General features: G+C 38.7%; 1 protein-coding gene across 1 annotated transcript; it reads right to left on the bottom strand.

Moving 5' to 3' along the window:
- Positions 1-19,117: 19,117 nt before the first annotated feature.
- On the bottom strand, positions 19,118-240,108 carry LOC136864133 (Bardet-Biedl syndrome 2 protein). The gene is made up of 13 exons (XM_067140753.2): positions 239,780-240,108; positions 220,687-220,911; positions 217,030-217,218; positions 192,003-192,185; positions 190,274-190,496; positions 170,269-170,492; positions 155,589-155,645; positions 146,396-146,578; positions 113,827-113,976; positions 88,477-88,689; positions 56,097-56,263; positions 38,239-38,387; positions 19,118-20,964 (listed from the first exon to the last, which is right to left on the bottom strand). Exons 1-13 carry the CDS (start codon positions 239,894-239,896, stop codon positions 20,864-20,866), a joined length of 2,181 nt encoding a protein of 726 aa, XP_066996854.1. The 5' UTR covers positions 239,897-240,108; the 3' UTR covers positions 19,118-20,863.
- Positions 240,109-241,324: the final 1,216 nt, after the last annotated feature.

Genomic DNA, 241,324 nt, shown 5'->3' with positions numbered 1-241,324 from the left:
TTTTTTAATATGGGCATTGAAAGGTAATATTTCATCAAATATTACTCCTCTCTTATTGTAAAAAGTCTTCCTACTTTAGTCTTCTTTTATATAGACACACAATCATACATTTATTTTTCCTGGTAAATGTTACAGATTTATATTTCTTTACATTAAGAGCCGTATGATTCTCACATCATATCACAGTACAACACAATTAATGCCCTGCTGTAGCTCATCCTCATCCTTCTTATTATGTAGTTTTACATCATCAGGAAACAGCAAACAACGGGTATGACAAAGATTATTTGTAAGTCGTTAACCACATTAAAAAATAAAAGGGGACCCAAATTGGATCCTTGGGGAAAACTGGAATAACTAATGAAGTGGTCTGAGTTTTCACCTTTAAAAAGACACAAACTGATGTCGACCTTTCAGGTATGTACATAGCAATCTAAGGAATGGTTTCGAGCACCCAAACTGGTGCACTTCTTGGATGAGAATTTTATAATCTAACTTGTCAAATGCTTTTTCAAAGTCGGTATAGACAACATCAGTTCTTCTGTTATTATCCGATACATCATACAGTGTGTGAGTAAATCCAATCAGATTTATACTAACAGACCTATTATGTAAGCATCCATGCTGAAATTCAGAAATGCCTCCTTTAATATGATTATAGATCTTAAAATATAGTACATGCTCATATATTTTTGCAATGGCATCTGTAATGGGAACGGGACGGTAGTTAGCTATATTTTCATAACTGCCTGCCTTTGGAACTGGTGTAATTTTTTATATTTTCCACCTTTCAGGACAGCAAGATATCTTTAATGAAAGGTTGAAACTGAAGGTTAATTGAGGAGCTAGTATTTCTGCACGTCCCGTAATTATATAAGGCGGGATGTTATCTGGAACGCTTGCCTTTTTAGATTTCCATTAACTCTTTTCGGTCTAACTGCGAACATAGCTCGCAGCGGCTGAAATTACGCTCAGGCCGCGCTGCGGGCATAGCCCATAGTAAGGTTTGACAATTCACTAAATATCGAGAACGAGCTATGCACGCATTCTGGTGGTTACATCGTGTTTCTTCATGTATTAGTTACGAGAGTATTTAAGCAGATGGCAGTGTTATATGTCTAAGACAGAGAATTTACGATATTTTTGACCAACATGCATCAGTAGATGTCACTCAGCGAGCTATGAGACATGGCTTCTCGCGGCAAACATGCGCTTGACGAAAGTTATATTTTCGATATATTATAAGTTTATGCACAAATAAACATATTATTGACATATGAATTCAAAACAACTTCTTACATTTCATTATGATTGGAGTTCGTTTTATGGCCTAGCGCATGTTCCCGCGTATTTCATATTTGCGTGAATACGTAAGATTGTCTACATATTAATAAAGTTGTCTGTTTAGAAGACTGTATTTTCTCTTTCTCAGAAGTCTTTTGTGGTAAATGGAACAATAATTTTACATTTGAGTTAACTTTTGACAAAATTTATCAATTACAATAAAATTTCATAAGAGCTCCCATTTTCATTATTAAATAATAATAATGTTATTTGTTTTACGTCCCACGAACTACACTTTTACGGTTTTCGGAGACACCGAGGTGCCGGAATTTTGTCCCACAGGAGTTCTTTTACGTGCCAGTAAATCTACCGACACGAGGCTGACGTATCTGAGCACCTTCAAATACCACTGGACTGAGCCAGGATCGAACCTGCCAAGTTGGGGTCAGAAGGCCAGCGCCTCAACCGTCTGAGCCACTCAGCCCGGCATTTTCATTATTGTAATTATTAGTATTATTATTGAAAAATTTTTATTTTTTTATTTTATTTTTTTTAAATATATGGTTTATGTTTGTGGATTACTGTAGTCACGTCCTAGTTCGTGAACCATGGGCAACGGCTGAGTGGCCTAGTAAGTGGTCCTGAGAGTCGGGATACCAGTTGCTATGGAATGGGAGTGGGCATCTCGGACTTATTCTGAGTCCTGGCCCTCCTTGTGCTCAGGCGGCTAGGACTATACAATTCACCGGTGGTCCATAACCCGTTAGAGGAGAGATCCTCACTTGGACTATGTGCAAGTAGGGTAGCATCCTGCTTCATGAATTTACCGAGCTCAGAACACTTTAAGCAAGCCTCGGACCTATGGGAGTAATGGAGTCCCACTCCCATTTGACAGGCGAGGGACTCCTTGGAAACAACTTGGCGAACAAAATGGAATTCGATGGGGAGCTATCAATATTAATGGGGCTTATGGAGGAAAGAAAGTAGAACTGGCTGAGTCAGCAAAGAGGATGCATTTGGATGTGCTAGGAGTAAGTGATATTCGGGTAAGGGGAGATGACGAGGAAGGGATAGGAGATTATAAAGTGTACTTGACGGGTGTTAGAAAGGGAAGGGCAGAGTCTGGGGTAGGGCTCTTTATCCGGAATACCATTGCACGCAATATAGTTTCTGTTAGGCATGTAAATGAGCGAATGATGTGGGTAGATTTGTCAGTTGGAGGAATTAGGACTAGAATTGTGTCCGTGTATTCACCATGTGAGGGTGCAGATGAGGATGAAGTTGACAAGTTTTATGAAGCATTGAGTGACATCGTGGTCAGGGTCAACAGCAAGGATAGAATAGTGCTAATGGGCGATTTCAATGCGAGAGTTGGGAATAGAACTGAAGGATACGAAAGGGTGATTGGTAAATGTGGGGAAGATATGGAAGCTAATGGGAATGGGAAGCGTTTGCTGGACTTCTGTGCTAGTATGGGTTTAGCTGTTACGAATATATTCTTCAAGCATAAGGCTATTCACCGCTACACATGGGAGGCTAGGGGTACCAGATCCATAATAGACTATATCTTAACAGACTTTGAATTCAGGAAATCTGTTAGGAATGTACGAGTTTTCCACGGATTTTTCGATGATACAGACCACTATCTGATCTGTAGTGAACTAAGTATCTCTAGATCTAGGGTAGAGAAAGTGAAATCTGCCTGCAAAAGAATAAGGGTAGAAAATCTCCAGGACGAGGAAATTAGACAGAAGTACATGGATATGATTAGTGAGAAGTTTCGAACAGTAGACAGTAAGCGGGTTCAGGATATAGAAAGTGAATGGGTGGCATACAGGGATGCTATAGTAGAAACAGCAAGGGAATGCCTAGGAACAACTGTGTGTAAGGATGGGAAAAGGCGAACATCTTGGTGGAATGATGAAGTGAGAGCAGCTTGTAAACGTAAAAAGAAGGCTTATCAGAAATGGCTCCAAACAAGGGCCGAGGCAGACAGGGATTTGTACGTAGATGAAAGAAACAGAGCGAAACAAATAGTTGTTGAATCCAAAAAGAAGTAATGGGAAGATTTTGGTAACAACCTGGAAAGGCTAGGTCAAGCAGCAGGGAAACCTTTCTGGACAGTAATAAAGAATCTTAGGAAGGGAGGGAAAAAGGAAATGAACAGTGTTTTGAGTAATTCAGGTGAACTCATAATAGATCCCAGGGAATCACTGGAGAGGTGGAGGGAATATTTTGAACATCTTCTCAATGTAAAAGGAAATCATCCTTGTGGTGTTGCAAACAGCCAAGCTCATGAGGAGGAGGAAAATGATGTTGGTGAAATTATGCTAGAGGAAGTGGAAAGGATGGTCAATAAACTCCATTGTCATAATGCAGCAGGAATAGATGAAATTAGACCTGAAATGGTGAAGTACAGTGGGAAGGCAGGGATGAAATGGCTTCATAGAGTAGTAAAATTAGCATGGATTGTTGGTAAGGTACCTTCAGATTGGACAAAAGCAGTAATTGCACCTATCTATAAGCAAGGGAACAGGAAGGATTGCAACAACTATCGAGGTATCTCACTTATTAGTATACCAGGCAAAGTATTCACTGGCATCTTGGAAGGGAGGGTGCGATCAGTCGTTGAGAGGAAGTTGGATGAAACCCAGTGTGGTTTCAGACCACAGAGAGGCTGTCAGGATCAGATTTTCAATATGCGCCAGGTAATTGAAAAATGCTACGAGAGGAATAGGCAGTTGTGTTTATGTTTCGTAGATCTAGAGAAAGCATACGACAGGGTACCGAGGGAGAAGATGTTCGCCATACTGGGGGACTATGGAATTACAGGTAGATTATTAAAATCAATCAAAGGTATTTATGTTGACAATTGGGCTACAGTGAGGATTGATGGTAGAATGAGTTCTTGGTTCAGGGTACTTACAGGGGTTAGACAAGGCTGTAATCTTTCACCTTTGCTGTTCGTAGTTTACGTGGATCATCTGCTGAAAGGTATAAAATGGCAGGGAGGGATTCAGTTAGGTGGAAATGTAATAAGCAGTCTGGCCTATGCTGACGACTTGGTCTTGATGGCAGATTGTGCCGAAAGCCTGCAGTCTAATATCTTGGAACTTGAAAATAGGTGCAATGAGTATGGTATGAAATTAGCCTCTCGAAGACTAAAGTGATGTCAGTAGGTAAGAAATTCAACAGAATTGAATGTCAGATTGGTGATACAAAGCTAGAACAGGTCGATAATTTCAAGTATTTAGGTTGTGTATTCTCCCAGGATGGTAATATAGTAAGTGAGATTGAATCAAGGTGTCGTAAAGTTAATGCAGTGAGCTCACAGTTGCAATCAACAGTATTCTGTAAGAAGGAAGTGAGCTCACAGACGAAACTATCTTTACATCGGTCTGTTTTCAGACCAACTTTGCTTTATGGGAGTGAAAGCTGGGTGGACTCAGGATATCTTATTCATAAGTTAGAAGTAACAGACATGAAAGTAGCAAGAATGATTGCTGGTACAAACAGGTGGGAACAATGGCAGGATGGTACTCGGAATGAGGAGATAAAGGCTAATTTAGGAATGAACTCGATGGATGAAGCTGTACGCATAAACCGGCTTCGGTGGTGGGGTCATGTGAGGCGAATGGAGGAGGATAGGTTACCTAGGAGAATAATGGACTCTGCTATGGAGGGTAAGAGAAGTAGAGGTAGACCAAGACGACGATGGTTAGACTCGGTTTCTAACGATTTAAGGATAAGAGGTATAGAACTAAATGAGGCCACAACACTAGTTGAAAATCGAGGATTGTGGCGACGTTTAGTAAATTCACAGAGGCTCGCAGACTGAACGCTGAAAGGCATAACAGTCTATAATGATAATGTATGTATGTATGTATTATTTTTATTGTACTCATTATTGTTGTTATTGTTGTTTTGTAATTGCAATGCACATTTTATATTAGCAAAATAGGGTAAATATAACAGTATTTCAGAAAACTGTACTTGCTTAGTTTTCCGTCAGAACTTTTTTCCATTCGCAAAACGTGGTATAATATATAAACAATTTTAAAATCTCGAGTGATGGTTGACATGACACAAACAGTGTTTTTCAAAACTAGATGCTCAAACAAGCACAAAGAAAAAAGAATCATGCACATATCTCCTACAGGTACAAAGATATAATGTTTTAGAAATCCTTAAAAATGCCCAGTCCAGAACGTTTGTAAGGGATATCAAGGCCCAGACTAGAATGGGTTAATGACTCTTTTCACCTCATCTTCAATAACGTGGACGGTCTCACTACACTGCCCAGCACAGTGTTTAAGTTTAACACTCAGCAAGTTTTAATTGTCAATCAAGAACGACCTATCAGATGAGAGGACTTTGTACCTCAATATGTTTTTTAATTTCAAATGCTTGCCAACAAACGTACACAAGGGCGACTATTGCTGTAATGGCGTCTCAGCCTTGCCAATAGATGCAGGTACACAGTGCGCATGCACGGAATGCCGACCACAGCGCTGCATCGGCCGAATATCAAAACACTTAAAAAACATGCCTCGTAATTGTTCTGCTACTGAAGATGGCCTTGAGAATAGGCTGAAACAGGTATAGACTCTGTTCCATCTAACAGATGATTTGATTTGTATTGATAAGGAGGATTTTATAAATGCTTTTTATTGTAAAGTGAAATGTGATAAGTACATAACGTTTATATACACAACATTGTTTGTTGGATACTACTGTATCTCGATGACCACAAACAAAAATCATGACGTGTACAACTGTTGTACTATTCCTTTGCTTCCTCAACCATACCCATGGTATTAGACCTATCTACAGAGAACTAGATGTCAATTATTGGGTGTATTGAAAGTATCAGCGGTAGTGTAAACTTTTGTCGTGAATTTCGACGAGGAACTACATCTCACATCAAGCACGTCTTTTTTTGTTCTTTTGCAGTATAACCACATTCTACTCACTGATGTTCCACATCTTCAAGGAGGACTACTTTCACATGAAAATCAAACATAACCTGTCTAATACTCGGAAAAAAACTCGTCTCAAAGCAGTTTCAACCAGCACACTAACGTCTGTTTGCAACGGTTATATCAGATAAAATTTTAGACCAATCAACTTAATGTGGTTAACATCATAACATTCGCCCTTTCTCTTAGCCAATCTTTTAATGTCAAAATATAAACAAAATTCACCCTCAAGTTTTCAACCATTTTAGTCTTTTTGAAAACTTACGTTGACAACTGCCCCAGAAAATATATGCTGACTTTTATAACGAAGAGGATCCACTTCAGTACCAGACATGTACCATTTTTAGAACTTTATATTGACACAAATTTTCTTTTAGACCAGATTTTAAATTAGTTTACAATAATTTTAGCATATGTTGTACATGTCATATCCCAACAGCATTTTTTTTTTACCACTATTCTGTAAAGTTAATATCAGAGGAAATCATAGTTCAATTTTTACTAATTATAAAGTGTCATTGTCCTCTAAACAATGTTTGTTTTAAGATTAAATATGACCGGGCGAGTTGGCCGTGCGTGTAGAGGCACGCGGCTGTGAGCTTGCATCCGGGAGATAGTAGGTTCGAATCCCACTATCGGCAGCCCTGAAAATGGTTTCCGTGGTTTCCCATTTTCACACCAGGCAAATGCTGGGGCTGTACCTTAATTAAGGCCACGGCCGCTTCCTTCCAACTCCTAGGCCTTTCCTATCCCATCGTCGCCATAAGACCTATCTGTGTCGGTGCGACGTAAAGCCCCTAGATAAAAAAAAAAAAAAAAAAAATTAAATATGGATGATGATGCCCATTAAGAAGGGCGAAACATGTCCCCATAATATTTAGATTTTCAATGTCTAATTGACCACATAACGTGGTACTGATTGTATTGAATAGGTGGAACAATAAATGTACTTCATTTGTAAACTGAGTGAGATCGCTGTTTTCAATACCGATCAAAAATGAGAGTGATGGTTTGTAATGGGAGTGATGGTTTGTAAAGAGGAACTACATGCCGACCTCCATGTGCGGCATTTTTTGTTCACCCTGTATATGATATCCCAATAGAACTTTAAAACAGGATTAACCAATTCGATCCAAATATGACTATAATGTCCTTATACTTCAATGTAAATTATTGTAAACAATTAGTTTTTAAAAATATTAATATAACATCCACTTCAGAGCTCTGACATAGAGTACAGAATTTATGGCTGATGATGCCTGCAATCACAGGTGAAACATGTACCATTACAACCTTAGAATGATTATATAAGTCTTAAAGACTGTACAGTACAGTATTGAATAGGTGTTTTAAACAAATAAATTGTAAAAAGTTTTAATATTAATAAGTGGTATGTTCCAAGCTGTCAGTGGAGAGATGGCATGGAATGACATTACTAGATGAATAATTTAGAGTGGTGTTTTTAAAAGTAGGAAAGATCACAGTATGAAGATAAAGTTGGAATTCAAGAGGACAAATTGGGACAAATATTCATTTATAGGATGGGGAGTTAGGGATTAGAATAACTTACCAAGAGAGATGTTCAATAAATTTCCAATTTCTTTGCAATCATTCAAGAAAAGGGGAATCTGCCACCTGAGTGACTGCCCTAAATGCAGATCAGTAGTGAAAGTGAAATCCCTCCCCAAATCACTTCCCTCATTCCTTTATATGTGCACAAGTGACACTTAAAAGTGGTTCAAACTGAGCACAGATATCTAAAACAAGTTTATGCAAATTGCCCAGTTTTATTCAATGAAATGCACAACTGAAACAACCACAAATTTATTTCTTTAAACAACACAAGATGAATTGTTTAGGTAAATTTGGTGCATATTAAAATAAATTATTATACATAGCATATCTACAAACACAAGCATACAAAGGCTTTCCTTTCATATAAAATACTCTCAATTTCTACATCACAGTATTTAAGGTCAATTTATAACTAGTATTACATGGCTCGGATTTCACGCAATAATAACATAAAACCTATATTATATGGCAGTCTCCTTTCAACATTACCTTAAAGCCTGAGAATGCAGAATGTTGTAGTTAAGGTTATGCATTCTGAGCAATACATTTTAAAAATTTTATCACAGTAATTAGTATATGTGTATTCTACAATAAACTTCCAGTTATCTGTGTGGGAAATGTCTGGTTTTCAGATAATTAATGAATACATTTTTCTTCATTTTTTTAACACTAAAAGTAATGATTAAATCAAATATGATATTGAAGATTTTTGTATTAAGGAGCTTAATTTTGATGATATTTGCTCTGAATACATTAAACCAGGCACACAAGGTGATCAGGTAATTAAATCAACTTTTAACTTCCTGGACATGAACACCTAATAAGCTGTGTAGTTTGCTAAGAAATAAGTCATACTCTCTCAGCATCGACTAAATTAACACAACTTTAAAGCTTTTCAGTTAATCAAAACACTAATTATAACACATACAACACTATAACATACTGATTAAAAAAAAGGAAAAGAAAAAATGGAGCAAGGGAGCTTCAGTCCAAATGTAGTCACCGGAGATAACGGATTGTTCAGAGTTACGGAGGTGACTATTAGGGACCTACACCAACCCGGTATAGGTATAACCAGTTAAGCGCATTGAATAAAACGCTCACAACTTCTGTGAGAGAAATACTATATTATAGTGGCTGGAATTTCAAACATTAACTCCGCCATTCTTTTCAAAACCCACAACAACAAAACAAAAAAGCAACTGATGGAATAAACATGACATACTCCCACCTTTTGATGCCAATCATAACACAGTGTTTATAAACAGAGGCGAGAAGGTATTTTAACTCTTCTTCCACTCCTGGTAAAGTTGCAGCTGCCGAGACTTACTCTCTCAGGACTGGGTAAGGCCATCTCCTCACTCCTACCTTCAGCCTCCAATGGATAAAAGTGCCTCACAGGACGGATTAGTTCTCCTGAGATGTCTTCACCCAAAAAACCCTGATCGCTTTTGTCTTTACGTGGGAATATAGCTGTCACTCTCCCCAGAGGCCATTCGATTCTTCTCTTGTCATCACTACCAATGGTGACCACATCTCCTACCTTCCACTGCTGGTCAGACTCCTTGCCCGATGACCAGTGGAGAAGGCAATCCGTACTCCAATCGGAATCTTCTCGTCGGTTCATCCCTCATCTGGTGAAGGTACCAAAACTTTCTGGAGAGGCTGATCGATCTAGTGTGTCTAAATCTGGAGTACCAACCACGGGAATGTCCTGAAGAAACATTGACGGACCAATTCATCACAGCTTTCTGAAATGTCGGCGAGGGGCCTGGAGTTGATCACCGATTCACAATCAGCAATCGCAATCAACAGTTCCTCATACATCAAGATAGCCTTGCCTAAAACACGCCTTAATAGTTTCTTGACCATCTGCACAATACGCTCCCACAATCTACCCCACCAAGGAGTTGAAGGAGGACTAAACTTTCACTCCATTCTAGTAACTGATGCTTCTGCACATAATTGTTTCCAATCGATGTTGCCGAACTAATTGTTAGCCCGAGCAAAGTTTGTCCCATGTCACTATAAATTACAAGAGGCCTGCCTCGTTGGGCTATGAAACGCCTAAGAGCTAGCAAAAACTCTGCAGTGGACAAAGTCATTATTCTCTACTTCACACTTCAGAAAACTAAGTAATGCAGTCAGTTTGTCAGCATATCCATTATCCTGATCCCTCATAATCATTGATGAACTCCTCATCCACACATTAACACTTCCCCAGGCAAGCAAGATTCTCCTAGCGGAAAAAGCATTACTAGCCATACTTATCTAGAGTAACACCTATTGACTCTAAAGCCCTCAGATGTGCTTCCAACTTGTCATACAAACTAGGAAGTAGAGTTTTCTCTCTTGTTTGAGAAACATTTTTCACTACAAGACGTATGAGCTCCCCGGCATAAAATTCAGTCAACAAATCCTCCCTTCCAAATCTACCCATAAGGGATTCCACAGCCTTAGAGTAATTTTCAGCAGTGGAGGGAAACTGGTAACTAATTCTCTAGCATGGCTATCAACCTTCATGGACTGAATCATGTATTATTTGTCTTTGTCTTCAATCTCAAAGTCCTCATGAATGCGCCAAAATTGTCCCCAAAATTCCAACCAGTTTTTAACCTCCCCATCAAATTTCCCAAGTTTTATTTTAGGTAATTTCAACTGCTTTTTGTTTTTATTCTCAGCTGATGTAACCGATCTAGCTGATACCACTTCCAACACATTGGCATTAGCCTGTAACTGCAGATCAAGTTTCTGTCCTGCATCATCCAATTCATCCCTAAAACAGTATACATACTCGTCCCCTTCTTTCTCCAGCAACAAATCTAAAACATTCTCATCAACTTGGTTGGAGGGGAGTGTAAGGTATCTTCATCCATGCTGTCTTGGATTTCTTGATTTGAAGTTTGCATGAGAGAGTTGTATGTCTTTGTAAAAATCGCTCTTACTGGCTTCCGGGCTTTCAATAACCTCTACATTTTCAATATAAACAAATACGTATTCTTTAAATCAATGCATACCTGCCAACTTTCAAAAAGAGTAACCCGGAAGATCCTAAAGCGGAAATTTTTTAAGAACACACACACATGTGTCGCAAAGTCTTGAGACATAATGAAAAAGGATGGCAAGGAGGGGAGATTATAAACAATACTAATACAAGTCAAATATGTGATAACTGAGATTTATCTCCCGTATGCAGTTATCAGACTGTGCCTCTTATAATGGGCTTCTGATAAGTTCACCTGTATACACCCCAGCGTCAGTGGGTAGGGTCCGACACATTCCATTCTGATGAGTCTAGTGTCAGATCTAAGACGAAACGCTGGTTAATAGAGCAAACGCCTGAAAAGCCTTACATCTGATCTGTTTCTGACATGCTCTATTGGTGAAAAATATCCAATTCCCTCCATGAGAACTTAGAATGTTCCATTCTGAATTGCTAGGCGGGCAATAATTCCATTGTGGAGATTTATCTCCTATGCAGTTATCAGACTGTGCCTCTTATAATGGGCTTCTGATAAGTTCACCTGCATACACCCCAGCTTCAGTGGGTAGGGTCTGACACATCCCACTCTGATGAGTCTAGTGTCAGACCTAAGACGAAACGCTGATTAATAGAGCAAATGCCTGAAAAGCCTTACATCTGATCTGTTTTTGACATGCTCTATTGATGAAAAATATCTAATTCCCTCCATGGGAACATAGAATTTTCCATTTGGAATAGCTAGGCAGGCAATAATTCCATTGTGGAGATTTATCTCCCATATGCAGTTATCAGACTGTGCCTCTTATAATGGGCTTCTGATAAGTTCACCTGCATACACCCCAGCTTCAGTGGATAGGGTCTGACACATCCCACTCTGATGAGTCTAGTATCATACCTAAAACGAAACGCTGGTTAATAGAGCAAATGCCTGAAAAGCCTTACATCTGATCTGTTTTTGACATGCTCTATTGAAGAAAAATGTCTAATTCCCTCCATGGGAACTTAGAATTTTCCATGTGAGCATTTCACGTCGTGTATGTATGGGTATAGTGAAAAATGTAAGCTGCCTACCATTTATAAAAATGAGCCGAGAGTATTAAAAGGCGTGAAAAAAAGATGAGAGAACAAATACAATAACTTTTTACACTGGGGCTCATTAAATAACAGCAGCATATTACAAGGTGATTAGAAGACCATACAAGTATGAAAGCATTCCACTGGGGCCCATAAAAGTATCAACGTATTATTGCAGATCACATTCTTTCCAAAACAAATGTAAGCTGAAGCCTTATATTTTGAATCGGTAGGTTTTTAAACATTGTTTTTTGGTCACACTCCTCGACCAAAAATTATTTGGAGGTTAAACCAAATACAGTATTTGCCGCCATCTTGAACGTGACAACACTTCAATTTTCTTCCATCGACTCGAGTCGAAATTTGAAGGTCCGAGTTTTAACATAAGCGCAACCGCTGAAAGATGTGGATGCCTGTCCACTTCCTGGATTTTAATTTTGTCTTCATTAGTAAGCAATTTCATGACTTTTTCAATATCCATAACTGGCCTACTACAAGACAAATAAGCACCATGCTAGTCAACTTCACACGATTGTATTCCTAACCCATAGATAGGCTACCATGCGACAAATATTTGCTACCTTTCACTATATTACTCAACACAGAATTAAATTTTAACTGCCGAATGGAATGCAAAATACAAGCACAAACAGGCTTACTGGGTTATTAAGCAATATCAATGGAAACTGGCAAGCAATTAATTTGCATTGGAAAATACATATCGGCCTTCAGAATAAGCAAATGACTTACTTCCTGAAGATGTAATTTACCCTGTAAAGTTCAGTAATTCAAGGCCTTTTCCCATTTTTGCACAACTTTCCCTAATTGCCTCCTGTTGCGAGGACTTATCTGTATTGGTAATCATGTTCCTTTCACAAGGGATGACAAAGTACATTTTCAAAACAAAGTAAAATGTGATCGTACTAAGCGGTAATAGGAAAAATTCACGACACAGTGGTGAGGTATTTTTATATAGATTTAATATGACGTGAATCGGGAATTCGAGTTTACAACGTGCTAAGCGAGAAAACGTCTTAATGAGGAATGCACTAACAAGGTCTCACTGTACATATACTGTACATAGTTAAAAGTTATTTGGTAGAATCTGAGGATGTTCTTGTAGAATGAAGCATATAATTCTTTGTTTATTAATGTGTTATATTTTACAGGCAGTTTATAAAGTTCTGTGTGTTATAAGTGTTTCAACAGACTGAAAAGCTTTAAAATTGTATTTTGTGTAGTACCAAGATTGCAGTCAGATAAGCATTTCCATTTAATGTGGTTGTGAGCACATGGGATTCTACCTCGTCCAATAACTGAGAAAGTAGGTACTTTAATATTAAGAGTGTGTGTCCTTAGGGCTGATGTACAGAATTTCCATGCTTATGTTGACATCTGCATGTTCAAATTCTATACCTAGAAATTTTGTATTCTCACATTCCTTGAAGTGATGCAGCACTTTTCATATCCATCTTCAAGGAAGATGAAGCTGTACATACCTTTCAACATTATAAAAGCCCTCTGCCAATTGTAAATACCTGATAGGGCTGGGAGTCAAACTTGGACCTTCGAGAATGACAGCTAATAGCACAAACTGTACACTATAGAGGTAGACTTTATGTCCGATGAGTGGTACACAAATGCAGATTCTGTGTTAATGTATTCAATTTGTCAGTCACTTTGTCCTACATAAAATATGAGGCATTCACTCAATTTGATTTCAAAATCATAAAATACGGTACCATTAAGTAGAAAAAATTATGTTTGTGCACAGCAGTACGTTAGATATGTGCATATGCTAGGCGTTGTTTCTCAGCTGAAATACGTCAATTGTCTCTCTTCCGAGATAAAGCAAAAATTAAATTAACACGTTCCCTGCTTTGCGTGTCACATGTGACTTGTACAGCACAAAAATGTAGTGCTGGACAAAATATACATTTTATTCCTACACTGCTACGGTGATAACTTTGCGTAAAAGTATGACAGTGAGTCACAGATGGTATCTATGATGTTCTATGGCATAGGTGTACGTTTAACAACTACCTTATACCACGAGGCATGGGTGACTCGTGACGCATGGATGTAATGCAGCTTTTACTATTTGCTATACGAGTTGTGCCTCGCATTTTTACTAGACGTCCCCCTCAACTGCGGTGGACAATAGGAGCTATACATTGTTGATTGAGTATTATCATGCTGTAGCCGTCATTATAGGCTGGCGGAAATCTGTTGTGACAGTACGTCAATATCCTAGTCATTGTGTGAAGTAACTACAGGATTTACAATTTGTCATCTTTTCTATGCAGCATCATGGTAAGAACTTTACGTATATACAGATTTCATCATCTTATTCTCAAATATAGGCATAGAAAGCTAAGGAATGTGTGTGAATTGTTTTTCCTGGGGAAGCAAAGGTTCAGTTGCAGTTAGGAGAGGGACAGCCGACTGACATATACTCTCATCTCGTGGATGACAGCCTATTAGAAATGATGGTTCAGAAACTTAGATTAGCAGACTTCCAGCTACCCAAAGAGTGTTCCGGTTTGTACTCTTCACAACGAACCAGGAGCTCTTGTTTAGAGAAACCATTAGAGTTTGATATTGAGGATTATTTAGGAGATGAAGATATCGAATGTAGTAATATTGAGGATCCCAATTTTTCATTATCAAGTTCATCATCTTCACCAGTGTCCTTTAGGTACATGATAGCCACAGTGAAAGTGACAGTGAACAAGTTAAAACACAATCAGTTTAATCAGACTGCAGTTGGGGTGATATAACCAGGAATGATTTAGGCTTCACTGTTTTTCCTGGGGAAGCAAAGGTTCAGTTGCAGTTAGAAGAGGGACAGCCGATTGACATATACTGTCACCTCATGGATGACAGCCTATTAGAAATGATGGTTCAAAAAATCAGCAGGTATGCCAATCAATTTTTACCGATGAAAGGGATGAAATATTAGGGATAAAATTAGTTTGTGATAATATGAAGGAGGTGGGAATTATAGGAACATACAGGCCTGGAAGAGAGGAAAGAGACATGGAAATCTTTGAGAAAATAATAGATTATACTCATAAAAACAATAATAATGATATGGTAATAATTGGGGGAAATCTAAATTTGCCTGAAGTTGAATGGAATGGAGCTGTAAGTGAAGCCCATGAACAGAAACTGGCAAATAAATTAATTTGGGAGGGAGGATTTACACAAGTAGTACAAGAACCAACTAGTCTCAATAACTTACTAGATGTATTCTTGGTTAAACCATGGGAAATTGTTGATAAAACTGAGGTAATTGAAGGAATAGGAGACCATAAGGCTGTAATAATGGATGTAGGACTCGTACCAAAAAAGCTTAATAAGAGGGTTACACAAGACAAGAAATTGTACAGAAAAACTAAAGTTGATGAATTTGGGACTTACCTTAAATCACAATTCAGTTGTTGGATAAGTGAAGGGAGTAACGTGGATACACTTTGGGCTAAATTTAAAGGAATCATTTGGGAAGGAGAGAAGAGATTTGTACCTGTTAAGAAGGGTAAAATGACCTCAGACCCTGTTTATTATACAAGGGAAATAAGAAAATGAAAAAGAAAATGTAGAATAGTAAACAGGAAAATCAAAGAGGGTAGGGAGAGTAGAGAAACTAGAAAACAGCTAATGAGGGAACTGAATAGAGTGAAAAAGGAATGGCATACTTCAAGAGGGTAATGACCACAAAGGGAAATGGAAAAAGCTGTATTCATATATCAGGAATCAAAAAGGAAAAGGAATCCAAATTCCTACAATGGTGGGAGAAGGGGGTGAACACTATTTAACAGATACTGAGAAAGCAAACCTATTTAGTAGGGAATTCAGAGATTCAGTAGATGATTGTCGAGAGTTGGAAACCGAAACAGAAGATAGAGAGGGAGAGACACAGAGGGAAACAAGAAGCTTCTCATTCACAAATGAAGATATTTTCAGAGAAATCCAACTGCTTCAGCAAGGAAAAGCAGCAGGAAGTGATCAAATTACTGGGGAGGTATTAAAGACAATGGGGTGGTACATCGTGCCTTATTTAAAATTTCTCTTTGACTATGTCATAAATAATAGTGTAATACCAAAGGAATGGAAGGAATCTATAATAATACCAATTTATAAAGGAAAGGGTGATAAAAGGAAACCAGAGAACTACAGACCAATCAGCCTGACCAGTATAGTTTGTAAAATACTGGAGAGTTTAATATCGAAGTACATCAGAGGGATATGTGATGATAAAAATTGGTTCATGAGGAGCCAGTATGGATTTAGAAATAAATTTTCTTGTGAGGCACAACTGGTGGGATTTCAGCAGGTCATATCAGATCAATTGGATTCAGGTGGTCAGTTAGATTGCATAGCTATAGATCTTTCCAAAGCCTTTGATAGAGTGGAACATGGATGGAGGGAATAGGATTGGACGTAAGGGTTACACGTTGGATAAAAACATTTCTAAATTCAAGGGTTCAGAAAGTCAAAGTAGGAAATAATGTATCTCAGGAAGAGAAAGTTTGGAAGGGAATTGCACAGGGTAGTATAATCGGTCCGTTACTTTTCTTAATATACGCAAATGATTTAGGGAACAATATAACATCAAAAATAAGATTCTATGCAGATGACATAATTGTTTATAGGGAAATAAACAACATTGAGGATTGTTCAGAATTACAAAGGGACCTTGAAAGTATCCAACAATGGGTTGAAGAAAATAATATGAAGATTAATGGAGGCAAATCAACTGTTACAACTTTTACAAACAGGAGCTTTAAAACTGAATTTCAATATACTTTGGATGAGGTAGTTATCCCAAAAGATGGCAAGTGCAAATACTTAGGTGTGAGATTTGAAAGTAATTTGCACTGGAAGGGTCATGTTGATGACATTGTTGGGAAAGCATACAGATCGTTACATGTCATAATGAGGCTACTTAAAGGATGCAACAAAGAATTAAAAGAAAAAAGTTACTCGAGTATGGTTCGTCCATTATTGGAATATGCAAACAGTGTTTGGGATCCTCACCAAGAATACCTAATAAAAGAAATAGATAGTGGGCAGAGGAAAGCAGCAAGATTTGTAACAGGGGATTCAGGAGAAAGAGTAGTGTATCAGAAATGTTAAAGGAACTTGGGTGGGAAACTTTAAGTAAGAGAAGGGAGAAAACTAGACTTATAGGATTATATAGAGCCTATACAAGAGAAGAAGCATGGGGAGATATCCGTGAGAGGCTTCAGTTGGAAAATAATTATATCGGCAGGACTGACCACAAATATAAAATTAGAAGGAATTTTAGCAGAAGCGATTGGGGTAAATTTTCATTCATTGGGAAGGGTGTGAAGGAATGGAACAGTTTACCAGGGGTAGTGTTTGATCCTTTTCCAAAGTCTGTACAGATATTCAAGAAGAGAATAAACGGCAACAGAGAAAATAAATGAAGTGTTAGAGGGCATTCGACCAGTGCGGGTTATTGTAAATTTAAAAAAATGTGTGTGAATAAATTAATTCCATCCCCTGGTCTAAGGAGTTTGGACAGCCAAAGTAGGGGACTGCCTGTAGGGGTGAAGTACAGTGGGGACTTCGAGGGCCCTGGGACCGCTATGGTAGCTGTGAAGGCCCTTCAGGAACTCTGAAAAGTGGTGGCAAAAGGGGCTCTGGTTAAGACACAGCAGGTCGTTATGCTACTTAGGTTCCAGAACGGGTTAAAAAAAAAAAGAAATAGTAAATAAGTAAATAAATGCAATGTAAATATTAATCTTATACCAGTTGTATAGTATCATTTAAAGTAATTCCACATACTGTATATCAGTTGACTATATTTGTAAGTAGTACAGGAGATATTATAAGTAGAATTTTGTAAAGAATATAAATTTATTAAGGATGAGCTGTGTGTTTAATAGAAAACATTGTTAGCATAAATTGTATAATATTGTATTATAGGAAAATTTTCTTCTCTTGTTAATTTAATATTTAGTGCTTGACAATAATGTATTTTAGTGTAACATTTGCCACCGAGGTAGACACCTCATTTGCAAATAAAGAGATTTTGATTTTGATTTGATTTTGAATTTAAACGGTCATAACAATAAAAGCAAGTCTAGAAGTTTGAAATGGAAGGAAACTAATTTTGAGGAAATGAAACAATTTCTAGTAATTATCATGTGTATGGGTCGTGTTCCTCACCCAACTATTAATTCACAATGGTCTAAGAATGACTTGCATGATGTGCAACTTATTAAAACAATGCCAAGGGATCGTTTCCTTCTTCCCTTGAGATTCTGGCACTTCACAGACAACAAAGCTAACCATCAACCAGGTGATAGTCTTCATCAAATCCAACCCCTCTTTGATAAATTAAACCAAAATTTTGAGAATGTCTTGACAATGGGGAAAGAAATGGTTATAGATTAAACTAGGGTTCCTTAGAGAGGCCATTTAATTTTCAGAATGTACATTCCTAACAAAACTGACAAATGTGGAGTTAAGGTGTATAAAGTGTGTATGAAAATAGGCTACACTGTTAGAACGAAGATCTATGCAGGAAAATCCAGTGTGAGTGAAAGCGGAGTAGGACATGCTCATTCTGTTGTAATGGAGCTTCTAAGTGGATTTATAAACAAAAGACGTATCCTCTACGCCGATAATTTCTACACCAGTGTACCTCTGGCAGAAGAACTTCTGAGGAATGAAACATTTGTGTGTGGGAGCCTTCGTAGCAATAGACGTGGACTACCGATGATAGTGAAACAGAAAATGAAGAAAGCTTAGGTGTGTAAGATGTGTCAGCATGGTACTCGAGTCATCATTTGGGTTGACAGGCGACCTGTTTTAATGCTTTCAACACTGCTGAGCGATACTGACTGTCTAGTAGACTCTGGAAAGAAAAGCAGAGATAGACAACCTGTCAGGAAGGCTCTCTCTGCTCTTGATTACAATGGAGCTAAAAAAGGAGGGTCGATTTCAGCGATCAAATATCTTCCTATTATTCAGGTCTGTGGAAAGGTTTAAAATGATACAAGACAGTAGCCCTAGAAGTTATCATTGGAACGGCCTTAGTCAACGCTTGCATAATTCACACCATGACATCCGGGGAAAAAATGCCACTACTGCAATTTCAAGAGAAGGTTGCAAGAAGTCCAGTTGGACTTTAACGCTCTGTTCTGTGTTACGCGAGGCATGGGTGACTCGTGGACTTCAATGATTATTGCCGCTAAAACCAAGCACTGGCTCAACCCCTGCTGAGGAATGTGAGAACTTGACATGACTTGCAGCTGTCAATCTCATAATGACCACCTGTCATCAGTTCTGGGAGGAGACGGGTGCACACTGTCTCAAAGATGGAAGGACCAGCCAGAAAAGTTTGAAGACGATGCATGGTTTGCTATAAAGCTCAGCGAGAATGTGGCACATCAAAAGACGCTGACAAGAAAACAAAGCAGGTGACAATGTACTGTGAGGAATGCCCAAACAAACCATTCATGTGCATTGGATGATTTAATTAAGTTCATAAATGCTGAAATTGAACTCACTGTGTTCAGAATAAAAATTGCCATTGTTTAATGATAATATTAGTGGGATCATGAGTGTAAATATTTTAGGGAATTTTGAAATCAGTGAAAAAAATAGACACTTGGGTTCAAATAGAGAACAGTATTATTTAAAAAAATATTTTAAATTTTATATGCAGGGCCTCTATTATAAAGCAAATAAACATGTTAATTTATTGATTGTCTATAAATACATTTATACTCATGTAAAAAAATCCTTTACCAACATGTAGAAAGGAATGTTAACGCTCTGTTCTGTGCTACGTGAGGCACGGGTGACTCATGGACTTCAATGATTATTGCCGCTAAAGTGAGCACTGGCGGAACCCCTGCTGAGGAATGTGAGAACTTGACATGATTTGCAGCTGCCAATCTCATTATTTCGAAGTAATATACTCTCGCCAACCACTGACAGCCCGCAGAACTACTTCTGTAAGACGAGTCACACGTGCCTCATGACGCACACCAGCGAAGTATGGTACGAGACATCAGTGACTCGTGACGCATTCACGCTTAATGCCAACAGAGTAACAATAGCAGTGAACGCGTTAATAAACCACTTTATAGATACAAGACTTGAACATAGTGATATCGACACAAGCAGGAAATTCCACATATCAGCCATAAAGCACACACCCTTATCAGAACAATATGGAATAAAGGTGCGCACTAAATCTCAAAGCATCGACAGTCTCCATGAAGAGATGTAGACTAATTCAAATCCCCTGCACTATAAAATAACATACATGATTTTAATTGCAATGCTGGTAATCGACACAAGACACCAAGTTTTCTTTTGTGTCAGTTGCCGAGGATGATGATATTTACATGGTAGAAAGAATTACGTTTGTTTATCAATCTAAAATAACATGCAGTGAAGTTGGTTCAATTAACTGTACTGTATAATTCTATCATCACTTCATAATGGACATTAATTCTTCAATCCTGACTTCTGTTACATAGGTGATGATAAAATTGAACAAAAAATTATAGTGGCTTTACTATTGTTTTTGTTGGTAAGTTACTTTGGAGTATTTACAATTGATTTTGACGAGCTATCCTCACCAATTGCCTCTAGGGCCAAGAGCATGTGATTTTATTAAATACTGAAGAATTATAAACATGCTCATGAATTCAACATTTAGCAATTGTAAAATACAAAAAATATAATGGCATAAGAGGCTGTGGTGAAATGATGAAACACAAGTGAATAAATTATTTCTTACTTTTAGTCATTACATGGAGTTCTAGTTCATAAGTAATATGCTAAACAGCACACCAGAATATTCAGTACGTGTAAATACAGTGCCTTACATTGACTATCTGAATGGACAGACACTCGATAAACAACAAAATGTGCATACTCTAGTCTTATTAAAACAAGGTACAGTTTATTGTATTTCAAATTATGCTGCTCCAGTTTTTATCACTTTGATAAAAGAATTCAGGTTATTGTTCTTCAGAGCTGTACGGCAGAAGTTCACGACTGCAGTTTTGTGCTTTCCAACTACAAAATAAGAGAAAAGAATAAAATGAGTTTGATCAGTGGTCAAATATTATTACAGCTGGATCAGACTACTGACTACAAAAAAAAAAAAAAGAATGCTTGATCCAATATCACCTCAAATGTTAAAATAGAGCAAACTCAAAATTCTGAGCAGATCTTTAAATGTAAAAAACAGTTGAAAAAAAAAGTCAATGAAGAACTGAAAACATACAATGGCCATTAACGAACAGTAAATGCAGTTTATGGTCCACTGGAGGGTAATGTATTATTCATAACAATGCAGATTAATATAAATACTGTACTTGGCTTAAATTGATACAGATATTGTAGATACTGACTACAACATTCACAATGTTGCTGGTGACACTACAGCAGTGTGAAGAAGCTCAGTAATGTCCAGAGATTTACCCATATAATTCTGTGGTAACATTTGTACCTCTCAAACACTGTCAAATACAGGACTAGTGATTTAAGTAGGGTAATAGTACAGCATGTAATCTTATTAATTCCCACAAATGGCCCATAAAATACTTGCCACCAGCTTGGGCAACATTTTTTCAATTTTAAAGGCAATCATCATAACAGAAATGAATAAATAAATTGTTAATAATGGGTGCCACCTGCAAAATATTTACAGAAATGAATAAAATAACTTGGTAGAGCATGAATTAACCCTATCTTCCAAGACAATGGTCATTTGCTGATGAGGATCCAAATTTGCTTCCTTATCTTACCTGACGCTATTTAACCCCTGAAAATGAATCTGGGTAACATGCCAGGTTTTCACTCCACCAATAAAAAAAACTTACTATTAAGTTAATTATGTGAATTTACTTCAGGAAAACAAAAAAAAAAAAAAAAAAAAACAACTATCATCTCATGATACCAAAAAGTTTTGCCTCTTAACCCAACTCAAATGTCTCCAAATTTAACAAATAATACATTGTAACAAATTAACCAAAACCAGTTATCATAGACATTACAGTAGAGTCTTGTTAATCCGAATTAATTGGGATCGGAGTCCATTCGGATTACGAAATTTTCGGATCAACCGGACAAAAGTTTCTAATAATAATGTTATTGTTTTTACGTCCCTCTAACTACCTTTACAGTTTCCGGAGACGCCTAGGTGCCGGGATTTTCTCCTGCAGGAGTTCTTTTACGTGCCAGTAAATCTACTTACACGAGGCTGACGTAATTGTGCACTTTCAAATACCACCGGACTAAGCCAGAATTGAACCTGCCAAGTTAGGGTCAAAAGGCCAGAGCCTGAACCGTCCGAGGAAAATAGTTTCTACAGTACAGTACAGTACAGTACATGCCCGACTCCTTGGTTGAATGATCAGCATTGAGGCCTTCGGTTCAGAGGGTCACGGGTTCGATTCCCAGCCGGGTTGGGGATTTTAATCGCATCTGATTAATTCTTCTGGCTCGGGGGCTGGGAGTTTGTGTTTGTCCCAACACTCTCCTCTTCATATTCATACAACATACGACACTACCAACCACCACAGAAACACGCAATAGTGATTACATCCCTCCATATTGGGTTGCATCAGGAACGGCATCCAGCCGTAAAACAGGGCCAAATCCATATGTGCGACACAGTTCACACCCGCGACCCCACAAGTGTGGGAAAAAGTGGTAGAAAAAGAAAGAAGAATACAGTACAGTACATACTGTAATTTGAAATGTCCATTCTTTGGGTTACTGAAGTGATGTTTATGAGATGCTGGTTTAACACTGCATCTTCGAGTAGGTTCTAGTCTCTTCGTCAAAAGAAACTAACAGACTTAGTAAAGATAAACGACCAGTGATTGATGGTTTATGATGAGTAATTATGTTTACATTAAGTTATTCTAGTAAAATATGACTAAGAAAATGCAAGAAAATCTTCATTCTATAATGTGTTCTTTCATTTCAATAAGGTTAGTTCGGATTAACCGGACTTTTGGATTAATGGGATTAGGAATAACGGGACTGTAGTGTATTTCCATTACATACCTCAAGGGGTAATATTCCAATAGGCACTACATGATATCACTTGTATTCCACCTGCTATCTAGTAAGGTCAAGGTGTGACAACCTGCCTTACACTTGGATACCCTTATTTACTAAAGTCATCCCTAACGCTAATGATACAAATACTGCCTTTTCAAACTGATGCCCTGGATCCTCCCAGCTTTTGATAACCATTTACAAAAGTTGGTCTGTCATCCTCGCATTGCTCCATGACACCATTATACAGGTATCGCCACATAATTCCACAGATATATGTACACTGTTTCCGATGACCAAACCTCAGATTGTTTTTTTCATATGTATGAGATCATCATCATCATCATCATCATCTGGAGCAGTTTCCAACCACAGGCTATGTCTGCATGGAACATAAGCCTTTCCATAGTTTTCTGTCCATCCACCACTTCTCTTGTCAATGTCGTCCAAATCCCTCCTCTTGCCTCGATGCTTTTCTTTACACCTTTCAGCCGTTCTGTCGCTTGGTCTTCCTCTAGGTCTCCTTCCCTTCAGCTCCATTTCTAACATCTCCCTTGGTATCCTCTCTTCTCCCATTCTCTTAACATGTCCATACCACTGCAACGTTCATTTTTCTATCTTTTCCTGTAGGGGTGCCTCATTTAGTATTTTCTGAACTCTCTCATGTCTTACTCTGTCCATTCTTGTTAAACCTGCATGACACCTTTGAAACTTCATTTCCACTCATTGTATTCTACTTTTCATCTCTCTCTTTCATCATACACGTTTCTGAACCATGTCAAAATTGGCACAAAATATTTTTTTATTTTTTTTTATTTTTACAATTTCCTTTACGTCAACTGACACAGATAGGTCTTATAGTGACGATGGGATAGGAAAGGCCTAGGAGTGGGAAGGAAGCGGCCATGGCCTTAATTAAGGTACAGCCCCAGTATTTGCCTGGTGTGAAAATGGGAAACCACGGAAAACCATCTTCAGGGCTGACAACAGGGGGGTTTGAACCCACTATCTCCTGGATGCAACCTCTCAGCTGTGCACCCCTAACTGCACAGCCAACTCATCCAGTCAGCACAAAATAAGTCTTGTAGATAATTCCTTTAAATCTCTGTAGTACATCCCTGTTCCGTATCAATCCTCCCACACACTTAAAGAATCTGTTTGCACACCTTCCTCTTTCATTCATTTCCATTGTGTTTCCTCTATTTTTTTTCAATTACACTTGCCAGGTATTTAAAGCTTTCAACTCTTTTCAACTGCTCCCCTCCTAATGTCATGCCATTCTACATTCGGTTCTTGTTCTGTGTTGTTACCAGCACTTCATTCCTTTGGGCTGAGAACTTCATTCCATAAGATGACACAATTCCTCCTATATATTTAGTTGTTCCTGCACTTCACTCTCACTGTTTCCCTATATTAGCACATCACCTGCAAACAGCACTGCTTTCGTTCTTCTCTTCCCAATGGTCTGTGCTACCTTCTGTATATCATCTATCACCACTATAAAGAGTAGAGGTGAGAGGGCACTTCCTTCCTTTACACCATTTAACTGGAACCATCCAGTCCTTTCAGTTCCAACTTTGGCACAGCTGAGAATTGATTATTTTCACCATGTTGGTTAATCCTGTCCGTATTGACTTATATTCAAATTTTTATAGAACATGTTTGCGCCTTTTCAATACTTTACATACTGCATTTTATTATACTTAACTATCGTCATGTTTCGAGAGCTAACTACTCTCTTCTTCAGCGGTGCCAAAACATCAATTAATCTTTGGACTTGGTACATTGGTACAAATATACTTATCATCATCATCATCATCTGCAGTTTCCAGCTGTTGGCCGGGTCTGCTTGGGTACAAATATACTTATCAACAGAACAATTATACATAAATCTTGCAACTGTTAAAATATATCTTTGTGTTTCAACTTTTACTTACTTACTATGTCATTTATTACAAACTATAAAACAGAAATTTTCAAATCATAAAAGATATAAAATCTATTAAATTAGTTGCTATATGCTAAAATTTTAAATCTGTTCTGCTCTTGCAACTTACATCCTTATTTACATCTAAAAAAGAAATATTTCTTTGTGTCTAAATTTACCTTTATTTTGTCATTTAGTAAAACACTTTAAAATAGAATAATTTCAGTTTGTAAAATAAATAAATAACACCTATTAAGTTAGTCACTATGTTGAACTTGAAATATTTTCTGCTCTCTTCTTGAAAATTTCTCCTTTTCTTACGTCCTAAAAACGAAAAACATTATATTTAAATTTCTAATCTGTAATTCCATTGATTTATTTATTCCAATAATTGTCACTTAACTTACTGCTATATTTCTGAGACCTCTCACATAAATCAGAATTTCCTCCTCTTAATCCCATTTGACCATGCTAGCCATTTTACTCATCCAATTCCTTTAAAATAAACAACCAACAAACCAACTGTCATACTTATCAACAGAACAATTATACATAAATCTTGCAACTGTTAAAATATATCTTTGTGTTTCAACTTTTACTTACTTACTATGTCATTTATTACAAACTATAAAACAGAAATTTTCAAATCATAAAAGATATAAAATCTATTAAAACGAAAAACATTATATTTAAATTTCTAATCTGTAATTCCATTGATTTATTTATTCCAATAATTGTCACTTTTTTACGAAAAAGACAACTCAGATGACTGGGGAATTTTATTTTACTTACTTCAGTTTCAACTAATTTTATCCACAAATTAAAATGACATAACACGGGTCTGAACCAAACAATATATCCTCGCTTGCTGTCCTTGCGGTAGTTAAGTATAATAAAATATGTAAAGTATTGACAAGGTGGGAAAGTGTTCTATAGAAATTTGGCACAGCTTTCGCTTCCATCACACATATTTCTCACTCATGTCACTATTTGCTCATTTACTGCTTTACCACCTTTTTTAGCTTCCCAGATGTTGTTTCTACAGACACTGTCATATGCCTTCTGTAGGTCCGTGAAGGCCATCACCAATACCGTCACAATACTTCAATCACAATACTTTAAGATTGCTTTTGCTATCTTCCTCCATCATCTCCTCTCCTCTGTAATCCACCTTTTTTAGCTTCCCAGATCTTGTTTCTATGGACACTTGTCATATGCCTTCTCTAGGTCCATGAAGGCCATCACCAAATCTTTCCCATACTCACAGTACTGCTCTTGTAGCTGCCTCACTCTAAATATGAGGTCAATTGTTGACCTTTCTTGTCATTGCAAGTGATAAAAATCATTGTTATCCGTATTGAAGATACTGAATGTAGGATGTTAAAAGGTTTTTTTTTTTCACCTATTCAATACATATACATTTTATAATTTAGGAATTTATTGTAGATTCCACTTGAGACATGTTTCGCCCTTCATTGAGGGCATCATCAGTCAAAATATCACCTCAAGGTAAAAAAATCGGGTAACTGGTTAGTAGTAGACATGTACAAATTAATACATATTATTAACAACATACAAAAATTAAGTAGGGGAAATAGTTGCACAAAAGTGATGGTTGAACATGTAGGTTTATAGATGAAAGGTCAGCACCAATGCCTAAAAATAACATAGTAGAGTTCTGCAGTGGTGCTCTGGAGAAACAGTTGACGCAATCATATGATAATAAAAAGTTAAAAATATTTACATTATAACAATTAAGGGAGAAAAGGTGTAGTGTTTGGCGTCAATGTTTTTAACCTACAATTGATGTCAAAGGTTGGTAACTATACAGTATTTACATTGTTCTATTGAACAGTTGAGAAAAAGTTTTAAAAAATATTTACATTTAACATTCAGCGTAAATGTTTGTAAATAAAAACTAATGTCAATGGTTGGTAACATTAGTTTTTATTTACAAACATTTACGCTGAATGTTAAATGTAAATATTTTTTAAAACTTTTTCTCAACTGTTCAATAGAACAATGTAAATACTGTATAGTTACCAACCTTTGACATCAATTGTAGGTTAAAAACATTGACGCCAAACACTACACCTTTTCTCCCTTAATTGTTATAATGTAAATATTTTTAACTTTTTATTATCATATGATTGCGTCAACTGTTTCTCCAGGGCACCACTGCAGAACTCTACTATGTTATTTTTAGGCATTGGTGCTGACCTTTCATCTATAAACCTACATGTTCAACCATCACTTTTGTGCAACTATTTCCCCTACTTAATTTTTGTATGTTGTTAATAATATGTATTAATTTGTACATGTCTACTACTAACCAGTTACCTGATTTTTTTACCTTGAGGTGATATTTTGACTGATGATGCCCTCAATGAAGGGCGAAACATGTCTCAAGTGGAATCTACAATAAATTCCTAAATTATAAAATTTATATGTATTGAATAGGTGAAAAAAACAAACCTTTTAAAATCCTACTTTCTTGTCATACCGTTCTCCTCAGAATTCTTTTATCCACCGACCTTCTTATTCACTTTTCCAGTACTTTTTCGTAGATAATGGCACAGACACACATCAGGGTTATACCACGGTAATTCTGACATTTTCTTCTGTCTCCTTTCTTAAAGATGGGTACTGTAACACCCTTTTTCCAAACTTCTGGTACTTTCTCATTCCACACTATCCATATCATCCTGCATAGCCACTGTGTACACGCTTCCCCAGCAGCTCTTATCATCTCCACACTTAGCTCATCCACTCCTGGTGCTTTTCCCAGTTTCATCCATTTCACGGCCTGCTCCACTTCTGCCCAGGTTAATTACTTCATTTTCTCCTCACACCTGTCATTAATTACCTCAATACAATCTTCTTCTTCACTTCATCCAACCACATTCAAGTGAACCTCAAAGTATTCCTTTCAGTTCACATTAATTTCCCCCTTTTTCTCCACAAGATTACAATTTTTATCCTCTATTCTCTCCACTTCACTCTGCCTACCCTTCCTTTTACTTCTCACAATTCCACACAATACTTTCAGATTGCCTTTGCTGTCTTCCTCCATCATCTCCTCTCCTCTGTAACCACCTTTCTTTAGCTTCCATCCATTTGTCCTTATAGTCTTCTCTTGTTTCTGGTGTTCTTTGTTGGAACCATGCCTGAAAGGCCTTGTTTTCCTTCCCTACTGCTTCTTTCACTCTGTTGTTCCACCATGGTGTCCCCTTCCATTTCTTTCTTCCTCAGGTCCTTCCACATGTTGTTTCTGCAGTTTTACTAATGTGCTTTTGAATCTTTCCCATTCCTCCTCTCCTGACCTTGCTTCGTCTGTTGGTATTTTCTTCCTTAGTTTCCTTCTCTTTCAATATCTATAATTTTATTTTCCTTTTCTGGTCTTCTGTTCTTCTTCCTTCTTTTCTTTCAGTATTCGGAGATTCATTATCAGCGGCCAGTGGTCACTTTCTAAGGCCACTGATGGTATTACCTTCACATCTATAATGCTCCTCCTCATCTGCACAGTCAAAGTGCATATAGTCCACAACTGATTTCAGTGACCAATCCCTGTTATACCATGTTATCTTGTGGCTCTCCTTCTTAAACCATGAGCTTCCAACCATGAACACATTCCTCTTGCAAAACTCCAACAATTTCTTTCCTTCCTCATACCCCTTTCTCCAACCTTCTGGTCCCAGCACGTTCTTGTAGCCTCTCCTGTCTGTACCTATGTGAGCATTTAAATCTCCCATGACTATAATGTTTTGGCTATTTACCTGTTTCTGCAACTGATCCTCAAAACCTTCCTTCTCTTGCTGAGTGCAGCCTACCTGAGGTGCATACATCAGAAGTACTACTTTTTGTAATTCGATCAATTTAGTCCTTTAACTTCCACTTTCAGTCCCTTTCCCACTACTACTCCCATCCTTCTTCCTTTCCACCTTGTCTCAGTCAAACCTAATATACCTAATTTCCTCCACTTTATTCGTTAATGTTGTAACGTTCAGTGTTCCAAATCGTAATCCATTGTCTCGCCAAGGTCATCTTCTATATCTGAAATATTTGTCCTGAATGAGTAAATTTATAATACCAATATAAATGGTCTGTCACATTGGACATTATAAATTTTCCAGCTAACTCATTCTTGGTTGCCAGCGTTTCGCCCTCGTGTGCTAGGGTGGGCTCATCAGTTGGTACCTAGCACACCTACCAATACGCTGGCTAGTGCATACCGTGGAGGCCACTGCGTAGGCTAACTGGAGCCACCGGCAGTGCCAATGCACTAAGAGACTTTGTCTCATTATCAAAAATTGATGCCTGCTTGGCCATCAGATGACATAGATGTTGATTCCCATAGGGAATCTGAAATATTTGTCCTGAATGAGTAAATTTATAATACCAATATAAATGGTCCGTCATTGGACATTATAAATTTTCCAGCTAACTCATTCTTGGCTGCCAGCGTTTCGCCCTTGTGTGCTAGGGTGGGCTCATCAGTTGGTACCTAGCACACCTACCAATACGCTGGCTAGTGCATACCGTGGAGGCCACTGCGTAGGCTAACTGGAGCCACCGGCAGTGCCAATGCACTAAGAGACTTTGTCTCATTATCAAAAATTGATGCCTGCTTGGCCATCAGATGACATAGATGTTGATTCCCATAGGGAATCTGAAATATTTGTCCTGAATGAGTAAATTTATAATACCAATATAAATGGGCCGTCATTGGACATTATAAATTTTCCAGCTAACTCATTCTTGTTTGCCAGCGTTTCGCCCTCGTGTGCTAGGGTGGGCTCATCAGTTGGTACCTAGCACACCTACCAATACGCTGGCTAGTGCATACCGTGGAGGCCACTGCGTAGGCTAACTGGAGCCACCGGCAGTGCCAATGCACTAAGAGACTTTGTCTCATTAATGGTAGGTGTGCTAGGTACCAACTGATGAGCCCACCCTAGCACACGAGGGCGAAACGCTGGTAACCAAGAATGAGTTAGCTGGAAAATTTATAATGTCCAATGACGGACCATTTATATTGGTATTAAGGTCATCTTCTGAAGGATCTGTCCGTCTTATTGTTCCTTTTCTTGAAAACGACTTTTAATCCATCACCGGCTCGCTAGGCCTGTCGCGACTTCACCACAGTCCCGTTAGCCATCACTTTTCAGGATATCTGTAGGGCCTTCACAGCTACCGTAGCAGTCACGTGGTACACAAAGTCCCCACTGTACATCAACTCCACAGGCAATTCCCTAATCAATGCCATTACCAGTCTCTCACAAAGCAGACAAGGGGGTTGGACTTTGTGGGAGATTACTGTCCCAATTTTTAAGACTCATTCTACATGAATAAAATAAAACCCATCATCGTAGAATGAAATTACCAAGTACTATGACTGTGTGAGGTAAAAATCAAGTCACATCACCATACTAGGTGAAAATATCAATACAACTTCATAAAGTAGAATAAATCCTGTAGAATCAATGACAATGAAGAATCACTAAAGAATGAACCAATGCACAATAAATCCTATAGAATCAATGAATGATGAATGCCATGTAGAGTCTCCCAAAGAATAACCCAAGCAATGAACACTGCTGAATCAACCAAAGAATGAACACAGTTACATGCTCACGCAAGTTTATAAAGTATCTCTCCAGGGTGATGATAGTGTCACCAAAAGTCAATTGGTAGTCATGCTCTCACCGACATATCTCCTAGCGGCTACAAATCAACGAAAACTCATTAAAAATCGAAACCTTTCTCCATGTCTCTACTGGCTATCGAGCAGCCGATACGTAAGATCAGCGATATCACGTGTTCATTCCACACTGATGCATCAAAATCTTCAGCTTATATGTCCCGACTTCACCCTGGGTTTTCAAGCTACTTGTTGCAACATTTTCAACCGGCTTCAACCGTTTTTACATTACAAGAAATAAAAATCACCGTATGGTCCATATTGACTGTATTACACAATTAAAAAGCAGGTTTTATTCCACCTAGTTCAATATACTACCTTTCAATCTTTAGGATTGATACAAAATATTATCTAATATAATACAGGTTTCGACCCTGTTGGGTCATCATCAGTACTTAACTAATAAGGCAATAAAAAATTTTAAAATATAGAAACACAGTTAAGAAAAATCTCCTTAGAGAATTATAGTTTATCACTATAATGTTCTGTTTTAAAAGTTCTTGCTTTTTTCTTCTTAAAGTACATTGGATGAATTTAAAATCGTTCAATGATTAAGTCATAAAACTTGAGCATGGTGTTGCTTAGATTATTGTGATGAATGTTATTGAAGTCTGATGGTGGATGTTGATGTTCTGTGTGTGGCTACTGTTCTAGATGTAGATACCTCTGCACACGGTAGCTGAGGCCATACAATTATTATTATTTTTACATCTTAATAAAATCACATGATTTTCACTACCTTACATAAGAAAACAATTTATGAAAATTTCCTAATCTAACAAATCCGGGGTTGTACGGTTACAAGCAGTTATGTTTTTATACACCCTTTACTGTATTTTCATAATTCTATGGCAGTTAATTCCCTACTATTTCCAAATCTCAAAAGGATAGATTCTTCAATATCACAAAAGCTCAGCAGCTGCAACAAGAACTGCAATAAGTTGTAACAGGCGCTGGCCATTAATTAATAATATATTAGGAAGTCCTGCTATTTCTGCAGTAATCAGTACATCCTGAACCACACAGGACCACGGTTCAATTACCAGCCCTTGTCCAGATTTTTCTTGTTTTTCAGTATTTTTGATTTTTTATTATCGCACTATATCTACACCAAGCCATGAAAATGACCATTGCATGGATGAAGTATACAAACTCCAACCTTCATTTGCAACCATTACTTCAATCATAATACATTAATATTATTGCTTTTACATCCCTCTAACATGGTTTTTGAATTTTGTCCTGCAGGAGTTTCTTAGTTGCCACTGAATCTACAGACATGAAGTTGGCATATTTGAGCACCTTCAAATACCACTAGACTGAGCTAGGATGGAAACTATCAACTTAAGCTTAGACAGCCAGCACTCTTCCATCTCAGCTGCTCAGACTGGCTACTTCCATCATCTGGCAAAGCACAGAGGCAAATTACGCTCCGAAATAATTCCTCATCATCAGACACATGATTTTGCAAGTCAGATATGAGGCCCCAAAGGTGGCCTGTTGTTCGTCAAGCAAGCTGAGGTCAATCTGACTCCATGAGATACTTAGCCTCACTCCAAATGAACCTTCAGCAGGCCAATTGATGAATTCACTGTCTGCCTGTTAGAAAAAACAAACCAGAACAATATGACTGGTGGGAAATGGATCACAGTATGATGGCCATCAATACAGCAAAACTACCCTGCCACATCCAGTGATATCTATTCCTAACATGGCACAGAAGTGTAGCCAACTTCAAAATGTTGTATCGAATATGTCAGGTTGCATCAGGCTGAACTTACCTTACAGAGTCGGTGTTAAATAATGTTGGTACCTTAGGGAGAAACTTTATCCCCCACTACTACTGAATGTTATGATCCATAGTTATTTTCGAACTGTTCGACTGCATCCTGCATTGCCCCCTACAAAGTGAAGGGAACCTTTTTGCCAGTCTGTTGGCATAATCTTTTGTGATTTACGAGGAGTTTAACTATATCAAACAACACCCATATTACTGCATTATGAAAGTCACTACTTACATACTGGAGAATAATTGATTAATATTTGATCTTCCTTCAGGATTGTAAAATTATTAGGATAATATGAGGTAAGCAGAATAATGACATGTACAAATTAATTATATAATAACCAAGTCAGTGTAGGATTCCAACTTAAGTTTCATTAATAATGTACTCGGGTACGTGAATATCCATTATTGCTTTTTGCGTTGGTTTTGGTAATGTTTGGTGATTTTTGTAAGTAACTATTCAAGTGGGGGTCTCACATTTACCATATTTGCTGTTGAGGGATTACTTTAACATGATTTTGACTACAGACAAATACCAGCCCTTCATTTCTTGAGCAGTGTACATTATCTGAAGAGATGATGCGACTCCAATCACAGTTTTTATTTAACTCTGCGAATGTAAGTTGGTAAAGCTTATGGTCAACAGAGAGATGCTCATTTTTAGCAGTGCAGTAGAAATCATAGTATTATAGTGATAATTAAGACTAAGAGTGTGCCGGGGGGAGGGGAGGAGGAGGCCGTGGGAGGCAAAAATGACGGCGGGGACAGCAGCAAGCTACTGGAACAATCCGCAAGAACCTTAGTCAAAAATCTTCCGCTGGCCAATATAAAGAGCAAAGCTAAGGAGTATCAGTCAGTCACTTGGCAGTCACAAGTCTGGACGAGTCGAGCGTGTCAATGATGAGTGAGTCAATCAGGTGGTCTGTGTTACATGGAACTCAGTGTGATGTGTGAGTCGAGATTTTGTTCTTGGATTTAGCTGTGTTGAGGAGTGAATTGCTTTGAGGACAACACTGTACAACGAGAGATCCTCTTGGAGGAGTTTGCGAGTCAGAGGGCAGTGTGGTCGGAAAACTCAAACTCGAGTGCACTTGTAAATAACGGTACACAGTAGCCCAATAAATGTAGTCCATATTAACATAGGCCACCTCTCTGAGTAGTCATTTTAGCTTTAACGACCTTGATAACTCGTGACATTATGCAATCGGTTGTGGACAGTCTAAGAATATCCCAGGAAATTGGCGACTTCCATAAACTGGACACATTTAAAAATACAGGATTTTTCTTTTAAAGCTGTGCAGGGTAGGAGTGATGCTAGTCAGTGACGTCACCAGGTGCATTCACTGAAGATGAGTTATCTGCAACCTCAGGTCAACAGCTGAGTGGGGTGATATAACATTGATATTAGAGACTGATAAATGATGTCACCTTATTCACTTTGGCAAGAATTTAGTAACATTGCAATCGCTCCAGTTTTAATATGTTTATTTTGGCAGTGTTGTTTCTGTATGAATGTTTTTTTTAGTACAGTGTTTCTTAAAAAGTGATGTCTGTATAAGAATGCATTTTCATCAAGGAGTGCTATATAAACTATCCTCCTGTTATGGAGGGCAAATTTTAATTCATTCACAAACTTTCTGGCATCAACAACCCTCACAAAAGAGAAGAACTACTCGAGAATGTTCAGCAAGTTATATCAAACATCTCAAACGATAGAATTTGCAGAAGGTCTGCATACTTGTTTAGGTGGTGCCAAACCTGTTTCAGAACTGAGGAACACCACTTTGAGCATCTCCTTTAATGCCAGGTATGCTTTTAGTCTCTTAGTTTCACCAAAAATACCTTTCTATGACTGTTATTTTATGTAGTGTAGCACACAGATATGGCACGCATTATACTTGCCAGTAGATGTGGCAACTTTGAGACATGAGTCGCGGTGTTGCACAGTCATAAAATAAAGATCTTGTAGATTCTCCACTGTGTAGCAACCAATAAATTACTTTCCCAGGAATTGAAACTTGTTTTAAACCTGCCTCTCAAAGATGACCGAATCTCCTATCAATTGCCCCTTCTTGTTCATATCGAGGTGCTGTGAATTGAAGCGCTGTAGCTGGCCGCTGCTTTCTGTGTACCGAAAACACCATACTGAATGAGAGCTAAAACATGCTCCTACTTAACCCATGTGTAGCATGGCACTGTATCAGGAAATGACAAGATTAGTCTCATAGCAATGAGGCAAGCTCCAAATCAGCGATATTTGGTTCATTGCAAACCTATTCACCCATTAAGTTGTCAAAGCGGTAATAAAACTGTGGTGGTACAGTGGAACCTTGATATCTCGAATCACCTCGGGAGCTAAATTTTATTTCGAGATACCAAAATTTCGAGATAAAGAGAATACCATTTTTGAATATGTGTAGCACATAATTGAGTCATATGCATATACAGACTTATACGAAATACAATATTTTTAACAGTTTTTAAAAATATACAAACAAACTTGTATTATATGGCATCACTTTAATTATAACCCTTATTGAATGAGAATACTCAGCCTGTTTCCAGTCATTCGACCGGGTCAGGGATGGAATGAATGAAGCCCCCATCTAGTGGCGAGAATATATAACCCTTATTATAGTAACTTAAGACAGAATACAGTGCATACAGTAGTGAAACAGGAAACATACCTCCATTAACACCTTTGGAAAAAAACTCTTAGTCTCTTCTGTTTCTTTACTGTTAACCTTCTTTTCTCCCACATATTTTTCAACAACATTTTCTACTGCTGTGAAAACACTTGGTTATACATTCGACTGACTCTGTATGTACAATTAAAAAATAGCCACTGCACTTAGACCCTAACGCCTCATCTGCTGACGGTACAGGAGAAGGCAGCTCCAACTCTTCTTGTTCAGAATCATCATCTTCTTCTCCTCTCTTCTTCTTCTTCTTCTTCTTGCTCAGCAGCAGCATTGGTGGTATCAATAGGAGGTTCGGCCACTATAACACCAGAGTCCACATTTATGTAAGCCACTAAATCAGCTTCGCAGTTAACAAGCTGCTGATATTCCACCCATTCTTCAGGAATAGGAGTGACTTTCCCCTCTTCGTGTTCTGAAGCTCCTAAGTCACCTTTCAAAAATCCTGCTTTGAGGAAGCAGTTTAATTGTTTCCACTTTCACATCAGCCCACGATGTACTCAGCATTCTTATCGACATCCTGAACAGCACAGGACCATGGTTCAATTACCAGCCCTTGTCCAGATTTTTCTTGTTTATCAGTATTTTTGAATTTCTATTATTGCACTATATCTATACCAAGGTCTGGGTTTTATGTTTGGATTATTGCAGGCCATAAAAATGACCATTGTATGAATGAAGTTCATACACACTCCAACCTTCATTTGCAACCATTTCACGTGACTTCCTATATAAAAGAGAAAATTTCAGAAGGTAAACAAGATCTAGATGGGATATAGGCACACAGGTGACAATTTCAGCACTTATATTTAATATTTAAATAAGCACTTCAATCTCAGGAGCTGGAAAAGGATTGAATTCCAATAGGAGAAACTAAACCATGGGCTGTAGTTTGGATGTTAAGTTCAGTGGCAAGAAAACCACGCGCACTGCCTTTAACTCCTGAATGAGCATCTTGGGATGAGTAGGGCAGTTGTCTACTAAAGGGACGTTAAAACTTCTCGTCAATATCATGCAGTCAAGATTTGTAAATGGAGCTGTCATCCACGACTTCTGGGGTAGCTTTCGTACAGGACCGGTAATGAATTCACGTGAATTCAAACCCGAGAAACAGCGAGGCTTTGCCGATTTTCCGATCACTAGAAGTTTTAGATTCCCGTCATATTAGCTCCCAACATCACAGCAACCCTTCCTTTACTTGTTAACTTTTCCTCACAAGCCAGAAATGCTGTATTGCACAGTTAGTGTTGTACAAAATTCGAGCTACAGAGTATTTTTTGCTTCAAGGGAGGAAACGTTTGCTTCGAGAAATCGAGAAATTTGTGTAACCAAATTTTGACTACTAGAGAGGTAGATACACGTGAAGAATAGGACAAACAACCAGGAAATTGAAGTTACTTCGAGATCCTGAAAATTCGAGTAATGGAAGTTCGAGATATCAAGGTTCGACTGTATACACATTTTATGCAGACAGGACTCAAATCTCTGATATTTCACACTGTTTGCACACCAATTCAACAGAATACCAAATCTCCACTGCAGACATTGCTAGTATTGATTTCTATATTTGACTTCATCAAGAGTACAGCATAAGTAGGGCAAGATGAAATGCCAATGTTAACACCTGTACGTAATCATAGGCAACCAAACTCCACAGAAGTTGCAAAATTTTAGGTTTGTCAGAACGGACACATCACATTACTATGGTCAACAAAAAACAATATGCACAATTATTTTATAATCTTTCAGCACTTATATGTATTTATACTGACAAGTCTTATGACATTCACAATGAAAAGAATCACTAATAAATATTCTAATTTCTTCACATCCAGATCAAATAACTAACGAGTAGTGTACAGTAGACCTTAGCGCAAACTATTGACACTTTCAGCGAGTTTATCTACAGTCAAGGAAGCTATCTACTTTATTTCAAAATCAATGATCAGCAATTGGGTTTACACAAGTTGAACTTGCATGTAAAAGTGTTAAGATTGTCTTGATTTTCCACTATGTTTGGATTGGAACAGAAATATGAGGAGTAGGAAAAATGTCCCACTAGACAGGAGCTGGAAAAGATTGAATTCCAATAGGAGAAACTAAACCAATGCAAGTCAATCATTTCAAGTACTTGGACTATATATTCTTCTAAGTTGGTAGAACAGTGTAAGAACTCTACCTACTACCTGTAATCTATTCTACAGTCACTGTGTAGTCCACTACAACTGTTCACATGGTAGAATTATGTTGGTATGCATCTGATGTTACTATTGTCTAGAGTCAAGCATATGGTCAAGTGTATCTTTCTCTGTCAAGGCATTAGAAATGTTATCCCATGCGAGCTCTTTTACATGCCTATAAATCTACTGACACAAGGCTAACATATTCGAACACCTTCAAATGACACTAGATGGAGGATCGAACCCGGAAATTCGGGATCAGAAAACCAATGTTCTACTGTCTCAGCTACTCAGCCAGGCACACAATTTTCCAAGATGCCTATCTGGCTACATGTATATTGATCAAATGGTCTTAATTAAACTCCACTAATTGTAAAAATTTTGCATGCTTAAGCTGTGCATCTAAACAACATTCATTATATCCTAATAAACTACAAGTTAAAATCTCTGCACAGGTGCAGCTGCTAATACACCTCAGATATGCAGTGGACAATTCATGATTGTGAATATTTCCACAGCACTGAATGCTTTATCATCTCATATGTTGTCCTCTAACAGAGCTGCATACATATAATACCCTCCTTATTCACTTCCTTCAAAGTATTTCTTGGTCATTTTATGTTAGCATAGGCACAAATCCCAAAATTTAGAACTGACTGTTAGAGTATGCATGTAGTGTAAACTTGGTATTACAATTAACTAATACCCTCTCCCAAGTTTCTAGTTATCCAAAACTAGAGATGGGAGTATGCCATTCCAAACCTCAATGGAAGCAAATGAGCAAAAGGAACTTGTCAAGGCTTTCAGGAGTTGAGGATGAAAGGAATACCATTATGAAAAACAAGAGTAATAATTTCAAGAAGTATTTAGTAATAGATAAGATCTCATGGCTGTGACTCAAGAAAAATTCATGTACATATTTTAATCAGTCAGATATTTGGAATTGAATTCCTAATAAATAAGAAATTCTACAGTATTTAACTTACCTCGTAATCTGGCAGCTCTCTGTATGATCACATTCACTTGCTTCAAAGCAGCAAGCAATTCCTGATGATTAGTATAGCGGATATTATACCCACGGTTCAGATCACCATTAAGTTCAATGAGTTCCATATACCATTTTCGCAGTGACTTCCTACATAAAAGAGAAAATTTCAGAGGGTAAACAAGATCTAGATGGGATATAAGTACACAGGTGACAATTTCAGCACTTATATTTAAATAAGCACTACAATTGCAGGAGTTTCTTCTGGTTCCCTCACATGAGTACAGTACATCTCATTATAGAAAGTTCAGTATCAAGTCCATCTCTGCAAGTGAAATGAACACTCAGTTATAACGCTGCAGCCTGATCCAATGTTCAACATCATATGTGTATAAACCATTAAAGGAATCTGCAAGTTTTTTCTGTTGTTATCATTGCAAAACCAATGTGCTTTTACCTTGGATCTGCCTTGTTGATACTTAGCAAGTACAATGCTTATTGTCTATATTAACACAAAAATACATGTTTCGAGAACATAAATTCTCTTCTTCAGCTCATAATTTAAAATCAGAAATGCTAAGTGATTCTAAATTACTGTATTTATGCGAATAATCCCTGCACATTAAAAAGAATAATCGAGAAATGAAATTGGGGTGCAGATTTTATTTACGTCAAGGCTGGCAAGTTTTCGATGTTGGATGTAAAGTTATGCTTTGTGTAACCACAGATGGAAGAAAACTGACACCATATGTCATATTTAAACAGAAAACAATTCAGATTTTAAAATTTAAAACTGCATTTACATTTTAAAATAGTATTTTACAGAGAAATTTAAATTCAAAATTTCTCTGTGTCACGATAGAATGCGTCTTCCAGAAGGTGCAGGGGTAGCTTTCCGCACTTTCTTTCACTTCGGTGTGTCAACAGTGTGTTTCATAGTTGCTAAGTGCGAGTGAAATCGTAATTCTTCTGTATTCAGCATTTTAAGGAACGCCACAATATCACGCAACAGGTAGTGTGCGGAGAAGCAGCGCGAATACTGGCGATGCCGACAGTTGGCGAAAAGGTCTGGATCATAATTATAATCAATCTGTATGCACTGAACAAGAATGTCAATGCCAATCTTCTACTTCTTCTTCATTTCCTACCGCTTTTCCCACACCTGTGGGGTCACGGGTGCGAACTGTGTCGCACATGTAGATTTGGCCCTGTTTCACGGCCGGTTGCCCTTCCTGATGCCAACCCTACATGGAGGGATGTGATCACTATTGCGTGTTTCTGTAGTGGTTGGTAGTGTAGTGTGTTGTGTGAATATGAAGAGTGTTAGGACAGACACAAACACCCAGTCCCCGAGCCAGAAGAATTAATCAGAAGCGATTAAGATCTCTGACCTGGCCGGGAATCGAACCCGGGACCATCTGAACCAAAGGCCAGTACGCTGACCATTCAGCCAACGAGTCGGACACTGTCAATGCCAATGAAACTGCATTATTTTTTTTTTAATGCCTAGCCAAAACGGACGTTTTTAAAGGAGATCACTGTACTGTGTTGCAATGCAGACGGAAGCAAAGGACTTCCTCCCCTCATCATAGGGAAGCTCGATAAGCCACGATTTTTTAAGGGCATCGGGTACTTTCTGTGCAAGTACAAAATCTAAAAATGCAAACAGTACAGTAATCCAAAAAATAAAGCACTTGCACAAGGGAGCCATCATAATTTGTCCTCGTCTTTGAATCATGTTTCTTCTTTTCTTTCGTTGTGTGAGGTTATGTTTTTTAAGAATTTTTCTTTTCATTGGCATTTGAAAGGTTTAAACTATGAATCAATGTTAGTTGCATGCAGTAACGGGTCTTGAATATTTTGTGACGCAGCAAGAGTTGGCAGTTAATTTGAAATCACATAATTCGAAGTCAGATTTTTGTGTCCCAAAGAGTTTGAATTAATAAGGTTTTACTGTATCGCAAAACTAACATCAGTGTTCACTGGAGCGCCTTTTTCAAGTGTATACATTTCACGAAAATAATTTTCCACCATCGGTCGTGTTAATATCCGAGTACAAAGAGACCGTGTATGAAAAGTGTTTTAGACGTGGAGTGTGATGGATTTGTAATTTAGGAGAGGATTCTAGTGATGCAAGAGACAACAAATCTTCCGATCTACAGGGAATCAAGTCTGTTGCAAAGTTCAGATTAATGAAATACCTAGACCTACTTGATAATTACCATAGCAAATATATTTTATATTAGTGATAATGTATTTATCTCATCTCAAATATGTTCAGGCAAAGCAGCTACATCAGTAAATTTACATATTCATATTTGCGTAAAGATCACGTGGACTTTGCAAAGTGATATGAAATGTTTGTTTATGCCTATGTTACTCTTTCGATTGAAGGAATTTTAGTTCATTTCATTTTTTTCAAAATTATCCTTCCTAAAATTACGGTGCGGGGATTATTCGCGTAAATATGGTATGACCTGAAGAGAACTTATGTGTTCGAAACATATACTCCTCTGTTAATATAGACAATAAATAAAACATTGTACCTGCTATGTACTGATAGGTGGATCCAGAGAAAAACACACTGATTGACAACAGTCAATATGGACCAACATTGACCAAGATTGTCATTGCATAAGTCAAGTTAAACATTGCTTAGTAAGTAAACTTTGTCTTATGTTTCTTCCGATTTCATGTACTTATCTGGCTTTCTTTTTATCCTACACTTATCCCGCATGAAGACTGAAGATCTATCAAGATGGCCCCTCAATGAGTGTTGATGTCTGCCTTCCTGATGAAGCTGGGAAGTAGAAACGAGCTCATCGGGGCTGAGAAGAGATGGATGTGGAAGAATTGGGATTGATGAGAAAAGAGCCTACTTATTTGAAGATGGCAGAGTAGGAAGATGTGGAAATTGTCTTCGTCCTTTTGTGTTTTCATGTTTGTCCATGTCTCCTATTTCTGTTGCTCCCTTTTCCCACACTGACCTGGCATTATGTTCGTCCTGTTTTATGGGTTCCTTCCTTATTCCCCCCCCCCCCCCCCCCCCCCCCACCAATCTCTCTCTGACTTGATTAAACATTGTTTTGTTTATTTTAAAGTAATGTTAATGAAAGGAAGAAACTTCAAAAATTGTGGAGAAGAGAAAACAATAATGAATACTTTGAAATGCTTGAGACACTATCATCTTTCCCCATCACACAAATGCTATGGAAATAATTGCTATCCTTTGCTGAAAGGGTACTGTGCAATCACTACAACTGAATCTGCAGCCGTTGATCTCCATTTACCAACTTTATTGCATAATGCAATCCATTTGGTTTTAAATACCACTAAGACAATTTCTGTTGAAAACGAAATCCATTCATTAAGTAGGGAATTCTTTGCCAAAATTTTATGGGTAGTGTTCGTTACGCAACAGTAATTGTATTAAACTTCTTTAGTTAAGTCTTTTTAAACTTTTGAATGGTGCAGTTAACTACCAGTGTGTGCACACATTACTGCAAAGGTTTTCATTTTATTAACCCTGACAGTAACACGTCTATAAATATCGCTTTAGTTACACCACACGTCTCGAAGACGTGCCACTCAAAGCCTATTATTTAAAGTTACATTAAAATTATCAGACAGAAAGAACAAGGAATAGAGGTGGTGGAGGGGATAACTCTCCCCCTCCTTATGAGGACTAGATGGCATTCATTCGCACAACACGTCAGAAAATCGTATGGTGTAATTGTCAGGGTTAAGTAATAATTACAAATCTCAGAATTGAATTTTGTAAGAAGAAATTATATTAATGCTGAAATGACAAATATGGTTCAGAACCAAAAAGGAATTCTTAATAAACAAAATTTTTAAAAAAACTTTAATGGTCAGTAATATGTATTTCTTTTCTTCACTTTGCAGAGAGAGACACATTTTGTTACTTTGAAGACTCACAAATTCAGATATATTGTAGACCCCATCATTTACTAGATGTACATTCATTGTAATTACTTGTAAAAAGTGAGTAATTGGTCCTTTAGTCTTCAATATTACAGTATTAGCATTGAAATGCCATCGAAGGACCAACTGAACAAATCACTGTCAAGATTGCCTTGAAGCAAATAAAACCACTGACCTAGGTGACCTTATGATGACATAGTACACAGTGCCTTCAAAGATGGGATAGTGCAAGCTGGTTACCACTACTTTTCAATCAAACTGTTAAAGAAGGATGAATACTGACTCCACCGGTAACAGAGCAAAACAGTACCAAACTTCAAAAAAGAAGAGATGACCAGTAAAATGATTTTTTTTCTATTTGCTTTACGTCGCACTGACACAGTCTTATGTCTTATGGCGACGATGGGATAGGAAAGGCCTAGGAATGGAAAGGAAGTGGCCGTGGCCTTAAGGTACAGCCCCAGCATTTGCCTGATGTGAAAATGGGAAACCACGGAAAACCATCTTCAGGGCTGCCGACAATGGGGTTCAAACCCCGGATGCAAGCTCACAGCTGCGCGCTCCTAACTGCATGGCCAACTCACCCTGTAGTAAAATGATTTAATTACAACTTCATTTGACTTCTGAGCCATATCATGAAACTCTTCAAATGTATTCTCGACAGAGGTATTCACATTATCGTTAAAATGACGAAATATATCAAGCTGGATTTGTGAAAAATTGCAGCATCATTCCAATCCATGATACACAGCTCTCAGATGTGAATCACTGTGAGAAGAACAAGATGCTATATTTTGTTTTCCAGGACCTAGAAAAGGCCTCTGATCAAATACCACAGGAAGTAATTAGATTAGTACTTAAAAAACACAGTTTCTGAAGTAACTGAAGTAACCTTTCCAGTTGTGCATAGTTGCTCTGTGCAGAGTTAAGAAGCTACATACAGTGTCCAAGAGTGTCAAATAACTTTGTCATTACTTATAATTTTTTATTTTTTTATTATTTTATCTGACTCAGTTTGACTCCATCATTTTTATAACTGTTAGGTTCTACAGTCTGCCAAAACTATTACTCAAAATTAGCTGACAAGTTTTATGAAGCATTGAGTGACATCACAGTGAAGGTCAACAGCAATGATATGGAGGTGATGGGTAAATGTGGGGAAGATCTGGAAGCTTATGGGAATGGCAATCATTTACTGGACTTCTGTGATAATACGGGATTAGCAGTTATGAATACATTCATCAAGTATAGGCATAAGGCACTGTTACACATGGAAGGGTAGGGGCATCAGATCCATAATAGACTATTATCATAGCAACTTTGAAGTCAAAATCCACAGGACAAGGAAATATGACAGAAATACATGGATATGATTAGTGAAAAGTTCCAAACAATGGACAGTAAGCAGGTTCCGGATATAAAAAAGAGGCATACAGGGCAGAGATGCCATAGTAGAAACAGCAAGTGAATGTCTAGGAACAAATTTGTGTAAAATGGGAAAAATTGAACATCTTGGTGGAAATGATGAAAGGAGAGCAGCTTGTAAATGTAAAAAGAAGGCACATCAGAAATGGCTCAAAACAAGGACTGATGCAGATGGGAATTGTATGTGGATGAAAGAAAAAGAGTGAAACAAATACTGTAGTTGTTGAATCCACAAAATCGTGGGAAGAATTTGGTAATAACCTGGAAAGTTTAGGATCAAGCAGCAGGGAAACCTTTCTAGACAGTAATATAGAATCTTAGGAAGGGAGGAAAAAAGGAAATGAATAGTGTTTTGGGCGAATCAGGTGGACTCGCAATAGATTCCAGGGGATTCACTGGACAGGTGATTTTGAAAATCTTCTCAACGTAAAAGGAAATATTTCTGGCGATGCCGTGAATAACCAAGCTCATGATGAACAGGACAAAGATGTTGGTGAAATTACCCTTGAGGAACTGCAAAGGATGGTAAATAAACTCCAATGTCAAATCAGCAAAAATAGACAAAATTCAACCTGAAATTGTGAAATATGGTGGGAAGGCAGAGATGAAATAGCTTTATAGAGTAATAAGACTAGCATGGAATGTTAGTAAAGTACCTTCTGATTGGATGAAAGTAGTAAATTGATCAGTATACCTAGCAGGGTGTTCACTGGCATCTTGGAAGTGAGGGTGTGATCAGTGGTTGTGAGTAAATTGGATGAAAACCAGTGTGGTTTCACACCAGAGGGACTGTCAGGATCAATTTTCAGTATGCGCCAGGTAAATAAAAAATGCTATAAGAGGAATAGGCAGTTATGTGTATGTTTAGTAGATCTAGAGAAGGCATATGACAGAGTACTGAGAGAAAAGATGTTCGCTGTTCTGGTGGACTATGGGATTAAGGGTAGATGATTAAAATCAATCAGAGGTAATTATGTTGACAATTGGGCTGCAGTGAGAATTAATGGTAGAATGAGTTCTTGGTTCCAGGTACTTACAGGACTTAGACAGGGCTGCAAACTTCCAACTTTGTTGTTCATTGTTCCAAAATCAGTAGTGATTGATTGATTGATTGATTGATTGATTGATTGATTGATTGATTGTTTACATGGATCATCTAATGAAACGTATAAAGTGACAGCGAGGGATTCAGTTAAGTGGAAATGGCCTATGTCAATGATTTGATATTTATGGCAGTTTATGCTAAAAGCCTGCAACCAAGCGAATTAGCCGTGTGGTTAGAGTCGCATAGCTGTGAGCTTGCATTTGGGAGATAGTGGGTTGACAGCAGTCCTTAAGGTGGCTTTCTGTGGTTTCCCATTTTCACACCAGGCAAATGCGGGGGCTGTACCATAATTAAGGCCATGGCCACTTCCTACCCACTCCTAGCCCTTCCCTATCCCATCATCGCCATACGATCTATCTGTGTGGTGAAACGTAAAGCAAATTGTAAAAAATAAATAAGTAACTTAATTAATTAATTAATTAATTAATTAATTAATTAATGAAAACCTGCAGACTAATATCTTGGAACTTGAAACTAGGTGCAATGAGTATTATAGGAAAATTACCTTTTCCAGAACTAAAGTGATGTCAGTAGATAAGAAAACTGAGAGAACTGAAAGTCAGGTTGGGAATAAAAAGCTGGAACAGGTAGGTAACTTAATTTAAAGCAGTGGTTCTCAACCTGGGGAGGTGGGGGGCAGCCCCTGGGCAGACGTTGGAGAATTTCAGGGAGGACATGGTGAGCAATGAAAAACACACAAGAATTTGCGTAAACAGTAAAAAGTTGTGACAAAGTAAAGAATGTACTAAAAAAACTTATCTTCATCACTGCTAAATCATGCATGTAGCAAAACATTTTTCCTAAAATTACTATCCTTTACAGTAACATTGTGACAAGGAGTTTGGGTATGAATTGGGTAATGAAATGTGTAAAAAATATATATATAAAAATACAAGAAATTTTATGATGAAGTATAGAAAAAAATATTACATTTTTATACATTTTTACACATCATTTTTCTTACATGTATAAGAAATGTAATAAAATGATAAAAATATGAAAATAAAGTAATAAATCAACTGACCAATATGAATGTATGACTTTTTTCATCATCATAATTTTACAGTTCCAGTTTCCCGGGTACTGTTGGTGAGCCTCTTCCATTCTGTCTTATTGAGATACGTTCTGTTGTTAATGACGTCCTCCAGTGTCTTTCCCCGATCTGCAACGTTCATCTTTATGATGTCCATCCAGCAGGTTCTTGGTCTTCCCACCATCCATTTCCTTGCCACATGTCTCTCCAAGTTAATATATGCTGTCCTTGTTGGCTCCAACCTCATTACATGCCTAAACCACCTCAGTCTGGACATGCTGACCCGTTCTAACAATGATGTAACAATCCCAGCTTCCTTCCTAACCACATCATTCCTTCACTTGTCCAGTTTGGTTTTTTGAATTGTGGACCTAAGGAACTTCATCTCGGATGCCTGCAACCTTGATGAGTCTTTTTTAGTGGGGTGCAGGTTTCAATACCATAGGTTAAGACTGGTATGAAGTACTGATTGAACATCACCAGCTTTGATTTTGTTGGTACTTTGGGATCCCAGAGGAGTGTTCGTACTTGCTGGTAAAAGTGAGAGCTCTTCTGCACTCTATTTGCCACCTCCTTTGTGGCTAGTGTATTTCAAGATATTACACTGCCGAGGTATGTAAAGCTTTCCACACTTTCTAGTGGATGGTTTCCTAACTTGATGTTCGCTGGTCGTCCATCTCTGTTTATTGCCATCACTACTGTTTTGAGTTCGCTTATCTTGAGATTGAACTTCTGGAACTTAACCTTTCATTCATTGAGTCTCGACTCTACTTGTTCCTCAGTTTCTCCCCAGATCATGCCATCATCAGCGAAGGCCACTGCATTTAGTTCACCAGAGGTTTTCTTGATGTTCCTCATTATGTCATCCATGATGGTGATAAAAAATAATGGGGATAGTGCACTGCCTTGCTGGACTCCACTTTCCATCTTGAACCAGGATGAATGTCCGTCACCCAATCGCACACAACTGGTACAGTTCTCATACAGCATCTGAACTTTCCTCACCAGTCCCTCTGGCACATTTCTTTTTCTCAGGCATTCCCATATCTTCTCTCTTGCAATGCTGTCATATGCCTTCTCAATGTCAAGGAAAACCATAAACAGATCTTTGCCTTTTTCCCAATATTTTTCCATTAAAATACATGCACTGAAGATTAGGTCTGTTGTGGACCTGTTAGGTCTGAAGCCATACTGTTCCTCTTCAAACTGTGGCTCTAAGATGACTCACAATCTGCTCTCTAAGATTTTCTCAAGAATCTTAAGCCCATGGGAAAGGAGTGTTATTCCACGGTAGTTGGAGCATTTTTGGCGATTTCCTTTCTTAAACAGGGGGATAATGACACCCTCGCTCCAAGCAGTTGGTATCTTGCCATCTTTCCGAACTGCATTGAGCACTCTGTGTAGCCACTGTAAAACATGGCTCCTGCTGCTTTAATCATGTCCGCGCTGACTTCATTGATTCCTGGGGATTTCCCTTGCAGCATCTTCTTAAGGGCTGCTTCTGTTTCTGCCCATGTAATGGGAGGTTCCTCTGTGCAGGTTTTAACAGCTGATTTTTTTGTTCTCTGATCTGCTTCTGTCCTGTTCAATAGATGATCAAAATGATTTTTCAGAACCTCAATGATGTCCTTTCCTGGCCAGGTTTCCATTAGTATCCTCAATTGATTTGATGGTTTCAACTGAATTCCTTTTGTTTTTGATCACTCTGAATCCTTTTGTTTTTAATCACTCTGAAATCCTTTTGTTTTTAATCACTCTGAACAATAGTTTCATATTTCCTCTGCTGTCTTCCTTCAGTTTTTGAGTAAATTTCTCCCAGCACCTTATCTTCTCCTTTTCTACTACTCTTTTAACCCTCAATTTCTTGTCCCGGTAAACTTGATTGAGGTCTCCGATCTTCCCCTCGTCCCTTACCTGTTCTGGCTTGGATTTCTCTCTAACTTGTTCTTTTTGTGCTATGTTCCTTTCCTTTATTGAGGATCTTATTCTTTCATTCCACCAGGGTCTCTTTTTCCCTTACTCTCACACTTGTCTTCCCACAAACCTCTATTGCTTCTTTTATCAAGGTGTTTTTAAATCTTGTCCAGTCTACCTCACCACTCTCCACATCTTCTGTAGGCAGTTGTCCTCTTATACAGTCCTGATATTCGGTCCTTTTTCCAATCTGTTGTAGTTCCCACACCTTAATCTTCGGCAATTTCCTGGTTGTTATCTTTGGTACATTAATGTCTTTCAGATCTGCAGCTAATAACCGGTGGTCGCTATTGAGGTTCTCACTTGGAATCACCTTGACATCAGTCACAAGTCTACTGCTTACTTCATCTGTAATGACATAGTCAATGACCGTCCTGCTCTTCCCATCCCAGCTGTAACAGGCAATCTTGTGACTGACTCTTTTGTTGAACCAACTGTATTTTACTACCAAACAGTTTCTTATGCAGAAGTCTAGATGTTCCCCTTCTGAATTCCTTCCTTCATAGCCACGTGGTCCCATCACCTTCTCATAGAAATTATTGTCTGTCCCAAGCTGTGCATTGAGGTCCCCGATGATGATTGCCCTCTCTTCACTGATGGTCTCTTCTAGGTCTTTGAGAAACTTGTTCTTTTCATCTTGACTGCAACCCGTCTGAGGGGCGTACACTTGCACCAGTGTCAGCTTCTCTTTCCCAAGGTGAACTGTTGCCTTTATAATCCTCTCATTGATGTACTGGATCTCTGTAATACCATCTAACTCTTTAGACAATATCAATCTACTCCATTTCGCATCTCTCTGTTGTTACCATTCCAGTAGAGGGTATAGTTTTTCCTTAACTCTTTCTTTCCTTTATCTTTCCATTTACTGTAGTTTCACTCAGTCCTAGGATTTTCAAATTGTATTGTGCAGTTTCCATCAACATAGCTATGTGAATCAAGGGTTTTTACGCTTGCTTACATCAAATCAAAATACTGAGCACGGCTAGGTGCCGAAAGTGATCTCAGATGTGCACCATCACAGTTGGAACCAAACATTAAAAAACCTGTGAAAGAGAAACAGTTCCAGCCCCCTCATTAATCATTAATTCTGTTCTTATAAAATCAGAACATTTCAAACTACATCATTTGATAATCCCAACAAGTGTAGAAGAATCCTCCATAATATATTTACTGTACTTTGTTTTGTTCTCAAATGATTGCATTATAATTATTACTTTAAAATCTGTAATATTATATATTAAGCACTCATAATTAATAATAAGAAAATCATTATATAAACATTTCTGAGATATTAACCCTGACAGAAAAGTAGTACTATTGTAAATTCATGGGGGGGGGCATGAAATAATTTACAGATGCAAAGGGGGTGCAAGAGGTTGAGAACCACTGATTTAAAGTATTTAGGTTCTGTATTTTCCCAGGATGGTAGTATAGTAAGTGAGATCGAATCAAAGTGCAGCAATGCTAACGCGCTGTGTTCACAGTTGTGACCAACAGATTTCTATAAGAAGGAAGTCAGCTCCCACTCAAAACTATCTTTACACCAGTCTGTTTTCTGACCAACTTTGCTTTACGGAAATGAAAGCTCGGTAGACTCAGGCTATCTTATCAATTAAGTTAGAAGTAACAGACATGAAAATAGCAAGAATGACCGCTGGTACAAACAGGAGGGTACTCGGAATGAAGAGATAAAGGCCAAGTTAGGAATGAACTCCGTGGATGAAGCTATATGCATAAACCAGCTTCGGTGGTGGGGTCAAGTGAGGAGAATGGAGGAGAATAACTGACTCAGTTATGGAGGGTAAGAGAAGTAGAGGGAGATCAAGATGACAACGATTTAAAGATAAGAGGTGCAGGCCACAGAACTAGTTATGAATAGAGGGTTGTGGCAGCGATTAATAAATTCACAGACGTTTGCAGACTGAATGCTGAAAGTCTATAATGAACATGTATGCCAATATAATAATAGTAATAACAATAATAATAATAAAAAAAAGAACAAGATACAAAGGAAACAAATGCAGTTACAGCCTGAAAATTTAGAAATTCGAATGTATCGTGCACTGAAGAGAGAACAATCTTCAAAATTGAAATACAAGCAATTAACCCGTGAGAGGTTACAAATGGAGTTTTTGTTTGGGCTCTAAATAATTATAAATATGTAATGTCATAGGATTGTGCTTGCAGGCTGTCCCTCTCAATACCTTTTCCTCAAACTGTTGGTTGGTAGTGGGGGAAGTTTTAACCTGACAACAATCACGTTGTCAGTGTGAGCGTGCTTTTCGTGAAAGCCTAGAGCATTTGTTTGTGTGCGGCCCCGCACGTTTCTCAGCGAGTCGGAGTTTTCATCCATGTGCGACCTATTATGTTAGGGAAATTACGCAAACATTTAATCTCAGTGTGTAAATTTATTTCAGTAATGAAACGCTTCCCGACATTCTGCATTGACACTGAAGAAGAAAACGAAAGAATTCGGAGACTGTTGGACGGTGCAGAACATGAGCGACAAGAACTGTTAAATGCAAATAGGGAATGTTCATTTCGAAGACAGTTATTCATTGAAGAGATGGCAACTGACGGAGTAAATGATGTAGATGATTATGCCGATGTGTTGGAAAATGATTCCCATTCCGAAATTTCTGTTGATGAATTACAGATCTAGGCAAACTAGATGAGGAAGAAAATGCAAGAAACCTTAAGATACTGAATGAGATGGGACATTACACTGGAATCTTCACGCACCACGTAAAAATGTTAGCATTCTTGCTCGCAATAAAATACACACCGATTTACCTCACGTGCGGAGATAAGCCGTTGAAGCATGCACTTCACTAGACGTGTGGAAACTGTTTTTTTCTGATGATATGGTGAGTGACATAACAAATTTACAAATAGATAGAGGAAAATCATAGTAATTACTCGCAGGACAGAAACGTTGCGAGAACAAAGACTGCAGAAATTCAAGCCATCATTGGTCTTCTATATATGTAAAAAATTTGAAAGCTTTCCACCTGAATTTGGAAGATCCTTGGGCATCAGATGGCACTGGTGCGGAAGTCTTTCGAAATTGTATGGCACACAAGCGATTCAAGTTCTTACTGCGAGCTCGTAGATTTGACGATATAAATAACAGAGTGGAACGAAAATTGCTTGATAAACTTTCACCAATTCGAGAAGTGTTCACAACATTTGTTGAAAACTGCCAGTGTAATTACGTAATTAGTTATGTCACGCATTTTAACAGTAGGCAATTATTGTGGGTTTTCTCACAAGTTGTTTTACGGTTGCACTGACAGAGATAGGTTTTATGGCGATGATGAGACAGGAAAGGGCTAGGAGTGGGAAACAAGCGGCCGTGGCCTTAATTAAGGTACAGCCCCAGCATTTGCCTGGTGTGAAAATGGAAAACCACGGAAAAAAATATTCAGCGCTGCCGACAGTGGGTTCGAGCCCACTATCTCCCGAATACTGGATACTGGCCGCACTTAAGCGACTGCAGCTCTAGAGCTTGGTATTGTGTTTTATTGGTGTTTTAATTACATCTCTTCTGTAAAATATTCATAGCTTTATAAAATTCTGTTGCCATTAGAATAAATTTCAACAATTCTACATTTGATTTTTGAAAAATGTCCAAAACAAATGGTTTAATGCAGGCATATGTCGCGTATGAATATTTATTTATGTTACTTTTATATTCCAGCTATAAAGAAAGATCAATTGTGACACAAATATATCATAAGTGAAGCTCTATTTGTCTTTATTATGATCACGGAGGAAAATTCCGTGAGCAAACTCTGACGTTTGAACATTCTACGTGCCCTCTCACGGATTAAAGACAAACACTATCAGAAGGTACACTGTCTTGAAGTAATAATAATAATAATAATAATAATAATAATAATAATAATAATAATAATAATAATGTTTGGCCGTGCGCGTAGAGGCGCGCGGCTGTGAGCTTGCATCCGGGAGATAGTGGGTTTGAATCCCACTATCGGCAGCTCTGAAGATGGTTTTCCGTGGTTTCCCATTTTCACACCAGGCAAATGCTGGGGCTATACCTTAATTAAGGGCACGGCCGCTTCCTTCCAACTCCTATGCCATTCCTATCCCATCGTCGCCATAAGACCTAACTGTGTCGGTGCGACGTAAAACCCCTAGCAAAAAAAAAATAATAATAATGTTATTTGCTTTACATCCCACTCACTACTTTTACGGTTTTTGGAGATGCCAAGGTTCCAGAATTTAGTCATGCAGGATTTCTTTTTACGTGCCGGTAAATCTACCGACACGAGCTGATGTATTTGAGCACCTTCAAATACCAACGCACTGAGCCAGGTTCAAACCTACCAAGTTGGGGGTCAGAAGGCCGGCACCTCAACCGCCTGACCCACTCAGCCCAGCTGAAGTGGAAAAAAATAAGTTCCTGAACACAAACTGTATTCTTTACCTTTCATACATACAACTAGAAAACAGATCACAGAGAAAGAAGAAAGGAAGTAAACCTACTTTGGAAACGGAAGATCCCCACTTAAACAGAGGCTATTCCCATGCTACTGGATAATCAGTCAAGAAGATTCCAATACAAAGTTAAATTTTTTAATGGGTCCCCATCAAATGAGTGGGTGGCTTGAAGAGAAATACATTGGTAAACCCAACAAGCAAATCATCGTCCACCACTTTTCCCACACCTTGGTGGGGTTGCAGTTGTAAACTGTGTAGCTCATGTGGCTCTGGCCCTGTTTTACAGCCAGATGCCCTTCATGATGCCAACCCCATAGGAGGGATGTGTTTACTATTGCACATTTCTGTGGTGATTGCTAGAGTCATGTTTTGTGTGAGTATGAAGAAGAGTGTGTTGGGAATAATGCAAACTCCCAGTCCCCAAATAAGAGGAATTAACTAGACATGACTAAAATTCCCAAACTCGCTGGGAATCGAACCTGGAGCCTTCTGAACCAAAGGCCTCAATGCTGACCATTCAGTCAAAGAACTGGACAATCCCAACAAGCAAATATTACATGAAAGTACATCCTCCTGAGGAATAAAGAATGTCCAATTTTATTATTTTCCATAGTACAGTTTCAAAAATAGCCTCCGTGGCTCAGGCGGATGCCTCTCACCGCTGGGTTCCGTGGTTCAAATCCCGGTCACTCCATGTGAAATTTGTGCTGGACAAAGCAGAGGCAGGACAGGTTTTTCTCTGGGTACTCCGGTTTTCCCTGTCATATTTAATTCCAGCAACACTCTATAGTATCATTTCATTTCATCTTGTCAGTCATTAACCATTGCCCCAGAGGGGTGCGACAGGCTTCGGCAGCCAGCACAATTTCTATCCTCGCTGCTAGATGGGAGTTTCATTCATTCCATTCCTGACCCGGTCGAATGACTGGAAACAGGCTGTGGATTTTCAGTAAAGTTTCAAAAAATCAAAATGCTGAAAATAACTGCCACAGTAGCCTAAATCAAGTTTAAATCATAACTGAAGATACACACCTCAATGAACCCTGAGGGGGCATAGCTACCAAATAACACAAAGGCTACTCCCATGCTAAACCAAGCAGAATAATACATCTTAACACATGAAGGAAGTAAATTTAGAAAATGGTTGCAAACACACAAAAGGCGAGGGACTCCTAGAGAAAGCACAGCAAATCTCACCAATCATACTTTACATGAAAAACATCCCTGGGGCACAAGTGCTCAAATACATGGGGATGAGCTCATACCACATAGTGACACGAGAAAGCTGAAATGAGGAGTAAAAAGGACTTTTGAAAAGTCAAAGTTAAACAAAAAAGAGTCTTTTAAGGGAAATACTCTCAAAACATTCCCACCAAAATGTTAAGAGTAAACCTCACGAACCCTTAAGAATCAACACTAACATACTGGCCCCAGTCAGAAGTCGAATCAGTTCTTCCAAGGAGTCAAAGGAAAACATAATAAATAGCAGATTAAAGCCAATAAATTTACAAGATGAAAATGTTAAAACAGTATCCCCTGACCAGGGATAAGAATTACATTTAAGCCAAGATCTTGGTCAAAAAAACCTTACCTGTCCACCAGCTTACTATTTCTCCACTTGGACCTATGGCTTCATTTCACAGTGCTATCACCAGTACATCCAAATAGGACAACACTCAGTGGTTGACCGTAGACATGTTGTATACCACTGCATACCAGTAATAGTAGTAGTAGTTTTTTTATTTTTACATTTGGCTTTACGTTGCACCGACGATGGAATAGGATAGGCCTAGGGGTGGTAAGGAAGCGAAGGCCTTAGTTAAGGTACGGCCCCAGCATTTGCCTGGTGTGAAAATGGGAAACCATGGAAAACTATCTTCAGAGCTGCCGACAGTGAGGTTCAAACCCAATATCTCCCGAATGCAAGCTGATGGCTATGTGACCCAAGGCGCACGGCCACTTGCTCGGTAGTAGTGATGATAATAATAATAATGTTATTTGTTTTACGTCCCACTAACTACTTTTTAAGGTCTTCGGAGACGCCGAGGTGCCGGAATTTAGTCCCGCAGGAGTTCTTTAACGTGCCAGTAAATCTACCGACACGGGGCTGTCGTATTTGAGCACCTTCAAATACCACCGGACTGAGCCAGGATCGAACCTGCCAAGTTGGGGTTAGAAGGCCAGCGCCTTAACCGTCTGAGCCACTCAGCCCGGCTGTAGTAGTAGTAGTGATGATGATGAGGATGATGATGATGCTTGTTGTTCAAAGGCACCTAACATCTAGGTCATCGGCCACTAATGGTACGAAATATAATGACAATTTAAAAGTTCAAAATCATCCACTGACCAGAATAAAAAAATGTGATGAAGAATGAATGGAGGGATATGAATTTAAAGCCTTCACAGGATCCGGTCCATAAACTATCATAAACAATAGTATTACTAACCAAGAGACTGCTTCTAAAGCACAATCCTGAATCAAAAATGCTTGTTGTCTAAAGGGGTCCAAAATCCAGGTCAACAGCCCCGCATAATGGTACTTATCGCTAGTAAAGTAGAACCATGGTATATGTCATGTTGTGGAACTAATCAAAAGTAGCGTAGACTCACGGTGTTCCATACATTATGCTACTACTCACAAGAACTGTACGTCGCACAGGTAACGCAGACCTATCGTGTTTCTCACGTAATAGCGCCACTCATAAGCAACGCAAACCCATGGTGTTCCTCACCTAGGTGTACTAATCATAGGCGCCGGTATACCCGGGGTGTTCCTCATATAGTGGGTATTAATCACAGGCAACGCAGATCCACGGTGTCGCTCATATAGTGGTACTAATCACAGCCAACACCCAGACCCGTGGTGTTTCTCATAATGGTACTAATCACGGGTACTGGAAACCCACAGTGAACCACTCTCTGCTGCTACTAATCACAAACCTATTGTGTACCTAACATAGTGGTACTACTCGCAAGTAAAGGCGACCCATAGTGTTCCCCACGTGATGGTACTAATCACAAGTAGTTTCATGGTTCTAATACAATCATCCCTTGGTCACCCCTTTTAGTTGCCTCTTACGACAGGTAGTCCCCCATGGGTGTATTCCTCGTCTGCATCCCCCACCTACAGGTAGTAGTAGTAGTAGTAGCAGTAGCAGTAGTAGTAGCAGCAGCAGCAGCAGCAGCAGCAGCAGCAGCAGCAGCAGCAGCAGCAGCAGCAGCAGCAGCAGCAGTAGTAGAAGAAGAAAAAGACTGGACACCACCGGGTGAGTTGTCCGTGCGGTTGTGAGCTTGCATCCAGGAAATAGTGGGTTTGAATCCTACCATCAGCAGCCCTGAAGATGGTTTTCCATGGTTTTCCATTTCACACCAGGCAAATGTTGGGGCTGTACCTTAATTAAGGCCACGGCCGCTTCCTTCCCACTCCCAGGCCTTTCCTATCCCATCGTCGCCATAAGACCTATCTGTGTTGGTGCGATGTAAAGCCACTAGAAAAAAAAAATCCTGGCCCTTGGTTGATCTTACAAGACCAATTGGAACCCATTTCAGCCTTCAGTTCAGGATTGAAATTCTTGGCTGAATTGAGAGTCGAATCTGGACACACCAGCTAAGAGGCAGTCTCACTATCCTTACACCATGAGGCTGGCAATAATACAATCCCTCATTTAAAATAATTTTTGCATCTGAGTTTCCAACCTCTTTCCATTCATGACCATCACAATACCCTTGCAATTCAAAAATGAAATTTTCAAAAGTAAGGCATGATAACCACGTTGACAAGCTCAGATCTATAGCCAATGACAACAGGGTCAGTTGAACATGGAATCTGCAGGCTAGATTCATCAAATATTACGAACCCTTACCAATAACATCAATCTTCGTTTCATACCACTGAAATAAAAAAAATACATACATGTCTCCTAAATATCTTGCATCTTCTGCACGCATAACAAGGTTTCGAACAAGACCCGAGTGATCAGCCATTTCTGCTCCTAAACGCAAACGAGCATCATGCAATCCTGAGATTTGTTGCAAAAGATCTCCAAGGCCCTGTTGTTCAGCTGGAAAATCTGCAGTTACCTAGAAAGATAAAGGTAGTTCATACAGTTCTAAGTTTGGTAACATTTGTTTTCATGTTAATTTATTTTAGCAAAATAAAAGGAATTTCTACTGTTTACTCCACGAATAACCTCAGCCTTTGTGGGTAAGGTTAACTTCCGACAGTAACCAGGGAACCTGACCCCTACAGAGTGCGTCCCCAGGTGGCGGACAGGGGGTCCCTACAGTATGTAGGGCTAGTTGAAATACCCAATACAACTCGTGGACCAACAGGTAGCCCAATTCCTGGGGGCTTTAAAATACTGGGACATCATCTCTCCAGGGGTCATAAATATGGAGGGCCCTCTACTGGGTTATGGGTGAAGTCTTCAATGGCATCTACGGTGGAGAAGATGAACTTCGGTACAGTGGAGATGGCGGAAGGGGCAAACCCGTAGCGTCTGTACTCCAGAGGAGCGGCTACGAAAGGCGTCTATCTCCATGTTAGGGGTGGCTAAGTTTGAACCTGGCAGTAGGTATAAAGAGCCTTTGGGTGTGGCGAGCCCATCGTAACAATAGCCTATACGGATAAAGCAGATATGGTGCCTCGGAACGGATAAAGCGGATATGGTGCCTCGGAAAAGGTTAGGGCGCCCCTGCTAAAAGCGACGCGCAGCTCTTTGGGTGCTGAGAGAACTGTGAGAAGTGGGCAACCAGCACCAAACTACATCAAGATTGCAACAGAAAATGTCCTGACACTGATGGGAAAGACAGAAGAACTGATTTGACTTCATGAAAGAAAAAGATATAGCCATACTTGGACTGTGTGAGACCAAGAAGAGGGGTATGGGAGAGATTCCTCTGAAAGATGGATACAGGCTGTATTACAGCGGAGGACCTGCAGCAAAAAATGGAGTGGCCATCATACTTAGAAAGGAAATCCAAGAATATGTGGAGTCTACAAAATGCGTCAGCGATAGGATGATGGTGATGAGACTCCAGTTTGAAAATGGCACGAAAGATCTATTCTTGTTGCATGCCCCACAAATGGGTTGCATAGATGAACATCTAGAGAATTTTTTAGAGGAAGTGCAGGGACAGATAGAAGATAAGGAAGTGCTACCGATGGGAGATCTGGTGGATTTTTGCATGAGGAACCAAATGATTGTTGGAAACACCTGGTTTAGGAAGAAGAACAGTCAGAAGATTACAAGGTACGAACAAAGACCATGACTGATTATATAATCGAGAAAGAACACCGGAAGAACCTTTTAGATGTTACAGCCATGCCAGAAGAAGCCTTTGGTGGAGATCATCGAGTTGTGTTAGGAAAACTGAAAGTGGGATGAAAAACCTCCATTAAGAAGAGAGAAAAGAATTAAAATATGGAAGTTGAAGGAGAAAAGCATACAAGAAGAATTTCAAAAGGGAAATAATACCCTTGGTACCCACGGCGGAGATGGGGAATGTTGAAGATGAATAGAAAAGATTTAAGGATGCAATGGTTGGATGTGCAGAAAAGGTAGAACATCAGGAAATGTGAAAGACAAAGAGACACACTGGAGGAATAATAGGGTAAAGAGTAAAGTGAAGGAAAAGAAAATGGCATGGAAAGCATGGAAAACATCTAAGACTGAAGAAAGTAGAAGAAAATATGTGGAGGCAAAGAATTTGGCCAAGAAAGTAGTGGAGGAAGGAAAGAGGAAAAGCTGGGCCTTATTCACATAGAAATTGAGAGATGATATGCAGGCCAGCAAGAAATTATTGTATGGTATCTTAAGAAACAAAAAGAGAGATCAAGTAAACACCAGATTTGTGAAGGATGAAGACAGCATAATATTATCAAAGCCAGAAGAAATAAGAAATAGATGTAGAGAGTGTTTTCAGAAGTTGCTGAACATGAGAAATGACAGTCATTCAATGGATGAAAAAATGGATAAAGAAATTACAATGGATGAAACTGAAATGGCAGTAAGAAAGATGAAGAATGGAAAAACTGCTGGAATAGATGAAATTTCAGTGGAGATGATAAAGGCAGCTGGACATATCGAGTTCTCAGGATTGTCTGGGAGAATAAGGATGTCCCTGAGGATTGGCAAAAACGAATAATCATCCTAATTTTCAAGAAAGGCGGTAAGAAAGTATTGAAGAACTACAGGGGAATTACTCTGATAACCCATGTTACTATGATAATGGAGAGGATACTGGAAAGTAGGACAATGTTGAGGGTTGAAAATCAGATACAGGAAAATCAGTTTGGTTTCAGAAATGGAAGGTCAACAATAGAGCCCATTTTTATTATGAGACAACTAATGGAAAAGGAATGGGAGTATGGGGATGATATGGTGATGACATTCATTGACATTGAAAAGGCATATGATGGTGTCCCCAGGACTGAAGTTTGGGACAGTCTGGTGCAAAAAAGAATTGGACAGGGATTAATAAAAATGATCATAACAATGTTCAAGGAATATTGTAGTTGCGTGCAAACACAAGTTGGCAGGATAAGTTGGTTCAAAATCACTAGTGGGCTGAGACAGGGAAGTGTTCTATCACCAATCCTGTTTAGAATAGTACTGGATGACATCATGAAAACAGCAAAAGCAGCATATGGAGGAAGAGAAATGAACATGTTGTTATTTGCAGATGATATTGTGATTTGGGGAGAAGACGACAGGAAGGTTCAAGAACAGTTGGGTGTGGTGAATGGCAAGATCAAAGAATGTGGATTGAAAATAAGTGCAGAAAAAAGTAAACCTCTTGTTATGACTACAGGGAAGAAGGAAGGGAAAGGTCAGGTTATACTCACAGATAAGCCCATGGAAGTAGTGGAGACATTCAAATACCTGGGGAGTAAACTAATGGAGAATGCTCGACTGGATGCTGAAATTAGTAAGAGGATTCAAGCTGGAAGCTCTTTCTATCTGTAACCGGTTTTCAGCGGTTACACGGTACACAGCTAAGCAAAGAAGAAAATAAATCAAATTACACGGTACTAAAAAACCTTAACACACAACAAACATGGGATGGACTACGCCAATATGCACAAATAAATATCAGGTTGGGCAACTTGACGACTATCATAAGGAACGGGTCTGGGCAAACCTACCAGGGACATAGAGATATGAAGGTTGCGGGTTTCCAGAAAAATCAACAGTGATCTTTGATTCAAGATATTATTTTCAAAATGAACATTACAAGGTAAGTTTCGAAAAAAAAATTCATCTATCCAAAAAAATCCAGTTACATAATTTACGAATACAAGATTAGATGTTGTTTAACAAGAGCTTTGCTATTAGGCCAAGAGGTTAACTAAACATATCTTAGCATAATCCATGTTCTACAATACAATTCTGAAGGTAAGAGAAAACACAAGATACAACAAATACAACATTTAAATGAAAGTAAACGTGCTTTCTAAAACATCTGACCGAGCTTGATAGCTGCAGTCGCTTAAGTGCGGCCAGTATCCAGTATTCGGGAGATAGTAGGTTCGAACCCCACTGTCGGCAGCCCTGAAAATGTTTTTTTGTGGTTTCCCATTTTCACACCAGGCAAATGCTGGGGCTGTACCTTAATTAAGGCCACGGCCACTTCCTTCCGACTCCTAGCCCTTTCCTGTCCCATCATCGCAATAAGACCTATCTGTCTCAGTGCGACGTAAAGCAACTAGTAACAAAAAAATTTAAAAAATCTGAGAAATAAAGTGGCGAGTAGGGTAAACTCCTATGTGATAATACCAGTGAACATTAAATGTAAATGAAAGCGGAACTGAAATCAACCGTGCTTACCCCAAGGTAGCCCATCCTGGGAGCGAGGATACGCCGATGTGCGTCAAAACGCTGGACCGACGAGAGAACCAAAGACCACAAAATCCTGCCTCGCTCACTTAAAAAGGGAAGTCTAGCCTTGGTGTGATTACTGAGTGACCAATCAGAGCACAGGAGCTAGTCTATCGCCACCCAGATCCACCAATCATAACCCTTTATCCAGTCGCGATGTTTTGACTATATTCCAGAACATATACAGACACTAATCGTGAACTTTCCATCTTCCAGAATTGTTGTTGTTGCTATTTTGCTTTACGTCGCACCGACACAGATAGGTCTTATGGCGACGATCTTCCAGAATTAGTAAGGACATATTTCTAGAATCAACAGGGGCCAACACACCCTGTTCCATAGGTCTTACCCAATATTGCAGAACAATCTAGTGGTTACTTAAGTAGATAAAGGGAATACAAATAAAATATACTACAATAATATTTTACATCATACAGATTAGGTAGCTAAATGGAATACGAATAAAATATTCTACCACAACGTTCTACATCATACAGTAAACATTGCTTAAAAAGATTTACAAATAAAATATTGTCCCTGCCGGGACAAAACCTCCTATGTGAAATATTTTAGCTTAGGACTTTGGCCAGTAAGATTCTGTCATCTAAGGTGCAATATTGTGTGACTACTGTCAAGGCATTCTCGCTCTTCATAATGTATGTGCTGCAGGTCAGTATATCTCCAAAAATATTTTCACATAGGAGGTTTTGTCCCGGCAACGACGATATTCTACAACAACATTCCACATCACACAGTGAATATTCCTTAAAAATGGACTCCGCATAGGTCTCACTATCATAGTGTAAGAAACATGTTGTGGAACGTAGATGTGCCAATGGAAGCAAAGGATGTATTACATACCCATAACAACTTACGGAGCAGAAACTTTGACAATGACAAAGAAGGATGAGAGGCGAATACAGGCAGCCGAAATGAAGTTCTTGAGGAGTATGATACAGAAGAGTAGAAGAGACGAAATAAGGAATGAGAAAGTCCAGGAAGAAATTGGAGTGGAAAAAATGAATGATAGAATAGAGAAGAGCCGACTGAGATGGTTTCGGCACATAAAGCGAATGAGTGATGAAAGAATGCCAAAAAAAGGTGATGGAAATGCAAATGCAAGGAAGGAGAGGCCGCGGAAGACCACGATTGAGATGGAAGGACACAATCCAACGCAGTATTAGAGAAAGAAACCTGGACTGGGACACAGCGTTGGAGGAGGAGTGGTGGAAAGATCGAAGAAAGTGGAGGGGAACCATATTTGCCCCTACCCGGCTACAGCTGGATAATAGGAAATTATGATGATCTACTGTTTAATTTCTTTACTATCAGATACCACAGAATGTTCTGTTTTCTGAAAGATGGTTCAATAGTTTGATTGGGTAATAAATATTAAGTGGGCTCCATCACATCTGAAATTATTCTGCGACTGAACATCACAGATGGCCTACATTGGAGACTATTTGCAAGTAAAATATGCAAAATATATCATCTCCCAGATTACTTCTATCAGTGAAGCCTGTTTCTCACTTGGTGTTCACTTGAACAAGACAAATACCTGTTATGAAGATGTCGAGGAAATATGCTCAGTGAGGTAGAACTCTTCAACTGACTGTTGGGTGACTTCTCTTTTTAAAGATGAGCATTATTTACCAGTACAAGTTTAATTTTCTATCATTATTATTCTACCATTTTCCCCACATCTGTGGGGTCGCAGATGTGAACTGTGTCACAAATATATATATGGATTTGGCCTCATTTTATGGCTGGATGCCCTTCCTGATGTCAACCCTATGTGGAGGGATGTAATCACTATTCCATGTTTCTGTGGTGGTTGGTAGTGTGGTGTGTTGTGTTGTCTGAATATGAGGAGGAAAGTGTTGGAACAAATGCAAACACCCAGTCACCAAGCCAGAAGAATTAATCAGAGGCGATTAAAATTCCCGACCCAGCCAGGAATCGAACCCAGGACCCTCTGAACCAAAGGTCTCGACAATGACCATTCAGCCAAGGAGTCGGACATTATTATTATTATTTCCAAGGATCAGTTGCCTTGCTCACAGCAAGACTGAAATTACTGTTATAGAATTGTTAAATTTTAATAGGAAATGGAACTTGTATTGTGCAGGACATCACCATAATACACTGAGTGGTCAAAATTCATGGGAAGACACTGAATATAATGTTAATAACGAGTTGCTCCTCCGTGAGCCCTCAAAACGGCAGCTATACGGTGAGGCATCGACTCTACAAGATGTTGGAATTGTCCTGGAAGGATCTGGACCCACGCATCTCGCACTGCTACCCACAACTGGTCTTGTGTAGTTGGTGCAGGGTTTGAGGAGCGTACACCAACATCGACAGCATCCCATAAATGGATTAAGATTAGGGGATCTGGAGGGCAAATCCATAGTTGTAACTTCACTGGAGTGCTCCTCCTACCACCAGCGTGCCTCCACAGAGTGGTGACTTGGCGCATTGTCCTGTTGAAGCATGGCATCTCCATCAGGGTACTCTAGGGCCAGAAAGGGATGCAGATGGTCTGAAAGAATGTCTACATAACATGCACCTGTCAGCGCTCCCTGCAGGCAGACAATGGGGCCTAATTGCGACCATCAGAATGCCGCACAGACAAAAACTGATCCACCTGTCACCAGGATACAACCCTGTTGACACGCAGGATCCATAGCTTCATGGGACATATGCCATACTCTCATATGCCCATCAGGTCGATACAACTGGAATCGGTATTCATTGGACCTTACCACATGCCGCCATTGTTCCATGGTCCATTGCAGATGTTCGCAGGCCTATGCACGTGGTTGAGCTCTGTGTCAAGGTGTCAGCAGAGACACGAGTTGGTCATCGGCTGGTGAAGCCTATGCGGTGCAGTTGCCTCCTTACAGTCCTGGTAGAAATAGGTTCCCGACTCCCAACATTCAACTGGGCGGTGATCTGAATCACATTAGCCCGTCGAGCACCCAGTATGATTCTACGGAGGTGACATGATGTCCGTGGTAACATTGTCTCTGCGATATTGAAGATCCACCCTCGACACTGTTGACATAGGAAACCCGAATTCACGTGTAATCTCCACAATACTATGATCCATGCGCCGATGATCATCCCATGTTCAAAGTCAGTTATCTCGCGACGTGTTGCCATCTTCATGACACCGGTGTCTGTGATAGACTGCTCAGCTATGCCACAGCTAACCACAACGCTCAGGGGTCATACATGGCACATTTTCTAATGGGACACCCCTTCCCATGACTTTTGGCCACTCAGTGTATATAAGTAAAGACATACACAGATATACACAGTAAGCACAAATGCAAGTATATTCAAGTAGCATTTATTTCACTTCATTCTGTGCTTAAAGTTTACTTTCAACTATGTTCATTAGTTCATCCTTCATTTTAACTTATTTTCTACCTCCATTCTTTGCTTAAATTTCTTAATTCAACCAAGCTATTGATCATCAAATCATGGTTTAAATAACAAGTCTTCCACTTTACCAGTTACCAAACACATGATACCTATCCAGCAATATCTTAAGATCTGATCACAATTATGATAACAAAACTGTGACAATACAAATAGTGAAGTTTTTAAGTTTTTAAGATAAATTTTAAAATTACTTCCCTTAAACTAGCACTCAAAAAAAAAAAAAAAAAAAAAAAAAAAAATTCTTTTTCCACATACAAAGTATAATTAGGTTAAAATCAAAGAATAAGTATGTTACAGAGATAATTAGATCATTTTTACACCACAAACCATGAAAATGAAATAGGCAAAATGTGAGTTTTATCCAGAACTATCCATAAACTATTACTCATGAAAAACTATACAGCTGAATATGTGCATCGAAGGAATATGTGTATGAAATTTGGAAACAATGCAACCATTTTGGCGACTGCTATCAATTATCCATATGTAAGGTGTTACCATAAAGTACGACCAAGCTTTTAGGACACATTCCTCACATGCAGAAGAAGAAAATGTTGAATGGACATGGGCTCAGAAATACTTTATTTATGATAGTAGAATGGGAGAGGGTGAAACCTAGTACTGTCACATAGCCTACTCCTGTCAAATAGTACCAAGGTGTTTGCCCACGGCTTATTGTATGCAGCCAACGGATAAATCACCATCAACATCATTGCATATGCTCACTCAACATGAACACTGCGGAAAGATTTGTAACTCAATCCACGCTTTTGACACACAATCTAGTGGTTAGAAATTATATACCAATTCCTCTCCTACCCTGCTGGCCAACATTCTGATGGTGAATTTTTTTTCAACCAATGGGATTTGAAACTGCTTACTACAGTGTCAGACCATATAGACTTGGCCTTAATGATCATAACCCCCAGGCAGGCTCAACAAGCACATAAAATACAGGCTAATAAATCACATCCAATTCACCAAGACATTCATAGAATCACATCAACCTGACTGAAATCCAGACACAATCTTCAGCCCAGCTAAAAAACCGATGAACGAAACTTTTTCTGGAATGAAGCATGGACTGCAATTGCCCCTAATGAATGGAGATAGTGTAAATCTTTGATCCGGAGCAAACTCTGCCCAGATTTCATCTTCCACAGAAGGTATGGGTTCCACCAAACAGAGTGCGCACTGTGCAAGGAAGAAGTGACTATGCAATACATTCTTCTGGCCTATGGCTTTTTTCAAGCTGTGACTGCAGAGAAGAATTCCAAACAATGTGATAAATAACCTTCAGGTGCCAACATGGAGCCTTCACTAGGACTATCGATGACATTCTGACAGCGTCAACAAGAGCTATTCAGTGACTATGACGACTAGACAGCCAAATTTAGTTAATGCTTATTTCATCTGTTAATGTAAGTGTATTTATTTTGCTTCATTTCTGTTTTTATTTTTTTAATCTCTTTTCTGTATTGCACATATCTCTCCATATTCCTACATTGGTATTTTTCCTTTGCTTTTTAAAATCTTTATCCTGTTTTGTAAATTATTCATTGTGTTTTCATCACGTTATTTCTTCATCAATTTATCTGTGGCTTAACCTATACAATAGAAAATAGAAGGAAAAGTGAGCACTTCTCCTTTTACCCGTAAGCAGACTGAAGAAAAGAGTGGTCCTTCCACCAGCGGCAGCGCAATCGCGGTTTGCCAGCAGCAGATGAGACTCGTCATTAGTGCGCGTTACATTTGTGTCAAGTTATTAGAATTTATATTGCTCTCCATTATCACTGTTAAGAGGTTTAAACGGTTTGCATTATTGGTGTATTCATTAGTGAACAGTGCGAGTTGTGTTATGTATTATAAACAGTAGTTTACATTGCTAGTGTGCTTGAAGACAGTGTGTTCCAGTATGGAAAGTACTGATGTACCCAGCTGTAGATCTGGATATGACCGATCGTCTTCAGGTAGGCATTTCTTTAGACCCCCTAAAGAAAGTAGAGTTTTCCTGAAATGGGAGAAGGCTGTCCGAAGAAAAGATAGAAAAAGTTATATTAATTTTTGTGATAACTTCTTAATAAAAGTAGACTCATTTACCGTGAATGGTGAAAGAGTAGAGATACCAAGACAGCGGTGGAAAATAAAACCAGAAGCATTCCCGCATATATTTCCTAATCTGCCCAAGTGCCTCTCTACAACAGTTAAGAAATGTAACTCTCCCATGCAGAGGCAATCCACACGAATAGATGTCACTATTAACAGCCCTAATCAGAACATAAATGTCAGTGATAAGCCAGTATGCTTAGCAGTTGAAGAGAGTCCTGATGCCATAAAAGATAGGAAAACAATTGCATTGTTAAAGAGGAGATTGAAGAATCCACAACGTAATTTCATTAGAACACAGAATAAATTATATATGTCGCTAAAGCTAAACTACATTTGCTTTAAAAAAATTTGGATATAAACTCAAAGACCAGTTTCACACAATCAAAACAATTTGCATTTCTCACCAAAAAGCAGAAAACTATACTCAATACAATGTTAAAGGAATGTCAAATGAAAAATAAGAAAGGAATGAGATATAGTGATGAATTTCCCTTGAATACTCTTCTTTTAAAAATAAAGTCTCCCAAGGGTTATTGGAACTGTTTAAATCATGTCTTGCTGCCTTTGCTGTCTGAAGGTCATTTGAGGAAATTGTTGAAGGACCTTAAATGTTCGTGTGTCATATATGATCATGCTACTGCTGCCAGAGCTCAATCTTTTAATGGGAAGAAGGAGCATGAATGCCTAGGGATGCTGATATTTGATGAGGTAAAGCTGAGAAGAAATTTGCTTCAATTCGGATTTGTTACAAGTGAACTGTTTTGTTGATTAAGAAACATTTACTTCAAGGAAAGCAAGGATCAGCTGGCAAGTCTCATTCTAGTTTTCATGTCTGTTCCCTTTCTGTACTACTGGATCCATCCCATAGCAATATACACTAGCCTGAACGCCACCCCTGGTTATATAATTGCAAAAATTCTCATTCAGGTCATCATACAAATTAGAGCAAGTGAGTGTAGGAATCATTGGTTTCACATCAGGTGGTAGCCAATCGAATAAAATGTTATGGAAGTGCTTAGAAATATCCAGGAACGTAAGGAATCTGAAGTGTTCAGTTTTCAATCCACCTGACTCTTTCAGAAAACTGTGGGTATTTAAGTGTATAAGAAATCACTTCCATGACAAAGTACAGGTTAAATACAATGATGATATTGTTAATTATTCATTTTATAGGAAAATTTATGAATGTGATACATCTCCAGAAATTTCTGGACTGAAAGTTTGCTATAAACTCATCTCTTCCCATTTGAATCTTAATTTGTTTCAACAAATGAATGTAAGGTTGGTATTTCAACTATTCAGTAGATATGTCGCTAATGGCACAAAATTATATCGGGGCATTAATTCACAGGGTTTAGAAGACAATTAAGCAATGGAAAATTTAACAAGTGATTAAACTGCCTGAATGAGACATTAAATTCAGCCATTCCCAGTCAGGGCCGATGACCTTCGATGTTAGGCCCCTTAAAACAACAAGCATCATCATTCCCAGTCAAGCCTTGTATAAAGGATAACAGACATATGACACTTTAGTGAAGTGGCAGAATATCCTCAGAGATACTCAAAATACATTCGGTTTGCAAAGAATGCTGGAGTCCTTGAAAGTAACCTTAGAAAACGCTTCAGAGGTGTCTGAACATGTGTGGAAAAACAATTACAGCTACGTTTTAACAGGAAAATTTAATTAAGATCCCCTAAAACATCATTTTGGTATCTTGCAATCACTAAGTTGTGACAATCATCCGTCCACTATTGACTTTCTACATTTACATATGTCGTAGTCCATTTACGTATCAGCTAAACTTGCTTTATCCTCTGGCGGAAACAGCGAGTACCGAGATGAATCCCCATTAATGTTCCTTGTTAATGCCATATGTATTCTTGCAAGAGCAACTGAGTACAAAAATCGTACAGTGAAAATAGAAGCGGAAGATAAAATCAGGAGAAAAAATTGTGAATCTTATAGGTGAAATTCAAATACCGTACTGGGAGAACAGTTTACCTGACTTATGTGAGCTGAGTTTTGGTGAAGAATGCTTAATTACTTAGTGTATCATTTAGCCTGACACATAGTGTGAAATATTTCAAAAGTGACGAAGTGTAAATTATACCTAACTTTTTCCCATGGCAAACTGACCGATAATGTAGCGGTACCTGCTTCGCTAATAATTAAAGAGTACATGTCTACACAGAGTGGTACCACTGATCTCTATACCTGGATGGCTGGTAGCTTGGGTAGCAGTAAGCCGAATAGAAGATGACTGGCGTAGTAAGATGGCAGCGAGCGCATGGTGCAATAGACCACGGGGAACGCGCTTGCTTTGTTTATGCTTAGTTCAGTGACGCCAGGCCTCTTGATTGTAGTTCCACAAGTGTTCTGTGCTGTGTTATTGCAAAGTAAACAGTAGTGAATTTTACGAATTTAGGTTCGTTGCCTTGTAGTATGCTTGTGAATTACAAGATTCAATTTAAATATATATGTGTTTATGTGATATATGAATGAAGAAACATTCTACGGGGTATTAACATACCGCAGTGTTCAGCTTATGGATGTACAAACAGAACCGATCAGCAGAAGGAGAAATCATTTCATCGGGAAGTTTTATACTGTACATAAGAATCTTCCTAGGGTAGTGTTTTGAGTTTTAGGTTTATTGTATCTTATTTCGCATATTCTGGGAGCAAAATGGCAATTAATTTTTGTAGGTTTCCTTTTTCGAGACCCGAACATCTAAGATCATCGATTAGGAGTATCAGGCGGGAGAATTGGGAGCCTTCTAAAACAGCTGTTCTCTGTTCGGATCACTTTGAGGAAGACTGTTTTGATAGAAATGGACAAACTGTATGCCCTGGAAGTGATGTACAGCCAACTGTTTTCAATTTTACTGAACATTAACTGCAAGTAAAGATTTACTTATATTTTTATTTATTTTTCATAATTGAACTGATGGTTTTGATGAAATAATTGACGTGACCTTATAACAATCTTAGAAAATGAAGTCTGGAGGAATTCTAGACTTTATTTACATCAGTAATAATTATGGGTTTCAGACACTGGAGTGGTGGGAGAAGGGAAAGTATGGTGGGTGTTTTAGGCTATTTAGGCCATTCGTGGTATTTGGGACTCTTTTAACTGGTGTTACATATTTCTGATGATGAAATGAAATAAAATGTCGTACGGCTTTTAGTACCGGGATATCCCAGGACGGGAGGACGGGTTTGGCTCGCCAGGTGCAGGTCTTTCTATTTGACTCCCGTAGGCGACCTGCGCGTCGTGATGAGGATGAAATGATGATGAAGACAACACATACACCCAGCCCCCGTGTCACTGGAATTAACCAATTAAGGTTAAAATCCCCGACCCGGCCGGGAATCGAACCCGGGACCCTCTGAACCGAAGGCCAGTGCGCTGACCGTTCAGCCAACGAATCGGACATTTCTGATGATGACTATCAATATTGCTTTGCTAGCTGAATTTAATTAAAGAGGTCTGTAATAGTAAATTAAGCTGCAGGTAATGTGATATACTGACAAGTTTTGAATATTTGCTGGTTTTATAAATGTGTACATTTGCTTCAATGATATTTTAATTTGATAAGCTGCACGTTATTTCATGGAAACAGGAAACAGAAATTCATTATCAAGCAGTGATTACGATATGTCGAATCTAGGCCTGTATAGTGAGCTACGTTTATAGGTACATCATTTTAAGAATGCATAATTTCGTGGCATACATGTGTACAATTTACAGCAATGTTTCCAGAAACTGATTTTCACTCGTATTGTGTTACCGATCACTAATTGCATGCATCCAGCACCTAAGTTAATATTTGTCGGCCGTTATCCCGGAGATTTACTGACCTCGGAATGACATGTCGGTGATCCCAATGTCCTTATGCTTTGAGTGAACATGTCTCTATATTTTTAATTATTCCAATGAGCCATTAATTGCGATTTAAAATTGACTATATTATCATTGCTTGCCCATAAGGAGAGCTCTAGGATGGGTACGCCAACATGGCGAACCGCACGCTCAACTTGGTGTACTTTCTCCTGCAGTGGAGAGCTGCCATCAGCAATCCATGTATAGAGATCAGTGAGTGGCACTTATCTTACGTATGCATCGGAAAGTGTTTATAATGTGCTGTTTCAAATGGAAAAGTTTGTTCCAGAAAAGCTATTGTGTGCTAAGAAATTGTGGGGTGATATATTTGTTGAGTGTTTAGATAGTTTAGATGTTATTGAAGTGAAGTCATCGCAGTAGATTCTCTGTATTACGACCTGAAGGAAATTAATCTGCACACTGATATTGCCCTCATGTGAAGATTGTGTGTTATTTTTGCTACCTAAACTTGTTTTTCACTACTTGAAGTGTCAATTTTTATTCTGCACAAAGGAGATATGAAAGGAGCTGACTACTTCCAAGACAGCTAAATCATCTTTAAACGTGAGTTGCATATATCAGTTGATTACATAGACAGAAGCAATAGTACTACTGATACTGCCCCTGTTTACTGCACGAAGCGCTGGTAGTGTTGCCACTGCCATCTGTGCGGCAGTTCACATCAATTCGTGGAGAGTGCACACTTTTCCTTCTATACGCTATGCTTATACCATAAGTTAAATACAATGTCCTATTTAATCATCTCTAATGCTGCCATCATCATAATGTCCATCAGTGTTCATTCTGCTTACTGGCAGTGTCTGCTATGTGGCTCCACTGTCTTCATTTGAGACAAATGAGGGCAATATCAGTGTGCAGATTAATTTCCTTCAGGTCGTAATACAGAGAATTGAGTCATCATTACTTGGGAGTGATTCCTAGGGTCTCTTTTCAATGACTTCCAGTGTTCAGCCCATCTTTACGAACATATGTGCTTCTGATTGCAGCACATGTCCAGACCATCATAGATGACTTAAATGAATTTCCTTCAATACTGGCACAAGGACAAATCACCTTCTTATGTCAGTGTTGGAACCAAGATCCAATCTAATGATGTCGGCTATTTAGTGTATAAGTACATTTGACTTTCAGTCAAAAAGACTGATTTCCATCAAGATAAATAATCTGAATCATATTTATTGTTACATTATTTAAATTACTTTAACATCAAAATGCTTGGTTAGCATTCTGTCCCTTTGATAGCCATCAACATTTGTTCCATACAGGGTGACAGGTTGGACTGATCTTTGATGTGAGGTGGACTATCGTCCATCGATTGTAGGTGCTGTCTCTCACAGCTTGCCATTTCATCCACGGTGCATTATGACTTCTGTTGGCCTCTTTAATAAGTTGGCCATGGTTTCAGTAATCACAGACTTAAACTTTAAACTTTGTCACACACAGTAGGTCCTCACAATCCATTTGGAATATTCAACTTTTCTTGTTGATCACATGACATATATTCAGTTTTCCTTTGTTGAGTCATAGTCCATACTGAACCTATCAATTATTTTGTTACTCTGCTTGAGAGCAAATATTAAACATGTTTTATAAGGCCAGCATGACATCACCAGCATAGAAAAGGGTCCAATGTATCATTCAGTGAAGGTCTGGCGAGACAATGCTCATCATATGGATGAACAGAAGTGGTGACAGAACCGAGCCCAGGTAGATGCCAACTGTAATGTCAAACGTTACCAGACACTCCTGCAGCCATTTGGATGTGGCATTCTACGTAGAGTGGCTGCTGTCAACTGACAAGATACTCTGAGACATCACATTGTCAAAGTGATCATATGGTATGTGATTGAGTGCTTTTCTTAAGTCTAGGAATGTGAGATGAAGCAGTGCCCTCTCAACCATCAGCCAAGCAGCATGGATTGTATACTTTGTACTGTAGTTTCTCAAAAATCCAGCTTAGTATTTGGTCATTCTGAAGATCTTGTTATCCACTAGTCGTATCAGAAGATCTTCATAATATGGTTCAGAGGAAGGACTGGGATGTAATTAGCACATTCAGTGGGACTTCCCTTCTTCTTGAAGATAGATAATGGATTCAGTGATGCTCTGCTGTCAGCTGGTTAGCATTCATATTTCGTTAAGCAATATTAACTGCCCTGTTGGATCCTATCTTTCAGAGCGCCACATCTCTGCCATAAGGTCAGGTGACCTTATGGTTTCTACTGGCTTCATTTACTTCAAAGCAGCCTTCACTTCAGCAATATTTTTCTATGGGAACTTCAAGAGTACTGGTGTTTGGGGTTGGTGGGTAGAGAAATCAGTCAAAATCTTCTGAAGGTAATGTTCTCTCACTTTCTTTCAATTGGTCTGCAAACTAATCATTTCAACACAGGGTGTCCATCAAATACAGATTTTAAAATTCCCTGATATTTCCCTATTTTCCAGACATTAATTTATTTTCCCCTGACACACAATGACAAAAAATAGAATTATAAAGGAAGTTTCCAGCTATGCCAGTAATATTAAAATACATTTTGGAAACTTAACATCCAAAAAAATAAATGAGCAATTAATGTGGATATTAAATTTCAAAACTTGGAAGTTGAATTTACTTTAAGATTAAAAAAAACTGAATACCATTACTGCTTCAGCGAAAAAATTTCTTCATCTATAGCCACCAACAACTGTCGAGCTTCTGCCATCACCCTCCGCTTCTTTTCTTCTAATTTGTTCAGCAACAAAGCAGCCTTTCTCTTATTTTTTGCTAAGAATTAAACTTCTACTTCCAATGCTTTATGTTTCTCCTTCAGATTTTGAATATACATAGCATGAGCATTCCTTGCAGCACGGAGCATGTTCTTATTAATGGAGACCTTTTTCAATTCCACCAAGGTTTGAGATAGCATCATATATTCTTCTTTGTGCTACAAGGGATTCTTGTATCATGTTCTCTACTATAATTTCCTTATTAACAGAAAAACCACGTTTAAGTGAAGCATTTTCAGGAAACAATATTATTATCATTTTGAGAAATGAAGCCAACTTTTCTGTTTTCAAATTTACTGTTGGCAAAACAGTGCAGAGCCAAAAGTGATCTAACCTCTCATCTTTCACAGAGGTGAATTCTCTTTGTACATGATCGGCTTCATTACCCGAGATCCATTTGTTTTCAACAAAGGCATTTATAGCTATCCTTAGCCGCTTGCTGCTTAGAGGGTGCTTGGCTACACTTGGATCAAAACCTTTAGTCAGTTTATACGCCAGTTTATACCGTTCAAGCAACTTCTTGCACAAAGCTACCATTCCTCTTAGACAATCTGTGCGAAACACTAATAAATCTCTATCATTTAATCCAGGAGTGCCACGAAGTGTTGCTCTAGCACCATAACTTATGTCAATTTTAGATGCAGGCAGAAGATTTTCTTTACTGTCTAAAATTAATTTTGAGGACATTTTCTGAAGACTGCCATGACTCAGACTTAACGAACCTTGTCATGACATTTTTCATTGTTGCAATGTAGACATCTCGTCTCTCGTGAACTTTCTCTAATGGAGGAAGAAGAAGAAGAAGAAGAAGCAGTGGAGTCATATGTTATAGAGTTCGTTGTGATAGCTGTGGCAGGCAGAGGACAATTTGTGTTTGCGGCCAAGGTATTATCTACTGAGTTTAAGTCTTTTGTTACTTCACTATTCGAATGCTCTCTTTTTAAAATAACTTGAAAGGGATGATGAGAACTGCCTGGACTTAACACTACTGGCATGCTTCTTTCCTCCCACGTGACTTTTTAATGCCTGCTTCCCCATGTTGCCAAGAGAAAATGATGTTTTACATATTATGCAATATGCTGAAAATTTGTCCTAAGGCATGGGTTTCAACCATGTTCTGAAAGTATCATCAAGCAGCCACCTTTCATTAAACAAAGTTTCCCTTGGCTTTGATGAAGACATTGTTAGCTGGAAAAAAGAAGTAAGTTAAGGATATTGTGAAAATCTTTAAATAGTCCTATACTCCGCACGGCTTTCTTCTAAACTGACAGTTCGCAAAACATGTGAGCATTGCCTTACCTATGTTGCTAGCACTTTACTGCTTCGATAACAGCTGATGCAATATAACTGCAGCACATAGCCCTTGTAAAATGTAATACCGTACTACGAAAATCACATACGAATCACAAGTGAAAACAAATTCACAAAACCTTCAAAGATAGTGCATGCACTTCCTAACAATATCAGACACTAAAACAAGAATAGGTGCATTATTATTAAGAATAAAATAAGTAAATTATACGTGGTAATGACTGGCATAGGAAGGAGGTTATGGCTGATCAAGACCATGGTGCCAACTTTTGCCGAGTCACATTCTTGCCACTTGTCTTTCATGAACTATACTCGGGTTTGGTACACAGATTAACTATATACTAACCAACACACGGATGTAAATAAAATTACACCTACACTGAACACTATTAACCTATACCACACACGCCGAGCGAGGTAGCTTAACCATGTGGTGATGTAGACAATACTGTTGGCAGCCAAGTTTCGAGATTGCGTTCAACCGATATAAATCGATACAAATGGCAGCTTGGGATTGGCTGGATCAAGACCGAATACATACAAACATACTTCACAAACTCAAAATCTCCTAACCAACAAACAACCTTCATCTTACAATGTGATGTCGCTTAATTTTAAATCTTGTTCTGTATTCACAAAATTACACATGATATTCTAAGCTACTAGTTGTGCCTAAAAACTTCTGAACCCCTCGCACGAAAGATAGGTTAGAAACTCAACATGGCACGGCCCGAACGGTGTCACGATGCATTACACATTTACACAATGCTTACCTACATCAGTGCATTAATAATAATAATAATAATAATAATAATAATAATAATAATAATAATAATAATAATAATAATAATCATGAGCACTTGAATGAGTATTAAGTTTAAGTGAATTTCACACTTTCCTGGATTCTGTCAGTGTTTTTTGTCTGTTATTACATTTTACGAGGCAGTCATATGAGCACACGTCATTACATAGTAAACAAACACAGTCATCCATTGGATTGTGGAATTTTGTCTATGTGCATATTTTGTTGTGGAAGCCATGTATTTAAGTGATTAGAAAAAATGAAAACGCAATATAGGCCTAATTCATCAAGCTCACCATTCCCCAACAACACAGAATATTCAACAGTAAGCAGATTATAACACTGAAAATTCGATCGATCAATCATATAGCTATTGATGCTATCGGTTACTTCACATTCGAGATCACACTTGTTTTTTAAAATGTTTATTAAGACTTCTTAACAATTTATTCCTGGCATAAAAGACATGCCCTAGATTAATGTTATTAAAAACTGAAAAATGTGATTCCATTACACGGATAAATATGATATGTCAATTTTATCTGGCAGAAGAACGAATTTCCAATTTTTTTTCTGAATTCCCTGACATTTCCCAGTTTTTCCATTATTTATTTAATTCCCTGACTTTTCATAGTTTCCCTGGTTTTCCATACGGGTGGACACCCTACAATACTGATGCCTTGGAAAAGTTGGATGTCTGTTGCTTTGCGACATCTTAATTTTACAAGTCCCTAAACATCGAGCTCGCCCTTCATGCATTTTAAGTTTCTCAGTAAGTCTTCCACAACGACTGACTTTTGTTGTTACCACAATCTTTTGCTTCACTTAATCAATTTTGTAAGTGCTCTATTGAGGCAGTGTATTGTCGCACAGAAACTTGTGATATAATCGATTCTTCCTGTGTACTGCATTTTTTACGTCACTGTTCCAAAGTGACTAACCTTTTTCAATCTCTCCTCATTCTGGATTCATTGTTTCCAGAATGACATTTGTAGCTTCATAAGTAACCTCTCTTTCATCCAGCATTCTTCGATTGCAGTTATGAATGACAATGTTAATTCATGCTGTGATGACAGCCTTCTATTCCTTCAAGTGCCACCATTTGATTCTCCAAGAGTTTGGTTTTCGGCCGCTTGACACCTAACGTATGGACGCTTAGTTGGAGTTCAGTTGCGACAGTTCCATATGGTTTGATTTTCGCGTCTAGCACTTCTTTGGTGTCTCAACAACTGATGAGGATGTAATCAATTTGCAGAGCATTTGTGATGCTGGATAAAGGTGATTAACTGTGAATCAGTGTTTTTAAAATAAGTTTCAGTGATGATTGATTGAGTTGTTTCTGCATAATAGAGGATTCGCCGACTGTTGTAATTCTTCTCTTCGTACTCACGTCTGCCATGGGATGCGCGATTTTCCTTCCTACCTCCAATGTGTCCAATCAGATAGCCAGCAATGATGATGTAGTCTTCTAGAGGCACTTCAGCTGTTTTCTCGCCGAGCATTTTCCAGAATGCATCTTTGTTTGTGAGGCACTGCACTGAAGTAATGTATTGTTCTTCCATTCAGGACGTAAACTATCCTTACCAGGAGGTCATCGTATCAATGGACTGATGCAAGTGTAATGGACTAGTATTCTGTAAACCCATGGGTAAATAGTGGAAATATCGAGCTCGATTAGTAGGTGTTATTATTATGACTTGTGAGGTGAGGCTATGAAGTTGTTTACGTCTATTAGTCTATTAAAACAGTCATGGTCAAGTATGCAGAAAAGACCTGTGGAAGAGTATCAGGCAGGAAGAAAGATCAAGAAACGCCCTGGTGGAATGACAGGGTAAAAGATATATTTAAAAGGAAGAAACAAGCTTGGAAAAGATGGCTGAGAAACAGAACAACAGAATGCAAAACAGAATACAGGCACTGCAAGAAGGAGTGCTCCAAGGTGGTTCAAGAAGAGAAAAAGAAATGCTGGCAAAACTTCAGTGAATCTCTGCAAGAAGATACAACCAGAAACAAAGAGATCTTATTTCAGTGGGTTAAAAAGATGAAAAACCCAGGAGAAGTTGCTAACTTAATTAAAAATGAACAGGTGGAAGTGATAACACAGAAGCAGGATATATTGCAGAGGTGGGGAAAATACTTTGGACAGCTTTACAACGTGCAAAATACCTCGGTACAAAGAGAAATCGAAGGACCAGATTTAGTGCAGGTAGAAGATAAGGAAAATGAGGTGTCCATGGCAGAGATTGTGTGGGCCACTAAAAGAATGAAACGAGGCAAGGCAGCTGGAATTTATGAGGTCACCATAGAAATGATAATAGCAGCAGGAGTAGTTGGTCTACAGTGGTTGTATAGATTCTTCAGAGTGATATGGAGAGAAAAGACTCTTCCAAAAGAGTGGACGAAAGGGGTCATTATACCAATTTTCAAGAAAGGAGACAGGAAGCAATGTGAAAATTTCAGAGGAGTGACACTGATACCTCATACAGCTAAGATCCTTGAAAGAATCTTGGATAGATGAATACGAGACAGAATAGAGGGAAAATTGGCAGAACACCAGTATGGATTCAGAAGAGGCAGGTCCACATTTGACCCAATATTTACATTTCGTCAAATGATGGAAAGATATCGGGAATATGGAAAGGATGGTAGTAACATTTCTGGATATTGAAAAGGCATATGACAGTGTCCCAAGGAATTTGGTATGGAAAACAATGACAGAGGCACAGATTGGGAACGAAACAATGTAGATGGTAATAGCATTGTATCAAAACTGTGAAAGCTGTGTTAGAGCGAAGTGGGTCAAACTGAATGGTTCAGAGTTGAGACGGGCTTAAGACAGGGAAGTGTATTGCCTCCCTTACTCTTCATAATCATCATGGATAGAATACTACATAATATCAAGGAGAAGATGATGGGCGAGCAAGTAATGTCTATGCTCTTTGCTGATGACATTGTAGTTTGGGGAGTTAATGAAGGGGAAGTACAGACAAAAGTTGATTTATGGAATGAGGAGATAAGAAATTTTGGAATGAAGATTAGTACTGCGAAAGTAAGTAATGTCTATGCTCTTTGCTGATGACATTGTAGTTTGGGGAGTTAATGAAGGGGAAGTACAGACACAAGTTGATTTATGGAATGAGGAGATAAGAAATTTTGGAATGAAGATTAGTACTGCGAAAGTAAGACTTTGATCATGACAACAGGTAACAGAAAATCCAGGGGAGTGATAAAAATAGGAAATGAACCTCTTGAAGTAGTGAAACATTATAAATATTTGGGCAGCATGATATCACAAGATGGAAATTTGGATGGCAAAATTGATTTAAAAATACAGCAGTCTGCAAGTTTCTACCAGTGTGTGAGAGACATTGTATGGAACAAACATGTGCCAATGAAGTGCAAAAAGGTTTTATACTCATCCTATTATAAACCTATACTGATCTACGCTTCAGCAGCCTGGACGTTAACTAAGCGGAACTAAAGTAAGATATAAGCAGCTGAAATTAGGTTCTTGAGGAGCATACAGGATTTTTTTTTTGCTAGGGGCTTTACGTCGCACCAACACAGATAGGTCTTATGGCGACGATGGGATAGGAAAGGCCCAGGAGTTGGAAGGAAGCGGCCGTGGCCTTAATTAAGGTACAGCCCCAGCATTTGCATGGTGTGAAAATGGGAAACCACGGAAAACCATTTTCAGGGCTGCCGATAGTGGGATTTGAACCTACTATCTCCTGGATGCAAGCTCACAGCCGCGCGCCTCTACGCGCACGGCCAACTCGCCCGGTCATACAGGAAAAGACAAGACGAGACAGAATACAAAATGAGGAAATAAGGAGAAGCGTGGGAGTATGTAAACTTCAAGAGGAGACTGATATAACAAAGCTAAAATGGTTTAGACACATGATGAGAAGTAATAAACTTCATTGTTAGGTTCCGTATTGAGTTGAGACTATGCTAAAAATAAATACAAAATTTTAATATTCCACCTTCTCAATACTAAAAAATCATTTGATGTTTTTACAAAAACATTACAATGATATTAAAAGGTACTAGTTTCGGTCCACTGTGGACCATCAGCCTAGCCAAATTACAACAGTAGAAGACATAGTGATAAAAATAGTGTGGAGAAATGAGAGAGGATCTAGAAGGATGGGATGGTGGTGGAATGACAGATAAAAGTGAAAAACCGTATTCGCGAATAATGATAAAAGTAACAGAAGTGTCCACAATGACAAGTAAAATCTTGTGAAGTCACGTAAAAACTCTTGATGAGATAGTCTTTGGTTAGCAGTTACTCCTGTGTTGCATGATTGACATATATAACTACGTATATGCTTCTAGAAAGTTGTAGATGTAAGTTCCACTTTTGCGGAGAGGGAAGAATTGTCCGATGAGACCAGCACAAGATTAAAAAGTTGAACCTGTTCTATGGTGGAATGAAAGGCTTTCTGTGTTAAACAGAAGTAGTCTCAGTTCAGTCGGGACCCCAATGAACCTAGGGAAAGAAGATAGTATTAACGCGGGTAATCGGATAGAGAACAAGCGAGGCACCGGAAAATATAAACGATGACTCACCTTGCGCTGCGTGGAACAAACTTGCTGTATTGAATGCAACTTACGGAGTGAGCGTAGCGCGGAGTAGATCAGCAGGAAAGGGGTAGGTGAATACGGAGGGGAGGAATGACGTAAGTGGTGGAGGGTGGGAGGGATGGGAAAGGTTCAAGGCGGGGTGGACGGGACAGGAAGTGATGGTGTTTGTATTGTCGGGGGACCCTTAATTGACTTAAAGAAAGAATTTTGAACGACCGATTTGTTTTTTCTGTAATAAGTCATGAAAAGGTCAAATAAAATATTGGGTTTCTCAGTTATTTCGTTAAGGGTATAGTTGGCATTAAAGTTTTTTTTTTTTTTTTTTTTTTTTTTTTTTGCTAGGGGCTTTACGTCGCACCGACACAGATAGGTCTTATGGCGACGATTGGATAGGAAAGGCCTAGGAGTTGGAAGGAAGCGGCCGTGGCCTTAATTAAGGTACAGCCCCAGCATTTGCCTGGTGTGAAAATGGGAAACCACGGAAAACCATCTTCAGGGCTGCCGATAGTGGGATTCGAACCTACTATCTCCCGGATGCAAGCTAACAGCCGCGCGCCTCTACGCGCACGGCCAACTCGCCCGGTGGCATTAAAGTATTGATCTAAATGAATGTAAAAGTTCTCTATTATATTGAGTAGAGGTCCTTTCTTAGCTATTTTGAGAATGTCCATGTCTGTTTCAATATTCGTGAATTTGTGGTTATAGTCGACCATATGTTGGCCGATAGCTGAAACTTTGTTGTATCTGACTGCATTGAAATGTTCTAAATATCTAATGTTGAAGCTCCGGCCGGTTTGCCCCACATAAGAAATATTAGAGCATGTATTACATTTAATCCTGTAGACGCCTGATTTTGTGTACCTATTTATTTTATTAATATGTGATGTGTTATGTAAGATTTGTGTGTTGTTGTTGGTTTTAAAGGCTATTTTCATACCATTTTTCTTTAAAACATTGGTGATCTTGTGAATTCCATTGACATAAGTGAAGATGGAAAAAGTCATGTTTAGGTGGTTCTTTTTTAAGTGTGGTCTTGGGGCAAAATTTTTGTTTGTTAATGATGTTTTCTATGAAATGGCTATTGAAGCCATTGAATCTGGCAATGTAGCGGATAGTATTCAATTCGGTATGAAGATCTTTTTTATTCATAGGAACGTTGAATGCTCTATGTACAAGACTGTTATATGTTGCTTTTTTGTGGGGGAGGGGGTGAGCTGAATCTTGTCGGATTGTGACGGCCGATTGGGTGGGCTTTCTGTAGATCTTGTAGGTTAAAGATTCCTGTTGTCTAGTGATCGTAATATCCAGAAAATTTATTTTTTGATCTACTTCCGACTCCAATGTGAATTTAATATGCGGATCGATGTTACTAAGTGTTTGAAGTGTGGTGTGAGCATCTTCCAAGTTCTCGTTGATAACTACTAGGACATCGTCGACGTACCTAGCCCAAAGGAGAATATTGTCGAATTTATTGTCGATTTTAGTATTCTCGAGAAAGTCCAGGTAGATTTCTGCGAGAATGCCTGATGCAGGTGAACCCATTGCCAGACCGTTTTGTTGATAGATGGTACCATTAAACGTAAAAAAGTTGTTATTTACGACTAATTTCAACAATGTAATGAAATCTTGAATTTCCAATTTACTCAAATGACTGTTTTTGTGTAAGTTACTTTTGATGATGGGAATTAATTTAGAAATTGGAATGCTTGGGTACATGTTTACGATATCAAAGGAGTGAAGTGAGTAGTGAGGTTGCATGTTAAATTTATTAAGTTTGTCTATTAATTCAAAGGTAACTTATTTCTAACCGATTTATAGGATGAAAAACGGTAATTTTTGCTTAGGAACTTTTGAATAAATTGTGCGGTTTTATATAAAGGGCTCGGTCTAAAATTGATGATTGGACGAATGGGAGCACCTGCCTTATGAATTTTTGGAAGAGCTCTAGCCGTAGGAAGCCCAGGGTTCATGCTTATAAGCTGGCTTTTTTCATGTTCAGTGAGTAGGAAGGAGGAGTTTTTTAAGGTTTGTTTAAGGAGTCTTTGGACTTTTTGTGTGGGGTCTTTTTTAATTATGGAAAAGGAACTATCTTTAAAGAAATCTGATGTTTTACTTATATGTTCATTCTTATCGATGATTACGGTCGTGTTGCCTTTATCGGCCTTGGTCACGATTAGGTCGTTGTCCTTAATTTTTTTGTTTAGGGTGTGCAGGAGCTTCAAATCGGTTTGTACATTCCTGTTATTAGAATTGGCGGTAAAATTAGGTGAATTATTGCGAAAAAGGATGTTATTAAGTTTCTTTTTGATGTCATATCTTAATTCATCTTGTGTGTCTAAAGGCGTTTTAGAGATAGCTAATTCCGATTCTATTATCATTGTAATAATTGAATTGGTTGTGTTCAAATCGGGCCAGTTATGTTTGGGTTCCTTGGCTAAAATTCCTTCTTCATTTGGATTTAGGGGAGTATTGGATAGGTTAATTACAGGTGGATGAAAATGGTTACGATCGTCTGCTGGTCTACTATTGCGTCTAATTTGATAATCTTGCGATTTGGATCTCTTTAATTTCTCCAATTTATTATCCAAAGTATGTTGTTTCTTGGTTATCTAGGCATTAAGTTGAAAATAGCCAAATTAGGCAAAGACATAGATTTTCTCAAACAGTGCATTCGGTTTGATTTAACGCCAAATTTCTTAAGACACAACAAAAAGAAACATCGTATCACGTCACAAACTTCCAAAACTCAAACTAAGACTAATAAAATTTGGTTGAAAGAGGAAATCAAGTTTCTTTATAGGAAAAAATCATTCCTTAACCTCAAACTATACGAGTCTCACCTTGCGGCAACAAAATTGTTATCTAAAGCACATTGGACAATCTTCTTCCAATCAGTTGAAGATAAATTATTTATAGACTTAACCAAGAAACAACATACTTTGGATAATAAATTGGAGAAATTAAAGAGATCCAAATCGCAAGATTATCAAATTAGACGCAATAGTAGACCAGCAGACGATCGTAACCATTTTCATCCACCTGTAATTAACCTATCCAATACTCCCCTAAATCCAAATGAAGAAGGAATTTTAGCCAAGGGACCCAAACATAACTGGCCCGATTTGAACACAACCAATTCAATTATTACAATGATAATAGAATCGGAATTAGCTATCTCTAAAACGCCTTTAGACACGCAAGATGAATTAAGATATGACATCAAAAAGAAACTTAATAACATCCTTTTTCGCAATAATTCACCTAATTTTACCGCCAATTCTAATAACAGGAATGTACAAACCGATTTGAAGCTCCTGCACACCCTAAACAAAAAAATTAAGGACAACGACCTAATCGTGACCAAGGCCGATAAAGGCAACACGACCGTAATCATCGATAAGAATGAACATATAAGTAAAACATCAGATTTCTTTAAAGATAGTTCCTTTTCCATAATTAAAAAAGACCCCACACAAAAAGTCCAAAGACTCCTTAAACAAACCTTAAAAAACTCCTCCTTCCTACTCACTGAACATGAAAAAAGCCAGCTTATAAGCATGAACCCTGGGCTTCCTACGGCTAGAGCTCTTCCAAAAATTCATAAGGCAGGTGCTCCCATTCGTCCAATCATCAATTTTAGACCGAGCCCTTTATATAAAACCGCACAATTTATTCAAAAGTTCCTAAGCAAAAATTACCGTTTTTCATCCTATAAATCGGTTAGAAATAAGTTACCTTTGAATTAATAGACAAACTTAATAAATTTAACATGCAACCTCACTACTCACTTCACTCCTTTGATATCGTAAACATGTACCCAAGCATTCCAATTTCTAAATTAATTCCCATCATCAAAAGTAACTTACACAAAAACAGTCATTTGAGTAAATTGGAAATTCAAGATTTCATTACATTGTTGAAATTAGTCGTAAATAACAACTTTTTTACGTTTAATGGTACCATCTATCAACAAAACGGTCTGGCAATGGGTTCACCTGCATCAGGCATTCTCGCAGAAATCTACCTGGACTTTCTCGAGAATACTAAAATCGACAATAAATTCGACAATATTCTCCTTTGGGCTAGGTACGTCGACGATGTCCTAGTAGTTATCAACGAGAACTTGGAAGATGCTCACACCACACTTCAAACACTTAGTAACATCGATCCGCATATTAAATTCACATTGGAGTCGGAAGTAGATCAAAAAATAAATTTTCTGGATATTACGATCACTAGACAACAGGAATCTTTAACCTACAAGATCTACAGAAAGCCCACCCAATCGGCCGTCACAATCCGACAAGATTCAGCTCACCCCCTCCCCCACAAAAAAGCAACATATAACAGTCTTGTACATAGAGCATTCAACGTTCCTATGAATAAAAAAGATCTTCATACCGAATTGAATACTATCCGCTACATTGCCAGATTCAATGGCTTCAATAGCCATTTCATAGAAAACATCATTAACAAACAAAAATTTTGCCCCAAGACCACACTTAAAAAAGAACCACCTAAACATGACTTTTTCCATCTTCACTTATGTCAATGGAATTCACAAGATCACCAATGTTTTAAAGAAAAATGGTATGAAAATAGCCTTTAAAACCAACAACAACACACAAATCTTACATAACACATCACATATTAATAAAATAAATAGGTACACAAAATCAGGCGTCTACAGGATTAAATGTAATACATGCTCTAATATTTCTTATGTGGGGCAAACCGGCCGGAGCTTCAACATTAGATATTTAGAACATTTCAATGCAGTCAGATACAACAAAGTTTCAGCTATCGGCCAACATATGGTCGACTATAACCACAAATTCACGAATATTGAAACAGACATGGACATTCTCAAAATAGCTAAGAAAGGACCTCTACTCAATATAATAGAGAACTTTTACATTCATTTAGATCAATACTTTAATGCCAACTATACCCTTAACGAAATAACTGAGAAACCCAATATTTTATTTGACCTTTTCATGACTTATTACAGAAAAAACAAATCGGTCGTTCAAAATTCTTTCTTTAAGTCAATTAAGGGTCCCCCGACAATACAAACACCATCACTTCCTGTCCCGTCCACCCCGCCTTGAACCTTTCCCATTCCTCCCACCCTCCACCACTTACGTCATTCCTCCCCTCCGTATTCACCTACCCCTTTCCTGCTGATCTACTCCGCGCTACGCTCACTCCGTAAGTTGCATTCAATACAGCAAGTTTGTTCCACGCAGCGCAAGGTGAGTCATCGTTTATATTTTCCGGTGCCTCGCTTGTTCTCTATCCGATTACCCGCGTTAATACTATCTTCTTTCCCCAGGTTCATTGGGGTCCCGATTGAACTGAGACTACTTCTGTTTAACACAGAAAGCCTTTCATTCCACCATAGAACAGGTTCAACTTTTTAATCTTGTGCTGGTCTCATCGGACAATTCTTCCCTCTCCGCAAAAGTGGAACTTACATCTACAACTTTCTAGAAGCATATACGTAGTTATATATGTCAATCGTGCAACACAGGAGTAACTGCTAACCAAAGACTATCTCATCAAGAGTTTTTACGTGACTTCACAAGATTTTACTTGTCATTGTGAACACTTCTGTTACTTTTATCATTATTCGCAAATATGGTTTTTCACTTTTATCTGTCATTCCACCACCATCCCATCCTTCTAGATCCTCTCTCATTTCTCCACACTATTTTTATCACTATGTCTTTTACTGTTGTAATTTGGCTAGGCTGATGGTCCACAGTGGACCGAAACTAGTACCTTTTAATATCATTGTAATGTTTTTGTAAAAACATCAAATGTTTTTTTAGTATTGAGAAGGTGGAATATTAAAATTTTGTATTTACTTTAAGGACATGATGAGAATGCCAGGAGAGAGAATACCAAAGAGAACATTCATGGATACAGTGACTGGAAGAGGCCTAGGGGACGTCCTAGAATGAGATGGAGGGGCTCTGTTGTGGACTGTATTGCAAATAGAGGAGGCGATATCAATAAAGTACTAGAAGAGGAATGATGGAAAGATAAAGTAAGGTGGAGGGCTTTGGTACACTACCCTGCCCAGAGAGAATCTGGAAAAGGGAATGAATGAAGAATATTATTATTATTATTATTATTATTATTATTATTATTATTATTATTATTATTATTATTATTATTATTATTTACGCAGTTATGTACAGACTTTATTTGGTATAAATCATGGTCGTATAATTTATTATTTATGTGCTGTATCTGTCTTGTGTAACAAAACATGTGAGGTTATGTCATGATACAAATGCTGTATGTATATTAAGATTTTATTTAATGTAAGAACACATAATTAATAGTACATGATGTATAAATCCGATGTAATGTTGTGCAACATAGGATAAGAGTCCAGAACAACGCACTTTTTGTCACTGGAGTTCTATAGAATGTTCAATCCATTTGTACAAAGGTTACTGGAGACTCGAGAAGATACGAGAAATCATGTTGCGTCATTCTTTTCTAGAAGCCTGGCCAGGCAAGGGAGTTAAGTTGAGTTGTTAGCAAAAGTCGCCAGTTGAATTCAGTGTACGAACTCATGCTGTGATTTTGTTGTGTTGGTAGTTAGTTGACATGCTAATGTAGCAATCAAGTGTTTTGTGCAAAATGGTGGTTTATTAATGTGTGTGCAAAACAGTGTACACAATTGACAGCATCTCCTGTGTGCGTCTTTGTGATTACGACAGGACTTGGAAACGACCTGTCCAATTTTGCACATGTCAACGACATTTATCATTACCCAAGTACCCCTGTATATCAATTTATAATGGCATTGATTCTCACTTCTTTCTGGCCTAATGTGTTCCCTGCATTGCACAGAAGTCAATGCATCTCCTCTCAAGTGTCTCCACTAGCTCCATTGTGGAGTCCAGCTTTAAAATTAACTCTTTGGGGCAGCATTCTATAGTGATGTACAGTTTGTTTCTACAGTCAGCTTGTCACATAGTCTCCAAGTATTTTCAAACTACTGCTAGCAGGAATTTAGGATGCTCTTAATATGAAGCAGAGAATATTTTTAGATGTTTAATTACAAAATAGATACTACTAGCAAATGTACTTTTCTGCTGAAGCTTCCCTCGCTGTATCAAAGTCCAACTTCTCCACAGTCATCTTCACTTATGACCAGAGCTCAGGCCCTCTATATTCATGACCCCTGAGGAAAGTGCCTCATCATCACAAAGCCCACAGTAGCTGGAATGCTCCACCACAAATACAGGGTCTTTTTTATGGCCTGCTCCGTGTGTCAGGAGAACACGCACAGAAGGCGATAGCGTGGCCGGGTGACTCATTTGCCGAGAGATATTTTGCTTCATGACCGGCTAAGATGATCTAATGCAGTACGGTAGCAATAACCATTGCTTCTCACACAGCAATAGTTCAGTTCATCTGCGGCAATGGTAGCGTGTTCAATGTGTTCGCTTTAAAATAGGAATACTAATTCTGTAGGAATACTAATCGTGTGTTTAATTAGTGATGTATACAGTAGAACAGCGTGTATTCATTGTGTTGTGCTATGCGAAGCATTCTTCTTATACAGAATGCCGCTTTTGATTCATTCGCAAATTTCCTGGAATCCTCCCACCCCATAGGAGTACGGTATGTAGATTAGTAAAGAAGTTCCGCACCACCGGGTCCATTCTTCACAAGAAATCACGCAGGAGACAAACCATTTTAACAGAGGAAAAGCTTGACGAAATAGGAGCTCTCTTGGAAAGAACTCCAACAAAATCCCTGTCGCATCTCGCCATACAAACTAATGTGTCATTATCTTCTGCCCACAAAGCAACAAAACTGTTAAAAGCAAAACCATACAAACCCAACCCTGCCCAATATTTAAGAGGACCTGACAGTTTCGCTAGGGTTCGGTATTGTAACTGGTTGCTTCAGTCAGTTCAGGATGGGTATGTTGACCCAGAACTTTTATTTTATAGTGATGAAGCATGGCTACACTTAAGTGGCTATGTAAATAGTGAAAACAATCGCTACTTGTGTGCAGAAAATCCCCACCAGCTGCATGTCCGTCCACTTCATGATGTAAAAATAGGAGTTTGGTGCACAATAAGTGCTCGCAGAATTATAGGACCTATATTTTTCTGCGAAACAATAAATGCTGATCGATATATAGACCTCATTCTCAGACCATTCTTTCAAGAGCTGACGGAAGAAGAAAGGAGTAATGGTTAGGCCTACTTTATGCAAGATAATGCGACGGCACACACTGCTAATCGGTCTATGGAGGTAATACGGGAAGTTTTCGAAGATCGTGTGGTTAATTATCCCCCTAGATCTCCTGATTTATATCCCTGTGATTATGACCTGTGGTGGATGCTGAAGGGAAAAGTGTATGTGAACAATCCTAACACAAGAGAACAACTACAAGAGAACATTACACAAGTTATTTCGAACATCACATAGGCTGAGATTTGTCGAGTATCTGCAAACCTATTTACAAGGTGTCAGGCGTGTTTGACAGCTGAGGGACAACATTTTGAACATCAAATGTAATGCCAGGTAGGTTTTAGACTAATAGTTTCACTATAAATGGATTTCTATAAGTGTGAATTGCCGTGAGTAGTGGGGAGGAAAAGTGCGCATTATACCGTCTAGCGACCGAGTGTCATTGCACCAGCCGTGCCGTGCTCTGAGTGGTGCTGCCGAGCATGCTAAAGAAAAGACCCTGTACAACACTAGTACTAAAATACAAAATAAAATTGACACACAAACACTTGAAGTAGCACAACCCAATCCATCAACACAGCCAGATATTTAAATAACAACAGTAGGCCTGCAGCTTACTTAACAGTCCATTATTTACACTAACATATTTAAATAATAACAGCAGTCATGTAGTACACTCAACTTTCGATCAGTTACAGCCAACATATTTAAATAACAAATAACAGCAATAGCAGCACACTCACTATCCAATCATCATCAATGCCATTAATACAGGGTGCAACAATTAGGTAGGCCAAACTTTCAGGACACATTCCTCATACATAAAAGAAGAAAATAGTTTCATGTGGTATGCTGGTACATTCTGTTCCTGCGTGTTTCCTATGACCAACGTACTATACAGAGTTGTAAAGCATGAGTTTTAATAATAATGTTATTTGTTTTACGTCCCACTAACTACTTTCTTAAGGTCTTCGGAGACGCCGAGGTGCCGGAATTTAGTCCCGCAGGAGTACTTTTACGTGCCAGTAATTCTACCGACACGGGGCTGTCGTATTTGAGCACCTTCAAATACCACCGGACTGAGCCAGGATCGAACCTGCCAAGTTGGGGTTAGAAGGTCAGCGCCTTAACCGTCTGAGCCACTCAGCCTGGCAGCATGAGTTTTAACATTGAAATTAAGCATTTCTGGACCCATTACCATTATTGATACCCGGTATACAAAACCATTAATAAAGAAAAATACTTCACAAACCTGTAATTCATCTATGTTTAGAAATGCTGCTAAGGATTGTACTAGCTCTCCTGCCAATGCCATATCATGTGTTGAAATTATCACATGTCCATCACCATCCATAGATATATTAAGCTCTGAATTGTTCCGCAGAGAGAGAAAAGTGACATCAAGGTCTGAACTAACTTCCAAATCTGTCAGCAACAGAAAGTTCTGATTGATCCACATTGCAATCTGAAAAACACAGACAATGAAGCAATGAGTAGAAAATAATCATAATTAGAATTAGTTTATATGAGAACATAAGTAAAAATTCCATCAATGAAATAGTTCAGAGAGTAATTCCATCCTCCCTTGTATCAAATGAGTTACAGCTAAATATCTCCTAATCCAAAACAGTGGAGTCCATAATGAGCATAAACACAGTTACATTGTAACTAATAAGAAATATAAAGGAATATAAAAGTAGCTGATTCCTTCCATATTTATCATATGAAATAATCTTCATGTTTGGTCCATACTGAAGAACAATTACAATAGGATGAAAATGTATGTCAACCTAATCAATACATATTTTATTTGTGATTATACAAACATCACGCTGTGGTACTAGTTTTGACCATATTCTAGGTCATTTTCAACCACGTATAATTAAAATTGACAAATATATTTTACTTATTGAGTCCTTCAAACAATTATAAAATTTGTTCTTAAAATCTAATGATACAGTATATTAAACCATTATAATAATACTATGGGGAACACAAGTTAAAATTCTATTCTTAACCCTCAAGAACCATCCGTAACTTGCAAAGAGCTTAAATCTGGCTATGCTCTTGCTCCTCTTATCCTTTGTTGGACTGTTGGCAACACTACTGCAGCAACAGTTAATTTTAATTTAGTGTCCATTATTGTCTTGACATGCCTTTGCTGGCAAGATGTAGTGTTTATAGTGCACTGTGTCTTCTGGTATGGGCTAGAGCAATTTTGTTACTTTCATTGATCTGTCTCTGTCTTATCCTTGGCTTTGACAATATGAAAGTGACTGAGGTATGAGCGATGCTAGTAATGCCATTCCTTGTACAGCCAGTCCCTGCTATGAATGGTATGAAAATGTTGCTCATAGGGTCGGTCGGTGCATGCATTTCAGTGGGCTTGGCAGACTGATATGTAATAGCAACTTCTGGCTCAGTGAGGAAAGCAACGGGAAACTACCTCACTCCTCATTTCCCTAGAACGACTCTTCAGTGATGCCTAGGCCATCTATGACAGCTGATGGCAGAGCTGTTGAGGATCCAACCAGCCTTAGGGCTGAAGACTGAACATACACATTGACGAGGAAATTCTGAACACGGAAGAAGTTGTGGTCTTTTATTCCGCGTGCGAGTAAATGTGTTTCAATGTGTTCTTTTGTTTGTGCTGTATACATACCAGTCTGAACGCTTAACACGTTCAGTGCCATACCAAAATTCATGGGATTTTCGTCCAGTGCCGTGGACTAATGACATCAAGTTACTCCCCGATGCCAAAACGTTCACAGGCTTAACCAAGCAAGTGATTGCTGAAATGAGGATATATTTATGATATATTAAGTTATTTATGTATATTAGGTCAAATATTGTGACCCTGAATGGGGTCATATTGGTCATTACAAATTGTATACGTACACGCGCAACCATATACGGTCGCACATATACAGTAGTTAATGCCCCAACGCTCGGCCATACGTACCTTTTCCTTTGCAGGAACGAGTTATATGCCGATTATGAGAGACGCGTTAGCTTGTTCATACTGGAGCCGTACAAAAGTAAGATCCCCGATTTTAGACTAGGAAATGTTTGTAAATGACGATGTCCCGATTTAAGGTTAGGAAATTTTCGTATAAGATTTTGTTGCATAAAGTAGTGAAAATCATGTGAATTTGGTAAATTGCGATGTAAGAGCATAATATTATAAGAAGAATTTGTAGAGTTACAGAGCATAATTCCATCCTCCCTTGTATCAAATGAGTTACAGCTAAACATCTCCTAGACCAGAACAGTGGAGTCCGTAATGAGCATAAACACAGTTACATTTCCACTGGAATTGTAAGTAATAAGAAATATAAAGTAATATAAAAGTAGCTGATTCCTTCCATATTTATCATATGAAATAATGAATATGTATATAGTTATGTTTGTATAACTTTTATTTTGGGTAAGAGAACCTAGTAGTGATGATTGTGCAACATGGGAAACCAGTGACTATACCGTTGAAGACTGTTGAAGTCAGTCAAAAGTGTTGCAACAGGTGGCTTGGAAACCTGGAGTACAGTGGGGAAGTGTATGCTGAAGATTATAATTCATCAATGTGGATGGACATGCGAGATCACTATTTGCTCTATACTGGGTTCAAAATCACTGTAACTATGTACTTCGTCTACATCATCATTGTCCGACTTGTTCAATATATCGTCCAGACTATCTGCACTAAGTCTTCTACTGCTCAATTTACTCATAGTGACTTAAAGAAAAGGAAAACTCACAGCACTGCACACTTACATAAACAATCCGTGCAAAAGACAGACAATGACTTTGTCACCCTACAAAGCGCTCTTGACGTACCCATATGGGGTCGCGCCAAAACAGGAATTGACGAATGAAAGGTGGACTATGCACGTACATGAACAGACGGCCAACAGATGGCAGAAAGAGACTTTACACAGCTTCAAAACACGCACTTACTGCACACCCGAATGGGTTCACACAGTTCTCGATTTCCATTGAACGTACGATCCCATATGGGAACATGAAGTTCAGAAACTTGACTAGTCTCACGTACCCAAATGGGGTTGCTTGGCACTCAATGTGTCATTTCTGCACATTGTGTTATTTATTCTTATAGAAGACATGGCTCCTAAGAAACAAGAAAGAATTGATCAACTTCTTCGGAGTATAGAAAAAAGAAGAAGAATCATTGAACCGTGCTCTAGAAAGAAAACAGATTACTGCTAGATGCTATTTGTTTGATGATTCTGATTGTGTGCCATTTTATGATACCCTGACTCCTCATAATAAGCATCCATCAGGGAATGATACAGTGAATGAAAGCGCACATAATTCAGAAACCGAGGAGTCTGGTGAATCTGAACAGACATTCCTTCCACCGTGTCAGATACAGCATCATATCTGATTGGTAAGACAGGATGCTCATGTAATACATAAAACAGGTCGTACAAGAAAACGGAATATAGTAAAACCATCCTAATTACCAGGTGCCATAAGTGAGGCAAGACATGTCCAGTCTTCGTTAGAAGCATGGCAGCTGTATTTCCCTAACGAGGTACTCGAGGAAATTGTAACATCCACCAACTTACGGATTGAAAAAAATGCGGCCTGACTATGACGGACCACGTGATGCTGCTAACACAAACATTGGTCTTTGATTGGTCTTTGTATTTGGCAGGTGTACACAAATCAAGACATTTTAACTTGAGAGACCTGTGGGCTACAGATGGGACTGGTGTTGAAGCCTTTTTGCCTTATGATGCCCAGAATAAGATTTCAGTTTCTCTTATGTGCTCTCAGATTTGATAATATAAATAATCAATGTGATAGGATCAAAGTTGATGAGCTAACACACATCAGGATGATTTGTGAGGACTTCATATCTAAGTGCATGAATTATTTTTCACTTAGTGAATATCTCACAACTGATGAGATGTTAGAAGGCTTTTGTGGCCGTTGTTCCTTCAGGCAGTATATTAAAAACAAGCCAGAAAAATACAGTCACAAGGTATTTTCCTTGGTTGATGCCAGAATATTCTGCACATATTAGATGGAAGTATACGTAGGTAAACAACCTGAAGGGCCTTATAAGGTTGATAACAGTGGCAAAAGCGTAGTTGAGTGGCTAGTTCAGCCAGTTTCCTGATCTGGATGCAATATACTATGGACAACTGGTATACCTCTGTACCACTAGCACAATCACAAACTTACAATGGACAGGACGATGAAGAATAATGAACCAGAGATTTCCCAGTCTTTGTCCAAATGAAGCCTCGTAAAGAAAATACTGATGATGATGATGATGATGATGATGCTTGTTGTTTAAAGGGGCCTAACATCTAGCTCATCGGCCCCCAATGGTACAAAATGAGACAAAATTTAATGACAATTTAAAAGTCCAAAATTATCCACTCGCCAGAATTCAAAACGTGATGATGAAGAATGAATGGATGAATATGAATTTAAAACAATAAGTGGATCCGACCCGCAACACTCCACCTTCCAAGAAACTATCGTAAAACAATAGTATTACTGACTAAGGGACTGCTTACAAAAATCAATCCTGATTCGATGATGCTTCTTGTCTAAAGGGGTCCCAAATCCAGGTCAACGGCCCCTCACAAGGGTAATTATTGCTAGTAAAGAAGAACTGTGGTATTTGACATGTTGCAGTACTAATCAAAAGTAGCGGAGACCACGGTGTTCCACACATTAGGGTACTACTCACAAGTATTTTACATCACGCAGATAACGCAGACCTATGGCGTTTCTCACATAACGGGGCCATTCGTAGGCAACGCAAACCCATGGTGCACCTCACATAGGTGTACTAATCACAGGCACTCGTACTATCCCGTGGTGTTCCTCACATAGTAGGTACGAATCACAGGCAATGCAGTCCAACGGTGTCACTCATAAAATGGTACTAATCAAAGGCAATGCCCAGACCCGTGGCATTTCTCACATAATGGTACATATCACAGGCAACATAAGCCTGTGATGTTGTGCATATAGTGGTACTAATCACAGGTACTGGAAACCCAAAGTGAACCGCTCTCTGCTTCTGCTGCTACTAATCACAAACCTATTGTGTACCTAACATAGTGGCACTACTCGCAAGTAAAGGCGACCCATGGTGTTCTCTGCATGATGGTACTAATCACAAGTAGTTTCATGGTTCTGATTCAATCATCCCTTGGTCTTCCTTTTCAGTCACCTCTTATGACAGGCAGCAGATACCGTGGGTGTATTCTTCGTCTCCGTCCCCCACCCTCAGGGTGTAAAGAAAATAATAGCCCATTTGCACATCAAGGGAACAAACACTTCTTTCATATGTTCCTAAAAAGAACAGAAATTTTCTTCTCCTTTCCACAATGCATGACGATAAGATTGACCCAGATTCAAGAAAAGCCTACAAGACCTGAGATGCTTACATTTTATAACCTTACAAAAGGGGGCGTCGACGTTGTGGACAAAATTAAATCTGAATACTCTATTTCTAGAATCAGTAATCGATAGCTCCTTACATTATTTTACATGCTTTTGAACATTGGAGCAATCAACAGATTCATTATTTTTAGAGACAGGCCAAATGGGAGTGGCCTAACTTGCTGGAACTATTTGAGGGAGCTCTCAATGATGTTGCGCAGGGATTACATGATTCATCGTGTATCAGTCGACTGTATTGTTCCTGATACACATGTCCATTTGCACAGCATTTTGGGTCTTGAAGAAGAGAAACTGACGTCAGCTACCTGTAAGTCAAATAGATACTGGGCGCTGTCAGTGGAAAATATTGAAATGGTAGAAGAGGATAATGACTGAATACTACCACTTTGGTAAGTCTGAATATGTTATGAAATAGATTTCAATCATTATTAAATTCGTTTTCAGTGTTATCTTCCAAGAACAAACTTTTATCAACATTTTTTGAATTGGTGTTAGAGAATGAAGATAACTAACGACTAGTGTATTGTGGCATTTGGACATGTCTTGAATGGGTTTTCATTCTGTACTGTTTTATTTGTCTTTTCATTTTCTCTTCGTAGAACTCAATTTCAACTAGATTTGTATTTCCTAATAAATGATATTCATAACAAGTAGTTCTAATTGCCAAACATTCTTAATGAACTAATAAGCGGAATATTTATTTTTGTTATGTGTAATAGGGTATGTTATAATACCAAATACTCTCAACAGGCCAGACATACATTTGTACAATAAATCTATGGTCCGACATTTAAATTTATTGTGTGTTCAAACAATAATTTTAGTATTAAAACCACTCATAGAAAATGTGCGGTCGAAATGACCGCATGCGGATTCTGGTGGGTGGAATCGTAGAGCAAGTTACCAAAGGTTAAGTAGTAAAATTATGTCCAAGTGACGTCACAAAATATATTAAAATTCTTGACAAAAGTTGTAATTCATCTTATCAGGTGACATTTTAATTCACTGATAAATGTAACTTAAAGTTGATTATTTTTCAAAATTCAGTCTTGTTAAGCAACTGAGATGCCTGGAAGAAGGTTGAAGAAAGGATGTAATAAGACTTGTGAACCGATGAGGAGGAGAAGAAGAAGAAGAAGAAGAAGTTCCATAAGGAACATGAATTAACATTCAATACTTCTGTATTAAAAAGGTGAACATGTGACATACGGTATACCATGAGTATGGTTCACCTCATTAGGTAACATTTTGATGATGATGGTGATGATGATGATGAGGCTTGTCGTTTAAAGGGGCCTAATATCTAGGTCATCGGCCCCTACTGGAACAAATGAGATTGAATGTAATGACAATTTTAAAGTCCAAAATCACCCACTGACGAGAATTCAAAACGTGATGATGAAGAATGCATGGATGAATATGATTTTAAGACAATCAGTGGATCGAACCCGCAATGCCCCACCTTCCAGAAAATATCTTAAAACAATGGTATTACTGACCAAGGGACTGCTTCTAAGGCACATTCTTGAAACCATGATGCTTGATGTCTAAAGGGGTCCAAAATCTAGGTGAACAGTCCCTCATAATGCTACTTATCGCTAGTCAAGTAGAACCATGGTATTTGTCATATTGCGGTACTAATCAAAAGTAGAGTAGACTTGCAGTATTCAACACATTATGGTACTACTCACAAGTATCGTACGTTGCACAGGTAACACAGACCTACGTTGTTTCTCACATAATGTCGCCACTCAAAGGCAACGCAAACCATTGGTGTTCCTCATATAGGTGTACTAATCACAGGCGCTGGTATTCCCATGGTGTGTCTCACATAGTGGGTACTAATCACAGGCAATGCAGATCCATGGTGTTGCTCATATAGTGGTACTAATCACAGGTACTGTAAACCCACAGTGAAGCCACTCTCTGCTGCTACTAATCACACACCTGTTGTGTACCTAATACACTATAGTGGTACAACTCGCAAGTAAAGGCGACCCATGGTGTTCACCGCATTATGGTACTAATCACATGTAGTTTTATGGTTCTAATACAATCATCCCTTGGTCACCCCGCTTAGTCACCTCTCACGACAGGCAGGGAATACTGTGGGTGTATTCTTCGTCTGCGTCTCCCACCCACAGGGGGTAGGTAACATTTTGGTGGATCTTGAGAAATATATTGAAATTGTTATTGTTCATAGTATAGTCTTGTTAAGCGACTAACGTGTGTGAAAGAAAGAAAAGGGGAAAAAAAAAAAGCAAAGAGAGTTGTGAACAGATGTTTTGAAGGGGAAGAAGGTTAAAAATATGTAATTGTTTATGAGACTCGCCTCATGTACAACACCAACACCTGATGTAACCATACTCTAACATGAATCACAACTGTCTATTGAGAGAGTGCAAGCGGAAGGAAGAGGGATAAGAGTGGAAAGGTAGAGAGGGGAGGTATGTGTGCCTAAGGTGGAGCTGGCAGGTGTAAAGGAGTGGGAGTTTTTAGGGAGGGTAAGTGGAATTGTTGTGTTGATTAGGATTACAATTTTTATTTGCTCTGAATTTATCATATATGGGAATGATGATATTGAATAATATATTAGGTCTTTCAGAGATTTCATTTAAACTGAAATTAGAATTGAAATACTGCTCTAAGTATATAAAACAGTTTTCAGTGATATTTAAAAGGGTCCCTTTGTCTATTACTGTGATAATTTTCATGTCTTTTTCAGCACATGTAAACTTATGACCAGCCTCCACCAACAAGTGTTGTCCCATGGCAGAGAATGTGTTATATTTGTTTGCATTAATATGTTCAAGATATCTTGTTGAAAAACTCCTTAGCAAATTATCATTACGATTTACAGAAAGAGTGTTATGGAAATTAGATGTATTAATATTGTTATTATTATTTCTGGCCGTACTTTTTAAAAATGTTTGTGACCTGATATATATTTTCATTATTGAAGGTGAAAACAGAGGTTGAGGTGTCGGTTACTTTTTCTCTAGATAAAGTCATTTAGATATTGTATTTGAACTTGTTAATTATTTTCCCTATAAATTTTCTATTGTAACCATTAGTCTTGGCAATGTAACGGATAGCGTTGAGTTCTTCCTCACAATCCCTGTGAGATAAAAGTATCTTAAGCACCCAATAAACCATACTGTAGTATGCTGCTTTTTATGGGATTCAGGATGTGTTGAATCACTGTGTATGGTATTGATCATTTGAGTGGGTTTCCTATAAATATCAAATCTGAGAGAATTTGGGTTTCTCTTAATAGTAAAGTCTAAATAATTAAGAACCCCCCTAGATTCGGACTCCACCGTTCGTTTGATGTGCAGGTTGATGGCATTTAAACTTACGAAAGTCGTGATGCCTTTATCCAATATTTAAAAAAGTAATCTACAAATCTTACCCACAGACAAATATTACTGAATTCTTTATTATTGATAATTTCTTTATATTCCGAATGATCTAAATAAATTTCTGCCAGAATTCCAGATGCCAGTGAACTCATGGCCAGTCCTTTTTGTTGATATATTATTTCATTGAAACTGAAGTAGTTATTGTCTAAGACTAGTTTTAAAAAGTTTTCAATTCTTCAATTTTTTGTTGGATTATCCTACTAGCCTATGTTTATTTACATTATGGACAATAATATCATATATTTCCTTTATTGGGATACTTGGGTACATGCTGATTAGGTCAAATGAAGGTAATGGGTGGTGGTTCTGAATTTTGATATTTTTTTATTTTTTCATCTAGTTCAGTAATCTCTTTTACTGATTTACTGGCTAAAAAATGAAAATTTATTTTGAGAAATTTCTGGATAAATTGAGTTTATATAATGGACTTGGTCTGAAATTTGTGAAATTTATGACTGGTCTCATGGGGATATCAGTTTTATGAATTTTGGGGAAACCTTTAGCTTTCATTGTCCTGGGTTCATATTAACCAAACTTTACATTCCTGTTCAGTTATTAAGAACGATGTGTTCCTGAAAGTCTGTTTTAGTTGACGTAGGATCCTTACTAATTATAGAAAACTAGCTGTTACCCGTGGCTTCACTCACATGGATTTCATGATTTGATAAAAGTAATCATTCCTCAGTACTGCACTAAGACATTATCTGAAAATTTCTAAGGTATAAAAACTTACCCAAAAAACTGAGTTTCATTTACCCCAGAATCTCTTTGTACACCATGTTTGTGGTACTGCCTTGTGGAGCTAAGATGACCAGGCTACTGGGAGAGTTAACTCTGGAACATGCGACATAGGACTGTACATGTGACAAATAGCCCCCTCTCAAGTATAATTGTATGCTGGGTATTCAGCCCGAAGGCTGGTTTGATCCTCCACAGCTATCCCAACTGCTGTCATAGATGGCCTAGGCATCACTGAAGAGGCGTACTGGGGAAATGAGGAGTGAGGTAGTTTCCCGTTGCTTTCCTCCTCGAGTATAAATTTAAACAATTATGTTTTTCCTTTTTTTTAAAGGAGATTCAAAATATCAGTTTTCACGTCTGTAACATCTTCAGGTTTTGAGATATAAGTAAGTATCCTCGTAAAAAGAATTCAATTCCTTTTTCACTTCCTCCACCCCCTATTAAGTGACTTTTGCAAAAACAAAGACTGCATGTCCCTTTACTTTTAAAGGAGATTCCAAATACCGATTTTCATGTCTGTAACATAAGTTTTTAAGAAATATGGCAGATATACTCATTTTACAAACTGACCCATTTTAAAAATTCTTTTCAAGCCCCGTAAGTGGATTTTCCAAAAACAGAAGAATACAAGTTTCTTTATTTTTCAAGGAGATTCCAAATACCAATTTTTACATCTGGAACATGTTAAGGTTTTGAGATATACTGTAGATATACCTCATTTTAAAAATTTACCCCCTTTCTCAATAAATTCTATTCTCTCCTTTAGGTGGATGTTTCCAAAACAATAAAATGTGTGTTTCTTACTTATGAAGGAGATTCCAAATACCAATTTTCAGGTCTGTAATATCTAGTTTTTGAGATATAAGTATCTTCATAAAAATAATTCAACCCATTTTTCGGTTGTTTACACCTGCCTTGAATGGATTTTCCAAAAACAAAAAAATTTGTTTCTTTATTTTTAAAGGAGATTCCAAATAGCGATTTTCATATCAGGAACATGTTACATTTTTCAGATATACTATAGATGTACTTATTTTAAAAACTTACCCACTGTTTCAATTCTTTTCACCCCCGTAAGTGGATTTTCCAAAAACAGAAGGTATGTATTTCTTTATTTTTAAAGGAGATTCCAAGTACCAATTTTCACATCTGTAACATCTTCAATATTTGAGATGTAAATATCCTCATAAAGCATAATTCAATCCATTTTTGATCCTTCTGCAACCCCCCCCCCCCCGACCAATGGATTTTCCGAAAACAAAAAAATACGTATTTATTTTTAAAGGAGACTGCAAATATCAATTTTCATGTCTGTAACATTCAGTTTTTGAGATATAAGTACCACAATTAAAGGATTCAATCCCTTTTTCAGTCCTTTTCAGCCCTTACTTAAGTGGATTTTCCAAAAACCAAAATATGTATTTATTTTTAAAGATTCCAAATACCAATTTCTACATCTGTAACATGTTAAGTTTTTGAGATACACTCATTTTTAAAAATTCATCCCCCTTTTCCCTTTCTTTTCAAATCCCCTATAGCGGATTCCAAAAAGTATGTGAACTAGTGTCTATCGTATATATACACACACGCGCGCGCACGCATACACACACCCTCTTGACAGCAAAACAAAACACGGGAAAATCCACCTACCGGAGAGCGGTCACTCCCCTCTGCGACAGGTACATTATGTAAGAGATAAGAGTAGCCTACACATCCCATCTCTACAGAAAATCTGCCGGAATCGTAATGTATTTACGCAAACTCCCAATGTTGTATGAGCCAAGCAGAACGCCATCACCGTCAGCTAATTTATAAGCACAAGGTCCTAGAAGGTATGACCAGATCATCAATATAAACTGTAAAGAAATCCCCTGTGTCATTACCTAATGCTATATTTAATGCTCTAATTAAAGCTGTAGAACTCTTCTTAGTCCTGTAGGAAACGCGCTGAAAATGATAACAGTTATACTTATGATTAAATGCTGTAAGAGGCCTGTTCTCTACTCTCAAAGGGATCTCCCAAAAGCTACTTCTTAAATCAACAGATGAAAACCATTTTGTTACCCTGAAAACCCTGAATTAACTCTTCAACTGTCTGCGATTTTAACTGGTCAGCACAAATATGTTTATTCATCTCTCTCGCATCAATACACAGTCTCACGCTTCCATCACTCTTAGGTACCATGATTAAAGGATTTAATATGGGCCATTTGACACTTCAATCACCCCGTCAGCTAACATCGCTTGTATCTTGTATACTAGAAGCAGTAATAAGTCTACTCACCAGTTTGCTTCACGCATCCAAAGCTAGCGGACTCCTCATACCAGCTCCAGGGGTAAGCTTCCTTTTCAACTTTTCTCCTTTTCATGTTTTGTTATCAACTCAACTTTCATTCCCCTTTTTCTTTTTCAGATTCCAAACTCCAATACGCGCCATAATCTGCTCTCTTTCACCTAAGGATTGCTAGAACTCCCCCAATGTTCAAGTTTGCCGTTAATTTATAAGGAGTCCACTTTCCGGTGTTCCACGTCACATAAAGTTTCCTTGTCTTATTGCTAGCATGTGCATATTGACTAGCTCAACTTGAACTCTTGTGGTATCAAGATTGTCTCTCTGCTATGGAATTCACTAACATTGGTGTTCACGTCATACGTAAGCCTTAGTCTGTATTGCTGTTATGTGCCTTTTGACTGGTTCAACTTGGACACGCGATGATTTAACAAACCCTATTTTAACTTTTGTTTTTAATCAATTTGAAAGAATTCCAACCTCACAATTTTAATTAATCCACACTTCATTCATTGGTGTACATTTTAATTCCACAACACCTATTGTCATACTTTAACAACCCCATGATGGTTTTTATTTTACAGATTGTTTATTGTTAAAGCATTTCACGATGAATACTTGTTTTTATTTTGCACATATTTTGTCACAATCTCAAGTCTATTGTTTATATTGTGTTGATCGTTGATGATCACTCTTTTATTACGACACGGTTACTCTTTTGAGATGAGGATACTACACTGAAGAAAATGGAAATTGCAACACTCAGAAGGAGTGGTGCTACATTGCTGCAATTGAACATGCAGGACGAGTGTTCGGTTGTGCTTCGATGATTACACTTTCAGGTCCCTCTGACCGCAAGTTTGGACAACAATCAATACAGGATGTGCCCACCACGAGCTCAATAAATTGATGAATTCGTAGAGGCATGGAGTCGATAAGGCCCTGGATTGCTTCCTGAGGAATTGTGGCCAATGCTTGCTACACTGTACGGGTCAGTTGTTCCAGAGTTGTGGGTGGCTGAGGACGGTTGGCCAGTTGTCGACACATCATGTCCCACACATGCTCAATAGGACTGAGGTCCGGGGATCTGGCGGGCCATTCTAAGGTTGTGATGTCGTGGAGAGCTTCTCTGGAGATGCGTGCAGTGTGAACCTGGGCATTGTCCTGCTGAAACATCCCATTAGCAATGTTCGCCATCATAGGGACAACCACTGGATTGAATACCCTATCAACATACTGTCGAGCAGTCATAGTGCCCTCAACAAGCACTAATTGTGATTTCACATTAAAGCCAATAGCACCCCACACCATAATGCTTGGTGTTGGCTCTGTGTGCCTCTCGACAATAAGATCTGGACGGCCCCTCTCTCCGGTACGTTGGCGCGTATGATTCCGGCGATCACTGCGGGCAAGACAGAAGCGTGATTCATCACTAAAGACGACCCTATGCCATTCGTCGACCCACGTCAATCTTTCTCGACACCATGCCAGCCTTACACATCACTGTTGTGAGGTCAATGGAACACCTTCTGCAGGGACACGGGCTCGTAAGCCAGCTGCATGCAGGGGATTACCAACTGTTTGTTGTGTAACGTGGGGTGCCACAGCTGCTCGAATTTGCGCTGCTGTTGCATGGGGTTCCATCCGGGCCATCCGAGTAATGCGGCGATCCTCTCTCACAGTTGTCTGTCGCACTGGGTCTGTGCCAGGTCTACGAGTGTGGGTACCTTCATTTGACCACTGCTGCCATACACGTTGTACCGTAGATGCCTGTCGAGCAACATGTGCAGCGACAGTTGTTGATAGCGTGCTCTTCTCTGTCGCCGAGGCATGTTTGATAGGGAACCACTTCACTGCACAGACTGCAAGTTAACTATGCTGCACCAGGGTCCGTATACTGGAGTTGATTCCTCCGCGACCAATCAAGTGGGGAGACCTGTAGCAACAATCCAATGGGTCTGAAACTTTAATCGTTTACATACCTACATGGCATAATTCTCTATCTTGAAAATCAACACAAACGACCAATGCCTTCATGGTGTTGCAATTTCCATTTTCTTAAGTGTATTTTGATAATTTTTAAACTCAGGGCCCTGACCTAGTCTGTGTGTATTAATGGCTGATGATGTTTGCTATGCTGAACGAAACATGTCCCATTATTTACAACACTTCATGATTATACTATAATCCTATAAATATATTGTAATGTATTGAATAAGTGATTGTAATAAAATTTTATAATTTTAATATATCAACTTCAATACGGTTCCATTATGAGATTAATTACATGTAATCGCTTGTATCTTGCTGTCAAGTGCCTTGGCATATTTGTGTGGTATAGCATAACGTGGCTCGCTGAAAGGACTGTCATCCAGTACTGAAAAAGAATATTCATAAACATGTGTTTTACCAGGTTTCTCAGAAAAAAAATCTCAGCGTGTTCACATAAAACTGCCAACAATTTGTCCCTCTGGACTTCCTCTAATTTACTGTTACTCGCAGCTAAAAATAAGGCATCTTTCTGATCCTCTTTCAACCACAACTGACATAATTTAAACCCCACTCTGGGTTCCTCCTCGAATCTAGAAACCTCAATAACACTCAACATGGCACAAACATTCGTTTTCTCCTGAATTCCATTTTCCAGTTCGGGTTTGACAAACTTATCCCACTTCAGATTTACCATTGCTTCTTTGTAATCTAACTGGGCTGATTTTAAGGTCAGCCAGTCACATCCCAAGATGAGATCAAATACCAGGTGAGGAATAACCAGACATACCTGTACAGAAATAAAACCTTCTATAATAATCAGCATCTCTACTTGTTTGCAGATTTGTTTAGACATTTTACCAACAGCTGTAATAATGAATGTTGACTTAACAGACATCTCATCAATCTTAATACCCTGTTTAACTAAAGAATAATACCATTCTGAGCGAATACATAATTTCTGACTTCCTATATCAATTAACGCATTAACATACGCTCCCCATACTTCTAATTTAACAACAGGATTAACCACTTCTTCACCCGAGTCTAAATAATTATGATCTGGTTCATACGTAAGATCTTCCTTAACATCTAGGTCATATGGCAACAGTTTCATAACACATTTTCTAACTACTTGCGGATAAGGCTGGAATTCTAACCCTTCATTACAGGCTGCATTTAGTTTAAAGGTTGCGCTCGCAAACTTATACTTGGCTCATTAGTAACTTGTCCTCTGTCTTGTTGGGCATTTCCCGTTCTATTTTCAGGTGCTCCGCTCCTACCGTTATTCCGTGGCTGAAACTGATTACGATTCTCGTAGTTTTGCTGTCTCCTATTGTCCCTTGGCTCACTATGAGGAACAAAATTATGTGGGTTTCCTGTTCTATGCCCAATGTTTCCTAATGCATCACAAATCACTAATAACTGCTCCATTTCCTGGATAGATTTAATACTTTGCATAAACGCTGCTTTGCGTACCCAGTCCAGAGAATGTTGTAACAGTAATCTGACTACATCTGAATCAGTCGCAATTCCGTCTAAATTCTAGCAAATCATAACATGTAACGGAAAATACTCAGTCATAGAGACGCCTTCATTATGTTTAACTTCCCAAATACTATGCTTTCTCTCTCACGGCTTTGAACGTGTTCATTCCAATATTTGTCTGTAAACTTCGTCTTAAGTTCCTTCAGACTTTTCATGTTGCTTTCATAGACTGAAAACCAGGAACGCGTCTCTCCCACAAAAGCATGATCAATAATGTTGATCACCTCTACCCAGTCCATAAACCCCCTCCTCAATCCGTTTCCCAAACCGTTTTTCTACTATCTTAAGAAATTCTAGTGGGTTGGTTTTTTTTCCCATTGAACTTTGGTAATTCTATTTCCTTACTGTAAATCCCTCCATAACTTTGCCTCTCAATGTAACCTTGTCTTTCTCTTACTTCTCACCTTATGCATGTTTCTGCTATCGCTATGTGGTTATCTACATCTTTTTCTCTTCTTTCAATTTCGTTCACTAAAGTGTTCTGTTTTCCTTTCATCTTAATTTCAACTGTATTGCCTTTTACAATCGCCAACTTTTCTCCTTGTCCCCTAGTGTTGCCTTCAATCATACACTTGACCGTATTGATATTGTTTTGTACCTGTTCTTTTCTTTTTTTTTTTTTTTTGCTAGGGGCTTTACGTCGCACCAACACAGATAGGTCTTATGGCGACGATGGGATAGGAAAGACCTAGGAGTTGGAAGGAGGCGGCCGTGGCTTTAATTAAGGTACAGCCCCAGCATTTGCCTGGTGTGAAAATTGGAAACCACGGAAAACCATCTTCAGGGTTGCCGATAGTGGGATTCAAACCTACTATCTCCCGGATGCAAGCTCACAGCCGCACGCCTCTACGCGCACGGCCAACTCGCCCGGTTACCTGTTCTTTAAACTCTTTTCTTACCTCCTTCTGGGTCTCAGCTTTATTGTTAATACTTGTCACCTGTGTCTGTAACTCCCCTCTGGTGTTGTTGCTTTCTTTTTTTCATTAATTCAAAAACTCGCTCCTCTGCTCTACAAATTTCTTTTCTACCTATTGTTTGTTTTGCTTAGTTGTCTCTTTCTGTTCCTCTATCTGCTTGTCAAATCTTTCATTTTGTTTAAATAATTTGTCTAACTGTTTGCTGTGTTCGTCCATCCTTTTATTACTTCGACCTTGTGTTCATTCAATTCCTTACTTAATTTTCTTTTAGTTTGTTCTACTTAATTTTTAATTTCTGATTTAGTTTGTTCCACTTCTGTTTTAATTCATTTCAATTTTTTTTTAATTTCAGATTTATTTTGTCCCATTTCATTTCTTATTTCACATTTAATTTGTTCCATTTCACTTTTTATTTCAGATTTACTATCCTCTGTTTTACTTAACATTAACTGCATCATTTCTAGTAACTGATTATTATTACTTTCATTGTTAGGGTTAACCTCTGCCTCGCCCCCCTATCATACTATCGTATGAATCTATAGTAACTTCATCATTCCTACCCTTATTTCCTTCGCTATCTTTGCTCCTGTTATCTGTTTCCTCCTCTACACACTTATCTACCTCTTCCTTAGAATTACTTAATGTACTACCCTTCAGCACGTGCCAACTATGCAGCGTCATGTCTTTCTCCTCTTGCTCAGCCATGCTACCCCCAAAATAATGTTTTTTTCGCTATTTGCTTTACATCGCACCGACACAGATAAGTCTTATGGTGATGATAGGATAGGAAAAGGCCTAGGAATTGGAAGGAAGCGGCCGTGGTCTTAATTAAGGTACAGCCCCAGCATTTGCCTTGTGTGAAAATGGGAAACCACGGAAAACCATCTTCAGGGCTGCCGACAGTGGGGCTCGAACCCACTATCTCCCGATTACTGGATACTGGCCGCACTTAAGCGACTGCAGCTATCGAGCTCGGTACCCCCAAAATCGAACACAAAAATAAAATATACTGTGCATATATAACAGTTGCCCCTAAAAACACTGATTCTGTCTTCTTTACAGCCATTCTTATACAATTACTTAATAGTTTTCGAGCTCAACGCTTGCGGCGACAATATGTGATGTTGCAAGTGACTAATCTCATGTTTTAAACCGTATTGAAATCTGTTAGTATACAATAATAAAGTTTTATTATGAATCCACCTGTTCAATACATTATAATGTTGTTACATTAAAATAACTTCATTAGTTAAAAAGTTATATATGGGACATGTTTCGCTCCCTTATAGAGCATCATCAGCCAAATCCGAATCTCAAACAATTGTTATTTACGTAACAAAGACTTAAGAACCATTAGAACACTTTTGACAAACTTAAAACTTATTCTATTCAAAAATCATAAAATATAAAATCCTTGTATACATGGCTCAATTACATGTGCTTAATAGGAACATACATTAAAATTATGGAAGAGAGAGTACTAAAATATAAAATAAATAATATATATATCATGTCCAAAATCCTAGAAAGATGTGAAGATCAATCTTAGGAGCCAATTTGTGGATCTTCTTAGTAATGAGATCTGGTAAAAAAGTTATTTATCCCTTGTGGATAAGAGTCTATAAAGATTCAAAATTTATCGTCAAATTTGATGATTGAACTTATAACAGGATAAATGTTGGTCTTCAAGAAATTTAAATGCTTGTCATGTGACCTCGGCGAATGCTGTTGGAAAGATATGTTCATATAGTTGTCAATGACCGTTCGTTGAACTAATGGATTTTATAAAGATGATTGAAAGGGACGTAAATCAACGTTTGTATTGAAAGCTGCTGCTTGGTTTATCTTGTTGAATGTCTGTAACAAGAAAAGGAATCTTGTAAGTAATCGGAATTTGTGTTGCTAGTTAAGAGTGTGTTTCTAGAAACTTCACTTACCCCTCCAATTGCTGTTTGTCGGTTTGGTGTTGTCCGAGGTTATGTTGTGACTGTCTGTTCTGTGTCTACTCCTTGTGTTGTAAGAGTGAGGTGGTGGGGGTTGAGGGGAGGGAGTAGGGGTAGGAGGAGAAATGTTTGTGGGTGTGGTTTTGGAAGGGGAATGTCTAGTAGGAGCGCAGGGAGGGGTTGAGTTTTTTAATGTTGGATTTTTATTAGTTATTTTGGGAATGAAAACTTTGGCAAAATTACTTTTTTCTAGATTAAGCGTCTTTAAGAGTTTCGGTAATTGTTCGTGCAACGGATTTCTTATTTCAATTTCGTCATTTAAATTTTTTTCCTTATTGAAATACTGGTCTAAGTGGATATAAATATTTTCTAATTCTGTCATTAGTTTACCTTTTTCTATCTTCTTTATAATTTTTAGGTCTTTCTCTATGGTTGTAAATTGGTGGCCTGACTCTCTCATGTGAGCACTCATCGCAGAATGTTTGTTGTGCTTTGTAGCATTAACGTGTTCTAAGTATCTTGTGAGAAAGTTACGGCCAGTTTGGCCAACATATGAACATTTACATTCTACACATGTTAATCTATAGATGCCAGAGCTTAGATAAGGGTTCTTGTTGGAATTTATACTATTGTGGTTGAAAAAAATGTTTCTGTTTGTATTTTGTGTTTTGAATGCTACATTTACATCTCGTTTTTTGATAGGATTAGTTATTTGAAAAATGGCTGGATTGGTGAATGTAAATGTTGCGAATTTGGACTGCTTAGTTTTTTCACAACATAACCTCGGACAACACCAAACCGACAAACAGCAATTGGAGGGGTAAGTGAAGTTTCTAGAAACACACTCTTAACTAGCAACACAAATTCCGATTACTTACAAGATTCCTTTTCTTGTTACAGACATTCAACAAGATAAACCAAGCAGCAGCTTTCAATACAAACGTTGATTTACGTCCCTTTCAATCATCTTTATAAAATCCATTAGTTCAACGAACGGTCATTGACAACTATATGAACATATCTTTCCAACAGCATTCGCCGAGGTCACATGACAAGCATTTAAATTTCTTGAAGACCAACATTTATCCTGTTATAAGTTCAATCATCAAATTTGACGATAAATTTTGAATCTTTATAGACTCTTATCCACAAGGGATAAATAACTTTTTTACCAGATCTCATTACTAAGAAGATCCACAAATTGGCTCCTAAGATTGATCTTCACATCTTTCTAGGATTTTGGACATGATATATATATTATTTATTTTATATTTTAGTACTCTCTCTTCCATAATTTTAATGTATGTTCCTATTAAGCACATGTAATTGAGCCATGTATACAAGGATTTTATATTTTATGATTTTTGAATAGAATAAGTTTTAAGTTTGTCAAAAGTGTTCTAATGGTTCTTAAGTCTTTGTTACGTAAATAACAATTGTTTGAGATTCGGATTTGGCTGATGATGCTCTATAAGGGAGCGAAACATGTCCCATATATAACTTTTTAACTAATGAAGTTATTTTAATGTAACAACATTATAATGTATTGAACAGGTGGATTCATAATAAAACTTTATTATTGTATAATATGTGATGTGCCGGATCACCTTAATTTTAATATAAATACATACTTGCTCATACACTTCTCCATATGCAATATCCCATGGGCACCAGCCTTCAAACTTATGGCTTGAAGACGATAGTTGATAATTAATAATAACAACAATAATAATAATAATAATAATAATAATAATAATAATAATAATAATAATAACAACAACATACATACATCATCATTATAGACTGTTATGCCTTTCAGCGTTCAGTCTGCAAGCCTCTGAGAATTTACTAAACGTCGCCACAATCCTCGATTTGCAACTAGTGTTGTGGCCTCATTTAGTTCTATACCTCTTATCTTTAAATCGTTAGAAACAGAGTCTAACCATCCTCGTCTTGGTCTCCCTCTACTTCTCTTACCCTCCATAACAGAGTCCATTATTCTCCTAGGTAACCTATCCTCCTCCATTCGCCTCACATGACCCCACCACCGAAGCCGGTTTATGCGTACAGCTTCATCCATCGAGTTCATTCCTAAATTAGCCTTTATCTCCTCATTCCAAGTTCCCTCCTGCCATTGTTCCCACCTGTTTGTACCAGCAATCATTCTTGCTACTTTCATGTCTGTTACTTCTAACTTATGAATAAGATATCCTGAGTCCACCCAGCTTTCCCTCCCGTAAAGCAAAGTTGGTCTGAAAACAGACCGATGTAAAGATAGTTTCGTCTGAGAGCTGACTTCCTTCTTACAGGATACTGCTGATCGCAACTGCGAGCTCACTGCATTAGCTTTACTACACCTTGATTCAACCTCTCTTAGTATATTACCATCCTGGGAAAACACACAACCTAAATACTTGAAATTATCGACCTGTTCTAGCTTTGTATCACCCATCTGACATTCAATTCTGTTGAATTTCTTACCTACTGATATCAATTTAGTCTTCGAGAGGCTAATTCTCATACCATACTCATTGCACTTATTTTCAAGTTCCAAGATGTTAGACTGCAGGCTTTCGGCACAGTCTGCCATTAAGACCAAGTCGTCAGCATAGGCCAAACTGCTTACTACATTTCCACCTAACTGAATCCCTCCCTGCCATTTAATACCTTTCAGCATATGATCCATGTAAACTACAAACAGCAAAGGTGAAAGATTACAGCCTTGTCTAACCCCTGTAAGTACCCTGAACCAAGAACTCATTCTACCATCAATTCTCACTGAAGCCCAATTGTCAACATAAATGCCTTTGATTGATTTTAATAATCTACCTTTAATTCCATAGTCCCCCAGTATAGCGAACATCTTTTCCCTCGGTACCCTGTCATATGCTTTCTCTAGATCTACGAAACATAAACACAACTGCCTATTCCTCTCGTAGCATTTTTCAATTATCTGGCGCATACTGAAAATCTGATCCTGACAGCCTCTCTGTGGTCTGAAACCACACTGGTTTTCATCCAACTTCCTCTCAACGACTGATCGCACCCTCCTTTCCAAGATGCCAGTGAATACTTTGCCTGGTATACTAATCGAAGACCGGGCGAGTTGGCCGTGCGCGTAGAGGCGCGCGGCTGTGAGCTTGCATCCGGGAGATAGTAGGTTCGAATCCCACTATCGGCAGCCCTGAAGATGGTTTTCTGTGGTTTCCCATTTTCATACCAGGCAAATGCTGGGGCTGTACCTTAATTAAGGCCACGGCCGCTTCCTTCCAACTCCTAGGCCTTTCCTATCCCATCGTCGCCATAAGACCTATCTGTGTCGGTGCGACGTAAAGCCCCTAGCAAAAAAAAAAAAACCTAATCGTTGAGATACCTCGATAGTTATTGCAATCCTTCCTGTTCCCTTGCTTATAGATAGGTGCAATTACTGCTTTTGTCCAATCTGAAGGTACCTTACCAAAACTCCACGCTAATTTTACTACCCTATGAAGCCATTTCATCCCTGCCTTCCCACTATACTTCACCATTTCAGGTCTAATTTCATCTATTCCTGCTGCCTTATGACAATGGTGTTTATTTACTATCCTTTCCACATCCTCAAGCATAATTTCACCAACATCATTTTCCTCCTCCCCATGAGCTTGGCTGTTTGCAACACCACCATGATGATTTCCTTTTACATTGAGAAGATGTTTAAAATATTCCCTCCACCTCTCCAGTGATTCCCTGGGATCTATTATGAGTTCACCTGAATTACTCAAAACACTGTTCATTTCCTTTTTCCCTCCCTTCCTAAGATTCTTTATTACTGTCCAGAAAGGTTTCCCTGCTGCTTGACCTAGCCTTTCCAGGTTATTACCAAAACCTTCTCATGACTTCTTTTTGGATTCAACAACTATTTGTTTTGCTCTGTTTCTTTCATCTACGTACCAATCCCTGTCTGCCTCGGCCCTTGTTTGGAGCCATTTCTGATAAGCCTTCTTTTTACGTTTACAGGCTGCTCTCACTTCATCATTCCACCAAGATGTTCGCCTTTTCCCATCTTTACACACAGTTGTTCCTAGGCATTTCCTTGCTGTTTCTACTACAGCATCCCTGTATGCCACCCATTCACTTTCTATATCCTGAACCTGCTTACTGTCTACTGTCTACTGTTCAAAACTTCTCACTAATCATATCCATGTACTTCTGTCTAATTTCCTCGTCCTGGAGATTTTCTACCCTTATTCGTTTGCAGACAGATTTCACTTTCTCTATCCTAGGCCTAGAGATACTTAGTTCACTACAGATCAGATAGTGGTCTGTATCATCGAAAAATCCCCGAAAAACTCGTACATTTCTAAAAGATTTCCTGAATTCAAAGTCTTTTAAGATATAGTCTATTATGGATCTGGTACCCCTAGCCTCCCATGTGTAGCGGTGAATAGCCTTATGTTTGAAGAATGTATTCGTAACAGCTAAACCCATACTAGCACAGAAGTCGAGCAAACGCTTCCCATTCCCATTAGCTTCCATCTCTTCCCCACATTTACCAATCACCCTTTCGTATCCTTCAGTTCTATTCCCAACTCTCGCATTGAAATCGCCCATTAGCACTATTCTATCCTTGCTGTTCACCCTGACCACGATGTCACTCAATGCTTCATAAAACTTGTCAACTTCATCCTCATCTGCACCCTCACATGGTGAATACATGGACACAATTCTTAATAATAATAATAATAATAATAATAATAATAATAATAATAATAATAGGTAATGGGACTCTAAATACTCCCAGAGGTGGGGTGACGGAACACTAACCATTAAGTACACATTCACTTGGAAATTAAGGATTGTTAATAAGAATTTCTGCAATAACCAATTAAATAACTATTTATTAGGATGAAAAACACGACGGCACATACACAAATTCTGAACTTATGGAAGCAAAAGAAAAACGGAATGAAATAATATTTAATAAACTGACCTGTTGCGTGGAGACTTGCAGTAATTTATGTCATTAGCTCACCATTTGTAGACTCTGTTATCTGGACACGATCTATGTAGCAGCTGATGTTTGATGAACCTCTCATGCTGGCATCGTCATCTATTGTTGTAGGTACCAGTCCTATTTCTGATTCGTGCATAGCTCACTAATTGAACAATGACTTACCTGACTTTAACACTTCCTACAGTACTCCTTACATAAAGTTGTAATAAGTCCTAATTTTAATAGCAAAACCCCCTTGGGTTACGTTCATGGAGAGAATACACTTGTATTCTTCTGTATTACAGAATTGTAGCGTAACTACATACCTATACATAACAAAATTTCTCCTGTCCCATACCAGTCAAAACCGGTCTCTCATTGACTTTAATTCTCGTCATTGAGGTAATCAGGTCTCAATGAGAGTAATTTCGAGTAGTGCTCTACTCAGATGCGAAGTGAACTAAGATCATCAGCAGTTAGGACCTTCTCTGATGTAAAGATGTTCTCCGTTGTAATGATAGAATAGATTAGAATTGACCGATAGACGCTCTCCAGCTCTTGTCGTTGATGTATATATGCTCCCAAAGTCTCCCTCCATCAGCCATATCACATGGTCCAGTAAGATGATGTACTATCCCTTCTCCTATCCATCGCTGTATATCCATCATCTTGTTCCATAACGTCCATTCACATAGGTTGAACTTTCACGGGCAATCGAAGCGTCATGTAGCGAACTTCGAAAAGTAGGCGTTAACAAGGCTTTAACTGTCTCTTTAGAGTATGGAAGGGGTAAGAACTCTTGCAAGCTTGATGACATCTTTTTCCTGGTAATAGACTAAAATTAGCATGGTGAGTCCAGTCTGCTGACCTCGCCTACTGGAAATTTACTGCAAGCTATTAAACGATTGATGTTGTAATACCTTGCTCAAGAAGTCGTTCATTCAGAATACGTTATAGCCGTAAAGAAATGAGATGATGAGAAATGGATGACTAAAAACCCTATACATAAACATAATAATTTAAAATGACCTACCACTAAGTAAATATAGACGTCTTTCCAATTAATTACACATTTCGATAATTTTGTACATGCTGTGATGTTCCAAACATCACAACACTACAACACTTAATAGCGGAGTACCCTGAAGTCGATTCTGACAAGTACAGATATCAACAACACTGACTCACTCACTATAACACACACTCTCTTGAACTGACTGACTGACTGACAGCCCGATATATATACTGTTTGATCAACCGTCTGGAATTAGCGATTTCTGGAGGGGTTCTTACAACACTCTAAATGGAACACACTCGAAACATTGATCGGCCAGCTAGTTGAATGGAGTACTCCAGTAATGGATCCAGCTCGAAATTTCGATTACTGTTTACCAATACACATGGAAATTTCTCCAACATTCCTAATGTCTCTACATGTATCTGGATAATAAACCTTACAGTAAGTTTCCCGAACCCTTCATATGTACCAAATTATAGCAGAATACACCTAATATACGAACATTACAGAGTTTTTTACAACTTTCGACTATATATTCGTCTATAGATTTTGAGGTTAAACTTATACACAATACGTATTTGAGGTTATACAAATTTACAATACATATTTACAGGGAAACCATGTATTAGTCATATTTAACATTTAATAAAAGATAATTTAGCATTTAATAAAATATATTAAACATAATAATTGAAGGTTTTACAACAGTTAGGATGTCATACCTACGACAAGAGGAGTGGAGGAAAGATTAAGGTGGAGGAGGGCTTTGGTACACTACCCCACACAGAGAGAATCTGGAAAAGGGAATGGACGAAGAAGAAGACGACTTATGTTGTATTACATCTGTGCAATTCCATGCAAGCAATGATATTTCAACCCGTGCAATAACTGGACTTTGTGATTCACATCGTATTCATGTTTGTGTTATTTTATGACTCAAGATTGACAAGACGCTAATACGCCACATCACGTGATTCATAGACCTTTTATACACTGATTTTATTGTGTCCTTACCATATTTTCAATGATTTCATGTGTGACTGAAGATGTCCCAAGAGAGGGACAAAACATGTATCACCAATATAGTTTAATGTAGTCTTATTAATAAAGACGATTATGCTATTTTAAAGGTGGAACATTTGTTGTTAAGATTTTCACAAGTTAATACTTTTTGCCAATACGGGCTCAAATATGAAATGTATCACCTGCAATAAATATCTGGCTAAGGAAATGCAACTATTATTTTGGGACAGAGGAAGTACTTCCTATTGATCACCTTTCATAGACAATTATTTTAAAATGAAAAACAACTTACCCTTTGTACACGTTCACTAAGGGTAAATGAAACATAACTATCAGACTTGTTTGTTGAAACAGAGCAGTGAGCATACATGGAGAAACGTGGCAACTGACGTGTCAACTCAAACACATGGTAATGTGGGCTTCCCTCATAGCCCACCAATGCCTGAAAGAAAAGAAAATCAGATGTCAGACTAAAAACAATCTCAATGTATTCATTCATTAGTAAATAAATACCTTCAAGGATTCACATAAAATATGAAAATACTGAGCAGAGTGGCTATGCACGTTAACGTGCTACAGCTATGGAGCCAAACTCTGCAGTTCGGAAACACGGGGGTTCAAACCCCACTGCCGGCTGTCCTGCAACGGGTTTTCTGTGGTTTCCTATTTTCACTTCCAGGCAAATTTCAGAACTGTTCCTATGATTAGGCCACAGCTGATTCCTTCCACCTTCTAACCAATCTCATTCATCATCATTCATTTCATCTTCATTAGCTCCTCAACCAAGGTTGGCATCCAGCTGGGCATCTGGCCATAATAACATGCCATATAAATTTCTTACCTCATCCCCAACCCTGCATCAAGAAATGGGACTAAGGGGCAGACATATTTACATAAAATATGAAAGTAATCATTTTTTTAATGCATAAATACAGCAAACTTACATGCATCACATCTTCATATTACTATTAAGAAAGACCTGTATAATCCGGACCCTGAATAAACCAGAAACCTTCTTTAAAATATATTTTATCTGTGGTCCCATGAACTATATGACACATTATGCAGCCTAAAACAGAACCTGTCCAATGCAGAAATGGACTGATTTTTCCAGTCCCATGAGGGAATAATCTCTAAATAAAAGAGAACTCCTGTCAGTGTAATGTTACATGTAATACATAATATAGAAATGGCAAGCAAGGAATTCTACGATGCAACCAATTTCTGTTTTTTTGTTGTTGTTGTTGTTACACTGTAATTAATTTATGGTCCTAGAACATTTGCTGGAGCCATAATGCATCGCGTCCATCTTAATGAAGTTGTCACCACATGACTAGGTCTTCATTTATGGTGAATAGTGAAAGAGTAGAGATACCAAGACAGCGGTGGAAATTAAAACCAGAAGCATTTATTTATCTGCCCAAATATCTCACTACAAAAGTTAAGAAACCTAACTCTTCCAAGAAGAGGCAATCCACGTGAACAGATGTCTCTATTAAAAGCCCTTATCACAACATAAATGTCAGTGATCAGCCAATATGTTCATCAGTTAAAGATAACCCTGATGGTACACATGCTAGGAAAACAACTGCTTTGTTAAAGAGGAGAATCGAAAGCTAAGAAAAAGTGGGAGAGCGGGGGGGTGGGGGCACTTCAGATATAAAATCAAAGCGCAGTCTCACACAATGAAAACAGTTTGCCTCTCTCAGCAAAAAGCAGAAAGTTATATTCAATATAATGTTACAGAAATGTCAAGTGAAAAATAAAAAGGAATGAGATATAGTCATGAATTTCTCTTGGATTCCCTTCTTTTAAAACTAAAGTCTCCCAAAGGTTATCAGCATTACTTCAATCATGACAAGCTGCCTTTGCCTTCTGAAGCTCATTTGAGGAAATTGGTGAAGTGTCTTAAATGTTCATATGGCATAAATGATCATGCTACTGCCGTCATAGCAAAATTTTTTAGTGGAAACAAGGAGTATGAATGCCTAGGGTACCGATATTTAATGAGGTAAAGCTTAGAGAAGAAATTTGCTTTAACTCTGATTTGTTACAAGTGAATGCTTTTGTTGATTTGGGAAGATTTACTTCAGAGGAAAGCAAGGATTAGTTGGCAAGTTTTCATGTTTGTTCCCTTTCCGTAAAACTGATGATGATGATGATGATGATGATGATGATGCCTGTTGTTTAAAGGGGCCTAACATGTACGTCATCAGTCCCTAATGGCACAAAATGAGATAAAATGTAAGGACAATGAAAAAGCCATAATCCTCCACCAACCAGAATTCAAAACGTGAAGACGAAGAATGAATGGATGGATATGAATTTAAAACAATCAGTGGATCCGACTTGCAATGCCCTACATTCCCAGAAACTAGCGTTAAACAATATTATTACTGACCAAGGGACTGCTTCTAAAGCACAATACTGAATCAACGATGCTTGTAGTCTAAACGGGTCCAAAATCCAGGCCATCGGCCCCTCATAATGGTACTTACTGCTAGGAAAGTAGAACTGTGGCATTTGTCATGTTGCGGTACTAATCAAAAGTAGCGTAGACTCGCAGTATTCCACACATTATGGTACTACTCACAGGCAAGGTAATGCGCACACGTAACACAGACCTATGGTGTTTCGCACATTGTGTCGCTATTTACAGGCAATGCAAACCTATGGTGTTCTTCACATAAATGGACTAACCACAGGGACTCTCACTATCCCGTGGTGTTCCTCACATAGTGGGTACTAATCATAGGCAAGGTAGAACCATGGTGTCATTTGTATAGTGGTACGAATCACAGGTACTGTAAAATGCATCCTGAACACACACTGTCGCTACTGATCACAAACCTATTGTGTATCCAACATAATGGTACTACGCACAAGTAAAAGTGACCCATGGTGTTCCCTGCATCATGGCACTAATTACAAGTAGTATCATGGTTCTAATTTGATCATCCCTTGGTTGCCCCATACGACAGGCAGGGGATACCCTGGGTGTATTCTTCGTCTGCGTCCCCCACCCACAGGGCGTTGTGTGTTTGGTCCACGAGAGGTATTTTATTTCCCTCAAGTCCACCGGCAAGCCGGTTAGGACCCCCCTATCCGCCACCTGGGACATGCCACATGGGAGTATCACCTCTCCCCCTGCTACGCCAGTGTAGTAGGTTCGTGGTTCCGTAAAACTGGATTCAACCCATAGCAATATAGGCTAGCTTCAACACCACCCAAGGTAAAATAATTGCAAAAATTCTCATTCAGGTTATCATACAATTAGAGCAAGCGTGTGTAGGAATCATTGGTGTCACATCAGATGGTAGCCAGTCAAATAAAAAGTTATGAAGACGCTTAAGAATATCCAGCAACATAAAGAATCTCAAGTGTTCAATTTCCAATCCAGCTGACTCTGGCAGAAAAATGTGGGCATTTTCAGACACCCCAGATATATTCAACTGTATAAGAAATCATTTTCATGGCAAAGTATAGGTTAAATATAATGGTGATATTGTTGATTATTCATTCTACTGGAAAGTTTACGAATGTGACATATCTCCCTACTTTTCCAGATTGAAAGGTTTTTTTACACAATCACCTCTGCCCTTTTGGATTCTAATTCATTTCAATGAATGAATGTAAAGCTGATATTTCAACTTTCCAGTAGATCTGTCTCTAATGGTATAGAATTCTATCGTAGCATTAATTCAGAGGGTTTAGAAGACAGTGAAGAAACGGAAAATTTCACACTTGATTTAAACTGCCTGATAGATGCATTAAACTCATCCATCACCACTCAAGCACATCACTTTAGTGAAGTGGCAGAATATCCTCAGAGATACCAAACATACATTCGCTTCACAAAGAACACTGGAGTCCTTGAGAGTTACGTTAGAAAGCACTTCAAAAGTTTCTGAATATTTGTGGAAAAATGATTAAAGCAAAGTTTTGACAGGAAAATTTAACCAATATCCCCTAGAACACCATTTTGGTATCCTACGATCACTAAGTTTTGATGATCATCTGCCCACTATTGACTTTCTACATTTACATATGTTGCAGTCAGTCCAATTATGTAGCAACTGAACTTGTTTCATCCTTTGGCAGAAACTGTGAGTACAAAACTGAATCCTCTTTAACATCTCTTGTTAATCATATGCATATTCTTGCAAGAGCAACTGAGTACAAAAACTGTGCAGTGAAAACACAATCTAAAGGTAATAGGTAAAATCAGGAAGATGTAATTCAAATTCTGGACTGGGAAAACAGTTAACCTGACTGAAGTCAGCAGAGTTTTGGTAAAGAATGCTTACTACATCATTTAGCCAGCTATATAGTGCAAAATACTTCAAAAGTGACACAGTGTAAATTAGGCACAACTTACCTTTCCTCCACAGCAAAGCGACTGATGATACACCAGTACCTGCTTTGCTAACACTAGTCAAAGATTACGGGTCTACACAGAGCAGCACATATCTTACGTATGCATTGGAAAGTGTTCATAATGTGCTGTTGGGAATGGAAAAGGTTGCTGAAGAAAAACTATGGTGTGGTAATAGTTCGTGAGGGAGGAATATATTTTTTTAGTGTTTGGATAGTTTAGATGTTATTAAAGTGAAGTTGTCGCAATTGGGATGCTGTGATGATCATGTGTTGTGCATGCTACCTAAACTTGTATTTCACTACTGGAAGTGTAGAATCTTCTTCTGGATAAAGGAGATCTGAAGAGAGCTGGCTACTTCCAAGACAGCAACTCTTTTCGAAAATACTCTAAAAGTGTCCAGCTGCTGAAATCACTTTTAAACATGGGTTGCATGCAACAGTTTATTACGTAGATAGAAGCAATGATATTACTGTATGTGCCTCTGTTGATTGCATGGTGCGACACAGGTTTTGCCAGTGTTATGTGTGCGGTGGTCCATGGTAATATTTGGTAACACGCAAAGAATTTACACTTCCTCTTCTATATGCTATGCTTTCATTATAAACAGTTACACCTACCAATATTTAGTCTGCAAGCCTCCATCAGTTAGTTAAGCATCTCCTTAACACATTCATGCCCATCATCTGAGCAGCTATTTAAAGGGCTGGCCCAGCTATTCCAGCTTTTAGTGGCAGAGCAAACAACAACGAATTCTTTTCGCAGTAAGTTCTAAACTGAACAAGATATGGAAACAAAATTTCTACAAACCTTAATGAAGTCCTCTAGCATGTTTCACTAATAATTTTATATGGACAATTATTACAAATAGCGTTGGACTCACGAAACAATTATGGGAACAGAACACTGCCGTATGTGGAACAATACGGTCAAATAGGGGTGTACCAAAAGATCTAAAGGAACACCAGGTAATTCTCAAATGGGGGGAAAAAGTGAACCCGACATACAAGTCTTCAGGGGAAGTTGACTATATTTGATGGTGGAAACTTTAAGAGAATATGCTCTTTTCTCTTCCCATCTAACCTAAATGATGGAACCTTGGCCGGTGCCCTTTTTGGTGGCAAAATCGCAGGATGTTGACTTGGAGCTGATGACGTAGATGGAGCTGAGATTTCGGAGAGAGATGACTGTACTTGTATGTCGGGTTCACTTTTTCCCCCCATTTGAGAATTACCTGGTGTTCCTTTAGATCTTTTGGTACACCCCTATTTGACCGTATTGTTCCACATACGGCAGTGTTCTGTTCCCATAATTGTTTCGCGAGTCCAACGCTATTTGTAATAATTGTCCATATAGACTGTATATCCCTGGCCAAGATAATTTTCAAGCAGCTGAAAAACTGTGCTTTGTAAATTCGCATCACTTGCATCATTTATGTTGTCCCTACACGTCATGGTTACACTTCAGAACGTGATTATACACGCGCTTGTGCAATCACAAACCAACTACGCAGCAAGTTGTGCGAGCGCTAGGCTACCTTCAGAAACAAAACAAAGAAAGTGTATTGGGAGGGAAAAATCACTGTGGCCATGTGGTTTTTGGTGAGTAGAAGCATTCATAAGGGTATTACTTTCATCTCTCTCACACATATTTGTCACGCGCTATAGGCAATAACTCGGATACGGGTGTGAATGTGATAACAGTACTGTGGCCTATTCTACTTTCACAACTCTTTTCTTAAAATAATTTAAAAGATAAACTGATATCTCTATGGTCTCCATCCCTTTCTCTTACCCTCCAAAGCTGAGTCAATCTCCTACTACATACTTCCCTTCCATTCATTCAATCACTAAAGCTGTTTCGTACACATTATAATTTCAAATATCCTACTGCCATTATTCCCACAAGTTTATCATAGTAATCATTCTGAATACTTTTGTGTACGTTAAACTCAGGTATCAGGGGTCTACCTAGCTTCCAATGTCTTGAAAATGTTGATTTTCATGTCATCTTCCCAAATGTCCTTTTACACTTCCACGATACAAGATTGCAAGTTTCTGATACGGTCTGCCATTACAATTATATATTCAACTTAACCAAGAATATTAACATTTCTAATCATTCGAATTGCAATAAACTATTTTAAGAATTTCAGAAAATGATAGACATAAAATATGGACAATAAGAGAGAATAACTACAGAAGTACCTGACTAATGTAACTACTTTGAGCCAAGAAGTTTTTCTACCATCAATTCACAAAATTTGCATCCTCTTTTCCCTTGGCATTCTGATCATTTCCTTCCCCATATTTAATGAACGTAGGCACAAATAATGACATAATAATAAAAATGAGGAGTATTATTAAAAAGTCATCAAAAAAGCAGTTATTTGCTACTTTAGCATGAGTTCAGTTAAGGTTGGTTAATTAATAATGTTCTTTGGTAACCCAACACTGTAAAAAGTAAAAAAGCGAGATATAAACAAAATTAATATTTTTGCTATAATTCATACATCAGAGTATGATACCATCATGGGTAAGCTGATGATATAGTAAATGTGTAGGTAAGCAATTTATGTCTTAATGGAAGAAGTAACATCCATCAGTTTACAAAGTGGTACTAAATCAGTCTTACTTAGACCTTTCTAAAAAATTTTTTTTTTTTTCTTGCTAGTTGTTTTATGTCGCACCGACACAGATAGGTCTTACGGCGACGATGGGACAGGAAAGGGCTAGGAGTGGGAAGGAAGCAGCCTTGGCCTTAATTAAGGTACAGCCCCAGCATTTGCCTGGTATGAAAATGGGAAACCACGGAAAACCATTTTCAGGGCTGCCGACAGTGGGGTTCGAACCTACTATCTCCCGAATACTGGATACTGGCCGCACTTAAGCGACTGCAGCTATCGAGCTCGGTCTAAAAATAAAAAAAACTGAAGTGCTTCCATGACCCTCTTATTGAAACCAGCACCGTGATGTGCATATGTACATTTCTAGCACTCAGCCTTTTAAAATGAAGACTAATTCTGATATTCTAGTCAACCAATTTTAGCCATTCTTGCACCAATAAAATCTATTTGTTCAGTATGTTGGCAGTTAATTTCAAAAGTGCTATTTATTTTAGTGCTGTCAAAGAATTTACTACTACCTTACTGAGACTATAGCTGCTCAAATCTCTCCCATTGAACTACAAGAGTGATGGTTACGCACACCTGTGGCGTGAAAGGAATGGCTGCTCTTGAGTCACACAGGCATGTAGGCTGATGATCACTTTGCAGCTGTCCCATAACTAAGTTGCTCTTGGAGTAAACATTATAAATCAGTCGCTTTCAGAGTCACTCACAAAATCATTCCTTTCCAGAACTATCTTCCCCTGTCATTTTCAATTAAGTTATAAAAATGCACCCATCACTGGTGACAGCAATTGTTATTCGATCTCAAGATTGTTATGGAAATGGTACGCAATTGGGAAAATTAGAAACCAAGGTGCAGAAGTGACGCTACTGATGAGGGATGGCTATCGGCTCAGACAGGAATTTGTTTGTAAAACTGTGTACACGATTCTTCTACAATTTCCTTTACATTGCACTGACACAGAGAGGTCTTATGGAGACTATGGGATAGGAAAGGGCTAGGAGGGGGAAGGAAGTGACTGTGGCCTGTATTATGGTGCAGCCCCAGCATATGCCTGGCATGAAAATGAGAAACCACCGAAAACCATCTTAAGGGCTGCCGACAATGGTGTTCAAACCCACTATCTCCTGAACGCAAACTGTTAGCTATGTGACCCAAACAGTGCAGCCATTTGTTCGGTTGTACACTGGCGTTCATTAAAACTCGTGGCAGAAATATTCATTTCAGGCAAGGAAATCAGTACAGCCCTCCGCTCAGTACCAGTTTACACACACACACACTCTCTCTCTCTCTCTCTCTCTCACTCACTGGGCAGATCCATGCAGAAGCATAACACATATACACACCTGAAGAGCGAGGAGAGATGGAGAGCGCAAAGGACGGGAGATCTAGCATGAACGAAACATGCGAAGAGAGTAAGGTACTTGCCTTCCCACCTGCCCACATGCCCCCCAGGCTCGAACTTTAATATGCGCTAGAGAGGGGAATAACAACATATAGGCTCCTTGAAGGTAACAAACGTACTGTTGTGTGTCAACTCATTAAGGATCAAATTCTCCTATTTACTTGTAAATTCTTTTGTGCTAAAGCTGACTGAAATGTTTGCGGTCTTGACCCTGAATTTATTGTCACATGGCATCGCGCTCAACCACTGTAAGGAAGAATGGCCCTTATTTTCGTCTATATAGGCCCCATTAAATTAATCTACACTAGTGTCCAAAAGTTAAGCATAATCACTAAATGAGGCCATACCGCCTGATAGGAATGTCAGATGGATTGCTGAAGCTGACTCACACACCATATGACACACAACTTGTCCAAAAAACAGCATCAGAAAGGTTCTGATAGCTAAGGTACACCTTTGACAAAAACTAACAAAACTTGGCAATGTCTTCCACAACAAAATATACTGTTAATAGGGTGTATGGTGACCCCTAACGGCCACACATGCTTTGCAGCGATGTGGCATGCTCTCTATCAGATGGTCCAAGAGCTCTTGTGGTAGTCGATCCCATTCCTCCGAAAAGGCAATGCGAAAGTCTTGGAAGGTCCTTGGTGGAGGCTGACGGGATGTAATTCGCCTCCCCAATGCATCCCAGGCATGTTCTATAGGATTCAGATCTGCAGACCTTGCTGGCCAGTCCATGCGATGAATGTCTTTCCAAACCAGAAATTCATCCACCAGAGTAGCGCAGTGCGGTCGGGCATTATCGTCCATTAAGAGGAAGTCTGGACCAACCGCACCTCTGAAGAGTCGAACATGTGGTCTCAGTACCTCATCCCTGTATCTCCGAGCGTTAACAGTTTTCCTCGGACCATCCATGAAGATGTGCAGGTCCGTACGGCCATTCAACGTGATGCCACTCCACATCATGATACCACCACCACCACCATACTGGTCCCATTCCACGATGTTCCTGTGGTTGTATCGGCTACCCGGTTCTCTCCAGATTAATGTGTGACGGGAATCGTTCTGCAAACTGAAGCGGGATTCATCTGTGAAGAGTACATACCTCCATTCATTCATGGTCCAGTTTCGATGTTGACTGCTCCACAGTAAACGGGCCCGTCTCTGTACTGGAGTGAGCAGGACACACACCACTGGATGTCGGGCAAACAGCCCTGCTGTTCTGAGCCTCCGGTACACAGTTTGCTGGGAAATGGCAACCCCTGAGACGGCTGCAAGCTCCGCCGACAACTGTTTTGCAGGTGCACTCAGATTTCATCGGGCGGTTAAGGACAGATATCGGTCCTGCTGTGGGGTGGTTACCCTTGGTCGACCTGGTACAGGCCTACGACTAACATCTCCTGCGACTCGAAATCATCTCCAAAGCCTGGAAATGACAGTTTGTGACACATGCAAGGATACGGCGACTTCGGTCTGTCTGGCCTGCTTCCATGCGGACGAGTATTCTACCCTGCAAAACGGGGTCCAAATAGTGTCGTCGTGCCATTATGTTGTCACGTTCACCAAGAGGCTACACTCCACACACTATAACAGGGCAAACATGACCGAGGGAATGGGGCGCAAGCACAGGCTGGGTTTACCTTGTGGTTACGCTGCTAGTAAAAGCAGGGAACACTCCTTTCCTATACAGAGCGAACACGTAAGGATGGTACGTGCATATGTCGTGTGATCTGCGGTCTATTTCCTGTTGCCCTGCTTACTCATAACTTATGCTTAACTTTTTGACACTAGTGTACATTAACAGATTTGCAAGCAATGTCAAAAGCCGAATTGATATATTTTGCACTAAAATATGCATGGATATCAAACTTGGACACAAGAAATTATGAACTTAATAAGGCGATTCATGTTTCATTTAAAGACATACACTTTTACTGAAATATCATAACAATTTTTCTTAATACAATTATAGGAAATGGGAGAGAAATTAAGTGGGATAAAATGACGTATAAAAATAAAAGACAGAGACAATACTTACATTTAAAAGACTTTAAAATGAAGAATATTCTTTACAATTTAAAAAAATGATAGGCGAGTTGTAATAAATAAAAATAAGATATTATTGTATCACAATAAAATGTCTTAAACAGAGGAGTGCATTTTGTAAGGAAAATGTAAATAAATAAAATGAACGCTTCCTGCATACGAAAATAATATTGTATTTGTATAAATGAAAAGTAGAGTATAATCTTAAATAATGCACTAGATTTCCACAAAAATAATTTTATAGCCATTCAAATAATTAGAGGAAACTAATCAGGGGCAAACAGAAACTGAATGGTTCTTCATTACTTTGTTAATAGGAAAGGATTTTCATTTCTGGCCTGTAGAATTACTGTCTTGCCCCCAAGTTGTCTGGTTATATTTCCACGATTTTCTGTAAGTTTTAAGGCCCTCCGTGCACTCTTCCTGGTATCTTCTTATCTAAAACTAAACTGTGTCTTCTGAGTTACCGACCACTTCAGCAATATTTGATATCAGATGACAACATTCCCACAAACCTACAATGTGTTCCCTCGTCACCTCTGAGTATATGGTCTGTTGTGTCCGTGTCTTCCCATACCCCTTTTCCCTTGCGCACAGACTGTAAAGAGAGATGGCAGTAAGACGGTAAAGTGAAAGCAACGAGGTGTTTAAGGAAAACGTAAAATAGTTGCTGACTACTGAAGCATTTCAACGTCTGTATGCAACTCCTACTCTAATTCTCTGAGATCTATTTTCTAGAAATATAGCAACCCATTCAGTCACTCTTTTATCTAGTCCAGTTGCACTCATTCTTACCAGTAGTTTCCCATGATCCACCCTATCAAATGCTTTAGACAGGTCAATCACGATACAGTCCTTTGGACCTCCTGAATCCAAGATATCTGCTATATCTTGCTGGAATCCCAGAAGTTGAGTTTCAGTGGAATAACCTTTCCTAAAACCGAACTGCCTTCTATCGAACCAGTTATTAATTTCACAAACATGTCTAATATAATCAGAAAGAATGCATTCTCAAAGCTTACATACAATGCATGTCAAACTGACTGGCCTGTAATTTTCAGCTTTATGTCTATCACCCTTTCCTTTATACACAGGGGCTACTAAAGCAACTCTCTATTCATTTGGAACACGAGTTGAAATTCAATTCTTAAATAATAAAATTACATTCAAGTGATGTCACATAATATATTAAAAATGCAGGGAATGTTGTGATTCATCTCATCAGATATCATTTTAGTTGAATCTTGAGAAATATATTACATGAAAGTTGTTAATGATCACAATTTGGAACTTGTTAAGTAACTGAGATGTCTGAAAGAAAGTTAAAGGAAGAATGTAGTAGGACTTTTGAATGAATAGTATTGAAGTAGTAGTTCTGGTTTTTCATGAGGAACATGAGTTAATATTCAATTTTTCTGTTACGGCAATGTTTACATCAGGTTCTTTGTGTTTTATAAGAGGCGCCTCAATTGCTTAACAAGATCCGAATTGTGAACAATAACAACTTTAATAAAATAATTTTTCTCAAGATCCACAAAAATGTTACCTGATAAGATGAATCATATTCATTACAATTTTAACATGTTATGAGACATCACACGGACATATTTTTAAACACAGAAAAACTGAATTGTAACTCATGTTCTTCATGAAAGAAAAAAAAAAGAGAACTACTACTACTACTTGCTGCTATTGAATGGCTGGTGTTGTTTAGTGCTCTGCGTATTTGCTTAATTAAGTGGTGTTTTAAAGGCTATGTATGGATAAAATATATTGCAATTATAAGTGGAAGTGCTGCCCTTCAGAACGCGGTATTATCTCTCTTTGATGAGCTAAAGAGGCATCCCATTTCTGACAAGGTAAATAGGTCATTTATATTCCTTTAAATGATTTAAGGTTATGTTCTCAAAGAGAAAAGAGAGTAGAGGTACTGAGAATAGCAATGTCAAATCCAAAAAGGTTGAAATAGATGTAGAAAACCAAAGAGATACTATGTCAGATGAGGAGCTGGACGTAACCATGGAACTACAGAGTACGAAGACTACAAACCAAAGAGTAGGATTAGAAGAGATGCGACTAGAAATTGATAAGTTAGTCAAGCATAGTGAAGACTTATTAGCATTAGTTAAGATGACTCCTAATACCAAAGCGGAGATAAAGAAAGGTATTAAAGAAATGGGACAAATGGCAGAAATCATTCGTAGTCGTTCGTGGGAATGGGAACAATTTGATGTGAATGAAGATCCAAAGGCTAGGAGTGATTTGGAACAGGGCACTACCTCCAGTAAGTAAATAACCCGTGATGTTGGTACACACGCGCAATTCAGTGACAGAGTGCTAGATATAGACCAGACCCTCTTGGAAGCTACGTGCTTTGACAAGTTTGCAAAGCTATTGGATAAGGAATGGCCTGACTGTGTTTACAGTAACATGCACGTCATCTCTGGAAATATAGGGAAATTGACTGATTGGGATATATCAATGGTTGTAAATCCCAAACATCTTACAGAGGAGGATGGAATTATGAGAAGCATGAAGAATATGCATACAGAAATCTCTGACTTGCTGAACTCTAATCTGGAGGAAGGTAAGACAGAATTCCTGCGCACTGTTACGCAAACCTACACGAGTCGAGGAGGAGAGCGGGAGAAGCTGCGATATGTGTATGTAATACCATATTCATTTAATCAGGATGAAGTAAATGACCTGCAGAGCCTGTATTCATGTCTCACCCACTGGAGAGAGATAATTGAGACTCATGCAAGAAAGAAGGTGCTGATAACTATCCCAGATACCCTTGTTCGGAATTATATAAGGAAAATCTTGGAATGGATGTTTCGTAAGAGTGATATTGAAATAGGGTGCTTGGAATCGGGTAAAACACATGTAAAGCAGGCCGTTTCTGTGGGATTAACATCGAAAAAGAAATCCTTAAATGATAATACTCAGGAAACAGTTATGTGCAAAGCTGCGGGCAAAACGTACGCCGAATTGCTTAAAACAGTAAAGGAAGGAGTAAACATCGAAAAAATTGGCGTTAAAATAAAACGAATAAGGAAAACAGCAAAGGATGACCTTATACTTACTGTAGAAGGCAAAGGAAAGGCTGACGTATTACGTGAGATAACTAAAAACGTTAAGGAAATAGAGGTTTCAACAAAAAGGAAGGAGACAACAATTCTAGTGTACGGTATGGATCCGGATTTAAATGAAAACTATCTTAGAGCAGCACTCTCCTTAGAAGCTGCTGTTGAAGAATCTCAGATCAATATTACGTCCGTAAGACCGGGGAGGTTCGGAAATCTGAATGCTACTGTAATCTTGCCAACAGAACCATCGAAAATGCTGTTAAAGAAAAAGAAAATAAATGTGGGATGGGCAACCTGTATGGTGAAGGAAAGAGTTACAGTTGCAAGGTGTTTTAAATGTCTTGGATTTGGACATAAAGCGCCACACTGCGACGTTAAGGATGACCGGTCACGGAGCTGTCTAAATTGTGGACAAGAAGGCCATTTGGCGAAGGATTGTGGGAACATTTCGTTTTGCACCATGTGCCAAGTGGAGGGCCACCGCTCAGATCAAATGAAATGCCCTACTTACAGGAAGCTAATATTAGAGGCAAGGAAGTTGAATTTAAACGACCAATAATGGACATACTGCAGGCGAATCTCATGAGGAAATCCGACAGTCATGACATTATGTATGTGACAGCCTTGGAAAAGAAAGTAGACTTAGTGCTTGTTAGCGAGCCAAACAGAAGGCGAGTAGCTGAAGGTGGTTGGTTCACAGACAAAAGATGTGATGTAGCTGCATATTTTTTAAATGATAAGTTGGAGGTGCTAAGCATAAGGGCAGAAGAAGGATATTTGTGTATTCAACTTCAGATTTATTGTTGTTATATCTCTCCTAACATCCCTTTTGATATTTTCAAAGCTGAAGTAGATGTAATAGTTCAGGACTGTATGGCGTCAGGTATTGAATCTATCATTCTCGGAGACCTAAATGTCAAGTCACCTCTGTGGGGGGCACCAACTGCAGATCGTAGGGGAGAATATTGGGCAGAATGGATAGCGACCCTAGACTTGGTGGTTCATAACACTGGAATCTTACCAACTTTTTCCAGAGGGAGCTCAGAGTCTTTCATAGACGTCACCTGCTCAACGCAGGGTATAGCATCATTCATTGTTGACTGGGAAGTTATGGAAGATGAATCTCTCAGTGACCATCGTTTTATTTATTTTCAAGTTAAGGGATCGAAGAAGCTTAATGATATCACGAAAACGGTGTGGAACTATAATTGGGAAACTTTTAAAATTGCAATCGAGTGGATGTCACAAACTGTAGATACAGTGCAACATACTCTAAAAGATGTAACTGCTGTTCTTAAAGATACTTGTAGGACCAGCCAATTGAGGGGATCAACAAAATATAAAACACGAGTCCCTTACTGGTGGAACAATGAAATAGACATGCAAAGGAAAGACTGCAATCGCAAGAGACAAATACTTACAAGATCTAGGAAAAAAATCAGCCAGGTCAACATAATACAATTAGAAGCTGACTATAAGGCATCAAAGAGGCAACTAATGAAGCTAATAAAGGATTCTAAGAGAAATCTCAGACAAAAGCTATGTGGGAGTTACAGGAGGTAGCACGCAATATGAAGACTGGTAAGGCACCAGGTGTAGATGGAATCCCACCAGAAGCTATCAAGTATGCAGTTGAGGTGGCACCTGGTTGGATCTTATCAGTCTTCAATGATTTATTAAAAAAGCGTGAATTCCCCGATGAGTGGAAAGTAGCCAAGCTAGTGCTGTTATTGAAGGCAGGGAAACTATCATTAGATCCATCAGTGTACAGGCCACTTTGCTTATTAAACAACTTGAGCAAACTTTATGAAGGATTGATTAAAACTAGACTGGAGAAAGAACTTGAACAACAGGGAGGACTTTCTTCGAACCAATTTGGATTTAGAAAGGGTAGAACCACAATCCAAGCTATTGAGAGGGTGATTCAAATACAGGCAGAAAGCAGTGAGAAATGGGCTGCCTTGATAACGCTAGATGTCAAAAGTGCTTTTAACACTGCTTCTTGGAGCATTATTTTGAGAGAACTTCGTAGGATGAACATTTCTCGGTATCTACAACAAATAATCGTTAAGTACTTCAAAGGACGAAGAATACGACTTCATGATTTAGAAGGCCTTGAAATGAGTGCTGGCGTTCCACAGGGATCTGTCCTAGGACCCACCTTGTGGAACATTCTATATGATGGTGTCTTACGCCTGCAGCTGACAAAAGGGACAACATCTATTGGTTATGCAGATGACCTTGCAATAGTGTTAATAGCAGAGAATGTAAAAGAACTGACCTTCCGAGTAAATGAATCACTGAGACGAGTTAACCTTTGGATGGTAAATAATAAATTGAGATTGGCTCCACATAAGACTGAGGCTGTAATTTTGAAAGGTTCCAGGAATTACAAAAATGTCCGTTTCTTATTAAATGATACAGTGATTATCCCAGGGAAGTCTGTACGATACCTTGGGGTTCTTATTGACAGGAATTGCACATTTGGTGCACATGTGAAGGCAGTAACCCAAAAGGCAGAGAAGAAGGCATCGGCATTAGCCAGACTTATGCCTAACATCGGGGGACCAAGAACAGTTAAGAGACAAATTATGTGCTCTGCAGTATATTCCATTTTACTTTATGCTGCACCTATCTGGCACAATGCACTCAGGAGGAAGATTCACCGAAGAGCTATGGAAAGAGTACAGAGGAAAATGCTGCTCAGAGTTACCTGTGCATATCGAACTGTTTCGACAGCAGCTTTACAAGTTGTAGCTGCCAGTATTCCCATTGACCTCCTCATTGTAGAGAGAAAACTTTGGCATGAAAGGGGTGCAACTATATCTGCTGAAGAAAAGAAAGCCTTGAGGAACCAACTCTTACTAGGCTGGCAAGACCGATGGGATGGCACAACCGATGTTTGCCAATGGACAAAAAAGCTAATACCCGACATAGGAGACTGGCTTAAATGTAGACATCGGCAGGTAGATTACTATCTGTCGCAGATCCTGACAGGACATGGAAGATTCGGCATATACGCCATGAAGATAGGAAAGACGCAGGGAGATGGTTGTCGGTACTGTTCTGAAAGGGATACAGTAGAACACACTTTTTTCTACTGTGTTCGATGGGAAGAAGAACGAAGGAAAGCCTGCCAACAACTTGGCCGACGACTCACGCCAAGGAATCTGGTTAAGATTATGCTAGAGAGCCTGTTTGCCTGGAACACAGTAAAGGCAATGGAGACAAACATTATGAGGAAGAAGGAAAAAGAAGAGAAAGGAAGAACTTAATCATATACATCACTCCATTCTGATGTCATGCTGACAAGCAGTTCCAGAATGGGCTGAGTGCAGAGGGCAGGGGTTTTTAGTTGGTGGAAATCCAACTCCCACACAGAGTGGTGTCTTTAAAAGATTTTCCCCTGCCATAATAAAAAAAACTACTACTACTACTCCTCCTCCAGTACCATTTGTTCACAAGACTAATTATGTGACTTCACTTGGAAGTGATATTATTACTTAAGAATTTAATTTTAAGTCATGTTCCTTATGGAATACGGTAACCATAATGTTTTAATATAAATGTAACATTAGATTTTAGGATTAAGTTATATAGCAGACAAAGATAATGAAGCAGAAGGCATCGTAAAAATGTCCAAATGAAATAAGTTATCATTGTCCTTTCACATAACCTCTGACGTTAATCGGCGAAGGGTAGAGCATAATTTTTACACTTCCAATGCCAAAGTCTAGTTGATACCAGTACTTCAATCACAATAACTGCTATACTGTTCATACCTCTGAAGCTTTCCAATTAGTAGTGTTACGGAGCAGAAATCCACCGTAACAGAAAAAAAATCCACATAAGAAAGCAGTCGTCTCGCTCTCACCAATGGGCACGGAGTCCAGCTCCTCTAGCGTACAGAAGTTTTGCTATTTGCTTTATGTCACACCGACATGGATATGTCATATGGCGGTGATGGGATAGGAAAGGGCTAGAAGTGGAAAGGAAACCATAGAAAACCATCTTCAGGGCTGCCGACAGTGGGATTCGAACCCACTATCTCCCAGATGCAAGCTCACAGCTGCGCGGCCCTAACCGCACGGCCAACTTGTCCGGTCGTGTAGAAGTGACCAAATACATACATATGGTGTTGGAGAGCAGGGAAAAAAGGGGAAGTACAGATACGTAAGCACTCTCAGAACATCAAGAACTTGCCAGAAGCTTGTAGTAAGAATTAGGTGGTCGCGGCGTCATCTAATGCAAAGCACAGCTGATCCACCGGCAGTACGTAGATGGATGTGACGGAATGCAGAGGCATAAAGTGGAACGGCAGTGAGCAGAAAATGAAGCGGAGGTGAGTCGAACATGTTTCATATTCCAATGGGTCGAGGTGCTGTGTGCTATTGCTATTTTGTCGCAAATACATTATAGGTCCAGAAGTTAATCGTAGGCAAAAGCATGCTAAGTAGGTCAGTCTTTTCTTTGAATTTCCTTACACAAACTGCCAAGTGATACAAAAATATTCCTTCTTATCTTGACACTCAACAGACAGCACATATGTTGTGGTTACTCACTAATTTAAAAATTGAAACAGAACTAAAATATTCATGAAATAAAATAATCGTCGGACTATGTACTCACATTTAGTACTTACGTAATTACTCACACATACAACTGTTGATAAGCACCAGCTACAAATAAATGTAAGTATAATAGATGATGCTTGTTCTTTTAAGGGGCCTAACATCGAAGGTCATCGGCCCAAGTATAATAGAATGAGAATCTTGAGTATCTCTAGGGTGTGAGGTAATAAGCTTACTTTGACAGCATAACATACAGGTTCTGGGAAAAGGAGATTGTCATTTGGTTTCAACATTAAAATTTGAGGTTATCTGATCTACTATTGAAATAAAACAATTAATTTTATTTGATACTAAACAAAATATACTTTTAAAATTTATAACTGAAATGGCAGGACTTGTTGCGATAATATAGATGATAATATAAAATTCTGAAATTACAACTGAAAGAAACTTTAGGCATTAAATTTGAAATCCTCTTGACCGGACATTTAAAAGTTGTACAAGAAATTTATCCCTCACTGGTTCACTTAATTGTACCTTGAACACTTATAGTGTTATTACGACGTATTTCTTTGAATTGGTATCAGCTGTAGGTATCCCAAACCTAATTGGGTGATGTATCCTTTTAGTTTCACAAACGAGAAATTATATTCATACTTCACAATCAACTTTACAAGTAATTCACTGATAACTGTTAGTCTGCATTATGACGACTCCATATTTGGCTGTCACCGAACTGACACAAGAACTCGACCGCATAGATACACGAAACACACTCCAAACATACAATCCATTTGGTCACTGATGATTACGTATCCATGCGACTGCTTCTTCTTCATCATCTCACTGACTCACAGACCAACTGTGGCCTCACTCCCCATACGACTGATTATTTCACTGTTCACCATCCGACTCCTTCCAATTGACTACAACACCCCACGGCAAGTCTCTCTAACCAACTGAACTGCCGCTATAGGATACACCTCTATATATAGACACTAGTTGTCACACACACGTCATCTCCAAAAGAGTACATGACATTATTCCCACCCAGCCTGAGGCAAAGCAAAGTAGGAACTCCCGGAATTATCTCATGCTGCTAAATGCATACAATGATGGAGCAATGACTTGACAGTTACTGTAACAGTATTACATCATATGTTGCAATGTTTTAAGGTTTCACAAAATATATCCATATCTGATATTAGGCAGCAACTCTCACTCTACATGATTTTAATGCTAACATACACACACATATACACACAATAAATTAACTATGATGAAGCAAGGGATAATTAATACATAGCAAAATCAGATTACAGAGTTGAATCAAATAATAATAATAATAATAATAATAATAATAATAATAATAATAATAATAATAATAATAATAATAATAATAATAATAATAATAATAATAATTACAGATAAAACAATAATAATACAGATAAAAGCTTGTAACAAGATTTGAACCGTTACAGCATAACAATAGTGAACGGGACCAGCAGGGAGAATCCTCATAACACATATATTATCGACAGATAAAACAACATACTTTACCTAACTTCGACCAAGGTATAGAGGAGTTTCCCCTGCTCAATAGAAACCAAGCTGCCCCATTAGAATTCAAACAAATAACAACAAATTCTACATCATCATCATCATCATCATCATCATCATCATCATCATCATCATCAATGTCCTACTCCAGTCATCCGGGCGTGGTTAACAAGCCTCCTCCACTCCTTTGTGTCCTTCAATTTTTCCTGCTCTATTACTTCTGCCACATCCAATCCAGATTCTCTAATGTCCTTCCAAGTCTGATCCATCCACCTTTTCTCGGTCTTCCAACTGGTCTCTTTCCCTTAACTCTTTCCAATTCCCTTCTTGCTACCCGTTCCCTTCCCTTTTTAAATGTCCAAACCATTTCAGTCTTGCTTTCTGTATGTTCTGTACTAATGGTACTATATTTAGCTCTTCTCTGATTTTAATATTTTGAAATCTATCTCTTCTTGTCTTTTTAACCGATGTTCTTAAAAATTTCATTTCTACTGCTTGGATCTTACTATCTTGGCTCTTATTAGTTACCAGCGTTTCTAATCCATATCTTACAATTGGTATGAAATACTGTTTATATAATGTTAATTTCGTTGTACTATGTCATTCCATAAAAGCTCTCTGACTTGATGATAAAATGTTGTATCTTTACTTAGTCCATTATTAATTTCAGGGTTGATTTCATTACTTCCATTAATAATGCTACCCAGATATGTACACTGTTCTACATTCTCTAACCGTTCTCCTATGATCACTTGGCTTCTCTTTTTCTCTTTTCCACAGTGCACGACTACAGTTTTCTTTTTACTTTTTTTTTTTTGCAAGTTGCTTTACGTCGCACCGACATAGATAGGTCTTATTGCGACGATGGGACAGGAAAGGGCTAGGAGTGGGAAGGAAGCGGCCGTGGCCTCGTGTGAAAATGGGAAACCACGGAAAACCATCCTCAGGGCTGCCGACAGTGGGGATCGAACCCACTATCTCCCGAATACTGGATACTGGCTGCACTTAAGCGACTGCAGCTATCGAGCTCGGTATTCTTTTTACTAATTTTACTAATTACCATTCCAAACTCCTTCAGATTTTCATTCCAAATGTCCAGTCTCCTCAGTACTTCCTTTTCTCCCTTTCCCCAAATCACCACATCATCTGCAAATACCAAAGCATTCACTTCATCACTACTGATACTCTGTTTTACAAGTTTTATAATTTCATCCATCAATATAATAAACAATAATGGTGACAGTGCTGATCTATTCGGTCTAAAGCCATATTGTTCTTCATCTAACTGTGTTTCTATTATATCCCTCAGTCTTCTGTCTATGACTTTCTCCATTATTTTTAGCCCATATGATAATAGGGTTATACCTCTATAATTTTCACATTTCTTCCAATTTACCTTTTTTGAAGAATGGTACAATGCTTCTTTGCTGCCAATCTTCAGGTATCCTTTCATCCTTCCATATGGCATTGAGGGCTCAGTATAGCCACTGTAGCCCAATGCTTCCTGCTGCCTTAATCATATCAGCATTGAATTCGTCTTTTCCTCTTGCTTTACCTTTGGTCATTGCTTTCACTGCCCTAACAAGTTCCAACCATGTTATTGGGTTCTCTTCTTTTTCTCCATCTATTATTTCCATTTTCTTATCTCTTTCTTCCTCCGAACAGCCATCCCCATTATAAAGTTTTTCAAAATACTTTGCCATCACCTTCTGAAGACCTTTTTCATCATGTAAAATCGATACATCTTCTCTCTCTAATGCCTTGATTTTTTCTTGATTTATTCTTTTCGATTTTATTACTCTGTATAATAGTTTCTGATTTCCTTGACTATCTTGCTCAATTGTGTTGGTAAACTCTCACCAACATTTCTCTTTTCTTAATTGATACTCCTCCTTACTTGTAGTTACAATCTTCTGTATTCCACATGTAACCTTTCTATCTTATTCTCATCCCTCTGATACGTTTTTTTGCTTTTCCTTATCCATTTCTTTCTTCACCTTGTTCCTTTCTTTTATTTTTTTATTTTGTCTGTCCACCACCGTGTCTCCTTTCCCCTAACTTTGCTTTTGATTTTCCGCATACCTCAATTGCTGCTTCCACAAATGTCTGTCTTAAACTGTCCCACTCTTCTTCTCCACTTCATATTTCCGTGTTAGGCAACTTCCTTTTTAAACAATCTTGGAATGCCATTCTTTTTCCTCCTACTCCAATTCCCAAATCCTGATCTTTGGTTTCTCCTTCAATACAATTTTAGGGATTTTTACTAGTTTTTATTCCATAATTAATAATCTATGATCACCCGCCATAATTTCACTGGGGATTATCTTTGTATTCATGATGTATCTTCCCCATTCTCTGTCTGTTATTATAAAATCGATGAGTGTTCCATACTGTCCATTCCAACTACATCGGCTGATCTTATGGCTATTCCTCTTCATAAACCGTGTTCTTCATTATCAGGTTATTTGTGATACAAAAGTTCAACTGTTTCTCTCCATCTTCATTTCTATCAACCATACCCATGTGGGCCCAGAACATTCTCATACCAAATTCTATCAGTTCCCACATGAGCATTCAGATCTCCCATTATCACGATCCCATCTCCAACAATATGTGTTTCCAGTTCATTGAGAAACTCTTCTTTTTCTTCCATGCTACATTCTGTCTGTGGAGCATACACCTGTACTATCTTCAGTAGTTCCTTGTTTACATGTACGTGCATTATAATAATTCTTTCATTTACATCAACTTCAGCTATATGTTCAACATTCTGATTCACTACAAATCCCACTCCATTTCTTTCTCTTTACTGTTACCCATCCAGTACAAGGTGTACCCCTTTCTTAGTTTCTTCAGTCCTTTCCATTTTACTTCACTTAATCCCAGGATGTCGAGTTTTTGTCTCTCTATTAGGTCAATAAATTCATTTTCCTTCCCATTCCTTGTTAAAATATTTATTGTTTCAAATCGGGTTTTATTCTCTGATCTAACACTTCCACGAACATCAGGATTAGCATCATACTGTGCAACTGTAGCCATTTTAAACTTCCATCCGAGCTTTGTATTATAGTTGAAAGCAAGTACAAATTTACTCATCTGCTGACCTGCTAAGCCTTACGCATCTGAGGATTTTCTTTTGGGGTTTACTCCCTTAGCCTTCGAAGATCCCTCTTCTCCACAAGCCAGTGGTTTCCTCTTCTAATTTTCCCCAGAGAGGATGGGTTGCCTCATCCACCATCTTTGCCATGCCTAAGGTCTCCTCCTATGCCTAAGATGCTGTTAAGGTCTTCACCCGTAACCCTGGGCATGGGTTACACGTTATACCCCGTGAGACTGGGTCCCTGCCTGAACTTAGCTCTCCTTCATACCGGCCTACTGATGTGGAGGATACCCACCCCCGCAATGTGGATGCGCCAGACAAGAATTACTCAAGTGAAGGATAGGGAAGATGACCCTATCTCCCTTGAGCCAGGTTAATGGTTGTGTATGATGCCACAACAAATTCTACATATAAGCGTCTAATTTAACTGAACAGTCCATCACATCACCACGCTGTGCTAAAGGCAATAACACTTTGTTCTTCAGAAGAAGAAGAAGAAGTTGCTAACACGTAGCCAAGCATTTTACCAGTGTATAGTGTGTTTTTAAGGGTTTTAAGTTGTTAAAAAGATTTTTGACACATAACCAAACATTTCATCAGTGTCCAACATACTTTTAAGGTCCTCAAACTGCTTCAATGCACCTTGTCTATGATATATGAATTTTTTAGCTGAAGATGTTTTGCACATGAGATGAAACATGTCCTAAAATAGATGTTAAGCTGAGTGTTAGTTCTACGTAATAATAATAATAATAATAATAATAATAATAATAATAATAATAATAATAATAATAATAATAATAATAATAATAATAATAATAATAATAATAATAATAATGCTGGGCTGAGTGGCTCAGACGGATGAGGCGCTGACCTTCTGGCCTGAATTTGGCAGGTTCAATCCTGGCTCAGTCCGGTGGTATATGAAGGTGCTCAAATATGTCAGCCTTGTGTCAGTAGATTTACTGGCATGTAAAAGAAATCCTGCGGGACAAAATTCCGGCACCTTGGAGTCTCCGAAAACCGTAAAAGTAGTTGGTGGGACGTAAAACAAATAACATTATTATTATCTATATCAGGGCCTCTCAGGGTGCATGCGTGTGGTGCATGCACTGTGCACGGTGCAAGAGACGACTTGGCTTGGTTGAACAGAGTGCAGACCCCCCACTCCTCGATTTGAAGCAATAGCGCTTACTCTCTCTTTCCTCACGCTGTCTCGCTCGCTCCGCCTGTCTCCCTCTGTCCCACTTGCGCCGTAGCGCTCCAAATCCAGGCTGACGTGAGCCGAGAATAGGCGAGTTGAGCCGAGCTTAGCCGAGTAGCCCAGAGACGAAGCGTTGATCCGAGCCATGCCGAGCGGCAGCGATGCACAGTGCACGGAGCTCTTGCGCCTCTATCTGCACGCGTGAGATTTTGGGCGTTTGAGAGGCCCTGATCTATATAAATAAAAATGAATTGCTAAATGTGTTGCTAAGCGCAAAACTCGAGAACGGCTGGACCAATTTGGCTAATTCATTTTTTCAAATATTCGTCGAAGTCCGAGTAAGGTTTTTACGAAGAGAGAAATTGAAAAAAATGCCAGGAAAAAAAATAAAAGCCCCATTTCTCTTTTTCCATTCAAACTGTTCGTCTCTCTTTCCTTCTCCCACGTTTGCGCTTATCGGTCCTCTTCTAATCCAGCATGTTTGCCAAATGTCCGTAAATCTCAATGTTATTGGTAAAATGGATGAATATCGGATTATGTACAAAGTTTCAAGCCGCATTTGATGCCGTTAACAAAAAAAGGTTTATGAAATAATTGAGTGTGAAAATGTTAATATAATAGAATGTTACCTCAAATGCAAAATCTTCATTGCATAGAACTTATCATGTCATAACTCCTATTTTATATTCACTATATTTGTAATTGTTTCACTGCTGGTAAAGGAACATTTCAGCTCGACGTAGATAAGTTTGTTTTTAAATTTAAATAATAAGAACATGCATTATTTGTGTTTCTTTTCAGTCATGTTCAGAGATTTTTATGTGCAGACACGAAAAAGTCAGTCACTGGCCAATTTCTTTGCTATTAAATTTGCATGGGGGGTCAAAGCGAGGCAAATGGTCTTCAGATATGGAAGTTATTTTTAAAACAAACCCCAAGTTCTTATCTCGCTTAGTTCTCAGTTTGTGACAGGAAGAATGTCTCCTTGGGTTTTGGTTTCGCGCGGGCTGGCTGTCTGGCTACCTCGACTGCCGGTATGGATCTCCCTAACATACGCTCTCCAGTCGTATGCAGTGTCATGTTTTGTTAGAGTTGGAGACCTTTGTCTACCCTGATTGTTTTTAAATCTTCGCTTCCCAACAAACACTTCTCAGCAAACACGTTCATCGACTTCTTTGGCTGATTGGTTTATTTTGTGTGCGCTTCCATATACAGTATACTCATTTCAAGACTTCGGTCGAAGAACTCGAAATGCTACACGCCAAGCTAATTTTCAGTCTAATCGGACTGCACAACAACGTGAAGAGCAACATGAAACTGAAAGGATTCGAATATCACAAACCCATGCAGCGCATCGTTCAGCTAAAAATCTTGCAAGTTTGAATCGAGCTGCTTTCAGTTACGTGTTTCAATTGAATACAGTGCCCACCAATGCGTTGCTATTGGATCTATGCACTCAGTTTGCCAAAATTGTAAGGCATTGAAATGAAGCCGCTGGATTGTGTTGCGCAAATGGCAAAGTGAAATTAGTACCATTGATTCCACCACCAGATCCATTGTACTCATCGGTTTCAGGAACAGGAACAGATTCCATACATTTCCTTACAGATATCCAAAATATAACTATCGCTTTCAAATGACTTCAATTGGGGCAACAAATGTACTTCGGGACAATTTCATGCCAACTTTCAAGGTAACATAATATTGCTTTCTTTTAACATATAACAAACAGACTTATCCCCCATATTGCTTTGTTTATTTTATTTTATAGTTTTTGTGACAAAAATAATAAACCTGTCCTCCTTACTTTACAGATTTTTGAACTCGCTGGATTTGCCAGGACTGCCGCCTCACATTCTTCAATTAAAGGTCCGATCAGTGGTCATAATGTTATGAAATATCAACCAACCGCATCTTTGTATCGTCACACGGCTAGCGGTGAAAACATTACTGAACAACGTGATCGAAGCAACCATTCTAACGGGGAAGTATAAAGGAAAAGGTGTTTTGATACCACGCATCTCTATGATTCCGACTGACATGCCATTTGAATTTAAACGACTGCAGTTTCCAGTGCGGGTCGCTTTTGCTATGACCATAAATAAATCCCAGGGGCATTCATTGAGTGTTTGCAGCATTAATCTTGAAAACCCATGTTTCTCGCATGGCCAATTGTATGTTGCCTGTTCCCATGTTGGAAAAACATCAACTTTGTTTGCTTACGCGCCAGGCAATCAAACAAAAAATATCGTGTACCTTAAAGCTTTACAATGAAAAATATCTTCATAATGTTCATTGGAATCAGTGTTTTCTATGATAGTTATTTCCTACGAAGAAAGAGGAGTAACTTTTGCCGCATTATCTTCACGCCATCAAATTATCAAATTAGTTGATTTACAACGGGGGATAATTATGGCTCTGTGAGGGATCTGAAGACCTGCTTAACAGTTCCCAACTACGTTACAATCAATCATGGTTATTTCTGGGTATTGATATGGTATGACCTATTTGTTTTTTTTTCTATTTGCTTTACGTCGCACCGACACAGATATGTCTTACGGCGACGATGGGATAGGAAAGGCCTAGGAATTGGAAGGAAGCGGCCGTGGCCTTAATTAAGGTACAGCCCTGGCATTTGCCTGGTGTGAAAATGGGAAACCACGGAAAACCATCTTCAGGGCTGCCGACAGTGGGGCTCGAACCCACTATCTCCCGATTACTGGATACTGACCGCACTTAAGCGACTGCAGCTATCGAGCTCGGTATGACCTATTTGAGCATTTCCTTATTTACAATCAAGATATTAATATTGCAGGTAATGAAAACACGTTTTTCCAGTAGTTTGTTACTAACTTTTGCTAGCAGTAAAAAATTAACTCATTTGATGTTGATAATGTAGTCACTTGCATTATTCTGATTTTTGCGTGCAGTACAGAGTGAATTTCAGTTCATTCCATTGTCATTTATTTTTGACAGAACAACGTCTGTCAGGTCAGCTAGTTTTTAATAATACAGTAATAATAATAATAATAATAATAATAATAATAATAATAATAATAATAAAATGAAAAAATTGACTGGAAATGTGCACACATACAGCTGCTCCCAATAGAAAGGTAACTGGATGGACCCCAATAACTACAGAGGGATCTCTCAACTTCCAATCACCTGTCAGATGCTCTCTAAAGCCCTGCTGAACAGAGTTGAAGATCAAGCTGATCACCTCATTGGAGAATACGAAGCTGGTTTCTGAAAAGGTAGGTTGAGCGTGGAACAGATATTCAACCTTAAAAAGATTCTGAGAACAAGAGCGATAAGGAGCCAGAACATCATGGCCATCTTTGTTGACTTCAAAAAAGTATATGACTTAATTGATAGACAAACCTTATTTAGTGTCTTAGAGGAGTTTGGAATTGACAAGTAAGAGAAATCATCAAAATAACACTTATGGTCACCATCTCAAAAGTAAAGTTCTTAAGAGAAATGTCTGCTCCATTTGCAATAACGACAGGGGTCAGACAAGGAGACTGATTATCCCCATCCTATTCAACATCACACTGGAGAAAATAATGAAAACCTGGGAAGCTCTGAAATTAGAAGGAATAAGTTGAATTCACCTACAGTAGAAAGGAGAGAACCAAGAAATCAAGTGTTAAGCTTTTGCAGATGACCTTGTCATCTTAACAAAAAACCGAGAAGACGCTTAAAAAGATGCTGGAGAGCCTGCATGAAATTGATGAAAAAGCGGGTCTTAAAGTCTCTTATGAAAAGATGGAATATATGGAGTACAAGCACCAATGTGAGAGGTATATGGAGGTAAAGCACAGGAAGGTTAAAAGGACAGAGAAGTTCAAATACCGGAGTGAATGGATCCAACCCAAAGGAATGGATAAAAGAGGCAAAGAAGGCAACAGTAAGAGAATTAGATCTGGCCTACAAGCTAACACAGAACAGCTACAACAAACAGCAATATCCTACAAGGCCAAAATCTTACATTATAACTCAGTAATAAAATCAGAAGATTGTACGTTTCAGAGTGTCTTGTTTAAAATTAAAAGAGGGGGCTGCAAGAACTCGAGAAGATAGAAAGGAAGATACTAAGGAAAATTCTGGAACTGCAGAGGGCTACTGATGGAACTTGGAAGAAAAGGAGAAATGATGATGATGATGATGCTTCTTGCTTAAAGGGGCCTAACATCTAGGTCATTGACCCCAAAGGAGAAATGAGGAGCTCAACAAGTACACTGAAAAGATCAGGGACACAATGCAGAAACGAAGGATGAGATTCTACAGACACCTAGTAAGAATGACCAAAAAATCTTCAGATACATCATGGGAACCTACAAGTGGATAGAACAGGTCGAGAGCGATATAGAAGAAGCTGGAATTACACTAGAGATGACCCACAATAGAAGAGAGTTAAGAAGAAAAGTTGACAGTCTAAAATCATTTGAAGAGAAACAACTAAAATGGAGACCGAAACGGATAACTTCCAAAGAGGAGAGAAACATGAAAAGTTAAAGAATGAAGAGGTTCTAGGAAGAGAAGAGAAAAAAGGCCAAGAAGCCAAGTTCTATGCAGTCCATAATTGGCCAAATTTGGAAACAAACAAAAAACTGATGATGATGATGATGATGGTTGTTGTTTAAAGGGGCCTAACATCGAGGTCATGGGCCCCTAATGGTACGAAATGAAATAACAAAAAGTTCAGATTCATCCACTGACCAAAATAAAATAAAATATGTCATGAAGAATGAATGGATGGACATGAACTCAACAAAAAACAAAATACAAACAAACAAAAACCAGTGGATCAGACTAAAAAAAAAAGATCATAAATAATATTATTACTGACCAAGGGACCACTTATAAAGCACAATGATGCTTGATGTCTAAAGGGGTGCAAAATCCACGTCTAAGGCCCCACAGAATGGTACATGTCACGAGTAAAGTAGAACCATGGCATTTGTCATGTTGGGGTACTAATCAAAAGTAGCGAAGACTCACGGTGTTCCACAGAAGATGGTACTACTCACAAGGATTGCACTTCGTACAGGGAACGCAGACCTATGGTGTTTCTCACACAATGGCGCCACTCAGAGCCAACGCAAACCGATAAGGTTCCCCACCTAGGTGTACTAATCACGGGCGCCGGTATTCCTGTGGTGTTCCTCACATAGTGGGTACTAATCACAGGCAACGCAGACCCACGGTGCCGCTCATATAGCGGTACAACTCACAGACTATGCCCAGACCCGCGGTGTTGCTCACATGGGTACGACGCACGGGTACTGCAAACCCCCAGGCCAGCCTCTTTACTGCTACTAATCACAAACCTATTTCGTAACAATTTAGTGGTACTACTCGCAAGTACAGGCAACCCATGGTGTTCCCCGCATGATGGTATGAATCAAGAGTAGATTCATGGTTCTAATTCAATCATCCCTTGGTCGCCCCTTGGTCGCCCCTTGGTCGCCCCTTGTAGTCGCCTCTTACGACAGGCAGGGGATACCGCGGGTGTATTCTACATGTATGTCCCCCACCCGCAGGAGGTAGTGTGTTTGGTCCGCGAGAGGTATTTTATTTCCCTCAAGTCCGCAGGCGAGCCGGTTAGGACCCCCCTATCCGCCACCTGGAACGCGCCATGTGGGAGTATCACCTCTCTCCCTGCTATGCCTGCGTAGCAGGTTCGTGGAACAAAAAACTTGTGAACAAAAAATTCCTGTTTAAGCCCAGAGCCATCCCTCATGAGAAACGTTGACATTGTATCACCACTTACAAATGGCACTCAGTTAGTGGTATACAATATGTCTGAAAGTTCTTTTCGCTAGTGATTTAATGTCACACTAACACGTAGGAGGCTATCGATCACAGAAGGGTGGGAAGGGGCTAGGACTATGAAGGTAGCAGCTGTGGCCCTATTTAAGGTACAGTCCTAGCTTTCCTGGCATGAAAATGGAAAACCATAGTAAACCATCTTCAGGGAATGCTGAATGTGGGATTCAAGCCTGCCATCTCCCAAATGGACACAACTAGGTGACACTAAATTTACAGCCAACTTGCTTGATGGTCTCAAAGTCTGTTATAATAACAGGTTATAGGAGGTCAACATAAAAATAGGACTTCAAGAGGGTTCAAATTTCTTGCATCTCAACATATTTAGGGACAAAAATATATTTAAAATTATTTTGTCCAACAGAATGTACGCTCAGAAGCATAAAAATAGTTAAATATTTGCAAAAAATAGACTAACATTAAATTTCAGTAAAAACAAATCCATTTCTTATTCCTGCTGAAGCAACATTCTAATAGATGGTGTTTGTCCATTTTTCACTAATTTCTCTTCAAATGCCCAGGGCCAATGGGATAATTCAGCCCAGCAAACTAAATATTCCCTCCCACACAAACAAACTGCAATTTTAAGCTTGCAAAAGATTGAGGAGATTTAGGGGCAACCTAGGTCAATTACTGTTGCCACTGCTTTTCTTTTCAACATACCAAAAAGTGAAAATATGACCATCGGCTGTGGTCTTAGTCAAGTTTTTAGAAATGTACTAACCTAACCTAACCTACCCTAACCTAACCTAATGTATAATACATTTTATCACTAAAATGTTTACTGGTATATGAACTGATGCTTTCTTGGTTACCAGTTCACTCTTGTCATGCTCAATATCCATTGTGTCCTTCGGAGAAAGCTATCTCAGTAATTCACGACGGAGATCTAATAGTGACAGTATCAAATAATACAGTCTGCTAAACAGTATACACATTCAGTTTTGCGCGTGATTATGAGGCCAGTCTTGCCTCTTACTGTATAAACTTAATGGGCACAAACTCATTATTTACCTGATGGAAGCATGGGAAACCACAGAAAACCACCCTCAAGGCTGACAGCTATGACATTCAAGCCCACCATCTCTCAAATGCAAGCATACAGCAACACTACCTGTACTTTGTACCTAACTCACTCAGTTATCTGTGTGTTAATATTTCTAATAATTCATTAGACATTCCTCTAATTCCCATGACTGCAGTTGTCATTCAAATTTAGATATTCAGGTAACCTGCATAATTTTATGAACCGATTCCCAATAGAGACTGGCAATAGTCTGATAGTCTTAACCCACAGCACGAGCTAGTCCTGTAAATGCAACAGCTTCATGCTTCACTGTGGAAAATGTCAGAATAGTTATACAACACTGATGTGCTGGTACTTTTGACCTCAGATATTTGCAGGTTGAGAGTGGCTCCCCGCAATAGACCAGTATGTGTGTTGTTGTCAGTGAGTACAAAATATTAGGAATCCCATTGCAAAAGTGAGCTGTGTGAAGAAAATTCTACAAGGTCACCAAAATGGCACTGGAAAACTAAGAACAAGTGAGAGCAAAACTAAATGAAAATACTGTACTTATATTTTACAGAATGTTTCAAATAGTTCAAGTTCAGTTTGAGCAGATATTTAACAAACTGTGGAACCTCTGACAATTAACTGTTTTGGTCTGTAATGCTTTGCCATATTAACATACAAAAGTAGTTCCACTTTGTTTCTCAGAAGACATACTTTTGCCAAATCGAGACAAAGAAATTAACCTGTGAAAAGCACACTATTTTGAGCATAATGTATATTTCTTATAATGAATATAAAGTAAAACCTCTGTTAATCAAAGCTGTGTTAACCAAAAATTGGTTTAATCAAAATGAGTAAAACCTCTGTTAAACAAAGCTCTGTTAACCAAAAATCGGTTTAATCAAAATGAGTAACATTTTGATAAAGAAATGTAAAAGTTATACTATGTACTTTGTTTATGAAATATAAAAATTACGTTCAGTGTACACTATGCTCATATTGTTACTTATTTCTAATTTCAACACTTTATGGGCAAAATATAAGGGGAAAGTGGAAGCAGTTCTGAAGAAAAGTATATTTTTCACTAAGCATCTAAGAGGAATACGTGTGAGGACAACAGCAACTGAAAAGGGATTTAACACTTCAGAGGTAAGAGTTTTCCATTAATTTAAAAGTAACCAACTTTGCTTTGCAATCAATTTGATTCTGCTCTTAAATTGGATTTAATCTGTTTCAGACTGCATTATGGTCTTTGGTTCAAAGTGAAAAGTTGTTTCCTTATAAAATGATGGCATGACACTGCTGCCAGAAAGATATGTGAACAAAAACCAAAAGAAAATCTCAGTTTTTCTTAAAGGAATAGTGAATAATTCACATTTAGATTTGGTAAAACTGAACTATACTGTATCTCCTTTGTGCATTATATCAACAGCTTTTTTTTTTTTTTCACATACACTTAATGCTTTCATGTAAATGTAACTTATGCGTCACTTTCTCAAGTTTTAACTTTAACACTGAGTATGCGTTTATTACTAAAAATTTTGCCTCTCTAAAATGGCATCACCCCCCTTTATTTTGGTTAACAGAAGTTTTACTAATTAATTCTCTTAAAATTAGCTTTGATTTACAGTTCTAAAATATTTTTGTTTCTTACTTCTTTGGTTTAGACATTCACAAGATCATTTTAGATGTTTATTTGTACACAGCTATGAAAAAAAAGCAGCATATGCAAAATTATGGTTTGTGGAGAATTATAAGAAAATCCACTTTGGCTATGTTCAGCTTTATAAAGTTAGCTGGATGCATTTCACAAAAAAAAAAAAAGCATGTAGTTCTCACACATTTTGTCTGTTGCTCTCACTCCACCCTCTTCCCTTCTCTCTCCTCCTAGTAATATGCACTTGCATATAGCACTATGAAATTGTACACACATGGTATGCTGTCCAACCAGTTCTCACATTCAATATCAGCATTTATAAGAGCAAAGCAGAACAAAATTACACCAACAGAATATGTCTGGTTACTTACCTTAATATGGATATCTACTGGTACATCCCTTGGAGGATAGAGGGCAACATCCAATTTTGATGAAACATCAGATTCTTTGGGGTGAATGACATGTGTTTCTCCTTCAAATATTCCTTCAGCAAACACCATCACAGACCTTATCACAGTTTCATTGTTAGTAGCCAAAGCAATCTCAACATGAGGCTAAGATGATAAAAATCACAGCAGTTAGCCATTACGGAATACTTTTGTTTAAAAAACTCTCACCTGAAAACTTAGAATCCAATGTTTTAAACTGAAATATCACAGAAAAGCACCAGGAAGTGTGAAATAAAACACTAGGTACACTTAGTTTTCTAAAAGAACAAATAAACAGGATCAGCTGTGTATGTAACATAGCCAGATGCTCAACTTCTGCACTTAAGAGTTACAGGACTGAATCCCAGCGGAGTTAGCTGACATTTAGTGTGTCTAAATGTGAAAGCCTTGAGCCAGTAGATTTACTGACAGAATAAACATCTCACATAACTCACTAACTAGGGTGAAATTGCAGCACCTAGGCATCTCTCAAATTTGAGAGTAGTTGAAGCACTGGCATAGCCAAGGGGCAACCCCCCCCCCCCAACCCCCCCCCCCCCACAAAAGATTTCCTGAAACTAGAGCGAGGATCAGCCGTTGCTTTACGTATGGTACGAACAAATTAAAAACTTATGCCAAAATGTTAAATTAACGTAGCGACAATGGATCTACTAGCAAGGCTCAGTAGGGCCATACATAATTCTCCACACCTGTACTAATTGAAGGAGCTTGAATGGAATGAAAGCACTTAGCATTGTGATGCTCGGGGATATTCCCGTGTAGAAGTCTCAGTATTGGGAATATAACCGTGTGTTGACAAATGTCAAAAGATGAGGAGAGGGGCAATTAGCAAGGCATTACTCTGTAGGGGGCCGGAACGTGACCACCGAGATAACGGGGGCCACAGCCAGAGAGAGTTACAAGCTTACAACATCGTGTCAGCTTTTGTATAAACTCGGTTCCTGGAAACAACGTCACGTGGTCGCGACAGTCCGTTTGTACCGTGCTTGAGAGATGTGCTGTATTTAACTTGCAGTGTTGGGAACAAGGATCATGTAGGAGGTTGGGAAGACTGTGACGGGATTGTGAGCTGCACGTTAGTTCATTCTGTGCCATAGTAGTGACATTTTTGAAGATGGACCGTTTTGTCATATAAGTAGCCAAAACTATGTACATCCTCGGTAAGTTATGAAAAGGTATTGTAATCTAACAGCAGCACTAGCATGTAGCAAGACATGATCGTGGATGTGTGCATAAGTTCTATAGGTAGGCCTGTCTGTTTTGTCAGATGCCCGGGGACTGATTGGAACTTCAGATAGCACCATCAAAAGTGCGGGTAACTATTCCGTAATCGGCGAGCATGATAGCTCAGTTCCATTGGTTCTATGTTCTCATCAAGATGGCCGAGGTTTGAATCGCAGTCGATACATGCAAAAATTTTGAAATGGGAAGTCACGTTCTGTTGATCTGGAGCCTACTTAAAACCGTACATCCCGTCGCTAATGATTATAAGATTTAAAATCCCAGGAGCCCTACGCTTGCTTACTATTTTTTAGTACTTTTGAATCATTACGGCATCATTTATGTTGGTGTATTTTGAGTATCCAACCATTCTTCGGACTTACCTTGTACCTTAAATGGTGAGTGGATTCAGTGGCGTACTCTGTGGGTGGGGTATAAATCCAGGCCAGTAGCATGGATACGACTTTACCTCAAGAGGGGGATATGGAAAGAAAGCCGGTCCTGCCGAGTGCGGTGACGGATCTTCAAATCATATTGGTGGTTTTGATTGTTACGATGTAATTATATCCAACAATTGAAATTATAGCTTCTGTACTGTTAACATAAAATGGCTGCATTATTGATACTGACCGTAAAATTAATAATATCGTCGTTCTTTTGTGAGGAAGTAGAATCTTCATTTAATTATTTGTCTTTTTAAAAAGGAACCACTTTGGTCTACGCCCTGTGAAGGTGAAGTGTGTCATAGATATTTCGATTACGGGAGACTCAAGGCCAACTCTATTGCACCCACAAACAAGACTATATCTTCCCCATTCCATTCCTTTTTTAACTCAGTCAGTGCCGGGAATCGGATGTGGGGTGCCTTAAGTCACATCCATACAAGACTCCTTAGCTTCCAGCTAATACTTCCATCCGGTCTCCTGCATTTAGGACAGTTGGAAAATGTATGTCTTAACACATGCTCCTCATAAAACCTCTGTAAAAATAATAACTGTACCTATTTATAACAATAATTACAAATGCCTCCTTTTCATGTAGCTCAGTTGGTTGAGTCGCTGTCCTTCTGATTCTGACTTCGCAGCTTCAAATCCAGGCTTGGATCGGTGGTGCTTAAAAAGGTGTTGTAATTGCAAAAGCTCCGTGTCATTGGCTCCTGGTACGTTAAAAATTATCCTGCGGGATAAACTTCAACGCTGTGGTGGCTGTTGAGAACTAGTATTTGTGACAAACTGTACACAAATTAAAGTACTATCCGCCATAAATATGCACAGACTACCGTATACTAGCACTGGGTCCAGGGTTACAAACCATAGAACGAGACTAATCTTGAAGGTTACACACCCACAGGGAATCAGTCTACCGAGCAGTCGCTTTACATGTTGAATTTCCGCTACATTCTGTCGTCACTCATTTCGATTCGAACACAGCACCATGTTGCCATATAATAATGTGACTAATAAAGTCACTCTAGTACGGCATAGTTTCTATACTTGAGGTGCCTAATATCAAACATGGACATGCACCACCTATATCAAAATTGAGTTAAGGATTGATCCTTATAGCATTTTTAATGCTCTTTCTGAATTAGTGGTCCGTGTCTTTCATAAACGAATATTTGTACGTAACTTTTAACATAGAAATATTCAGTTTCTTTCATAATCGGACACCTCCAGATGTAGATTGTATCAAAAACGGACATGAACGTTTCAGCCAATCATATTGCTACAAGTGACATCAAACTGTCATGGCGACCAGAGAATTTTTATCGACATCTTAAGGAAAAATGAGAAGGGCTGTTTTTCAATGCCCTATGATTGACAAACAAACCTCGTTTTGCCAAAATTAAGTAATCAGTTGGCTTCTTATTCCAGACAAATTTACTGTTATAATCTGTCTGTTGTAATAGGCACATCTCAAAGAAAACTGCGCCCTGATAATGTGTGTGTTTATACGTGGCTGGAGAATGAGGAAAAGAAATCATCAAACGAAATAGCATCAGCGGTTGTCAATGAGTTACGATCTAATGATTTACAAGGCTTCACTTCAGTCAAGTTGATTGCTGATGGCTGCGCCGGCCAAAATAAAAAGTAATATTTTGGCGATGTGTGCAAAGTGGCTTACAATGTATGCACCATGCTCTGTTGACAAATTAAAACTGGTATTTCCAGTTACTGGACACTCATATTTGCCTCCAGATAGGATTTTTGGACTCATTGAGGAAGACCTTAATAAGATGACGACCATAGTAAGTCCTGATGAATATCTTGAAGTGTTCAAAATGTATGGCACAGTGAAAGTGATTGGACAAACCTTGGAACCACTGAATTGGAAAGAACAAACACAGATTTATCTGAAATCTGCTAGACAACTTCATTTCAAAATTTCACAGTGTAAAAGAATTATACTCAGGAGCACAAAAAGAGGCAATGTTGTAGTTAAAGGTGAGGTAGGCTACTATTTGGAAACAGGTAAGTCTAATGTTAATGAATCCTTTACATCTGATATTGGTATGAATGTAAACCCACAGAAACTTAAGGAAAGCACTTTGGAAAAGATAGGAAATTAATGCCTCTGTTAAGTGGTATATCGAAGTCATCAATAAGAACATTTGTAGTGAAAATGAACAAGCTGTTAATGATTATTTATGAACGTGATTGTTTTGAAGACCCTTGTGATGAACCAGAGGCTATTTGCCCAGAAATACAGTGAAGCAAGAACTGAAATGAATGTTAAAAATGTCAACAAAGTATAAGAATAGCCTTATTTCTTTCATATTTTAATTATACTTCTTTTAAAATGGAAGTTTACTTCAGTGTCATCCTGCGACTTTTTTCCAAATATTGGGATAGTTCATTTCAAAAGTGGACAATTACATGGAAGTTTGTATCAAAAATGGACAAAAGCCAATCTCGGTTTCAGAAATGGACATCGTCATATTTGAACGTGTTTTACATTGACTTAGACTGAAATTCCTAAGTGTCAACCAAGATTTTCTTGTTCATAGGGCTAGAAATATGACACAAACAATTTTTCACACATATAACGGGGGTTTAACATAGGGAAATGAAAATGTGGCTCTACTGAAAAATTAACAAAATGGCTTTTGTCCATGTTTGATACTAGGCACCTCAATTGATACATTTATAACTTGTTGACCTCATTCAGTGGCGTATGCTGGGATGAAGACATGGGCTACACTAGACTTAGGTTACCGTACCACTTTTCTATAGTTGGTTTAATGAACATCAAGCCTCAAGCGTTTTCTGCTACTGGAGAAGCCAGCTGTGTTATCAAGCCTGTTTCACAACCCACTGCCCTGGCTTCCGCAACTGTCAAAATATGATCAGTGAAAATGGTAGCCTAGGGTTTAGCAAATTAAAGCCCGGATTTATTGATAAATGGATAGAATGCTTGCCTTTGTTCCGAAGGCCCTGGTTCAATTCTTGGACTCAACCTCCTCGTACGCTTAATTTCCCTGGCTTGGGGACTGGGTGTTTATGACATCTTTGCCATTCGTTTCATCCTCATTAGGTCACCACCAAGCCGCCGCCTCCTCCTCCTCCTTCTTCTTCTTCTTATTGTTAAATTAAAATGTAGAATTTTACAGCATTACTAGCAGTCGTACCCATCGTTCAGCAGTTTATTAGCTTCCTTGGTAAATCGGTGGTGGTGTCCGACCCATGATCACGGGTTCGATTCCAAACTACAACATGATACAACATGAAAGATTGCATTTCATTTTAACAGATCTGCTTATGAAAAGAATATTACCAGTATATTACTCCTCTGACAGCAGCCCTGCAGTGTCTTCCTACAAGGATGCAGAAGTAGACGGGAGTGAAATAACAGCACTCCGTTTTCTATATAATTAAGTCAGAAGTATGAGGCCAGGAAGTCTATATGATGAGGAATGCATGGTTGTTTGGATATCGATTCCATGATCATGAGTAGGACACCACCACTTGTCTACTGAAGAAGATAATAAACCAGCGAACGATGGGTTCAACCGCTTGTAATGCTGTCAATTTCCAAATTTTAATTTAATAATAATAATATCATGGTGTGGGTTACTTAGTCACACCTTGTTCGTGAACCATGGGCAACGACTGAGTGGCCTAGTAAGTGGTCCTGAGAGTCGGGATACCAGTTTCTAAGGAATGGGAGTGGGCATCTCGGACATATTCTGAGTCATGGGCCCCCTTGTGCTCAGGCGGCTAGGGCTATACAATCCACCGGTGGTCCCTAACCCATTAGAGGAGAGATCCTCACTTGGACTATTTGTAAGTAGGGTGCCATCCTGATTCATGAATTTACCGAGCTCAGAACATTTTAAGCATGCCTCGGACCTATGGGAGTAACAGAGTCCCACTCCCATTTGACAGGCGAGGGACTTCTTGGAAACAACTTGGCGAACAAAATGGAATTCGATGGGGAGCTATCAGTATTAATGGGGCTTATGGAAGAAAGAAAGAAAGTAGAATTGGCCGAGTCAGCAAAGAGGATGCATATGGATGTGCTAGGAGTAAGTGATATCCGGGCAAGGGGAGATAAGGAGGAACAGGTAAGAGGTTATGAAGTATACTTGACGGGTGTTCAAACGGCAAGGGCAGAGTCTGGGGTAGGGCTGTTCATCAGGAATACTATTGCACGCAACTTAGTTTCTGATAGGTACGTAAACGAGCGAATGATGTGGGCAGATTTGGCAGTTGGAGGAATTAGGACGAGAATGGTCTCACTGTATTCACCATGTGAGGGTGCAGATGAGGATGAAATTGACAAGTTTTATGAAGCATTGAGTGACATCGTAGTCAGGGTCAACAGCAAGGATAAGATAGTGCTAATGGGCGATTTCAATGCGAGAGTTGGGAATATAACTGAAGGATACGAAAGGACGATTGGTAAAGCAGGGAAGATATAGAAGCTAATGGGAATGGGAAGCGCTTACTGGACTTTTGTGCTAGTATGCTAACTGCTAACAGTTACGAATAGCTTCTTCAAGCATAAGGCTATTCACCACTACACATGGGAGGCTAGGGGTACCAGATCCATAAAAGACCATATCTTAACAGACTTTGAATTCAGGAAATCTGTTAGTAATGTACGATTTTTGGGGGTATTTTTCTATGAAACGAACCACTATCTGATCTGTTGTGAAGTAAGTATCTCTAGGCCTAGGATAGAGAACATGAAATCTGTCTGGAAACGAATAAGGGTAGAAAATCTCCAGGAAGAGGACATTAGAAGTACATGGATATAATTAGTAAGAAGTTCCAAACAGTGGAGAGCAAGCAGGATATACTGTAGAAAGAGAATAGGTGGCATACAGGGATGCTGTAGTAGCAACAGCAAGTGAATGCCTAGGAACAGCTGTGTGCAAAGATGGGAAAAAGTGAACATCTTGGTGGAATGATGAAGTGAGAACAGCTGTATTTTCCTTTACCAACTAACAAAATATCTATACCCATACCCCTTACATTTTGTATATATAGTGTGTGTTTCTTTGGCACATTATTTGTATAAAATGTTACTTCTTTATAGCTTATCACATGACCATTATTACAATAAAATGATCATATTTATTCTAGACCAGAATATTGCACCATTACTCACACAATTTATTCTTTCATTCATTTAACTTGTATTCTGAGTATATGAAATGCTGCAGTTATGTTGGGAAGGGAATGATAGATGGAGACAAGAGCGTATCCAGAAGTGGGGAGGGGGGAGTGTCCAAAGAGTCCAGACACCCCAGGAATTTTAACAAATATACTTTTACTAAGCATGTACATTATTAATAGTTTCCGCAATCTGCATGAATCCACTACTCTTACTAGGAACCAAGGACACTGATTTCCTTATAAGGTGTTCCTAAACTCTCCAGAGATTTGGACACCCACCAAAATAAAATTCTGGATGATGACCTATCGTAATGCCCCCCCCCCCCCCCCCCCCACCAAACTGAAATCCTGGCTATGCTACTGAATTGAAGGGAGGATCAACACATGGCATTACTGGTAAGTGTAGTATGTAGTATACTTAAACCATATTATTTCTGCACATACAATCAAGAAACACAAACTATAAAACTACTGTTACACTAGTGTTTTAATAGACTTCGCAAAGCCTGGATAACATTCATCTCTCTGCTTCATCACAACATGCAAAACTTAATCTCCTGGCCAGTCAAATTTGTTTACTATTAAATATAATTTCTATAACTGATACTGTTAATTCACCAATCACCACTGAATCTGTTTAGAATGTACATTTAATATTTCTTTTTCTCTTTTCTTTACAAAATCTACCATAGTTTTTAATGGGAATAGTCTATATATATATATATATATATATATATCAAACATCAATCTACAGGGTGGGCTCGAAGACATGATCGGAAAGGTTTAATGTTATTGTATTGAAACAAGAAGCAAAATGAAAGGCAAACAATTGTATTTAACTTAAAAAAATACATGCAAGAATGGAAAAAGACATATTTCGAACTCTCTCGGTATGCTGATCATCATTCTTGGCGCAGAGTTGGATTAGCTGCCATGTGCGTCTGCTTGCCCGGCATAACATTTCGGGAATGATCATTCTCAGAGTATGGGTAATCTCTTCTTTCAGCTTTTCAATGGAAGTCATACAAGTTGAGGAAATATTTTCCTTTAAGAAGGACCACAGCCAATCATTGCACGTTGTGGCTTCTGGGCGGCCATATAAAAGGTCCTCCATGCCCAATTTCCTAATGGAAACAGGTGGTTCAACCAGTCTCGAGCATGAGTCCGATAGTGTCCAGGGGCACCAACCTGTTGCATAACTACGTCGTTCAGCATGCCAACTTTGTCAAGTTCAGATAACAGCCAGTGTGAGATAACACCTGGTGGTACTATTCCCCTGTCGCAGACCCATTGAAGAAATACGGCCTGATGATAAGGTCACTGGTAACACCGGCTCATAGCATTATATGAGGAGGGTGTTGCTTAATTTATTCATAATAACGAGGGTTGTCTTTTGCCCAGATATAAACATTTTGAGACTGGGAGCTAAAACACACAGCACATTAATCTGTCATTAATCATAACCTTATGGTGAGCCACTAATGTTGGAAAAGCTGCAAGTAACTGTTTGCACGAATCCGTTGCATATTCCTATTATGATCAGTTAATTGATGCTACCAGGTCAAAATGAACAGTAACCTTCATTCTTTATCCAAAGACGCATGGAGGTTCTGGGAATGACCATCTCCGCCGACCACTTTTTTGTCGATTTTGATGGCGAACGAAGCAACGATGATTTGAGCGTTCAGTGACTTCATTACCATTATCAAATTTCTTGGGTCTTCCACTGCATGGTGCATCTAAGACAGACCCCGTTACAAAGATCTTTCTTTCCAGTTTTCAAAGATTAGCATCCATTGGGGCTTCTTTATTGAAGCGATTAAAAAAAAGGTTTCCCTAACTTCATCATGTCTCACCCGTTCATTACTTTTCATGCACCCGTATGCAAAGATGATGACATTCTTCAATTGTGAATCTGCTTGCATCCGTCATTATAACACACATGTTTACAACCATATCACCTTGGTAGCAGTCACCAGAACCACAGGCATAACAGAACACGATCAAATGCCGTATTTTAATGGAGTGACGCATAGAAATTATCACCTGCAATGTTGTCATTTGAGTGGCCTCTACCAGAAGACAGACTACTACAGGCAGGGATGGAAAATATTCTCAACCTAGAACACATTTCCTGATCCATGCAACCACAACTATATGTTAAGTTACTTTCTGATCGTGACTTCTAGCCCAGAGCTTACAGAGCTTAGCACATGAAAGAACCCCTACAGCATATCCACGAGATATTAAAGGCTTAGTCAAAAAATACTTACAGGTTTCTGTTCATTTCCCATGTTGATAGATATCCCAGTTTGCAGTCGAGTTTTTGACTGGAAATAATAAGAACATTTATTGCTTTATTTATATGAACACATAAGCAAAAATTATAATATTATCATTACAACTTTGCTTTACGTCACACCGACACAGATAGGTCTTATGGCAATGATGGGATAGGAAAGAGCTAGGAGTGGGAAGGAAGTGGCTGTGGCCTTAATTAAGGCACAGCCCCAGGAGTTAAGCAAAAATAATAATAATCATACTTATATTCATAGTTGGTCATTGCTATGTCCCACAATAGTAGCTCTGACTTTTAAAGCCATTTTATTGATATTCATATACAAGTTCGCTATGTACAGTCACTGCTACACGAATACCTCACAATTAGATCGCTCACTGAAATAATGTTTTAGGTCAAGTGAATGCAAACCTCAACTGCCAAAGAAATCTTGCAACAGAATGAACAATACATTTCCTGTCAAAGGCAAAATACAAAACCAAGACAATGGAATTACAGTAGGTAATTCTCTATACAAAAATCTGTTTCTACAGAAACACTGCTATTTCTTTAACTGAAGTTATGAGATTTAGAGAAACAGCAAAGATATAAAATCACAATAATTTTTTTTTTACAATTGGCTTTACGTCGCACCAACACAGATAGGTCTTATGACGACAATGGGATAGAAAAAGGCTAGGAGTGGGAAGGAAGCAGCCATGTCCTTAATTGAGGTAGTCCCAGCATTTGCCTGGTGTGAAAATGGGGAAATCACGGAAAACCATCTTCAGGACTGCCGACAGTGGGGTTCGAACCCACTATCTCCCAAATATTGGATACTGGCCACACATTAGCGACTGCAGCTATCGAACTCTGTACAATAAATTTAATACATAATATTGCTAACCTTTGTATGGAAGCTTTCATGATCAGCTGAATTAAAATTAAGTTCTTTGCCCAGGTTGGAGCATGCTGTTATTCAATGTACAGATGAACAATCAAGAATTGTTGCATCTCTGGAGACGTGAAATATAAGGAAGTCTACTTTGGCTATGTTCAGCTTTATACAGTTAGCTGGATGCATTTTACAACACAACCCAAAGTTCTCACTCATTGTGTTGGTAACTCTCACTCCACCCTCTCCCATCTCCCTTCTCTCTCTTTCTTGTATTTTGCACTTGCATACAGCACTATGAAATTATAAGCACATGACATGCTCCCAGGTAGCGCAGTGGGTCAGTTGTAAACTACAAAATTTGTGCCTACTATAACAGATAAGATTCAAAACCCGAAGTGAATATTTATTTTTTTTTTTTTTTTTTTTTTTTTGTTCCCAAATGAATATGCAGTGATGATATCAGGCAATGAACACATCAAGTTTTGTCTAGCTAACTTTGATGCTAAATGGCTCAATCCATTCTGAGATGGCACATTATTCACACACGTCAAGAGAGCAAGTCCAACACGGCTCTTTTAGCATTCATGAAGCAGCGATTTGCCTAGGGTTGCTTGGAGATGGATACAGCACTGGCGGGTGTCAAAGTCAAAGGACATTGGATGTCTACCAGTCACAGTTTTTTTAAAAGTTGCTTTATGTTGCACCGGAACAGATAGGTCTCATGGCGACGATGGGACAGGAAAGGGCTAGGAGTGGAAAGGAAGCGTCCGTGGCCTTAATTAAGGTACAGCCCCAGCATTTGCCTGGTGTGAAATTGGGAAACCACGGAAAACCATCTTCAGGGCTGCCGACAGTAGGGTTCAAACCAACTATCTCCCGAATACTGGATACTGGCCGCACTTAAGCGACTACAGCTACCGAGCTCGGTAGATCATAGGTTTAAAGCAGGTTTCTACTACGGAAGAAGGTAACAGGTTAGTTGAAATGTCACAAGAGAACCTGTTCTTAAGCTCAGCAAAGCTGATGCAATAAACCAGTTTTCCTGGATGCTGATACATGATCCATAAATTATTACAAGAAGCCAGACTCCATTGCAAAAAAGCTGCTTAGATACAGTTATATCATAATTGGGATTGTGTGATCTTCTCTATCGAGACTTCTGTCAGTTCAGCAGAGGTCAGACCGGTTCATGTTTACAAGTCATGGGGAGCCTGATACGACAAAAGATACATAAAAATTTATGAGCTTCATGATCCGTATGGATGATGTAATTTGTTAATGAATATAGCAATAGTGGTTGTTCCTCCTAATCAATACAGTTCAAATTGGTACACAGTTATACAGTAGAAATCTGGTATACGAGAATTCATAACAGCGATAAATTTACTCGCTAAAACGGATTGTCGTTATATTCGATTTTCTGTAAAAGTCAGGAAACCCATATACATTAAAATCGGTATGAAATGGCAATCAGTTTGTTCAAAACTTGCGTTTTCGCGGATGATACCCACACCACGGCTTGCTCGTTAGTTGTTTTTCGAAATCTGATACTACATAAAAGTGTATGTTTAATTTCATTCTTAAAAAATTATAATATCAATCCAGAGGCCTCTGTGGCAAATGCTCCAGTTTTCTTCTTCAAACAGCGTCATCTAACCTAACCGTATATGTATCAAGAAAACGGATTTCAAGTGCACATAGAGAAATGATAACTTCCGCGTTACAAATTTACATGGGAACAGCCTTTCCGAAATTTGATGATGATGTTATTTGCTTTACGTCCCACTAACTACTTTTTAAGGTCTTCGGAGACGCCGAGGTGCCGGAATTTAGTCCCTCAGGAGTTCTTTTTACGTGCCAGTAAATCTACCGACACGGGGCTGTCGTATTTGAGCACCTTCAAATACCACCGGAAGGAGCCAGGATCGAACCTGCCAAGTTGGGGTTAGAAGGCCAGCGCCTTAACCGTCTGAGCCACTCAGCCCGGCTTTCCGAAATTTAACAAGACGCAAGAAAATATAAACTATCCTCTGAATCAGTGATGTACTCTGCCATATCTTGAGGTGTATCCCATTCTTACTTAATTTCAGTACTGGTACATAACATTAAAAATTGAGCAATCGTTTACTTCATCCTTTATTTCTGACGAGTTAACAACTGCTATCGGCCATGTTATTTATGCATTTATTATGAAAACATGTTATCCTCTTTCATTTTTAATTTTCTTTTAGTGAATAGCAGTCGACGGGCATTACTAATCGATTCCGACATCGCCTTTGGATGTTGAGGAGAGAGCTTGCAAGTGTACATAGCGAGAAAATGATGTGGTACCGAAGATGATCAATTGCAATTTGTGGTAGATTTTTCAGTTTTCTTATTCTAACGGCGTCACCAAAGCGATGGTTTACTTAGCCTTTATTTCCAACAAGTTAACAACTGCTATCGACCATGTTATTTACGCATTTGTTACGAAAACATGTTCTCTTCTTTCATTTCTAATTTTCTTTACAGACCAGCAGTTGACGGGTATTACTAATAGATTCTGACATCGCCTTCAAATGTGCACATAGCGAGAAAACTATACCATACCGAAGATGGTGATCACATTTTGTGGCAAAAGTTTCAATTTCTTTATTCAAACAGCATCACCTAACTTAATCATGAAAACATATTCTAAAGGCCAGAAGAGAAATGATAACCATCACACTATAAATTTACTTAACAACAGCCTTACCGAAATTTAACCAGACACAAGAAAATACAAACTAACCTCTGAAATCAATCATGCACTCTGACACCATGAGGTGTATCCCATTCTTACTTAATTGCAGTATTTAGCATTAAAATTAAGCGATTGTTTACTTTAGCTTTTATTTTTGAGAGTTAACAACTGCTATCGGACACGTTATTTACACATTTATTGTGAAAACATGTTCTCTTCTTTCATTTCCATTTTTCTTTACGGAACAGCAGTTGACGGGTATTACTAATTGACTCCGACATGGCCTTTGAATGTCGACGAGAGAGCTCGCTAGAGGACATAACAAGGAACCAATACCGAAGATGATCATCGCATGCAATATAATCACTAGGAGCATAAATGTTGGTAACAGAAAAAATTGTGCACGCTTAATCGCTCGTAATAACGGATGAATCAGTGAGAGGGCTCTCGCTGTAAACGAAGGATAATACACAGTTTAATATAGGAATCTTAAACAAAAACTGTCATTATAGCTTATACAAACATCTTACAAATTATACACATAATCATCTTGTCAACTGTTCTTTGAGTGCAGTGATGCACACTGAATAAAATATGAGTCCGCAATTGATGTGTTAAAATCACTTGCACACGTTAAAATTCTTATGAAACTAATGTACTGTAAGTTGGTTACTGTACTGTACGTCATGTTAATGACACTCCTTGATCATTGTTATGGTTACGTGAACGAATCCGATCCACTGTAATATTTATCTCAAATAGAAGATAATAATTGCTTTTGCTCAAATAAAGTGTAAAATATGCGGTAAGTTAAGAAAAAGTATGAAATATTTTACTTGCAGAGAATAATATGGATACGTACTTTACTACCTTACAACTATTTTTTCTGCTACGTCGCAGCCCTTCCGTACGTGTTTTGTCTAACACTTTTGTGTGTGATGTCTTTGCTCACTGAAGTTGTTTAAATTAATTAGGTGTTGTTTTCTTCATGTTGCTCATTTGTTTTGTGCCATAACTCATTCATTATTATTGGTCCAGGGATTATGCTATTTTCCTTTCAACAAAACAGTAATATATTTATTGGTCCAGGGATCATGCTATTTTGCTGTTTGAACTGCCTGTGCTAGTCATATGGACAAAGATAATGAGAATTCACAGACATAACACTCCCATTTGTTGATGCTAGCCCTGGACCTCAAGAAAGAAACAAAAGACAGCACGAGCAGCGGAATGCAACACAAGGGAGTCCTGTCTACAGCCAGTAAGTACGTATAAATATTTCTCTAGTAACGATGGTATTTCTTAATTTACCACAGATTTTACACTTTATTTGAGTAAAAGCAATTATTATCTTCCATTTGGGACAAATATTACAGTGACATTCTGTGGATCAGATTTGTTCACATAACCCATTGTTATCTATAAGAAGTAAGATGGGATTTCTTGATTTCACCATACAAACGCAATTCTCTCAATATAACCATGTAAATTATTCTGTCAGTCTGTTGCATTAACACGTTTTGAGTGTTGCATAAGTCTGTACTTTATATTATTAACATAAATTGTGCAATTTAAAGTTTCACAAAACTAATATAAAACAATTGCAGTGTTTTATGTCACTGATGACACTGCCTTGGTTGTTGTCCATACGAAGTAAAACTGGATTTGTTGACTTCACAATGTTTAAATAGCATGTGTGACACTTGATAAATAATATTATGTTACTGATGATACATAGTGGGTTATTATAATAAGTGAAGTCAAATAGTTATTTGTTTTAGAGCGAACATTCTCTCAGTGCTATTTCGTTAGGTTCTTGATGGAACACGCTGAGAACACAGCAGTATCTCTTTGTGTATCTGGGCAGGTTGTGTGTCTTCTGTACGTAGACAGTGTGAAAGGAACGTGATATTAAGAAGATCTACACGAACTCAAGTGAATATCCAACGCACCCTGCCCAGATACATATATAGATAACTGCATTCATTGACATGAAAGCTTTTGACCAGACTCTTGAACCTGCTTCACAAGATTGCCTGTCAACCTAGGATATTCAGAATGATCACCTCATTTCAAGAGAATATAAAATGCTCGGTTTGTTTCAATGGCAAACTAACAGAACCTTTTCTAGTAAGGAGTAGGATGAAGCAAGACTGTGTTCTCACTCCCACACTCTTTGGCATTTTCCTCTCCTTACTTTTGCAGCATGCTATTCGTAACTATGCTGATGGAGTCCACCTATGCACCAAAGATGATGGAAACCTTTTCAACAATGCTAGACTAAGATGCAAGACAAGAACCAATGAATTAACCATGAGAGAAATGCTATATGCTGATAACATAGCCTTTACTTCTCTTACTGAAGCTCAGCTACAACATCTTAATGACATATGTTGCAAGCTTGTACAGAGTTAAGGCTTAACATCTGCCTGGGAAGGACAAATATTATGGTTCAGGGAACAGGATTGCAGTCAGATCCCAAAGGCTCTGTTGTATAGGAAACTAAGCTAAGGCTCGAGACCATTAGGTAGACCTAAAAATAGTTTCAAGGATGTCTGCAGAAAGGACCTGAGGCAGGCTGCAATTGACATCAATGACTGGGAAAGCACTGCAAATGACAGATATGCCCGAAAGACAGCAGTTAAATTTGTGTGAAGATAACAAATATATATGAAATAATGCACTTCTTACAAGGAAACAACTTGGAAGAAGCTTAAAGCAGCTTCTGATTGGGCCATCTCCTCCTCCACATGTCAAAACTATGCCAAGGACTGTCACTCAAGAATAGGACTTTTCAGTCATTCCTGACATTGTAAACGAACCAGGGTGCAATGCAATCGTCCTCCAAGGACGGACTGCCGCCAACGGTATATGGGAAGGTTACCGACTTTTTTTAAACACATTTCAGCATTCTTTATAAAAGTGACTGATATACCCTTACCCAACCAAGTAATCAATCTCCCCGGGTAGCTAAATTCGAACATATCCATTACCTCAGATTAGAAGGGTTATATCAATTGCCTTGATAAATATATTTTTTAAAATTTACTATTTTGCAGTATGTGGCACCAACATAGATAAGTCTTATGGTGATGATGGGATAGGAAAGGGCTAGGAGTAAGAAAGGAAGCACTCATGGCCTTAATTAAGGTACAGTCCCAGCATTTGCCTGGAGTGAAAATGGGAAACAACAGAAAACAATCTTCAGGGCTGCCAACAGTAGGGTTTGATGATGATGATGCTTGTTGTTTAAAGGGGCCTAACATCTAGGTCATTGGCACAAAATGAGACGAAATGTAAGGACAATTAAAAATCCATAATCCTCCACCAACCACACCCGGGCGTCTGGAGTGGGACATTGATGATGATGATGATGATGATGATGATGATGATGATGATGATGATGAATCCTCCACTGACCAGAATTCAAAACATAAGGACGAAAAATAAATGGATGGATATAAAGATAAAACAATCAGTGGATCCGATCCATAATGCCCCACATTCCCAGAAACTAGCGTTAAACAATAGTAGTACTGACCAAGGGACTGCTTCTAGAGCACAAGACTGAATCGATGATGCTTGTAGTCTAAATGGGTCCAAAATCCAGGTCATCGGCCCCTCATAATGGTACTTACTGCTAGGAAAGTAGAACCATGGTATTTGTCATGTTGCAGTACTAATCAAAAGTAGCGTAGACTTGCAGTATTCCACACATTATGGTACTACTCACAGGTAATGTAATGCGCACATGTAACGCAGACCTATGGTGTTTCACACATTGTGTCGCTATTTACAGGCAACGCAAACCTACGGTGTTCTTCACATAAGTTGACTAAGTACAGGGACTCGCACTATCCCATGGTGTTCCTCACATAGTGGGTACTAATCATAGGCAAGGCAGAACCATGATGTCACTCCTATAGTGGTACGAATCACAGGTACTGTAAAATGCATCTTGAGCACACACTGTAGCTACTAATCACAAACCTATTGTGTACCTAACATAGTGGTACTACACGCAAGTAGAAGTGACCCATGGTGTTCCCTGTGTGGTGGTACCAATTACAAGTAGTATCATGGTTCTAATTTGATCAACCGTTGGTCACCCCTTTTAGTCGCCTCTCACGACAGGCAGGAGATACCATGGGTGTATTCTTCATCTGCATCCCCCACCTACAGGGGGTGCACAGTGGGGTTTGAACCCATGATCTCCCAAATGCCAGCTGATAGCCATGTAACCCAAACTGCGCAGCCACTAGCTCGGTTTGATAAAGAATACTGAAATGTATTTGAAATGTCAGTAACCTGTACAAAATGTACATAGAACAATGACATGGTTACGTCTGGATGAAGAAAAAATTTAGTACTTTTCATTAAAAGTAATTTTATACTATAATTTCAACTCACAGTAAAATCACTGAATTACATCAGACTAGAAGATATATTTTCACTACAATGATTTGATACTGCTGCAAAAACAATATGTTAAAAATTTCATATGTTTAGATTGGGGATAATAACACAGTGAGGTTAGGTTAAATTAAGAAGATAGCATAGTGCAACTGCTAATGGACGACAATTAGAGTACAATACCAATATAAATGGTCCGTTATTGGACATTATAAATTTTCCAGCTAGCTCATTCTTGGTTGCCAGCGTTTCGCCCTCGTATGCTAGGGTGGGCTCATCAGTTGGTACCTAGCACACCTACCAATACGCTGGCTAGTGCACACCGTGGAGGCCACTGCGTAGGCTAACTGGAGCCACCGGCAGTGCCAATGCACTAAGAGACTTTGTCTCATCACTAAAAATTGATGCCTGCTTGGCCATCAGATGATATAGATGTTGATTCCAGAGTACAGCTGGTTAGGCTCTCAGCTCAAGATTGTAAGATCACCAAGCGAGTGGTCATGCAGTTAGGGTCGCGCAGCTGTGAGCTTGCATTTGGGAGATAGTGGGTTCGAACTCCACTGCTGGCAGCCCTGAAGATGGTTTTCCATGGTTTCCCATTTTCACACCAGACAAATGCTGGGACTATACCTTAGTTAAGGCCATGGCAGCTTCCTTCCCATTCCTAGCACTTTCTTATCATATCGTCACCATAAGACCTATCTGTGCTGGTATGACAATTTTTTAAAAAATTTAAAAGAGAGAGAGAGAAAAGCTTGTAAGATTAAATATCAACACAGTTGGTCAGCATTTAAGAGTGTTTAAATGTCAGATATTTGTAACAGTTGACCTTCTGGTATGTTGAATACTTACAATTATTAGGCACTATTTTATATTGAGCTGTTGATGCATACTGTGTTTACTGAACTATTACACCACAGTAAAAATGCTAAGAGGTGAAGTGCTGTTCTTACTTCCCTCAATCAAAAAGTGTGGACAATAAACAGAAGGAAGGTAGTAACTGAATTATAATAATTTTATCATATAATATTACACTGAGTGGCCAAAAGTCACATGAAGGTTTGTCCCATTAGAAAATGTGCCATGTATGACCCCTGAACATTGCGGCTAGCTGTGGCATAGCTGAACACTCTGTCACAGACACCAGTGTCGTGAAGGTGGACACATAGTTAACCGACTTTGAATGTGGGATGATCATCGGTGCGGAGATTACACACAAATTTGAGTTTCCGATCTCAACAGTATCGAGGGTGGATCTTTAATATGGCAGAGAATATGTTACAACCGTGCAAACTGCCGCATGGGAAGACCACAGGTGATTAATGAACAGACATTACGTCCCCTCCGCAGAACCATACTGGGCGCTCGATGGGCTACTGTGAATCAGATCACCACCCAGTTGAATGTTGGGAGTCAGGAACCTATTTCTACCAGGACTGTAAGAAGGCAACTGCATCACATAGGCTTCACCAGCCGACGACCAACTTGTGTCCCTTTGCTGACACCTCCACACAGAGTTCAAAGACGTGCATGGGCCCGCGAACATTGGTGGTGTGCGGTATGGTCCGATGAATCCTGGTTCCAGTTGTAACAAGCTGATGGGCGCGTGAGAGTGTGGCGTATGCCCCATGAAGCTATGGATCCTGCGAGTCAACAAGGTTGTGCCCAGATGGGAGGTGGCTTAGTTCTGGTCGGGACGGCGCTCTCATGGTTGCAATTAGGCCCCATTGTCCGGTTGCAGGGAGCGCTGATAGGTGCACGTTATGTGGATATTCTTTCAGACTATCTGCATCCCTTTCTGGCCCTAGAGTACCCTGATGGAGATGCCATGTCTCAACAGGACAATACACCATGTCACCACTCTGTGGTGGCACGTAGGTGGTTGGAGGAGCATTCCAGTGAAGTTACAACCTTGGACTGGCCCTCCAAATCCTCCGATCTTAATCCAATCGAGCATTTATGGGATGCTGTCGATGCTGGCGTATGCTCCATGAACCACGCACCAACTCCACAAGACCAACTGTGGGTAGCAGTGTAAGACGCATGGGTCCATATCCCTCCAGAACAATTCCAACATCTTGTAGAGTCGAAGCCTTGACGTATTGCTGCCGTTTTGAGGGCTCATGGGGGAAGCAATTCATTATTAACATCACACTCAGTGTTATCCCATGACATTTGGCCACTCAGGGTATACAAGTATTCCATACAATACTCTAGCAACCCTGCCAACCTAGCCCAATAATTGAATAGCCAGGCTCTGGCTGTCACAAGCCAGGACAAAGGGTGAGTGATGAAGAGAAATACCTCTCTAAGAACATCAGGCCAGCTGGTCGTACCTTGAAAAAGGCCCCATTCTAAGGTTACAGGAGAAGATGGTTAAAAATAGTATGGATGGCAGAAGAGGACTTAACATCCCAATGGCAAAATGGAAGACCTACTTTCACCTAGCAGTGTCTTACTTCACTGAGGGTGAATTCTAGAGGAGCGACCTTATTCAACACTTAGCAATATGTATAAAATGCACCTGGTGCCTTGTAGATGAAGGGTATAGGAGTTCACCCAACAAAAATCTCTTGACAGTGATAGGCCTAGTGCGTCAGCAGAAGAGGCAAAATATAAAAGTTGCTTTCAGAAGGAGACAGTCTCAGAAAGAATACAAAAACCCAGGCTGATCAATTCTTGTCAATACCTTTGGAACAAATGATGGCTCCTTGGAGACCAAAGTTAATGCTGGTAATGATAGAATAAATAACACCCAGAGCAGACAAAACAGAAGAAGCTGTGGACTGAAACACTCAATATAGAAACACTTGCTGAGAAGGTGGAAGAGAAAACAGAACAGATACGATGGAAAGGAGAAAACTCAATTTGCTCGGACTGGCAGAAACAAGATGGAAAGGGGAAGCAGAAGAGAATTAGAAAGAGGTTTTAAATTATACTGGATTGGAAATGAGGAAGGAGGAACTGAGTGGGCATAGTGGTGAGAGATGCTTTAGGGAAGGAAGTAAAGGGAATAAGTGACAGAATAATACAAGAGAAAATAGTACTAAAGGTAAGGAACTCGGAGATAGTGCAAGTGTATGCCCACAAGCAGGCTGCACATCACAAGAAAAGGAAGAAATTCAAAGATGAACTGCAGAAGAAGCTGGAAGGAAAGAACATGATAGTGATGGGGGATCTGAAGAGACAAGTTGGCAAAGAAAGGGAAGGATACAAAAAAGTGCTTGAAACAGAGGGTTGGGGGGAGTCAAAATGAACTGAGAAGATGCTGGATTTCTGCAACAGAAATGGGTTGTTGGTTGGAAATTATTTGTTCAAGAAGAAAGAGAGTATATACAAACCTGGTACAGTAGAGACTGGTCTAGAAAGTCAGTGGTGGACTACATGCTCTTTGACAGCAAAATGACAAGGGACATTATGGACATTAGGTAATGCCATCAGAGGCCTTGGGAAGTAACCATCAACTGCTGGTAATGAATCTGAAAGGGACTGAAGGTAAGAAGGGGACAGAAAGTCAAGAGAAACAAATACAAGTATGGAAGTTGAAATAGGAAAAAAACAAAGGAAAATTATATGAAAATAATAATACAGGAAAACATGCTAAGATATGAACCAAAAGTGGCAAACACACTAAGAAAAGCAGCAGAAGTATGTGGAATGACTACTATGATGAAAGGATGGTGGGAAACCATAGTGGAACGATAGAATGAAAGACTTAGTACAAAAGAATAGTGCCTTTAGGATATGGCTCCAAAACAGGACAGTGAAAACATGAGAAGAATGTCAGTCAGGAAAGAAAGAAAGAAAGAAAAAAAGAAGTAAAAAGGGTGAAGGCAGAAGAGAGGAAAGGTGGATGGAAGAGTGGACCAAGATGATGGAAGAAGATGGTGCACATAGAAAAAAAGGTATTATATGGAACGATTAAAAGTAAGAGAAGGAAAGATATGATGGGGTACAAGGCTGAACCAAAAATTTCTGAGCTAGCTCTGTAGCGTGCCAAAAGTTTACAGCACAGGGTTACGCTAGCAGCTATAGTGAATAATAACGTTATCATTATCGGTTTTACATCCGACTAACTAAATATTTTTATGGTTTTTCGGAGATGCCAAGATGCCAATTTTGTTCGATAGAAGTTCTTTTATATGCCAGTAAACCTAGAGACACAAGGCTGATGTATTTGAGCATCTTCAAACACCACTGGACTAAGCCAGGATCAAACCTGCCAAGTTGGGCTCAAAAGGCTAGCGCTCTACTGCCAGAGCTACTCAGCCTAGCAGAGCAGCTATAGTGACCTTCATAAGGTAGCGGATGATCCATCCTTCACACACACACACGCACGCACGCACGAAAACACTACCATAGCAACTCCTGATGTTAACACTATGTCGTCTCCTGGCTATCTTAACAAGGTTGAAGGTCGCTATAGCTACTAGTGCAATTCTGTGCTGCCATCTGCTGGTGCACTACAGAGCTAGTATGGGAATCTTACGATCTGCCTTGTATGCCAAAATGATTTTTAAAACAATGGCAAGAAGGAAGAGAAGAAGGAAGAACTCAAAATGACATGGAGGGAGTATTTTGAAAAATCTCAGAGGAGGACAACGAACTACAAATGGAAACGGACTCAACATGGGAGGAAGTGGAAGAAGCACTGAGGAAGATAAAAAGAGGGAAGACACCAGGTTTGGATGAACTAAGTGTGAAGACAGAGAGCAGCAAGGGAGGTGGGGAAACAATGGCTATATTGGGTGATGAGAGTTGTATGGAAGGAGACACCAGAAGAGTGGAAGAATGGAATAATTGCACCTAAGGAAGTAGAAGGACCTGTCGGGGATTCACTCTAATGTGTCATTGTGTGAAATTTTGAAAAGATTATCGAGAGATGGATTCAGCCTCCATGGCTCAGGTGGCAGTGCACCAGCCTCTCACTGCTGGGTTCCGTGGTTCAAATCTCGGTCACTCCATGTGAGATTTGTGCTAGACAAAGCGGAGGAGAGGAAGGCTTTTCTCCAGGTACTCCAGTTTTCCCTGTCATATTTCATTCCAGCAACACTCTCTAACATTTCATTTCATCTGTCATTCATCATTGCCACAGAGGAGTGCGACAGGCTTCAACAGCAGGCACAATTCCTATTATCACCACTAGATGGGGGCTTCATTCATTCCATTCCTGACCCGGTCGAATGACTGGATTTTCATTTTCATGGAGAGATGGATTCTAGTTACAGGAGGAGGTCTGAGAGAAGCAAGTATGGCTTCATACCAGGAAGAACCACAGTAATCTCATTTTTACAGTACGACAGCTACAGGAACAGCATTATAAATACAGAAAGGATCTACTGATGTCCTTCTTGGATATTGAAAAGGCACATGATAGCATGTGTTAAAAGTATTGTTATTGGTCTCACATCCCACTAACTACATTTTAATGTGTTTTGGAGACACCAAGGTGCTGAGATTTTGTCCTGCAAGAGTTCTTTTACATGCCAGTAAAGGATACACAGGAAGTTGCATCATTCATTGTGTGTAGACGTGTTATTTACACTTGTGGTGCAACTACTAGTGACGTGAGTGTCCCCCTGTGCTGCCCTAGAGGCAGGCTGACGTGTCTTGAGTGCTCATGCAACTGCATAGTGTGGTGCGATAGTGTGAAACCAACAGTGTGACAGAGTATGGAATGCAGGAGACCGAGAGGAAGACCAAGGGATAATGAAAGGAGTACAAGAGCGGGTAAAGAAAGTCAGGGAAGACTGGACCAAACTGATGGCAGATTGATGGTGGGAAGACAGAGGACGACGGAGAGGCTTATGTTCTAAACAGATGCAGCCAGTGGCTGGAAGCTATGCAAGATGATGATGATCTAAGTCTTAAGTCTGTCACAAGTACATCATTTTATTTACAGAGGAGAAAGGCAAAATGGACAATGTCATGGTTAAAGTTTCTCTTGAAGTACCAGACTACAATACATAGATAATATAATTAAGAAAGGATCGTTTCTTATCTCGAAATTCTCTGCACTGAGTAGCTCAGACAGTAGAATGCTGGCCTTCTGCACCAAACTTGGTAGGTTCTATCCCGGTTCAGTCCAGTAATATTTGAAGGTGCTCAAATACGTCAGTCTCACATCAGTAGATTTAGTGGCACATAAAATAACTTCTGTGGGACAAAATTCCGACACCTCGGCATCTCTGAAAACCGTTAAAAGTAGTTACTGGGATGTAAAAACATTATTATTATTATTATTATTATTATTATTATTATTATTATTATTATTATTATTATTATTATTATTATTATTATTATTACCATCATTATCATCTCCAAATTTGCTTTGAATTTGTGACAGACAGCAAAATATATTACCTCAGATACAATGAATTCTGACAAGTCATATTTTGGTATACAAAGACAGGAACATTAATAGGAACACAAAATAAACACAATCACAGGTTAGAGTGAGAAGAGGGAACAACAGAAAGTGGAGCTGAAGACAAATTTCTTTTTACCAGATTTGGGCTTTGGGAATAATAATAGTTTCCTGTTCCAAATGTGGATTATATTACATTTTCTATACCTTTATTTATGAAAGAATTTTCACATACTACTTGTCAGTGTGAAAACCTATATATAAGAGGTATTTACAGGGATTATGCCCATCTCCAGGTTCATCTGGGCAAACTGCTCTCCCATTTCACTCGCTCCAGAACTAGAGAACTGAGCATTACTCTCATAGTTGCGCAGTTCTAGTAAGAGAGCTTGCTTCTTAGAAAAAAGCTCACGGATAGTTTCCTGCTCGATGCTAATATCAGCTGGTCCAACAGCTGCAGAGCGCACGCTTGACTGACGAGATAGATTATATCCTCGAACTGGAACACAAAATAAGATAAATGTAAGTACATTTCCCTGGAGTACTTTGACAAAAAAACAAACATACAAGTATGAATATACTCATTTATAACACAGCACAGGAGGTAAACAAGCATTACATACTGAGGAAAGCAAGAGACCTGTATACAATATTGTAACATTCAGGATGGAACTACCTTAACCTGGATCCGCCCAGCGTGCCATATATGGCACGGCAAACTACACCGTCTTCTTGGACTCTTATTATTGTAACTGCATGCACTGTATTGTTTACTACAGTATTGTCGTGTTCAGAGAAGTCCCCCCTAACATCTTACGTAGTTTATTTTAGTATATCTTACTCATTGGTACGATACAGCTACATAGAAGAGAAGTCTTGTTTTCAAGAGTGCCAGTAATGGCTGCACCCTTTGAAATAAGTAATTCCTGGTGTACTTCTATAGTTATTTATATGGACCCAGTTGGGCTATATTTTCTCTAAGGTCCTTATATGTATGAGGATTAGCTAAGATATGTCTTGGTGATGATAGGTGTCCTTTCATTTGAAGTAGAAATTTGGTGGTACTAATCTGGCACGCTGGGCGGAAGTGCTGTCTTTCTGTCCAGCACAACTCAGCGTATAATTGTTATAGTTCCGATGTTCCTTTCCATTCATTTAACTTTCCTTTATCAACCTAGCAACGCACGATAGTATAAGCTGTAAATCATATGATTTAATGTAACAATTTTTAATCACACAGAGTAAGTATTTCACATAAAATTGACACTACATTGCGGTTTTCTTGTTGAAATGTATCTTTTATGCAGTTATTCATCCTGTCTTTTCATATGCTTCACATTTATGGGTTCATACATTTTTCTAAGAGAATTTCATTCCGAGAAGTACTCGACTTGTTGGAAAATTATGAACTTTCCGACGTAGAAAAGGTATTCATGGAGCCTCCAGACGCTGCAGTTTTGTCGGATGGTGACAGCGGGGATGAAACTGGAGGTGGCTTCACCGACAGTTTACCTGGTAGCCAGCTTCAGCGAACTAATACATAATGCATGGCAGCTGAAACACAAGTCTCGACAAGACATTTTTCACCTTAATTTTCGACGAGCAATTGTCCAGACTTATCTTACATGCTACAAAGCTGCTCCCTAGTTCTGCAGATCTCATTGTTTTGAACATAATGCAGTACAGGAACTTTGGTACGATGGAATGCATCACTGGCTTTCTATAATTCCAGGAGCGAAGAGAAAATTGCCTTGCTAGGCCTAGAACCTAGTGTACAAAGTGCAATGTAGGTTTGTATGTAGACTGTTTTACTTATTATCACTTGCACAAAGGTAATAAGTAGACTACTTGCCTTTCAGAACATCACCGTTAGTGCAGTAGTCACATAAACAGGTGACTTATCTCTGTACATACCACTGCTATAATTCCTCATACAGACTGATTGTCTCAAGATATAATAAGTGACTTGGGTAGCTTGTGAGATTTTAGCATTATTATTTAAAATATAAATTCATTTCCTCTTACAATTAACAACTAAGTTCATTTACAACCCCGATAAAATCATCCCTACCACAAAAAATCAAACATCTAGGTATTTTTAATAGTTCTGGAACAACATTATTTTTGTAATATATGCAAATATTGAATAAAAACTTGTATATTGATGATTTACAAAAGAAAGTGTTGAATAAAGGCATATCTGTAAGCCAAATGCGGAATAACATCCATTCCCATATGTGAAACAAAAGACAGCACTACCGCCCAGCGTGCCATATATGGCATGGGCCTTTTCTCGGAAATTACTTGTCGAATAAATAAAATCAAAGCTTTTCTGCAATCTTCATATGCACATTATCCAACGCTTAAAGTTGCAAGATGATTCTCAAAAAATAAAATCTTGGGCGGATCCAGGTTAATATAGATTTCCAATAAACTTGAAAATGTGGTACATACATACATTTTCATGATGGAGCCCACTGCCACAGAGGGATTAAATGTGGGTAATTTCACTATAAATGAAACCTGAAGAGCTTGAACTGGTGAAAATGAATTATTGCATTCCTTCTGGGAACATACTTGATGATAAAGCCAAAGGCAGGAATTTATAGCAAGTGGAGGTACATACAAATCTCCCATAGAGCACTGTCACTGCATTATGCTTCAAAAGAGGCTTGCAGTGATGTCTCAAAAACACACTAGCAGCCAGTGCCTTGGAAAATTAAGGCATTCCAACCAGCATGGCTTTCTTCCAGGAAGATCCTGTAGTACTTTATTAACAAAGGTTAATTTTTTTTCCTAGTGGCTTTACGTCTCACCGACACAGATAGGTCTTATGGCGACGATGGGATAGGAAAGGCCTAGGAGTTGGAAGGAAGCGGCCGTGGCCTTAATTAAGGTACAGCCCCAGCATTTGCCTGGTGTGAAAATGGGAACCACAAAAATACATATTCAGGGCTGCCGACAGTGGGATTCGAACCCACTATCTCCCGGATGCAAGCTCACAGCCGCGTGCCCGTAACCGCACGGCCATCCCGCCTGGTAACAAAGGTTACTGATGAGTGGCAGTTCTCCCTGGGGATATCTAAAATTGTTTAGGTAGACTGTGTGGCTTTGGACTGGGCAAAAGCTTTTGACCAAATCCTGCATGAACGACTTTTGTTAAAATTACGACAGATGAATAACAGGGGAAGTGTAATGGCATGGTTGCGGTCATCTCTCGAGGGTCGAACTCAACGTGTTGTGTATGATGAAGTTCAATCTTCGACTGTTGAAGTACCCTCAGGAGTATGTCATACCTTCCTGGAAGTATTCCCATATATTAGAGGCTACCAGTCGTTCTATACATTTACTTACGTGGGATGTGAGAGACATCGGCCGATAGTTGTCAATGAATGTTTTGTCCCATTTCTTGAAAATCGAAACTACATCAGCAATCTTCAAATCTTGAGGCAGTGATCCACAGTGAAGCAACAGGCTGAATAGTTCGCAGAGAGATGGTGCCACTGACTCAGCACAGTCACGGAGTATACGGCTGGGTATTTCATCAGGGCACCTTGCCGCCTGAGGTCAAATCCTCCTCAAACTTTCTAGTACCTCAAGTTCTGAGAAGTAGAGGCTGGAGAGGGGTGTGTTTGGGTGTGTTGGTTACATACATGCTCCCAGCTGGTTGTACCTGGGAGAAGTTCTCTTTAAATTTTTCACTGAAGGCAGAGGCAATGTCTGAGGGCATGGAGATGGATTTCCCATTAGCTTGAAAGGAGCTTGGCGCAGCGCTGCCACAGTTCCTTTTTTAGTAGTTTCCACAGCTCTTTGGTATCGGAGCAAACCTTGTGAATATACTGATCGTAACCCTCCTTGATCGTATTTTTTGTGACTTTCCGTGTGGATTTGTATTTTTCCTACGCTTGTCCTGTTTGACACTGTTTCCACTTTTTGTACAGACTGTTTCCTTTCCTTATTAACATAAAAAGTTCTTTCTTTATCCACAGAAATTTTTCCTCTCTTTTTAAAGTGCATTTCAGTACAGTTTGGTCAACGCACCAGAAAAATGTGTTTTTCCAGGTGAGCCACAAAGAGTCTACGTCACAGGTTGATAAGGAGGTTGGAGTGGGTAGGTGATTCAGTAGTAAGGTGGAGAGGGATTTCAAGTCAGCTCTCCTGAAGTTATATTGAGGCCTGGATTTGTGTTTGACAGGTTTTCTGTAGTCTAGGGTAGCTAGAGTCAATCAAATGGTGTGGTGATCACTGAAGTCAGGTATGACTTCAACCTGGGATACTGACGATGGATGATTGATGAGAAATAGGTCTAATATAGAACGGGATGTTTTGGTGATACGTGTTGCTTCCAGAACAAGCTGTTCCAGAAAGAGGTCACAGAACGCTGTTAGGGATGTGTCTGCCAATGGATTTCCAGGGATGAGAGTGGAATCACGGGTCCATATTATGGACAGGTTAAAGTCCTCTGTGAGGTAGACGGCATTGTACTTGTGCTGAACGAGTTGCACTCGTCGGATTTCGGTGCCCGGTATATGCTACCTATCAAGAATCTGTTGCCCCTACATGTCACCTCCACACATACAACTTCACTGTCAGTCTCCAGGTATCCTAGTCGGATTGGTTGTAGTTGGTACAGCCAGGAGAACACCCCTTCCAGACGTCCAGGTTTTATCCTTCCTGAAGACCAATTATGGTTGCGGAAATACTTCACCATCATAAGTAGCACTGGCCAACCACATTTCACAGACATTCACGACTGACGGTTCGATACTGGCCTCCTATTGTCTCCTGTAACACATTATACTATGGGCATTAAACGACAGAATGGTGATGTTTCAGGAGGTCTGTACACTGGTAACCGAGTCATTACTATTTACAGACTTATTTACATTATTTCCTTTCTTTGGCACTTCAAGAATGAGTCGGATGGTACCGGGAAACAACACTTCCAGCACTGCCAAGACGACAAGCCACATTTAATTTTATGGAGATTTCACATGACATGCACTTCACATCCAGCTGATTGATGTGGCCCTTAGAACAAAAAATATGACATTCTGTGTTACATTTCTATCTGGAGTTCCTGGATTTGTTTCTACATCTCCACATGCAGGTAAGGTTTATTCCTCTAGCTCGGAGACTAGGTGTTCGTGATTACCTTAATGCACACCTCTTCATTTACCTACAACACACTACACTACCAACCACTACAGGAACATGCAATAGAGAAAACACCTGTCCACACAGGTTTTGCAGCACGAAGAGCATCCACTTCTAAAACTAAGCTTAATCCACTTTGGTACCAATCCCAGATAATAAAGAAAAACATAGAGAAAAAGAAAGATCATTCACACTTTAAACGGATTTCTGTGATTTAATCCTTCATCAGAGAGAGATTTCCTCTGATATTGAGTAGATTATTAAAATGATTTCGTCCAGTGCGTTCCTGGGATCTACAATGAGTATATCTGCTTTACCCAGAATGTTCTTCCTTTCCCCTCTCCTAATATTACCTATGACATTCAAGAACTGTTTCTATGACATCCTTCTTAGCCTTTACAGTTGATTTTCTTTTGGAGTTTACAATTAAATAATTATTTGTCAGGTGCTACCTCTTTCCTGTATTTAATATTCCACACCTACAGCATGTAATACACTGAAAAAAATGCCTGTTTCCAGTCATTTGACCGGGCCAGGAATGGAATGAATGAAGCCCCCACCTAGCGGCAAGGACAGGAATTGTGACGGCTGTCAAAGTCTGTCGCACTCCTCCGGGGCAATGATTAATGACTGACAGATGAAATGAAATGATATTGGAGAGTGTTGCTGGAATGAGAGAAACACTGGTGGAAAAAAAATATCCAAACAACAGAAGGGGTTGTGCTAGATTAACGAACATTGGTAGGCGTGTTTATACATCTGAAAGATGACGATGATGAAAATTTCCCGCAAATCACATTGGCGTGGCACTAGTAGTGGCCCCATGACGCTGCACATCAGGTTTGCTTTAAATACAGGCTGTACTGTGCGAGAGCATTAGTTACCTGATGGATTGGACGAAATTACTGTAAATGGATCAAGAATGCCTTTACGACGACAAAAAGACCAGTATAAACAGCCCACCGCGGTTGAATGAGGCTGTATACTAGGGCTACGTGAAGGTGGATTTTCCTTCCGCGCTACTGCAGAAAGACTTTGCAGGAATGTCTCCACTGTGCATGCGTGCTGGCAGCAGCGGTCATGAGATGGTACGCCCGCAAAAAAACCTGGCTCCGGACGTCACCGTGCCACCACCGAGAGGGAGGACCGCCATATGCGGCGTATGGCTGTGGCGCAGCAGACCGAGTCTGCAGCAGCAATTCGAGCGGCGGTTGACACCAAAGTGACGCAACGAACCCTTCGAAATCGATTACATGAAGGACACTGAGCCAGACGCCCTGCGACGTGCATTTCACTTACCCCCAACCACCGCTGTCTGCGACTTCAGTGGTGTCAATCGAGAGCTCATTGGAGGATTGAGTGGAGGTCTGTTGTGTTTTCCAATGAAAGATGGTTCTACCTTGGTGCCAGTGATGGCTGTGTGTTGGTTAGAAGAAGGCCAGGTGAGTGCCTGCATTCCACCTGTCAGTGGCGTCAACACACTGGACCTACACTGGGAGCTCACGTCTTCTGAGCAATTTCCTATGACAGCAAATGCACTCTGGTATCCCATGCACCCTGACTGCAGATATGTATGTCCGTCTGGTGATTCGACTTATTGTACTATCATTCAAGAATAGCATTCCCGGGGGTGTTTTCCAATAGGATAATGCATGCGCCCATGCCGCTGTTGTAACCCAAGGTGGTCTACAGAGTGTTGACAAGTTGCCTTGACCTGCTCGGTCCCCCGATCTGTCCCCAATCGAGCATGTATGGGACGTCACTGGACGACGACTCCAGCGTCATCCATAACCGGCATTAACCGTCCCTGTATTGACCGAACAAGTGCAACAGGCTAAAGTGTAGAGCCTAGGTTTCAATAACATGTATCTGTTCCAAATGTTCAAACATATCAGTTACAAACATTACCCTTATATTAAAGTGAGCGACATGATCATTTTCGAGCTACCGCTAGGGCTATATACTGTTTTCTTCTGTTTTCGGGGATTGAATTTCAAATGTGTGCTTATTTATATATTAATTTTGTTAGTAGTGTATTTTTCAGTCTTCTTATTCAGTCTGCTAAAGGTTTTTTAACCGAGCTCGATAGCTGCAATTGCTTAATTGTGGCCAGTATCCAGTATTTGGGAGATAGTGGGTTCGAGCCCCACTGACGGCAGCCCTGAAGATATTTTTCCGTGATTTCCCATTTTCACACAAGGAAAATGCTGGGGCTGTATTTAATTAAGGCCACGGCCGCTTCCTTCCCACTCCTAGCTCCTTCCTGTCCCATCGTCGACATAAGACCTGTCTGTGTCGGTGCGACGTAAAGCAACTTGCAAAATATAATTATAAAATGTTTTTTATTTTTTATGTGCGTCACCTATCAGCTATCCAAAGGATTTGTGTAGATTGTTTAGTACAACGCAAAGTGTGTGCAGTTTTTATACATAAGTGTCTTTTAATATAACCACAGTCTTGATATTATGTATATTTATTGCGTTTGCACACGGTAGTCAGTGTAGGCTGTCATTAATTTACTAGGGTGAGTGTTTTCATATGTGCAAAATGTAAGTTAATGCATGAATTCCATACGATCTCCTCGTCGAGCTACGGACTGCCCACAACATGGTCATACGCACATGGACATATCTTTCCCAATCACACGCTTCTGTGCAGCCAGCAGTGAGGGGCCTTGGATTTGATTTTAATCTTACATCTTTCAGTCTTACCTAAAAGATGGGCGAAGTGTAAGCCCATGGCCAATATTTTGAATAAACAAAAAGTGAATTTCCCTTAAAAATATTACGTGTTTTCTTTGCCACAAAAACTGGCAAAAACTAATGCATACACCTGGTAATTATAATACTTTTGTGTGGCTACTGCTAGCCTGGTAAAGCTCTCGCAAGGCACCCTCCATTGAGGATGAGCGATGTCTGCTGTGTGTAGGAAACTGTGTACTATTACGGTGGAGGATTGTGTTTTGTGTGTGATGTATGTATTGCAGGTTGTGTCAATCATATCTTACAGATTCTAGGCCCAAGTTCATCAAATTTGTAATACCGGTACACAGTCTGTATGAAAAATATGTTTCTTCAGAACAGCTGTTTAGTTCTGAACAATTATCCCCGATGAATTCAAAAAAGCTAAAGAAGAAAAATAAGAAGAAAAAGTCTCAATATTCTAAATTTCACATCCATACTGCACCCACTATGCAAATAGCCTATGGATAATTCCTATTAATTCATCAAATTTCATACATGAAACGGCGTAGTGAACATTCGCAGTAGAGACGTCCAAATTTTGCAACAAATAGACTTGTAGAGCCAGAGCAAATCCTCTCAGCTTGCTTTTAGTCATGTACAGGATGAGCCCATGGTCTAAAACATAGTCTAATAAAATTAATTTCGCCGCCGAGTGAAACCTTCTGCGAAAGCTTTCCCACAGTGAGCAGGAACGCAGGACAAAGGGCGACCGCACCTTTATTTTGAAAGACAAGGCCCGGCGAACATGAGAAGGAGTATGCCAGATACCCTGTCAGAGAGGTGGTTCAGTCCTTGTTACTACAGCCTCAGGAAAAATTCAGCCAATCACAGAATTTAGGAGAAATAACCGCCATGACCAGATGAAACTATGTGCCAGTCTTTTCAAGAGTGTGAGTTAAGTTACAGTTGAAGTTGTCCACAACTTGGATAAATTATTTAAAATTTTTGTGGTTATTTTGGTGATAAATTATCTTGTAATTAATTAATAATCAGCAACTACGTCGTAAGTATAGCAGAATGGACTAGTCCGAAGAGCACACCCACATGGCGCTAAACTTGTGTACATCCGCCTATCAACATAACGCCAATGACGCTTACAAAATTCGAGGGAAGTGTATGATCATTTACCATAATAAAGTGAAGAAATGGAACTGTACCAAAATTTGGAGTCATCACAGAGGATTTAATAGGGAACTAAGTGACAGACATTTAAATAATGCTCCTAGAAGTGATAGAAATATTCGTCCCCTCCCGTGACGGAGAAAATACCCAAAAGGAGCCGCAGAAGCAATGGTAAGGTCAGTTCCTGTCAGTATTTCACGTCGGTACTTGTAATCACTCTTTTGAGTTGAGACGCGGAAGTTACATGGTAGCTTGCCGGTGAATGTCAGTGAAGATTAGTGCCGGTCGAGGTGAGTGTTGGCTTCTGACACAAACAATCTTCTAGATTCAATCAATTTCAAAATGAACTAGGCAAACATTATTACAAAGCATATTGCAGTGTGCAGTATTATTCTGGAAGAAGAAGTTAACAGTGTTAGATCGCACAAATGTGATTGGAACAGGCTATGTCAATCGTCACGGACACTTACATAAACTAACGCGAGAATGTTGCTTTGTTGCCACTGTACAGTCAATCTTGGGATAATTCATAATATTTTAAGTTCAACGTGCTAAGCAGAATTAGCAAACATTGGAGACACTATCAGTTCTGCTCATTGTGAATTAGGAAGCCGAGACAATTGATTTATTAACAGTAAACATCAGGCTGGGAGTTGATCATATTGGAATGCCGTAGTGAAACAAGGGAATGGCTAACATTTTAGGAAGACTCTGTAAATAAGACTGAATGAACTACTACAGGGGCTGGAGACGGAATGGGTAGCCGGTTCCTGGAGGAGTGTGCAAGGACAGTCGGCCAAGATCACGTTGCCGCAGGGGAGAGAAGCAGCTGAACGACATGGGTGGTTTGTTGACAAACATTCCATAGGAGTAATGTAGATGTAACAAGAAACGCCACCCAGCTGATCGAAGTGTAGCTGATATCAGAAGTAGGCCACTTCAGGATACAAACGGTGATTTTGTTTTTCATGTGTGAGTGAATGTTAGCGAATAAGGTATGTTTTAAGATAACACGTCAAGAAACGTTAAGCAAGAAATAATGCGGGTGCTACATAACATTAAAGGGAAGATAAGTGACGTGTGTCTCGCTGATTACAACGCAAGAATGGAATTCGCCATGGAATAAATATCATGTAACGGGGATCAGAGGATGCAGTATGCAGCTGTCAGGGCCTAGGTAAAGAAATGTTGAACTTATTATTCATGTAAATGTAAGACTATAGAACAAGACGTCTGTTTAGTTTAGATCTTAGAAGTGTAGTTGTTAGATTGATTTCACGCACCTAGTATACCGATTATAATCATAGTCATGAGAGACGTTGGTGGTAAAAATCAGACCCTATTTATGAACTTAGTACAGTTGGGTTTGCGATCGGGACCTGGATGGTGTAAGCTCGCACTTTAATAATAATGACAACAATAATAATAGTGAATGGCAATATTAAATGTAATGATAATAAAATTATACTTGTGCTTATAAATTTTCCGAGGTCAAGTGACATTGCATGTGTGCAAATGGCCAGATTCAATGTAGATGAATAATAATAATAATAATAATAATAATAATAATAATAATAATAATAATAATAATAATAATAATAATAATAATAATAATTGACTTGATTTTCGCCATGTGTTACCCTAATAATAATAATAATAATAATAATAATAATAATAATAATAATAATAATAATAATAATAATAATAATAAGGGGAGAAAGTGTCAGTAAAACATTGTGGTAACCTAATCAATCCTTCATAAGTTGAGTGTGGACGCGGTGATAATTAGGAAATAACGATCAGTAACCGACTTGATATAATAATAATAATAATAATAATAATAATAATAATAATAATAATAATAATAATACATAATAATAATACATACATACATTATAATTATAGACTGTTAAGCATTTCAGCATTCAGTCTGCAAGCCTCTGTGAACTTATTAAACGTCGCCACAATCCTTGATTTCCAACTAGTGTTGTGGCCTCATTTAGTTCTATACCTCTTATCTTTAAATCGTTAGAAACCGAGTCTAACCATCATTGTCTTGGTCTACCTCTACTTCTCTTACCCTCCATAACAGAGTCCACAATTAAGTGCGGCCAGTATCCAGTATTCGGGAGATAGTAGGTTGGAACCCCTGTCGGCAGCCCTGAAAATGGTTTTCCGTGGTTTCCCATTTTCACACCAGGCAAATGCTGGGGCTGTACCTTAATTAAGGCCACGGCCGCTTACTTCCCACTCCTAGCCCTTCCCTGTCCCATCGTTGCCGCCATAAGACCTATCTGCGTCGGTGCAACGTAAAACTCATAGCAAAAAAAAAACAGAGTCCATTATTCTCCTAGGTAACCTATCGTCCTCCATTCGCCTCATATGACCCCATCACCAAAGCCGGTTTATGCGTACAGCTTCATCCATCGAGTTCATTCCTAAAATAGCCTTTATCTCCTCATTCCGAGTACCCTCCTGTCATTGTTCCAACCTGTTTGTACCAGCAATCATTCTTGCTACTTTCATGTCTGTTACTTCTAACTTATGAATAAGATATCCTGAGTCAAACCAGCTTTTGCTTCCGTAAAACAAAGTTGGTCTGAAAATTGACCGATGTAAAGATAGTTTCGTCTGGGAGCTGACTTACTTCTTACAGAATACTGTTGATCACAACTGCGAGCTCACTGCATTAGCTTTACAACACCAATCTCAATTACTGTATTACCATCCTGGGAGAACACACAACCTAAATACTTGAAATTATCGACCTGTCTTAGCTTCGTATCACCAATCTGACATTCAATTCTGTTGTTCTTACCTACTGATATCAATTTAGTCTTTGAGAGGCTAATTTTCATACCATACTCATTGCACCTCTTTTCAAGTTCCATGATATTAGACTGTAGGCTTTCGGCACAATCTGCCAATAAGACCAAGTCGTCAGCATAGGCCAGACCGCTTACTATATTTCCACCTAACTGAATCCCTCCCTGCCATTTTATATCTTTCAGCAGATGATCCATGTAAACTACGAACAGCAAAGGTGAAAGATTACAGCCTTGTCTAACCCCTGCAAGTACCCTGAACCAAGAACTCATTCTACCATCAATTCTCACTGAAGCCCAATTGTCAACATAAATGCCTTTGATTGATTTTAATAATCTACCTTTAATTCCATAGTCCCCCAGTATAGCGAACATCTTTTCCCTTGGTACCCTGTCATATGATTTTTCTAGATCTACGAAACATAAACACAACTGCCTATTCCTCTCGTAGCATTTTTCAATTACCTGGCGCATACTGAAAATCTGATCCTGACAGTCTCTCTGTGGTCTGAAACCACACTGGTTTTCATCCAGCTTCCTCTCAACGACTGATCGCACCCTCCCTTCCAAGATGCCAGTGAATACTTTGCCTGGTATACTAATCAATGAGATACCTCAATAGTTGTTGCAATCCTTCCTGTTCCCTTGCTTATAGATATGTGCAATTACTGCTTTTGTCCAATCTGAAGGTACCTTACCAACACTCCATGCTAATTTTACTACTCTATGAAGCCATTTCATCCCTGCCGTCCCACTATACTTCACCATTTCAGGTCTAATTTCATCTATTCCTGCTGCTTTATGACAGTGGAGTTTATTTACCATCCTTTCCACTTCCTCAGGCGTAATTTCACCAACATCATTTTCCTCCTCCCCATGAGCTTGGCTGTTTGCAACACCACCAGCATGATTTCCTTTTACATTGAGAAGATGTTCAAAATATTCCCTCCATCTCTCCAGTGATTCCCCGGGATCTATTATGAGTTCACCTGAATTACTCAAAACACTGTTCATTTCCTTTTTCCCTCCCTTCCTAAGATTCTTTATTAACGTCCAGAAAGGTTTCCCTGCTGCTTGACCTAGCCTTTCAAGGTTATTACCAAAATCTTCCCACGACTTCTTTGTGGATTCAACAACTGTTTGTTTTGCTCTGTTCCTTGCATCTACGTACAAATCCCTGTCTGCCTCGGCCCTTGTTTGGAGCCATTTCTGATAAGCCTTCTTTTTACGTTTACAAGCTGCTCTCACTTCATCATTGCACCAAGATGTTCGCCTTTTCCCATCTTTACACACAGGTATTCCCAGACATTCCCTTGCTGTTTCTACTACAGCATCCTTGTATGCCACCCAATCACTTTCTATATCCTGAACCTGCTTACTGTCCACTATTCGAAATTTCTCACTGATCATATCCATGTACTTCTGTCTAATGCCCTCGTCCTGGAGTTTTTCAAGCCTTATTCATTTGCAGACAGATTTCACTTTCTAATAATAATAAAGTTATTTGCTTTACGTCCCACTAACTACTTTTCAAGGTCTTCGGAGACGCCGAGGTGCCGGAATTTAGTCCCGCAGGAGTTCTTTTACGTGCCAGTAAATCTACCGACACGGAGCTGTCGATTTCACTTTCTCTACCCTAGGCCTAGATATACTTAGTTCACTACAGATCAGATAGTGGTCTGTATCATCGAAAAATCCCCGGAAAACTCGTACATTCCTAACAGATTTCCTGAATTCAAAGTCGGTTAGGATATAATCTATTATGGATCTGGTACCTCTAGCCTCCCATGTGTAGCGGTGAATAGCCTTATGCTTGAAGAATGTATTCGTAACTGCTAGACCCATACTAGCGCAGAAGTCCAGCAAACGCTTCCCATTCCCATTAGCTTCCATATCTTCCCCACATTTACCAATCACCCTTTCATATCCTCCATTTCTATTCCCAACTCTTGCATTGAAATCGCCCATTAGCACTATTCTATCCTTGCTGTTGACCCTGACCACGATGTCACTCGTGGCTTCATAAAACTTGTCAACTTCATCCTCATCTGCACCCTCACATAGTGAATACACGGACACAATTCTCGTCCTAATTCCTCCAACTGACAAATCTACCCACATCATTTGCTTATTTACGTGCCTAACAGAAACTATGTTGCGTGCAATGGTATTCCTGATAAAGAGCCCTACCCCAGACTCTGCCCTTCCCTTTCTAACACCCGTGAAGTACACTTTATAATCTCCTATCTCTTGCTTGTTATCTCCCCTTACCCGAATATCACTTGCTCCTAGCACATCCAGCCAGTTCTACTTTCTACATTCTTCCATAAGCCCCATTAATATTGATGGCTCCCCATCGAATTCCATTTCGTTCGCCAAGTTTTTTCAAAGGAGTCCCTCGCCTCTCAAATGGGAGTGGGACTCCGTTACTCCCATAGGTCCGAGGCTTGCTTAAAATGTTCTGAGCTCGGTCAATTCATGAAGCAGGATGCTACCCTACTTGCACATAGTCCAAGTGAGGATCTCTCCTCTAACGGGTTATAGACCTCCGGTGAATTGTACAGTCCTAGCTGCCTGAGCACAAGGAAGGCCACGACTCAGAATAATAATAATAATAATAATAATAATAATAATAATAATAATAATAATAATAATAATAATAATAATAATAATAATAATAACAACAACAACAACAATAATAATATAAGAATAATAACAACAACAACAATCATAAATCATGTCCGATTTAATTGTATAAATCTACTTGTATTGTACGCAAGTTTGAATCAAAGAGGGGAGTAACTAGTGCGAAGGCAGTCATGTTAATGACAAATAGAGATGAGGGATTTGTTCATATGCAAGCTCGTCATTAATTTGCAAGAGACAATATTAAATAAAATACAGGTGATAAGTTCTGAATCGAAAGCCAAGAATAGGTGATCATGAATATAAAGTTATCCCAGGGAATAATGAATAATGAATTTCGTCTCATGTGATAGGAGACGACTGATGAGATATATATAAGGGAGTAGAGCCTGATGGAGGCCATACACGTGTATAAGAATCACGGAGAATATAATAGTAGTCCAGAGAATTGCACAAATAAATAGTGAGAATCCATGGTAAAAGAGAGATGTTACAGAGGCAAATAGTGAATAGGGATAATAAGGAAATAACTGATATAATGCACTCATGGAAGAATAATGAATAGCAGCAGAACAGTATATAATGTGAAGTGCAAAGTAACGATGAGGAGTAGGGCTTGCTGCTGAGACATAAACTAATTGAATGTGGTAATTTGGTTTAAGTGTAACAAGTAGGGGAAGTGATTGCCGACAATAGTAACTCCGCATCTCTGAATAATAAAAATAATTTTGCCACTGCAGGCAAAAATTTTAAAATGACAAAAATAACTTTGTATTTAAATTAACTAGCGTAACCCAGATTGTTGAAAATAAAATAAGGTAGATAATGGATCTTGTGGACCTAAACATGTAATGAACTAATTCAATTTATAAAAAAGTAAGAGTAAATTTAATGCAGGATATTGTGCCTCTTACACTTGTTTCGAATTAACAGGTTTGATTAAATAAATCAGGTAGGAAGTTCGTGAAGTTCAAGTTTTGTAAATAAGTTTCATTGCAAGTATTTATTTGATTGTTTGGTTTTGTTGCTTTGTTTGGCGAACACTATTCTGAGTGTTAGATAAATATTTGTGAATACTATTTGTTTGAAGTGCGTTGTATTCTGGTAGATGTTAGGGTAAGATAAAGGACAACCTAGTGTTCGCAGTCTAATAAATGTCAGCATTGTTCTTTACGAAATGCTAAGGCCGTGGCAATTCAAAACATATTATATTAAAACAAACATTTGTAACGTGAAGGTAAGTCATGTCAACTAAACGATTCTGTATTAGGTTAATACTGTAAGTAAATGCCACAAATATAACTAGAGAGTGTGAGAGGTAATACCAGTGTGATTGGCACTAAATGTGGCAGAGGAAACCAGGGATTATTAATCTAATTGTCATGTATAGAAAGGTTTCAGTTGACCTCTGACAACGAATGTAATTTCTTTTTCGATAAAAATTAAGTCCAGTGAGATCACAGTGTATTAATTAGATTTTTATCATGGCAGATGATTTGGTCTATAACATTATTGTGTTGTTAAAATAAAGAATACCATGATAGGCGATTTGCAGCCATTTAAACGTTGAGTGAGGTTAAAAGCAGAGAAGAGAAACTGTATTTTATTTGCAATGTCTGTTCATGGTAATTTATAAATTTAGGCCACACGTTTGTTCATGTAATAATTACAAATCTCCAGGACTAACTTGGAGTCCTGAGTTCTATGTAACTTGTGTTTTATTAGGTTAGTTGTTGCATCAACATTTATCCCACTTCATTGGGTTTTCATTATTTAGTTTGTTGATTCATCTGTGTTTGGAGTTCACTTAGACAACTAGATGTTGTGCAGAGATTTAAATGTTCAGTTTTGCTAAGTCAGATTTTATGAGTGTAAAGTTATTTGAGTTTCATATTTTTCCCTATCAATTTATAGTATTATAGTCCTGTACTGATTTATTTCAATGTAATTTTTGCATTTTTTTAAATACCCTAAATTTAATTTCATTTTATTTAATAAACTCTTTTGTTCAAACTTCATTCGGTCTTGGGTTATGTCATTTAGTAGCTAGCTTGATCCTTAGTTTGGTGTTTGCACCCCTATCTGCCTTTGTACGAGGAATGACCGGACAGTCCAACCCTGGGAGGAGAGTCTACATGGTGGTAAGTCATTTTCTTTTACAGCTGCCGGAGCCCAAGTCATCGAGTGGATGTCCACCGCACGTGCTCGAGTGGAAAGGGCACAATATGTTCTCTGAATCAACCACCCTATAACCTGTTTAGCTCTCGATTATGGTGATTGAAAGTCATTTTATAACAGTTCAATTTCTATTCACATGTGAAGAGAAATATCAGATCACTTCTGATAGCGACCTGTACAAATTAAAGTTGCACACGAATTCACCCTCATGAGTATCCTTCCATTCCACACTCTGTCACATATAATACTACAACAGATCCACTAATAGACATGATTCAAATCGAAAACATGCAAGGGACTGTAAACATTACCATGTGCCAGCCATGTTTTCGAAGGTTAAGCATCCACAATACATCGCTGCGCGAAAGTGTTCAATATTCCGCATAGCATCAACGTGCTCTGTGAATATAGATAAGTAATATTAAAGTCTTTGTTGAATACCATGCCAGAAAAATGGCTCGTCTTCTGCAGCAAACCATTCATTGAGCCTCTTTTTTTTTTTTTTTTTGCCTTGATTTATGAGTTTCATTTCCGTATTGACAGATTACACATGTACAGATAAGAAAGGATTTCCACCCTACCAATACAGTTTATTGTAAGAATTAGCTTACAGTACCAGTTTTGACCCTAATTGGTCCTCATCAGCCGAACATAAATACCTTTACATATGTATCAAACAATAATTGACATTACCCTGTCTAAAGGAGGATGCTGTATGGAAACACCGTATTTGATTGTGTCCAAATTGGGCATGTTGAGTGTGAGTGAGTTCTGTATGATTTGACTTTCAGGTACATGGGTATAAAGCTATCTTCTGCAGGACTAGAAATTTGACTGTAAAATCAAATCACATTTAATGCTTGTGCCAATTGCTGTTGAATTTGAGTTGGGTCATCATCCAGTAATGCCTGCAATTGCACTTTTGTGGTCTACCAGGACAAGCTCTGTCTTTCACATTTAAATCACCGCGTTTAAATTGTCAAAACCATATCTCACATGTTGTAATCGATGGATCATGTTCACCATATGTTTCTACCAGCAAAGGATGATTTTCCACAGTCTTTTCCTTTTGATTAAATAAATTGAGGGTTAGAAACTTCATTTCGATTTGTCCGTATTGAACTGAGATTACATAAATATTTAAGTAAAATTTACGATTCCACCTATTCGATACAACATACTTTTGCAATGCAGTTTTACATTACAGTTTAATATTTATTTGATACCAGTGTCGACCCTGTTCGGGATCATTGAATAATGAACACTAACAATGGAAAGTTTCCAAAAGCCGCAGCTGAAACTGACAAAGTTCAACACTCCAACATCTACAGCCAATCTCTCTCTTGTCTTTCCCTCAATTCTGAGGATCATGATCTCCGAGGAGGCTATCGGTCAGTTTTCTCCATCTCTTGCGGTCCTCAACCAGACGTGCTGCATCAAAGATGTTCAACCCAGTTATACTCTTGACAATGTTCGACCATCGAATGGGAACTCATCCATGATAACAGGCAATACAGGTCCAATTGCTCCGCAATGAACTGAGAAATCTTCATCGCCCTTTTCTTACAAATACTTATTTGACCTTCATGCACATTAATTGCCTTCAGCATCTTAGATATCTACTTGAAGTTCACGTTTTCTAATTTATTTACATCATGTATGATGACATTTTCTTTACATCAGCATCAGCGAGGTCATACAACCGTCAGGACTTGTGTGAAAGATATGCATTTTAGCAACAATTAGTACCTAGAAATCTATTAGTTTTACTCTAACGGCATATAATTGCCATATTTTGAAGCACTTGTGCTTATTTTAGGTCATCTGTATAACTTATTAGCGTTAAGCAAGGTCATACATCTGCCAGAACTTGTGTGCAAGATACACATTTTAAGACCAATTAGTACCTAAAAATATATTAGTATTACTCTAACAGCATATAATTAATATATTCTGAAGCCTTTGTACTTATTTTACAAACTTTTATCATATTTGTGTCTACTTAATTCATATTGTTTAGCACTTCACAAGGTCATACAACCTTTAGAACTTGTATGAAAGATACACATCTAAGAACTTTAGTGTCTGGAGTCAGCTATAGCCACTCTATAATGGCATCCAATTTGCCATACTCTTAAAGTATTCGTGCTTATCTATAAACTTTTATCATCTTTGTGTCTCATCATCAGCATCCAACCTTTTAACTTGACAGTGTCATATTTGTCTATTTTAATCTTAACGTTAAGTTAAAATTGTATTGTTTTAGAACCTTTCGACTGAACTGTACAATGTATGTTTATGGCTAATTATGACCCCGAACAGGGTTGAATCTGGTACCAAATAAATATTAAACTGTAATGTAAAACTGCATTGCAAAAGTATGTTGTATTGAATAGGTGGAATCGTAAATTTTAATTAAATATATATGTAAATAAGAAAAGCAATGCGTGCAACAAATATTCTTTTTCAGGAACAAACATCAACATGGTCACTGAACGATACAACACAGAAGCTAGTGTTTGGCGGACTCAACTTGTGTGTGTTGGTAGGTTAATGCCAGATGAACAAATTGACGTATGTGTCAAATTCATACGCTGCGTACTGTTCGCTGGTGCCATCTTTTAGTGAAACTGAAAAAGACCTATGCATACACCTGGTACTACCGTGCAACTTAAGTGGTACATGAATCTGCAAATACAAATACGATTCATTCCTTGTATGCCACAGTTTAGGTCAGAGCTGTTACTTTGTAATTCCTACTCCTCTCCTGTACTACACCAATTACGGAACAGGAAAATCCAGATATAAGGATGGAGCTGATTGCTGCTAAAAGGGGTAAAACACTAAGATTAGACGACCCCTCACCAGAATAATGGCTGTGATAGTTGTCCAAAAGGTTAAAGTAACACAATTATAAGCTGCCTCCCACATTATAATCAGTTGACTCTTTATAACTTTCCATAAAAAATACCTAAATAAAAAATTATAATCCAAAATATGCAGAGGATAATTCAAATCAAATACACTGAGGTTTCAGAATAAGAGTTGCAAGAAGATACTTCTACAGTATGCACAACATACTCATTTTATTCAGGCTCGCTTGCAGCTGCATCGTGGTACTGGGCACACACCGCTCACCTGCAGTGGGGTGATTCTCCACTTCTTTGCACTCGGCAGACCTTGCATTCGGAGCTTATCAGTATTTGTTAGTGGGTGAGCAAAATGTCTGTGCCCATGTGATTGTGTCGCTCAGCAGCGGGGCTGTGGTGATGTTCAGCTGTGCATGCATAATGCAAGAAATAGCCAACATCTCAAAAGAAGATTTGCAAAGAGGCAATTAAAATTTAAGATGTTACAATGCTTGTATCACAGCACAAGGAGAACGTTCCCAACATCTTATTTAAAAAAATAATTTTACTCATGTAGCCTTATCCGTTCATCCACTTTACATTGATGCATGAGAACATGTGCATAACGGCCCACTAAAAGGCATCATGGTGCGGCTGCAAGCAGACCCAAACAAAATGATTACCCTGTACATACACCTAAAATTATCACTAAGCCACATGAAATATAATAGAAAATTCATTACCTAATGTACCACTTACCTTCTCCATCTACAGAGCAACAAATGAGGTCATTTTTCCCCAAAAGTCTGTAATCACCTTCCACTATTCCTGCTATAGCATGATTCAAATTATCTTTGAAAATAACCTCTCCAGTTCGACTGCTTCGAGCATCGATTTTTCCATTGGACCATCCTGTAATTAGTTCTTCTACACCATCACCATCAAGATCATAACCATAAATGGCTACAGCACGATTTTTGGACTAGATTAAAAGAAAAAGATAGAACATCAGTTCATACTACACTTCAGAGAAACCTCAACATAACATGAAAACACTAATCGGGACCTCCCAAAACCCACTATCTCCTTAAGAATAGTCTGTATTTGGTAAGATGGCAAACTGATACAAATATCTCTCTCTTGATGTCCCAGGCTGAACAGGATAACCAAACGCATGACTTTTAGCTCCAAAGAAAATAAGTTAAGATACTTAGCTATATTCCTGAGAGCACATTAATATACATAAATATTAATCTACATTGGAAAATCTTCCATCTTGACAAGTCTCCATCATACAGTGTGCCAAAAAATATAAGAACATTTGCTTTTTTTTTGGCTTGTGGCTTTACGTCGCACCGACACAGATAGGTCTTATGGCGACAATGGGATAGGAAAGGCCTAGGAGTTGGAAGGAAGCGGCCATGGCTTTAATTAAGGTAATTAAGGAACCCCACTGTCGGCAACCCTGAAGATGGTTTTCCGTGGTTTCGCATTTTCACACCAGGCTAATGGTAGGGCTGTACCTTAATTAAGGCCATGGCCACTTCCTTCCCACTCCTAGCCCCTTCCTATCCTATCTGTGTCAGTGTGACATTAAAAATTAAAAAAAAAAAAAAACAGTGTCCTGATATTCTGTACATGGTTAGGCATAGCGGCTCCAGAGTCAAATGCAAGTTACACACCAGTCTACATTGGAATGCGGGCTCAAGTTTGGTGTGGTAAGACTTCTGACCTACAAAGCTGTCTCACAAGATAGCACAAGCCTGCAAAAATATGGCAAGAATTATGTGTCACTGGACACTGTGAAACAATGGTGCAAATATTTTGAGAAAGGATACAACAGCAGCAGAGATGACTCAAGATCTGGACATGGCCACTGTGTCGTAACATCAGATACAATTGCACAGACTGAAGCAATGATTCAATAAGATCAATACTAGTACTGATGACAGTCTGGCTCAGTGCACACAATAATTCACAAACACGTGAAAGTTCTGAGTAAAATGGGTTCCTACGTTTCAAGAGAGGATAAGAAACATCAGAGAGTTGGCACTGCACTCACTAATCCATTGTGTTATCAGAGCATAATGCATTTCTGTACTGCACTGTTACCACCAACGACACGAAGTGTCATCACTACAACCCAAAGACACAATGTCACACCCTACGGTCACCATCCTGAAAGAAAGCAGGTCAAGACTGTCGGCATCCATGGCGGAAAGGTGTTGATGTCGTTTCAATTTATGATGCCATTTACTCAATGAATTCATTAAACATGGGCAAAGTATTAACACGGACCATAACTGTGAAACACTAACACATGTGTCATGCAATAACAAGTAGCACACATGCGCAGTATCTTGAGGATTTTAACTAGCTATTTTTATATGTATATTTCTCCTAAATTTCAAGGCCAATCACATCCACTTTACCAGGAGAACGTATATAATGTGCTTACAAAGAATGAAATCAGCTACATGTCACTAACCTTAACTCGCCAGAGCCTTTGTAATTTCTCATATACACCAACAGTTCCATTTGCCAGTCCATACCCAAATTTACTGCCTTGAAATGCAGCGAGAGAAGTAACAGCTTCAGTTTCAGTCTGTTCACTGATCATATTGTCTTCCTTGAAGACTCGGATGTCAAAATCTTCTGAACCCACAATTAACTGTAAAGAAAATTTCAGATAATTTTGTCAGTTACATCAGACTAGACTCAAATTAAAACTGTAAGGTGACCTCAAGATATCTTTGGGACATACTACTAAGTTTTAATATCTATCTCTTCTAGATTTCATTCTTTAAAACTAAGAGATATTCTTCTCTATTCATGAAATTAAAACAGCAAAATGGTTATGTCTCTTCAATGACTGTAGAATCAGTGGGATATTCTGATGGGTGTAACCACAGTTTCAAAACCACTACTTTGCACTACATCATTAGAATGGTCAACACAATACACCCTGTGAGGGTTTCAGACAATAACAAGGAAGACGAAGGAAAAAGGTGAACTGAGGCACTAAAACATACCTGTAAATGATAAGCTGTAACACAGCAAAAACCACTTTCTCATTGTTGTGGGGGAAAACCAAAAGCAGACAAAGTGTTGGCAATATTCTAAGTTAAAAATGTAAGTGGACAAATGAAACATCTCTGTCAGACAAAAAGTGTGGTTTTAAAATTGTCAGCAGGCACCCAGAAGCTTTATCTTCAAACGGAAACATGGTTCTCACCCAATCTTTTACGAATGTGAGCAAGCTGGATGCTACCGACCCTCATTATCTCGAGCAGCGTAGAGGATACTGTATCTGCTCTGGAAAAATGACCATGGCATAAAATGGGAATTTTTTACATCTTATCATTGTGGACTGTTCCTGAGAATAGCTTTGGAACCCTGGTCAAAGCAATTTGTGGGTAAAGAGTTTGACAGTAGCTCACTTGACATACTACAAACTTCAGTCCTGTATGAGTTATCCGCCTAGTGCGCACAAATTTCTACGATGAATAAACAAATGAGATTAAGTGTAAGAGAGAAGCAGGAAGTGTGTGCTTATAAAAAACAGTGTTGTATTGCTAGCCAGTGAACCACAGCAAACCACTTTCTCAATGTTGCCAAGGAAAACCACAAGCAGACAAAGTGATGACTATATTCTAAGTTAAAAACGTAAGTGGACAGAGGAAATATCTCTGTCAGCCAAAAAACTGAGGGGAAGTAAGTGTGAGAAGCTAGACGAAGCTGTGGTTATTTGGATACCCCAAGTCAACGCAATAAACAAAATGGCAACCGATGAGGTCATTAAGGAACAAGCAAAGCTCATTGGTGACAAATTAGGCATTACAAACATGACATACAGCAACTGTTGGGTATTTTGTTTGAAAACAAAATGCCACGGGTTGATGTAGCATGTGAAGCACGGTGAGAAAACAGAAATTGTCCCGGCGGTTGTTCGTTGTCGGCAGTTACTCGTTTCAGAGTTTACATATTTCCTGTCTAATAGCTCACTTCAATTCACAGCAGTTTGTGTTTAAACTTCCGATGACTGTACAGGTCAATTCTTGCGTAGAACATACGTCTACACATCGCGCAGCTGAGGGATAGTGGAGTTCTTGGCTGGGTTTTGCGAAGTTTGTGTTCCTGTCGCTTAATATCTTCATGTCTGCGGCATTATTATTCTAAGTGTTGAACTGAATAAGCACAGACAATTTGCCGCAAAAGTAAACGGTCCTTGGCAAGCGTTTCCCAGGTTTGTGGGCTTATTTCTGCCATCTTTCAGGTTTGTTTCAGTTGGTCTTTGAAACGTCTCAGGGGGGCACCCTGTGGTCTTGAACCACAGCCAAGTTCACCATAGAGGATCTGGCGTTGGTAGTCTGGTGTCATTCATACGGCGCACATGTCCAGCTCATCTGAGGCGATGGCAAATGACCAATGCTTCTATACTCTTAGCACATGCTTTCTCGAGAACATCAACATTAGAGACATAGTTTTCACCCTTGATGTTCGTGATGGGGCGTAGTTTTTGCCAGTGAAAGCGCTCCAGCTTTTTGATGTCAGGCGGTATAAGGTCCATGTTTCACAGCCATAGAGAAGTGCAGAGATGACTACAGCCTGGTACACCATTAGTTTTGTGCAAATTGTAAGGTTTTTATTCCTGAAAACTCTGCGTGATAGTCGGCCTAAGGCCACACAGGCTGCACAAAGCCTGTTTTCCACATCCTGTTCTGAAGTGCAGCTCTTTGACAAGATACTCCCAAGGTAAGTGAAGTGGTCTACTTGTTCTAGTTTGGTGTTTGAGATGGTAATGTTAAATACTGGGATGTTAGTCCCTGGTGCAGGCTGAGTGAGTACCTTGGTTGTTTTGGCATTGATGGTGAGGCCAAAAAAGTCATATGCATCATTGAAACTGTTGACCGACTGTTGGAGTTCCTCAGATGTAAGAGCCAGTGATGCAGTATCAGCAGCATACTGCATTTAAGAGGCCACCATCAAAACAATATTTAACTTCTATACTGGGGTTGTCTGTTGTTTCATAAAGCATGGCCACCAGATACAAGGCAAACACAGTTGCAGCAAGTACGCAACCCTGCTTCAATCCATGTGTGATTGGGAATGGTTCGAAGAAGTTGTTTTGATGGAGAATCTGTCCAGTCATAACATCATGAAGTGCTTGCACCAGACCCATAAAATGCTCAGGACAGCCAAAGCGTCTCAGAACTGCCCACATAGCAAGTCTTGGAACACTATCGAAAGGCTTTACCAGGTCATAAAACGGAAAATAGAGAGGCTTCTGTTGTTCTCTGCATTTCTTTTGCAATTACCTTGCACAAAAGATCAAATCAACAGTACCTCTGGAGGCTTGGAAACTGCATTGAGACTCTGGTAGAGTCCTCTTGGAGATGACTTGCAAGCGGCTAAGCAGGATCCTTGCGAGAATTTTACCTACAATGGATAACACAGAAATGCCACGATAGTTGTCACATATACTACAGTCACCTTTCTTGAAAATAGTGATGATACTGGCATTTTTGAGATCGCCAGCTACTTTTTAGGTTTCCCAAATTGAGAGGATGAGGGTGAAGAGCCTCGTTTTTAGGGGTAGGATTCCACCTTGAATTAGTTCCAGAGGGATGTTGTCTGATCCAGATAGTTACCTAGGTTTCAGCCTATCAAGCGCCACACAGAATTCCTGATAAGTTGGTGGCATCGCCATCCATGGTTGAGGGGGAAGTTGTGGCACATCCCATAGAAAGTCATCGGCAGCAGTGGAACTTCGGTTTAAAAGAGTGGAGAAGTGTTCCTTCCAGCGCTCCAGGATGTCTCTACAATCAGTAAGGGTGTTAGCACCATCAACTGTTTTCAGAGTTCCAATCGAAGAGCGAGATGGACCGCAGATCTCTTTTATTCCCGCGTAGAAGTTCCGCATGTCTCTGGCATCAGACAGACTTTGGAGTTCTAGAGCCTTTTCCTGCCAAGAGTTCTTCTTCATTTCTCTTATTTGAGTTTGACATTGCTGTTTCAGATCTTGAAACACAGCTTTCTTCACGATGGATGATGGATCTTGAAGAAGGAATAGATGGGCTTCCCGTTTCGCACTGATAAGGCTCAGAATTTCTTCTTTGTTGTCCTCGAAACAGTCTTGCCTCTTTGTTTCCTCATAGCTGATGATTTCCTTAGCTGATTCAATGATAGCCCTTTCAAGTGTTGACCATTCTTGCTCCGCATCATTTGTGCATACTGGATTGCTTGCCAATCGGTTCACGATTGCATTTTGGAAGTCTGACGATGTGGTTTTATCTGAGAGTTTGAAAGTGGCAAACTTGCGTCGGGGCTTGCTTGGGTGATGCACAGTTGGTTTCTGATGGAAGGATATTCTGAGTCGACAGATCAAAAATTTATAATATGTGGCAGTTGTTCAAGAGGGCTGTTAAAACATTTCAAAACTATATTCAAAATGACAATGTAAGTGATGTGTACAATATGGATGAAAATGCAACCTTATGGAACAATATACTGTAAATTGCTACTGTAAAGAGTTGCAAGAAATCTAAGGGAAGAATAACCTTTGCCACTTCGTACCAGTGCCAATGGAAGTGATAAAAGAAAGGTGACAGCCTGCTAAACCTCAGTGTTTCAGAAATTTTAACCCATCAGTTTACACTGATTACAGAAAGGCATGGATGACAGCTGTCAAATTAAACAAATGGATCAGAGATTTCAACAATAACATGAGAATAAGGAATTGCAATGCGTAACTCATACTTGACAGGGTGCCACGTCACACAATTCCAGGTAATATAAGCAAAAACAGGGTGGAATTTTTTCCTTTATAATGAACTGGATATCTTCAGCCTTTGGATGCAGGAATAATCAAAAGTTTTAAAGTACATTATAGATGGTATCAAGTGAAGAAAACAAAGCATTCAACAGAACAATGATGGGGATTATGTTCTCACATTCTTGTTAAAGCATGTTCTGTTCTACATATTTTTTTTTTTTTTGCTAGTGGCTTTACGTTGCACTGACACAGATAGGTCATGTTCTACATTAACTTTGCATGGAAGAAGTTTCAGCTCCAACAATACGGAACTGCTGGTCCCACCTGAAATTACTACTAGAGCTGATTCATCTGAGTAATCAATCCACAAGCATTAGAGGAAACTCTTGAATGTCTCCACAATGGAGCAACTCTCACTGCAGAACAACCATAGCAACGGACCAAGAAGAGCCAGTGATTCAGGAACTTTCCATTGACAACAATATCAATTTAGTGAAACCACCAGAAAGTTCACGTGAAGGTGAAAATGAAAGAGAAATACCTGAGCTAGTGCATGAAAAGACCAAAAATACAGAATCTGAAGTGTCTGTAGACCTTTTGCTTGGTTATTTTGAACATAATTACCGGTACTTCTCCCTGGAAATCCACGATCACCTCATTGCCATTCATTCAGGCATTTCAGCTCACAGTGAGATCCGTAAAAGTTCAGTCCAAAATTGATTCATTTAATGTGCAGGTTCATTGCTGTGTGTGTATCAGATATGTACAGTATACTCTGCTGAAATCATTATTCAGACCTGAATAAATGTAGTTTATTGTCCTTATAACTGTATAATATTTGCATGCAACATCTCTCACGGTATTTTACGAATACAAAATATCTGGATAAATTAAAAGGTGAATTAATACTAATCCAGAAAATCCCAGTAGAGTATATAACTACAAAGCATAAGTCATTCAAATTAATGTTTTAAGGTGTGACTTTGAGTTAACGCCACCCTCTTCATTGCATCAAATAATCTATGAACAAATGAAGGCATTTTAACAAGGGATAACTGTACAATATTGTTTATGTTGCATAAATTTGTCGATGATTATGAATTGATGATGTCCATAACAAGTAAAAATAAATAATGATTGTACTTGTCCCCAGTGACACTTAAGTATCTTATGGGAATTTTTCTGCACTTATCCAAGCTGTAATAGTGTGTTACCTTCAGCAACTTTCTTTGGGCAGAAGTCAGTTTTTTTTGCTCCAGTCTTGGTCTTGGAAGATAGTTGTGCGGGGGGGGGGAATCCTGTTGGTAATATTCTGTTTTGTGGAGAGGAGAATGTTGTGGGCATTGACTTTGTACATTGGAAAGCGAAGGGGAAGTGCTGCTTCTTCAATCTTAAATGTATTTTGTGTATCGGGAGTAAATATAAGTTAATGATTTTGATGAAATGAAAGTAAGGAATTAAAATAAAGCATATCTTTAAGACAATATTTTTAGTGATAAATAAAAACCTACTAAAATGTCTCGATTGGTGAAGATGCTGCGTAAATTCAACAGAAAAGTACATCCAGAGTAGCTGCCTGTGGAATTCATTAAGCAGTAATCCATAAAGTGTGAAATATTGTTCTGTAGGAAATTACTCTGTTCCATGGATTGGGGAGAGGAAGTATGGGGGTGATAGGAATGTTGTGGGCATTGACTCTGTTCAATGGGGAGGGGAGTGAAAGTGCTGTTACTTCATCTTATAATGTATTCTAGTGTATTACAGAATAAATGTAAATTAATAATTTTGATGAAATAAAAGTATGGGATTGAATTAAAGAGTATCTTGTCAAACATTATTTTTAGTGATAAATAGGAAACAGATTTTTATGTAAATAAATAACTTTTTTGTGTATAGATAAAAGACTATGACAAAAATTCTGACCTTGAACACATATAAGTTAGGAAATTTGTTTAGAAGGGTTATAGGGAGATATATTCAGGGAAACAGGGTGGCCTAGGAAGCAGTGTTAAGGGAACAGTGAACTGGAAATCAAGTAGGGATGACATAAAAATGTTAGTGCTCAACTGCAGAAGTATTGTAAAGAGAGGAATAGAATTAAGTAATTTAATATATATATACTTACCAGATATTGTAATAGGAGTTAAATCATGGCCGAGAAATGATATAATGGATGCAAAAATTTTCTCACGGAACTGGAGGATGTATCGTAGAGATAGGATAGGAATGGTAAGAGGGGGAGTATTCATTCTGGTGAAAGAAGAATTTGTAAGCTATGAAATTCTAGGGGTAAGGCTCATCTCTAAAGATAATAGGCAACTTGATATCTTTGGAGTGTACAGACCAGGAGAGGGTAGCGCAGATGCATATTCAGAATTATTTGATAAGATAATCAGCTTATGGGAAACGATAAGGAAAGGAACGCGTGATTGTAGCAGGTGATCTAAATTCACCAAATGTCAATTGGGAAGGTAATGCGAATGACAGGAAGCATGACCAACAAATGGCAAATAAGTTAATATGGGAAGGGCACCTGATTCAGAAAGTAATGGAAACAACTAGAGGGAAGAATATTCTGGATGTGATGCTGGTAAATAAAACCAGATGAGCTCTATAGAGAAACTGAAGTAATAGATGGTATTAGTGATCGCGAAGCTGTTTATGTGGTAATTAAAAATAAATGTGAAAGAAAGGAAGATATTAAAATTAGGACTATTAGGCAGTACCATATGGCTAATAAAACAGGCATGAGGGAGTTTTTAATAAGTAACTATGATCGGTGGAAAACAGTAAATAAAAATGTAAACAGACTCTGGGATGGAGTTAAAGCAATTGTTGAGGAATGTGAAAATAGGTTTGTACCTTTGAAGGTGGTAAGGAATGGTAAAGATCCACTATATTATAACAGAGAAGTAAAGAGACTAAAAAGGAGGTGCAGGTTGGAAAGAAATAGAGTTAGAAATGGCTGTGGAAGTAAGGAGAAATTGAAGGAACTTACTAGGAAATTGAATCTAACAAAGAAGTCATCTAAGGATAACATCATAGCAAGCATAATTGGTGGCCATACAAATTTTAGTGAAAAATGGAAGATTGAAGAGGTGGAAAAACTAAAAAAATGCGATGGTGTTGGCGCGTCGTGGAGTGAGGTTACGTCGCGGCACAGGAAAGTGTCGCTAACTAGGCCTAATTCATCTGGAAATCAACCTACAGTAACGAACAAATTCAGCGTTTTACACAAAGTTCGGGAAGAGCAAGGAAGCACTTCTTTCTCCCGAGATGCGAGTTCATCGACGAAAAACCGCCGAATTCACGCCGATAACGTGATCAAGAAAGTAAGGAAGGAGAAGAAAGTGAAACTGTTTGGTGATAGTCACGGTCGAGGCCTTTCAGCAAATATAGCAGAGTTGCGAGCCGACAGTGAAGTGACAGGTGTTATTCAACCAGGTGCCCCCTTTTCAGAAGTAGTGAAACCCCTCTTGAGAAATGCTGATAAACTCTCGTCAAACGACGTCATAGTTATTGTCGGTGGAACCAACGACGTAGCAAGAAATGAAGGCCATCAGGCTGCAAGTATTCTGAAAAGGACTCCAGGTAAGCTGACCCATACAAATGTGATAGTGACAAACGTACCCCATAGACATGATTTAACAGACTGGTCAATTGTGAATAAAGCTGTCAAGGACACAAATGAGAAATTCAGGCAAATATGTAGTCATTTCAAAAATGTTACACTGTTAGACATTAGTAAATTAAACCGAACCTCTCATACGAGGCATGGCATGCACTTGAATGGACTTGGGAAGCAATATGTAAGCAAGTTAATAAGTAACATCATTACAAGTAAAGATCAGGAAAAGACTGTCCTAGAACTACCTAGTCCGGGAAACGTGTGTTAGATTCTGGACCCAATAACATTTCAATCGAAAATGTGGGTCCAGAATTAAATACCGGTAATGACTTGGAGGGTAGGAATAGGCGGTTCAAAATATTTCATCAGAACATTCAATGTCTTAAAAATAAAATTTTAGAATTACAAGTAATTTTAAATTCAATACAGGATGTTATGTTTATCTGTTTGGATGAACATTGGTGTAATAATGATGAACTTGAACTCATTAATATTGAAGGTTATTATCTGGCAAGTAATTACAGTCGGGTTAATAAAGAGCATGGGGGAGTTTGTATTTTTGCTAAGTCAGGAATTAAGGATCTTGAAGTGCATAATTCTGAATTAGATTTTGAACTAACTTCAGTGGAATTTAAGCTTCCCTATGGTAAAAGGGTAATTCTGTTAACCGTGTACCATTCACCGGACGCTGATGTGGAGATTTTCTTAGAAAAATTAGATCAAGTCCTTCATAACATTTTCGGTAGGAATAGCAGCGCAGAAGTAATACTTTGTGGTGATTTTAACATAGATTTTGCTGAAGAAAACCTTTCATCATCATCACAACTACTGCATGTTCTTCAAAGCTGTAATCTAAAACACTTAATTTTTACACCCACTCGGGTAACTGCCACCTCAGCTACAACGATAGACAACATTTGTATTAATTTCCATTGTTCTAAAATGCAAGCATCCAATATAAATTTTGGATTATCAGATCATCATGCTCAAATTTTACAACTAGAATTTGAGAATGCTAGCAAGCATTCAACCAAAATAAAGCAAGCACAATTAACTAGTTTTTTCTCTGCAGCTGCATGTGGCAGTTTCATTGAAAGCCTTAAACTTCAGACCTGGACTCCAATAACATTCGGTCATAGCATTGACCAAAAGTATAGAACCTTTTTAAGCATTTTTTAAATGGAATTTGAATTACATTTTCCAAAAAAACTTGCAGTAATTAATGAATCTTCAAAAAAGCCATGGATCACGAAGGGTATACGGATCTCAAGTCAAAAATGTAAATTACTAAGTAGATTAGCACAGCAGAGTTGTGACCAGGTTTTTTGTAAGTATGTTAAAAACTACAAATCAGTCTATCGAAGAGTTCTTAGGATGGCTAAGATAATGCACAATAACAGGAAAGTTAAAGAGTTGTGCAATAAATCACGAACCATATGGAAGGTAATCAAGGGAGAAACCAACAGACATGCAGTTGGAAATAAAGTTGCTGCCATAAAAAATGATAAGGGAATACAAATGAATGACCCTCATCATTTGGCTAATTATATAAACGATTTCTTTCTATCCCTACCGTACAAACTTGAAAATGCAAATAAATCAGATGTATTACCAGAACTCCCAACCTTTGTGCAAAACTCTATGCAGTTAACTCCAGTAACAGAACTGGAAGTTTTTAAAATCATACAATCTTTGAAGAACAAAACTTCCGCAGGTGTAGATGAAGTTCCCACAAAACTCATTAAAAAATGTGCTCCCTATCTGGTACAGCCTTTAACTTATCTCATCAATGAATCATTTTCTAGTGGTCAGTTTCCTAATCTCCTAAAAATAGCTAAAGTTATCCCAGTCTTTAAAAGTGGAAACTTACACGATTTACATAACTACAGACCAATATCAATACTTACTGTTATTTCAAAAATATTTGAATGCGCTTGTTAAATAATGCACAACATGGGTTCAGAGCTGGCAGAAGTACTTTGTCTGCTTTATCACATTTTACACAGTTGGTCGTAAATGCTCTTGATAATGATGAAACTGTGATAGGACTATTTCTTGACCTTTCAAAGGCATTTGATACTGTTGATCATGAAATATTGTTGCACAAATTATATCAGATTGGAGTTAGAGGAATTGTTAATGACTGGTTTGGATCATACCTGAATAAACGATCCCAGTTTGTTGAAATTACACATTGTAACAGTAAAGGGCATAATGAGACATATCACTCTCAGGTAAAAAGCATAGACTTAGGTATTCTGCAGGGTAGTATTTTGGGGCCTGTTCTTTTCTTGATCTATGTGAATGATCTTCCTCACAATAATCAAGTAGAAACAGCAGTTTTGTATGCTGATGATACAAACATAATTATTAATAATCCTGACCCTACGTCTTAGAAACTACAGGAAATACAGTCCTGTCTAGGTTAGAATCATGGTTCAGGAAAAACAAATTAACATTGAACTTTAAAAAGACCCAATACATGGAATTCAAGGCATCTAACTACCATGACAAAACTGCAAAAAAACACAACCTTATATTAAATGCAAATGCAATTGAAAATACGTTGACCACAAAATTTTTAGGTGTCCATATAGATGAAAAATTAAGATGGGATTGTCATATTAAAAAAATAGGGAAGTCTCTGAGTTCTGTTTGTTTTGCCTTAAGGATTTTGTCTAATAGTTGTAGTGAAGAATATGTTAGAATGGCATATTTTGGATATTTCCATTCAGTCATCACTTATGCTATTGGTCTCTGGGGCTGTTACAAATCAAATCTTGATGTTATTTTTCGAATACAGAAACGAGCCATCAGAATTATATTGAGACGTAACAGGTTAGAACATTGCAGACCATTATTTAAGAGACTAAGGATACTCCCAGTACCAAGTATATACATCATGCAATGCATTCTACACGTGAAAAAAAATATTGATCACTTCAGAAAGAATTTTGACAATCACAATTACCAGACCCGAACAAGAAATAATATTTTTATCGAACACAAGAAAAAAACCATTGCCTTGAGACATGTAGACTCTGTTGGAATCAGACTGTATAATAAGCTTCCAAATACGATTAAAGATATTAGTCCCGTCAGTTCATTTACCACAGCTTTAAAAAATCTCCTGCTGAGTAGCTGCTTCTACAGTACAGAAGAATACATGATGAAGTGCTGGTAATGCTGCTACTACTTATTAACTTGTAATCTAGTATATAGCCTTAAAAATATGTTAATGTCACATTGACTATGTTCACATTATTAACACCACACCAATATATTTTTATTTTGTCTTGTAAATATTGGTTATTAATATTATTTTAAAATATTAAGATGTGCTGTCCTAACATTGAGGTATGTGGTGTTTCTGTTCTTCTTTTTCAAAATGTTCATTGTTGTGCATATATTATTGTTAGTATAGGGAAATCACTTGACAACTCCTATACTGTTGGCATATTTCAAAATATGTAATTGTACAGTCTATGGAAGCTAAATAAATAAATGAATGAATGAATATGTATAGGTACTTTAAGGCAGAAACAGGTTCCAAGAAGGACATTCCAGGAATCGTTATGAACCAGGGGAGTGTGTATGCGAGGATCTTCAAAAGGCAGAAGTATTCAGTCAGCAGTATGTAAAGATTGTTGGTTACAAGGACAATGTCCAGATAGAGGAGGTGACTAATACTAAATAAGTATTAAAATTCACCTATCACAGCAATAACATTTACAGTAGGATACAAAAGTTGAAAACTAGAAAAGCAGCTGGAAATGATAAGATTTCAGGGGATATACTAAAGATAATGGATTGGGATATAGTACCATTACTGAAATATTTGTTTGATTATTGTTTGCATGAAGGAACTTTACCAAATGAATGGAGAGTTGCTATAGTAGCCCCTGTATATTAAAGGAAAGAGTGATAGACATAAAGCTGAAAATTACAGGCCAGTCAGTTTGACATGCATTGCATGTAAGCTTTGGGAAAGCATTCTTTCTGATTATATTAGACATGTTTGCGAAATTAATAACTGGTTTGATAGAAGGCAGTTTGGGTTTAAAAAACGTTATTCCACTGAAACCCCATTTGTAGGATTCCAGCAAGGTATAGCAGATATCCTGGATTCAGGAGGTCAATTGGACTGTATCGCAATTGACCTTTCTAAGGCATTTGATAGGGTAGATCATGGAAGACTAGCGGCAAAAATGAATGCAATTGGACTTGACAAAAGAGTGACTGAATGGGTGGCTCTGTTTCTAGAAAATAGAACTCAGAGAATTAGAGTAGGTGAAGCTATATCTGTCCCTGTAATAAATAAGAGGGGAATTCCTCAAGGCAGTATTATTGGACCTTTATGTTTTCTTAAATATATCATCAATGATATGTGTAAAGAAGTGGAATCAGAGATAAGGCTTTTTACAGATAATGTTATTCTGTACAGAATAATAAATAAGTTACAAGATTGTGAGCAACTGCAAAATGACCTCGATAATATTGTGAGATGGACAGTAGGCAATGGTATGATGATAAACGGGGATAAAAGGTTGTGAGTTTCACAAATAGGAGAAGTCCTCTCAGTTTTAATTACTGTGTTGATGGGGTGAAAGTTCCCTTTAGGAATCATTGTAAATACCTAGGTATTAATATAAGGAAAGATCTTCATTGGGGTAATTACATAAATATGATTGTAAATAAAAGGTACAGATCTCTGCACATAGTTATGAGGGTATTTAGGGGTTGTTGTAAGGATGTAAAGGAGAGAGCATATTTGTCTCTGGTGAGACCCCAACTAGAGTATGGTTCCAGTGTATGGGACCCTCACCAGGATTACTTGATTCAGGAACTGGAAAAATCCAAAGAGAAGCAGCTTGACTTATTCTGGGCGATTTCCGACAAAAGAGTAGCATTACAAAAATGTTGCAAAGTTTGGGCTGGGAAGACTTGGGAAGGAGACGAGCTGCTCAACTAAGTGATATGTTCTGAGCTGTCAGTGGAGAGATGGGGTGGGAGGACATCAGTAAACGAATAAGTTTGAGTGGTGTCTTTAAAAGGAGGAAAGATCACAATATGAAGATAAAGTTGGAATTCAAGAGGACAAATTGGGGCAAATATTCGTTTATAGGAAGGGGAGTTAGTGATTGGAATACCTTACCAAGGGAGATGTTCAATAAATTTCCAATTACTTTGTAATCATTTAAGAAAAGGCTAGGAAAACAACAGATAGGGAATCTGCCACCCAGGCGACTGCCCTAAATGCAGATCAGTAGTGACTGATTGACTGATTGATTGATTGAGTCTGTATGAAATTTTATTTCACATAAAAATACATAATTTTTAATTTTTTATGTAAATATTTAAAATTAAAACACAAATTGTTATTTTTTCTTTGTTCTGATTTTTAATTTGAAAAACCATTTTTTATTTCATATATTTTTCGTATTAATGACGACACAATGCAAATTAATTTTATAAACTTCTGTATAGTGAGTGACTAACTTCGACTGCACGTGCTGGCTTCCTTTGTCAAAGAGGAATCCCTCATGAGGTCTGATGAAATGTGATGTGCATGACGTGATGCAGTATTCTTCAGTTCAGTTAGTCACTGCCTTTGGCAAGTTTGTACCACACCGTTTAGGCAGTACTGGTATATTAAGTACAGTGTAAAGTGATTGTGATTGGTGATATAATGCCGAAAGGAAAGTCAAGTCTATGTTCTTGTTTGCAACAATATGTTGCTGAATTTAGTGGAATTTATAAAAGTAACGGCAAAATTCTATTCTGCCAAAAATGTGGAAAATCTGTAAGTGCGAAACAGCGATCACAAGTCTTGCAGCATTTGGCAGGAAATAAACATAAAATAGTCGCTTCAAAAACTACCTTGAGACAAGTTCTTTTAGATGAAGCAGTTTCCTCTTCACATACTCCAGTTTCAGAAAGTTCTCAATATTATGAAGATTTATGCAAAACTTTTCTTTTTTTGTGACATTCCTTTATATAAATTAACAAGTCCACAGCTTAGAAATTTTATTACAAGGTACACACATTTTGAAACATGTCCCTTCATGTTATGAAGAAATGCTAGGAAAGATAAGCGCAGAACGTCAAAATAAAAAAATATGGGTAAGCATGAACGATGCACCAGACTCTAGTGGTGGGAAAATGGGAAACAATGTGGTAGGTGTGCTAGAAAATAATTAAACAGTTCCCAAGTGGAGTTTTCTATTAACACGTTGACTACCAGCTCCTCAGCGGGTGATTTAAACCTCCAGCCGAGCCTTTTTACATCCCCTCATCTCAATAGTGCACTATTTTACATTAAATGCTACTGTACAAAAACAATTGCAGGTACAATATTGAAGATTTCAACACATCTCGAGGATGATTACTAGTAGTGCTTGAAGCTATGGTGCTGGGTTTGACATTTTCCTGGATGGAGAGGCACACAACACTTTCCACAGAACCACCTGGTTTCACGCCGGACGTTGCTTTTTGCTTGGAAAATTGGGAAATTGTCCGATTTCATGCCTGGGAATTTATGAAGCACATGCTCTTTTATTTTCCTATCAAGGCGAAATGGTGGATCATTAGCTGGAGTTCGCTTAGGGGGATGCACCGGTGTACTACACATAGATGCTGATGAGCCTACTGAAGACTGAGATGGGACCGGCGACACAGAAATATTCGTGGCTTATGCTGGTTGTTCATGTTCACTGTCTTGTGAGAAGTTTCTACATATTGTCTGCATGAATGTCAGGAAATATATTTTTGAGTTATTGGATTTTTGGAAAAGCCAGAATGCATTAAAAAATGTACACAGCAAAATGTAGAAAAATATTTTTTTCAGCCACTTCACTGTTGTGCACATGAATGGATACATTGCCAAATACATTGCTGTATCCACTCCGTGCATAAACTGATTATAATCAATAATGCTTACACTTTTCATTTTTTTTTATGTAAGTGAAATCTAAAGAAAATTAACGGTGACTCGTTTTATTCGTGGGAAATGGTATTTTGATGAGTCTATACCAGAAGCAGAATGAACAAAAAAAATGTTCATTTTATTATATTTTTTTTCTGACCAAGCTTTCATTCATACTGTAGGCTACTTAACCTGTAGAGAGCCAGACAACGATATATCGTTGTTTCATATATACTCGTAAAGTGCCAACCACGATATATCGTTGTTTGGATAGCGCGCAATTCTATAAGAGTTTGTACAAGTTGAGCCGTCAGATTGCAACATTTTATGTGTCCAGTCCAAAGAGAATTGTCATTAGATTTTAACTACGTCGCTAGATAGTGCATAAATTCATTCGTTATCATGCACTGAATTTCTAAAGCCCGTGTTCATCTACGACGTATGATCTCCATGCCGCGTGAGTAAAATGGCGACTAGCGGGAGAAGTTATTTTGTTAACGATGACGAACTGGCTGTATATCTTAATAATTTTTAGTACAGAAGGGGATGATGAAGACTCAGATAAGGAATTCACTCCTCTAATAAGTGAGCAAGGGGAAAGTGAAAGTGTTATTTGGAGTGATAACGGCGAGTTTTCAGTAAACACTCAACCACGTGCTCATTGTCCGAGTGTAAACATTGAAAGTGGTAATGACCGTATGAGTGACGGTACTGACGATGACGGCTGTAACAATACCCAAAAGCAAAAATTTAATGTTTTCCGTGAAATTCAATTAGGTCACGATGCAAAATACCAACCCTCACGTGATTATTATGATACTCCTGGCCCGAGACACGCCCCTTCGTCAGACGCAAACCTATAGCGTATATTTATTTTATTTTTCACGGCTCAGTTATGGAACCTCATAACTACAAACAGCTATGAGAAATCATGTCTTGTCACCACATGCCAGAGCACAGCAGTAGCGCCCGGTTACATTGATTGAAATGAAGGCTGTTTTGTTGGAAATGGTTATAGCTAGAGGGACGAGCATATTTTCTTATTGGGTAAAAAACTCCCGTTATATTCCATGGTTTGGAGATATGTTCTCAAGAAACATATTCCAATTGATCTTGAGATTCTTTCATCTTGTGAACAATGATAATCTATCACCATCTGGTCACCCTGACTACAACCCATGTGCCAGGTTCGATCCCATTGTTGGCCATGCCAATTTAGGACACTGCAAAGAAGTCATCAATATATATCGTTGAGTTAAATTTTTTGTTTTTTTCTGTTTTGTTTCTGATTTTTAAATTTTGGTGTTTGAAAATTGTTTGGAAAATATTTTTTTTCCAAATACCCAAGGGCATTTTAGTGTTTTAATTTAGTTCAGCATTAAGAGTGTATTCTTGTTAACATTCAATAAAAATTTCAAGTTATAGTTATAACATTTGTGAACTATTTAGTCCAGAGAGTGAGAACCTGCAAAATTCTCTAAATCTGTCTGGCACTCTTGGCATACTGTGAGCACCCGGGCCTGGCACTAAGAGGAATAAGCACTGAATGTTCAGTTGTTTTTAAATATTTTAGTTCATTTTACATTCACTGTTATTAGTGTTAGTATGACAATTCGTAAAAGCATTTTATCAAGTAGGCCACATGTCAGGCAGTATCAGTATCTGTAGTTATATACATTACTAGCAAGATACCCGTGCTTCGCTACGGTATTATACTGAAATTTATAATTGAATGCTTATTGTTTTAGATATATAATCCGCCGAAATTCGCAAACTGACTCGTTTTCTGCGAGAATCCACCAAAATTCCCGATCTGACTGGTTTTCTATTATTTCACGGCACGTTTCCTCCCATTTTTCAATCTTCCTTTCCAGCAATCGATTTCGTACTTCCCGGGCTAGGCTCAGGTATTCCTCCCGGTCAGTTGGGTCCGTAAATCTTTGCCATCTTTTCCTATAATCATTTTTAATATGAATAAAATCCTTCAGGAGATCCGGCGTGGTGTCATATTGGGTGCCTTGGCGGCAATGAACCCGCGGCCGGACTGCATTCTTAGTCATTTGTCCAGGAGGCGTTACCAGCGCGATCCGCACATTTGACGACGGTCCGGAATATTATTATTATTATTATTATTATGTGTTGCTGGAATTGCTGATGACAGGGAAAACCGGAGTATCCGGAGAAAAACCTGTCCCGCCTCCGTTTTGTCCAGCACGAATGTCACATGGGGTGACCGGGATTTGAACCACGGCACCCAGCTGTGAGAGGCCGGCGCGCTACCGCCTGAGCAACGGAGGATACTTATAAGTCCATTAATAACAGTAAAATCAATTGGATACACCTCCTTCTACACCCCACCGCCGTTAAGTTTATTTACCGCCACACACACACCCCCCCCCCACCAAAATATTACAATAATGCTTGTTTCTTTATGTTTAAGGGAGATTCCAAACACCAATGTTCACGTCTATTACCTTCAGTTTTGAGATATAAGTATCCCCATAAAAATAATTTACCTTTTTCACTTCATTTCACAATACTCCCCCCCCCCCCCGAAGTGAATTTTCCCCTCAAAAAATACTTGTTTCCTTAATAGTAAAGGATCTTCTAAATACCAATTATCACGACTCTAACTTCTTCAGAGTTTTTGATTTATGTGTCCTCATGAAAGGAATTCAACTCCTTTACACTCCCGCCCTCCAAGATGGTTTCCCCACCAAATGCGTTTTTCTTTGTTTTTAAAGGAGATCCAAATACGAATTTTCACGTCAGTAACAACTTTATATTTATTAGATGTATGTATTCTCATAGAATTAAGTCAATTAATTTTTCAATTCGTTCACCCCCCCCCCCCCCCCCCCGCCTTCAAGGGATTTTCCGAGAATACGTGTTTCTTTACTTTTAAAGCAGATTGCAAATATCAAATTTCACGTCTGTAACATCTTCATTTTTGAGATATCAGTAGCCTAATTAAAAGAATTCAATACCATTTTCAGTCACTTGTACCCCCCCCCCCCCCTTCCACCCGAATGGTATTTCTGAAAACTAAAAATACACGTTTCTTTATGTTTAATAGAGAAAAAAATACCATTTTTCACTTCTGTAACATGTTAAGTTTTTTTAGATATACTGTAAAAATTCTCATTTTAAAATTTCACCCCTTTTGAGTTCCCCATAAGCGGAGTTTCCAAAAACAAATCACCTATGTTTTTTTACATTTACAGGAGATTCCAAGCACCCACTTTTTACGTCTGTAACATTTTACGTTTCCAAGATATTCTGTAGATATAGTCTTTCAAAAAATTCACCCCAATTTGTCACTCCTGTTTAACCGCCATTAATTGGATTTTCCAAAAACTAAAAAATACGTGTTTCTTTATTTTTAAAGGAGATCCCAAACACCAATTTTCAGGTCTGTAATATCTTTCGTTTCTGAGATATATGTATCCTCATTAAAGGCATTCAACCCATTTTTCACCCTTTTACACCCCTCCTATTAGGATTTACAGGAAACAAAAAATACATGTTCCTTTATTTTTAGAGGAGATTCGAACTACCAATTTGTACATCTGTAAATTTTACAGTTTTAAGTTGTAGACACACTCATTTTAAAAAATTCACCCCCCCCCCTTTTCACCCTCCAATATTTGGATTTTCCAAAAACGAAAAAAATACGTGTTTCTTTACTTTTAAAGAAGATCCAAAATACCAATTTTCAGGTCTGTAATATCTTCAGGTTCTGAAATATAAGTAGCCTCATTAAAGGCATTGAACCCGTTATTAACCCTTTTACACCCTTCCTATTGGGATTTTCCGAAAACAAAAGAATACGTGTTTATTTATTTTTAAAGGAGATTCTAAATACCAACTTTTACATCTATAAACTTTAAAATATTTGAGATATAGATACACCCATTTTTAAAAATCACTCCCTTTTCACCCTCCCCATTAATTGGATTTTCCACAAAAAGAAAATACGTGTTTCTTTATTTTTAAAGGAGATCCCAAACACCAATTTTCAGGTCTGTAATATCTTCAGGTACTGAAATATAAGTAGACTCATGAAATGCATTCGACCCCTTTTTCAACCTTTACCACCCTTCCTATTACAATTTTCCGAATACAAAATATACGTGTTTCTTTATTTTTAATGGAGATTCTAAATACCATTTTTTACATCTATAACCTTTAAAAGTTTTGAGATATAGATACAGTCATTTTATAATATTACCCCCTTTTCACCCCCCTTAAAAGTAAAGAAACACGTATTTTTTTCGTTTTTGGAAAATCCAAATATTGGAGGGTGAAAAGGGGGGGGTGAATTTTTTAAAATGAGTGTGTCTACAACTTAAAACTATAAAATTTACAGATGTAAAAATTGGTAGTTAGAATCTAAAAATAAAGGAACACGGTTTTTTTTGTTTCCTGTAAATCCTAATAGGAGGGGTGTAAAAGGGTGAAAAATGGGTTGAATGCCTTAATTGAGGATACACATATCTCAGAAACGAAAGATATTACAGAACTGATAATTTGCATATGGGATCTCCTTTAAAAATTAAGAAACACGTATTTTTTAGTTTTTGGAAAAGCCAATTAATGGCGGTTAAACAGGAGTGACAAATTGGGGTGAATTTTTTGAAAGACTATATCTACAGAATATCTTGGAAATGTAAAATGTTACAGACGTAAAGAGTGGGTGTAAATCTCCTGTAAATGTAAAGAAATATAGGTGATTTGTTTTTGGAAACTCCACTTAAGGGGAACTTAAAAGGGGAGAAATTTTAAAATGAGAATTTTTACAGTATATCTAAAAAAACTTAACATGTTACAGAAGTGAAAAATGGTATTTTTTTATCTCTATTAAACATAAAGAAACGTGTATTTTAGTTTTCGAAAATACCACTTAGGTGGAAGGGGGGTGGTAAAAGTGACTGAAAATGGTGATGAAATCTTTTAATTAGGCTACTGATATCTCAAAAATGAAGATGTTACAGACGTGAAATTTGATATTTGCAATCTGCTTTAAAAGTAAAGAAACACGTATTCTCGGAAAATCCAATGAGGGGGGCGGGCGGGGTGAAAGAATTGAAAAATTAATTGACTGAATTGTATGAGAATACATACATCTAATAAAAACTAAAGTTGTTACAGACGTGAAAATTCTTATTTGGACCTCCTTTAAAAACAAAGAAGAACGCGTTTTGGTGGGGAAACCATCTTGGAGGGCGGGAGTGTAAAGGAGTTGAATTCCTTTCATGAGGACACATAAATCGAAAACTGAAGAAGTTAGAGTCGTGATAATTGGTATTTAGAAGATCCTTTACTATTAAAGAAACAAGTATTTGCGGGAAAATTCACTTGGGGGGGGGGGGGGGTTATTGTGAAATGAAGTGAAAAAAAAGTGAATTATTTTTATGGGGATACTTATATCTCAAAACTGAAGGTAATAGACGTGAACATTGGTGTTTGGAATCTCCCTTAAAACATAAAGAAACAAGCATTCTTTTAATTTTTTATTGGGGGGGGGGGGGTTGGCGGTAAATAAACTTAACTTCGGTGGGGTGTAGAAGGAGGTGAGACCAATTGATTTTACTGTTATTAATGTACTTATAAGGATCCTCCATTGCTCAGGCGGCAGCGCGCCGGCCTCTCACAGCTGGGTTCCGTGGTTCAAATCCCGGTCACTCCATGTGGCATTCATGCTGGACAAAACGGAGGCGGGACAGGTTTTTCTCCAGATACTCCGGTTTTCCCTGTCATCAGCAATTCCAGCAACACATAATAATAATAATAATAATAATAATAATAATAATAATAATAATAATATTCCGGACCGTCGTCAAATGTCCGGACCGCGCTGGAAACGGCTCCTGGACGGATAATGACTAAGAATGCAGTCCGGCCGCGGGTTCAGTGCCGCCAAGGCACCCAATATGACACCACGCCGGATCTCCTGAAGGATTTTATCCATATTAAAAATATTATAGGAAAAGATGGCAAAGATTTACGGACCCAACTGACCGGGAGGAATACCTGAGCCTGCCCGGGAAGTACGAAATCGATTGCTGGAAAGGAAGATTTAAAAGTGGGAGAAAACGTGCCGTAAAATCATAGAAAACCAGTCAGATCGGGAATTTTGGTGGAATCTCGCAGAAAACTAGTCAGATCGCGAATTTTGGCGGATTATATATCTAATACAATAAGCATTCAATTATACATTTCAGTATAATACCGTAGCGAAGCACGGGTATCTTGCTAGTATTTAATATAACTTTAAAGCTTTTCAGTCAGTCGAAAACACTAATTATACCATAACAGATATAACATAGTTGTAGAAAAAATACACACTGTTTAATAAAGAATGGCGTGTTTCATTCTACAAGAACATCCTCAGATTCTATCAACCATTTCAAATCATGGGTGTATATGTACAATATTTAGATCGATGTTTTTATAGCCCATAATTACAGACGATAAGCATTTGGGTTTTTGCCATGTAAAGAAAATAAAGTGAAATTCTTTACATTTCGCTGAGAACTTTGCTCTGCGACTGCAGAAGAAAATCTTGTCTGTTCACGAGGAAGACTTCTCTATTAATGACGGTTTGAATTTAAGGATACTTCACTGTTGATCTATTTTAAGTGGTACTCTTGTTCGTTGGTGATGAAACCATCTTAGCTCCAATTAAGATTCTTGTGCAATTGTAAGTGTGTAGCAAAATAAATAGGAAGGCCATCAGATGAAACAAAGATGAATGTGGTAGAAGACATAAATAAAATAAAATGATAAAATATATTTTTTTTAAATTAGCTTTTCAATGAATATGATATTATTGGAAAACAATTTTAGCAGGCTAGCAACAAAATTCAGAAGAATAAAAGAAAGTGGATTTTGAAAGAACTTCTAAAAGATGACAGGACATTTTCCAAGGGAAAGGAAATAGGATTTCAGTGCAGAAAAAGTAATTTTCTGAATTGATGGCAAAAGGTTCAAAGGTACAACAATCTTGTCTTGCTGTGTGCTAAAATCTATCTCTTTTTTTTTTAAACGTCGCACCGACACAGATAGGTCTTATGTCGACGATGGGATAGGAAAGGCCTAGGAATTGGAAGGAAGCGGCCGTGGCCCTTATTAAGGTACATCCCCAGCATTTGCCCGGTGTGAAAATGGGAAACCACGGAAAACCATATTCAGGGCTGCTGACAGTGGGGTTCGAACCCACTATCTCCTGGATGCAAACTCACAGCTGCGCGCCCCTAACCGCACAGCCAACTCGCCCGGTCTAAAATCTTTTTATATTCTGTTTGTGCAAATTCACAAAATGATTTCAGTGCTTGAACTCCTACAGAAAATATGTGCAAGTGTTGATAGATTTTATTTATAATTGACTGGATATCGATAAATAGGCTGTCTACACCAGTTTGAACAGCACTGTGTACTGCATACAATACCAATCAAATTATTTGTTGTATTTTGTTGTAACTTGTAACACAAATTACATTTTCCTTGACTCCTCTTCTCATCGAATTTTGTGTTTGTGTTGCCCATGGACACAGCAATCACCTTTCTTGATTTCAAACTTTATTTTTAAAACATCTTAACACACAACAAGTAAACATTTGAGGTTTCTCCACTTACATTTACCAACTCCAAAACTGTCACAATCACAGCTTTATGAGGGTGAAAATATCTAATGAGCGAGGGCATTACCGTATTTACTCGTGTATTAAACCCCCCTTGGATCTTCAAGATGAAGAAAATGAAAAAAATAAATCTCGCATACAAGACCCCTCAACGTAATTCATCAGAAAAGAATAACGATTCTGCTTCGAAGTGGCTAAAACCCTTATGCAACTCTGATGACATCACACAAATTTGTAAACAGTTTTGTCCATACGACTCAAGCAATGAAAACATGCGTCGAAGTCATGCAATACATCTGTGTTAAGAAATGTCCGCCTCCATAGTGTAGGCCTACTGCAGCTCTGATGACGTCGCGCAAAGAGTTGCACCACCTCGGGACGAGGAAAATGAATTTAGTTAAGAAATATTCACGGTTGTTGCTATTAATATAGTAGGCGAGATCATTAACAAAGTGATCATTAAATATATCGTAACTCGGGCCAGTATAGGGTTTTTGGGAGAAAAGTAGGCTTAAAATGTGATAAAAACAATACAATCACAATTGTTTTACTTGCCAACATACCTAACAATTAATAATAATATTGATTTTTTATGTCCCCACTTACTTTCAACGATTTTCAGAGATGTCAAACAAAACATACTAGGGTATGCATTAATAAAAAATGGGATACAACAAACGTACAAAATTAAACATTATGATAATAAAACGCATTACGCATTAATGCAGCAAACTTTCCTGTTATTTATTTTTATTCTTTCCGTCGTGGAACTTTTGGCACTATCCGGGCGATAGCATACCTAACCTAAACAATGCGGTTTAGGTAAATCCTGATGTGATAAATGTAGAGAACCACCATAAAATATACTTTATAATAAGGGCCTGACTTTCAACAGGAATAGGAAGTATTATGTCTGGATGATCCGATCACAACCTCTATAGAACGTATTGGTCGGGATGCTAACCAAAAGTTATTTTTAAAACATGTGAATAACTACGGAATGAGATGAACAAATACACAAGTTAATGGGGATATATAGTCAATATTTTATCAGTTACCACAAACAACTGAAAAATAAATCTGTGTCAGTTTGATCCATTCAGAGCAGAAAGGTTAAGACTTCATTTCCTAATCGAATATTACCTGCAGGTGACTTAATTCGATTGTACTCCATTACTTTTGTTTTGGATTTATTTATTTTCATCTTATACTACTCCTCCAAGACTGTCCATACCATTCAGCAATTTTTCCAGATCTTTTGAAGACTCAGATAAAATAACAATATCATTGGCAAATCTCAGAGCTATGATTTCTTCTCCTTGGATTGTGATCCCTTTCCAAATTGCTCTTTGATATTCTTTACTGCCTGTTCTATATAAACACTGAAATGGGGAGTGGACAAACTGCAGCCTTGCCTCACTCCTTTCTGGATTTCTGCTTCTTTCTCGTTGTCCTCGATTCTTATCACTGCAGACTGATATACATGTGGGCTTGTCCTTCTTAATTCGATCCTCTCAGATCAGACATAAAGTGAGGATTGCTTCACGTGTTCCTATATTTCTTTTAAAGCCAAACTGATCTTTCCCCAAGTCAGCTTCAAACTTGTCTTTCCTTACCATGCTGGGTTGGTATCTCCAAAGGCTGTCTAATCCTGAGTGTACTTCATCAATTCCAGGGGCCATGTTCCTATTTAGGTCTCTCAAAACTCTGCTGAATTCTGACCTCAAAATTGGGTCTCCCATTTCATCAGCATCAACTTACTCTTACTGTTCAAGAACTGCATCATCTACTTCTTTTCCCTTAATAAAATTGTTCAATATGTTTCCTGCCATCTTTATGCCTTGTCTTCTTTCCCTAGAAGTGGTTCTACACTACATCTGACTTTTAATATATGCAGGCTGTGGCCTATGAATAGTAACTGTCCCAGCAATTGCCTGGAAATTAAAATGGGAAACAACAAAGAAACCATTGTCAGGACAGTCAACAGTGGCGTTTGAACCCACTCGCTTCTCAAATGCAGAGTTTGACTCCATAGCCATAGCACATTAAAAGCAAACTGTATGGCTTGAGCATGTGCATGAGCAACTGAAGGATTGTACCAAAAAGAAGGGATGTTTTCCTATTTTGAGAGGCAAAGCAGGTACTTAAATGCAGAACAGAAACTTCAAAAACATTTAGTAAACAAATCAACAGATATAAAAATACTGAACATCTCCTTCACGTTCAAGACATTGTTCAAGAAATATAGCACAAGTCTAGCTACCAACAACTCTGTAGAGTTTTTCTTTAAGCTACAACACGCTAGAACACTTTCTGCAGGATACACATGTTCACTCAAAAATGGCTGATAGAATATGAGAAGTGAAGTAGACTAAAGATTTTATAAAAATCATTGAATTCTGAGCAAAAGTTGACTTAATGTGGGAGGTTTTAGAAATTTGTAAATCCTGAGGGATTGCTACGACATCCTTCAATAATAAAGAAAATTTTATTAAAATCAGTACTGTTAACATTTCAATAAATATAGTTAAAACAGTATTTTACCTCATTTTCTCCATCCTGATCAAAATCTAGGAGAGCTAAGGAGCACACATTGTCTCCCGTAACTGTCCAAAATGGATCATTGCCTTCATAATCAAATCCTTGTATAGAACAGTTACCGCCAACAATAGCTAAAGGCTTCTGATGTGTTCCAAGCTTTCCAATTATTATCACACTGGCCCCGTCAGCAACCTACAGACAGAATGATAATTATTTAAACTCAAAGATACACATGGAAAAGTATAAGCTATACTGAATCCAATAAACAACCTAAATATATTGAAACACTCATATAAAATACAGTAGTCTCCTTCATAAATGACAAAATAAAATTATAACAGAACCAATTCCAGTATAAGACAGCATTAATACTCAAATATATAGCTCATTCTAAAACAAAAAGTATTCAGGTATTAAAATGTAACTGAATATCCAAGAGAAATTTTAACGGGTTTAACTATTTCACTTCCAAATGTATGTTAATAGTTTCTTGCATTACCTTTCATTATTCAGGAAGAATAATCCATTACAGAAGTTCCAACACATTCTGAAAATCTTTCCACTTTACTGTGTGAAGAAATTATTGTCAATGAATAAATATGCAGGCAAAAATAATCTTCCTTATAGTGGTTCCTTCCTTTTCAGCAGAGCTGCACTGGATGATATAGACAGTTGAAGGACCTTCAACAGAGTCTTGTACTTGGATAAATTGCTTTCTACATTGCACAACATAATGATGTCATATTTGAAAACACGAGAAATCATTACAGGAAAGATTTACCTAGTTCACTCTTATTAAATTCTGCTCCTTTACCACCAAGAATGTCAGCAATGTTGCAGTGTTAAATATCCAGGATTTCATTTAAGCATACTTTGTCATTTGCACTAACCCTCTCACCTTCATCACCCTGAGCCCATTCTAATTATGTTTCTAGTTTGCTTCACTATGTTCAAAGCACCACACAACTGCACGCCCTCAGCGTCAAGATGAGTGATGGATTTTTAGAGGTATAGGCGAGGACAACCAGCAGCAAAACGGCAAGATTCTTAGTACTCTTTTGTTCTCTCTATTTTGACAACTTATTGCTCATGAAACCACATTACCTTCAAACTCCATTTAACCACAAAATATTTCAAAGAAAAGGAAATAAAAATTAAAAAAATAAATAAATAATTTGGCATTACTGGCACAATAACTGTGAATAATACTTGGAGAGTGGTTAAAACAATTTTAATACGACCACAAGAAAAGTTTTTATACAGTGTTTGGTCAAATACGAGCTAATGGTAAAATATGAATTCATATGACCAATAAAAACCATATCATGGTCATAAGGCTAAAAATATTTTTAACTTAAATCTGTAAAAAGAGACCAGAGACATCATGACATGTCATAAAAATCTGAGTCATAATGCTTACAAGGCAAGAAAAAGGCTGTAGCTGAAAACTGTAAGATCATGTTTCCTTTATGTGTAATCTATCCACACATGCATACATAGAAAGTTACCGGTCTCCATTTATTTCCTATGTACACATATTTGTAAATATGAAAACAAAAGGTTCATTAATTAGTCTCATCTTCCAGTTTCCTGTTCATAATGTTTTTGAATCACTAGCTTCTCCATCTTCAAATACCACTGGACTGAGCCAGGATCAAACCCACCAACTTGAGCTCAGAAGCCTAGTACTCTAGTGCCTGAGCTACTCAGCCCAGCAACAAACATTTCCAGACCACTGCTGGGAGAAAATAAGCTGGTGGCCAAGGGAATGATTTTGTGGCATTTTTTGAGACTATATCCATGTGGATCACAATCTTGACCAATTTGGTTATGAATTCATCCTACCAAATCATGTATAGTTGCTTAAAAAAAAAAAAAAGAATGAGTGCATGGTATTCTTTGTTTGTTGCATTTAATATTTTATCAGACATAATAATAATAATAATAATAATAATAATAATAATAATAATAATAATATAGCCTCAACTACCATGTTGTGTTAGCACAACAATTTGATGCCATTTGGCTGCCTGGTCATCAATTTTGACGTTCCATTTTACTCTAGAGTAAACTGAATCTCTTTTGGGCATCTTTGACTGAGTTTTAATTAATTTTGTCGGGTAAACACCAAATCTGTCACCAGAGATCTTTTACATCCCAACATCATACGACATGGAATGTTGAATGGATATTTTTCCGCCCTTCAAAAATCCAACTACCTCTGCCAGGTTTGAACCCACTATCTTGGGATCCAGAGGCCGATCCAGAGAAGGATCTAATTTAATTATCAAAATATAACTTACCTCCCACGTCAATACAAACCTTGTGAATACTCATAATGAACATTATATCTGTGGGTTCAAATGTTTCGGAGAAAAGTGTAACTGCTAGGAACGTATACAATACCATCCGTTCATTCTTTTTCTGAGGGTCTGTACACGTCAATACAAACCTTGTGAATACTCATAATGAACATTATATCTGTGGGTTCAAATGTTTTGGAGAAAAGTGTAACTGCTAGGAACTTACACAATACCATTCGATCATTCTTTTTCTGAGGGTCTGTACAGTCATACATACCGACTGTTTAAAAGCTCTTTCAGCAAGAAAATGCTCTATATCACATGATTATAAATGTCCAAGTACATTCCTGATTCCATAAATCCCCAGATTTGAAACTAACTGACAATTTGTTGGACCATCTCAATTGCTGTGTTCATTTTATGGATTGCCCATGACCCATTCTCCAGCATGTGTGAGATGAACTGTAGGCAGCATGGATCCACATACCTGTGACTACCTTAGTGAGTCACTCTCAGTCTATTCTGCTCATGTTGGTTATTCTAAACATTAGCTAGTAGTCAAAATAGTGTGATTAGACCAAGAAATGTTAATAACACGTTAACACCTCTTCCTCAGAGCAAGCTTAAGTTTTACATTACCTGTAATAATTAACTATTCAAACTATAAATTTGCATACAAAACAACCAGTGAGATGTAGCTTTCTACCCCAGAGCTCCTATATGCACTGCCCACGATCTGAAGTGAGACCATACCAGTGAGAAGTTAGAAATTAAACCTAAAGATAAGAACATTCGCTATCTTCCTTGTGTTTATCATTTGTAACATAAATTTGGTTGTAATAAGTTTTTAATATATCAATTAATAACAAGCCTAAATAATAAAATCTAACTTATAATTAAAGTTTTGTATTAGTTAAATTTTGTTACAAATGGTAGGTGAAATAAATCTATTAATTCTTTTGACTATGTCCTGTATTTTATGCTCTCCTAGTTCAAGGAGTTAAAATATTGTGGTTAATTACATTCTGTAACAAGAAATGCAATAACATACTGAAAATTTAGTACTCTAAATCATATCTGACCACTTTTGAACTTTCAAGAAAATAAATTTCTGAGAGTATATTAAAGAGTTAAAATACATCATAAGGGCTGTTCAAAATATATCTATCAGAAAGCATGCAATAAATTAACACAATGGAAGGCAAAACTGTAGTTAACCAAAAGATCCAGAAAATTATTTTCAGAGAAAACCTACATTCTTGCATGAAATATATGATGTAGGTACCAACTGATGAAGCTAATATAAAAATGTAATGAAAGTTATGGTAATTATAATCAGATTACAGCTGCAATTTACCTCCTTGTAGAAGATGTCTGTATTGTTTTCAACATCATATGCAAGGAGATTTGTAGGTGTTCCAACTACTAGACAGTCCCTCTCTTCGGCAGGGTTTAGGCGGCCAGCACAAAGAGACTGCACAGACTGATTGATGTTCAGTAGGGCCAATTCCTTGTTTTCATCATTTGATATTAAACGCCCCATAGAAATGCCTGTTCGACGATGAGGACTGTGAATAAGAACCTATAACATAGAAAATAAATTTTACGGATTTAATATTAGGGAAAGAGCATGAATTTAAGTGACAACAATAGGTCTCCAGCCTTTCTTTTGACATGTAGGGAATCGGAGAACAAAGCACAGCCACAGGATAATAATTATTGCCATGGATAAAGTGAACAGAACAAATAGAAATAGTTTTAAAATACTAAAACTTCTTGGCTGATAATACCATTCACATCAAAGGGCTTCTTTAAAAGTGAGCACTGAATTTTTTTTTACACAAGTATGAAGGATGAGAGTTTTCCACCTAATCAATACTTTGTTATATAAAGTGTCTAACAATTTAAATTACATTAAAACACAGTACTGGTTTCGACCTGTTAAATAGGTCATCGTCAGCTGTTGATGAACCTGCTTATTCAATAGCGACTGTATAAAATAAAACATTACTAAGATTAAACAAGAATTCCACTATTCTAATAAAATGTAATGCGTAATGTCTAAATATATACATATGGTACAGTTTTTGAAGTTAAAAGGCTTTAACTTCCTGGAGTCCCATGAATGCCACATATTCCAAAAAAAATTATATTATGGTTTAATGTTAAAAACAGGAAACAGTTCTTAAAGTTTAAAGAGTCACTGATATCATTGTGTCAAGTTCAAATATCTTATGCCACAATGCCAGCATTATGTCCAATGGTTGTGCAGGGTAGATAGATTATAGAATTTCTATTTGTTTTTCAAACTACTCATCACTAGGCCCGGATTTTTATGTAATATCGAAGTGTGAAAAATATAGTAAATATCAGACAAATATAGACGATATAGGTTTTTGGGCTTATGCCGTGTCAAGAAAATGTTATGTTATGTGACTCCCTCTCAGACTGATTCTGATGTTTCCATCAGCTTCCGCTTGAATGCTAGCACTGTACCGCGTACGGTGAACCATTTGGTGACGAATGAACATAGCACTTCCACTTCTATCATTAACGTCTAAATTCAAACCTCATTCTTGGAGAAGTCTGCCTCGTGGACAGTCGAGATTTTCTTCTGAAGATGCAGAGCAAAGTTCTCTGTAAAACATTAAGAATTTTCTTCTTATTTTCTTGACACGGCATAAGCCTAAAGCCTATATCCTGTATAAGTGTGGGCCTTGAAAGCTTCAATTGTAACATCAGAGAAATATGTAATATTTTAAAATATGTAATTAAACATGTAATACTGTATTCATAAAATAAGTTGTAGTAGTATTAATACATTAAATTTACAAAAACGTCCATGTATTAGTTTTATTATGTCCTCATGCCCTGAAAAAAAAAAGTTGCAAAATAAAGTTAATATTGTTTATACATATACAAAAATGTTACATTCTTCACACAATATGTTAAATATGTAACATTAATAATAATATGTACACACATGTAAAATGTAATCCAAGTATAACAGTATCAGAACCACAGTTTGACATTTTCAGTTGTCTACAACGAAATGAATGGAATATGTAGTTACATAAGAATATGGGCCCTACTCACCACTATGAATAAATTACGAGTGGAAATGGAAAACAACCTAAGTGCCAGAAGGTACATAGTGGAGAAATATGGACAAAACGATTGCTGTCAAGAGTATGGCACTTACATTGTTCTCCATTTCCCTCTGCTGGCACATGTGACGTTTTCCAGGTTGTTATGCAACAAAATAATGAATGACCTATCATTCTGTTTCGGAACGTACTCGGTGCATTTAGGAACATTTTATTGCGTGGTATATGTATGTATTCATCACATTTTCTCTCTCATTCATTGTGATGTAAGCCTACATACTATCTAACGTGAAAAGGGTAAACAAATGACACATTTCCAGTTAAGTTTTACGATTGTGCACATTTCGTAACTGAACGACACACCAAGTATCTTTCTTATACAGCATCGATCACGTTAAAGAACACTGTAATCATCATTATGAAACGAAACATACAATACGTGCAGGACGTGTTATGAAGTGGATAATATCCGCATATGAATGTTAAACTGCACATGGTTATGAACACACGGTTTCTTCTCGACACAGCTGACGATAGTAATTTCCATACCTTACATCTAAGTAGTCACAGAGCGCCAGCAGATTCTTCTTCTTTTCTGCACTGATATGATGATGCTTCTGCACATAGGCAAGCTGTGATGATGGAGGAAGCCCCCCCCCACATTTTCTTTGTTTTCTTAAATATCTTGTAGGACACCCAAGCACTATCGAATGACGTTCTGACATGTATTACTTTTGGGTGTCAGTTACTCACTCTATAATGTGTGAGGCTTTCCTGAGCTGCAGCTTGGTAGTATTGATGTACTCGTTGGCGAGAACTCCAAAGTCAAACCAATCATCTTTACCCATTTTATCTATCTTGAATGGTTTAATTTTGGTCTTGCAGACTTAATAACGGCCTCTAACTCATCTGGGATCATGGCTTTCATTACTTGTTTCCTTTTCTCAATGAGACCGAAGTCCCTGTCACATGTCACGAAACTATGTCCGGACACTAAGAATTTTAAATCAATAGTATCAAAATGGAGACTCCATGGCTCAGGCGGCAGCACACCGGCCTCTCACCGCTGGGTTCCGTGGTTCAAATCCTGGTCACTCCATGTGAGATTTGTGATGGACAAAGCGGAGGCGGGACAAGTTTTTCTCCGGATACTCCTGTTTTTCCCTGTCATCTTTCATTCCAGTAGCACTCTCCATTACCATTTCATTTCATCTGTCATTCATTAATCATTGCCCCAGAGCAGTGCGACAGGTTTCGGCAGCCGGCACAGTTCCTATCCTCACCGCTAGATGGGGCCTCATTCATTCCATTCCTGACCCGGTCGAATGACTGGAAACAGGCTGTGGATTTTCAGTATCAAAATGGTCTTTAGCAACTAAATAAACAAGTGTCATTCATCATCCTGTTTTTGTTTTGTGATGCGCAGTTGTCACACCATATAACGACGTTTCATTTGTTTGTATTTCCAGACGTCATCATTTTGAATACACAAGATGCTGTTTCATTACCCCCTCGACCTCCACTCCCTCTATCCCACAAGCACATGAAACTGTCATTGGTTCTTGAATCATTTATACATTGATTATAGCAAGCTAGATGTCGTGAGTAAAACATAGTGGAATGCGTGAGGGTTGGAACAAACAGAACCTGTTGCATATCCATACTCTCTGTGCAGGTACTACTGGTGGGTAAGTGAGAATCACAGATATCACTTTTCATTAGTGTTTGTGTTTTTTCCCGCTCGCTCTACATGTACGAGGTGTGTTCAAAAAAAGACCGAACTTTGTACATTGAGCGAGTTGTGACTGTGGCGGCGCCTAGCGGCAACTTCTGACAACAGACCGCTGCTTTCCGCATTCCATTGCCTGCATTATCAGCTGAGTTAGAGCCTCTGAAGTGATTGCAAGTGTCACATGTTCGTCGAATTCTATAATGAAACAGCTTGAGGAACAACGCGTGTGCGTGAAGTTCTGCTTCAAAGTTGGGAAAACGTTTGTGGAAACACTGGAGATGAGACGTGGGTATACGGTTACGATGTCGAAACCAAAAGGCAATCATCACAGTGGGTGGGGAAAGGTTCTCCTCAACCGAAAAAAGCACGAATGAGTCGTTCAAACATCAAGGTGATGCTGATTGAGTTTTTTGATTGGAAAGGCATTGTCCATCACGAGTTTGTACCCCGAGGCCAGACAGTGAACAAAGAACGCATTTGAGAGATGCTGTGCGCAGGAAGAGGCCTGAACTGTGGGAAAACAAGTCCTGGATGTTGCACCATGACAATGCGCCAGCACATGCCTCTCTCTCGGTCCGCCCTATTCTCCCGACTTGGCTCCAGCAGACTTTTTCTTATTCCCCAAATTGAAAACCACCTTGAAAGGACATCGTTTCCACGACATTGAAGAGATCAAGGAGAATGCGACGAGGTTTCACGCCATCAAAGAAAGTGCATTCCAGGAAGCATTCCAAAAGTGGAAGAAACGTTGGCAACATGCTGTTGATAGTGCAGGGGACTATTTTGAAGGGGACAGTCTGTGAAATGATGTAAGCTACATGATAAAGTTTTTCTAGCCACAGTTCGGTCTTTTTTTGAACACACCTCGTACTGTAGCTGCAGTTCACTGTTGGCCTTATGTCGTTCCGACTCTGAAGACGTGGCTTTCAGAACGGCCTGCAGTGTCTGTTCTGGGTTTATCGCTAGTTTTTTTTTTACTTCACACCGACACAGATATGTCATATGGCGACGATGGGACAGGAAAGGGCTAGGAGTGGGAAGGAAGCGGCCGTGGCCTTAATTAAGGTACAGCCAGGCCATTTGCCTGGTGTGAAAATGGGAAACCACGGAAAACCATTTTCAGGGCTGCCGACAGTGGGGTTCGAACCTACTCTCTCCCGATTACTGGATACTGGCCGCACTTAAGTGACTGCAGCTATCGAGCTCGGTTCTGGGTTTATCAATGGAGTGTGTCTTAAAATCGATCTTGAAGATGCCACAATAGTATTTGTATGTCACCTTATTGTCTGGATAAGTTTCTTTGAACGCAGTAAAGATACGGTGGCAACTTGAGTCTGGACTGAGATATTCTTTCTGCGATTTCTTCCTACCGTAATGACTGCATTCTCGGGAAAAGGAATATATTTGGTTTTTCACCAGATCCCTGTCATTTGTGGTAAACTTAACCTTATGCCTGTTTCCGCCTTCATAAACCATAACACCTTTCTTTTTCTTTTCTTGAAGTGTCCGAAGTCATTGATTTGTCACAGCAAAAGTGTCCTTGAACGTCTTACTGAACACTTGCACATGCTCACCTCTTCTGTTAGGGACACTGTAGCACACTGTTACTTGTCTCTTACTTTCTGATGGATAGTTGTATGTTCCGTGTCGTCTTCTGTTTACGTTCACAAGTTCCAGTCTATTTAAAAGGTATGTACCTTGTTCATTTTTGCCCAGAGTGTAGAACTGGGTGAACAGACTCTCCCTGTACTCGCGTAGTAACATCTTGCAAGCATATTTGTTCTGATGGCAACTTTCTTGCCAGGAATCTCATGACCTGTAGATGTTGTGTAAGGTTTACCAGCGGTACGTTTCTCCTTACCCTCTTTGTTTATTGTTGATCTGTAAACCTTCCGAGACGTATGAGGTTCCATGTCAGTTCATCTGCATTACACACATACACAATGTAATAACGTGTCACACAAACACTATAACAGCACTGGCTAGTATGATGTAATGCGGTGCGAGCTGCGGCACTACACACATTGACGACTGGACCTCCCTAGGCACTTGCGTCACTCTCCAGGCCATGGTCACTGGCACTAGTGTCTGTTCGAAATGCTAATGCTATCTTCGTACCGTGCTTGGAACGAATATAAATGTTTCTGGTACATGAATCCTTTCCAGAGGGACCACCACAACACACAGTCTCATGTCATAACAAACACCTCAAAACGGCATTTGTGGCACTTACGTCGTTTTCCATTTCCACTCCACAAATGTAAAATACTTTTGTCATCTGTGGAGTGTATTTACCACAGATAGCTTTCTACATATCTTAAACCTCTCCTGTGTCTTATTTTGTTTGCATACATGGAATTGGTGAAGCGATGAGAACTCCCTTCATAGAGACTAATGACAACAGTGGTTGTAGGAGACACTTGACTTGCCTGCTGTTGCCTTACACAAAGCTTAAGAATTCATACCATCTACATTCAATATGGCGTTGAATACATGTACAGGCCATCACAGACTCGTTGACTTCACTGTATAATTCTGGACATCACAGGTAAACTATCGTAAGCGACATTTAACTAACTTTACAGAAGAGCAGAAAGAAGCTTCTGAGGTTCACATTTTGCTACCTTTAAGTGAAGTTGAATCGACAGTTCTGAAGAACCTTACTTTTTATAACATTTTCTGGTAGTCTCTATATATACATCGTCATTGTGAATGTGTTCATTTGGTGGTACTGGGGGGGGGATAGCACATACGATATTTTACCTCTCGGAAATGTATTTTTTAATATGTTGCTATTTGCACTTACAAAAGTCACGGGGTTTAATAATTGCTTGCTTCCCATTATTTTCCTTCTATATGTTTATTTAAGTATTTGTCTTAATTACACAGGATTATTCTGTAAGACAGGTAAACATGAACATCAAAATCGTAGTTTAACAAAGCAAATAAAGTGCAAAATATAAGAGATGTAGAATTCACTTGTTTGATAATAGCTTCTGGTTCTTTCTCAGCTCTTCCTGACACTGTCTGCGGGATGCTTTGGTAGAAATAGTGAAAGCATTGAGACACCCAACTTACAAGGGAAGGGCGCATACTGGGGGAATCGCCGATATTCCGTTAATTTTGAACACACATTAAATGAACCAAGAATAACACAATGGTCAAAATACTTCTATAAGAAATGAATTTGTCCGACCTACAGAAAGCATTAAATTTTGTACGTTTGAATTGACGCGCTCAGCTCCGTAGTACATCCTACCCGCAACTCGCACTGTCCAATAGTTGATTTGAGGCCATACTGATGTACACTTAAAAGAAAGGCTGTTCAATATTGGAGAAGTGGTAAGCGGCCTCCAATTTCATTTTCGTTGGTGAAACAAAAGTCCCATTGTGTTAAAAACAAAGTACGATTTATGTTTATGGGAAAAGCATGTAAAGAACAGTGGGAGGTACAATGACAAATTGAGGGAAATAGCACGTACTATCAAGAAAAAATCAATTTTGCCCATCAAAATAATGAAATAATTCATGATGTGACCATCCAGCAGTAAGTTGTTAATGAAGAACAATGTGCTGCCACACATGGGTGCGTAACTTTTTCTTTTTTTTTTTTTTTTTTTTTTGGCTAGTGGCTTTACGTGTTATAGATTTTAATTCCCATAGGGAATCTGAATTATTTGTCCCGAATGAGTAAATTTATAATACCAATATAATGGTCCGTTATTGGACATTATAAATTTTCCAACCAACTCATTCCTGGCGCCAGCATTTCGCCCCTGTGTGCTAGGTTGGGCTCACATCTGGCACACCTACCAAGACTACCAAGGAATCAGTTAACTGGAAAATGTATAATGTCCAATAACGGACCATTATATTGGTATTAGTGGCTTTACGACGCACCGACACAAAGAGGTCTTATGGTGCATAACTTATGATTCGTTTTACGTCACACCAACACAGATAGGTCTTATGGCAATGATTAGATAGGAAAGGCCTAGGAGTGGGAAGAAAGCAGCAGTGGCCTTAATAAAGGTACAGCCCCAGCATTTGCCTACTGTGAAAATGGTAAAGCACAGAAAACTATCCTCAGGGCTGCTGGCATTGGGGTTCAAACCCACTATCTCCTAAATGCACGATAACAGCTGCGCGCTCCTAACCGCATAGCCAACTCGCCCGGTGTGCGTAACTTGAAGAAGTTCAATGGTATTGTGTCGCTGAAAATAATATCTGTAATGACTAAAAAGCAGAGCAACAAAAAAGTAGAAACCATGGCCACAGCAGAAATATTTATAGAAAAAGTTAATCAGTTACAGAGTCCTACGGCCCCCAAAACATGTGTAACAGTGATCAGAGTGGGTTCAGACAGGATATGTGTGCGGGAAGAACGTTGACTTTAAAAGGGGAAAACGTGATGATGATTATGTTTGTTGTTTAAAAGGGGCCTAACATCTAGGTCATCGGCCCCTAATGGTACGAAATGAGATGAAATGCAATGACAATTTAAAAGTCCAAAATTCATCCATTGACCAGAATTCAAAACATGATGATGATGAATGGATGAATAGGAATTTAAAATAATAAGTAGATCCAATTCACAATACTGAAAGTTAAAAATTATTCCAAAATCGATCCATTGACTAGAATTCAAAAAGATGATAAACAATGATTATGAACTTAAAACAATCAGTGGATCCGACCCACAATGCCCCACCTTCCCAGAAACTATCTTAAACCAATAGTATTACTGACCAAGAGACTGTTTCTAAAGCAAAATCCTGAATCAATAATGCTTGTTGTCTAAAGAGGTCCAAATTCCAGGTCAACAGCCCCTCATAATGGTATTTATCGCTAATAAAGTAGAACCATGGTATTTCTCATGTTGCGGTACTAAGCAAAAGTAGCGTAGACTCACAGTGTTCCACACATTATGGTGCTACTCACAAGTACAGTAGGGTCGCACAGGTAACGCAGACCTATGGTATTTCTCACATAATGGTGCCACTCATAGGCAACGCAAAACCATGGCGTTCCTCACATAGGTGTACTAATCACGGGTGCCAGTATTCCCGTTGTGTAGATCACATAGTGGGTACTAATCACAGGCAACGCAGACTCACAGCGTCGCTCATATAGTGGTATTAATCACAGGCAACGCCCAGACCTGTGAAGTTTCTCACGTAATGGTACTAACCACAGGCAACATATGCCAGTGGTGTTATGCATATAGCGGTACTAATCACAGGTAATGAAAATCCAGAGTGAACCATTCTCTGCTACTACTAATCACAAACCCATTGTGTACCTAACATAGTGGTATTACTCGCAAGTAAAGGCGACCCATGGTGTTCCCCAGATGATGGTACAAGTAGTTTCATGGTTCTATTTCAATCACAATAATAAAAATTAAATTAATGTCGTAATGGTCCACCTTTTTCAATACTATAATATGCAATATTATTGAATTACATTACTCGGCCATCTAATAACTAAACAAATGTACAAACACACAACTGACATAAAAACTAATGTACAAACATACAATTAACATTAAAATCTGAGATGAACTATGTGTAAAATGTGAAAAATAAATTAGGCTCTAAATTCTTAGCATTTCAATCATTCCTTAGTTGTCCCTTTTAGTCGCCTCTTACAACAGGCAGGGGATACCGTGGGTGCATTCTTCGTCTGTGTCGCCCACCCACAGCGGGTGGGGAAAAATTACTTACCACTGCAGTGCAATCTATGGTGTCCACCACACACAGTTACACCATTATGCCGACAGTTACCGCGTGTGGCAAACTTATGCATCAATTTATGAGCGCCGAAAGGTGTACTTTGTAAGACGGTGAAAAAGAGTATGTTTTTTCACTAAAATATTCATGCTGGTTGCACTAAATCTGGAAAAATGGGATCTACACAAGTGAACAAATGGTTTAATGGCATATTCAAGAAATACACCATCTGGTACAGTTGCACCCATTCTGGATTACTTTCCTGGACATAAATCTACACAAATGAAGATACCATACAGCTGATGATCCCTGCTAGTGCCACAGCTTACCGTCAGCCACTAGATGTATACGGATTTAGAGTATGGAAAGGCTTTCTATGCAGATTATCTGACACTTTTCGATTACTGAATTTGGATATTGTTTTGGCGCAGAGGAACAGCATCTTGAAAATTCATTCTCTGATGTACCACCAACTGTCGTCTCCTTGTTTTCGTCCCATGTGGCAATACACCTGGTACTGAAGTCAATTCTTGTGCAAAACCCTGGGAGCTTTTGAGCATCCTGTCCAATATTGTTTTGACAGTGGTGACTTAAAACGTTCCACTTGCCCTTATCCTCACTTCGTTAGGTGTGGGTGGTGTGGAACCGCTTTGTGCTTTCAACATTTCTACCACGAGCATTACTGTTGCAGAAACTAAAAGGAGAAACCTGCTTTTGTGTGTATTCTTCCTTGTTATTCTGACTGACCTTATTTTCATCATAATGTTATTCTATTGCCTTTATTGAACCACAATCAATGTAGGAATTAAATTATTTCTCTCAATGCCGCTACATCAACTTCGCGACGTGCTACGCAATTACTAACAGACTAAGAAAGATCAGTGGCACGGTCCCTCAACGAGTGAAGCTAGCACGCACCTAGCCGAGCACGCCAATTCCAACATGTGAACTTTAACACCTTCTGTAGATTGTATAATATATTTCCAAAAGAAATGTTTTGGCCGTTGTGTTATTCTCGGCTCATATAAAGTGTGTGCAAAATTTACGAAAGATCTGCGATTCTCCGGTACACGCCCTTCCCTCATTAAGCGTGTTTGCAAGTCTTCATGCTTTTTCTGGAGCTATGGTTCTGACGATGTTTCGAATAGCAGGAAGTCCTTCGGGCCATGCTGCAACCCGTGTTCTTGCTCAGCTCTTCTCGACAATCCCAAGGTGCCACAATGATGGCATTTGAGGCCAATTTCCTTTTGGCTCGTTCACCTTGGGATTGGCAACAATTTGTTTGGCAGTGCTGCTTCAAGGAACTGACTGAATTGTATAATATGCAGATGTCAGACTTCAAAGATTTTGAAAGTCTTTTCAAAGGACCATCATCACCTTTGCTCAAACAAACAACCAGAAGTTTGCCAACAGAAAACTTTCTGCTTAACCAAGTTGAAATCTTCAAGTTCAAGCACAGAATTCAGGTTCTCTGTTCTACAAAACTTCATTTGATGATGAATTTCAAGAGATTGATATACAATGGCGAACAGTTGCATATTCGTACGTCTTGAAGGGATATTACATAACCCTTGCAATGGCATTAATGACAATTAAATATTCCGAGCATGAATGGATTGTATTTGGTTATATAAAATTTATAGGAATGCTTCTTGTTTTTGGACAAGTCAGGCTATACAAAATGTCCCAGCTTCCTCTGCATATGGGATAGCAAAGCACAAGATTTACACTGGGGTAGAAAGGAATGGCCAGCTAGAACAACAATGGATCCAGGAGACAAGAAAACAATTCTGCCACCTCTCCACATTAAACAGTTCGTAAAGGGACTGAATAGAGATGGTGACTGATTTAAGTATATCAGTCAGAAATTCTCATTTCTATCCAACTCTAAATTAAACACGTGTCCTCATACCGAGATGGTGCAGCTCTTTACAGGTACGTCCCCAATGCAAGTGAGCTGCATGTAATATTTTTACCACATATGAAACCTCCTAACATTCTTAGTTTTTTGGCAGTACCGGGTATCGAACCTGGACCTCCAAGGAGAGTAGCTAATAGTGCTAACCATTATGCTATGGAGGCAGACTGTCTGACGCTAAACTAAAAGGTGGTACTACAGATAAGGAACCTTATGACAGGGAACAATTTGAAGACTTGATGACCTGCGAGGAAAGGCTAGCTTAGATAGGATTCAAGAATTATTATTCACAAATACATTGCAACTGGGAAATATCCCAGTGGCAATGATCACTTACAGTAGTGTGGTAATAAAATAAACTTAAAACATAATAACCCAACAACGAGTGCAAGCAGCAATTCCATGGAAAGAAAATATTACAAGTACTGCTAGTTTAACATGCTAAATCCAACATCATTGTATACAAATTCACACATAACTTAAGTATTTCCAGTGCTTAACACTAGAGTTTACAATACTATAGGCTGAGCTTACTACTAGCTTAACATTACAACGCCATCATATAGTAATTCACACGTACCCTAACTATTTCAAAATTTTACACTATGACGTACAGTAGATTGAGCAGTTCAATTACTATTATCTTAGCATTGTAAATAGAGCACGTTCATATACAAATTCACACATACCTCAAATAATTCAGATGCCTTAACACTACAATTTACAGCGGGTTGAGCGTTGCATTAAAACATGATGCCATCACACAGAAAATGAAAATCCATAGCCTGTTGTTTCCAGTCATTCCACCGGGTCAGGACTGGAATGAATGAAGCCCCCATCTAGCGGCGAGGATAGGAATTGTGCTGTCTGCCGAAACCTGTTGCACCCCTCTGGGGCAATGATAAATGACTGACAGATGAAATTAAATGTTAACGGAGAGTATTGCTGAAATGAAAGATGACAGGGAAAACCGGAGTGCCCGGGATTTGAACCACGGTATCCAGCGGAGAGAGGCCAGCGTGCTGCCGCCTGAGCCATGGAGTCTGCCATTACATAGAAATTTACACACAATTTAAAGAATGGTGGAGTCTATTCTTGAAGCATCTGACATTTTTGGGAAAAGGCTTTAAGAGAGCTACAAGTAATGCATTCCAATCATCAATTCCCCAATTTATAAACAAATATTTACCACAGTTAGTTTTCTACGATCTACCTTTTACTTGCCTAGGACCTAGTGTTTACAGTGCACTATGTCGTCTGGTATGGGCTAGAGTAATTTTATTACTTTCATTGATCTGTCTCTGTCTTATACTTGGCTTTGACAATATGAAAGTGAGTGAGGTATGAGTGATGCTAGTAATGCCATTCCTTCTGCAGCCAGTCCCTGCTATGAATGGTGTGAAAATGTTGCTCATAGGGTCGGTTGGTGCATGCATTTCAGTGGGCTTGGCAGACTGATATGTAATAGCAACATCTGGCTCGGTGAGGAACGCAACGGGAAACTACCTCACTCCTCATTTCCATAGTACGCCTCTTCAGTGATGCCTAGGCCATCTATGACAGCTGGTGGCGGAGCTGTTGAGGATCCAACCAGCCTTAGGGCTGAAGACTGAACATACATACACACCTTTTACTTTATGCGGATGATCTATCCTATTTATGTAACAGAGCTTTTCTAGTCGACTGTTCAACTCTCCCCAAGCTGGATCATTAGTGTAAGCAATACACATGGCACACAACCGTGTTTGTTTCCTTCTAGTCCCCAGTGTCTTTCACCCAAGTTTTTCTATCATACTTGTTACACAACTTCTAGGAATGAAATCATTAAGCATGAATCTTGTAGCCTTTTGCTGTACCATCTCAGGTCCATTAATAAGTCCTGCTTTGTATGGATCCCATATGGCTGTTCCATATTCCAGAACTGGCCTAATGAGTGATACATAGCTCTGCGCCTTCACCTGGGAACTGCTGCTCTTTAGCACCCTCATCACAAAGTGTAAGGACTTGAACGCTTTAGAAATTATACGTTGGTGCCCCATTTTAGATCTCTCTTTACATGGATTCCTAGGTATTTGCATGAGTCACTCTCCATAAGAACGTAAGGTCCAAGACAATATTGAAAGTCCCCTTGCCTATGTTTCTTTCCCATCCTTATGGGACTGTATTTTCCAGAATTTACTTTCATTTTATTATCAAGTGCCCACTTACGGAGTATATTTAGATCAGCTTGCAATTACCTATTATCGCTGGCATTCTGCATTTTTCTGTATATTATACAGTCGTCCACAAACAATCTGCATTCACTCTGAATTATGTTCGGCATCGCTGATAAACGCCGTAAATAGGAGTGGCTCTATAACACTACCCTGTACTACTCCTGACATTACAGAAACTTTGTTGGAGTATTTACTTCCCACCTCTACCCTCTGATGCAGTCTGCCCAAAATTCCTGGATCCACAGAATCACACTTTTATCAATGTTTATTTCCACCAATTTTTGGATCAGAATGTCATGTGGTACCACACCAAATGTTTTAGCAAAATCAATTAGAAAAGCATCAACTTACACACCTTTGTCTAATAATTTGCTAATATCTTGAAAGAGCGACAACATCTGGCTCTCGTAGGAGAAAACTTTTCTAAAACCATGTTGACGGCCAATAATCCACAAACTTTTCTCCCATTGTTCCCTTAGATATTCTGAAATGAGGTGTTCAATTTGTTTGCATATAGCAGCCTGTTGTCCTCTTTAAAAACTGGGACTACAGTTGCTTTCTTCCAGTCATCTGGAATTTTGTGTATTGTTGAGAGACACAGTAAAAAGCATTTCCAAATAGCATAGAATAGCTCTACCTCCCAGTTTCAAAACCTCCTAGCAATATTACCAGGCCCTGTCAACTTATTTTTCGTAAAGTACTTATTCTTTCCTGAATTTTTCTATGGTTAATTTGGAAGAGAAAACAATCAGTGTTATCAATAATATCTATCTGCTCATTAAATACATTCCCATACCAATGATTTAATTCATTAGCTAGTAATAGATTGTCAGTAATTACCTCATCTTCTCTGGACATTAACATTGACACATCATGGCTGGCACCTTTTCTTTTCCTAACATACTTATAGATATTTTTCTGCCCATTTTTCCTGGAAGAAAGTGTACCTTTAATATACATATACCTTTCTTTTCAGAAGCGAGTTCTTTGGACAGCTTGTAAAACGTATTCTTATGCTCCGAACTAAATTGCCCTTTGTTGTATGCTTTCCTTACTTTCCTTTTAAGACTCCTAATTTTCCTATTGTAGTATGTATTGTAATGTGATAATTGTTTTTTTTAATTGGGAACAGGAAGCGACAAAACGATTTGAAGATTTGATGCAAAGCATTGGCTGCGAGTACAAACTGGCCAAGTCTATTTCAAACTGTACGCTTTTGTTATTTTCACGACCCAGGGGCCACACAACAAGCAAGCTCTATTGAAGACAATATGAACATTGCATTCATGACAGCCGATCAGAGCTGCCCAATAGCAACAATGGTCGCATTTTATATTTTCAGGCTATTTGGTTTTAATTCTTCTAAATGAGAAAGAATACTTTCTGGGACGGGTTGATGGGACCCTGGCAATCATCGATCACAAGGCATAATTTTTCTATAATTCCTAAATGCAAACCGCTTACGATAGTACCAGTATGAGGTCCGTAGTCTACTTGCTACATGCTCCAATCAAGAGAGCTGCTGCTGGTGGCAGCATGATTGTCCTTAGTTGCTAGTGGCTTAGTTACTTCCTACAAACTAAATATCTATTGTATGCCTATTACCTGCCTGTTGCCATTTCTTGATGGATGCAGTATTTTTGTATCTGTCTCTTGGCACAGGCCAGAGCAAAGTGTAGCTTCCACCGAAGTCCCAGTCTCATCCATGGCTGTGACAATATGGAAGCTGCTGGGGGTATGGGTGGTGCTGAGTAATGACATTTGGGGCACAACTAGTGTCTGAGTGTTATGAAAGGTGTTGCTCATAGGATCAGTCGTGCTGCAGTGGCATCTTCTGCTCCAGTGAGGAAAGCAAGGGCAAACTACCTCACTCCTCATCTTGCCTAGTACGCCTCATTTGGGCTCTGCCATTGGTTTTTGCAGTTTCCCTAAAACTGCATAGCCTTTGGTGGTGCTATTTGAGGATCAAACCAGCCTCTGGGCTGATGACCTAACAGACAGACATGCTTATTACTGTTTTTACAATGCCCTTTTGGCAACTGTGGTGTCTCTCTTTACATTGTCGCACCAGATTGGTTTCATTCTCAGTACCTTCCTACCTCAGTACAAGGCTTGTCAGATGATGTTCACTGTCAGAATGTGCTGGCTTCATTGTGAATAAATAATTAGCTGTCACATCGTAATTTTTACAAAGGTTTGTGAGTACGTCTGCAAGAAGCGAGACGGTAACTTTCTATTACATGGACAATTTTGCAATACTCTATGTTATGTAAATGTATTCATTAATTATTAATACCATTACAGATGGGTATTCTACATGGTGGAGACCCTAATTTTTAGGAAAAAATCATGGAAACAATGGATGAAGAAGAGAGTAGTTCTGACGATGACATGAGCTCTGGAGAAGAGGAGGACAACCTGGAGAGTGACAACATAGTACCTACATACATGGAAGATTAATGTGTAGATATTCTGACTCAAAATATTGTCAAAAGCAGCGGTGGAGAATCTGTTGTACTTGAACGATCTGAATTCAAATGCAAGCAACTTCAGGAGACTTCTCAGGATTATACTAGTTCTGAATCTGGAAATGAACAGAATGATGTTTCTGTCCCAGTGCAAAATGCACATATAATAATGGCACCTACAATGGTTCTTAGAGGTAACAACAATCACCGTTGGTATGCAAAATCTGAAACTAGATCTACAAGTCACAAGCCAAGCCAATTAGAAAAGCTAGGGAAGCAGAAACCCCCATCAATTCATTTCCTTTGTACTTTCTTTTTAATTTTGCTTAACGTCGCACTGACACAGATTGGTCTTATGGCGACGATGGGACGGGAAAGGCCTAGGAATGGGAAGGAAGCGGCTGTGGCCTTAATTAAGGTACAGCCCCAGCATTTGCCTGGTGTGAAAATGGGAAACCACGGAAAACCATCTTCAGGGCTGCCGACAGTGGGATTCGAACCCATTATCTCCAGGATGCGAGCTCACAGCTGCGCGCTCCTAACCGCACGGCCAACTCGCCCGGTCTTTGTACTTTACCAATGATATGCCAAGAGTAATAGTGCACCATACCAATATAGAAATCGCGAAGTGGTCGAGATACAAGACAGCAGAACATACTCAAGAATATACTTGTATGACAGAGATTAAGGCACTCCTGGGAATATTCATTCTAACTGCAGCACTGAAGAATAAACACCTGGCAGTCTGGGAAATATTCAATGCAGACTTCTGAGGCTCTAGATATAGAGCTACAATGAGTTCTGGAAAGTGTGTGTTGTTAGTGTCTTGCCTGAGGTTTGATGACAAAGAAACCCATCAGGAAAGGCGAGAAAATTATTTCCCACCTATACGTCAATTGTGGGAACAATTCATTCAAAATGGCAGACTGCATTACAAAGCAGGCCCATTTATAATCGCAGATGAGCAGTTATGAGGTTTTCATGTCAGGTGTCCTTTCCGGATTTATATTCCCAATAAACGCAGTAAGTACGGGATCAAAATTGTAATGGCAGTAGACACAGAAACCAAGTATATGGTTGATGTTTCACCTTATCTAGGTAAATGTACACAGACTAATGGAATGCCTCTCGGGGAATTCTACATTGAAGACTTGACCAAGACACTTAGTGGATCGAACAGAAATGTGACCGTTGACACATGATTTACCTGTGTGAAACTTGCAAAAGACCTTTTAAAGGCAAATTGACACTGCTTGGAACAATTCGCAAAAGCAAACTAGATATACCTGAAATACAATTGATGAAAGATAGAAGGTCGGAACATCTATCTTTTGCTTCGACACAGAGAAAACTTTGGTTTCATTCAAATCAAAATCAAATAAGATGATTCTCTTATTTTCGACGGTCCATGACTAATCCGCCATCAGTGACGCAACAAACAAGACAGTTATGATAGATGATTACAATGGAACTAAGTCGGGTGTTGATACCCTCGACCAAATGAGCAACAAATATTCTTGTAGCTGGAAAACTAGACGGTGGCCTTTGCGAGTCTTTTATGGGATGTTGAATGTAGGGTTGGTAAATGCCTTGGTGATATACTGGTCATAATAATCAGCGCCTGGGTCGCGCTCAGTCTTCTACAAAAAAACTTTCTTATACATCTGAGGGAAGAACTCCCCAGACCACGGATGTTGACAAGACTGAAAACTCCCAGCTTACAAACACACCTTCGAGTTGCGATTGAAGCAGTACTGTCCTTTAACATCCCGAAGCGAAAAATCAATTCAAGGTGGTAAGAGTACTGTTTGACACATCTGTCCTGCTAAAATACGAGGAATGACAACATCATACTGTGGTCAGTGCCACCACGCAAGGAACATCGAGCAAATTGCTGAGCCAACAGTTTCCAAAAAATATTTTATTTAGGTTTTTTTTTAAGTTGCTTAACGTCGCACCGACACAGATAGGTCTTATGATGATGATGGGACAGGGAAGGGCTAGGAGTGGGAAGGAAGTGGCCGTGTAAAAACGGGAAACCACGGAAAACCATCTCCAGGGCTGCCGAAAGTGGGGTTCGAACCCACTATCTCCCGAATACTGGATACTGGTCGCACTTAAGCGACTGCAGCTATCGAACTCGGTTTATGTTTAGTTACAATGCTTTGTCAATTGTTCGTTTACGGCTTCTATTTTTGTCATTATTCAGCTTACAAACAAACCTTCTAGTTGCGATTGAAGCATGTCAAATCTGCTTAATAGTTTGAACAGTACGATTCGTTTCCAGTATTGTTTTCCTTCTTGTTTGTCCAACCCTTGTCCCGTATCTCTACGGGGTTGGGTATGAGGTGAGATGAATCTGTCGTGGCGGGCGATTCCTGACGTCAACCTCATTAGAGGAGTTAATGATTTCAAATGAATGATGTGATATATGATAGTAGGGAGAGGGTGAAACCCAGTGCCGGCACATAGCCTACTCCTGTCAAATAGCACCAAGGGGTCTGCTCAAGGCTTAATGTCCTCATCTGACAGACGAATCACCATCAACAGCATAATATGCCCTCATTCCATATGAGCCCTGCGGAGAGGTTTGGAATTTAATCCAGGCTTTTGCATATTGTATACCACCTCCTCTGCCGGCCAAAATTCTGATGCTAAAAATTTTTTCGACCGACGGGACTCGGACCGCGTAATCACAGTGTCAGACCTTTTAGACTTCAACGCCTCAACGACAATGGCCACCATGCGGGCTTGTTTTTCATTCTGATTAATGAACATTTCAGAAAGATAAGAGTAAAAACAGTGCCTTGTCCTTCAGTTGCTAATTACTTTTGTGTTATGTGTTAGCACCAACATTTAAACTAAACTAAAAAATCGTAAATTTCACGAGGACCTGTGTTTATGTACTATCAAATTACGGTTTGTGTTCTAGGGTTAACATCTAGGTGACCGGAAATGCATAACAAAGTGGAATTCCCATGTGCGTACTTTACCACACTTAAGTCTAGAAAACAGCGCCGCGAATGTTGTACACTTCGACCTCCGTAACTTTGGGTGACAATGAATATGATCATCAGAAATGAGCATCTCAAAGGTGTGAAAAAAAAAACACAAGGCAACGTCGTACGAAGATTGTCTGCTGTTATAGCAGCAGAGAGACAGGAGTGAGATCCAACATATTTTCCTATGGTTCCGCGCCCGGGAAGAATTTTTAGATTTAAATCAAGTGTAAATAACAGAACTGCCAATGGACTCCAAATAACATTCCAATACAAACCTTGTCTGCTGTTGTCGCAGCAGAGAGACAGGAGTGAGATCCATCGTATTTCCCTATGGTTACGCGCCCGGGAAGAATTTTATGATTTAAATTAAGGGTAAATAATGGAACTGCCATTGGACTCAAGATAATATTCCAGTAAGTTATCAAAATATAACCATGCTTGGCAACTTCCAACTAAAATTATAGATCATCACACACAAATTATTCTGTTTCCTAAAAGATGTTACTCATCTAATATTTATGTCAAAGGAGCCACTTATTTTTCCATAACTGTAACTAAAATCTTGACAACAAATGATTTGCCATCTCAGGCATTCCAAGCGCCATAAGAATTCATATTTTGACAGCTGCTGTTATTTGTCAGTTCTTTACAGGGCTGCCAACGTAAATCACTTCTTCTACCTCTTAGGATTTTCTTGGGCACTGCTAAGAAGCCATTACCCAGTTACAACACTTGTCGCAAATCTTCAGGAGAAACAGACTGAGTTTTACGTATGATCGATAAAGTTGTTCAACACTTGTAAAAACACAAGGGTTACAGGTCTCGAGCATAACGTCGTCATAGGTTACAGCAAAGAGATTAAGCTGCTACTGTTGTTGTTGTTGTTGTTGTTGTTGTTGATGTTGTTGTTGTTCTTGTTGTTGTTGTTGTTGTTGTTGTTGTTGTTGTTGTTGTTGTTGTTGTTGTTGTTGACGCTTTATGAATGATAGGCATCCAAGAATTCATAGTTTAAGACATACAGACCATAACATAAACACACGGGCCGCAACCCCATTACATAACAGCGCGGGCAATTCCCCACTACCTGGCTGTGACCCATACTTTCCAAAATTCTCACGAGACAGCCAGGGCTTACGTCAGCGAGAAAGGGTAGGATATAAAAGGCCAAGATCAAGGCCACTCTAGTAGTGTAATTTCTGCCAGGGAGACTGATTACCTCGGATCGAGTAGGGGTATTTCAGTCACCTTGACAAAGATTACTCCAATGTATTCGAAACGTCGGCAACTGTACGTGATGTGCGTACAAGTACAACACGGTTCAACCCGGAAATTAAATTAAATAATTCTTCACACCGTGGAAGCTTCACTTCTAAGATAGAGCAAGATTACTTTGGACTTAATTAATGATATAATAGAAAGGCCTTGTTTGTGGGATGTCTCATCAAAGGAATCCAGTGATAAAGCGAAGAAAGCCGACATTTTCCAGGAATTCTAAATTATCCATAACTGTTCCCGCGAGTGCATCGAAAAAAACTAGCGTCCCTCCCCTACCAGTACAGTCGAGTATTGCAAAAAAAAAAAATCAGAAAATTCGGGGCGGGAGCGGACAAAATTTATACTTCAAAATGGTTTGCTTTTGAAGCAATGAGCAGGATAACGGGAGGAAATGTGTCTAATAGAACGGCATTTCTAAATCATAACAAGAAGCAACAGTGGCAATAACAAAGGCAAAATCCTCCTCATCTGAGTCCATTGTCCTTGTCTGAAAATATCAGACACCACCTAAATGTATTACCACAAATTGATATGATGAACTACCT

This window comes from Anabrus simplex, chromosome 2 (genome assembly GCF_040414725.1).
Source record: "Anabrus simplex isolate iqAnaSimp1 chromosome 2, ASM4041472v1, whole genome shotgun sequence".
NCBI lineage: Eukaryota > Metazoa > Arthropoda > Insecta > Orthoptera > Tettigoniidae > Anabrus > Anabrus simplex.
This window is presented reverse-complemented; position numbering and strand designations above follow the sequence as displayed.

What these genes read in the sequence shown, in the direction of transcription:
- LOC136864133 (XM_067140753.2), bottom strand. Translation starts at nt 239,896, where the DNA reads ATGGCAGTTCCATTATTTACCCTTAATTTAAATCATAAAATTCTTCCC. An exon ending in TGGAGATGGGCATAATCCCT is followed by an intron (nt 155,646 to 170,268) that starts GTAAATACCTCT and finishes TATTATTTCCAG; the next exon opens with TCAAAAACTCGACTGCAAAC. An exon ending in CAGTAGATATCCATATTAAG is followed by an intron (nt 113,977 to 146,395) that starts GTAAGTAACCAG and finishes CTTTTCTTTCAG; the next exon opens with GCATTGGTGGGCTATGAGGG.